The sequence below is a fragment of the Somniosus microcephalus genome, chromosome 29 (assembly GCF_052327205.1).
Source record: "Somniosus microcephalus isolate GS21.2 chromosome 29, FLI_Smic_1.0, whole genome shotgun sequence".
Classification (NCBI taxonomy): domain Eukaryota; kingdom Metazoa; phylum Chordata; class Chondrichthyes; order Squaliformes; family Somniosidae; genus Somniosus; species Somniosus microcephalus.
In genome coordinates, this window is record NC_141015.1 from 37,304,715 (window position 1) to 37,593,072 (window position 288,358).

The window sequence follows — 288,358 nt, forward strand, 5'->3', positions numbered from 1 at the left end:
GATAAATTGACCCTTAGTGTTAGGGGGATTAAATATGTGGGGTTACAGGGATAGGGTGGGATATGTGTTGGTGTAGGGGTTACGGGGATCGGGTGGGATATGTGTCGGTGCAGGCTCGATGGGCCGAAATGGCCTCTATCTGCACTGTGGGATTTCTGTGATTCTGTGAATGGTGAACCTGTGGAATTCTCTACCACAGAAGGCAGTAGAGGCCAATTCATTAAATATATTCAAGAAGGAGTTGGATATATTTCTTAAGGCTAAAGGGATCAAGGGATATGGGGAGAAAGCAGGGACAGGGTACTGAATTTGGATGATCAGCCATGATCTCATTGAATGGCAGAGCAGGCTCGAGGGGCCGAATGGCCTACTCCTGCTCTTATCTTCTATGTTTCTAGGAATTAAAGATTAATCTCCAGGGAACTGCTGTGAGCAAAACCTGGGAGAAAAATCATAGTGATAACTAAAAAAAATTGTATGTGTTTTTTTTTCCATTTTCGTTGAACAAATTTATTAGTTATAAAAATATTAGGGACAGGATAAAAAGGCGGTTTGACTGACAGTCAAGAATCATCAAATCGGGTAATTAAGAGCCTGTTTGCTTTCCAATTGGTGGGGATGGCGATGCGCCGTGAAGATGGACGTGTCGGGCGACCAATGGCGGGAGCCTGGGGCAGGCGGGGCAGTTGGAGGTCATGTGATAAGACCTTCAGGAATACGTCCAACCAGAGACGGCAGTCCTAGTCGGAGGTTCAACCTGCAGCTTCCACCCTCACACCTGGCCCACCCAGTCGCCACAGTCTGGCTCCAACCTTAGCCCCGGGAGCAACACTGCAGGAGGTGTGCCAGTTAATTACCTGCTTAATTCCACTGGTGACAGCAGTGGAGTGTGTGGTGTATGTAACCTGTTCCACCTTAAGAGAACTTAAGCCTGTTCCACCTTAAGAGATGTACTACTTTCTCTGGCTGCTGTATACGTAATACCAGTGGTGACCACCGGTATATAAGCACTGTGTAGTAATATTGTATTTTAGTATAGTCCTGACCTCCAGCCAGTAAAGATCTGTTGAACTTTAATCTTGTAGTCTGTGTTAGTAATTACAACTAGAACACACAGACTTAACAGTGGCGACGAGGATGGGATTCTTACCCTGCGGCAGTTTATATCCACGGCGGCTTCGTCCACAGAACGGACGTCGAAGAGAGGCTTCCACCCTCATCACCTTGCTGGGAGACACGTCGCGCGGCAGACACCGAGAAACCAGAGTGCAGAAGACATCCTGAACTCGAAGCCTCCATCAGCGGCTGTCAACTATCTTCTTTCTACCTCAGTGGTGGGTAAGCCGGGCAGCGACGCGACCAGAAAGTCGGCCGCGTTGGCTGTACAGACGGGGAGGGAAGACGGAGGAATAAGGGCGGTGAGATCGATCGCGACCGGAGATAAGGGCCGGGCCGCATTCGGGCCGAAAGGCGCAGCGCGGGGACATCGATCGCGGCTGGTGATAAGGGCCGGGCCGCATTTGGGCTAAAAAGGCGCAGCGTCTGGGGCAACTGAAGGCGCGAGAGCCGCGGTGAAGCGCAGACAGCGTCGGGGGACGGGTGAAGACCGCCAAGCGCGGGAAAACCGCCATTTTGTAGGCGGAGGACGAAGACAAGAGCGGCAAGCCGCCATCTTGGATAAAAATAAAAATAAATTAAATTGCAACGATGCCTAAACATGGGAACATTAATACCTTTGATAGCGACATCGAAGATTGGGCCATGTATGTAGAACGCATACAAAATTATTGTAAAGCAAATAAAATCCCAGATGAAGAGAAAGCACTAACATTATTAAACTTAATGGGTGCGAAGACATACGGGCAATTGAAACACCTTTTATCACCAGATGAACCGGCGGATAAGACGTTCGAGGAGATTGTAACTGTCCTGAAAAATCATCTAAACCCCACGCCGCTGATGCTAGCGGAACGATTTAAATTTTACAGCAGAAGGCAGCTGAAGGATGAAAGCAATGCTGAATATTTAATGGAATTGCGTAAGCTAGCAAAGTACTGTCAGTTTGGAACGAGACTGACAGAGGCGCTACGAGATAAATTTGTGTGTGGTTTATTAAAAGAAGATACACAAAAGCGACTGCTCGAGGAGAATGAGCTGACGCTTGAGAAAGCGGTCACTATGGCAGCAGCACACGAAGCCGCAGCGAGAGGCACGGCAGTAATGCAGCTACGGTCACCGGAACTCAGTACAAATAAATTGGGTTTGAGTACTGTAAAATGTTATCGTTGTGGAAAGACAACGCACGATCAGAACCAGTGTTGGTTTAAAAACCAAGAATGCAGAACGTGTGGCAGGCTTGGCCACATAGCTAAAGTATGCCGGTCAGGAAAGAAGACCAGCAACAAAAAGTCACCGCAAGGAAAATACATAAAGGTACACAAGGTGACAAAGAACAGTTCGACCGAACAGAAGTCAGATTCAGACGCTAGCAGTAATGAACTGGGTAGCTTAAGAGTACACAACGTTGGTAAGGATGCAGATCTCCAGACAATTTGGGTCACCCTTCAGATAGCAGGAGTCCAAGTAAAGATGGAATTGGACACTGGATCGGCATTGACGGTCATGAATAAGAAAGATTACAAAAGGTTATTCCAACATATTTCCCTACGGGATACGGAGATTATATTGAAAACATACACGGGGCAAAGAGTGTACCCCATCGGAAAGATAGAGGTAAAAGTGGTCCACAAGGGCGAAGAAAGCCAAGTAATGGACTTATATGTGCTACCTGAAGGAGGTCCACCACTACTGGGACGGGAGTGGATTAGGAAAATGAATATGGACTGGCACTCCTTGAAGGCACTAACGGTAGATTCCGGGGAAACAGATGTCAAACCTAAACGATTGTCCAAAATATTGGATGATGCTAAAGAGGTGTTCCAGCAGGGACTGGGAACACTGAGAGGAATTACGGCAAACATCAAGATTGATGAACATGCACACCCAAAATTTTTTAAAGCCAGACCGGTACCCTATGCAATACGACCAACTGTAGAAGCGGAACTGGAAGCGCTAGAACATTCAGGTGTACTGTCTAAGGTAGATTGGAGTGAGTGGGCTACGCCCATTGTTCCCGTTATGAAACGTCCTTCGAGCAACAAGCCAGGAGAACCAGGGAAGGTTCGCATCTGTGGAGATTTCAAAATCACCGTTAATCCGGTGCTTCACACGGTGCAGTATCCGCTTCCGCGGATTGAGGATATTTTTGCTTCGTTGTCTGGCGGGAAACACTTCACCAAGATAGACCTGGCGCAGGCGTACTTGCAGATGGAGGTTGAAGAAGAGTCACGCCAATACCTCACGATCAACACGCATCGAGGTTTGTACCGGTACAATAGGCTGGTTTTTTGGAGTGGCATCGGCTCCGGCAATTTGGCAGAGGGCCATGGAGCAGGTATTACAGGGAATTCCAGGCACACACTGTTACCTGGACGATATTCTGATTACAGGTGATGGTGATGAAGAACACCTCGCAAACTTGGAACTGGTGCTCAACAGACTGAAAGAGTATGGACTTAGAGTTAATCGGCAGAAATGTGAGTTCTTCCAGAAGCGGATCTCGTACTGTGGTCATGTCATTGACCGGGAGGGGCTTCATAAGTCTCCTGACAAGATAGAGGCAGTTGTAAAGGCGCCCGCTCCGGATAATGTCTCTCAGTTGAGGTCGTTTCTAGGATTGATTAACTATTACCATAAATTTCTACCAAATCTATCCACAGTACTGCACCCGCTAAACGCTCTTTTACAGAAGGGGGTACCATGGGAATGGAGCGAAAACTGTAAGAAGGCATTTCGCAAAAGCAAAGAATTGATCACCTCAGAGGAAGTGTTGGCTCACTTCAACCCGACACTGCCTATTCGGTTGGCTTGTGATGCTTCTCCATATGGTATTGGGGCAGTACTCGCACACAAGTTGCCAAATGGCACGGAAAGGCCAGTCGCGTTTGCATCCAGATCATTGACCTCCGCTGAGCGCAACTATGCGCAGATTGATAGGGAGGCTCTCAGCCTTGTATGGGGAGTGAAGAAGTTTAATCATTACCTGCAGGGCCAAAAATTCACACTTCTGACAGACCATCAGCCGTTAGTATCCATTTTTAACCCTAAGAAGGGTGTTTCAGTGATGACAGCACAGCGTCTCCAGAGATGGTCCCTTTTCCTAGGGGCACATCAATATCAAATAGAATTCAAAGGTACAAAGCAGCATGGCAATGCTGATGGGCTGTCGCGCCTGCCACTACCTGAAGAAGAAGAAACAACGAAAGTTGACCCTGTTGAGTTATTTCATTCGACCATCATCGAGTGTTTACCAGTCACCAATGCAAGTATTGAAAGAGAAACCAGGAACGACCCGACACTGTCCAGAGTCTACGAGGTGACAGTGAAAGGATGGCCAACACGTGGTGATCCTCTGTTACCGGCATTCTCGGCAAGGCGAGACCAGCTGTCCGTCTGCCATGGTACTTTGATGTACGGGACAAGAGTGATTATTCCTCCCAAGTTAAGGGAAAGAGTTCTAAAATGAACTGCATGAAGGTCATCTGGGGGGAGTTAAGATGAAAAGTCTTGCTAGGGCTTATGTATGGTGGCCGGGTATTGACCAACAGATAGAGGAGTTGACGAAAAGCTGCGCTGGGTGCCAAAAAAGTGCAAAATGCACCTCCGATCGCACCACTACACCCATGGGAATGGCCTTCAGCCCCATGGCAACGCGTACATATTGACTTTGCTGGTCCATTCATGGACTCCATGTTCCTAATTGCGGTGGACGCACATTCCAAATGGCCAGAAGTGATCAAGATGAATACCACTACTTCAGAAAAGACAATTGCGGTGTTAAGAACAATATTCGCAAGGAACGGATTGCCAGAACAGATCTGTTCGGACAACGGACCACAGTTCATGTCGGAAGAATTCCAAAAATTCTTAAAGAAGAATGGGGTGAAACATTATACCTCTGCCCCATATCATCCGGCGACAAACGGGTTGGCCGAGAGATTTGTCCAAACATTCAAAAAGGCAATAAAGGCCATGAACGATGATCAGATTCCGCTACAGCACAAGGTGGACAATTTCCTAATGGCATATCGAAACACCGCTCATGCAGTGACTAACCAAAGTCCTGCCATGATGTTTTATAACAGGAGGTTGCAGTCCAGGTTGGACTTGTTAAAACCAAATGTGCGGAGGGAAGTGGAAAACAAACAGTTCCGGCATATTAATAACAAGACCACTCGAAGTTTCGACGTAGGACAACCAGTGTTGGCAAGGGGCTATGGAAACGAAAAATGGCAGTCCGGAACAATTCGGGCCAGACAAGGACCTCTGATGTACACAGTAGATATTGGTAACAATGTGATAAGGCGTCATGCGGGTCAACTGGTAGAATCGAGAGCAAGGGTCGAACCCATGGTTGCGACAGAGACAACTGTGGAAGACGTTAATGAACCTGAAGCATCTACCTCGGCAGGGAATGTACCTGATGATGATAACAGCCAATGCATGGGAGACCAACTAGAGGAGTCACCTCAGCAACAGGAATCAGAGACCACTGAAAGGCATTATCCAAACCGAATCAGAAGGCCTCCTGAGAGACTGAACCTTTGAACTGTTTATACCTGAAGTTATATATGTTATTATGTTATGTTAAATGGGGATATGACTGTTAAGCTAAAAAGGGAGGATTGTGGTGTATGTAACCTGTTCCACCTTAAGAGAACTTAAGCCTGTTCCACCTTAAGAGATGTACTTCTTTCTCTGGCTGCTGTATACGTAATACCGGTGGTGACCACCGGTATATAAGCACTGTGTAGTAATATTGTATTTTAGTATAGTCCTGACCTCCAGCCAGTAAAGACCTGTTGAACTTTAATCTTGTAGTCTGTGTTAGTAATTACAACTAGAACACACAGACTTAACAGAGTGACTGCCAAAATTGAATGAAAAGTGAGTGCTGGTGTCATGGGGAGAGGAGGAATCAGATAGGCCAGAACTCTTTCTGATGAAGTCCTGATGAAAAGATGAAACGCTAACTCAGTTTCTCTCTCCACAGATGCTGCCTGACCTGCTGAGTATTTCCAGCATTTTCTGTTTTGAGGCCAGAACTCTTGCAAGATTGAAGTGAAGGCTCAGTAGAGGCAATGTATAATAATACCTTTGGTGAGACCCTACTATGAGCATCCCTAATGTTTATATTCTTATAAATTGCCTGAAATCCCAAGGCTTTGGAATTACACTGTGCAATAATAAGTGTACAAGTACTTAAATGCATCAGGATAACATTTTTCTGCCTGATATTTTAACAGAGGCAATAGCCAGTTTATTTTACACGTGTTAGGAGACACCCCTGTCAAAATTGTGGACCAATTTCTTTTGAATGTACAAACTGTACGCTGAAGGCCTCAGTGTTTTGACAAATCCTGGACCCAGTGGACAATACAATTACTTTCCCTTCCTGAGCTAACTTTTAACAAACTGCACAGTCTCTGTTGCCAGTGGTGACTGGAATATTGTATTCACAATGTAATCTGTTCAGACCTTGTCCTTAAGCACTTTTTTTTAGTCAGTATCGACGTGTTTGTACTTTGGTACTATTTAGTGTTGCAGTACAAGGATGACGGGAGAACTTGAATAAAATCTGATTGGGTGCGTGTGCGGAAGGCCCTTGAGAGCCGTCCGGCACAGAGCCGGGGGGAGGGAAAACCACAGCTCTTGAGCATATATCACCTTTAAAAAGATGCAGTTTGTTTCCCGTTCATTTGTGTCCTGGCCAATATTTATCCCTCAATCAACATCACTAAAAACAGATTATCTGGTCATTATCACATTACTGTTTGTGGGAGCTTGCTGTGTGCAAATTGGCTGCCGCGTTTCCTACATTACAACAGTGACCACACTTCAAAAGTACTTCATTGGCTGTAAAGCGCTTTGGGTGGTCGTGAAAGGCGCTGTAGAAATGCAAGACTTTCTTTGCATTTGGCATAAATGATTTCTAGTGGACTTCTGCAGATTAATTTTACAAAGCAGAATTTGAGCAATACACAGGAGCATTGGATAACTGTGAATCAACAAGGTGCATTGATTCTGATTTTGTCTCTGGAATGCTGCTCCAGTCTTCAAGGAGATCACTGGTATTCATTAGCGAGCCTTGCAACCTAGCCCACCATCGACCAACGAAACAATTTTCTATCAAAGTGTCACCCAAACCATTCTCAGGCACTACAGCCTTGTTCTGCAGAACTCTCTTGCAAGACCACTTCATCTTTCTCGCGCTCTCTCCTTCAAAAGCCTTTTAATGCTAGAAATGACGGTTGCTGCTATTTGGGAACCAAATGCTTAAAGTGCTTGTGTCAACATTCCTCGGTCCACTGTTTTAACGCAGATGTTAGCCTGTTTATTTTAAATGGCTTTAATGCTTCTGCTAAAATTGCAACCAGAAAATGTCACACCAACATAAGTGTCCATTGACTAATATCATTAACAGTAACTACAAACCTATCTCTGGCAATGGGGTAGATCTTGACCTAGTGCGACGGTGTAAAACGAGTAATAGCGAGTCAGTAGCCCGCCTTACATCACTCCCAATTTTTATTTCCATTGACTTCAAATCGGGAGAGATATAAAACGGGCTGCCAACTCACTATCACCTGATTTACACCCTCGGACAGAGTCAAGATCTATCCCAATATTTTTAGTTTCCCCCCCCCCCGGGTAAATGTTTTTTCCATCTCCTGCTTGCCATCCTCATCTCTCATAAAGTGCTCAGATGTTCTGCTACACGAGCAGCATCACATAAACAAACATAGGAACAGGAGGAGGCCATTCAGCCCCTCGAGCCTGTTCCGCCATTCAATGAGATCATGGCTGATCTGCGACCTAACTCCATCCACCCGCCTTTGCCCCATATCCCTTAATACCTTTGGTTGACGAAAATCTAACAATCTCACATTTAAAATTAACAATTGATTCAGCATCAACTGCCATTTGCGCAAGAGAGTTCCAAACTTCTACCTCCCTTTGTGTGTAGAAGTGTTTCCTAATTTCACTCCTGAAAGGTCTGGCTCTAATTTTTAGACTCTGCCCCCTAGTCCTAGACTCCCCAACCAGCGGAAATAGTTTCTCTCTATCTACCCGATCAGTTCCCCTTAATATCTTGAAAACTTCGATCAGATCACCCCTTAACCATCTAAATTCCAGGGAATACAGCTCTAATTTGTGTAACCTCTCCTCGTAACTTAACCTTTGAAGTCTGGGTATCATTCTGGTAAACCTACGCTGCACTCCCTCCAAGGCCAATATATCCTTCCTAAGGTGTGGTGCCCAGAACTGCTCACAGTACTCCAGGTGTGATCTAACAGGACTAGACAGACTAGATGCAGGAAGGATGTTCCCGATGGCGGGGGAGTCCAGAACCAGGGGTCACAGTCTAAGGATAAGGGGTAAGCCATTTAGGACAGAGATGAGGAGGAATTTCTTCACCCGGACAGTGGTGAACCTGTGGAATTCTCTACCACAGAAGGCAGTAGAGGCCAATTCATTAAATATATTCAAGAAGGAGTTAGATATATTTCTTAAGGCTAAAGGGATCAAGGGATATGGGGAGAAAGCAGGGGCAGGGTACTGAATTTGGATGATCAGCCATGATCTCATTAAATGGCGGGGCGGGCTCAAGGGGCCGAATGGCCTACTCCTGCTCCTATCTTCTATGTTTCTATGTAACCAGGGCTTTGTGTAGCTGCAGCCTAACTTCTACCCCCTTGTATTCCAGACCTCTAGATATAAAGGCCAGCATTCCATTAGCCTTTTTGATTATTTTCTGAACCTGTTCATGACGTTTTAATGATCTGTGTACCTTTTTATCTTTGTTTACACAATGACATCGGATCGTAGAGAGACTAGCACAGAAGGAGACTATTCGGCCCGTCGCACCTGTGCCAGTGCGAGCTGCCCAACCAAAGCTGTCTCCTCTGATTCCCCTTTCCCCATATCCTGTTCCTTTTCAAATACTCGCCTAATAACATTTTTAAGTTATAACAGGAAATTCCATGCTCCCAGCTGGAAGCCGGCCTCACATGTGGGTGATGCTCCCACCAGACGCATTTGGAAAACCGGCCGTTAGTATAAAGCACAGCTGCAAGGGTCCTGGGGATTTTCTGCGGTTTCCTGAGTGGATTTTTTTTAATGTTCGGGATTGCTGGGTTTACAGCGGAAAAAAAACCCAAAGCAGGGTGGTTTTGAACCCTTCCTGTGAAACCGCCGTACCCTCAAAATCAAGCTCAGTACCAGATGCAACTGGTCCTAGGAGGAACGACAGCTGCATCTGCAACATCTAAAAGGGTTGGCAGCAACAACAGAGACAGCAATGAAGGAAATATACCCCCATACCAACTGAACGTGGAAGCCACGTCATAGTTGCCGTAATAGGTTTTTTAAAAAGATTTTTCCTAAGCTGTTACCCTTAGTCAGCCCCCATCCCACCCAGCCCCACCCTCTGTCCAGTTTTAGACTTGGCACTAGGTGGCACCTCTACCCAGGGGGAATGATTTCCCATGAAGACCAATTTCTGAATCTGCCAAAAGCAGACTAGGAAAACTTTTCTCACGCAACATTAGAAGTTTGATTCTATTTTTTCCAAGAGCTCCTGCTTATTCCAGTATTTACTCAAGTTTCATACCAAACGGACCCAAACACACAGGGGACACTGATAAGCATTTGTGCCCTGTCACACAGAAGCAAGTCACGCAGAATGCTGCCTGCATTTGTACAGCACCTGTTACATAGCGAGCTTTCTCAATGGGCTTTGCAAAGGTGGATGGACTCTGAGCAGGAACTACTTTTGCGCGTTACTGCCAAGGCCGGCATTTATTGCCCATCCTTAATTGCCCTTCAGAAAGAGTTGGTGGGTGGTCTTGAACCGCTGCAGTCCATGTAGTGAAGATGCTGTTAGGGAGGGAGTTCCAGGATTTTGACCCAGCGACGATGAAGGAACGTCGCTATACGTCCAAGTCAGGATGGTGTGTGACTTGGAGGAGAACCTGGAGGTGGTGGTGATCCCATGGACCTGCTGCCCTTGTCCTAAGTGGGGGAGGTCACGGGTTTAGGAGATGCTGCTGAAGAAGCCTTGGCGAGTTGCTGCAGAGAAGCGTTAGAGGAGGTGACCTGAAGGCACAGTCAAAGAGGAAGGGTTTCAGCAGGCTTTTGGAGGAAGGGAGAGGGGTGGTAAGGGGTAGGGATTTAGGAAGGGAATTACAGAGAGCAGAGGTATGATGGCTGAAAGCTGTTCCATTGGTGGTGGAGTGAAGGGGGTTGGAGGTGCACAGTAGACATTTGATTCTATGGGAGGATTGGGTTGGGTTGCCAACTCTGGCTGGACATAATCCTGGAGGTATCATCACACGGTCTCTTGCCTCTAACCGCCCCGCCCCCACTCTCCCACCATTGGTCGCTGAACACATCCATCCTTGGAATGCCCCGATTTCCCACACGAAGTGAACAGACTCTAGGCCGGAATTTTCTTGAGGTGGGGCCGGGGGGGGTGTTGGCGGCGGCCTCCGAGGTGGCCGAGAGGCCCCCTCAGTTACCGGAGAGGGAGTGAGGGGGTCGGTCTGGGGGAGGGATCGGGGGGGGGGGTGGGGGAGGTCGAGGGTCGACTGGAGGATTGGGGATCCGGGGGGAGAGAGGATCAAGGCTGGCCATCGGACGTTTGTGGCCGGCCTCAGCATCATTGGTAGGGGGTGGTGGGGTGTAGGTCGTGGCCTCATGGTGGGGATCGCAGGCTTCATGGGGGGGGGGTCTCCAATCACGGGGGGTGGGTTAGGCAGGGACCCTGGATCCAGGAGGTGGGTATTGACATGAATCTTGTCATTCATGTGAAAATGACTTATGTAATAATACTGGGTGGCCTGCTGGTGGCGCTGTCCAGGGAGGGTATAAATACTCGGGCACGGGCCCAGCTTGCTCAGGACATTCTTTAACAGGAACTAGTGAAGGGCACAACTAGATCTCTATGTTGAAAAACAGTTGATTAAAGCCTTAATACTCAGACCAAGTGCCTAGTAGTTTTCTTACGTCAGGTATAAAGCCACTTACCTCCTGGATCCAGGGTCCCTGTCTCGGTTTAACTGCTGGGTTTCGCGAATCGTGCGAAACTCATCCACAGGCAGTTAAAAACAAAATGATGGGGGAAAAAGAGGCTTCCAGCCTCAATACAATATTTAACTTGACGAACTGCCCCCTGGCAGTGGGTTGGTTGTCTGCCCCCCGTCCTGCCTCCGGTAAAACCAGAAGTGGGCAGGATGGAGGTGGGATCAGGTCGGGAATCCCATTTTTAACAATTTAACTGCCCCCATGCTCCGTTTCTTTAGGGGAAAATTCCGGCCTTAAGTTACCCGAGTGGAAGATTCTTGACTGTCCGTCAAACAACCAATTTTCCCATTTCCAATATTTTTTGCAACTAATAAGTGAAAGTGCTCAAAAAAAATTGAAAACAACATACAATTATTTTTCACGCCCCAGTGATTTTCCCCCCCGGGTGTTGCTGGTGGCAGTGTCCTGGAGATTAATCTTCAATTCCGCGCAGACTCCGGGGCAATCCCGGAGGGCTGGCAACATTACTCAGGATGCATTGCTTAAAGGCAAGCCCACACCACCTGTAAACTGAAGTGTGACCTTTTGGGCTGGATTTTCATTGGGCCATGGAGTCGGGATTAGAGGCATGTGGGGGTTTAAAATCCCGAAATCGGGAGTCCCGAAACCATCCCACCCCCAACCCGCCTCCATGCCAGTTTCAAAGGAGGCGGGTACCCGCCCCGCACTGGGACCCGCCTCCCTGAGGCGGGAAGGGGATTAGTGCCAATTAACTGCCTGTTAACAGGTAGTTAACAGGCAGTTTTTAGCCTAATCTCTATTTTCATTGTTGAAATGTGGGATTCCCGACGGCTCCAAACCACGCCAAGTTAGCGAGATGGGCCGTCGGGATGAAGGGTTTGGCGGGGTCGAGATGTCCAGTGTTCAGGTGAGTGATGGGTGCATGAGTGCAGAGGTAAGTGTGTTTGGTCTGTGTAAAGTGTTTAAAGAAGTTCTACTAACCTTTACAGCCTTCCTTCAGGTCTCGGGAGTCCCTCATCTCACCGGCACAGAAAGCAGAATGGCCGCCAGCTGTCAAAAATTGCAGCATTCAGCTTTCTGTTCCGGGGAGATCTCTAAATCATCCTGAGAGGAAGGAATTAACCTGGAGTACAGATTGTCAGTGTTTGACAGCTTCAAACAGCTGTGAAACGCTGATATTTCATCTGTCAAAAGGTCTTGACAGATGAAATGTCAATCTGTGGCGTCACCTGTTGCCGGGTGGCCCTTAATTGGCCTGCTGAGCCCACTGGGCGGGCTCAACAAGGTCAATCAAGTCAAAATCACGTGGGTTGGCCACAACTCAATGGAGGCGGGACTACAACCCCGAAAGTTGTAGCCCCGCCTCCTACCCGCTTCCTCAATGAAAATCCAGCCCTTTGTGTGCGAAGTATCTGACAGTGAAGGCTGCCTCAGGCAAATGGACCTGTTTATTGCCTCTGGATTCGACAAGCGATTTCCAACACACACCAACGTCACTTCAGAAGACAATATCAGTCATGACCGACTCTTTCTCAACAGATTACATTACCAAGCAGGTTTATTCATTCTCAGAGAGATTTATGGCAGAAGCAAGCAGCGGCAGGTTATAATGGGTCAATTCAGCCAGCACAGCAGCTTTGAGCCACATTACAGAAAGATATTTAAATTTACAACCCTGTTCCAAAAGAATAAAATGTCTCGAAATTCTCCTCCCTGACTGCCGGGATGTTTGTCGGCAATGCTGTTCCACTAGTGATCTTGTTGTCTATGTCACTTGCCTGAACCGGTAGGCCCGAGGCGCACCTGATATTGGGCCTCAGGCCTCATTTAAATGGGCCATCCCCAGGCAGCTCGCCGGCGAAGAGGCTTCGCATTTTCGGGCCACTGTGTCGCCAGCAGCGGCCCTCAGGTCGGTGGTTAAAGGGGAAGGGGGATATGATCGGGACGGGGGCAATCAGGAAAGGGAGGTAGATCGGGAAAGGGAAGGAGATCGGGCGGGGGAGATTGGGAAAGCGAAGGCGATTGGGAAAGCGAGGATGATTGTGAAAGCGAGGGAGATTGGGAAAGGGCGATCGGGAAAGGGAGAGAGATCGGGAGAGGCACGATTGGGGGGGGGGTGGTGGTGAAGCGGGAAAGGATTGATTGGGTGACTGGGATTGGGGGGCTCTCAGGACATTGGGGCTGGGGGGTCGAACCGGCAATTGGAAGGGGGGCGAGCATTTGAATGTAGGGTTGGATGAAGCACTCCTGTACCTCCCGGCTCCACGTACAGGCACTCATTGACTTTTACTGCGTTTCCTGTGTTACTCCTTTCAACCTGTGGTGTCCTGACCTTTCACCTTCCAGTTCCTCACTAAACAGAAAGTGGGAGATAGTTGAGAGAGGAAGGGACACGAGAGGACAACACCAGTCGCATGGAGAAAGGGGCAGCATGCACTGCAGCACTGGACAGTAGAGGGGTGCTCGCCACCATAATTCTACACTGACGCTGATCCCGGTTCACATCCTTGTTTTCAAAACCCTCCATGTCCTCGCCCCCCTCTCTATCTCTGTAACCTCCTCCAACCTTACAGCCCCACGAGATCTCTGCACTCCTCCAATTCTGGCCTCTTGCATATCCCCAATTTTCACTGCTCCACCATTGGCGGCCGTGCCGAGGCCCTAAGCTCTGGAATTCCCTCCTTAAACCTCACCGCCTCGCTACCTCTCTCTCCTCCTTTAAGACGCTCCTTAAAATCTACCTCTGTGACCAAACATGTCCTAATATCTCCTTATGTGGCTCGGTGTAAAATTTTGTTTGTTAACACTCCTGTGAAGCGCCGTGGGGCGTTTTAGCTACATTAAAGGCGCTATATAAATGCAAGTTGTTGTTGTTGGATGTATGGCAGTTGTTGTAAACTTCCTGCCATCATCTACTCCAAGTTCTCCACCGTTTCTAGTGAGCAGTACCAGTGGTGGTAACGGGGGTGGCAAGTGCAGATCCAGCATGTCAGGACATCCCAAAGCGGTTGACAGCCAATGAAGACCTTTTTGAAGTGCAGTCACTGTTGTAATGTGGGGCAACACGGCAGCCAATATGCACACAGCAAGCTCCCACCAAACACCAATGAGATAAATGACCAGATAATTTGTTTTTTAGTGCTGTTGATTGAGGGATAAATATTGGCCCAGGGCACCGTGGAGAACTCCCCCCGGCTCTTCTTTGAAATAGTGCCATGGGATCTTCTACACCCACCTGAGAGCAAAGATCTTTCTTACGAGCAGTACACAGTGTCAGCCGTGGCTCAGTGGGTCGCACTCGCGCCTCAGGAGGTCGTGGGTTCAAGTCCCCACTCCAGGGACTTGAGCACAAAAATCTAGGCTGACGCTTCAGTGCCGTACTGAGGGAGCGCTGCACTGTCGGAGTGTACCGTCTTTTGGATGAGACGTTAAACCGAGGTCATGTCTGCCCTCTCAAGTAAAAGATCCCACGGCAGTATTTCGAGCATGAGCAGGGGAGTTCTCCCCAATATATTTATCCCTCAATCAGCATCACTTAAAAAAAAACAATTATCTGGTCAGTATTGCTGTTTGTGGGAGCTTGCTGTGCGCGTCTCCTACATTACAACAACGACAATACTTCAAGAGTACTTCATTGGCTGTAAAGCACTTTGGGACGTTGTGAAAGGTGCTGTATAAATGCAAGTCTTTCTTTCTTACTCTATAACATTTATCCCTTAATCCAAAGATCACCATTTTGAGGTTGATAATTTTGCACTGTGCACCTTTCACTCATTCTCTATCAATAACACTACCAATCATACTAAATGGTCTAAAAGCCTTTTTTCCCGAGGTTTAGCCGAGGCTCATTACTTCCTGTGAAATGTTCTTCCCACTTGATTCCCTGGATGCCCATTACAGTGAGCGAGCACTAAGTGAGAGCTGCAGCCAAGCTCTGAGTGTGAAGATCGCAGACACAGAGCAGCACCCGGGAGATTCAATGAAACACAGACACACTACGGAAAGAAAGAGAACAACACTTACCCGAGGAGCAGACAGGAGGGAAGGAGCAGGATTTCAAATAGAACTAGTGGGGAAAGTATTGTGAGAGTCTGTCAGTGAAGCGCTGCCAAGCACTTCCTCTGTGTCGCAATGGGACTGACCATTAAAGCTACACCGCGCCACATACCAATAAACATTGTATAAACTAAAATAGCTTGCAGAACTACACCGCCCCCGGCACAGTATTTGCACAACAGAAAAATGGGGAGCACATTGCACAATACGAGCACAGGAATAAATACTGTGCAACAGAAAGTAGGACTAAATTAATACTGTGTTGGCATAATTAACAGGACACAGAGAAAAAGACTTGCATTTGTACACTGCCTTCCCACCTCATTGAAATATCTCCAAGCACCCTCACGTGTGTATTACTTGTAGGAATTAAGGGTTATAGGGTTATAACTGGGGTTATTGCCTCTGGCCAGTCAGAAGTATCTGAGCTGCTCCAGAACCCCGTGCGGTTTCGAATCGCTCCCCTTTTCTGGTTCTGACCGCCGGACTTATTCAGTAGCGATGTAGACAGAAATTATGCTTGTGGTTGGGTGCAAAGAAGACCAGTATTTATTGAAATAAAAGGAAATAACTTAAAAATAATCAATACAACACACCTATGCTTAATACAGCACTTTTACTTAACACAGTACACTTATGCTTACCACAGCACTCTTTTGCGTAGTACAACACTCTTTTACTTGATATAGCACTTTTACCTAGTGCAGCACACTTTTACTACATACAGTACTTTTTACTTAATAGAGGAGGAGAAAACGGACACAACGAGGGAAAATTGACTAAAATTACAATTTTAACAAAATTCTCCTTAATTCCCACCCCTAATACCTATCTAAGTTGCCTTGTAATGGGCCAGAAAATCTATGCTCACCAGAGAACGCCTGCTCCGTGCACCTGCGTTCTGTAGTCTTCACCACCCTGAAATGGAGATACCCCAGTGTTTAAAAGTAACTGCTGGTATTCCACTCCTTTGGGCGGGCTGTCGAGTTGTTCTTCCTTGCAGGCAGAGCACGGAGGCGAGGCGGCAGAGAGAGAGAATGGTTTCCTGAGAAGCTATCTTTATACCCCATTTGGAGCCGAAATCTTCGCGGCCAAATCCGGATGTATCTGGGCTATACAAAAAGGGAATTGATCTGTCCCCATTCATTGTGATGGGTTTTTGAATGTATCCCCATTCATTGACTGGGTTGAATAAAGCTGTCTCAGTTTGAAAAAAAACATGTCTGTTTCTTTAAGTGCTGAGTAAACAGCCCTTGGATGTTAGTGTAAACATCCCATTGTCCTGCGGTCACGCCCAACCGCAATTGAGTGACAGTCTCAAGTACTTAATCTCTTGAGTCAACATTGTAGCTTTGTTCGTGTAAACAGAGTTCTTTGATTAACAGTTTTGAACACCTCATTACTTCAGAGGCTGGGTTTTTTTTAAAATCCTTTGTCAGCCATCTTTGATTTTCCTTTCCACATACACACAGGCTGCCCTTTTCTTCCTGCCACGAGGTCTGACGGCCATTTTGATGCCCTGGATTTTTAAAGGTATATTCTACCCAGGTTTTCTTTAATCAAAAAAAGTCTTCGGAGCTGTAGAGATTTTCGAAATTCTTGCGACACCCTACATTGTTGACTTTGGTTGCGTCGGCAAATGTGGCAGCTAGTCTACCCAGAAACAGCCCATAAACAGCAGTGAGATGAACCAGTTAATCTTTCTCGTTACAAGAGGGCGAAATGGAGACCCAGCCACTGATAGGATACATATCAGGAGAGATGCAGATCAGACATGATCTAATGGAATGGCAGAACAGGCTCGAGGGGCTGAATGGCCTCCTCCTGCTCCTGTGTCATCAGAACTCCCGCTCTTCGAATAATGAAGAGATGCCCTGAACGTCCACCTGAACAGTTTAGTATCTCATCTGAAGGACGGCACCTCTGACAGTGCAGCACTACGTGCTCAAGTCCTGGGGTGTGGTGCTTGAACCCACAACCTCCTGACCGAGGGACCAGACTGGACGACTGAGGCAAGCTGGGATTCAAGCTACCCTGTCCTGCTCAGCAAGTTTTTGTTGTTGTTTATACGGTCCCTCACTTTAGCCAGTCTGGGAGACCTTTACCAGGAATTTCGAGGGTTGTGTCCGAGCCCTGAAATCCTGTCTGGCCGGTGTGACAGATTCTTCATTCCATTACAGTCCAAGAGCATCTTTGTGAAGTAAACGGGGGAAGATGTTCGAGGTTGCCCAGTAATATAACCTAGGAGCTCAAACTCTGACCTTGGAGTATCCGTATCAATAACTTGTCTCTCTTTCATGGTGCTCTCTGCCTGTTATTTGCAACATATTCGACTGCCCTCTTGCCCTTTCTAAACACTCACTTTAATTGTCCTCGCTGACTTTTGCATGACTCTCAGTGCTCTCCGTTTTTGATTATATTTATTACAATAATTATTCTTGGCCTTTTTAAAAATCTCGTTATTCATTGGTGGAGGTCTGTCTCCTATCAACCTCAGTCAGGTAGTCTGGGTCCTGCCCTCTCAGTCCTAAGCCCTGCGGTCTGGGCCCTGCAGTCTATCTCCTGTTGTCTGGGTCCTGTGGTCTGTCTGGCCCTTGCTGTCTGGCCCTTGCACTCTGGCCCTTGCTGTCTGGCCCTGTAGTCTGGCCCTGCAGTCTAGGCTCTGCAGTCTGGCCCTTGCTGTCTGGCCCTGTAGTCTGGCCCTTGCACTTTGGCCCTTGCTGTCTGGCCCTGTAGTCTGGCCCTGCAGTCTAGGCTCTGCAGTCTGGCCCTTGCTGTCTGGCCCTTGCACTTTGGCCCTTGCTGTCTGGCCCTGTAGTCTGGCCTTGCTATCCGGCCCTTGCTGTCAGGCCCTGTAGTCTGGTCCTGCAGTCTAGGCTCTGCTGTCTGGCCCTTGCTGTCTGGCCCTTGCTGTCTGGCCCTGTAGTCTGGCCCTTGCAGTCTAGGCCCTGCAGCCTGGGATCCTGTGGTCTGCAACTAGCAGTTTTGCCCCTGATCTCTAGGTTTGCCGTTTCTTCCCTTCACAGTGCAATTCATTTCCACATTCCCTGAAGCACAGCCTAAAAATGTTAATCTTACTTTTCTCCCATTGTTTTATTTTCTAGCCGTGCCTCATCCTAAACCCTCCGCAGATCCCGCCTCCCATTGCCAAATGTTTTCACTCCGAGACTCTCCCACATCTGGAGAATTATTTTTGGCTTTGGCCTTTATTATCGTTGTTAAGTTTAAAATGGTCGTGGAAGAAGAGAAACTTCATTCAGTGAGGAAAAAGCGCAGACCCAGCGCCGAGAGCTTGTTTGGAGAGTTGCGAGAAGGGCGGTTATATTCTTGGGCCACTGCTGAAGACGTGATTAGAAGGCGGAAGCCAAGAGAGAGGCGGCAAACCTTTTAATTAGAGAGCACCAGTCTGTTAGTCGGGGGATCGGAGAGGCAGCAGATAAAGCTGGAGAAAGGTCCTAAATCTTTAAAACACACAAGCTGCAGCATTGCCAGCAGTGAGTGAAGTATTTGTCCCAGTTTAGGAAATATTAAAACCATCTGGCCAATCCTTTGCAATGCACACGTGTATCAGATATTATCCCATTATTAGGCCTGAGGGTGCAGACTCACAGCAGACTAATGGGGACCTGATTGCCAGCCACGAACTGGATAACAAAAGCCATTCACACAATTTGTCTCCATCAAGTTGCTTTGAAATCTCGGGTGACCCCCCACTGTCGGATGATGAGGAAGAATCAAAGACTGAGGTGTAATCTCTGCTTCAGTGTCAGCTGTGGCTCAGTGGGTAGCGCACTCGCCTCTGAGTCAAAAGGCTGTGGGTTCAAGTGCCCACTGCAGAGACTTGAGCACCAAAATCCAGGCTGACACTCCCAGGGCAGTACTGAGGGAGCGCTGCACTGTCGGAGGTGCTGTCTTTCGGATGAGACGTTAAACCGAGGCCCCGTCTGCTCTCTCAGTTGAATGTAAAAGATCCCACGGCACTATTTTGAATAAGAGAAGAGCAGGGGAGTTATCCCCAGTGTCCTGGGGCCAATGTTTATCCCTCAATCAACATCACTGTGGTAAACCACTTTTATCGTTCACTATCGTTACACTATAGTTATCACTGTTATATCGTTACTCTATGGTTATCACTGTGCACACTGTTGTATCACTATATGAGGTCGCCTCTTGTCACACTGTTATACCTGGGCTGACCACTGCTGACTCCGCCCATGGCTCCACCTACCTGCCCAGGTATAAAGGTGGTCGACTGGCTGGTATTCCTCCTTGTTGGATCCGATCACCCACGAGGGTGGGCTCTGTTATTTAGCCAATAAAAACCTATAGTTACTTTCTTAACTCGTCGCTTTTCATTGGATGAATTGATAGGTATATCAATCACCAAAACAGATTATCTGGTCATTATCACATTGTTGTTTGTGGGAGCTTGCTGTGTGCAGATTGACTGCCGCGTTTCCCACATTACAACAGTGACTACACTTCAAAAAGTGCTTCATTGGCTGTAAAGTGCTTTGAGATGTCCGGTGGGCATGAAAGGCGCTATATTGTGGCAGAACCACCAGGAGACTCAGGACAGTTATACATAATTCCTTTAACAGCAATGTAGTGCAGCCCATGGCTGTACCTTTAATGTATCTGTTAACTGTACTATGGCTTGTTACCTTTACTCTGCATGGTGACGTCATGCCGCCCATCACGTGATCTCCCAACGGCGGGAAGAACGTGATGATGTCGTGACGTCAGCGATCGGAATATTCTAGCAGTCCTCGAGGAGCTTCCAGCAAGACTAGACCTGTTTATAGTGTATCCAGCAGTTTACTGTTCAGCTTCGTTTGTTCATTAAATTTCTTTGTTTTTGATTCTCTGAGTCGATCTCAATTCTTCAGTTATATAATCTTATATAATCTTTCTTTCTTCTTTCACATCTTTACTTTCCTTTATAACCCCACCACCCTCCGAGATCTCTGCGCTTCTCTAATTCTGGCCTCTTGAGCATCCCTGATTTTAATCGCTCCACCATTGGCGGCCGTGCCTTCAGCTGCCTGGGCCCTAAGCTCTGGAATTCCCTCCCTAGACCTCTCCACCTCTCTCTCCTCCTTTAAGCTGCTCCTTAAAACCAACCTCTTTGACCAAGCTTTTGGTCACCTGCCCTAATATCTCCTTATGTGGCTCGGTGTAAAATTCTGTTTTATAATGCTCCTGTGTCATGTGTCCTATTCCAACCAATCAAAAAACTAATGGGTTAGGGGGAGGAGATGCACAGTTAATTATTGGGTCTTTTCGAAGTTGCCAATAATGTTAGTGAATGTGAGAAAACTTGGATTTATAAGGCACCTTATCACATTCCCCATCCCAAGGCACTTCACACACCGTGCAATTGCTATACAAAGACTTGCATTTATATAGCGCTTTTCACAACCTCAGGATATTCCCAAAACGCTTTACAGCCAATGAAGTACTTTTTTGAAGTGTAGTCACTGTTTTAATGAAGGAAACACGGCAGCCAATCTGCGCACAGCAAGCTCCCACAAACAGCAATGCGATAATAACCAGATCATCTGTTTTAGTGATGTTGGTTGAGGGATAAATATTGGCCAAGACACCGGGGAGAACTACCCTGCTCTTCTTCGAAATAGTGGCCGTGGGATCTTCTATGTCCACCTGAGAGGGCAGATGGGGCCTCGGTTTAACGTCTCATCCGAAAGATGGCATCTCTGACAGTGCCGTACTCCCTCAGCACTGCACTGGAGTGTCAGCCTCGATATCTGTGCTCAAGTCTCTGGAGTGGGACTTGAACCCACAACCACCTGACTCCGAGGTGAGGGTGCTGCCCACTGAGCCACGGCTGACAATTTAGACAATAAGCAGTTCATTTATTTTTGGTGGTGGTGAAGGGAGAAATGTTGGCCAGGACACCTGCCCGCCTTTGAGATAGGGCCTTTGCAAGCTTTAACCTGAACTTCACATCTTATCTGAAGAGACAGCATCTCGGACGATGCAGCGCTGCCTCAGTACAGGAAACTTTCGATTAACCGGCCCCTAAATAACTGGAACGCTCTATCCGCCGGCAAAATTCAGGAGTCAGTTCAGGTAACTTTTATTACTTTTATTACTTTTTTTACTCCATTTGTTGCTGTGCAAGGGTGTAGCTGAAGCTGTTGCTAAGCTACAGAGACGCTTGCAACTTGTGCCGATTGTTTTGAAGCTGACAGAGTTTGTTGCTTTATGCAGAGCTCTGAGCTCCGTATCTTTTACTATAGCGTTCGGTTATCCAGAATTATTGATGAACCGGCACCACGTCGGTCCTGTCCGTGCCGGATACCAGAAAGTTTCCTGTACTACGACAGCATCTGGTCAAGCCCTGGTTTGAACCCACGACCTTCTGACCCAGAGGTGAGAGGGCAACCACTGAGCCAAGCCAATGCTGTAAAAGGCATTTTCATTTCCCCAAATATCTATAACAGAACGAGAAAGGGACTTGTGGAATACAGAGTGAGGCAGGAATCCAGACATGATGAGGTGATCCAAAAGTGAATGATACTTTGCAGGGTCTGGCCCGCATCTCCAATATTTTTACAACTAATAAATGAAAGCATTCAAAGAAAATGAAAACATTTTGTTTAACGCCTCAATTATTTTTTTTCTCCTGGGTTTTTTGCTCCTGGAGATTAATCTTCAGTTCCTGGAGACTCCAGGGCCACCCTGGAGGGTTGGCACCCCCTACCCAGACTGGCTGTCAGCAGTAGCACGGGAGATTGATCAATATTGTTCATAAATGCAGCAGTTTAATTTTTACTCTGGGCTGTAGAAGACATTAAACGTCTCACCATGCCTTTCTGTTGCTGGCTGTGTCTCAGGCCCCAGTGGCTCCTCTTGCATTGATCTTGAGGAGGCAGCCTGTCACCCTGTGGCCATCCGGTGGTACTGCCATACATCCAACAACAACAACTTGTATTTATATAGCGCCTTTAACGTAGTAAAACATCCCAAGGCGCTTCACAGGCGTGTTATAAAACAAAATTTGACACCGAACCACATAAGGAGATACTTGGACAGGTTTGGTCAAAGAGGTAGGTTTTAAGGAGCAGAGAGGTTTAGGGAGGGAATTCCAGAGCTTAGGGCCTAGGAAACAGAAGGCACGGCCGCCAATGGTGGAGCGATTAAAATCAAGGATGCTCAAGAGGCCAGAATTGGAAGAAAGCAGAGATCTCGAGGGGTTGTTGGGCTGGAGAAGATTACAGAGATAGGGAGGGCGAGGCCATGGAGGGATTTGAAAACAAGGATGAGAATTTTGAAATCGAGGCGTTGCTTAACCAGGAGCCAAAGTAGGTCAGCGAGCACAGGGGTGATGAGTTAGGACACGGGGCAGCCGAGTTTTGGATGAGCTCAAGATACAGGCCCGAGGTTTCAGGGTTCAGGGAGGGAGTTAAGCACAAACTGGGGTATAATTTTAACTTACAGTAAAGCTGCTTGACATGAATCAGTCATTCATGAAAGAAAGACTTATGAAATAATACTGAGCGGCCTATGGGTGGCGCTGTCCAGGGAGAGTATAAATACTCGGGCACGGGCCCAGCTTGCGCAGGACATTCTCAACAGGAACTAGTGAAGGACACAACTAGACCTCCATGTTGTAAAACAGTTGATTAAAGCTTTGTTTAACGCTTAGACCAAGTGCCAAGTAGTTTTCTTACGTCACTGCTGTTGTAGATCGGCCGCTCGCTATAGAATCCGCCCAGATTTCATTCCCTGTGGAGTTTTTTTCAATCCCTTCTAATTTCTCTTTAAACTATTTTAGTTTTCCTTCTTTCTGTTCTGGCATTCACTGTCACTCCCCATTAGTTTCTCCTTCCCAGTGTTTTCCCTGTTTGTTTCGTTCTGTGGATTGACGTCCTGGGGGGGCGGGGAGGGACAGTTTGGGTCACCAACTCTGGTTGGCTGTATTCCTGAGGTTTCATCACATGACCGCTGACGAAAGAAAACTACTAGGCACTTGGTCTGAGTATTAAACAAAGCTTTAATCAACTGTTTTTCAACATGGAGATCTAGTTGTGTCCTTCACAAGTTCCTGTTAAAGAATGTCCTGAGCAAGCTGGGCCCATGTGCGAGTATTTATACTCTCCCTGGACAGCACCACCAGCAGGTCGCCCAGTATTATTTCATAAGTCATTTCCACATGAATGACAAGATTCGTGTCAACCGCCACCCTCCAATTTGCCCCCTCCCCATTGGCCGCTCGACATGTCCATCCTCGCTGGAGCCCCGCCTTCCTCGGCCAATCGGAATGTGAACAGGCTCTTCACTACTCGATTCAATGATTCGTGCCTCTCAGTCAAACAGCCTCTTCTTTCCCAGCCCAACTCCAACATCTTTACAACTAATAAACAAAAGTGTTGAAAGAAAATGATTTTTTTTGTTTACGCCCCATGATTTTTCCGGGTTTGCTGCCGGCAGTGTCCAGGAGATTAATTTTCAATTCCTGGAGACGCCAGGACAAGCCTGGAGGGTTGGCAACCCTATGGGAGGGGTTATTTTTGGTTCAGAAGGTATTGAGTTCATCTGGCAGGGAGTGAGCTGTCTTTTCTCCCTCCGCCCCCCACCCCCCAACCCTTTTTGCGGGTCTCTCTGTGACGCACTTTGTCCCTGAATAACAGGGTGGGAGGTAACCCAGTTCCCGGCCTCCGCCAACACATGCTTTGGCCTGGGATGGCTCCCCGTCTTCCTGTGACGAAGTGTTTTGGCCTGTTAGAAGAATGAGAGGGGATCTCATTGAAACTTATAAAATTCTAACAGGACTAGACAGACTAGATACAGGAAGGATGTTCCTGATGGCGGGGGAGTCCAGAACCAGGGGTCACAGTCTAAGGATAAGGGGCAAGCCATTTAGGACTGAGATGAGGAGGAATTTCTTCACCCAGAGAGTGGTGAGCCTGTGGAATTCTCTGCCACACAGGGCAGTTGAGGCCAATTCATTAAATATATTCAAGAAGGAGTTAGATATATTTCTTAAGGCTAAAGGGATCAAGGGATATGGGGAGAAAGCAGGGACAGGGTACTGAATTTGGATGATCAGCCATGATTTCATTAAATGGCGGAGCAGGCTCGAGGGGCCGAATGGCCCATTCCTGCTCCTATCTTCTATGTTGCCTGGGATCTCTTGCCAGTGGCGAGGCTGTGATTGGGAGCTGCTTATCATAGAATCATAGCAATGTATGGCACAGAAGGTGGCCATTCGGCCCATCGTGTCTATGCCGGCTGACAAAGAGCTCTCCAGCCTAATCCCACTTTCCAGCTCTTGGTCCGTAGCCCTGTAGGTTACGGCACTTCAAGTGTATATCCAAGTACTTTTTAAATGTGATGAGGGTTTCTGCCTCTACCACCCTTTCAGGCAGTGAGTTCCAGACCCCCACCACCCTCTGGGTGAAAAAAGTTCTCCTCAACTCCCCTTTAATCCTTCTACCAATTACTTTAAATCTATGCCCCCTGGTTATTGACCTCTCTGCTGAGGGAAATATGCCCTTCTTATCCACTCTATCTAGGCCCCTCATAATTTTATACACCTCAATTAAATCTCCCCTCAGCCTCCTCTGTTCCAAAGAAAACAACCCCGGCCTCTCCAATCTTTCCTCATAGCTAAAATTCTCCACTCCTGGCAACATCCTCGTAAATCTCCTCTGCACCCCCTCTAGTACAATCACATCTTTCCTGTAATGTGGTGACCAGAACTGCACACAGTACTCTAGCTGTGGCCTAACTAGTGTTTTATACAGTTCTAGCATAACCTCCCTGCTGTTATATTCTATCACTTGGCTAATAAAGGAAAGTATCCCGTATGCTTTCTTGACCACCTTATCTACCTGTCCTGCTTCTCCGTAGGTCGGGTGCAGCAACACAGAACCAAACTTTAGTGAATTCTTTTCAAAGTTTTCGCCTTGACTGCGGTGTCCTGCTATAGGACCCAGTGGATCCTCCGTCCTGTGAAAGGTGTAAGCAACCGACATGCAACGTTCTGGTAATCCGACCGAGAAAGGGGATCGAGAGGATGTGAAAAATGCTACATAAATGTAAGTTCTTTCGTTGGGCACTAGATGTCTGCCGTGGCTCAGTGGGTAGCACACTCGTCTCTGCATCAGAAGGTTGTGGGTTCAGTCCAGAGTCAAGTCAAGCCCACTCCAGAGATTTAGGGCTGGATTTTGTCAATGGGGAGCTTTTGGAGGCGGGACTCCCACTTGTCGGGTTTCAGTCCTGCCTCCATCAACTTCTGGCCAACCCGCGCTATTTTCCCTTGATTGACCTTGTTAAGCCCGCCCAGCGGGCTTAGCAGGCCAATTAAGAGGAAGCCAGTTACAGAGAACGTCAGCGTGTGACGTTTCATCTGTCAAAAGTTTTTGACAGATAAATTGTCATCGTTTGACAGCTCTGTGAAGCTGTCAAACACTGACATTCTCTGTAGTTTGATGAGTCCTTGTATTCAAGACCTCATCAAATCTCTTTCTTTAGCAGTAATTAGATGGTTACCAAAGAGACAGTAGAGGCCAAGTCATTAAATATATTCAAGAAGGAGTTAGATATATTTCTTAAGGCTAAAGGGATCAAGGGATATGGGGAGAAGGCAGGAACAGGGTACTGAATTTGGATGATTAGCCATGATCTCATTGAATGGCGGAGCAGGCTCGAGGGGCCGAATGGCCTACTCCTGCTCCTATCTTCTATGTTTCTATATTTCTATGTTTCTGTGTTACATTGGAGAATGCAGCAGCCACCTATCCTCTCTGCCGGTGAGATGCGAGACTCTCCGCATCCCCAACGATTGAAGCCTGCAGGAAGAAACAAAGGTAAGTAAACATTTTCTATCACTTTCCACTCACCTCACATACTCACCTCTCCACACTTGCACCCATCACTCACCTCCACAGCGCACTTTTGCTCCCCTCCAACCCCTGCAGACCCGCTACTCGCCTCGCTGACCCTGGCGGGGTTCGCAGCCTTCGGGAAGCCCACACTTGTGTGGGTAAAATGGGGATAATCCTCTTATCTGCCTGTTAACTCCCTGCTATTCTTGAAATAGGAACATAGGAATTGCTAGATGAGAAAAGACTAAGGTGTTCAAAATTATGAGGAGTTTTGATCGGGTAGATAGGGAGAAACCGCTTCTACTGGTGAGAGGGTTGGTAACCAGAAGACACAGATTTAAGATAATTGGCAAAAGAACCAGCGGGGAGATGAGGAGATTCTTTTTACGCAGCGAGTTGTTATGATCTGGAACAGTAACTTTCAAAAGGGATTTGGATAAATAGTTGAGAAGGAGAAATTTGCAGGGCTATGGGGAAAGAGCAAGGGAGTGGGACTAATTGGAGAGCTCCTCAAAGAGTCGGCACAAGTTCGATGGACCGAATGGCCTCCTTCTGTGCTGTATGATTCTATGAGGTCTATCTAGTCTGCCTTTTACCTTCCTACTAGTCGCGTGATACAACGATAATGGACTTGTTGACTATAATCAATCTCTATCAATGAGTCTACAACAGATCCAGACATGAGGTGAGGAAAACCCCCAGTGGAGAACAGCTTTAGACGCCATAGGTCCATATGCACCTCTTCTTCTCAAGCATGCTACACTTACCACATGTCACATCTCAAGTTACTCATAGAAATAGTCCCATGGGAGCTTCTAATGGCCAACTAAGTAGGCAGGAGGAGCCTCAGTTCAAGGTCTAAGTCGAGGAACACCTCAAACAACCCAGGGCTCCCTCAGCATTGCAGCCTAGATTATGGGGTACGTTTTATGGAAGTTTTGTTCCAAATACCTCTCTACGCATATGTCAGCCATGACTCAGTGGGCAGCACCCTCGCCTCTGACTTAGAACGTTGCGGGTTCAAGGCCCGCTCCAGAGACTTGAGCACAAAAATCCAGGCTGACAATCCAGTGCAGTGCTGAGGGAGTGCTGCACTGTCAGAGGTGCCGTCTTTTGGATGAGACATTAAACCGAGGCCCCGTCTGCTCTCTCAGGTGGACGTAAACGATCCCATGACACTATTTTGGTGTCCTGGCCAGTATTTATCCCTCAATCAACAGATTATCTGGTCATTATCACATTGCTGTTTGTGGCAAATTGGCTGCTGTGTTTCCTACATTACAACAGTGACTGCATTTCAAAAAGTACTTCATTGGCTGGAAAGCGCTTTGGGACGCCTGGTGGTTATGAAAGGCGCTAGGTAAATGCAAGTCTATTATAAACTCAAACTCCAAGTGCAGGGCTTAAGCCCCAGAGAGAGAGCTCCCCTCTTTACCTGGGTGGTGCACACACCTGACAGATCAGTTCTCTGTCCCACAAACAGAACCAACTGAAACCTCCTGTCCCAAAAGTAGTTTAAAAATAAACTGAATCAAAAGACACTTAATTGAGAGGGTAACCCTTTTATTTTTATGCAAAAAACATTTACATCCGCGATACATTATTTATTGCATAACAGATCATCAATATTGTGCGCGCTAAATCTACACAACAGATGCAGAAACAAATATCATTATGCTTGAAAAAACACTGAAATATTCAGTTTAAATAGTCAATTCCGAAATTAATAAATTAGTTCTAATTAACATAATATGATGGCATTATTCGAGATACTTTTTACATTTTAAAAAAATACTTCCTAATTCATTCTGTGTGAATTAAACAACCAGGAAATGCGACTTTATGTAGAGAGAGCAGGAAAGGCCAAGAAGATAGCTTTGCTTATTAAATGGGCTACGATCGGCGTGGCGACAGACACGTACAGGGCACAGGTAAAGGTCACAGCGATAGAGCAAAGGGCAAGGCCAGCTGGGTAAAATCCCCCAAGCAGCAACGGACCCAGTTAGTCTGCCTTCTGGTGGTATTGGTTGAGGGAGGAATTTTGGCCAGGACACCAGGGGGATCATCTGCCTGTTACACACCCCACCCGATTATCCTGTCTATTGATGGAGAGGAATATTTGGCAGGGAAAATAATGAGAGGTGATCTCATTGAAACATATAAGATTCTGAGGGGGATTGACAGGGTAGATGCTGAGAGGTTGTTTCCCCCTGGCTGGTGAGTCTAGAACTAGGGGTCACAGTCTCAGGATAAGGGGTCGGCCATTTAAGACTGAGATGAGGAGGAATTTCTTCACTCGGAGGGTGGTGAATCTATGGAATTCTCTACCAGAGGGCTGTGGATGCTGAGTAGATTTTTGGACTCTAGGGGAATCAAGGGATATGGGGAATCAGGTGGGAAGGTGGAGTTGAGGTCGAAGATCAGCCATGATCTTATTGAATGGCGGAGCAGGCTCGAGGGGCCGTATGGCTGACTCCTGCTCCTAATTCTTATGTTCTTATAACAGATCCACTACCCTGCTCAAGTTGAAAGTTGCCCCTTGGGTTCTCCCGGCTATATACACACACACGTCGCACACATGCCGTGTATCGTACATATATGGCAGGATTTTCACTGGGCCGTGGAAGCGGGATTGGAGGCGTGGGGGGTTAAAATCCCGAAATCGGGAGTCCCGAACCCATCCCGCACCCAACCCGCCTCCATGCCAGTTTCAAAGGAGGGGGGTACCCGCCCCGCACTGGGACCCTCCTCCCCGAGGCGGGAAGGGGATTAGTGCCAATTAACTGCCTGTTAACAGGTAGTTAACAGGCAGTTTTTAGCCTAATCCCTATTTTTAATGTTGAAGTGTGGGATTCCCGACGGCTCCAAACCACGCCAAGTTAGCGAGGCGGACCGTCGGGATGAAGGGCTTGGAGGGGTCAAGATGTCCGGAGTTCAGGTGAGTGATGGGTGCATGAGTGCAAAGGTAAGTGTGTTTGGTCTGTGTGAAGTGTTTAAATAAGTTTTACTTACATGTACTTACCTTTACAGCCTTCCTTCCTTCAGGTCTCGGGAGTCCCTCATCTCACCGGCACAGAAAGCAGAATGGCTGCGAGCTGTCAAAAATTGCAGCATTCAGCTTTCTGTTCCGGGGAGATCTTTAAATCATCCTGACAGGAAGGAATTAACTTAGAATACAAATTGTCAGTGTTTGACAGCTTCAAACAGCTGTGAAACGCTGATATTTCATCTGTCAAAAGGTCTTGACAGATGAAATGTCAATCTGTGACATCACCTGTTGCCGGGTGGCCCTTAATTGGCCTGCTGAGCCCGCTGGGCGGGCTCAACAAGGTCAATCAAGTGAAAATCGCGTGGGTTGGCCACAACTCGATGGAAGCGGGACTACAACCCCAAAAGTTGTAGTCCCGCCTCCTACCCGACTTCTCAATGAAAATCCAGCCCATACAATGGGCAATTGTGTGAGGCTCCTCAGCCAGGGTGGAGCCTCACACAGCAGGAGCACATGCTGCAGAATTAAGTCTCCTGCATTGCTGCCCGATCTCTGACCTTCGCCCCCAACCAGCAAGGCTCTACACTGGGAGAGGAGCCTCACACAATCACCCCTTATAATGGACAATGCCTTATGAATGAATGGAAATCCAGGAGAGATCTCAGCAGTTTTCTGATTGAGGCGGGGGGGGGGGGGGGAGGGGCGTCGGCTGGTTTGATGAATCTGGAGATCGTGCGGTGAGACATCCACAGATTAAAGTTGAGCGGATTTTGTAATAGATCTGTGCGTTACTTTAAAGGCTAGGCTGTTTACTTTAATAATTCTCACACCGAAGTTGGAAGTGCGCTAATACTGCAGTCGAGTGTAATGGGTGCCTGAGAGTGATGAGAAATAGCATCATAAACTGCAAAAACTACTTTGAAAGGAAGGAGGGAGCTGAGCTCCCCTTGTGTACAAGGAGCAACCTTGTCCCAGAGAGGAGGCGGAGAATCATTGGGATTCGGAGCAATGCGGGATAAGGGGGATATTTGGATGTATGAGAATCCCCTCTTCAATTATTTTGTTGCTGTTTTGGGAAGGACAGCTGGAGGTGTGGGTCACCAGTACTGCACAAGGAGGTACATTGATTTATGGGAAGTCCCGTTGATTTATGGGAAGTCCCATTGATTTATGGGAAGTCCCATTGATTTATGGAGAGTCCCGTTGATTTATGGGGAGTCTCATTGATTTATGGGGAGTCCCATTGATTTATGGAGAGTCCTGTTGATTTATGGGAAGTCCCATTGATTTATGGAGAGTCCCATTGATTTATGGGAAGTCCCATTGATTTATGGAGAGTCCCGTTGATTTATGGGAAGTCCCATTGATTTATGGAGAGTCCTGTTGATTTATGGGAAGTCCCATTGATTTATGGAGAGTCCCATTGATTTATGGGAAGTCCCGTTGATTTATGGGAAGTCCCATTGATTTATGGGAAGTCCTGTTGATTTATGGGGAGTCCCGTTGATTTATGGGGAGTCTCATTGATTTATGGGAAGTCCCATTGATTTATGGGAAGTTCCATTGATTTATGGGAAGTTCCATTGATTTATGGGAAGTCCCATCGATTTATGGGAAGTTCCATTGATTTATGGAGAGTCCCATTGATTTATGGGAAGTCCCATTGATTTATGGGAAGTCCTGTTGATTTATGGGGAGTCCCGTTGATTTATGGGGAGTCTCATTGATTTATGGGAAGTCCCATTGATTTATGGAGAGTCCCATTGATTTATGGGAAGTTCCATTGATTTATGGGAAGTCCCATCGATTTATGGGAAGTTCCATTGATTTATGGAGAGTCCCGTTGATTTATGGGAAGTTCCATTGATTTATGGGAAGTCCCATCGATTTATGGGAAGTTCCATTGATTTATGGGAAGTTCCATTGATTTATGGGAAGTCCCATCGATTTATGGGAAGTCCCATCGATTTATGGGAAGTTCCATTGATTTATGGAGAGTCCCGTTGATTTATGGGGAGTCCCGTTGATTTATGGGAAGTTCCATTGATTTATGGGAAGTCCCATTGATTTATGGAGAGTCCCGTTGATTTATGGGAAGTTCCATTGATTTATGGGAAGTCCCATCGATTTATGGGAAGTTCCATTGATTTATGGGAAGTCCCATTGATTTATGGGGAGTCCCATCGATTTATGGGAAGTCCCATCGATTTATGGGAAGTTCCATTGATTTATGGAGAGTCCCGTTGATTTATGGGGAGTCCCGTTGATTTATGGGAAGTTCCATTGATTTATGGGAAGTCCCATTGATTTATGGAGAGTCCCATTGATTTATGGGAAGTTCCATTGATTTATGGGAAGTCCCATCGATTTATGGGAAGTTCCATTGATTTATGGGAAGTCCCATTGATTTATGGGGAGTCCCATCGATTTATGGGAAGTCCCATCGATTTATGGGGAGTCCCGTTGATTTATGGGAAGTCCCATTGATTTATGGGAAGTCCCATTGATTTATGGGGAGTCTCATTGATTTATGGGAAGTCCCATTGATTTATGGAGAGTCCCATTGATTTATGGGGAGTCCCGTTGATTTATGGAGAGTCCCGTTGATTTATGGAGAGTCCCGTTGATTTATGGGAAGTTCCATTGATTTATGGGAAGTCCCATCGATTTATGGGAAGTTCCATTGATTTATGGGAAGTCCCATCGATTTATGGGGAGTCCCATCGATTTATGGGAAGTCCCATTGATTTATGGGAAGTCCCATTGATTTATGGGGAGTCCCGTTGATTTATGGGAAGTCCCATTGATTTATGGGAAGTCCCGTTGATTTATGGGAAGTCCCATTGATTTATGGGAAGTCCCATTGATTTATGGGAAGTTCCATCGATTTATGGGAAGTCCCATTGATTTATGGGGAGTCCTGTTGATTTATGGGGAGTCTCATTGATTTATGGGAAGTCCCATTGATTTATGGGAAGTTCCATCGATTTATGGGAAGTTCCATTGATTTATGGGAAGTTCCATTGATTTATGGAGAGTCCCGTTGATTTATGGAGAGTCCCATTGATTTATGGGAAGTCCCATTGATTTATGGGAAGTTCCATTGATTTATGGAGAGTCCCGTTGATTTATGGGAAGTTCCATTGATTTATGGGAAGTCCCATCGATTTATGGGAAGTTCCATTGATTTATGGGAAGTCCCATTGATTTATGGGGAGTCCCATCGATTTATGGGAAGTCCCATCGATTTATGGGAAGTTCCATTGATTTATGGAGAGTCCCGTTGATTTATGGGGAGTCCCGTTGATTTATGGGAAGTTCCATTGATTTATGGGAAGTCCCATTGATTTATGGAGAGTCCCGTTGATTTATGGGAAGTTCCATTGATTTATGGGAAGTCCCATCGATTTATGGGAAGTTCCATTGATTTATGGGAAGTCCCATTGATTTATGGGGAGTCCCATCGATTTATGGGAAGTCCCATCGATTTATGGGGAGTCCCGTTGATTTATGGGAAGTCCCATTGATTTATGGGAAGTCCCATTGATTTATGGGGAGTCCCATCGATTTATGGGAAGTTCCATCGATTTATGGGAAGTCCCATTGATTTATGGGAAGTCCTGTTGATTTATGGGGAGTCCCGTTGATTTATGGGGAGTCTCATTGATTTATGGGAAGTCCCATTGATTTATGGAGAGTCCCATTGATTTATGGGGAGTCCCGTTGATTTATGGAGAGTCCCATTGATTTATGGGAAGTCCCATCGATTTATGGGAAGTTCCATCGATTTATGGGAAGTTCCATTGATTTATGGGAAGTTCCATTGATTTATGGAGAGTCCCGTTGATTTATGGAGAGTCCCGTTGATTTATGGGAAGTTCCATTGATTTATGGGAAGTCCCATTGATTTATGGAGAGTCCCGTTGATTTATGGGAAGTTCCATTGATTTATGGGAAGTCCTGTTGATTTATGGGGAGTCCCGTTGATTTATGGAGAGTCCCGTTGATTTATGGGAAGTCCCATTGATTTATGGGAAGTCCCATTGATTTATGGGAAGTCCCGTTGATTTATGGAAAGTCCCGTTGATTTATGGGAAGTCCCATTGATTTATGGAGAGTCCCGTTGATTTATGGGAAGTCCCATTGATTTATGGGAAGTCCCGTTGATTTATGGGAAGTCCCGTTGATTTATGGAAAGTCCCGTTGATTTATGGGAAGTCCCATTGATTTATGGGAAGTCCCATTGATTTATGGGAAGTCCCATCGATTTATGGGAAGCTCCATTGATTTATGGAGAGTCCCGTTGATTTATGGGAAGTTCCATTGATTTATGGGAAGTCCCATCGATTTATGGGAAGTTCCATTGATTTATGGGAAGTCCCATTGATTTATGGGGAGTCCCATCGATTTATGGGAAGTCCCATCGATTTATGGGAAGTTCCATTGATTTATGGAGAGTCCCGTTGATTTATGGGGAGTCCCGTTGATTTATGGGAAGTTCCATTGATTTATGGGAAGTCCCATTGATTTATGGAGAGTCCCGTTGATTTATGGGAAGTTCCATTGATTTATGGGAAGTCCCATCGATTTATGGGAAGTTCCATTGATTTATGGGAAGTCCCATTGATTTATGGGGAGTCCCATCGATTTATGGGAAGTCCCATCGATTTATGGGGAGTCCCGTTGATTTATGGGAAGTCCCATTGATTTATGGGAAGTCCCATTGATTTATGGGGAGTCCCATCGATTTATGGGAAGTTCCATCGATTTATGGGAAGTCCCATTGATTTATGGGAAGTCCTGTTGATTTATGGGGAGTCCCGTTGATTTATGGGGAGTCTCATTGATTTATGGGAAGTCCCATTGATTTATGGAGAGTCCCATTGATTTATGGGGAGTCCCATTGATTTATGGAGAGTCCCATTGATTTATGGGAAGTCCCATCGATTTATGGGAAGTTCCATCGATTTATGGGAAGTTCCATTGATTTATGGGAAGTTCCATTGATTTATGGAGAGTCCCGTTGATTTATGGAGAGTCCCGTTGATTTATGGGAAGTTCCATTGATTTATGGGAAGTCCCATTGATTTATGGAGAGTCCCGTTGATTTATGGGAAGTTCCATTGATTTATGGGAAGTCCTGTTTTATGGGGAGTCCCGTTGATTTATGGAGAGTCCCGTTGATTTATGGGAAGTCCCATTGATTTATGGGAAGTCCCATTGATTTATGGGAAGTCCCGTTGATTTATGGAAAGTCCCGTTGATTTATGGGAAGTCCCATTGATTTATGGAGAGTCCCGTTGATTTATGGGAAGTCCCATTGATTTATGGGAAGTCCCATTGATTTATGGGAAGTCCCGTTGATTTATGGAAAGTCCCGTTGATTTATGGGAAGTCCCGTTGATTTATGGGAAGTCCCATTGATTTATGGAGAGTCCCATTGATTTATGGGAAGTCCCATTGATTTATGGGAAGTCCCATTGATTTATGGGAAGTCCCGTTGATTTATGGAGAGTCCCGTTGATTTATGGAAAGTCCCGTTGATTTATGGGGAGTCCCGTTGATTTATGGGAAGTCCCGTTGATTTATGGGAAGTCCCATTGATTTATGGGAAGTCCCATTGATTTATGGGAAGTCCCATTGATTTATGGGAAGTCCCATTGATTTATGGAGAGTCCCATTGATTTATGGGAAGTCCCGTTGATTTATGGGAAGTCCCATTGATTTATGGGAAGTCCCATTGATTTATGGAGAGTCCCATTGATTTATGGGAAGTCCCATTGATTTATGGGAAGTCCCGTTGATTTATGGGAAGTCCCGTTGATTTATGGGAAGTCCCATTGATTTATGGAGAGTCCCATTGATTTATGGGAAGTCCCATTGATTTATGGGAAGTCCCATTGATTTATGGGAAGTCCTGTTGATTTATGGGAAGTCCCGTTGATTTATGGGGGGTCCCATTGATTTATGGAGAGTCCCATTGATTTATGGGAAGTCCCATTGATTTATGGGAAGTCCCATTGATTTATGGGAAGTCCCATTGATTTATGGGAAGTCCCATTGATTTATGGAGAGTCCCATTGATTTATGGGAAGTCCCGTTGATTTATGGGAAGTCCCGTTGATTTATGGGAAGTCCCGTTGATTTATGGGGAGTCCTGTTGATTTATGGGAAGTCCCATTGATTTATGGGGGGTCCCATTGATTTATGGGAAGTCCCATTGATTTATGGGAAGTCCCATTGATTTATGGGGAGTCCCATTGATTTATGGAGAGTCCCGTTGATTTATGGGAAGTCCCATTGATTTATGGGGGGTCCCATTGATTTATGGGAAGTCCCGTTGATTTATGGGGAGTCCTGTTGATTTATGGGAAGTCCCATTGATTTATGGGGGGTCCCATTGATTTATGGGAAGTCCCATTGATTTATGGGAAGTCCCATTGATTTATGGGAAGTCCCATTGATTTATGGGGAGTCCCATTGATTTATGGGAAGTCCCGTTGATTTATGGAGAGTCCCATTGATTTATGGAGAGTCCCATTGATTTATGGGAAGTCCTGTTGATTTATGGGCAGTCCCGTTGATTTATGAAGATTGTTTGCTGATATACATTACATATGGGATAAAATAAGTCTTTTGAAATATCGCTCACTCCAGCTGTCTTATTTATAAGGATGAGAATTTTTTTCTGAATTGTCACTCCCTTTGGAGGAGCTTTGCCCCACTTTACATTTATTATCATGGCCTGAAAAATGACAGCGTGCAATTTTAGCCATGTTAGTGGGATATTAATGGATCTGGTGTTTCAACAGAGGCGGTAAACTGTTTAAAATATATGGGCTAACAGCTCCATTACTAGCCCCAGACCAGGTACCGTTGCGAATATGCACATCTTTCACACTTTGTTATAAGTTGTAATTTCTTGGCTGTTAACGCGCCAATGACAAAAGCCGTTACCGCAGATGCGGCCCCAGTTCTTGCCAGCAGGTGGCGCGAATAACAATGTGTGAAATTGTTTAACACGTGGGCCCCACATCTGGCTCCTTAAAAGGGAAATGAGAAAAAGCTATTTTTTGTCCCTCGCATCCCAGCTCTTGTAAACCTCAGAAGTCCTGGCATGGACAAAGTCAGATCACTTTGATGCTAATTTAAAGAGCTCTAAATGCGCCTGAATTGCAAAACTTATTTTTTTGGCCTTCCTACCGCCAGTCAAATTATTCGAAGCAGCTTTAGAAACAGTTCACTGCACTGCTGTTGGATTTGAAGCTTCCGCTGTTTACTGTAAACGTCAATCAGTTATTGTTATTGGTACACACATAGACTCGAGCAACAGTAAGGGCACCCTCGCCCTCATCCTTTGGGAGCTGAGGCAGAACCAATCTGATGTCTAGAACAACACAACTCATTTCTGCGCTTGTGGATTCCTTCCTAAAAACGAGGAGGGCCGGTGAAAATGGTCCCTCCCCCCCCCTCCACCCTCCCCCCCCCCCAGCCCAAACAGGAATAAAGAGACATGCACTGGGGCTGCTGCAAAAAACATTCCCTTGATGCTGATTCCTCAGCTTTTCTAGCCAAGGGGCGTCAATATGAGGTGAAGCGTGCACACAGTGAGGCCCTTTATCATAGCCTGGTCATTATGGTGTGCAGAGCCTTAAGTGCGTTTTGTGTGGCACTATGTTGTCCGCCAACTCAACACAGGCGGCAAGCTGTTTAAGCCGTGGCTCAGTGGGCAGCACCCTCGCCTCTGAGTCAGGCGGTTGTGGGTTCATAGTCCCACTCCAGAGACTTGAGCACAAAAATCTAGGCTGACACTCCAGTGCAGTGCTGAGGCGGTGCTACACTGTTGGAGGTGCCGTCTTTTGGATGAAACATTAAACCGAGGCCCCGTCTGCTCTCTCAGGTGGATGTAAAAGATCCCACGTCCACTATTTTGAAGAAGAGCAGGGGGAGTTCTCCCCGGTGTCCTGGGGCCAATATTTATCCCTCAACCAACATCACCAAAACAGATTATCTGCTCGTTATCGCTTGCTGTTTGTGGGAGCTTGCTGTGCACAAATTGTCTGCCGCGTTTCCTACATTACAACAGTGACTACACTTCAAAAGTACTTCATTGGCTGTAAAGCGCTTTGGGATAAGGTCCTGAGGTCGTGAAAGACGCTATAGAAATGCAAGTCTTTTTAAATTAAGTGGATTAACGACTCCATTAGCAAGCTATCTCATGTCGTGAATACATTCATCTTTCATCACTACCTCACCTCTCACTGTGTCATCTGAGGCTACCAACAAACCTCAAACAATCAGAATCAGCCACAACTATAAATACCACGGTACAATAATAACTGCCTCCTGTTCTACTCTCCCTTCCCCTTCGGTTTTGACACCGTCCAATTCGATTTGTTTCACTGCCCTTCACCTCCGAATTTACACAATTAATTCGCCATTTCAGGTGAGCAGAGCTAAATTTGCACCCGAAATTTGCATCTTTGCACATTTCCAACATGCATTGGACCAGCTGCAATCTACAAGCGTCAAGGAAAGCCCGAGGGGATGAAAAAGTGCGGAGTGAGTCAAGGCCAATCAGCCATCAGGCTTACTCCGCCCAGGGTCAAGATCCAATCTTTCCGTCAATTGTTCCCCACCTCCCCAGCTATGCTGCCACCTGAACCCGGACTTTTACAACAGCCAGAAGAATTTAACAGGTTTGTTTGCCTCCTACATTCCCCCTTGTGGAGATCTGATCAACACTGGCAAGGCTGTCATTTGTTGCCCATCCCTAGTTGGAAATCATGGACTCTCTTCCCCCAAAAAGCTGTCGAGACAGGTGGTCAATTGAAAATTTCAATGCTTAGATTGATAGATTTTTGTTCGGCAAGGGTATTCAGGGTTACGGAACCAAGCAGGTAGATGGTGTTATAAATCTCATCATTCATCAAGAAACTACTCGTGAAATAACGCTGGACGGCCAGCTGGTGGCGCCGTCCAAGGAGTATAAATACTCGGGCGTGGGCCCAGCTTGCCAGGGACATTTTGTAAGACAAGGAACTAGTGAAGTACAACTAGACCTCCATGTTCTGAAACAAGTTGATTAAAGCCTTGCTTTATGCTCAAACCAAGTGGGTAGTGAGTTTTATTACGTCAGATGGTGTTAAGATAAAGATCCGCCAAGATCAAATGGCGGAACAGGCTCGAGGGGCAGCATGGCCTAGTCCTGTTCCCAGGTTCCCCAAGATGGTGGTGGTGGGCCTTCTCCTTGTATCGCTGCCGTCCCTGTGCTGATGGTGCTCCCACAATGGTGTTATTCAGGGAATTCTAGGATGTAAGCCCAACGACGAGGAGGAATGGTGGGTTATGTCTAAGTCAGGACGGTGTGCGACTCGGAGGGGGATCTTGGATCTGATTCGCAGTCAGAGGCAGCTAACACTGTTCCAAGAGTTACAGAGGTAATAAGATATTTCGAAGAAGAGCAGGGGGGAGTTCTCCCCAGTGTCCTGGCCAATATTTATCCCTCAATCAACATAACAAAAACAGATTATCTGGTCATTATCACATTGCTGTTTGTGGGAGCTTGCTGTGCGCAACTTGGCTGCCGCGTTTCCTACATTACAACAGTGACTGCACTTCAAAAGTACGCCATTGGCTGTAAAGTGCTTTGGGGCGTCTGGTGGTCGTGAAAGGCGCTATATAAATGCAAGTCTTTTTCTTTTGGTCATCGTGAGGTAGCTGCAAATATGGATTTTTTTTGGTTTATTTTAAAAGCGCAAGAATGAATTATTCTAAAAATCTAATTGGTTCAGCCTCAGAAAATTAGGGTTGGCACAAAGATCACTTTAACCTTTAGCGCTGTGTATATTATTTCACTGTGCTGCTTTTCTGAAATGTTTTCCCATTCACCCTGGTTCCAACACTTGTTTACTCCGGTTGGTAGGCAACTAGGCAGCCATTAGACCTCCGAATGCCTCTCATTTCTTTCCTTCTCTCACTCCGGGTTATTATTAAAAAAAAACCCGGGGATCATTCAAGCAGGCAAGCCTGCTGAGTTTTTCCAGCATTCTCTGTTGTTTTTTTGAGCCAATCAGTTACCCGGTTTCCAGCACTCACACCAGGGGGGTTCAAGGGTAAAGGAACGACCCCCTATGAAGTAAAAGATCGCCGGGCGAGGGAGTCAGAGGTCATCCACTCTGTTCCATTCCCTCAGGCGGGTTCTCACACCATAATCCAGGTTTCACAGTCTACACTTTTTTTTAAATTCATTTATGGGATGTGGGCGTCGCTGGCAAGGCCAGCATTTATTGCCCATCCCTAGTTGCCCTTGAGAAGGTGGTGGTGAGCCGCCTTCTTGAACGGTTGCAGTCCGTGTGGTGAAGGTGCTCCCACAGTGCTGTTAGGGAGGGAGTTCCAGGATTTTGACCCAGCGGCGATGAAGGAACGGCCGATATATTTCCAAGTCAGGATGGTGTGTGTGACTTGGAGGGGATCCTGGAGGTGGTGGTGTTCCCATGCGCCTGCTGCCCTCGTCCTTCTAGGTGGCAGAGGTCGCGGGTTTGGGAGGTGCTGCCAAAGAAGCCTTGGCTTCAGCTGTCTATACCCGCTTTAAGGCTGTGCAGTGTTGTGAGGAGGGAGCATGAGAGAGTGTGTGTATGTGTGTTGGGGCGACAGGGTCGGACCGTGTGTGCGCTCTTGTAGGCTTTTCTTGGGAGTATGTTTTAACTATCACAGCGCTCCATAAATTTTGCAGCTGTCGGTGACACCATCCAGTTTGCATAAACACTATCATTTGCATATCTTGTAAAGACTGAGTTAGTTCCATCGAATCTTGCGATGGGGACTGGGCTGTCTTCTGGCCAGCAAGGGTACGAGATGCCTAAAAACGAAAACAGATAATTTTTTCTGCACAAGGGGGAACCACAGCAAAAAAAAAGAACGATTCAGGTGCTGACAATTACTCTCACCAAACACACCACATCTGATTCAGTGCACGTATAACACAAGCCCCGTTGTTAAGGGGCAGAAACTTTAAAAAAAATAATAAATAATAAATTAAAGGAAAAGAATTAACTGCTGCAGCGCCGATGTTTCTTTGCCTCTGCTTACATGGCTAGCGTGTGTTTAAAATGGGATGGGAATTTACGCTCTTTCACCTTGTGCCTCTGGGGCCTAGGCCCAAATGATGGATTTAGCCATCTCGCATTCTCCCTTTTGGGTGGGGGGTGGACATGTCGACGACAACAGACAGAAAGAAGGACAGTGAAAGGATGGAGGAAAGGGTCGTGCCGTGCTCGGTTTCACTGCAGTAGCCACTTTTCGAGAAGCTGGTTATTTCCCTGTGTAATCGATACCGGCTCCGTCCCACCAAATCCCGCCACCAACCGCGGTGAGGGAACGTTACCGTCTAAACACGGCATCTGTTGGGGGTCGGGCTCTCGTACCTGCTGTTTTAACTGAGCTGCTAATCCGTTTACTCCGGCGGAGAGGGGCTGTTATATGAACGCAATGAATGTTTGGACCCTAATATCCACACAGTCTCATTTCAATGTCTCTAGCTCTCCAACTTTACTGCAACATGCTTTGCATCACTCCACCTTCATAACATAGGGCCCTCACAAAGACAGCGACCAAGGAGCAGAATATTTTGGGTGTTAAGAGTGAGACTCAGGTTATGTTGAAATGTAACACAAAAAAATGAGTTGCTAATGTTGCTAATTAACTCAGAGCCTTATACTGAGGGCGTGGTGTGTAACAGACAGAGATCGATACATTTTTGGATACTAAGGGAACCGAGGAATATGGGGATCGGGCGGGAAAGTGCAGATGAGGTCGAAGATCAGCCCTGATCTTATTGAATGGTGGAGCAGGCTCGAATGGCCGACTCCTGCTCCTATTTCTTATGTTCTTATAACAGAGCTTTATACTGACAGCGGGGAATGTAATAGAGAGTTATAAATGAAAGTTAACATGCAGGTACAACAAGCAATTAGGAAAGCAAATGGTATGTTGGCCTTTATTACAAGAGGATTTGAGTATAAGAATAAAGATGTCTTACTGCAATTATTATATAGGGACTTGGTGAGACCACACCTGGAGTATTGTGTACAGTTTTGGAGAGGGCTGCCTGAAAGAGTGCTTGCTTTAGTGCACGCGGAAGTCAGATTGGTACCTGCCCTCAGAGTTATGTTACTTGCTCATTGCGACCATTGAGCATCAATGGGAAAGTGGCAGGAGAACTGCAACCTAACAGATTTATAGTGACGTTGATATGTCACAGAGGCAGTGTTGTAACTGAGAGTCTTATAATGGGAATGGCGTGTATGGGACACGACACAGCGATAGTGCATGAGTGAAAGAACAGTCGAGAACTCCGCTGTCCCCGAGTGAAATATTCTGTTTGTTTTATGGGCATTCTTAGGCTGAAACCCTTGTCAAATAAAACACAGAGCTGCCAATCGTACGTGTATATAATACTAGATTCACTGTCACTGCGATGGAACAGGACCATGGGGGATTGAGGAAAGACCCATAAACACAGCCAATTAACAGAGAGCAGCGACTAACTGGGAGTGATTACATGGTCGCAAATAAATCGAGGGGCTCAAATGGTTTAGGGAGAAAATAATCGATGCCAGGGAGTGAATGCAAGACAAGACGACAGACTGGATCATAACCATCATCCAAACCCCAAGATTAAATTAGTGCCTGCAAGTAATTCCTTAGGTATGTGTTGTTCTAAATACTGGTGAGGTGTGTGTTGCGTGTGTGTGTGTGTTAGTGTTTGTGTGTGTTAAGTGTGTTGTGTGTTTGTGTATTTGCATGTTGTGTGTTGGCATGTTTGTGTTGCATGTTTGTGTGTTTGCACGTTGTGTGTTGCGTGCTTCTGTGTTGCGTGTTTGTGTTGCATGTGTGTGTTGTGTGATTGTGTTGCATGTTTGTGTGTTGTGTGTTTGCATGTTGCGCGTTGTGTGTTTGTGTGTTGCGTGTTGCGTGTTTGAGTGTTGCATGTTTGTATGTTGTGTGTTTGCGTGTTTGTGTTGCGTGTTTGTGTTGCGTGTTTGGTGGTGTGGTGTGAGTGTGAGTTTGTAGAGAGAGGCAGAGATATCGAACAATGGAAATCCCAGCTACATTGTGTCCTTGACACAAAAGAATGGTGTTATTGTGGGTTTACTGAGAAGTCTGCAGTTAATTGCCAAGAAATGCTACCGACCGTACATTATATAGAGAGAGATGTGACGCGAGCTAGTTAAGGACGTTTAAAGCTGCCTGACGTTCTTCAGCAGCCAACAGAGAAAATGCACAGGTGACTAATTACACCATGTAAATATAGCCCAGGCTTTCCATGGCTGTAGGTTTCCTCAGTGAGGGAGAGGGGAGCGAGTGCCACAATGCATGCACTGTGTCTGAATTCAATGAATCCAGAGCATTTCAAGGAGTATTTGCTGGTTTGGGTCAATCCTCTGTCGCCGAATCTTGGAGGCGCTCTGTGTAAACGGGGCCATCGGCTGCAGCAGCGCTTCTGAAAATGAGCTTAGAATCTAGTAAATGCATGTGAAATTCTACCGTAGAGTTTGTTTTCAATCCATGTGGAGGGGAGGGACCGAGGGAGGGGAGCATTATTACAGTCTACCAATGGCGTCTCCTCTTCAGCCACTCCGTCATCATAGAGCAGGGAGTCGGACGGCGTGGAGGCAGCAAGGTCCAGGTAATCCTAGAGACAAAACCAGAAACTTACGCTCAACTTTTCCCATTGATTTCAAAAATTGAACAAAACACATACGAGAGGGAGGGAGGGAGCAAGGGAGAAGGAAAGATAGCGAGAGAGACAGAACGATAGAGAGAGTGTGGAGAGAGATGGAAAGATAGATAGATAGAAAGGAAGATAGATAGATAGAGAAGGAGGAGAGGGACAGAAAGAGAAAGAAGGATAGAGACAGAATGATGGAGAGACGAGAGATGGAAAGAGAGACAGAGATAGAAAGAAAGAAAGATAGATCGAGAGGGAGGAGGGGGGCATAAGAAGTAGGAGCAGGAATAGGCCATTCAGCCCCTCGAGCCTGCTCCGCCATTCAATGAGATCATGGCTGATCTTCTACCTCAACTCCACTTTCCTGCACTATCCCCATATCCCTTGATTCCCTTAATATCCAAAAATCTATCGATCTCTGTCTTGAATATACTCAACGACTGAGCCTGCACAGCCCTCTGGGGTAGAGAATTCCAAAGATTCACCACCCTCTGAGTGAAGAAATTTCTCCTCATCTCAGTCCTAAATGGCCGACCCCTTATTCTGAGACTGTGACCCCTGGTTCTAGACTCCCCAGCCAGGGGAATCATCCTCCCTGCATCTACCCTGTCATGTCCTGTAAGAATTTTATATGTTTCAATGAGATCACCTCTCATTCTTCTAAACTCTAGAGAATATAGGCCTAGTCTACTCAATCTCTCCTCATAGGACAATCCCCCCATCACAGGAATCAGTCTGGTGAACCTTCGTTGCACTCCCTCTATGGCAAGTATATCCTTCCTTAGGTAAGGAGACCAAAACTGTACACAGTACTCCAGGTGTGGTCTCACCAGGGCCCTATATAATTGCAGTAAGACGTCTTTACTCTTAAACTCAAATCCTCTTGTAATAAAGGCCAACATACCATTTGCTTTCCTAATTGCTTGCTGTACCTGCATGTTAACTTTCAGTGATTCATGTACAAGGACACCCAGGTCCCTCTGAACACCAACATTTCCCAATCTCTCACCATTTAAAAAATACTCTGCTTTTCTATTTTTCCTACCAAAGTGGATAACTTCACATTTTTCCACATTATATTCCATTTGACATGATCTTGCCCACTCACTTAGCCTGTCTATATCCCCTTGAAGCCTCCTTGCATCCTCCTCACAACTTACATTCCCACTCAGCTTTGTATCATCAGCAAACTTGGATATATTACATTTGGTCCCCTCATCCAAATCATTGATGTAGATTGTGAATAGCTGAGGCTAAAGCACTGATCCTTGCGGTACCCCACTAGTTACAACCTGACAACCCGAAAATGACCCGTTTATTCCTACTCTGTTTTCTGTCTGTTAACCAATATTCAATCCATGCTAGTATATTACCCCCAATCCCTTGAGCCCTAATTTTGTTTAATAACCTTATCAAATGCCTTCTGAAAATCCAAATACACTACATCCAATGGTTTCCCCTTATCTATTCTGCTAGTTACAACCTCAAAAAACTCTAACAGATTCATCAAACATAATTTCCTTTTCATAAATCCGTGTTCACTCTGCCCAATCCTATTATTATTTTCTAAGTGCTCTGTTACCACATCCTTAATAATAGACTTGAGCATTTTCCCTGCTACTGATGTCAGGCTAACTGGTCTGTAGTTCCCCATTTTCTCTCTCCCTCCTTTCTTAAATAGTGGGCAGAAACAGAAAGAAAGATAGAGACAGAACCATAGAGAGGAGAGAGAGGGAAAGAGAGAGACAATGATAGAAAGATAGATAGAGGAGAAAAGAAAGATAGAGAGGGAAAGAGACAGAGATAGAAAGAAAGATAGAGAGAGGGAGACAGAGAGAGAAAGAGATACAGAGAGACAGATAGAGACAAATAAATAGTGCGATAGAGAGTCAGACAGATAGAGGGGGACAGGGAGAGAGAGAGAGACTGACAGAGAAGATAGAGAGATGGAGACAGATCTAGAACCATATAGATCAAGAGAGACAGTGATAGAGAGACAAACAGAAAGAGAGAGCGGGCAATAGGTAAAGATAGAGATAGAATGAGAGAGAGGGAGGGGTAATTTTGACTTTGTGCGATAGTGTAAAATTGGTGATACATTATCCCGATTTTTATTTCCATTGAAGTCTTTCTGCCACTGGCTGTGATACGCCTTAACTGATTCACTTTTTTTGTCTCAATTGGTAACATTCTTGCCTCTGAGTCAGAAGGTTGCGGGTTCAAGTCCCACTCCAGACACTTGAGCACAAAAATCTAGGCTGACACTCCAGTGCAGTGCTGAGGGAGCGCCGCACTGTCGGAGGTGCTGTCTTTCGGATGAGACATTAAACCGAGGCCCCGTCTGCTCTCTCAGGTGGACGTAAAAAATCCCACGGAAGAAGATTAGGGGAGATCTCCCCAGTGTCCTGGGGCCATTTTTTTATCCCTCATCCAACACCTAAAACAGATGATCTGCTCATTTGCTTCATTGCTGTTTTTGGGAGCTTGCTGTGCACAAATTGGCTGCTGGGTTTCCTACATTACAACAGTGACTATACTCCAAAAAAGTACTTCATTGGCTGTAAAGCGCTTTGGGACGTCCTGAGGTCATGAAAGGCGCTATAGAAATGCAAGTCTTTTTTTCACTTTCTCCACAGTAATATATCCGCACAGCAGTGTTGCAAACCGGAATTTATTTGATTGCAAAGCAGAAATTTCAGATGATGCGAGGCCTCGATCTAGGCGCAACATTCAGGAGATCCTTGTTTGACTTCCATTTACCCACGCTAGTTTGTGTATATCGCTGCTACTATGGCCGTCAAATGTTTATTTGTGCGATTTTCACCCCGTGGCAGGAAGAGAGGACTTTACAGGCTAATATATTACATAGTCAGGTCAAGTGAGAGGAGTGGGATGTTTTATTGGAAAAAAAATAGCTCCACGGTGGAGAGCTTTTTACAAAAGAGTGACTGTGGTGTATATGTCAGTTCCAATTCGTAGTGACTTCAGCCTCAAGGATTCATGGCCACTTTAACTGTTACAATGGCCTGTACAGCCCTGCCCCAGCCTGATTATACCAAGTAATAGCGCCCCATTAATTAACTACGATATAAACATCATTATCACTCAAACTGTAATACCCAGGAAGCCATTATTTGGTAATTGCCTGTTAAAAACAATATTATACTCAGTAAGTCCATCTGGAATCCCTTTTACTGGACTATCACGTTGTGAGTCTGTAATTAACGAGAACAATATGTGATTTTTATTCCAGAACACACAGCTTATTTGAGCATTTTACGTAACGGTGCATGTGGTTGGCTCACTGAACATCAATGGCCATTGACTGATTTGGCCTAAAGTCTTGCAGCCTGTGATATGGCACCAGAGTACATATCGACGCCGAGAATAGAATGAATCTCTTCCTGTGGAAGGGATATCCTGGGAAATCACAGGCCTAGAAATTCATCTCGGGCGGTGTCACAGAACGGGCGCTATCAGATCGGCCGCCCGTTATACGCAGCACCTGATGCTCAGTTCCATTGCAGTCAATGTCTCCTTTCATATCAAACAGTTCTATTGCCCCTCAATAGCTCTAAACTCTCCATGAAGCTCAAGTCTTCCTATGTCTTGAATCCTGCACTCATATCTGGAGAGGTTCTTCTAACAGGTATCCCACCCCTTTGATAGGACGCAGGAGAGAGCTCGTCAAGCAATAGGCAATCCCTGTCTCATCTCTAACCTCCAACTTCTCTCTCAACCTTTCTTGTATCTCTATTTTGTTCACTACTATAATGGTTGGTTCTCCTCTGAAATGTCCTCCTACTCGTTCTAAGTTCCAAATATTCCATCCTACATGCTCTAAATGGTATGTTGGCCTTCATAGCGAGAGGGTTTGAGTACAGGAACAAGGATGTCTTGCTGCAGTTGTACAGGGCCTTGGTGAGACCACATCTTGAGTATTGTGTGCAGTTTTGGTCGCCTTATCTGAGGAAGGATGTTCTTGCCATGGAGGGAGTGCAGCGAAGATTCACCAGACTGATACCTGGGATGGCAGGAATGACGTATGAGGAGAGATTGGGTCGATTGGGCTTGTACTTGCTGGAGTTTAGAAGAATGAGAGGGGATCTCATTGAAACTTATAAAATTCTGGCAGGACTGGACAGACTAGATGCAGGGAGGATGTTCCCGATGGCTGGGGAGTCCAGAACCAGGGGTCACAGTCTAAGGATAAGGGGTAAGCCATTTAGGACAGAAATGAGGAGGAATTTCTTCACCCAGAGAGTGGTGAACCTGTGGAATTCTCTACCACAGGAGGCAGTAGAGGCCAATTCATTAAATATATTCAAGAAGGAGTTGGATATATTTCTTAAGGCTAAAGGGATCAAGGGATATGGGGAGAAAGCAGGGACCAGGTACTGAACTTGGATGATCAGCCATGATCGCATTGAATGGCGGAGCAGGCTCGAGGGGCCGAATGGCCTACTCCTGCTCCTATCTTCTATGTTTCTATGTTTCCTCCTCTCTCAATCCTCACTGTTGAAATCAAGATTAATCACACAATCTCCTACTCAAACTCATTCCTCTTTAGTACCTGTAAGTTGTGGAACTCCTCACCACTCCCAGTCTTCCCATCTTCCTACAACCTTAAAGCCCAAGTCTGGTGTCACCCAATTACTACTTCCAGATTTATCTCATCCTTTTTATTCTTCTCAACCTTGGTGGTGTCCTGCATTCAGTGACTTCACCCTTCCCCTTTGTTTCTCAATCAAATGAAAATGGCACTAAATTTGGAGGATGCCAGTAATTCATTGTACCTACCCGACTCTTCACCATCATTTTCTCCAGTTCTTTGCTGATTTCTGCAAATGTAGGCCGTTTGTCTGGCTCTTGTTTCCAACATCGCAGCATCAAGTTGTACCTGAGGGAGAATGACAGCACATTTACAACACTGACTGTACCTGAGGGAGGGAGAGAATTACGGTGTATTTGCAAACTGTAAATTACAACACTGACTGCACCAGTAAAAGCTGGCACTAACCTCCCCGCCCGGCATTGACCTTCCCGCCCCGTGCTGACCTCCCCATCCCCTGCTGACCTCCCGTCCTGGTGTTGACCTCCCTACCCAAACTCCCGCTATGTTGTGCGAAGATTTTGCACCAGAAACGCCAACTCAGAAATTCTACCCATTGGTGTAAGCATGCAGATGCAGCAGGCGGTTAAGAAGGCAAATGGTATGTTGGCCTTCGTAGCGAGAGGGTTCGAGTACAGGAGCAAGGATGTCTTGCTGCAGTTGTACAGGGCCTTGGTGAGACCACACCTTGAGTATTGTATGCAGTTTTGGTCGCCTTATCTGAGGAAGGATGTTCTTGCCATGGAGGGAGTGCAGCGAAGATTCACCAGACTGATACCTGGGATGGCAGGAATGACGTATGACGAGTGATTTGGTCAATTGGGCTTATACTCGCTGGAGTTTAGAAGAATGAGAGGGGATCTCATTGAAACTTATAAAATTCTAACAGGACTAGATAGACTAGATGCAGATAGGATGTTCCCGATGGCGGGGGAGTCCAGAACCAGGGGTCACAGTCTAAGGATAAGGGGTAAGCCATTTAGGACTGAGATGAGGAAGAATTTCTTCATCCAGAGAGTGGTGAACCTGTGGAATTCTCTACCACACAAGGCAGTTGAAGCCAATTCATTAAATATATTCAAAAAGGAGTTAGAAATATTTCTTAAGGTTAAAGGGATCAAGGGATTTGGGGAGAAGGCAGGGACAGGGTACTGAGTTTGGATGATCAGCCATGATTTCATTGAATGGCGGAGCAGGCTCGAGGGGCCGAATGGCCTACTCCTGCTCCTATCTTCTATGTTTCTAGCTTTTAAAGTTCATCGTACATTTCCTCACTGCAGTTTTCTGGTCTCTCCATCCGGTATCCTGTCTTTAGGAGATTGAAGAGGCGTTCAGGGGCAATTCCAGGATATGGATTTCCACCCAGTGTCACTATTTCCCAAAGGAGAATGCCAAATGACCACCTGGATAGTGCAAGGAAAGAAAGTTGTGTTAGGACTGCACATACCAACAATGGCCCTTCCAGGGCATTCTGATGAAGTTGGTCCAATGACTCAGTTGGTTAAGGCTAACAGTCTAGGAAGGTTCAGGGTTCAAATCATTAGTCTGTGCTGAATTAGCAGGAATGCTTTGGCACACTTGAAGGGGAAAAATTTGCAGGGCTATGAGGGAAAGGGCAGGGGAGTGGGACTAGTTGGAGAGCTCTTTCAAAGAGCTGGCACAGGCAGGATGGGCCGAATGGCCTCCTTCTGTGCTGTATCATTCTATGAAGTAGATATTGGGACAGTGATAAGATTCAAGGGAATTGGATAACTATTTGACAAGGAAGCACGTAAAAGAATGCAGGGAAATGGGATTAGAGTGCATGACCCTGACATTCCTCTAATTTGTCCCATCAATAATGGGACCGTGCCCAATTAGTCAGTTCCACCTGCCAATTATTGCCCTAAAATCAGGCAAAAAATGGCGTATAATCTAGGTTCACGATTCTAATTGTACACAAGTTGGTCAGCAAGCAAGACTCACACATCACTTTGCGAGGTGTAGATATGATCAAACAAAGACTCAATCGCCATCCACTTGACAGGAATCCGACCCTGGAGAAGAGAGAAAAAAAATCACTCATCAGAAGTATGGACTGAGAGAGAGCCCATCCCACCCACCCTTCCAACTGAGAGGGTACAATTTGCAGGAACGCCTCTCATTTATAATCACAGGTAAAGCTTCTATGAAGAGTAAACCTCTTCCTACCTCCCAGTTCTGATGAAGGGTCTCGACCCGGAATGTTGACCTACCCTTTATCAGGAATGAACAGGGAAGCGGGATGAAAGTAGCCAGCTCCGTCTAATGAATAGGGGGAGCATGGATGGGCCTTTGATGGTCTTTTCCTGCCCGCCTTTTCATCTGGGCTGTACTCCATCCTTTGTCCAGCCTACAATTGATGAAGCTCATCCAGCTGACCTAGATGGGCTCCAGAAACCGTGCTTGGCCTTCAACCCAATGCCCTTCTGGTTGGAAACCAAAGACCCTACCCTTTGTACCATTGGATGACAGTGGAACATTTCACATATTTTTAAGCAACTTGTACTTATATACCACCATTAACATGGAAAAGATGCCCTAAGCTACTTCACAGAGGAATAAAGGAAGAGGCACCGAGCCATTGTGGGTGAGTTAGGAGAGATGACCAAAAGCTTGGTCGCAGAGTGAGAAGGCTTTTGAAGAGAAAGAGTAAGGTACAGAGTTAGGGAGCCTTAGGAAAGACATTCCAAAGAGTAGGGCCGAGATGGCTGAAGGCTCTTCCACCAATGGGGGAGTGGAGGTGAGGGATGGGGTGGGGATGGTTGAGATATATGGAAGGCCAGAGTTAGAGTCCTAAAGGGAGGGGACAGAAGGCTGGTAGTGCAGTGGTTGTAATACTGAATAAGCAACTCATAAGAACATAATAGATAGGGGCAGGAGTAGGCCATACGGCCCCACGAGCTTGCTCCGCCATTCAATAAGATTATGGCGCTGATCTTCTACCTCAAATCCACTTTCCTGCCCGATCCCCATATCCCTTGATTCCCTTAATATCCAAAAATCCATCAATCTCTGTCTTGAATATACTCAACGACTGAGCCTCCACAGCCCTCTGGGGAAGAGAATTCCAAAGATTCACAACCCTCTAAGTGAAGAAATTCCTCCTCATCTCAGTCATAAATGGCCGACCCCTTATCCTGAGACTATGCCCCCTAGTTCTAGACTCTCCAGCCAGGGAAATATCGTCCCAGCATTTATGCTGTCCAAGGCCTGTAAGAATTTTATATGTTTCAATGAGATCGCCTCTCATTCTTCTAAATTCTAGGGAGGTTGTGAGTTCATATCCAGCGTGGCAAGTTGTGAAATTGAATTCAATACATTTGGCAATCTGTGGGCAGACACCAGAAAGCTGCTGGACTGTTGTAAAAACCCAACTGCTTCACCAGTGTCGTGCCACCCTCTATACCTGGTCTGGTCCACACGTGATTCCAGTCCCAAACCACGTGGGCGACTCTTAATGCTCTCTGAAGTGGCCGAGCAAATCGCTGAGCTGCCCAAAAACACGCTACAAAGCAGAAGGTTGGTTCCATTCTGGTTCCACGCCGTTTAATTGGACCATCTTGTTTAATATTGGTGGTGCCATCACCGCCTTCCCATTAAATGGCCTTCTCAGGGCTACAAGCAATGGGCAGTAAACACAGGGTTGGTCACATCCTGATGCTAATCATAACAAAAGGTGAAGGGGTTACACCGATAAGAAGCATTGTTTTGCAAGCAATGCACTGAGGGGCAGGGAGCCATTGCAGATCTTTTAGCTGGTGGATGACTAAAGGAGGTACACAATACCTTGCTTCTTTTTACATAAGAGTCCTCCTCATACACATCCCTGGAGAGCCCAAAATCGGAGATCTTCATCTTACGCCCCTCAGCAACCAGAACGTTCCGCGCTGCCAGGTCACGATGGACAAGCTAAGAAGAAAATACAAAGGCAAAGGTAGCTAAATAGATGAGCATCACATCAAACCAGGAGGTCGAAAAGCTCTGCTTTATTGGTCTCACTACAACCTCCCAGACAGTGAAGTCTGTAATGGAAGTTCTTTACTGGGTGGAAGTATAGAACTCAACCATTTATAACTTAGGTCACTCACTGGTTATGGACGTCAGATTGACAAGTGGCATGCAACTCACATCTGGACCCACGATATAAATAATGGTCCAATTGATTTTACTAGTGAGAGGTTTATTCTGTTCTTCCCTTGGAGAATTGTGTGATGTAGTGGAAGGATTCGCAGGCTGACTAACGATGAACGCTCCGTCCATGGCCGTAACCATCCTTATACCAACCCATAGAGGGGTTAGTCATAGAGTCATAGAGGCACAGAAGGAGGCCATTCGGCCCATCAAGTCCATGCCTGCTCTCTGTAGAGCAATCCAGTCAGTCCCATTCCCCCGCTCTATCCCTGTAGCCCTGCAAGTTTATTTCCCTCAAGTGCCTATCCAGTCTCCCCTTGAAAACATTGAGTGTCTCCGCTTCCACCACTTCCGTCGGCAGCGAGGTCCAGGTCCTCACCACTCGCTGCATAAAATTTTTTTTCCTCACGTCCCCCCGTATCTCTTGCCCAAAACCTTAAATCTGTGTCCCCTAGTCCTTGTACCATCAACTAGTGGGAACATCCTTTCCCCATCTAGCCTATCCAAACCCGTCATAATCTTGTACACCTCTATCAAATCACCCCTCAACCTCCTTTGCTCTAATGAAAACAAATCCAGCTTCTCCAACCTGTCCTTGTAGTTAAGATCCCCCATCCCTGGAACCATTCTGGTAAATCTCCTCTGCACCCTCTCAAGTGCCTTCACATCCTTCCTAAAGTGTGGTGACCAGAACTGGACACAATACTCCAGCTGTGGCCTAACCAGCGCTTTATAAAGGTTCAGCATAACTTCTCTACTTTTGTACTCAATACCTCTATTTATGACGCCCAAGATCCCATATGGCTTGTTAACCACTCTCTCAATATGTCCTGCCACCTTCAGGGACCAATGCACATTAACTCCCAGGTCCCTCTGTCCCTGCACACTCTTTAAAACTGTGCCATTACTGTCTTATACAGCAGGAGGGTTTTATGGGCTCCCACAGCCCATACGATGAGATGGGGCCACCAACCGGATGTGAATCCAGAACTGAAAGCTGGCAGCTCTGGTCTCCACTCGCCGGGACTGTCTGGAGCAGCGTTTGAATCCCTGTACCTTCTGACTCGGAGGTGTGAATTCTAACCACTAAGCCAAGGGCTCACTCGAACTAGCGGGGAGTGATTCGCAGGCAAGGCTCAGGTATAAACGCACTGTTCATCTCCTCGAAATGCCATGTGCGTTCTGGTCACCCAACATCTTCAACAACAAATATGCACACAGCAAATTAAAGATCACCTTCATTTCAGCCAGGTACTGCATTCCACGGGAGATCTGCCAGGCAAAGGATATCAAGTCTCCCATGGTCAGGGCCCGTTCATCCGGATTATCCAGGTAACTGGAATTTCGATTGCCTTCACCCAAGTAACTGGGGCCGACTTTGCGACTTTCCCTCAGGAAACTTCTCAGAGATCCATATTTTGCGTATTCCACGATAAGGTACAGCGGACCTGTCAAAGAAAGGTGCAGAGTTTTCCCAAAGGATCTCGCCTTATTTTGTGCCATACATCACAATGTAGCATTTAGCCAATAACATCATTCTGTTCTAGATCATGGAAAAGGCGATGAACCTGGGATTGGATTCGATCCCAAAAGGACCTGGCACTGCCTGGACTGAAAGCCTGAACAGGCTGGGGCTCTTTAGAAAAGAAGGCTGAGGGGGCGACCTAGTAGAGGTCTTTAAAACTATGAAGGGATTTGATAGAATAGTTGTAGAGAAAATGTTTCCACTTGTGGGGGAGTCCAAAACTAGGGTTCATAAATATAAAATAGTCTGTAATAAATCCAAAAGGGAATTCAGGAGAAACTTCTTTACCCAGAGAGTGGTGAGAATGTGGAACTCGCTACCACAGGGAGTGGTTGAGGCGAATAGTATAGATGCAGTTAAGGGGAAGCTAGATAAACACATGAAGGAGAAAGGAATAGAAGGTTATTCTGATAGGGTGAGATGAAGAAGGGTGGGAAGAGGTTCATGTGGAACGGAATAGACCAGTTGGGCCGAATGGCCTGTTTCTGTGCCGTAAATTCTATGTAATTCTATGCCGCCTGTCTCCCCAAAACACGGCACTGGATTTAATCCCACCAGGACCCAGTACTGCCTCTAATCTCCACAAAACATGGCATTGGTGTCACTCGCTGAGTATCCTGCCTCGGTCTCTATAAAACTGTTTAATCAGAAACCTGAATCCAAACTGAGCTAAATCTTGGAATTAAGTTCAGTTTAAAGCTGTCTTGTCCCTACAGAGCAATCGTGTTCATTTAATTCCCGGGCGTGGCCCAGAATAGCCCGAAAATACAGACAATTCCTCTCGTGTCACATTTGTATCGGCTGTTGTTACAGGTAATCCTGGTTCTGTCCTGGTTCAATCTCAACTGGTTGCCAACAGGCAAATGGATACACATCCAGCTCTGGAAACCTGTTAGAAATGGTGGCGAAAGAATCCAAAACAATCCTACTGTCCTTTGGAAACTGTATTGAATGAGGAATAGGAAAAGGCACCAGTTTCCAAACAAGGGGGCATTGAAATAAAGGGAGGAAATTCAATCAAAGAACTCGCTCGCTATAAGAATTCACATTTCAGCCATTACTATTGATCCCAACTCTTGTACACACAGTAAATTGCCATTAACCCACTTACTTTAACCTGCAGACACAGTGTAGTGTAATCAATATTGAAAGAAAAAGCAAGGTTTATTACACAGTTGACAGTTACGCATTTGTAGCACAGCAAAAGGCGCCGAGAGGTTAATCCATTTCTCCATTTGCCTGGGTATCACACGTTATTTTCTACGTACAGGAAACTCTCGATTTACCGGCACCTAAATAACCGGAAATCTCTGTTAACCGGCAAAATTCAGGAGTAGGTTCAGGTAAGTTTTACTTCATATTAGTGGCCGTTCCTGGATCTGTGGCCATGTAACCGGGGTTCCTGCACTTGTTGCTAAGCAACAGGGACGCTTGGTCTGTGGCCGGAGTTCCTGCAACTGTTGCTAAGCAACAGGGAAGCCTGGATTTGTTGCTGTGTACGGAGCTCTCGTACCTTTTAACTATACCTCTCTGTAATCCGGACTTTTTGATAAACCGGTACCACGCCGGTCCCGTCGGTGCCGGATTAAAAAAAGAGTTTCCTGTAATAGGGAGGGCAGACCTCTTGTTGCTGGGCCACTGCTACTGCAGCCATCAGTCAACCCTACAGGAGTGGCTAGGTGACTGCTCTTCCTCAGGACATAGCTGGCACTTAGAGAGAAGACTATTGCACAGCGTTACTCTGAATGTATTTCCTGTCATTTGCATAGCGTTAGAATAAGCCCGCCCATACTTGGGTACACTTATTATATTGCCCCATCACTTCTAGCTGAAAATCCCAGGAGTGGCAGCAGGGAGGCTTCTGAAGGGTTCCTGCCCCGGTACACCAGAGTGATGCCAGCGAGTTGGACTCTCTCTAGTGGATAATATTATGTCCGTGTGTAATTGAGACATGGACTGCAGGAGTTGGTTATAACAGGTCTTTACTGAGTGGAGACAACCTGGAACTACTATGCAAAAGTTACTACACAGGCTTATATACAGGGGTGGTCACTACTGGTACTGCAGTATACAGGGGCTGCAGAATATAGTTCCTTCTGCAAAGTACATACACTACAATTCCTCCCCTTTTAGCTAAACAGTACATAACATTCGATTAATAATTAAATAACATATTTACAATTACAGTTGCTAGATACATTAGTTGAAGTTAAGCAATTATAAGTTCAGTCTTTGAGGAGGCTTCCTGATTCTGTCTGGATAACGCCTCTTTGGGGTATCAGGTTCTTCTGGCAAAGTTGATTCGGGATCAACATCGTTGTTTGGTTCGTCTGCTTCCAATGTCACCGATTCTGAGGTAGATGCAATTGGTACTTCAGTTTCATCACCAGGTGTATCGGATCGTGGTGTGGAATTGACGTTTTCCAGTGACTCTAGAATCTGGTCAGCATGGCGTCTTACAATGCTCTCTCCAATGTCCACGGTATACATTAGAGGTCCTTGTCGTGTACAGATTGTTCCTGGCTGCCATTTCTCTGTGCGGTAGTCCCGGGCCAAAACTGGTTGACTTATCTTAAAACTCCTGGTCGGCCGTTCATTCATATTCTGAAACTGCCTGTTCTCCACATCTCTTCTGATATTTGGCTTAACCAAATCTAAGCGGCATCGTAGTCTTCGATTGAAGAACATCATGGCTGGAGTTTGGTTGGTAACCGCATGTGTCGCATTCCGGTAGGCAAACAAGAAGTTGTCCACCTTGTGTTGTAGGGGTATGTCTTCATTACACATTGCCTTGATAGCCTTCTTGAATGTTTAAACGAACCTCTCAGCCAATCCATTGGTGGCTGGATGATATGGGGCGGATGTGTAATGCTTAACACCATTGTGCTTTAAGAACCTCCGGAACTCTTCAGACACAAACTGTGGTCCATTGTCGGAGCAAATCTGTTCAGGCAGCCCATTCCTGGCGAATATGGTTCGTAAGACTGTGATAGTTTTTTCTGTGGTGGTTGAAGACATTTTTATTACCTCTGGCCACTTTGAATGTGCATCCACCGCAATTAAAAACATCGAGTCCATAAATGGACCAGCAAAATCAATGTGCACCCTTTGCCATGGAGATGAGGGCCACTCCCATGGATGTAGAGGGGCTTGTGGTGGGGCGTTTTGGACCTTCTGGCATCCTGTACAGCTCTTGGTCATCTCTTCGATTTCTCTATCGATTCCCGGCCACCACACAAACGCTCTGGCTAAGTTCTTCATTTTTACCCCTCCCAGATGACCCTCATGAAGCTCATTGAGCACTCTATCCTTCAATTTGGGTGGAATTACTACTCTGGATCCACACATCAAGGTTCCTCTGCACACTGACAGCTGTTCTCTTCTCGGCGAGAATGCTGGCAACAGTGGTTCGCCATGTGCTGGCCATCCCTTCACCGTTAAATCATAGACCCAGGAGAGTGTCGGGTCATTTCGTGTTTCCTTTTCTATGTTTGCATTCGTCACAGGGAGACATTCGACTATGGTCGAGTGGAATATCTCCACTGGATCCACTGGAGGTGCTTCTTCCACCGTCGGCAACGGTAGGCGCGACAATCCATCAGCATTCCCAAACTGTTTAGTTCCTTTGTACTCGATGTCATATTGGTGTGCCCCTAGGAAAAGGGACCACCTCTGTAGCCGTTGTGCTGTCATTATCGGTGTCGTAAACCACTGTTGTTCACTGTTGTTCACTCCACTGTTGTTCACTGTTGTTCACTTCACTGTTGTTCACTCTTGCCCATTGTTGTACCTGTCTGTGCATGCCTCAGCTGGCTCCGCCCCTGGCTCCACCCATATGCCCTGGTATAAAGGCGGCTGCTCTGCAGTTCCCCAGGCATTCAGGACCGGTCGACCACTAGAGGCATGCCTTCGTTCTTTAGCTAATAAAAGCCTGTTTGTTACTCTCTTAACTTCCAGTCTTTCTCAGTAATTGATAGCGCATCAATTTTATTAGCTAAACTTTTTTTTCGATGGAGCAAATCCTCAAACCAGCACGCCTGGAACTAGACCCTCAAGAGGCGAATTCATCTACCAAGTTCGCACACTGGCTGCGATGCTTCGAAATTTCCCTAGAAGCCACCGTCGAAACTGTTCAAAACGATGGCGACAAACTAAAAATTCTGACCTCCAAGGTGAACCACCAAGCTTATTCGCTCATCCAAGATGCGACTACCTGCAAGGGTGCTCTCGACCTCCTTAAAGAACAGTACGCACGCCCGGTAAATGAGGTTTACGCCAGACACCTCCTGGGGTCCCGCAAACAGCAACCCGGGGAATCGATGGAGGTATACCTACAGGCGCTGAAGGTGCTCGGCCAGGCCTGCAAATGTAAAGAGGTGTCGGCCGCGGTGTACACGGAGGAGCTTGTCCGGGACACCTTCGTCGCGGGCCTCAGGTCCAACTACACCCGGCAGAGACTGTTGGAGCAGGGCAAACTCGACCTGAAGAAGGCCACGGCCCTCGCACTCTCGCTAGACGTGGCCCACCGGAATATGGACGCCTACTCCCCTGACCGCGCGGCCGCATCGTGGATAGCGCGGGCGCTGCCATCCTGGGACACAGTAGGACTGCCACCCTGCGCCGCGCCACCCCCGTCACATCCCGCCAACGGCCCAACTTCTGCAGCGATGTCCTGGGGCCCGAAGTGTTACTTCTGTGGCCAAGCCAAACACCCCAGAGCGCGCTGCCCGGAGAAAAACGCTACTTGCTCTGGTTGTGGGAAGAAAGGGCACTACGCCAGCGTCTGCAAGGCTAAACCTACCCCAAACTCCAGCAGTGCCGCGTGTGGGCCGAGCGGGCCGCCATCTTGGACGCCGCCATCTTGGACGCCATCTTGTACGCCTCCAGCCGCGTGTGGCTCATGGGCGCCGCCATCTTGGACGCCATCTTGGACGCCTTTGACCATGGGTGATCCGTTCCGGCCGCCATTTTTGCAACGGGCCCCCGACTCACCCACCGCCTCACCTGATGACTGCAGCGACACGCCTGACCCTACGCTGGCCTCCGTTACACTGGACCAAGCTAGACCTCACCAACTAGCCAGGTCCATGATGGACATTAAGGTAAACGGCTGCGCCACGACCTGCCTTTTCGACTGCGGGAGCACGGAGAGCTTTATCCACCCCAACACGGTGCGGCGTTACTCTCTCCCGGTCCTGCCAGCGCGCCACCGGGTCTCTATGGCCTCCAAGTCCCATTCAGCGGACGTCGGCGGCTACTGCGTGGTGACCCTTTCGGTGAGGGGCACAGAGTACAGAAACTTTAAACTGCTTGTCCTGCCCCATCTCTGCGCTGCCGTTCTACTGGGGTTGGATTTTCAGTGCCACCTTAAGAGTGTCACGATGGCGTACGGTGGACCCCTTCGCCCACTCACAGTCTGCAACCAGCAGTTTTCAAATTGCCCGCCGCACACCTTTTGCAGCCTCTCCACGCTTAAAGTCACCCCCCCCCCGTTGTTCGCTAACCTCGCCCATGACTGTAAGCCCATCGCCACCAAAAGCAGGCGATACAGCGCTGGTGACAGAGTTTTTATTAAATCTGAGGTGGAGCGGCTCCTGAAGGAGGGGATTATTGAAGCTAGCACCAGCCCCTGGCGAGCCCAGGTTGTGGTCGTCAAGACCGGCGAGAAGCAGCGCCTGGTCATTGACTACAGCCAAACAATTAATCGATATACCCAACTGGATGCATACCCCCTCCCCCGCATATCTGATATGGTCAATCAGATCGCACAATACCGCATATTCTCCACCATTGACCTTAAGTCAGCATATCACTAACTCCCTATCCGCTATGAGGACCGCCAGTATACTGCCTTCGAGGCAAACGGCCGCCTCTACCACTTCCTTCGGGTTCCCTTCGGCGTCACCAACGGGGTCTCCGTTTTCCAAAGGGAGATGGTCGACCAGAATGTGTTGCAGGCCACTTTTCCCTACCTGGACAATGTGACCATCTGCGGCCATGACCTGCAGGACCATGACGCCAACCTCGACAAATTCCTCCGCACTGCCCAACTCCTAAACCTTACGTATAACAAGGAGAAGTGCATATTCCGCACAACCCGCCTCGCTATCCTTGGCTGTGTTGTGGAACACGGAGTCATCGGCCCCGACCCCGACTGGATGCGTCCCCTTATGGACCTTCCCCTGCCCCACTGCCTCAAGGCCCTGAAGAGATGCCTGGGGTTTTTCTCCTACTACGCCCAGTGGGTCCCTAATTATGCGGACAAAGCCCGTCCACTTATCAAGTCCACCTCTTTTCCCCTGGCGGCAGAGGCCCGCTTAGCCTTCCACCGTATCAAAGAGGACATTGCTAAAGCCACCATGCACGCGGTGGACGAGTCCATCCCTTTCCAGGTGGAGAGCGATGCGTCCGACTTTGCCCTGGCCGCTACCCTTAACCAGGCGGGATGGCCCGTGGCCTTCTTTTCACGAACCCTCCAAGGCTCCGAAATCAGACACTCCTCTGTCGAAAAGGAGGCCCAGGCCATTGTGGAAGCTGTGCGACATTGGAGGCATTACCTGGCCGGAAAACGATTCACCCTACTCACTGACCAGCGTTCAGTTGCTTTTATATTTAATAACAAGCAGAGGGGCAAAATCAAAAACGACAAGATTTTGAGGTGGAGAATTGAACTTTCCACCTACAATTACGATATCTTGTACCGGCCCGGGAAACTCAATGAGCCCCCGGATGCTCTATCGTGAGGTACATGTGCCAACGCACAGATTGATAGACTGCGGGCCCTCCACAATGACCTCTGCCACCCGGGGGTCACCAGGTTCTTCCATTTCATCAAGGCCCGCAACCTGCCTTACTCCATCGAGGAGGTCAGGACCATGACCAGGAACTGCCAAGTCTGTGCCGAGTGCAAACCGCACTTTTATAGGCCAGACAGAGCACACCTGATAAAAGCCACTCGCCCCTTTGAGTGCCTGAGCGTCGATTTTAAAGGGCCCCTCCCCTCCTCTGACCGCAACGCGTACTTCCTCACTATCATCGACGAGTACTCCCGTTTTCCATTTGCCATTCCCTGCCCAGACATGACCAGTGCTACGGTCATTAAATGCCTGAACGACCTCTTCGCCTTGCTCGGTTTCCCCAGCTATATCCATAGCGACCGGGGCTCATCGTTTCTGAGCGACGAACTCCGCCAGTACCTGCTCGTGAGAGGTATTGCCACGAGCAGGACCACCAGCTACAACCCCCGGGGGAACGGACAGGTAGAAAGAGAGAACGCGACAGTTTGGAAGGCCGCCCTGCTAGCCTTAAAATCTAAGGGCCTTCCAACCTCCCGCTGGCAGGATGTCCTCCCCGATGCGCTCCACTCCATTCAGTCACTGCTCTGTACTGCCACTAACGCCACCCCTCACGAAAAAATGTTCGTCTTCCCTAGGAAGTCCACATCGGGGACCTCACTACCACCATGGCTGATGTCTCCAGGGCCCGTCCTACTTCGGAAGCATGTGAGGACCCATAAAACAGCCCCCCTGGTTGAGAGGGTCAACCTCCTCCACGCCAACCCTCAGTATGCCTACGTTGCGTACCCGGACGGGCGGGAGGACACAGTCTCCATACGAGACCTCGCACCCTCGGGGGCCCCTGAAACCAACATCACCCACTACCCACTACCATTGCCCTTCACCGCTACCCACAATGCACCGGCGGCAACGGACCCATACCTAACCCCTGTAGACGGCACGCCGTGGCCCCGTGACCCGTCATTGATCACCAACCAACTCAACACCCATGAGGACGACACGCCAGTGCTCCGGCCCACGCGGGACTCGGCGTCGGAAGCTGCACCACCTCAGCCGTCGCCACGACGATCACGACGGCATACAAGACCCCCAGAAAGACTTAATTATACGAACTTTTAATACACTTCACCCCGTCGGACTCATTTTTTAAGCAAGGGGTGAATGTGGTAAACCACTGTTGTTCACTGTTGTTCACTCCACTGTTGTTCACTTCACTGTTGTTCACTCTTGCCCATTGTTGTACCTGTCTGTGCATGCCTCAACTGGCTCCGCCCCTGGCTCCACCCATATGCCCTGGTATAAAGGCGGCTGCTCTGCAGTTCCCCAGGCATTCAGGACCGGTCGACCACTAGAGGCATGCCTTCATTCTTTAGCTAATAAAAGCCTGTTTGTTACTCTCTTAACTTCCAGTCTTTCTCAGTAATTGATAGCGCATCAATCGGTACGCCCTTCTGAGGGTTGAAAATGGAGACAAGAGGTTGATGATCAGTTAGTAGAGTAAATTTCTGACCGTGCAGGTAGTGATTGAACTTCTTCACCCCCCACACCAGGCTGAGGGCCTCTCTGTCAATCTGGGCGTAGTTACGCTCGGCTGAAGTTAACGAGCGTGACGCAAAAGCTATTGGCCTCACTGAACCATCAAGGAATTTATGTGACAGTACCGCTCCAATGCCATAGGGAGATGCATCACACGCCAGTCTTATCGCTAGTGATGGGTTGTAGAGAGCCAATACTTCTCTTGAAGTGATGAGGTCCTTACTCTTCTGAAAGGCCCACTTACATTCATCGCTCCATTTCCATGCTACTCCAGTTTGTAGTAGGGCATTCAGTGGGTGCAAAATTGTGGACAAATTCGGCAAAAACTTACGGTAGTAATTCACCAATCCGAGGAATGACCTCAGTTGCGACACATTTTCAGGCGCTGGAGCCTTAACTACCGCTTCAATTTTGTCAGGGGACTTATGTAACCCCTCTTCATCAATCACGTGGCCACAATACGATATCTGTTTCTTAAAAAACTCGCACTTAGGGCGATTGGCTCGTAGCCCATGTTCTCTTAGTCTAGTGAGCACCTGCTCTAGGTTGGCAAGGTGTTCACTGTCATCTTCACCTGTCACTAGGATGTCGTCCAAGTAACACTGAGTCCCCGGAATCCCTTGCAGGACTTGTTCCATCGCTCTTTGCCATATCGCCGGAGCTGATGCTACTCTGAATACCAGTCGATTATACTGGTAAAGACCTTTGTGAGTGTTTATCGTCAGATACTTCCTAGAGGATTCTTCAACCTCCATCTGCAAATATGCTTGTGCTAGGTCAATTTTTGTAAAATGCTTCCCTCCAGATAGTGAGGCGAAAATATCTTCTATCCTCGGAAGAGGATATTGTACTGTGTGAAGGACTGGGTTCACCGTCACCTTGAAGTCCCCACAGATGCGAACCTTCCTTGGCTCCTCAGACTTATTGTTTAACGTTTTCTTCATGACAGGAATGATGGGTGTCGCCCACTCGCTCCAGTCTACCTTAGATAACACGCCTGCATTCTCCAGATTCTCCAGCTCTGCCTCGACGGCTGGGTGAATTGCATATGGTACCGGTCTTGCTTTGAAAAACTTGGGAATTGCATTCTCTTCTATTTTTATCGAGGCGGTTACGCCTTTAAGAGTTCCCAGTTCTTGTTGAAATACCTCTTTGGCGTTAGCTAAGATTGTTGACAATCGTCCAGGAGTGACATCGTCATCCTTTTTACCAGCCACCGTCAGTGCCTGAATGGAGTGCCAGTCTAAACTTATCTTTCTGATCCATTCACGTCCCAATAACGGTGGTCCACCATCTTGCAGTATGTACAGATACAATTTCTGTATTTCCTTGCCGATGTATTCGACAGGCACCCTTATTTTTCCTCTGGGGTATACTTTTTGCCCCGTATACGTCTTCAAGACAATTGATGTCTCTTTCAAGGGTATGTGTGAGAATAGCCGCTCGTAGTCTCGTCGATTCATGACGGTCAGAGCTGATCCTGTATCCAATTCCATTTTGACTTGGGACCCTACTATCGTGAGGGTGACCCAAATGGTTCGGTGATCCTCTTTTGCGATTACATTGTGAAGTTTGAGACAGCTTAGTCTCTTGTTCCCGGATTCACTATCGCTCATCTGGTCTTCGGAACTACTGTCCGTCATCTTTTGTACTTTCCTGTACTGTTCCTTAGTAGCCTTTTTGTTGTCGTTAGTCTTCTTCCCAGACCTGCAAACTCGTGCAATGTGTCCCATCTTTCCGCATTGCCTGCATATTTTGTCCTTGGACCAACAGTCCTTCTGGTCATGGATTGTTCTGCCGCAGCGATAACATTTTTCAAATCCCCGTGTCATTTCGTGGGTGCCGTATTCCTGTGGCTTTTGCTGCTGCTTCGTACGATACTGCCACGCTGAAAGCCTTATCTAGCGTCAGCTCTTTCTCTGAGAGTAACCTCTTCTGGGTTCCTTCACTCAGGAGTCCACAGACAAATTTGTCCCGTAGGGTATCTGCCAGTCCTGCTCCGAACTGGCAGTGCTTTGATAGCTTGCGTAGTTCCGTAAGGTAATCAACATTGCTCTCATCTTTATGCTGATTTCTCCTGTGGAATTTAAATCTTTCTGCTATCAGCAGCGGTGTAGGATTTAGGTGTTCCTGTAGGATATCAACAATTTCGTTAAAACTCTTCGCCTTCGGTTTGGCTGGAGTAATCAGGTTCCGCAATAGGCCGTACGTTCTTGCGCCCATTAAGTTTAGTAGTACCGATGCCTTTTTCTCATCGGCTACTTCGTTTGCCTTGCAATATACCTCGACTCTTTCCACATACGGGTCCAGTCTTCTATTGCATTATCGAAGGCAGTGATATTGCCAGTCTTCGGCATCTTGGAAATCTAAGGTGGCGCCTCCCGCGCTTTGCCTTCTTCCCCGATTTAACAAAATGGCGCCTCCCGCGCTTTGCCTTCTCCGCTGTTGCTAGCGCTGTTGCTGGTGTTTTATGCCTTGATGGCGGCGCCCTATGGTCTTCGCGCACTTCCCCCCGCGCTGCTGCTAACGCTGCTCTCCGCGGTTCCCGTAGCAAACTGCAGCTCCTCGCGGCTTTCTGCGCTTCTAATTTTTATTATTTCCCCGTCGTCGGAGCAACCCTGCGGGACACTTGCCTCCCTCTTCTCGGGTCTGTACGCTGCCCGGCTTCGTAGCACTGGCCGTGCCCTGTGTGCTCCACCCTCTCTCTCTCTCCTCTTCCCGACAACGCTGCTCGGCCCCGTTGAAAAGCCACCCGATCGAGCTCTAGACCGCCGCAGCCCAGGAAGGATCAGTGTACTACCTGCCACCAGCCCGATTAGCTGAAACACCATCGACAGGATAACCAAGCCCCGCTCTCGACAGCCTCTCCTGTAAATCTTCAACTCCGATGAATCAGAGGCGGATGCCCACGGTCGACGCCCGTTTCTTCTGTCCGTTTGATTTTTTTTTCTTTCTTCCTTCTGGCCTCGACCTCTGACAACTTCGCTTCAGGGATGGATCCCCATGAGGTGGTGCAGACTGTAGGTAAGTTCGGATCTGCTCGTCGCCAGTATTATGTCCGTGTGTAATTGAGACACGGACTGCAGGAGTTGGTTATAACAGGTCTTTACTGAGTGGAGACAACCTGGAACTAACTATGCAAAAGTTACTACACAGGCTTATATACAGGGGTGGTCACTACTGGTACTGCAGTATACAGGGGCTGCAGAATATAGCTCCTTCTGCAAAGTACATACACTACAGATAATCAAAGTATTACAAAGTATTTACAGCACAGAAACAGGCTATTCGGCCCAACAGGTCCGTGCCGGTGTTTATGCTCCACACGAGCCTCCTCCCGCCTTACTTCATCTCACCCTATCAGCATATCCTTCTATTTCTTTTTCCCTCATATGTTTATCTAGCTTCCCCTTAAATGAATCTCTGCTATTCGCCTCAACCACTCCCTGTGGTAGCGAGTTCCACATTCTCACCACTCTCTGGGTAAAGAAATTTCTCCTGAATTCTTTATTGGATTTATTAGTGACTGTCTTACATTTATTGCCCCTAATTCTGGTCTCCCGCAAGCGGAAACATCTTCTCTACGTCTAATCCTGCCCCGGCCTTTAAAGTAAATGGGTTAACGCCTTCATTAATTATTAAATATGATGGCGTAAATGTATTCGTCACTAATAGCACCCTGTGCCCAATGTTCTCTTACCATCCTGACTGCAGGCTCCATACAGTTTGATAATATGGGGGTGGCTCACTTGTTTCAGCAGGTTGAACTCAGACAAGAGATCTCGTAGTTCACTCTGAGACGCATTCTCTGCCAGACACAGAAACAGAGAGTAGCGTTAATTCAGAGACAGCCGCTATTGCACTTAACCTCTACATGTTTCTTACTGCCACACAAACATGAAATAGCACCAGCAACTCGCATTTATATGGAAAACATCCCGAAGTGCTTCACAGAGGCATAATCAAAACCAAAAAGTAGAGTGAGGATTCTTTTTTAAAATCGAGCTTTCTTCAAATCTTCCCCCCACTTTCTTTCCCTCTTCCTCCAGCCTAGAAGGAATGATGGTCTGGGCCCTCTGATTCCCCAGTGACTGCTGTGATCAGCTGGTATAGAATGTGACCCAGGCAAGGTCAGGTTTCTCTCTCCCACTGGAATATAACCAGAGGCAAGATGAGGAGATTTTTTTTTTACGCAGCGAGTTGTTGTGATCTGAAAGGGGGCTCGTTTGGAGCAGATTCAATAATAAATTTCAAAAGGGAATTGGATAAATGCTTGAAGGGAAGAACATTTGCAGGGCTATGCGGATAGAGCAGGGGAGTGGGACTAATTGGAGAGCTCTTTCAAAGAGCCAGCACAGGCACGATGGGCCGAATGGCCTCCTTCTGTGCTGTATCATTCGATGGTTCTATGCCTCAAGACATGTGATCTGCTGGCCTTTCCAATGAATTGCACTTCAGGTGTGTAAACACACACTGAGATTAAAGGCTTCTGACTGCTCAGGATTTATTCATTCATGGGCATCGCCATCAAGGCCAGCATTTATTGCCCATCCCTAATTGCCCTTGAGAAGGTGGTGGTGAGCCGCCATCTTGAATACACCTGAGTGACTTGCTAGGCCATTTCAGAGGGCAGTTGAGAATCAACCTCATTGCGCTGGGTCTGGAGTCACATAACGGCCAGACCGAGCAAGGACAGCAGATTTCCTTCCCTAAAGGACATTAGTAAACCAGATGGGTTTTTATGACAAAAAGAAAATACTGCGGATGCTGGAAATCTGAAATAAAAACAGAAAATGCTGGAGATACTCAGCAGGTCAGGCAGCATCTGTGAAGAGAGAAACAGAGTTAACGTTTCAGGTCGATGACCTTTCGTCAGAACTGGAAAAAAGCAGGAAATGGAACAGATTTTTAAGCAAGTGTAGGGGCTGGGAAAGGGGGGAGGGGATGAAAGAACAAAAGGGAAGGTCGGTGATAGGATAGAAGGCAGGAGAGATTAAGAGACATTAAGAGATATTCAAGGCGAGAGGAGATGGTAATGGGACAGGTTAAGAAACAAAGGATGGCTCTAGATGAAGTGTAAATTGCGCTGGCAGAATGAAAGACAGCTGCCACGTGGGAGAGAAGAACAGAAGGCACAAGCAAAAAGTGTGGATAAAAAATATATATATGATAGAGGCCGAGGTTATGATCTGAAATTATTGAACTCTATGTTGAGTCCAGAAGGCTGTAAAGTGCCTAATCGAAAGATGAGGTGCTGTTCCTCGAGCTTACGCTGAGCTTCAGTGGAACAATGCAAGAGGCTGCGGACGGTGAGGTCTGAGTGGGAGTGGAGCAGAGAAATAAAGTGACAGGCGACGGGATTTATGACAATCTGGTAGTTTCATGGTCACCATTACTGACACAGGAAACTTTCGATTTACTGGCACCTAAATAACTGGAAATCTCGGTTAACTGGCAAAATTCAGGAGTAGGTTCAGGTAACTTTTATTACTTTTTTTACTCCATTTGTTGCTGTGCAAGGGTGTGGCTGCAGTTGTTGCTAAGCTACAGAGACGCTTGCAACTTGTGCCCATTGTTCTGAAGCTGTAAGCAACAGGGTTTGTTGCTTTATACGGAGCTCTGAGCTCCGTATCTTTTACTATAGCGTTCGGTTATCCGGAATTTTTGATGAACCGGCACCACGTCGGTCCCATCCGTGCCGGATAAAAAAAAGTTTCCTGTACTAGCTTTTCATTCCAGATTTATTTAATTGAATTTAAATTCTCCAGCTGCCGCAGTGGTATTTGGACTCATGTCTCCGGATCATTAGTCCAGGACCTCTGGATTACTAGCCCAGTAACATAACCACTATGCTACCGTACCCGTATGTTGAATGAGGAGTCTCCAGTTCTGCTGGTGAGATTCTAGGTAAGGATGAAGTTATGGTACGGATGCTTGCAGTCAGGATACTTTCAGTTCTGCCGATAAGGTTCCCTCGCTGTAGGACCCTCTCTTAAATCTGGGAGTGAAAGCTGTCGAGCTGTAAGGGTGTTACGATATTTGCATGCCACAGTTACACTTTGAAGACATTCAGTCCTACCTTTTAGCATCTTGACTGCCACGGTGGTGTAGCCTGCTTTGCCCTTGAGCCTGAACGCCGTAGCTTTGACTACTTTCCCGAATTCTCCTTCACCAAGGGTTTTACCCAGGACCAGGTTCTTCCTTGGGAACTCCCACTTGGGATCCTCCTGTCAGGAGGAAAGACACGGAGCCACTTAAAGCAGCTGAAACTGAGGAGTTCAATGGGGCCCTTTTAGTCCAGTAGCTCAAACACACAATATTCCTACATTACAACAGTGACTGCACTTCAAAAAGTACTTCATTGGGTGTAAAGCGCTTTTGGGACATCCAGTGGTTGTGAAAGGTGCTATAGAAATGCAAGTCTTTCTTTTCAGTATTTATGTGCATTAGTTTTAAGAAATTCAGAAATGCAAAACATCACTTCACCGATAATTGAGGTGAACAATTTATTCTCAAGTTAAATCCCTTGCCAAACGCTGTATAATGAAATGATGTCCTAAATGGAAATAACATAGCATTGATGTTCACATAAATGATGCCCTATATGGAAATTACGGGTTTATATGGAAATAAGTGGATTTACACAGATCATGCTCTGGTTTTGGATTTAGAGGTCAGAAATCAATCGCAATAACACAGGGTAGAGTGTGACTCTCACAAGGCACTTTTACATTGCTAGGCCAGTTTGAGACGAGCGGTGCTGTCCTGGTGTCATTGCGCTGCTGTCCCCCATTTCCTTTCCCACCTGCACTGTTCTCTAGACATCCGCCAGAAGTAGAGCTGGCGCGTTTGTAGCAGTTCACCAGAACGATGAGAAAAAAAATGGATCTCCGCTGAGGTGGGAACAGTCTAAAGTCAGGTATTTCCGAGTGTAGCAAAAGGCGAGAGAATTGCATGTGCCTACACAAAACAGATGCAGGCTGAACAATGGCACAAGAAAGCGGAAACAGACTAAACAGCCCAAGCTTTGTGTCTTCGTGGGCCACTAAGAGTTATCGTTGCAGAAGACCTTTTTTTAAATTAGTGTACAGCAACAGAAATAACAGCCCAGATTTTAACCAAACTCGTCCAGTGAGAATAGGGTGGCTTTACCTCCCGCCCAATTTTACGCTGCACTGACTTGAATGGAGCTAAGTATCGGACGGGGTGTATAACGGGTATCTGACCAGAGCCCGTCCCGTTGGGCGATTTGGGTCAAAACTTAGGCTCGGATGTATTAGTAAGGCAACAAACACGGACATATACAGACATCAGATGACCTTGCGGACACTCTAAGTACCACAGATCCTAACTTGGAAACTTATGGGGGGTGATTTTCCCAGCCCTGGGGAGGCGAGTATGGAGGCAGGACTGCTGGGAAAATGGCAGAATCTGGGAGCAGGTACCCATCCTGCCCCCAACCCACCTCCATGCCATCTTCCCAGGAGGCGGGTACCCGACCCACGCCGGGTCCCGTCTCCTTGAGGCGGGAAGGGGATTAGTGCCAATTAGCTGCCTGTTAACAGGTAGTTAACAGGCAGTTTTTTGGCTAATCCCTATTTTGAGCCCTAAAGTGTGGGCTTCCGGATGGCTCCGAACCTCGCCAGGGTCAGCGAGGCGAGCCGTGGGTCTGCGGGGGTTGGAGGGGCCGAGATGTCCGGTGTGCAGGTGAGTGATGAGTGCAAGTGTGGAGAGATAAGTGTGTGAGGTGAGTCTAAAGTGTTCTAATAAGATTACTTTCCGTTGCTTCTTCCTCCAGGCTTCATCCCTTTAGGTTGTGGAGCTGCCTCATCTCACCGGCAGAGAAAGCAGAATGGCCGCTGCATTCTTAAATGCTGCAACCTTCTGCTTTCTGCTCAGGAAGGCTTTCTAAGTGAGTCTTGAGTACAAGGACTCACCAAAGAACAGAGATTGTCAGTGATTGACAGCTTCTCAAAGCTGTCAAACGATGACAATTTATCTGTCAAAATTTTTTGACAGATGCAACGTCATATGCTGACGTTCTCAGTCACTGGCCATCCCTTAATTGGCCGGCTAAGCCTGCTGGGCGGGCTTAACAAGGTCAATTAAGGGAAAATAGCGTGGATTGGCCAGACGTTGATGGAAGCGGGACTAAAGCCCGACAAGCAGCTTTCCCGCCTCCATCACGTCCCCATTGATAAAATCACCCCTCATGATGTAGGGGAGCAAAAATCAAAATGAATACGTTAAGTGGTATTTGTAATGTTTATACAATCCTTACAAGGCCGCACTAAAAAATATAATAAAATGGCACTCACTGGTATCTTGAAGGAATCCACTGCCACTTGATTCTCCATGGAATCCATAGAAGGCCTCCGGATATTATTGGAGGAGTAGCTGATTGGATAAGCCTGAGCTGGCCTCCTGAAAGTCATTTCTGCCGAGGCGATGGGGGGTTTGGGAGTGTTTTTATGGTACCGGTGAATGAAATAGGAAGAGAGCAGCACAGACAGGATGAACGACAGCAGCACTGCAGCTGCAATAATGGTCTTACACAGATCATCGCAGACCATCTCTGTCAATGAAACAGAACAGAAAACGCCATGATAGTTCCGCTGAGCAGACGCCCATGTGAATCACGTTAATATACATTACTGGTGGCTTGATATCGAGGCAGGCAGCATCTTGGAGATAGATTTCTCTTTCCTCCCCATCTTGCCGCTTATTCAACCCTTGAGAGGACATGTTGACAACCCATCTCCCTAGGCCTCTACCAAAGTCACTAGGATTGACGTAAAATGGCCTAAGGCGAGTTGAGCACCAGGCTGACACTTCAGTGCGCTACTGAGGGAGCGCTGCATTGTTAGAGGTGCCGTTCTTCAGCCCAGATGTTAAATGTTAAATGGTAGAGTTTATCACTTCACTTTTGCCTCCTCCTTCAATGATCAATGTCATGAATCTTATCAGTCATGGAGAAATGACTCATGAAATAACACTGGGCGGCCAGCTGGTGGCGCCGTCCAAGGAGTATAAATACTCGGGCGTGGGTCCAGCTTGCCCAGGACGTTTTTGTAACCAGGAACTAGTGATGTAACTAGAATATCATGGTTGTGAAACAGTTGATTAAAGCCTTGTTTTATACGCAACCAAGTGCTTAGTGAGTTTTCTTACGTCAATCAATATTAGTGATTAGAGAGGGTGGTGTACAATGTCGCACCATGTGGTGGGATAGAATTAGCCTTTAGGGGGGCTAAATTCGGTTGATTGGCGCTAACGGGGCGCAAATCAACTAGCGCCTAGGCACAGCGCTGCTAACGCCTCTCGTGAAATTCAGTGGGAGGTTAGCGGCCGGCATTCCCGATCCCTGGTCGCCCAGCTAGGCACCAGGACGCGCTGTGCCAGGCCCCTCCCCTTTAATAAGGGGAGGAAGGCCTGCAGTACCGTGGCGCGATGTGCCGCAGCGCATGGTGCTGCGGCATGTAGCGCCGCGATATAAAGCGGGCACTACCCAATTTTTACCCCTAAGTCTTTTATCACCCTTCTTTTAACACGTACCGTGTCTGCAGTGTGTACCATCTACAAGATGCACTGCAGCAACTCGCCAAGGCTTCTTCGGCAGCACCTCCCAAACCAGTGACCTCTACCACCTAGAAGGACAAGGGCAGCAGGCGCATGGGAACACCACCACCTGCAAGTTCCCCTCCAAGTCACACACCATCCTGACTTGGAAATATATCGGCCAATCCTTCATCGTCGCTGGGTCAAAATTCTGGAACTCCCTCCCTAACAGCACTGTGGGAGCACCTTCACCACACGGACTGCAGCAGTTCAAGAGGGCGGCTCACCACCACCTTCTCAAGGGGCAACTAGGGATGGGCAATAAATGCTGGCCTTACCAGCGACGCCCACATCCCATAAAAACAAATAAAAAATAAATAAATAAACCAAGGCCCCAGCTGCTGATGGTTCATATGAACATCAAAGTGTCTATGGCACTAATCAAAGAAGAGCAGGGAATTCGACAGGGCTTCGCCCAGAGCTGGCGCTTCTCGGAAAACTTGAGGGCGGCATGTCCAAAACTGCCCAACTCCCCGGCTGCTTCGCGACACATGGAATCTTGGAAAATTGCCCTTTAAATTTGCATCTGTTAAATGCCAAGAAAATGATTCTAGCAATAAACATACCAACAATGTCATCCTTTTGGCAGACGCATTTTTTATCAGAGTAGCAGACACAGGTTCCAAAACCTCCTTTAATGCCTCCCAGCTCTCCAGGTTCAAATCCACCAACGACCTTGTCCCATTCTAAATCAAATAGGTTAAACAGAACATGTGAGATAGGTTTACTAGGAACATTTCGCTGCTCTTACCTAGAATTGCTCTTTTCCTCGATCATTAATCAACCTAGCTTTGCCTGTCGCTGTGACTCAGGGGGTAGCACCCTTGCCTCTGAGTCAGAAGGTTGTGGGTTCACAGTCCCCACTCCAGAGACTTGAGCACAAAAACCTAGGCTGACACTCCTAGTACAGTACTGAGGGAGTGCTGCACTGTTGGAGGTGCTGTCTTTTGCATGAGACGTAACACTGAGGCCCCGTCTTCCCTCTCAGGTGGACGTAAAAGATCCCGTGGCACTGTTTTGAAGAAGAGCAGGGGATTTCTCCATGGTGTCCTGGCCAATATTTATCCCTCAATCATTATCTGGTCATTATCACATCGCTGCTTGCTGTGCTCAAATTGGCTGCCGCGTTTCCTACATTACAACAGTGACTACACTTCTAAAAGTACTTCATTGGCTGTAAAGTGCTTCGGGACGTCCGGTGGTCATGAAAGGTGCTATATAAATGCAAGTCTTTCTTTTTTTCTAGCTTTACTTGCCAGTCCGATGGGACTCGGGCTTAATCTCCCATACTGTTGAGTTCCCTATCTCAGCCATGCTGCTGAAATGCTGAGTGGAAGCTAGGCAGGAAGGAAATTTCTCTGATCTGAATTTGTACACATCTTAGAGGATGGCTCAAGGAAGCACTGGTAGGGGACATGAAGCTGGTTACGATCTCTTTCTCTCTGTACATAGTTGGTTCACGGTCAAGAGAGACAACGGGTTAAAACTGGAGGTAGTTGCCTCCCAAATTATAAACAAAAAAAGCTGTAGTCTGACAGTCAATTATGACAGCAGCTAGTTATTTATGAAAAAATAATTTTGAGAAAAAGCAACAATTCTGAAGACACATCCTCAATTTTACTGATGTCCAAGGTTAAAGATTTCAAGAACTTCCCCCCAACTCACCCTGTCAGGGTGGAGCAGCTTTAAAAGTAACACAAAATCAGAGCATGGGAAGATTTGCAGAATGTAGCTCGGATCCCTCACATTGTGGGCAGGATTAAGACCAGCGCTATAGGGGGGTGATCTTTACATCCAGTCTGCACAATAAAATTCTACCCGACTACTATTGTTTTCAGTGATTCGGTTCTGAAATATGGACATCAGTCAACGACCTGCACTCCCACTGCACCTCGCATGCAGCAGAACATCCCAGGGAGGCCACGGGAGAAGAGCAGGAAACCAGGGATGGGAGGGGACCAAAAGGCACAAGCAAAGACGTAGGTTTTCAGGAGGGGCTTGAAGGTGAGGGGAGATGTAGGAAAGCTGTGCGGTTTCAAGGCGGAGCTCCAGAGTGCAGGGATACAGTTCTGCAGCTGGTGGTGGAATTATTGGAGGGGGGGAGGGAATCGCACAGTAGGCCAGACGAATGGAGGGTGTGAGAGGGGATGTAGGGCTGGAGGAGCTTGCAGATATAATAGGGTGCAGCGAGGCCTTGAAGGATTTTGTGAACAGCTATATGAGGTGCCTGGCAGTGTGGAAAATGCTCCAGCTATCTGTGTACCTTTCTTTGCTAGGAAGGGGGGAGGGGGGGAGTGTTAGAATTAGATCCAAAGTCTGAATATATCTGAAGATCGGCCAAATTCATTAATCTTAGGGTGTAATTTTAACCTAAGCCGCCTGGCGGGTTGATGGGATCAGATCAGCGGCCTATTTTACACCTGGCCCAGTGAAGTGATTGGAATGTAACATTGGGCAGTGTGCAAAATGGACACAAATCCAATCCCACCAGTCTCTTGCCAGGCAGGTTATATAAATGACCCCTTTAGTCTTAATCGCAGGATAATGCATGAGACACCTTTGTAAATAACCCTGTTGTGTGTAACCTATAAGATTACCCAGTCAGTATTAGAAATGAACTAACGCACTAAGCTGGAGAACACTCTGTTCTATTCTGCTGCTTAGGTGCAGCTGTGTGTAACCTGGTGTGTCCCTTTAGGCCACAGTATTTAATTCCTCTGCCTTTCTAAGGCTATTACTTCTTCGGGCAGATCCAGAGGTCAGAAAAAACCAGTAGGAAATGACTGGCTTTCTTCCTCTTTTTGATCATTTTTTTGGTAACGTATGACACAGAAATTTGCTTGTGTGACAAAATGTTATAACTGGCATATGACAGACACGCCTCAAAGCCAATACACACACACATATATTGATACAATTGTTCCTTCTGGTGCCCATGCAGACATGCACATGGCGACTAGAGATTTAGCATGCTAAGTGTGGACTGTGGTTACACACCAATACAGTCTTGGGGACATGTACTCTTCTTCTGCTCCACGACATCGCAATATCCATCAGGGCAGCTGGAGAGATCTGATGAGCAGGTGGAGTAGTTTTTTGATATGCCTGCAGAAAGAAAGAAGAGTCTTGAAGTAACAAATGCACAATCAGCCAAGCCACACGTCTACACTGATTGCATATTAGTGTACAGCTAAATTCTGAACATCATACATAGTTTACATAGTGGGATTGATTTATATAGTATTTACAGCGCAGAAACAGGCCATTCGGCCCAACAGGTCCATGCCGGTGTTTATGCTCCACACGAGCCTCCTCCCACCCCTCTCCATCTCACCGTATCAACATATCCTTCTATTCCTTTCTCCCTCATGTGTTTATCTAGCTTCCCCTTAAATGCACCTATACTATTCGCCTCAACTACTCCCTGTGGTAATGAGCTCCACATTCTCACCACTCTCTGGGTAAAGAAGTTTCTCCTGAATTCCCTGTTGGATTTATTAGTGACTATCTTATATTGATGGCCCCTAGTTCTTGTCTCCCCCACAAAGGAAACATTTTCTCTACGTCTACCCTATCAACCCTTTCATAATATTAAAGACCTCTATCAGATCTCCCCTCAGCCTTCTCTTTTCTTAGGCCAATATATCCTGTTCCATCTTTCCGGATAGGTAAAACCTTGCAGTTCTTGTATCATTCTAGTAAATCTTTTTTGCACCTTCTCCAGTGCTTTCATATCCCTTTTATAATATGGAGACCAAAACTGTCCACAGTACTCCAAGGGTGGTCGAGCCAAGGTTCTATACAAGTTTAACATCACTTCTCTGCTTTTCAATTCTATCTCTCCAGAAATGAACCGTATTCTATCTACCCTGTCTGTTCCCCTTAATATCCTGAAAACTTCGATCAGATCACCCCTTAACCTTCTACATTCTAGGGAATACAACCCTAATTTGTGTAATCCCTCCTCGTAATTTAACCCCTGGAGTCCGGGTATCATTCTGGTAAACCTACGCTGCACTCCCTCCAAGGCCAATATATCCTTCCTAGGGTGTGATGCCCAGAACTGCTGCCAGTACTCCAGGTGTGGTCTAACCAGGGCAAGGCCGGCATTTATTGTCCATCCCCAGTTGCCCAAATATTGATACAACTGAGTGGCTTGCTAGACCACACCATGGCAGTTAGGAGTCAACCGCGTTGGTGTGGTACTGAGTCACATTTAGGCCAGACCGTGTAAACACTGCAGGTTTCCTTCCCGAAGGGACATTAGTGAAGCAATCCGACAGCGTCATGGTCACTTTTATTGATGCCAGTTTTTTTATTTCCAGATTTTTTAAACCGAATTCAAATTCTCAAAACTGGATTTGAACTAGTTCGGTAACATAATCACTACACTACACTACCTAATCAAAGAAAAACAAAAGCTCGCATTTATAAGGCTTATCACGTCTCTTAGAAATATCTCAAAGCATTACGCACACAGTGAATCACTGTATACAGGGAAACACGCAGCCATTTTGTGCATAGCAAGATCCCACAACAAGAGTTGAAAGGCCAGTTAAGAGGCTAATTTTGGTGGTGTTGATGGAGGAATGTTGGCTCGAACACCAGGAAATCTGCTTGTGTGCGAATTGTGTCATGGAATCTTTCCTGTTCATCAGAACAGGCAGGTGGAGTCTCGGCTTAACATCTCAATTGCAGCACAATGCATCTGAAAGTGCATCACTCCCTCACTATTGCAGTGAAGCGTCGGCCTGGATCATGTGCTCAAGTCCTGGGGTGGAGCTTGAACTCACAACCTTCTAACTCAGAGGCAGGAGTGCTACCAAACTGAAGCAAATTCTCACTTAAAAATAGCCAGTCAGCAACACTTAGTGGATACAGTTTGGATCAAAGTTTGTTCAGTCCTGGGGACAGTCTGACAGTTGAGAAACCTAATACTCTTTAGGGACTAATGGATGAACTAAGATGGGCCAAATGGCCTCCCTCATCTGCAATTATCTTGTGATCAGATCAATCAGAAGGTTTAAGGAAAATGTAACAGAAGTTTGGGAGACGTGCCCTTTTGGAGCTTGAGGTCTACAGCGGTAATGTGAGAAAGCAGAGCCATATAAAGTTAACTGATAGCTATCCTGCTGTGCATCTACCTCTTTCGATACTTCAATTGGATGGTAAGACCCCACAACATTATTTGAAAAAGATCAGGGAGCACTTGCAGTGTCCTCCCTCCACCAACAATGATTTAAACGGTTACTAGGTCCTGTATGCTTGGCCTACATAACAACAATCACTACACTTCCGTTCATTAATTCAAGCATCTCGAGGCGTTTCTGAGATCTGGAGGCATTATATAAATACAAGTCGTTTGGAAGTATTTGTTTGAAGTCTACCCAGTTAGTGGTTAGCATTAAATACTTATATATAATGGACATGTAAAAAGGAAGAACTAATACGCTGAATTATTACAGAAGATTCCTACCCTTTTCAAAGCCTTGTCGCCACTGACATTTCCCAGTTAATGTTCCAAGACCGCCACATTCCTCACACTCGGAGCGCTGCTTGTTTGCCGCACAGATTTTGGGGCAATTGTTATTTTTGCCCGTGTCTAGAGAGAAGAAACATCCATTAATTCCGTGTACTTTCAACCGTGGTTTAAATCTTCCTTTGTGGGCTATATAAAGCATCGCACATATTGTCACTTTCAATTACCAAATGGGGCCATCCTTACCCGGTCTGGCCTATATGTGGCTCCAGAGTCCAGTCACACCCTTTAAACCAGCCACTGATGTAGGAATGACACCTTGGCAGTCCAGATCATGAGAACATAAGAAACAGGAGCAGGAGTAGGTCTTACGGCCCCGTGAGCCTGCTTCGCCATTCAATAAGATCATGGCTGATCATCGACCTCAACACCCGCCCGATCCCCATATCCCTTGATTCCCTTCTCTCTCATCTGAAGAAGGAAGCGTGGTGATAGAAGGTAACGGCGAAGAGCCATAAAAAAGGGGGAAAGAGAAGGAAATCGGGAAACACTAAATAAGAAGCACTGGTACGTACGTGTGCCCTTGAGTGTGACAATGATGTTGGCCCTTGCCTCCTCCTTGCTCAGTGATTCGTTAGCTATGACGGTATAGTGAAGTTTGTAACACGTGCTGTTTCTCAACACTCTCACATCATTGATGTACAGGAACCCAAATATATCCTCGGCCCGCTTCAGAACCGCCACAATAGAAGAACAGTTTCTGTCCTGTTGCGTGACGTTCTCCTCGGTGTGGATCAGGGGCACAAGTGTGTAGCTTATATTTAACGCTTGAAAGTTGTGACAGTTTGCTATGCAAATTCTTCCGATCTGTAACACACAATGGAAAGACAAATAATCTGCAGTTAGCATCCCAACTGTGGAGTGAACCTTGACTTAGTGACTAGCACTCCCGCCTCCGAGTCGGAAGGTGGAGGGTTCGAACCCCACTCCAGACAGTCCCGACGAGCGGAGACCGGAGCTCCGGCTCGGAATTCCGGGATGGTCTCTAGCGGGATACTCGCATCTGGTGGGTGTGGGTGGCCCCCCTCTCATCATGGGTTATGGGAGCCCTTTAAACCCTCCCGCCATATAAGACTAACTCCCCCTATCAGTTGGTACAGGTAGACTACCTTTTATCCGAACTTCCGAAAACCAAAACCCTCTAAAAACCGAAGGTTTTTTCGTTCAGCGTAAGTCGTGCGCACGACATGACCAGAGTGGCGCATGACTTACGCTGAGCAGAGGGTCAGCGTAAGTCGTGCGCACGACCCCGACCCCCGCCGATGACCCCCCGCGGACCCCCGCCGACCCCCCCGCCGACCCCCCGCGGACCCCCGCCGACCCCGACTCCCGCCGACCCCCCCGCAGACTCCCGCCGACCCCGACTCCCGCCGACCCCCCCGCCGACCCCCCCCCGCCAACCCCGACTCCCGCCAACCCCCCGCGGACCCCCGCCAACCCCCCTGCCGACCCCGACTCCCGCCGACCCCCCGCCGACCCCCCCGCCGACCCCCCCCGCCGACCCCCCCGCCGACCCCCCCGCGGACCCCCCCGCGGACCCTGACCCTCGCCGACCCACCCCCGACAAATTTCCCAGTCTTATAAAATATCTTCCGAAATCTGAAATTTTCCGAAAACCGAAACACGGCTGGTCCCGAGGTTTTCGGATAAAGGATAGTCTACCTGTATAAAGATGGTTACAGCCACAGAAGGAGTGTTCACGTCTTGGCCTGTCAGATGGTTAATCAGCCTACGAATCGTTCCACTACTTCACGCGATTTTCCAAGGGAGGAGTGTGCAGATACGGAATACAATAACATCCCGTCTAACATTAAGGGGAGAAAAACTTTGAGCTGAATCTGAGCTCAGAGATAAAGTGGCAATTTATATTTTTTTGAGTGAATTTTTGGCTCATCGAGATGAAGGGCAGGATTTTAACTCAGGAGTCGGGTAGGAGGCGGGACTACAGCTTTCGGGGTTGTAGTCCCGCCTCCATCGAGATGCGGCCAATCCACGCGATTTTAACTTGATTGACCTTGTTGAGCCCGCCCAGCGGGCTCAGCAGGCCAATTAAGGGCCACCCGGCAACAGGTGACGTCACAGACTGAAATTTCATCTGTCAAGAGGTTTTGACAGATGAAATATCAGCATTTGAAAGCTCTTTGAAGCTGTCAAACACTGACAGTCTTACTTCTAACCTGAGTCCTTCTCCACAGACTCAGTTAGAAATCTCTCCTGCACAGAAAGCTGAAGGCTGTCACTTTTGACAGTTCGCAGCCATTCTGCTTTCTGTGCTGGTGAGATGAGGGACTCCCGAGACCTAAAGGAAGGAAAGCTGAAAAGGTAAGAAAAGGTAATTTAAACTTCTTTAATCACTTTAGACACACCAAACACACTTACCTTTGCACTCATGCACACATCACTCACCTGAACACCGACATCTCGACACCTCCAAGTCCTTCAACCCGACGGCCCACCTCCTCTAACTTGGCGTGGTTTGGAGCCGTCAGGAATCCCACACTACAACCTTAAAAATAGAGATTAGGCTAAAAACTGCCTGTTAACTACCTGTTAACAGGCAGTTAATTGGCACTAATCCCCTTCCCGCCTCGGGGAGGCGGGTCCCAGTGCAGGGCGGGTACCCGCCTCCTTTGAAACTGGCATGGAGGCGGGTTTGGGTGCGGGATGGGGTCGGGACTCCTGATTTTGGGATTTTAACCACCCCCCCCCCACGTCTCCAATCCCGACTCCACGGCCCAATGAAAATCCTGCCCGAAGTTTCTTGGCACTGCTGAGGGGACTACTTTTTTTCCCCAGCCCAGTATAGGTACAACAATAACCATTTATAAGGAGCCAGCACTGCAGTAAAATGTGTTGCATAGAGACAAGATCAGATGCTGAGCATTGATGTAAGAAGAGTTAGGGGAGGTGGCTGAAGATGTGGTCAGAGGGGAGGTTTTGAGGGGGCTTCTGAAGAAGGGGAGAGAAGTAACGAACCAGAGGGGTTCAGGGACAGAGTTCCAGAGTGCGAGGCGAAGATAGATGAAGGAACTACCACCCAAGGTGAAACAGAGAAGGAGGATGCAAAGAAGGCAGACAAGCAGAGGATGCTTTATGGCACACAGGACTGCAGGAGGTTGCAGAGGTTGGGAGGGGAGACACTGTGATCTGATTTGTAATTGAAGACAATGATTTTGAATTTAATGCATTGAGGGATGGGTATAGCAGAGTTAACTGCAGAGCAAAGCTCAGGTTAATCTGCCCCAACACAGCCCAAGCCTCAGGTTTAGCCTGACTGTGGTGAAGCTTTCCATTTCACACAACAGCCATCATGGCGAGAGAGAGAGAAAGAGAGAGAAAGAAAGCGGGAGAGAGAGATCTTTCATCTGAGTCTGGGCTGGATTTAAGCTGAGGTCACTGAGGTAAGAGCAGTTTGCTAACTCAATCCACTCACAGCTGGCTGAAATCAAGTAGCAATATCTGCGGGATGTTGAGGCAATAGAGAGGATACAATGCAGGATTTACCAAAATGCTGCCTGGTATGAGGAAATACAAAAACGAAGAAAGACTTGAAAAACTGGGGGCTGTTTTGTCTGAACAGAGATTTGATAGAGGTGTTTGAAATTATTAAGGGATGAGACAGAGTAGATAGGAAAAGATGCTTTCTAGTGATAGAGGGAACTAGAACAAGGGGACATATATACAAGTATATCGTCGTTCCTTCATCGTCACTGGGTCAAAATCCTGGAACTCCCTCCCTAACAGCACTGTGGGAGCACCTTCACCACACGGACTGCAGCGGTTCAAGAAGGCGGCTCACCACCACCTTCTCGAGGGCAATTAGGGATGGGCAATAAATGCTGGCCTAACCAGCGATGGCCAAATCCCTTGAACAAATAATAAAAAAATATAAGATTAAGAGATTTGCACAGACTGTGAAATGCACTAGCAGAGTTAGTGATTGAAGTTGAGACCATGGCAATATTTAATAGGTAGTTGATGGAAAGGGGAACAGAGCAGTCACCTGGGATTAGGATCCCACTCCTGTGTCAGCCGTGGCTCAGTGGATAGCACCCTCGCTCTGAGTCAGAAGATTGTGGGTTCAAAGTCCCACTCCAGAGACTCGAGCACAAAATCCAGGCTGATGCTCCAGTGTAGTATTGAGGGAGTGCTGCACTGTCGGAGGTGCCGTCTTTCGGATGAGGCGTCAAACCGAGGCCCGGTCTATCCTCTCAGGTGGGCGTAAAAGATCCCATGGCACTATTTCGAAGCAGAGCAGGGTAGTTCTCACCAGTATCCTGGCCAATATTTATCCCTCAATTAATTACCTGGTCATTATCACATTGCTGTGTGTGGGAGCTTGCTGTGCGCAAATTGGCTGCCGCGTTTCCTACATTACAACAGTGACTACACTTCAAAAGAACTTCATTGGCTGTAAAGCACTTTGGGATGTCCTGAGGTTGTGAAAGGCGCTGTAGAAATGCAAGTCTTTCTTTTTTTAATAAATACCAACACAGGCTGGTTGGTCCGAATGGCCGGTTGTAATTTCTATGTAAAAAAAAAAGTCCAGATTCTACAAACTGCTCCCTCAGTAGCAGAGACATAACTCAGGACCAAGATTAATACCACAACACTACACACAGTCAATATTAGATTACATCTGTTTACTAATTGCTCTTAAATGTCCTTATTTGTTCAGATTTTGGCTTTCCTTCCTGCAGAACCCCCAACCATAAAAAAAACACATACATCACCTTTGCAGAACGTCCTGCATTCCGGTTCAGTGAGAAATGGAACGTTTTCTCAGTGAACTCAATGATGATTGGTTGGACAGTGACATTGAAATGAAGCATCACGGAACTGTTTGGGCCACTGCACTCGGTGTCTTGGACCAGGACATCCAAACTGAACGAGCGGTTCTCGGAGATTGACAGGTTTTTCTTCAGTATCAACTCTGAATAAAACATCGTAAAATAAATAGAATTACATCGAGTCTACAGCACAGAAACAGGCCATTCGACCCAAATAAATATAAGATAGTCACTAATAAATCCAATAAGGATTTCAAGAGAAACTTCTTTACCCAGACAGTGATTAGAATGTAGAACTCGGTACCACAAGGAGTGGTCGAGGCAAATAGTACAGAAGCATTTAAGGGGAAGCCAGGTAAACACATGAGGGAGAAAGGATTGGAGGATATGCTGATAGGGTGAGATGAAGTAGGGTAGGAGGCGGCTCGTGTGGAGCATAAATGCCAGCATAGACCTGCTGGGCCGAATGGCCTGTTTCTGTGCTGTAAAATTCTATGTAATTGTTCCATGCGGCGTTTATGCTCCACACGAGCCTCCTCCCACCCCTCTTTAAATCTACCTATCTGTGCATTCACTCATCTACCTTCATTATCTTTAATACTGATCTATCTACTTAATTATTCATCAATTGATCGATCAATACATCTATTATAAGACTTTCAATCCTTCCACTTACGGATGGAAAGGTGTGGATAGGGTGGTTGAGATTTCTTGATATACGCAGACTCCCCCAGTAGCATTTATTGGTAAGATCGGCCCTGGTATGTAGCCTGTTGGAAATAGCAGGGCTTGATGTGCCAAGGGACCTAGGGGGAGAAATTCACTATCGCCCCGTTCGGGGTGCTAATTTTTGAAAGTTTGAAAAGTTAGCACCAGGCGCTAACAATTTCAAACTTTTGAAAAATTCGCCGTTTACGCTCCAAGCAGGAAGTGGAACGCTAAATCAAGCCCTCCACTTCCTTCTTGGAGCGCAATCGGCAGCAGGCGGGGCGGAGACTTCAGCAGCGCTGTACGCTGGGCCGTGCAGTGCCGCCGCGTTCAAAGGCTTCTGCCCCCCCCCTTAAAGGGAAGGGCCGTCACTGCAGGCTTTGCAATTTAAAAAGTACCTATCTGGACCATCAAGGCAGCCGATTTCCCACGCGATCAGCCCGGCACTCAAGCAGAGTGCTGGGCTGATGGATCGCGGGCAGGAACCAGCGAAAAAAACTAGAACAGGAAAGGTAAGTTTTTTTTACTTACCTCGGCCACCTCGCCTTTAATCATCGCCCCCGAAGCGGCCGGCCGCCCGACGCGCGCCTCCTGCAGCCGTCGGTGTTTTTGACCGGCGCTGCTGCAGGGGACGGAAGTCAATTTCGGGTCCGGGCGCTACCGGGGCGATGCGTGCGAACGATGAAGTCACGATCTCCGGGTGAAGGAGATCGGGGCACAACGCCATAGTGCCACCACAAAAGTCCCGCCGAATATGGTGGGAGTCGATGTCAGCACCGCGCTGCGCCCAGTCGCAAAGCTCCCCGTTAGCGCCCCAGGAGGCGCAAAGGCACCCAATTTCGCCCCCTTTTCTTGCTCCACCATTTTGTGTGGTCAATCAATTTCAATCAGTCAAACCCATTGAATTTTGATCCAGCTATTGTTCTAAGGATTGGCCATCGAATAATTTAACCATCAGTGCTTCTATTTATCATCTGTCTCTGCATCATCCATCTATCTCAAGTTTTCAGAGGGCCCGAGACTGTCCACAAGGGGATCCCAAGATGGCTGTGAAGTTCCCCAGGTATCTCTCATCAGACGTCAGGCTGTGAGCACAGTTTCTCGAGAACTTAGTATTCTCTATCTTCTCTATTTGTTGGCTTAGGTTATTCCGGTTGCTGATCTCAGTATGGTTTCTGCAATGATAGCACTGTTGTGGGTAGCTGACACTGTCTTTCAGAAGTTAGGACAAGGGATCTCTGAAAGTGTATATAGTTGAGGTACAGATCAGTCATGATCTAATAGAATGGCAGAACAGGCTCGAGGGGCTGAATGTTCCAGTGTTCATTTGTATTAATATTTGCAGTTGCTCGCTCACACAGAAACGTTAGAAAACCACAGACGTATACGTTCACCCACTACTGATCTGTGTATCTGCCTGCCCATTTTCTATAATGCCCATTTTCTATAAAGCCATGCCTACCTTCTTTCCATGGTTAATCCCTCCATCCCACCATCTCTCCCTGCATTTTTCTTTCCAACTATCTATCAAAAAAATTAGTCTAACTGCCCATCAATCTACCTTAATTCCATCTGTCTCCCCTTCAGTCTTACATAGATTGTTCCATTTTTCTACCCAATTATCCATCTTCTATAATCTGGCTACCCACTACAGAAATATGCACCTTTGTTGATCTGTTGTTATGTTTTGTTCATCCATCCACCCATCGACTGACCCATGCAGCACCCTGTATAATAACACCTTTATCTTTGTGTCAGCCGTGGCTCAGTGGGCAGCACTCTCGCTTCTGAGTCAGAAGGTTGTGGGTTGAAGTCCCACTCGAGAGACTCGGGCACATAATCTAGGCTGACGCTCCCAGTGCAGTGCTGAGGGGGGGCAGCACTGTCGGAGGTGCCATCTTTCAGATGAAACGTTAAACCGAGGCCTCGTCTGCCCTCTCAGGTGGACGTAAAAGATCCCATGGCACTATTCGAAGAAGAACAGGGGAGTTCTCCCCTCTGTGTGCAAATTTGCTGTTGTGTTTCGTACATTATGACAGTGACTACACTTCAAAAAGTACTTAATCGGCTGTAAAGCGCTTTGGGACATCCTGAGTTCGTGAAAGGTGCTGTATAAACACAAGTCTTCCTTTTATTTTAATCAGTCAGCACTTTCAGTGAAGGTACAAGAGGGATAAATTTTCAAGTGTGCGCTGGAACGTGGCCTATCAGTTCAGGAAAGTGGGAGAGAGCTGCCTGTAATGGGCAATCTGCACTGCCAGGATAATTACCCCCAACATACCAGTCAGATTTAAACTGGCCGCTGTTTGTACTTTATTTTTTTCTTACTCTGTTTTCGCAAAATGTGGGGGTACATTATCAACCCGCCGCCTGGTCATAAAACCGGTGTTGCCGATCGACGCAGTTTGAAAATCGGGCATCAAGTTGATAATCTAGCCCTTGGTGTATTGTTAGCCATTGTTTAGTCTTCATGAGGGTCTTTCAGACAAAGCCTAATAGAGTTCAAAACAGTAACTGTTACGGTTCCCAGTGTAGAGCTTGGCATGATCGTCAATCAGGACACAATGGTTAGCGTGCCAGAATTGTGACCCCCATGATTTTCTATCCATTCCTTTTAATGGCTGGAATATCGAGCGTGCTGTCATCCACACACAGATCACTAATGCGCGATTTCCATTCCACAAAGCTCTACGCCAGGAGCACTTAATCGCAAAAGGTTCCCCTACACTGAGCACCTCTAAGTGATTCAGCTTGAAGGACTCTTAAGTAAGTCGCCAGTGCTCTGCCTGCCAGCAAGAAATCAGAGTGGGGAAGATTTCCTGTACGTCCAACAAAATCGTAAAGCTGTTTATAAACACAGCAGGCTGAGATCATCCCTTACCCTCCGCCCCAGAGTTCCTGACCTTTATATTACCATTGGATGTCTCTGTGAGTCCTGGGGCCAGGGAAGTTGCAGAAGTTTTATAAAAGACCCAGCACCACAGCCTATTAATGAGCTGGCTTCTCTTTCAGTTTTCAGATCTGATGAAGGGTCCATGAACCCGCCTTGGGAACATAGGAACAGGAGGAGGCCATTTAGACCCTCAAGCCTGTTCCGCCATTCAATGAGATCATAGCTGATTTGCGATCTAACTCCATATACCTGCCTTTGCCCCATATCCCTTAATACCTTTGGTTAACAAAAATCTATCAATCTCAGGTTTAAAATTAACAATTGATCTAGCATCAATTGCCGTTTGCGGAAGTGAGTTCCAAACTTCTACCACCCTTTGTGTGTAGTGTTTCCTAACTTCACTCCTGAAAGGTCTGGCTCTAACTTTTAGGCAAAGTCCCCTAGCCCTAGACTCCCCAAACAGTGGAAATAGTTTCTCTCTATCTACCCTATCAGTTCCCCTCAATATCTTGAAAACTTGTCCCGTTTCAGATGTTGATGGACCTACTGTGCATCTCCAGCCTTTTCTGCAGCTGTTTCTGACTCAGAGTTTGCAGTCTCTTTTCTTTTTATGTGCCCAAGCCGCGCGTTGCCAAAGGACAGGTTTTTTGGCGAGGGTTTACCGTATCTGTTTACCGTCCCTCGAGCAGGGCTTTCTGCACTGGCGGGGATCTCCAAAGAGGTGGGCTTCACGCTGAAGTTTTCTGTAATCCAAGTGTCATTCCTCGTCACTGTTGTCATGTACTCGGTGGTGCTGTCGGTATCATAGACAAAGAGAGCCGCCACCACCGTGTGCTGCAAAATAAAAACAAGCCTAGAAGCGAGTGTTGCCGATGGCAGTGGATGAAAACTCAATCAGGTAGATCTTAGAATCATAGAACTCAACGGTACAGAAGGAGACTGACATGAATCTTGTCATTCGTATGGAAATGACATGAAATAATACTGGGCGGCCTGCGGGTGGCGCTGTCCAGGGAGAGTATAAATACTTGGGCATGGGCCCAGCTTGTGCAGGACATTCTTTAACAGGAACTAGTGAAGGACACAACTAGATCTCCATGTTGTACAACAGTTGATTAAAGCTTTGTTTAACGCTTAGACCAAGTGCCGAGTAGTTTTCTTACATCAGAGACCATTCGGCCCATCGTGTCTGTGCCGGTCGAAAAAGAGCTATCCAGCCTAATCCCACTTTCCAGCTCTTGGTCCGTAGCCCTGTAGGTTACGGCACTTCACGTACATATCCAAGTACTTTTTAAATGTGATGAGGGTTTCTGCCTCTCCCACCCTTTAAGGCAGTGAGTTCCAGACCCCCACCACTCTCTGGGTGAAAAAAGTTCTCAACTCTCCTCTAATTCTTCTACCAATTACTTTAAATCTATGCCCCCTGGTTATTGACCCTCCCTCTAGGGGAAATAGGTCCTTCTTATCCACTCTATCTAGGCCCCTTATATTATACACCTCAATTAAATCTCCCCTCAGCCTTCTCTGTTCCAAAGAAAACAACCCCAGCCTATCCAATCTTTCCTCATAGCTAAAATTCTCCAGTCCTGGCAACATCCTGGTAAATCTCTCTGTACCCTCTCCAGTGCGACAGTGCAAGATGGGCAATAGAGAGTCGGCAGCTTGTGTTTCATCTCTCCTGATTGAGGTCAATGGAAATAAAAATCGGGAGACTTGTAAAGTGGGCTGCTGACTTGCTATCGCCCATTTTACACTGCCGCACAAACTCAAGATCTACCACCAATGTGTTCGAATGAGGCGCAGGATGGAGTTTGGTACAAGTACATTAAGCATTTGTATGAGAACAGCATCAATCAGAATTTCTCCCCCACTGACGCTAAACTGTGCGCAAGCAGTACTGTACAGGAGCGCGAGGAACAAGCACAGCAGAGGGAGCTGGAAACAGAGTGAGGAGCTCTTGAATGGGACTTTGGTGAGTGTGGGAATTAGGTGCAGAGCGGGAAAGAGGTGCTGAGCAAATTAACCGAGGGACAAAAGCAAAAGAGAAAAAAAGGGAAGGGGGGATTTCAAGGAATTTATTTGAAGGGGATTTGTGTTTGCCTTTCACTTTCTCCTTATGGTAATTAAAAAAAAATTAGTTTATGGGATGTGGGCGTCGCTGGCAAGGCCAGCATTTATTGCCCATCCCTAATTGCCCTTGAGAAGGTGGTGGTGAGCCACCTTCTTGAACCGCTGCAGTCCCGTGCAGTGAAGGTGCTCCCACAATGCTGTTCGGTAGGGAGTTCCAGGATTTTGACCCAGCGACGATGAAGGAACGGCCGATATATTTCCAAGTCAGGATGGTGTGTGACTTGGAGGGGAACTTGGAGGTGGTGGTGTTCCCATGCGCTTGCTGCCCTTGTCCTTCTAGGTGGAAGAGGTCGCGGTTTTGGGAGGTGCTGCAGTGAATCTTATAGCTGGTACACACTGCAGCCACGGTGCGCCAGTGGTGGAGGGAGTGAGTGTTTAAGGTGGTGGATGGGGTGCCAATCAAGCGGGCTGCTTTGTCCTGGATGGTGTCGAGCTTCTTGAGTGTTGTTGGAGCTGCACTCATCCAGGCAAGTGGAGAGTATTCCATCACACTCCTTACTTGTGCCTTGTAGATGGTGGAAAGGCTTTGGGGAGTCAGGAGGTGAGACACTCGCCGCAGAATACCTAGCCTCTGACCTGCTCTTGTTGCCACAATATTTATGTGGCTGCTCCAGTTAAGTTTCTGGTCAATGGTGGCCCCCAGGATGTTGATGGTTAACTCAAACAACCAACCCACTATAAAGTTGCACAAGAATGGAATACTTTATAGAAGTTGTGAGATGTTTGCCTCCCAGACCCAACTTCTGGAAGGTTTCATCTGCAACAACTGCAAGATGGTCGATGCAGTCAAGGCTGGAGTGGGCAACCTTAGTGAGCGACTGGCCAGGCACCAAAATATTAGGAGGGTGAAGTTTTTATAGATGAGGTATTAGAGAAGACGCTGGGGGTCGAAGTAGGAGAGGCGATCCCTGTATGTAAAGCAGGAGGGTGGGTCTTTGCCAGAAAGGGGACCAGAGATGAGTTCGGGTAGTGGGGCAGGAGCAGTCATCCCTGCTGCTCTCCAGCACTTTCTCTCCTCTGGAACGAGGCGATGTGGAGACTCGAGAGATGGCCGTGATAGACGGGGATGCGCCATGCAGTGGGACAATCCTGCAGCCTGTCAGGGAAGGAGGGAGAAGGAGATAGAGTAGCAGACAGGTTGAGGTATTAGGGGATTCGATTGTTCAGTTTACAGAAAGAATTCTGTGCAAACAAATAGTGTGTTGCTTCCCGGGTGCACGAGTCAAGGATCTGAAGTCCCGGGTTGGCAGAATGCTGGAGGTAGTCGGTGAGGAACCAATTGTTTACATCCACGTGGGAACGAATAACATAGGTAGATATAGACTAAATTCAGGGCATTTGAGAGGAAGCTTAAGGGAAGGACCTCAAGTGTAGTAGTATTTGCTGAAATAATACCCGTGGCATGTGCTAGTGAAGAGAGAGAGGGCAATTAGGCACCAACGCATGGCTAAGGCTTTGCTGTAAGGAATCAGGGTTTCGGTTTCTCAAATAATAGGACACCTTTTGGAATAAGGGAGCCTCTGTAGACCAGATGGGCGCCACCTAACTAAAAGTGGGAGTAGAGGTGTTGGCAGGTAAAACAGATAGAATGTTGGGGCAGTGTTTAAACTAGTTATGGGGTGGTTACAGAAGGTGCAAAAGAACACACTGGAGCAAAACCTGCAGGTGTACCAGTGAAAACACAAATCAAAGTTTAATAAGTCTAATTCCAATGGTGGGAGATAAACAAAGTAAAAATGTTAATAAAGCAAATGAGAAAGGTCAAAAGCATTGGACCAATATTCCCCCTAAGGAGCGAGGCCGCGCACCGATCGCGAGGTCCCGCGCAGGCCCCTCAACAGCTGGAAGAGATACCACGCAGCAGGAAGGGCCCGCACAGGGAAAAAAATTAGAGGGAACATTGATTGGAGCTGTGCGTTAATGCAAGATATCTAACAAACAAGATGTATGGCCTGGAAGGCCATGTAGGGGTTAGATTGGCCATCATTAGCATCACAGAGACACGGTGGAATTTAAAAAAAAAATTCGTTTATGGGATGTGGGGGTCGCTGGCAAGGCCAGCATTTATTACCCATCCCTAGTTACCCCTTGAGAAGGTGGTGGTGAGCCGCCTTTTTGAGTCCGTGTGGTGAAGATGCTCCCACAGTGCTGTTCGGGAGGGAGTTCCAGGATTTTGACCCAGCGACGATGAAGGATCGGCGATATATCTCCAATATGACTTGGAGGGAAACTTGGAGGTAGTGGTGTTCCCATGCGCCTGCTGCCCTTGTCCTTCTAGGTGGAAGAGGTCACGGGTTTGGGAGGTGCTGCCAAAGAAGCCTTGGCGAGTTGCTGCAGTGCATCTTGTAGATGGTACACACTGCAGCCACGGTGCGCCGGTGGTGGAGGGAGTGAATGTTTAAGGTGGTGGAAGAGGTGCCAATCAAATGGGCTTGATTGATTCCAATTAATGGGATACATACCTGGAAGGATATAACTTGTTCATCAGAGACAGTATCAATGTTGTGGTGGTGAATGTCAATGTTGACAGTGGTGTAGTGGTATATATAAACTCCAGTATTCAGGCATAAGTGAGAGAGAATATAAAAAAGGAAAGGGCAATCACTGAATCAGATGGGTGGAATTAATAGATGGTAACTGAGGTAAATTATTACTGGAGAGGTGCCTGGGGACCGGAGAAAGGCAGATGTTACTCCTATTTTTGGAAAAGGTAGCAAAAGTGAATCAGGAAACTACAGACCAGAGTGTTTGACGTTCATTGTGGGTAAAGTTACGGAAATCCTTACTAAGTATAAGACCATGGAGCATCTGGATGGAAATAAAATCATAAAAGATTGGAAATATGGGTTGATGAAGGGGAGTTCTTGCCAACCTAACTTACTGGTTATCTTTGAGGGTGTGACAAAGAAGCTTGATAGGGGTAAAGCAGTGGATGTGGTGTACTTGGATTCCAGTAAGACCTTTGGAGAGCTGCGCAAATTGGCTGCCGCGTTTCCCACATTACAACAGTAACTACACTCCAAGAGTACGTCATTGGCTGTAAAGCGCTTTGAGACGTCTGGTGGTCGTGAAAGGCGTTTTATAAATGTAGCCAAGTGGGGAAAATGCAGTGAATATTTAAGTCCACTAGATGGCACGGTTCATTTTCCCCTTTAGTAATTTGAACAAGGAGAAAAGGGTTATGGGTAGGACCATGTGATGCCAAAGGAACCTCCCCTTTCTTCACAGCTTCCATTTTCTACATCCAGCGTGAGAGATTGCTCTGAGAGAGCTGGGGTGAATATGACTTTTGAAATGAACTTATTCTGTGTAAAGTACAACTAAAACAGTATTAAGTGCAACCCAGACATAGTTTTAAAGTGATATTGTTTCCCAAATCACTCGATACCACGGGGATGCTTGCAGATTGTCCCACCATGTGCTGGTGTTAACACTTGCTAAAATTGTTGTTGAGTCCTTGGGGGCTACGTTGCGAATGAGTTTAATATCCTGTGTTTTCTTGTAAGATGTAACAAGTGATAACGGGACATAAGAATGTATTGTACTATTGGTTTTGTTTTGTATAATGAGTGTTAGCTAACTAACTAACTGCACCTGTGGTTTGCCTTGTGTTCTGTTCTACAGCAAGCCACTGCCGTATTTTATCGACTGTGTTTTCTTGTATTTGCCGTATTTCCGTCTTTTCCATATTTTATACAATTAAATGTGGTTTTATGTATTTACAACTACATCCTAAGCCTAGAACCCAAGTTATCAATTCAGAATAAAAAACCCCAGAAAAAAAGAAAGTTCTGTGTCCTGTGCTGCTCCATTTCGCCAGGCTACACATTTTGATACCAGGAGTGGGGTCTGTTAGCTTGGAGTTTCTCAGGCTCGGTAAAGAAAATATACATAAAATACGGCAGTGGGGGAAGAGCGGTGTGGTGCCAAGTGGACCTGGAGACGGACGGAGAGTGCTGCCTGGGGTTGCTAAGGAGGACCAGACCAGACAGACGGGATCCAGAGGGCGCCAGGACCAATCTGGGAGAGGACCCATCAAGGCACCGAGGAGGGACACCATTGGAGAAGAATCGTCGCAGCTGCCATCCCATTCAGTGGCTTTCAGGGACTTGTGAACTGAGTCAAAATGTTAGAGTCTCCTGATGAGGAGGTTGGAGCTCACACTTCGGATGTTGAGGACAATACCTCTAGTGTGGGTGAGGGCAAAAGGATAGATGAACTCAAGTCACAGATTTCAGAGTTGAAAAAAAACCATGACCAAGCAATGGCAATTATTGCCACTCTAGGTAATGGGGCAGCCCTACAGGAAATTAGGTTACGGTTGGGTGGAGAGTCTAAGCAGCCCAGTGACCTGTTCAGTTACCTAAGGGGGGCTTTCACCGAAAAACGCAGTGAGTCTCAGCTGTTAGAAACTTTCTATGGACGCAAGCAAGAAGAGGGTGAAGATTTCCAAGAATACTCACATGCACTCTCTCAGATTATTAGAGCTGTAGTAAAGCAATCACCTGATGCTGTGCCGAACACAAAACGGGTTGTCAGAAACAGATTTGTTGATGGTGTTAGAGATCCCTCACTCCGGAGAGAGTTGCGCAAGTTTGTACGAGGCAACCCCCAGTCTACCCTGTTTGATGTACGTGAGGAAGCTGTCTTATGGTCCTTAGAAGACCAGCCCTGTAGCACTAAAGTTGCAAAGAGCAAGAATGTAGTGTGTGACAGTACGGGGAGGGATCTTCAGTGTTCTGCCATTGGGGTACCAGGCAGCCAGGCTGTCACTTTACAGGATGTTCTTAAAGTGGTGGCGGAGCAGGGTAAAGCTATCGGGGAACTAACAGAGGCAGTACGGGGTCTTGCTCTACAGAAGGAAAACACTGGTAATGACAAGGTTGGGAAACCTAGAGCCAAGCCAAAGTTCACTGATGAAGGTCAGCCTATTTGCTTTAAGTGTAACGGGGCGGGACACATTGCCAAACAGTGTCCTCAGAAGCACAAGGTAGCAAACACATCCACCGATACCGGCTGGGGTGCAGGAAAACTAACTCCCTCGATTGCCATGAGCCGGGCAATGCGAGGAAAACCTGCAGGCTCTCAGAACAGTACTTGTATTCGTGACAGATTTCTTGACCGTGCAATAGGTAAATGTCCAGTAGTAGATCTCAAGATTGGGGGGGTTACTGCTAACTGTTTACTGGATACCGGGAGCCAAGTCAGCACTATTACTGAAGGTTTTTTCAGAGAGCACCTACTTGGGAGGGATGAGGATATGCTGTCTACAACCGGGTGGCTTAAGATCACTGCCGCCAACGGGTTGGACATTCCCTACTTGGGCTACCTTGAGTTAGACGTTGAAACTATGGGCATAACCTTACCCGAGTGTGGTTTCCTGGTAGTCAAAGAGCATCAGCAGTCACAGCCTGCAGCATCAGGTCTTATTGGTATGAACATCATCAGCTGATGCAGACAACTAGTTCATGCTGAGCTTGACACTACTCTAGGGGGAAAGTTAGATTCAGATTGGAGGGAAGCATTTCAGCAAGTACAACAGTGTAACATCACTCCAAGGTCATCTTCTGTCCGTGTAGCTGGTCGGGGTTCTGTACATGTGCCTGCGTCTTCCATAGCTACAGTCTATGTAAAGGGACTTAAAACTCAGTCAGGTGACAGCACTAAAATGCTGTTGGAGCCAGGTAACACACCATTGCCAGGTGGCCTGGTAGTTGTCCCCACTCTAGTTGAATCAAAGGGACATTTATTTCCAGTGCAGGTGGTAAATTTCTCTGAGGAGGATGTGTGGTTAAGCCCCAGGACCAGGCTTGGTATTCCGACTCAGGCAGAGTGTGTAGACAAGGACTCCTGTGAGGTGCGATTTCAACGCATCTCCGCTGACACAGAGGAAGTAACTGTTGGCAGAAAAGAAGGACAGATGACAGACCAAGACATTCAGTTGCTTTTGGACAAACTACACATAGGTGGCACACAGGGCCAACAAGCAGAGTTAGGTGCACTTTTAGCCAGGTATTCGGAAGTATTTGCTTTTAAGGATGAGGACCTAGGCTACACTGATAAAGTTGAGCATGAGATTAACTTGGTAGATGACGCACCAGTTACAGAGCCATACCGTCGTGTCCCACCTACACTGTACAAAGAGGTGAGGGACCACATCACTAAGCTTCTAAGAAAGCGTGTCATCCAGGAGAGCAATAGTTCATACGCTTCACCCATAGTGGTAGTTCGTAAGACTGATGGAGACATACGACTATGTGTTGACTTTAGGAAACTAAACTCAAAAACCAGACGTGATGCATTTCCTTTGCCCCGCATTGACGAGAGTTTTGATGCCCTTCATGGTGCAAAGTTCTTCTCAACCATTGATCTTGCAAGTGGGTACCACCAGGTTGCTGTTCGTGAAAGTGACAGGCCTAAGACTGCTTTTACAACTCCTTTTGGCCTTTTTGAGTACCTCAGAATGCCTTTTGGTGTCTGTAACGGACCTGCGACTTTTCAACGACTTATGCAAGCGACTATGAGCGACTTAGTGTTCCACATCCTATTGGTGTATTTAGATGACATCCTTGTGTTCTCTCAGACCTTCCCGGACCATTTAGAGAGGCTTGAGACAGCTCTAAGACGACTGAAAGAGACAGGCTTGAAAGTAAAGCTTGAAAAGTGTCACTTCCTGCAGCAGGAAGTCAGGTTCCTTGGGCATCAAATTTCAGGGGAGGGTATAGGGACAGATCCAGAGAAAATTGCCGCCGTAAAGAAGTGGCAGGTCCCCAGTACAGTCAAAGATCTGAGGTCATTTCTTGGCTTCTGTAGTTATTACAGGAGGTTCATTGAGGATTTTTCTAAACGAGCTGGCCCTCTCCATGACGTAGTCAATGCATGCCTTAGGGAAGACAGCCCAGCAAAACGGTTGTTTGAAGGTTCATGGACAGCTGAGTGCCAAGCTGCTTTCGAACAGTTGAAAGAAAAGCTGATCAGTGCTCCAGTGTTAGGTTACGCAGATTTCACTCAGCCTTTCATTGTAGAGACGGATGCCAGTAACCTAGGATTAGGTGCCATCCTCCACCAGCAGCAGGGAGATAGGAAGAGAGTGATAGCATATGCCAGTAGGAGGCTCTGTAATGCTGAAAGAAATGACAGAAACTACAGCAGTATGAAACTAGAGCTCCTCGCCCTCAAATGGGCTGTTTCAGAGAAATTTCGAGGTTACCTTCTAGGTTCCAAGTTCACTGTCATAACAGATAACAAAACCCTGTGTCACCTTTCTACAGCTAAGTTAGGTGCTGTTGAGCAAAGATGGGTGGCTCAGTTAGCTGTTTTTGACTTTGACGTCAAGTACCGCCCAGGCCGCTGTAATGCAGCAGCAGATGCCCTCTCTCGGCAGCCGTTAGCAGGGGAGCCCGAGTCAGACAGTGGGGATGCAGACTATGATGATTGTGTGGCCATATGTAATGTCATTCACAAGGGAACAGCTCTAGGACCAGACTTAGTGACAGCAGGAGTCAAGTGCTGTAAAGTCAGACAGATCCGTGTTTCGGACGCAGAAGAAAGTACTGAGCGTAGTGAGTCGCAGGGTAACACACCAACACTTCCCGGTTACTCTAAAGAGGAACTACGTAAGTTTCAGGACACAGACCCCACCCTCAGCATGTTTAGGAAGTTTTGGGGTGAGCAGCGAAAGCCAACTTACAAGGAGAGGTCGCAGTTATCCAAGCTAGTATTATCCACGTTAAAGCAGTGGCACCGTATTTGTGAGCAAGATGGCTTATTGTACCGTGTAATCGAGGATGTCCATGTTGGTGAATGTTACCAGCTACTACTGCCCTCTTGTTTGAAAGAAGTCGTGCTTGAAGGTGTGCATGATCGTATGCGCCATCAGGGAATAGAGCGCACACAGAACCTTTTGAGACAGAGATGTTTTTGGGTTGGGATGTATGAGGATGTGGAACAGTGGGTCAAGAAATGCGAGAGGTGTGTTTTGACAAAAATGCCCCACCCCAAGATACATGCCCCTATGAAATCATTTCTAGCCTCCCGGCCCCTTGAAGTAGTTGCTGTAGATTTCACCATGCTGGAACCGGCCTCTGATGGTCGTGAGAATGTGTTAGTGGTGACAGATGTTTTCACTAAATTCACACAAGCCTTCCCTACTTGGGACCAAAAGGCTGATACCACGGCAAAAGTCCTTCTCAAAGAGTGGTTCATGAAGTATGGGGTCCCAGAAAGATTGCATTCAGACAGAGGTCGAAATTTTGAGAGTGAAATCATTGCCGAGCTGTGTAAGCTTTATGGTGTAAAGAAAACCCGCACTACCCCACACCACCCGGAAGGAAATGCTCAATGTGAGAGATTCAACAGATCTTTACATGATCTTTTGCGTACACTGCCTCCAGAAAAGAAACGCCGCTGGCCTGAGCACTTATCTGAGTTGGTGTATGCCTACAATGTAACACCCCATGCTACGACTGGCTACTCACCGTACTATCTGCTTTTCAGGGTTCATCCCCACCTTCCTGTAGATGCTTTATTAGGTCAGGAGCAAGTGTTAGACAAGAAACATGAGTGGTTGGTTGTCCACCAAGAGCGTTTGAATGAGGCACATGCAAGGGCAAGAGAGTACACGGAAAAGAAATCAGCTCAAAGAATTGAACTTAACAAAGACAAAGTGTACTGTCCAACCATTGAGGTGGGTCAGCTGGTATACTTACGACACAGGCCTTTGGGTAGGAACAAAATTCAGGATGCTTGGGGTCCTACTGTGTACAGAGTGGTGGAGGTACAGGGCACTACACATGCAGTTGAGCCTTTAGAGGGCGGTCCTTTAAAAAGGGTCCATAGAGTTAATCTTAGGCCATGTGTTACCCCTGTCCCTGAGCCTCGGCGGATGAGAACCAAGTCCCCTGTCACCGTACCCCCTGTCACTCTTTTGACAGAATCGTTGCCAGAGCCCTCTGATACTGAGTTTGTTGTGGTAGAGGAAGTCACCTATCCAGAGTTAACTCAGGAGGAAAAAGTAAACAATGATCCTGTTGGTAACGCCCAAGATATACAGGAATCAGAGGCTGTTTCTGAGCCAGAGCATTCAGATCCTTCTGAGTGTGGGACTGAGATTGAGGTACCCATTCCGGCTCCTCGCAGAACTAAAAGAGCCAATGCTGGGGTAAACCCTAACCCGTACCATTTGCCTCAGTCAGCCTGTAATGCAGTCTCACTCAGTCCTGAGGTGTTCTCTCATGTTTTATCTAGTCTGGGTGCTGCATTTTTTCGAGAAGCTGTAAAAGAAGTTAAAAACTGGTGCTAAGTCACCGAGGACGTTGACTTTAAAGCAGGGGAGAATGTAGCCAAGTGGGGAAAATGCAGTGAATATTTAAGTCCACTAGATGGCATGGTTCATTTTCCCCTTTAGTAATTTGAACAAGGAGAAAAGGGTTATGGGTAGGACCATGTGATGCCAAAGGAACCTCCCCTTTCTTCACAGCTTCCATTTTCTACATCCAGCGTGAGAGATTGCTCTGAGAGAGCTGGGGTGAATATGACTTTTGAAATGAACTTATTCTGTGTAAAGTACAACTAAAACAGTATTAAGTGCAACCCAGACATAGTTTTAAAGTGATATTGTTTCCCAAATCACTCGATACCACGGGGATGCTTGCAGATTGTCCCACCATGTGCTGGTGTTAACACTTGCTAAAATTGTTGTTGAGTCCTTGGGGGCTACGTTGCGAATGAGTTTAATATCCTGTGTTTTCTTGTAAGATGTAACAAGTGATAACTGGACATAAGAATGTATTGTACTATTGGTTTTGTTTTGTATAATGATTGTTAGCTAACTAACTAACTGCACCTGTGGTTTGCCTTGTGTTCTGTTCTACAGCAAGCCACTGCCATATTTTATCGACTGTGTTTTCTTGTATTTGCCGTATTTCTGTCTTTTCCGTATTTTATACAATTAAATGTGGTTTTATGTATTTACAACTACATCCTAAGCCTAGAATCCAAGTTATCAATTCAGAATAAAAAACCCCAGAAAAAAAAGAAAGTTCTGTGTCCTGTGCTGCTCCATTTCGCCAGGCTACATAAATGTAAGTCTTTCTTTCTCTGGAGAGGCTGATTCTGAAAATAAAGAAAGCTGGAAATATTTTACAATGAATACATAATTGGTTGGCCAACAGAACCCAGAGGGTAGTGGTACAGGGATTGCCATCAAGCTGAGAGGTGGGAGAACGTTACCAGTGGGGTCCCACGGGGCTCTGTTTTGGGACCTCTTTAATATCCTCATAAATGAACGGGACCTAGGAGTCACAAGCACAATGGCTAAATTTGCAGATGATACAAATAAAGCTAATGAAGCTGGTCGTCTCCAAAGCTGAACAGGATAACCAACAGGAGGATTTGAATATACTTGGGGATTGGGCAGACGGGTGGCAGATGAAATTCAATGCAGAGAAATGCAAAGTGCTTCATTTTGGGGACAAAAAAATCCAGGAAGGGACTGTTACTCAAAAGGAAAGAAAATAATGTGGACGGAAAATGAAAGAGATCTTTCAGGATGTCCTGAGGACTTGATAAGGGGCTATAAAAACACACGCATTCTTTTTTTTAATGAATATTGCTTTGTATGTACACGGGCTGAAGCTTACAGCAGGGAAATTACACACGCGGTTTAGATTTAACTGCACAGAGGGTGGGTGAATGCTTGGAATAGGCTGCCCAGGGAGGCCGATAATGTGGAATCATTAAAGGGAGAATCGGATCGATATTTGAAGGAGCACTGGATTGTGGGGTCATAGTTTTTGGGACTGCCCAGAAATACTGCGGTCCTTTCTGGTTCTGTGCCCTCCATTGTTTCCAATGTAGAAACCACAAACATGGACGCATCTTGCTGAAAGTCCTACCTCTTTCCTGTTGAACTCAATGAAAGCCTCGGCTGTGTCATTGCCATCGGAGAGGTACGGCACGTTGTCACCTTCGTCGAGGACAGTCACGTGCAAGGACCGCCCGACCTGAATGACCTGGGCAAGGGTCCGCACCGTGCATTTGACGATCATCTCGTACGTCTCCATCTGCTCCCGGTCGAGCGGCTGTTGCACGCTGACCTCTGACGTCTCCTCGTCGATCCTGAACGGAATTGAACCATCTGGAAGACGAACGGATTGGAATAATATTTGTTACAGGTGCATTGGCCCATGGCGTCCTGATATGTGCGAGTTTCCTCAGCAGTAACGCCGAGATAGATTTTTGTTAGGCAAGTGTTACGGAACCAAGGCGGGTAGATGGAGTTAAGATACAGATCAGCCAGGATCTAACTGAATGGCGGAACAGGCTCGAGGGGCTGAATGGCCTCCTCCTGTTTCTATCTTCCTTCCTATGTTCCAAAGTGCCTTCAGGAAACTGGCCCGACTTACCAAATCGATCATGGCCAGTTCCTAATAAATCTGAAGGATTAACCTCGTCAACCTTGTTTTGGGCACCAACCCAAGGTCTCGTTTGGCTGTTTCAGTAAAGATCCCATTGTACTAACAGCCACAAGTTCAATATTTTCACAAGAAAATATTGCCAATGGCACGCATTCCTCTCGGGCTCGAATGTGAAGCCGTCATTCAATCTCCTGAATCTGCCCTGTTACTGTCTCCCAATAACTCAATAATGCAATCTGCTTTCTCAGGTTTGTAAATTGGCCAGAGCACAGTGACATTGCCAGAGCACAGTGACAGTGCCAGTGCACAGTGGCATTGCTAGTGCAGAGCGACATTGCTAGTGCAGAGCGACATTGCCAGAGCACAGTGACAGTGCCAGTGCACAGTGGCATTGCTAGTGCAGAGCGACATTGCTAGTGCAGAGCGACATTGCCAGTGCACAGTGACATTGCTGGTGCAGTGACAGTGCCAGAGCACAGTGACATTGCCAGTGCAGAGCGACATTGCCAGTGCAGAGCGACAGTGCCAGTGCAGAGCGACATTGCCAGTGCACAGTGACATTGCTAGTGCACAGTGACATTGCCAGTGCAGAGCGACATTGCCAGTGCAGAGCGACATTGCCAGTGCACAGTGACATTGCCAGAGCACAGTGGCATTGCCAGTGCAGAGCGACATTGCTAGTGCAGAGCGACATTGCTAGTGCAGTGACAGTGCCAGTGCACAGTGACAGTGCCAGTGCACAGTGACATTGCTAGTGCAGAGCGACATTGCTAGTGCAGAGCGACATTGCTAGTGCAGAGCGACATTGCCAGTGCAGAGCGACATTGCCAGTGCAGAGCGACATTGCCAGTGCACAGTGACATTGCCAGTGCACAGTGGCATTGCCAGTGCACAGTGGCATTGCCAGTGCAGAGCGACATTGCTAGTGCAGAGCGACATTGCTAGTGCAGTGACATTGCCAGTGCACAGTGACATTGCCAGTGCACAGTGACATTGCTAGTGCACAGCGACATTGCTAGTGCAGAGCGACATTGCTAGTGCAGAGCGACATTGCTAGTGCAGAGCGACATTGCCAGTGCACAGTGACATTGCTAGTGCAGTGACAGTGCCAGTGCACAGTGGCATTGCTAGTGCACAGTGACATTGCTAGTGCAGAGCGACATTGCTAGTGCAGAGCGACATTGCTAGTGCACAGTGACATTGCCAGTGCACAGTGACATTGCCAGTGCACAGTGACATTGCCAGTGCACAGTGACTTTGCCAGTGCACAGTGACATTGCTAGTGCAGAGCGACATTGCTAGTGCAGAGCGACATTGCTAGTGCAGAGCGACATTGCTAGTGCAGAGCGACATTGCTAGTGCAGAGTGACATTGCTAGTGCAGAGTGACATTGCTAGTGCAGAGCGACATTGCTAGTGCAGTGACAGTGCCAGAGCACAGTGACATTGCTAGTGCAGAGTGACATTGCTAGTGCACAGCGACATTGCTAGTGCAGAGCGACATTGCTAGTGCAGAGCGACATTGCTAGTGCAGAGCGACATTGCCAGTGCACAGTGACATTGCTAGTGCAGTGACAGTGCCAGTGCACAGTGGCATTGCTAGTGCACAGTGACATTGCTAGTGCAGAGCGACATTGCTAGTGCAGAGCGACATTGCTAGTGCACAGTGACATTGCCAGTGCACAGTGACATTGCCAGTGCACAGTGACATTGCCAGTGCACAGTGACTTTGCCAGTGCACAGTGACATTGCTAGTGCAGAGCGACATTGCTAGTGCAGAGCGACATTGCTAGTGCAGAGCGACATTGCTAGTGCAGAGTGACATTGCTAGTGCAGAGCGACATTGCTAGTGCAGTGACAGTGCCAGAGCACAGTGACATTGCTAGTGCAGAGTGACATTGCTAGTGCAGAGTGACATTGCTAGTGCAGAGCGACATTGCTAGTGCAGAGTGACATTGCCAGTGCACAGTGGCATTGCTAGTGCAGAGCGACATTGCCAGTGCAGTGACAGTGCCAGCGCACAGTGACATTGCTAGTGCAGAGCGACATTGCTAGTGCAGAGTGACATTGCTAGTGCAGAGCGACATTGCCAGTGCACAGTGACATTGCTAGTGCAGAGCGACATTGCTAGTGCAGAGCGACATTGCTAGTGCAGAGTGACATTGCTAGTGCAGAGCGACATTGCTAGTGCAGAGCGACATTGCAAGTGCAGAGCGACATTGCAAGTGCAGAGCGACATTGCTAGTGCAGAGCGACATTGCTAGTGCAGAGCGACATTGCTAGTGCAGAGCGACATTGCTAGTGCACAGTGGCATTGCTAGTGCAGAGCGACATTGCTAGTGCAGAGCGACATTGCTAGTGCAGAGCGACATTGCTAGTGCAGAGTGACATTGCTAGTGCAGAGCGACATTGCAAGTGCAGAGTGACATTGCTAGTGCAGAGCGACATTGCTAGTGCAGAGCGACATTGCTAGTGCAGAGCGACATTGCTAGTGCAGAGCGACATTGCCAGTGCACAGTGACATTGCTAGTGCAGAGCGACATTGCTAGTGCAGAGCGACATTGCTAGTGCAGTGACAGTGCCAGTGCACAGTGACATTGCTAGTGCAGAGCGACATTGCTAGTGCAGTGACAGTGCCAGTGCACAGTGACATTGCTAGTGCAGAGCGACATTGCTAGTGCAGTGACAGTGCCAGTGCACAGTGACATTGCTAGTGCAGAGCGACATTGCAAATGCAGTGACAGTGCCAGTGCACAGTGACATTGCTAGTGCAGAGCGACATTGCTAGTGCAGTGACAGTGCCAGTGCACAGTGACATTGCTAGTGCAGAGCGACAATGCTAGTGCAGAGCGACATTGCAAATGCAGTGACAGTGCCAGTGTACAGTGACATTGCCAGTGCACAGTGACATTGCCAGTGCACAGTGGCATTGCTAGTGCAGAGCGACATTGCAAATGCAGTGACAATGCCAGAGCACAGTGACATTGCTAGTGCAGAGCGACATTGCTAGTGCAGAGCAACATTGCTAGTGCAGAGCGACATTGCAAATGCAGTGACAGTGCCAGTGCACAGTGACATTGCCAGTGCACAGTGACATTGCCAGTGCACAGTGGCATTGCCAGTGCATAGTGGCATTGCCAGTGCATAGTGGCATTGCCAGTGCACAGTGGCATTGCCAATATACACTGACATTGCCAGTATACAGTGGCATTGCCAGTGCACAGTGACATTGCCAGTGCACAGTGGCATTGCCAGTGCATAGTGGCATTGCCAGTGCACAGTGGCATTGCCAATATACGCTGACATTGCCAGTATACAGTGGCATTGCCAGGGCACATTGACATTGCCAGTACACAATGACATTGCCAGTAGACAGTGACATTGCCAGTGCACAGTGGCATTGCCAGTGCACAGTTACATTGCCAGTATACAGCAAGATTGCCAGTGCACAGTGGCATTCCTAATATACAGTGGCATTGCCAGCGCACAGTGGCATTGCCAGTATACAGTTCTGTTGCTCGATCAACAGGTCCAAAAACGGATTATCTGGTCATTCACTCGCTGTATGTGGGATCTTGCTGTGTGTAAATTAATTGCTTCGTTCGCCTACAAAACAACAATGTCTGTACTTCATAAGTAATCTATCGATTCTAAAGCACCTCAGGACCACACAAATGTAAATGACCATGCTTACTTCAGAAACTATAGGCTGAGCTGTGAGTTGCTCACCTCTAGATGGTGCTGTTGTTGAACAATACTGTACCTCAATCTGCAACCTGTGTAGAGGGTGCCTCTCGCTTTAAAGGGCAGATTCTCTGTTCCTTGGCCTGGGCAACTGAATATAGGAAAATCGGGTGGACTCCAGTAGGGGCACGTTACTCCTGCCTACTTTTCCTCTGCCCGTGATTTCCAGCAGCCGCAGGAAGAGGTGAATTAACTACCCCTGGGAGAACCTTAAAATTGTCACGCATTCTTGCTGGGTCCTGAGAAACGTGAGTCAATCACAAGGGACTTCACCACGATCCACTTACTTTGCTGTCACTCACGGACATCTACCACATCCTCAGATTCACCGTGAGCAATGCCATGGAAGGTCCACTCGTAACATACCTCGCCATCCCATATCATATAACAGGCTCACAGGCCCAGGGCTCTCCCAGTGCTGCTATAGCCAGCCCATAGAGGGACCAGGAACATACCTACTTTTCCTTCCATGCCTCTGTGGGCAAGTGTCTCACCTACCTCTGGTATGTCACATCGCATTGGTAGCCCATCTGAGATTGATAAGGACATAGGAACAGGAGGAGGCCATTCAGCCCCTCGTGCCTGTTCCGCCATTCAATGAGATCATGGCTGATCTGTATCCTAACTCCATCCACCCGCCTTGGCTCCATATCCCTTTATACCCTTGTCTAGCAAAATTCTACTGATCTCAGATTTAAAATTATTAATTGAGCTAACATCTACTTGCTTCCTGTGGGAGAGAGTTCCACTCTTCTACCACCCGTGAAGAAGCATTTCCTAACTTCTCTCCTGAATGGCCTGGCTCTGATTGTGGGTTGTGCCCCCTGATCCTAGACTCCCCACCCACCCTCCGACCAGCAGAAAAAGTTTCTCTTTATCTACCCTATCAATTCCTTTCAAAATCCTAAAAACCTCAGCACACTGCGAGGGAACGAAAGGCACCTTGAGCCACCCCACCGCCTCACAAAGCCCAATCCTAGAGCTCCCTGTGCCCCACTTGCACCCCCACCCCAAGAATGCCAGCCACCCCACCTCTCCCCTGTGCACTGTTTACCTGTTCCTAGATGATAGGAGATGTTGGCATATTGGCACTGGTACTGGTTTGGCAAGGAGCTCATGTGAAAGAACGCACCAGGATGTTTGTTCTCGATAATTTGAACCTTCGAATCCACTTCTCCAAAGCAGAGGTCTTCTACTGTGATATTGGCACAGGGGGGAAGGTTTTTATTGACCACGATAATTATCACCTGCGCCTTGCACTCCTTCTCCCGAAGCGGTTCAGGGACAGCAAAGATATGCAATATGATCTTATATAGTTCAGGTCCGCCCATATTACCTGCAACAGAAGGAAAGAAAAAGGAGACATGATTCTACGATTGAGTCAGAAGCTTTTGTTTCTACTCCAAACCTATGAGGGACGATTTTAACCCTATCCGCCTGGCAGGCAGTTATAATTGGGTGACTTTCGTGCCTGGATCCAACTGTCTTCAATTTGAACCTGCTCTTCCGAGCAGGCAACAAAGGCGCCCGCCTAAGCCAGCGGGGTCCTTCTTTAAATAGGCAGATTGGGGTCTGATGACATCATCGGGCCTTGACTGCAATTTTAACAGTGGCCGGAGTTGGGAAGACAACAGGAAGAAGATCCCGGACCAGAAGAGACCAGGAAGAGGAGGAGGAGGAGGAGGAGGAGGAAAGTTTAGGCTTCCCCTACCGCGGGCTCCGTACCCACTTCCTGCGAGCGCCTCCAGAAACCCCGCTAGCCCCCTCCGCTCACCTCCTTGTCGGCGAGCCTTCCTTTGGTGTTGGCCGGGCAGCCTCCTGCCTCCCGAAGGTCTGCTCCTGCCCTGGGCCAGCTGTTGCTGCTGCTGCTTCCCGCCTGCTTCAGACAGGCAACTGGCCAGCGGAATGCTGACAAGGCCTGGGTGTTAAAATCGCTGGACATCACTCTGCCAAAGCTGGGGGTTTGGGGGGATGGTTTGGTACTCAGCCCAGCCCCCTGTTTCACCACCCCCACCCCACCCCCCGCCAAAACCTGCTCCAAGTTGAAATCGAGGAATGTTTGATATTTCACTGAGGTGGTGGGTGGAGCTGAACCTTTTTTGCCTAATTTCGAACTGAGGCAAAGCTTTTTCTTCCCAGGATTCAAACATAAGAACATAAGAAATAGGAGCAGGAGTCGACCATTTGGCCCCTCGAGCCTGCTCCACCATTCAATAAGATCATGGCTGATCATCTACCTCATCTCCACTTTCCCGCCCTATCCCCATATCCCCTGATTCCCTTAATATTAAAAAATCTATCGATCTCTGTCTTGAATACACTCAACGACTGAGCCTCTACAGCCCTCTGGGGTAGAGAATTCCAAAGATTCACCACCCTCTGAGTGAAGAAATTTCTCCTCATCTTGGTCCTAAATGGCCAACCCCTTATTCTGAGACTGTGACCCCTGGTTCTAGACTCCCCAGCCAGGGGGAAACATCCTCCCTGCATCTACCCTGTCAAGTCCTGTAAGAAGTTTGTATGTTTCAATGAGATCACCTCTCATTCTAAAGAAATCTGAATGCCTCAATTTCAAAATTCTTATCCTTGTGTTCAAATCCCTCCATGGCCTCGCCCCTCCCTATCTCTGTAATCTCCTCCAGCCCTGCAATCAAGGCTCCCTCTAATTTTTTTTGCACTGAGCGGGCCACGAACTCCTTTGAGCGCGACCTTTTAGTCCGTGGGTAAATTTTACAACAACAACAACAACTTTAACAGCACTAGCAACCACTTAAAAACTTATATACAGTAATGCCATATTGCCACCCCACCGTCTCAAATCATGAGACAATCAGACAAGGTTCGATACAGGGTTAATATAAATTTCTCTGCTTTTGAATTCTATTCCACTAGAAATGAGCCCCAGTGCTTTATTTGCACTTTTATGGCCTTTTTAACCTGCGTTGCTACTTTTAATGATTTGTGAATCTATACCCCTGGATCCCTTTGCACCTCTACTCCATTTAGACTCTTATTTTCCAAGGAGTGGGTCGCCTCCTTATTCCTCCTACCAAAATGCACCACCTCACACTTATCTATATTGAAATTCATTTGTCATTTACATGCCCATTCTGCAAGTTTGTTTACGGTAGAATTAATTAAAAGCTTTTAGTTCGTCATGTACAAACTCTATTTTTTTTTAAAGTTACTTGTCAGAAATGACTGGGATATAAAAGACCTGCATAATAATGCGTTAACACTTCAGAAACGTCACTCAGTTACAGGGTTACGCATCGACAAACAATCCAAAAGCCCAAGGTGAGCTGAAAGAGGCATATCTATTCGTGCAATTTGTATTAATTGTAAAGTTTTCAATGTGTTAGCCCATCCCTCATGTCACTATAGCAGTGGCTGCACAAGCAGCAGGAGCAGCGGCTTTCCTCTGGTGCTGACGGGCTGGACGTCCACATAAGTAATTAGAATATTAATCACAATGCAACCAGACACCCAACAAATATAAAGTGCTGTCGTTCTTTAGTTCACAGTATTAAAAAGAATTGAACAATTGAACAAGAACGGGTATGCGTATTTTCAACTTCAATCACTTCCATTAATAAACGCTGCCTTCTTGAGCCAGCACATCCCCCATGTAACATGTCAGAAATGCAGCACTTATTCACAAGTACAGAAAAACACAAACATAATTTGTGTCACCGAATTAAAAACAAAAAGCAAGAAAAGCTATGATTTAACAGAAATAATCATTCATCTTTCTTCCTGGACAGGAGAACCAATCAGACAGACTTGGAAATGTTTACTAATATTGTGACGTAAAGATGTTAATTGATGAATTTCGCTTCTAATGTTTTTCTCTCAAACATTCTCCACAATATTAATCCCTGCTCTTATCACGAAAAGTGTTGAATTATTTTATGTACTTCGCAATTAAATAGTGGGAAACAAACTTCAGTGTACTCTCAATTTTTAATCTCCTATTTCAAACATTTATACCAAATCGAAATTGTACATTATCAGTGTCTTTCTCAATAAACAAATAGTGGTTTCTTCTAAAGTAGCTTCCTGCAATTTTTATACATAATTACATAACTCGTGTTTCTATTAACACTCCACTAAACGTTTAAGAGGAAATCTATATTTACATTATTCCTGGGACTTGTTAGGGCTATAGAATGACAGACAAAATAAAATGGTTGTGCTTTTCCCCTTTTTTGGTTCTCTTCCTAAATGTCTTAATGATATATATTTTTTAAGTCAATAAAAGTAATATGTAACTCCTACAAATCCTCCCCGCCCTCCCCCTCCTCAGCAGCATGGTTGCATGTTTGTGTAAAGCTACTCACTTCAGTCGATCGTTCAAAATCAAATATTGAGAAATTTCAATTTTAAAGTGTTTTAACCAATTCAGACCCTCTTTAAAAACATTTGGACTTCAAGACCTGGTTGAAACTTGTTTAGATGAGGGGGAAATTGATTTTTACTTGTTTCTTCCAAAATCGAAACTTTGGAAGGTGGGGGGGGCGGGGGGGGGGGGGAAGTGTTTTTAACACTCATTTTTGTAAAAAGTTCATTAAAAATCTTTAAATTCTTTCAAGTCTCATTGCAGCTTTGACAGAAGATGTTGCTCCAAGTTTCACTTTCCCTCGTCAATGCTGTCATTTAACTTACAACAAAAAAATAATAAAATAAACTCTAATTCCAAACGGAGCTCAAATGATAAAGTGAATAAAGTGGTTAAACTTCCTAAGAAGGCGGTGAGGTTATGTCTCCCCAGACTTGGCAATGAGTTGGGATCGGTTTTGGAGCAGTTGTTTCCTCTTTTTCTGCTCCTGTTCCCCCTCTCTCTCTCTCTCTCTCCCAACCAGTCCCTCTCTCTCCCAACCAGTCCCTCTCTCTCCCCAGTCTCTCTCTTTCCCTAGTCTCTCTCTCTCTCCCCCAGTTGTAGTGTATGTACCTTTAAGGGGAGAACTACTTTTTACAGCTCCTGTATACTGTAGTACCGGCAGTGACCACACCTGTATATAACCCTGAGTAGGGATCTGTACTGCTTAGTTTTAGAGCAACCCTCATCCAGTAAACACCTGTTGATTGTTACCTGCAGCCTCTGTTGATTATTTGAAGGACACACTACCTAAAGATATCCAGATTTAACATTGGCGACGAGTCGTTTCGAACCTACCTGCAACTCTGAAGAAGAAGGCCGATTCCACCAGTGTGGGCGTCGACCATCCAGGGAGAACTTGAGCATCGCAGAGGAGGCTGTAGAGAGCTGGGCTTGGTTCTCCAGCCGCGACGATCCAGCACAGCGGGCTGGCAGCAGGTACGGCGCAGACCCTTCCCGGACAGCGGCGGCGGGAGCCGACCAACGGCACAGAAAAAGGCCGAGCAGCGTCGACGGGTAAGAGAGAGGGTAAAGCGCACAGGGCGCAGCTGGGGTTGAAGACCGAGCGGCGCTGAAGAGAGGGGAAAATGTGCAGAGCGCGGCCGGTGTTCAAGGGCTGAGCAGCGTCCGCGGGGGAAGAAAAGAAGGGAGAGCGCGGGAAGACGCCATTTTGAGCCAGTGGAGAAGAAGGGAGAGCGCGGGAAGAAAGGAAAGCACGGGAGACGCCATTTTGAGCCAACGGAGAAGGAGGGAGAGCGCAGGAGATGCCATTTTTAGCCAGTCTAACCACACCCAGGGATGCCGAAGAGTGGCAGTGTCACAGCGTTCGACAATGAAGTCGAAGATTGGGCGACATATATAGAGCGCATAGAGGTGTACTGCAAGGCGAATGAGGTGCCAGATGCCAGGAAAGCACTGGTATTGTTGAATTCCATGGGTGCAAAAACGTACGGCTTACTGCGAAACCTAGTAACCCCAGAGAAGCCAGTGGAAAAGGATTTTGAAAGCATAGTGGCAATCCTACAGGACCACTTAATCCCCACACCGCTGCTGATAACAGAAAGATTTAAGTTCCACAAAAGGAACCAGCATAAAGACGCAAGTAATGCTGAGTATTTAACGGAACTGCACAAGCTATCGAAACACTGCCAGTTTGGAACGGGACTAGCAGATACTTTAAGGGACAAGTTTGTGTGTGGGCTTCAAAGTGAAGGAACCCAGAAACGGCTTTTATCAGAAAAGGATCTTACGCTGGACAAGGCTTTCAGCATGGCAGTATCACACGAAGCAGCCACACGGGGCGCTGCAGAGATACAATGGAGACCGCAAGAATATGGCACAAATGAAATGTCATATGGAACAGGGAAGTGTTATCGCTGTGGCAGAACAACACACGACCATAAGGATTGTTGGTTTAAGGACCAAGTGTGCAGACAGTGTGGAGAAGTAGAACACATAGCAAGAGTCTGCAGGTTGGGAAAGAAAACCAGCAGCAAGAAATCTCCACAGGAGAAGTACAAAAAGGTACATAAGGTGATGGAGAGTAGTTCAGATGAACAGAAAAGTGATACAGACTCCGGAAGCAAGGAGCTGGGTTGTCTGAAACTACATAATGTAATCAAAATGGAGGATCACCAAACTATCTGGGTCACGCTCAAGATAGACGGAGTCCAAGTGAAAATGGAATTGGACACAGGATCAGCCCTAACAGTCATAAACCGAAGGGACTACAAGCGGCTATTCTCACATATACCCTTGAGAGATACAGAGATTGTCTTGAAGACGTACACGGGGCAAAAAGTCTACCCCAAAGGAAAAATAAGGGTGAACGTGATATACAACGGCAAGGAAACAACAAAAATGGACCTATATGTATTGCCAGATGGAGGACCACCACTACTAGGACGTGAATGGATCCGGAAGATACAGTTAGATTGGCATCCCATACAAGCACTGACTGTAGATGCCAAAAAGGATGACGACGTCACACCTGGACGACTGTCAAAAATGCTAACTGACGCACAAGAAGTGTTCCGGGAGGGACTTGGAACACTAAAAGGCATAACAGCGATGATCAAAATAGAGGAAAATGCAAGCCCAAAGTTTTTTAAAGGCCAGACCGGTGCCTTATGCAATCCGCCCAGCCGTCGAAGCAGAGCTGGAAGGTTTGGAACGTTCTGGAGTACTGTCCAAAGTGGACTGGAGCGAGTGGGCTACACCCATCGTTCCTGTAATGAAGAGGTCGTTGAGTAATACGCCTGGGGAACCAAAGAAGATTCGCATCTGTGGGGGCTTTAGGTGACAGTGAACCCAGTCCTTCACATGGTACAATATCCGCTTCCGCGGATTGAAGATATTTTCGCCTCGCTATCTGGAGGAAAACGCTTCATTCACTAAGATTGATCTGGCCCAGGCGTACCTGCAAATGGAGGTAGAAGAAGCCTCGAAACAGTACCTCATGATCAACACTCATAAAGGTCTCTACCAATACAAACGGCTGGTGTTCGGGGTAGCATCAGCTCCGGCTATTTGGCAAAGGGCAATGGATCAAGTCCTGCAAGGGATTCCAGGGACCCACTGTTATTTGGACGACATCCTGGGCACGGGCGAAAATGACAGTGATCACCTCGCCAACCTGGAGCAGGTGCTCACTAGATTGAAGGAATTTGGGCTCCGAGCTAATCGCCACAAATGCGAGTTTTTCCAGAAGCAGATCTCGTATTGTGGCCACGTTATTGATGAAGAGGGGTTACATAAGTCCCCTGAAAAGATTGAGGCAGTAGTCAAGGCTCCAGCACCGGAAAATGTGTCACAACTGAGGTCGTTCCTCGGGCTGGTGAACTACTACCATAAGTTCTTGCCGAATTTGTCTACAGTACTACACCCACTGAACACCCTACTGCAAACGGGGGTACCATGGAAGTGGAATGACGAATGTAAACGAGCTTTCCAGAAGTGCAAAGAATTGATCACATCAAAAGAGGTGTTGGCTCATTTCAACCCAGCACTACCAATTCGGTTGGCGTGTGATGCATCACCCTATGGTATTGGAGCGGTGCTGTCGCACAAATTCCCGGACGGCTCGGAAAGGCCAGTAGCCTTTGCGCCTCGGTCACTAACCTCAGCCGAGCGTAACTATGCCCAGATTGACAGGGAGGCCCTCAGCCTAGTGTGGGGAGTGAAAAAGTTCAACCACTATCTGCACGGGCAGAAGTTCACCTTGCTGACTGACCACCAACCACTGGTCTCCATCTTTAATCCAAAGAAGGGCGTTCCGGTGATGACTGCGCAACGGCTACAAAGATGGTCCCTTTTTCTAGGGGCGAACCAATATGAAATAGAGTATAAGGGCACGAAACAGCATGGAAACGCTGATGGGCTATCACGCCTGCCACTGCCTACTGCGGAGGAAGCACCAGCAGTGGACCCTGTCGAAATATTTTATTCGTCTATAATTGAACGCTTGCCAGTAACTAACGCGGATATAGAGAAGGAGACCCGAAATGACCCGACACTGTCTCGGGTATATGATTTGACGGTGAAGGGATGGCCAACACATGGCGACTCACTGTTGCCAGCATTCTCATCCAGAAGAGAACAGCTGTCAGTATGCCAGGGGACCTTGATGTGTGGATCCCGAGTGGTAATTCCACCCAAGTTAAGGGAGAGAGTGCTCAATGAGCTTCACGAAGGCCATCTGGGAGGGGTGAAAATGAAAAGCCTTGCTAGGGCTTATGTGTGGTGGCCGGGGATCGATCAGCAAATCGAGGACCTGACAAAGAGCTGCTCAGGATGCCAGAAGGTCCAAAATGCACCACCACATGCCCCTCTACACCCATGGGAGTGGCCCTCCTCTCCATGGCAACGGATGCATATTGATTTTGCTGGTCCATTCATGGACTCAATATTTTTAATAGCCGTGGATGCGCACTCGAAATGGCCTGAGGTGATCAAAATGTCCTCCACCACCACGGAGAAAACGATTGCAGTCCTACGTGTAATGATCAATAACATGTCATTCTATAGTGGACACTAGGTGGAGCCGTAGAGCTGTGTAGAGCTGTATATAAGACTACACTACCCAGCTGTATGTATATTAAGACTACATTACCCATGAGGCACTAGGCTACCCACAAGGCGGCGGTCAAGATGGAAGCCTCTACAGATACTGTACTAGTCCACATGTGCTCAATAAAAGTGTCTAGCAAAAGCTAGCTGTGTTCATAATAAGAATGTCTATTTATTAATGAACATAAGATGGTACCAGGATGGTGAAGATCTGCTGAAAATTGTGAAAAGCGACATGGAGAATTTGAAGCCACCAGAGCGTTTGAAACTCACAGGAAACATCGACTACAATTGGCAGACACTTAAACAACAATTCGAACTCTACATTGCAGCCATTGGATTCGGTACGAAGCCAGACACAAGAAAAATAGCATTGCTGCTTACGGTTGCAGGCCCAAAGGCGATAGAGGTATTTAATACATTTGTATTTAATCCAGAGGAGAACAGAGAAAAATTAGGAGATGTGCTAAAAAAATTTGATGCACATTGCTCTCCCAAAAAGAATGAGACGTATGAAAGATACATCTTCCGTTCTCGGACACAGCAACAAAATGAGACTTTTGATAGCTTTATAACTGATCTGAAACTGAAAGCACAGACATGTAATTTCTCTGAGCTGAAATCATCCATGATTCGTGACCAGATTGTGTTTGGTATTCATGATAAAAAAGTCAGGGAACGTCTGTTGAGAGAAACCGAACTAAATTTGGAAAATGCAGTGAAAATATGCCAAGCCAGCGAGCTAGCTCGAAAGCACGCGAAGACTTTCAGTGAAATCAATAATGATGCGATTGTAATGAGTGATAATGCTGCTGTCGGTGCTGTGTCCTATAAGGGGAAGAAACATGGGCAGAACAGAAATGAAAAGCAATCGGAGGATGAAATTTTTAATTGTAAACGCTGTGGTTACAAACACCAGTTAAGACAATGCCCAGCATTTGGAAAAATGTGCACAAAGTGTAATGGAAAGAATCACTTTGCCAAACAATGCTTTTCAAAAGTAAAAACAACGAAAGGGCAACAAGTTAATGTGATTGAGGACACTGATTTAAGTGAGACATTTTTTGTAGGAATGGTGTCATGTGACGATATCAAAAAAGATACAGAAAATGTGCAGCCCTCAGAAATGGACAATGCTGAACATAAAGTCAATGCAGTAAAAGTGGACAAATGGATGATCCCACTGCAGATAAATGGAGCATTAGTTACATTGAAACTGGACACTGGGGCAAAAGCAAACTTAATCAGTATGAGTGACATAAAAAATATGAAAGAAAAGCCCAAAATACAGAAAAAGTCAGTACTACTGAAGAGCTATAATGGACAGAAAATAGATAGCTTAGGTGTATGCAGACTTAAAGTGACAGTCAAAGACAAAGTGCATCATCTCATGTTTTCTGTTGTGGCTGAAAGACTTGATTCGATACTAGGTGACAAAGCTTGTGAAGACTTTGTGGTAAACCACTGTTATTGTTGTTCACCGTTGTTGTTGTTGTTGCACACTGTTGTATCTATGCATGCCTCAGCATGCCTCTGCTGGCTCCACCCCTGGCTCCACCCACAGGCCCAGGTATAAAGGTGACTGCTCTGCAGCCCCCTGCCTTCTTGGAAACCAGTCAACCACGAGAGGCATGCTCTGTTCTTTGTTAATAAAAGCCTTTTAGTTACTCTCCTAACTCTCCGTCTCTTATGAGTAATTGATAGCGCATCAGACTTAGAACTTGTCAAGAGAGTCTACCGTATAAACTGTGCCATAAGCAGACCAGATGACTCACGTGATGAAGCAGAGAGCCCATCAAGGATGAAAAGGCCAAAGGGTATCCATGTCTTCAAAAAGCCTAGTTTCTCCAAGAAGAAAGAAAAAGACTTTAAGGTCAAAGAAAAGCCAAAGGAAGAAAAGCACAAAGAGGAAAAACACAAGGAGAAAAAGTCCAAAGATATAACCGCAGCAGATGTTGTTAAGCAGTGGAAAGAGAAAAAGAAAAAGAAGAAGCCTGCACCAGAGCAGGAAGCAGTTCCGGTGGATACTCCTTCTTCCTTCAGGCCAATCTTTGGTGTTCCATTAGCCGAGGCTGCTGAGAGGACTATGCTGTATGATGGGATCCAGCTGCCAGCAGTTTTTCGAGAGTGCATTGACTACATTGAGAGTTATGGCATGAAGAGTGAAGGAAACACTGAAACCTTCTCCAAGCAAAGATCGCAAGGAGACCTCGATCTATACAAGAGCAGATCGATGACAATGCCGCAACTGCATCTTGTCATTCACCACCAGAACAATCTCATGAAGACACATCAGACTTACCCGTGTTGAGAAGATCCACACGTGAAGTAAAAAAGCCTGATAGACTTAATCTTTGAGTACAATGTAAAGCTTTGAAAATGTGTTGACTGTTTTGAAAATGTTTATGTTTATAGAGCACTAACAAAAGTGTTACTGATATTATCTTTATTGGTTTCTTGAAAGTTGATTGATATTGATTTTGTTAAACCTCAAAGAAAGGGGGATGTAATGATCAATAACATGTCATTCTATAGTGGACACTAGGTGGAGCTGTAGAGCTGTGTAGAGCTGTATATAAGACTACACTACCCAGCTGTATGTATATTAAGACTACATTACCCATGAGGCACTAGGCTACCCACAAGGCGGCAGTCAAGATGGAAGCCTCTACAGATACTGTACCTAGTCCACATGTGCTCGATAAAAGTGTCTAGCAAAAGCTAGCTGTGTTCATAATAAGAATGTCTATTTATTAATGAACATAAGACTACGGACCATATTTGCCAGGAACGGCTTGCCAGAGCAGATTTGCTCTGATAACGGTCCACAGTTTGTGTCCAAAGAGTTTCGGAAATTTATGAAAAGGAATGGGGTAAGGCATTACACACCCGCCCCGTATCATCCAGCCACAAATGGATTGGCTGAGAGGTTCGTACAAACCTTTAAAAAGGCAGTAAGGGCCACGTGCGATGACGACATTCCACTGCAGCATAAGGTGGACAATTTCCTGTTAGCCTACAGAAATGCGACACATGCAGTTACCAACCAGACCCCGGCCATGATGTTCTTTAACCGAAGGTTGAGATCTTGTCTGGATTTGCTCAGACCAAAGGTACGAAGAAATGTTGAGAATAAGCAATTCCAGCACATCAATGAGAAGCCGACAAGGAGCTTCAATGTAGGGCAACCAGTCTTGGCCCGCGACTACCGAACAGAGAAATGGCAACCAGGAACGATATGCACACGGCAGGGGCCACTAATGTACACAGTGGATGTTGGGGAGAACATTGTGAGACGCCATGTCGACCAGATCCTAGTGTCACAGGAACGAGTCAACCCCACGTCTCGCGTACCTGGTAATGAACCCGACATACAGGTAGCATCTACCCCAGAAACAGTAGTATCGGAAGTTGATGAACCAACCGACGACAGGGGGCCAGAATCGCCTCCGCACCAAGAGCAAGACACTCAGGAAAGGCGCTATCCAGAAAGGATCAGGAAGCTGCCCCAAAGACTGAATTTATAAATGGACTATTTTCAGTTAATGTTGCATGTTAAAAGTGTTAATTGTTAAATGAATGTTATGGTACTGTTAATCTAAAAGGGGAGGAATTGTAGTGTATGTACCTTTAAGGGGAGAACTACTTTTCATAGCTCCTGTATACTGTAGTACCGGCAGTGACCACACCTGTATATAACCCTGAGTAGGGATCTGTACTGCTTAGTTTTAGAGCAACCCTCATCCAGTAGACACCTGTTGATTGTTCTCTGCAGTCTCTGTCGATTATTTGAAGGACACACTACCTAAAGATATCCAGATTTAACACCAGTCTCTCTCTCTCTCTCCCCCAGTCTCTCCCTCTCTCTCCCCCAGTCTCTCTCTCCCCCAGTCTCTCTCTCTCCCCAGTCTCTCTCTCTCTCCCAACCAATCCCTCTCTCTCTCCCCAGTCTCTCTCTCCCCAGTCTCCCTCTCTCTCTCTCCCCATTCTCTCTCTCTCTCCCCCTGTGTCTCTCTCCCCCTGTCTCTCTCTCTTCCCCCAGTCTCTCTCTCCCCCAGTCTCTCTCTCTCCCCAGTCTCTCTCTCTCTCCCAACCAATCCCTCTCTCTCTCTCCCCAGTCTCTCTCTCCCCAGTCTCCCTCTCTCTCTCTCCCCATTCTCTCTCTCTCTCCCCCTGTGTCTCTCTCCTCCAGTCTCTCTCTCTCCCCCAGTCTCTCTCTCTCTCTCTCCCCCCCAGCCACCAGCGAATCCACTTCTCCCACGGAGCTGAAGAAAATGTGGCCACGCTGCAAGGCCGCAACTGTTGGGTAACGCATGCGTGATTCTGGGATACCGCGCACATGCGCACTAGGCCGCAGGAATGGTGGTTTGAATAATCAGCGTTCACAGGCAGTACCTCAGGGTCAGGCCTGGAGCGGGCTCCAGCATGCAGGCGCCCAATTGGGTCCAGCGCACAGGCACCGAATCCCGCTCCTGCAGGCCTAAAGAACGAGCCTGTGGGACGTGATTAAAAAGAGCGCCTGCGCGCGCCAACAGGACTGCACGGCCCGCAACACCTGGTGCGCGGCAGCCTCGAGGGAACTCCGGGTGCACAGCCACGCAGCTTAGGGGGAACATTGCCTGCAACCCTCCGAGATCTCTGCGCCCCTCCAATTCTGGCCTCTTGAGCATCCCTGATTTTCATCGCTCCACCATCGGTGGCCGTGCCTTCTGTTGCCTGGGCCCTAAGCTCTGGAATTCCCTCCCTAAACCTCTCCGCCTCTCTCTCCTCCTTTAAGATGCTCCTTAAAACCTACCTCTTTGATCAAGCTTTTGGTGTTAAAATTTGTTTGATAATCGCTCCTGTGAAGCACTATGTTACTATGTTTAAGGTGCTATATAAATACAAGTTGTTGTTGTTGAAATATGCACTTATTCTAGTGGAAATATGTTCCCTTTTGGAAGGTCATCCGGCTGGTACTCAACACAGTTCTCACTAATATTCCAATTGTTTGCCGCTTAATGTAGGTTTTAACCTTTGCCTTCATGTGCCAGCTTGGCTCAGTTGGTAGCACTTTCGCCTTGAGTCAGAAGGTTGTGGCTTTGTATCCACAAATGGGGAGGGGGGCGCGCTGCGCTGTTGGAGGTGCCGTCTTTCAGGAGAGACAATGAACTGAGGCCCCGGGCATCTACCTGTTGTGTTGATTTATGGATATCAAAGGTCCCATGTTGCTATTTGAAGAAGAAGTGTTCTCCCGGCCAACATTCCTCCCTCAGTCAAAACTTCCAAAAAAGAGATGAACTAGTCCTTCATCTCATTTGCTGATTGTGGGATCATGCTGTGTGCAAAGTGACTGTCGAGGCTGCTGTGTTTGCATACAGTGCAATAGTTACTGAGCGCCAAAGTAATCCATTATATGTGGCATGCTTTGAGACACGAGATATGATAAGGGACTCCAAGCCACACGCCATCCTGACTTGGACATATATCAGTCGTTCCTTCATCGTCGCTGGGTCAAAATCCTGGAACTCCCTCCCTAACAGCACTGTGGGAGCACCTTCACCGCACGGACTGCAGCGGTTCAAGAAGGTGGTTCACCACCACCTTCTCAAGGGCAACTAGGGATGGGCAATAAATACTGGCCTTGCTAGCGACGCCCACATCCCATGAATGAATAAATAAAAATATATATATGCATAAATGCCATCTTTTTTTCTGAGCATTTTCTTGTACTACACCATTCTTCTCAAAGCATAACTGGTTTAATTTATTAATATTATTATGTGATGATGTCATCCACAAAATATGAATATTAAGTACATCACATCCCGTATGATAGGAAAGATTTGCTTACCCAGCAGATTGAGGTCACTCAGCTCCAGTGTCTTGTTAAGGTAAAAGATCCCGGATCGCTCATCAATTCTGAACCAGTGCTGTCGAAATCCACTTAACAGACTGCTGCAGAGCCCAAAGTAGGCCGTGTGATCCCCCTCATCGGGTAACGCGTAGATCTGGAGGAGCGGCGTGCCTGCTGGCTGCCCAACGTATACTGTCGTCTGGTAGGTCTTCCTGGGGAAGTATAATCCAAGGGCAACTGGACAGAAGAAGAAATGCGTGAGAGACAGAGAGAAAAGGAGGCCGAAGGGAGACAGAGAAGAGAAAGGGAAAAAAGAGAAAGAAAATAGACAGATAAGAGACAGATGAAAAAGAGAGGAGAAAGGAGAGAGGGACAGAAAAATAGAAGAGAGCCAAAGAGGGAGACAAAGAGAGAAAGAAGAGACAGAAAAAGAAAACAAATATTAGTTTTATACTTCTAGTAAACAATGTAATAGTTGGCAGTGAAAGTCTACACAGTAGGAAATTTCAAAACACTAAACCGTTGAAATTTCTCTAAATTTATTAAGCAGTCCTAAATTTGCCTTTACACAGTTTGAACCTGGGCTTCCTTGTCTGATCACTGACGTAAGAAAACTACTGGGCACTTGGTCTAAGCGTTAAACAAAGCTTTAATCAACTGTTTTACAACATGGAGGTCTAGTTGTGTCCTTCACTAGTTCCGGCTGGGCCCGTGCCCGAGTATTTATACTCTCCCTGGATAGCGCCACCCGTAGGCCACTCAGTATTATTTCATAAGTCTTTCTTTCATGAATGACTGATTCATGTCAATCACCGTGCTTTAATATGAAGCTGTGTTTCAGATATTCTCATGTTGAATGAATATCAGTGTCTGAATGCTCAATACATTTGTATGAATGGAGATAAACAGGCTTTAACGGAGTTCACGCCTCCATTCTAATAGCGGACCAAGAAATTTTCTGTTTTGGATAAATATTCACGCAATGACATTTGACGGGCTAAGAATATCCAGAACGTTACCTCTTATTAAACTGTGACAGTGGAACACAAGGAACAACAACAACAACTTGTATATAAAACACCTTTAACGTAATAAAATGTCCCAAAGCGCTTCACAGGAGCGTTATCAAAAAAAGAACAAAATTTGACACCGAGCCATGTAAGGTGATGTTAGGGCAGGCGACCAAAAGCGTGGTCAAAGAGGTCGGTTTTAAGGAGCGTCTTAAAGGAGGAAAGAGAGGCGGAGAGGCAGAGAGGTTTAGGGAGGGAATTCCAAAGCTTAGGGCCCGGGCAGCTGAAGGCACGGCCACCAATGGTAGAGCGATTAAAATAGGGGATGTTCAAAAGTCCAGAATAGGTGGAGCGCAGAGGTCTAAAGGGATTATAGGGCTGGAGGAGATTACAGAGATAAGGAGGGACGAGGCCATGGAGAGATTTGAAAACAAAGATGAGAATTTTTAAAATCGAGGCGTTGCTTAACTGGGAGCCAATGTAGGTCAGCGAGCACAGGGGAGATGGGTGAGCAGGACTTGGTGCGAGTTAGGACACGGGCAGCCGAGTTTTGGATGACCTCAAGTTTATGGAGGGTAGAACTAGGGAGGCCAGCCAGGAGTGCATTGGAATAGTCAAGTCTGGAGGTGGTAAAGGCATGGATGAGGGTTTCAGCAGTAGATAGGTTTAGGTAAGGGCAGAGACTGGCAATATTACAAAGGTGGAAATGGGCAGTCTTAGTGATAGAATGAATATGAAAAAGACATAAAACAAACATGGTGAAAGGGCAAAAGATAAATTTAGTACTTTATGTCAGAAGCTCTCCTTCGTAGAGTGATCAGCACATGGAATGGTAGAGCAGTGGTGGTGAAAACTTAGGACGTCATTTAAGAAACAGTTGGATTCTGTGGTGAGGGGACTGTGGGCTCTTTGTCAGCCATGTCTCAGAGGGTAGCAACCCTGCCTTAGAGTCAGAAGGTTGTGGGTTCAAGTCCCACTCCAGAGACTTGAGTCCAAAAGTCTAGGCTGACACTCCAGTGCAGTGCTGAGGGAGTGCTGCACTGTCGGAGGTGCCGTCTATCGGATGAGACGTTAAACCGAGGCCCCGTCTGCTCTCTCAGGTGGATGTAAAAAGTCATATGGCACTATTTCGAAGAAGAGCGGGTGAGTTATCCCTGGTGTCCTGGCCGATATTTATCCCTCAATCAACATCACTAAAACAAATAATCTGTACATTATCGCATTGCTGTTTGTGGGAGCTTGCTGTGTGCAAATTGGCTGCTGCGTTTCCTACATTACAACAGTGACTACACTTCAAAAAGTACTTCATTGGCTGTAAAGCTCTTTGGGACATCCGGTGGTCGTGAAAGTCGCTATAGAAATGCAAGTCTTTCTTTTCTTCTTTCTGGATCGATGAGCTGGAATGGGCTGATTGGTGTACTTTGTCTGCCCTGTGATCTGTTTGACTTTGTGCGACAGTGTAAAGCAGGTGATAGCGAATCGGCAGCCCTGGCTAGAATGTGGAACTCGATAGCACAAGGAGTAGTTGAGGTGAATAGCATAGATGCTGGAAGGGGAAGCTGGATTAACACGTGGGAGAAGGGATTAGAAGGTTATTGGCTCCCGGTTAAGCAACGCCTCGATTTCAAAATTCTCATCCTTGTTTTCAAATCCCTCGATGGCCTCGCCCCTCCCTATCTCTGTAATCTCCTTCAGCCCCACAACCCCCCGAGATCTCTGCGCTCCTCTAATTCTGCCCTTTTGAGCATCCCTGATTATAATCGCTCAACCTTTGGTGGCCGTGCCTTCTGTTGCCTAGGCCCTAAGCTCTGGAATATCGGCCTAAACCTGTCCGCCTCGCTACCTCTCTTTTCTCCTTTAAGACGCTCCTTAAAACCTACCTCTTTGACCAAGCTTTTGGTCACCTGCCTTAATTTATCCTTATTTGGCTCGGTGGCAAATTTTTAAATCTTAAAATACTCCTGTGCAGCGCCTTGGGGCGTTTTACTACGTTAAAGGCGCTATATAAATACAAGTTGTTGTTGTTGAAGTTGTTGTGATGGTGCAGCTGTTGAGTCTCTGCTACAGGACAGAAGATTAGGACAACTTGTCTCTGACTCAAGGCAATCGGGGTGGGGTGGGCAGGGCGGCGGGGGGAGGGGGGGAGGGAGGACAGCAAAGCCTCAGAAAAACACTTTAAAAGTCAGGCAGAGAGATGGTAATCTTTTAGAGTGATCACTGCTGCATAATGGGGTTTTATCTGTGAATGCATTGCAGCAGGCTTTAAAACCCGACTCTTCTCTAATCGTGCTTAAAGGCGCTTTTTGGATCTTGTTTACTTCAAAGGCAGACAGCTGTACTGATATATGTGGCACATGTAAGAATCCGTCAGTCTCCTTCTGTCTCCCCTTCTCTTATTAAATGGACACTCTTGCCATATTGGGCAACGCTTTGTTTTTCTGGACAAGGCTACAAGCTTGTGCCTTCAGGTGATGTTAAACTCTTGGCCTTGTCTATCTTTTCCAAAGGATCATGCTAAAGGTCCCATGGTGCTATTCAAAGAAGACCGGGCAGGAAAGGGAGGGTGGGGGTGGGGGGAGTTCTCTCAGTGTCCTGGGCGGCATTTCTCCCTCAACCAACACCATCAAAAAGTGGATGAACTCGTGATTCAGCTCAGTGATGTGTATGGGATCTGCTATAGACAAAAATAATTACTGCCTAACAGAAACAATGACATAATCAAAGCCCTGGTTAGACCACACCTGGAGCACTGTGAGCAGTTCTGGGCATCACACCTTAGGAAGGATATATTGGCCTTGGAGGGAGTGCAGCGTAGGTTTACCAGAATGATACCCAGACTCCAGGGGTTAAGTTACGAGGAGAGATTACACAAACTAGGGTTGTATTCCCTCGAATTTAGAAGATTAAGGGGTGATTTGATCAAAGTTTTCAAGGTATTAAGGGGAACTGATCGGGTAAGATAGAGAGAAACTATTTCCGCTGGTTGGGGAGTCTAGGGCTAGGGGGGCAGAGTCTAAAAATTAGAGCCAGACCCTTCAGAAGTGAAGTTAGGAAACAGTTCTACACACAAAGGGTGGTAGAAGTTTGGAACCCTCTTCCGCAAATGGCAGTTGATGCTAGATCAATTGTTAATTTAAAATCTGAGATTGATAGCTTTTTGTTATTAAAGGATATGGGGCAAAGGTGGATAAATGGAATTAGGTCACAGATCAGCCATTCATTTATGCTCCACACCAGCCTCCTCCCACCCCTCTTCATCTCACCCTATCAACATATCATAGAAACATAGAAACATAGAAGATAGGAGCAGGAGTAGGCCATTCGGCCCCTCGAGCCTGCTCCACCATTCAATGAGATCATGGCTGATCATCCAAATTCAGTACCCTGTCCCTGCTTTCTCCCCATATCCCTTGATCCCTTTAGCCTTAAGAAATATATCCAACTCCTTCTTGAATATACTTAATGAATTGGCCTCCACTGCTTCTGTGGTAGAGAATTCCACAGGTTCACCACTCTCTGGGTGAAGAAATTCCTCCTCATCTCAGTCCTAAATGGCTTACCCCTTATCCTTAGACTGTGACCCCTGGTTCTTGACTCCCCAGCCATCGGGAACATCCTTCCTGCATCTAGTCTGTCCAGTCCTGTTAGAATTTTATAAGTTTCAATGAGATCCCCTCTCATTCTTCTAAACTCCAGCGAGTACAAGCCCAATCGACCCAATCTCTCCTCATACGTCATTCCTGCCATCCCAGGTATCAGCCTGGTGAATCTTCACTGCACACCCTCCATATCCCTCTATTCCTTCCTCCCTCATGTGCTTATCTAGCTTCCCGTTAAATGCATCTATGCTAGTCGCCTCAACCACTCCCTGTGGTAGCGAGTTCCACATTCTCACCACTCTCTGTTTGATAAACACCCCTGTGAAGCGACTTGGGACATTTTACTATGTTAAAGGCGCTATAGAAATGCAAGTTGTTGTTGTTTGGGTAAAGACGTTTCCCCTGAATTCCCGATTGAATTTATTAGTGACTATCTTATACTTATGGCCTGTACTTCAGGACTCCCCCACAAGTGTTTACGTTGCCCTGTCCATTTAAGGTCACAAAGCGTGGTAAGAATGTGGAACTCGCTACCACAGGGAGTGGTTGAGACGAATAACATAGAGGCATTTAAGAGGAAGCTAGATAAGAGATGAGAGCATGGTTAATCTGTGACCTAACTCCATATACCCGCCTTTTCCCCATATCCCTTAACACCTTTGGTTAACAAAAATCTTTCAATCTCAGATTTAAAATTAACAGTTGATCTAGCCTCAGTTGTCGTTTGTGGAAGAGAGTTCCAAACTTCTACCACCCTTTGGGGGAAAAATTCAGTTGTTTGCGCCTCCCGTTAGCGCCTTAAGAGGGCGCTAATGGGGCGCAAAGCAACTAGCGCCCGGGCGCGGCGATGTTTGCGCCGCTTGCGAAATTAACCAGACATTTTGCGGTGGCACTAAGCACTACCGCCACGACCTCCTGCGCCGGCAGATTGTGACGTCAGTCGAGTGCGCAATGCCCCGTTAACGCCCCGGACCGGATATTGAGTGGCGCCCCCTGCCTTACCGCCTGCCGCGAGCAACGACAGGTTGAGGGGAGCGTTTTGCTGTCAGAAAGGGACTGGGGGAGCGCTATTTAAAGGTGACCGCTTCCTGCCTTTTTTTGTCGGTGACATTTTTGCACCACGCATTCTGAGAGAGAGAGAGAGAGAGAGAGAGACTTCTGGAGAGATTCAACGCTGTGTGAAGGAGTTTTGAGTACCGAGCAGCACTTTGCAGGTTCATTTTGATTTGCCTTTCCTTGCTTCGCCAGCGCTCTGAGGTAGCGCCTCGCTCCTCAGCCTTTGCGCCTTAAGACAGGTGTGAAGTGCCTGATTTAGCGCTCCAATCACCTCCAGGGGCGATAAAAGCCAAGTTTGCCGTCGGAGGCGATAATTAGCGCCAGGCGCTAAACTTTGCGCACGGCCGATAATGGCGCCCCAAACGGGGCGATACTGAATTTTTCCCCTTTGTGTGTAGAAGTGTTTCCTAATTTCAATCCTGAAAGGTCTGGCTCTAATTTTTAGACTCTGCCCCCTAGTCCTAGACTCCCCAACCAGCGGAAATAGTTTCTCTCTATCTACCCTATCTGTTCTTCTTAATATCTTGAAAACTTCGATCAAATCACCCCTTAACCATCTAAATTCCAGGGAATTTCACCCTGGTTTGTGTAATCTCTCCTCGTAATTTAACCCTTGGAGTCCGGGTATCATTCTGGTCATTTTCTTTCCATTTTTCTTCTACAAATAAGCCTTCGTTCAGAATCCACAAGAACCATCTTAATTTACAGAAACATTAGAAAGTGAAAATATACCATCTATGAGACATTACTTCTAGTACAATTATTACAATATATAATGTATTTACTGAATCTACATTAGTAACACAAACCAAAAGCAAGATAATGCGGATGCTGAAAATCTGAAATATTATCAGAAAATGCTGGAGATACTCAGCAGGTCAGGCAGCATCAGTGGAGAGAGAAACAGAGTCAATGTTTCAGGTCGATGACCCGTCGTCAGAACTGGAAGAAGTTGGAGATGGAACAGGTTTTTAAGCAAGTGCAGGGGCGGGGAAAGGGGGGAGGGGAGGAAAGAACAAAAGGGAAGGTCTGTGATAGGGTGGAAGGCCAGAGAGATTAAAAGACAAAAGGGATGATGGTGCGAGGCAAGAGGAGATGTTAATGGGACAAGTAAAGAAACAAAAGATGGGTCTAGAAGAGGTGTAAATGGAAATGGCAGAATCATCACCAACAGCTGCCATCTGAAAAAATGGGAGCAGAGGTTATGATCTGAAATTGTTGAACTCGATGTTGAGTCTACATTAATAACGCATAGTCTGTATATGTCAACAGAGACCCCGTGAAAGTATTGAGCAAGACCCTAGCCAATATCGAGACATTCCCGAGAATCCCCTTCTGAAAGAGACTTTCAGCTATATAAAAGGAATCAGCACTATTATTCCACAATCTGTTTTTATTAGTGGACAGCAACAGAAATAACCACAAGTAAATCAGCAAACACAATGGCCCAGAAATTCGGGTCTCCACGGGTGAGTACGCACGGGGTACTCACCTGTAAGCCCAATGGAAGTGCCGGTTTTGTGCATTCACCGCGCATGCGCGGGAAATCGGTATTTCCATTCCCCTGAAAGAAGGTGGAACGCGTGCGCCAGAGAGGCAGCGCGTGCGCATCGAACGTACGTTTATTTTCCAGGTTTCTCCGGGAGGGTAAGTCTCCAGGAGTTACACATGTAAAAAGCAGTCGCAAGGCCTGCTTTTAACAAGGTAAGTGGTGAATTAATTAAAATTAAAACATTTTTTCCACAGGTTTATTATTTTTAAATACTTTAAAGAAAGGTAAGTTTATTTTTAGCCCCATTAGAAAATGTAATTAATTTTTTCAAAAATTTAAATTATTGTTCAAAATAGTTATTTCATGTAATTTATAGTTTATTTTAAAAATGTGATTTTTAAAAAAGTTTATTTGAAGATTTAGTGATGTTTTGGGGCTTATAGTATTTATAGGTTTGACAGCTCTTCCTGTCAAACTTATGAATGAAGCATTCCCTGCTACCATTGGCTCCCCATGGCTCACGTGATCCCAGGGGACGCATCAAACTAACTGCGCCCCTGGGATACGCAAGCACTGTGCGCCGGCAGTTGGAGCAGGCCCAGGATCGCAATTCCACGGGGGCCCACAGCACAACGGCTGGCGCGCAAGGTAAGTGCAGGTCGGGGGCTTGCACCCGCGGGAAGCCTCCGACCCGAATTTCTGGGCCAATAAGTATCAAATACTCAAGATGTTGCTCTGTGCAGTGCGCCAGGCTTCAGACTGATCGGAATCTGATGGTGTGGCAGATTCCTGCGATCCTCTCAGTGCACAGAAACATACATGGTGTGGAGATGCCGGAGTTGGACTGGGGTGGACAAATGTAAGAAGTCACACAACACCAGGTTATAGTCCAACAGCTTTATTTGAAATCACAAGCTTTCGGAGCGCTGCTCCTTCGTCAGGTGAAACCCTGCTTGTGATTTCAAATAAAGCTGTTGGACTATAACCTGGTGTTGTGTGACTTCTTACAGAAACATACATACAGCTACTCTGAGGAAGGGTCCACACACACACACAGACACACAGACATAACAACAACTTGCATTTATATAGCGCCTTTAACATCGCAAAACATCCCAAGCTGCTTCACAGGAACGTTATCGGACAAAATTTGAAACACATAAGGAGATATTTGGACAGGTGACCAAAAGCTTGGTCAATGAAGTAGGTTTTAAGGAGCGTCTTAAAGAAGGAGAGAGAGGTAGAAAGGTTTAGGGAGGGAATTCCAGAGCTTAGGGCCTCGGCAGCTGAAAGCACGGCCGCCAATAGTGGAGTGAAGAAAATCGGGGATGCGGAACATGCATACATACATAGACTGGTAGAAACACAGATAGCCACACACATTCACACTGATACAGATCTGAAGAGACAGAAAGGCAGACGGGGCTGTGACCAGTGAGTGACCTCCTATCAAAACAGTACAGACCGACAGATGGGTATTATAGAGCAGGGATTAGAGAACGGGCTCCCACCGACACAAGGCCAAATCTGTGCCAGCTACAGCTGCTGCTCCATCCACCAACTCAAAGGCAAAATGAAAAGCTGTCTCGGCCCAGGTTGTTTCTGTTTCCCAGGCCAAAGCTCATTTATGGCTCAGTTTCAAACCCAAAGGCAAGTTTTGGGCGTGGATTTCCACTCATTCCACACAACCCAGGGCCGGTTCTCTCCGGTGTCCCAGCCAATATTTATCCAACTAAATCGAATAAAAAACGATTATCTGGTCATTATCACATTGCTGTTTGTGGGAGCTTGCTGTGTGCAAATTGGCTGCTGCGTTTCCTACATTACAACAGTGACTACACTCAAAAGTACTTCATTGGCTGTTAAGCACTTTGGGATGTCCTGAGGTCATGGAAGGCGCTATATAAATGCAAGTCTTTCTTTCCTACAAAGTCTTGGCCACCTCTTATTTCCATCTGACAGTTCTGCGGCAAAATGGCCTTGCAACATATTTTCAGAATAGAGAGAGCTAGGCAAGGCTTCTTGTAGGAGGTCAACAGGTGCCCGCACTTTCCTGAACACTATCTGACGGTTTCTGTAGACACAGGCACCATCATTAGCACCTTGTCAGTGGTGAACCACTGTCGATCGAAAGATTTGAAAGTTCACCGTGGGTAATGATGTTCTGAGGAAGATGATACTCTTTTAATTGGTGAAAGTGTAACCTAGACTATCGATAAAAGATTATTAATAGAATAAGTCAATATTGCCTTTGTAATGGCATTAGCAGACCCTGTTAACCAATGCGCTGGTTTTTTTTGCAGTGTGTGGATATAATTACATTAATACCAACAGTTGCACTTCCGGTAAGAGGCACCCTTCTAATATATCATTGTTTCTGCATGAGAGGTCAGCCCAGCCAGGAGCTGTAATATCATCTGCACCTTTACAGCGTAAACACTCAATATATCTGAGATCAAGGCCAGTTAAGGACATTATGTTTGCTGTTCGCAAACATGGTTTCCATGTTGTACATACTATTTATACTGCAACCAGATCGAACATCAGCTTGGAAGACGGGTGCCCAAACTGTAGTGGCACAGGCCGCATACAGTCACTGATCCCGACAATCCAGCCCAGGAAATTCACTCCCACTTCTTGTTGGTCCTGCTTGGAATGTTGTGGGCCTGGAGGTCGGGACAGGGCTCTTGTTAGCGCAGTTGCCTCATCGGTGTCTTAAATCCTAAGTCGGAACACCAAGATCTGTCAACATCAACGACTTGAGATATGTGGGAATTAGTAAAGACTTGCATTTATATAACGCCTTTCGCGACCTGAGGACGTCCCAAAGAGCCTTGCAGCCAATGAAGTACTTTTGAAGTGTAGGCACTGTTGTAATGTAGGAAAACTTTAAAGGAGCTAAACTTTACGGGGGAAAAATTTGGTTGCTTCGCGCCTCCCGTTTGCATAGAAACATAGAAACATAGAAGATAGGAGCAGGAGTAGGCCTTTCGGCCCCTCGAGCCTGCTCCACCATTCAATGCGATCATGGCTGATCATCCAAATTCAGTACCCTGTCCCTGCTTTCTCCCCATATCCCTTGATCCCTTTAGCCTTAAGAAATATATCTAACTCGTTCTTGAATATATTTAATGAATTGGCCTCAACTGCCTTCTGTGGTAGAGAATTCCACAGGTTCACCACTCTCTGGGTGAAGAAATTACTCCTCATCTCTGTCCTAAATGGCTTACCCCTTATCCTTAGACTGTGACCCCCTGGTTCTGGACTCCCCGCCATCGGGAACAGCCTTCCTGCATCTAGTCTGTCTAGTCCTAAGAGGGCGCTAATGGGGCGCAAAGCAACTAGCGCCCGGGCGCGACGATGTTTGCGCCCTCACAAAATTGACCAGACATTTTGCGGCGGCACTAAACACTACCGCCACGATCTCCTGCGCCTGCAATGCCCCGGTAGCGCCCCGGACCGGATATTGAGTGGCACCCCCTGCCTTAGCGCCTGCCACTAGCAATGACAGGTTGAGGGGAACGTTTTGCAGTCGGGAAGGGACTGGGGGAGTGCTATTTAAAGGCGGCCGCTTCCTGCCTTTTTTTGTCGGCGACATTTTTGCACCACGCATTCTGAGAGAAAGACAGAGACTTCTGGAGAGATTCAACGCTGTGTGAAGGAGTTTTGGGTACTGAGCAGCTCTTTGCAGGTTCATCTTGATTTGCCCTTCCTTGTATCTATTTAGAAGAGACTGTGGGGGCTGCACTGTGAGCTCTTTCCCTGGGTCTCTCCATTGTTCTTTCCAGCAGATTTGATGTACAGGTCTCTCCAGGCTGAGATTCAAGGCTGCAATGAACAGGATGTGGATGGAGAGCAAGATCAACCCTCCCCTTGAAGAACTGGCCAGCACCAGTGTGTCTGTGTTCCATTGCTGACTGACATCACATTAGCTTCGCCGGCGCTCTGAGGTAGCGCCTCGCTCCTCGGCGTTAGCACCTTAAGAGGGGTGTGTAGCGCCTGATTTAGCGCTCCAATCACCTCCAGGGGCGATAGAAGCCAAGTTTGCTGTCGGAGGCGATAATTAGTGCCAGGCGCTAAACGTTGCGCCCGGCCGATAATTACGCCCCAAATGGGGCGATACCAAATTTCTCCCCCTACATCTGCCCCTAGAAAGCTCCAATCCATGCACCTATTTGACCCACAATGACACAAAGCTTGGACAGCCCCAGTTTAGAACACCTCCCTTCCTCAGAACCTTGTTGAAATGTTTGTCATCATAGGTCATGGTGAACCAGGACTTGCAGACTTATAAAAAAGAAGGACTTGTATTTCTATAGCGTCTTTAACGAACACCGGATGTCCCAAAGCAGTTTACAGCCAATGAAGTACTTTTTTTTAAAGTGTAGTCACTGTTATGTTCATTAATAACTAGTCGTTTTTATTAAGAACAGCTAGCTTTTGCTAGACACTTTATTGAGCACATGTGGACTAGGTACAGTATCTGTAGAGGCATCCATCTTGACTGCTGCCTTGTGGGTAGCCTAGTGCATCGTGGGTAGCCCACTCTTATATACATACAGCACCACCTAGTGTACCATTCCAGAATGACAGGTTACTGATCATTACATCCCCCTTTCTTTGAGGTTAAACAAAATCAGTATCAATCAATAACAACATAAACATCTTCAACAGTCAATACATTTTCGATGTAGTTTTCTTTGTACTCAAAGATTAAGTCTATCAGGCTTCTTTACTTCACGTGTGGATCTTCTCAGCACAGGTAAGTCTGATGTGTTTTCATGAGAGCCTGTATGTGTATTTGTGTTAGATTGTTCTGGTGGTGAGTGACAAGATTCAGTTGCAGCATTGTCATCGATTTGCTCTTCGATAGTCTCTTGTGTTTTTAGGAGGGAACGGCGGTTCCTCCTGAGAATCTGTCCTTCCTCAGTTTTAACAGTGTATGACCTTGGTCCTACTTCCTCAAGAACTGTAGCTTTCCTGTTCCATGCATCTGGATCCTCAATCCTGACAACATCATCCCTTGTCAATGGTTTCAGAGTTTTGGATGACTTGTCACAGTATGATTTCTGTTTCAGCTTTAACAGTTGAAGTCTCTATCTCAGTTCCTTACTCTGCTTTTCTTTTGCACAGCAGGGTAGCGTGGTACGCAACTTGCGACCCATTAGGAGTTCAGCAGGTGAAGAACCAGAGTCTAAAGGTGAGGCTCGGTAGCTCAGCAGGGCGAGATAAGGATCAGACTTGCTTTCTGTCGCTTTCTTCAGTAGCTGCTTGGGAACTTGAACACCTTTCTCTGCCTTACCATTCGACTGAGCATACAAAGGACTGGATGTGATGTGTTGAAAGTCATAATGTGCTGCAAACTGTTGCCACTCCTTACAGTTGAAGCACGGACCATTGTCGCTAACGGCAATCCTGGGAATTCCATGTCTGGCGAAGATGGATTTCACATGCATTATGACACTGCTTGCTGTGGTGCTTGAGAGCAGCGCCATCTCAGGATAGTTAGAATAGTAGTCAATCACTATTAGATAGTCTTTACCATTTAAATGAAAAAGGTCCATACCAACCTTTTGCCATGGTGCTGTTGGTATGTCAGCTACTATCATTGGTTCCTTTGCTTGTTTGTTTTGGTGTTTCTGACATGTCTCACATTTGCCTATCATGTTCTCAATGTCCTTATTTATGCCAGGCCAATAAACAGTGGCCTAGAAATTCAGTATAGCCACTTTTGGGGCGGTAAAGTCGGGCGGGCGCTAAAGTTAGCGCCCGCCGGAAAGTGGAGGCCACTTTGCCGATATTCAATAGCTTTGGCCAAGGAGTTTGGGCGAGCGCTGAAACTGGCGTTGCACCCCTATCTTTAGGCGCTAAGCCGGCGATGCAGAGTGATAACGCCGAGGCCGGGCGCAGCGCAGATGCGGTCATGTTTTGATTGACAGCAGACACCCTGACGCCGGCCAGCTCTTAAAGGGGGAAGGGTCGACTTGGTCTGCTGCCACGCCCTGGATAGTGGAGCCCTCCAGCTAGGCCTGAACACTGCTGCTGGACCCAAATAGCGCCTGAAGCCATGCAGAAGGCCCGTGAACGAGCGCAGCGCTTCTCAGAGCATGCTTTGAGGGTGCTGCTTAGGGGTTTGGAGAAGAAAAGAGATATCTTGTGCCCGGACAGTGGCAAGAAGGCTCCCAAGAGGCTGTACAGGAGAGCCTGGAGGGAAATCGCCCAGAGGGTCACAGCCAACAGCGATGTCCCCAGGACCAATGCCGCAAGAAGTTCAACGACCTCACTCGGTTGGTCAGGGTGAGTACCCTTTCCAGTGTCCTCCTCATCCTTGCATGTGCACCTCACATTATGGGCAAAGGGACCTCAAAGGCCTAATGGCCAGCCCTCCTCCAGCAGCTATGGCACTGGCATGATCATCAGTAGCACTTTCTGCACTTGACACACTGGCCAAGCTATTCCACCATGGGAGGCAGTGCACACAACAACAGGGCACCACACTGTACTTAGAAGCCGTCCTTTCTCTTGCAGGCCAAGCTGGCGCAGAATCTGAAGAGCCGGACTGTCACCGGGGGAGGCCGTGTCCAGTTCCAGGAGCTCAGTGACCTGGAGGAGCGCGTGGCTCGACTCATGCGTGCCCGGGTGATTGGCCCCGTTGCTATTGGAGATGCCGACCCTGTGCTGGGCCCCAATGGTAAGGACATGACCGTTTGGACCTCTCTCGTTCCCCTTGCCCTTCAGATCTACATCCTTTGCCACTGTCCCACCAATGCGCATAATGCCACCACTCATGCCTCCCTCACTGACGCCCTGTCCTCACTCCAAAGCTACTCTTGCGCCTTCCTGCTTTCAGCTGGTGAGGAGGAGGTCCCTGAAGCTGCGAGTGTCAGTCCCTCGGAAGAGGAGGACGACGAGGACCAAGAGGAAGGCGGCACATCGGGGGAACCCTCATCCGCGCCAGGGGATGGCAATGGAGGGGACACGTCTTGCCTGGAGGAGAGCCAGGGGGAAGTGTTGCAGGGGGGTGTAGCTCCTGTGCCCAGTGGCGTCCAGCCACGCGGGAAGGGTCGGGCAGCACGGCTGCCTTCTCCCCAGAGGGGGGAAGTGTTGCAGGGGAGGGCAGTTGCTGGGCCCAGTGGCGTCCAGCCACGCGGGAAGGGTCGGGCAGCACGGCTGCCTTCTCCCCAGAGGGGGGAAGTGTTGCAGGGGAGGGCAGTTGCTGGGCCCAGTGGCGTCCAGCCACGCGGGAAGGGTCGGCCAGCTCGGCGGCCTTCTCCCCAGAGGGAGAGTCCGGCCTCCAGTCCGGAGACGGTCCTCGCCCAGGAGGTGCGCCTCCTTGATCAAATGTCCGCGGATTCGGAGCGGCGCCACACCGAGTTCATGGGGGTTGTGGGACAGTTGCCTCAGGCCATTGAGTCCCTGGCTCATAGCGTGGCCGATTTCTGGGACTCACAGGCCAGGGGTGTCGAACAACTCGCGGCAGCACAGGACGCGAGTCGAGAGTTCATGAGTGGTGCCGTGCAGACACTGGCTGGTCTGATGCGGGCACAGACCAGGGCAGTACGGGCACTCACTTCTGCCACACTCGCTGTGTCACGGACGCATCGCCAGGGCACCCGCCGAGCTGCTGCAGCACAGCGGTCTGGCCTTCACCAGATTGCTGCGCTTGCTGCAGTGCCAGCCCGGCCGAGTGCCAGTGTCTCTGGCGACCAGCGAGCGCCTGGCATCAGCCAGCTTGCCCCCATTGCTGCAGCCACCACTGCCACTCCCCCAGCAAAGCTGCGACGAGCTGCTGGAGAGACTGATGCTGCCCAGCCACAGCTGCAGCAGTCAGCAGCCGGCCCCTCCAGGGCCGGACCTCGTCTAGGCCGACCCCCAAGGGCATCTGCCGTCACGCTTTGTGCCCCTCAGGAGCCTTCCCCCAGCCTTGCAACACCCACAGGGCCCAGGTTGAGGCGGAGCAGCAGGTCGGGCAGGGGCCGGAGAAGCCTGCACAAGGACTCGCCCTCTCGGCACACCAAGTAGAGTGTGTTGCCAAATGTTTTTTTATATGGGGGTGTTTGTGTTCTGTATGGGGGGGGTTTATTTTGGTAAGGCCGAAGATGATGGCAAATGTTTTTTTAGATGGGGGTGTTTGTGTTCTGTATGGGGGGGTTTGTCTTGGTAAGGCCGAGGATGAAGGCCAATTGGATGGACAAGTTTTGTTATTCCTCCCCAGGCTGTGGGAGTGAGAAATGTTTTTGACTGTTTTTTGGGGGTCTTGTCTGTTTTTGTGTTTCATGTGGGAAGGGCCCTGAGTTTGTTAAATAAAGCTTTTTATTTATTCAGCTTGTCCATGTGTCATGTTTCAAGTGGTTGTTGCGTTAACCGGCTGAGGGCTTGCGGAGCGGCTGCATTCAGGTGCGTTCATTGCCACAAGCCATTCCCTGACAGGGGGCCTAGAAGTGTCGTTCAATAAGCCGCCGGCGGACGGCCCTTGGACCTTGTGGCTTCCTCCTGGGCTGGTACTCCTCCTCCTCCTCCTCCTCCTCATGCTCCTCCTGCTCCTCCTCCTGAGGTGGTGGTCCAACGTGAGGTGGCAGTGCCTGAGTCCTGCGGATAGCCAGGTTGTGCAGCATGCAGCAAACGACGATGAACTGGGAGACTCTATCCGGCGAATACTGTAGAGATCCGCCGGAACGATCCAGGCAGCGGAACCGTTGCTTGAGGACGCCAATCGTTTGCTCTATGATGTTCCTTGTGGCTTGATGGCTTTCGTTGTATGCCTCCTCAGCAGGGGTCCTGGGCGCGCGGAGCAGGGTCATGAGCCATGTACACAAAGGGTAGCCCTTGTCCCCGATAAGCCATCCCCTTGGGGGAGGCTGTGCCTGGAACATGTCAGCCACAGTAGTCTGGCGCAGGATAAATGCATCGTGGCTGCTTCCTGGAAAGCGGGCATTGACAGCTAGGATGCGCTGCCTGTGGTCACACACCAGCTGTACATTGAGGGAATGGTAGCCCTTCCGGTTGCGGTAATCCTCGGCATTGTCGATAGGTGCCCGCATAGCCACATGCATGCAGTCAATGGTGCCCTGCCCCATGGGGAAGTCGGCGATCCTGGCAAATCCGACTGCACGCTGCTCCTGCCTCTCTAGGGTCATGGGGAAGGAGATGAATTGGTGTCTCCTTGTGAAAAGGGCATCGGTGACCTGCCGGATGCAGCGATGCACGGCGAACTGGGAGATGTTCGCTATGTCCCCAGCAGCGGCTTGGAAGGAGCCGCTTGCATAAAAGTTCAGAGCCACCGTGACCTTCACTTCCACCGACAGAGACGTCCTGCACATCAGCTGTGGACGCAGATCTCTGTGAAGCAGCTGGCAGATCTCTGCAACCACCTCCCTTCTGAAGCGCAGCCTCTTCACACAATGCGCGGCAGTCATGGTGAGATAGGACACCTGCTGCCGGTATTCCCTGAGTGGGTAAGGCCTACGTTGCCAACGCCTGATGGCCCCTCTGCGTCTAGGCATGGCTGCCCCTCTCACACAGCGTCTGCGAGCCCTTCGCACATAATGCTGGAACTGAGGGTTGGAACCCCATGCAGCCCCCATAATATACTTGCAAACAGTCAAATCACAATGAGTCAAATTTCCAAGCTCTGGCCAGAAGCCAAAAATACCTCTCCTATGTTGGCCCAAATCAGTAAGGTCTGTTCCTTGGTCTCTGTCCAGAAATCCAAAGCACTAAAGTCATTGCAGCAAAATGGCTGGCCTTTATACCTCAGTCTAAGTGCCCTTTAATTAGCGCTCCCCGAGGCCCGCAGGGCCTCTGCTGCGTTCCACTTCACAGTTCTTAACAGCGCCACGCCCACATTGGGCGGGCGCCACTGAAGTTCCGGTTTGGGGCGCACAAACGGCGTTGCACGACGAAATGACGTCATAAGTTGCGCGCGCAGCTGAGCGCGCGCAAACACTTTGCGCCGGCGCAAAATGTCAACTGAAGTTGGGCGTAGGCGCAGATCGCTCTGCGCCCGGGCGCAAAGTGCCTAGCGCTCGAGATCTACTCCTCTTATGGCGCTAACGGCTGGCGAACGCAACTGAATTTCTAGGCCAGTGTCTCTTGCTCTGCTTTTGCATTTTTCAGTTCCGAGGTGTCCCTCATGAATCCTTTTGAGCATGTCTTGACGTAGCGCCTGTGGAATGACTATTCTGTTCTGTTTTAGTAATAGTCCACTTGCGACACTCAATTCTGACCTTATGTGAAAATATTTTGGACAGGAACCTTTTGGCCAACCATGATGAATGTTCTCTATTACTGTTTGTAATACTGTATCTTTTACTGTTTCTTCTGCTATTTGCTTTGATTTTGTGTCTGACACGGGCAGCGCAGCAGTGACCATACTCACATGAACATCCACGTCTTCTTCAGTAGAGCTCACATGACTCATTGTGGGTGCTCAGGATAGTGCATCTGCTAACACTATGTATTTGCCTGGTGTGTAGATCAGTTCAAAGTCATATCTTTGCAGCTTCATCATGAGTCGTTGAATCCTTGGAGGCATCTCATTCAGGTTCTTTTTTATGATGGCAACCAGTGGGCTCTGGTCTGTCTCAACTGTGAAGGTGGGAAGTCCATATATGTAGCCATGAAACTTTTCTAGTCCAACTACCAAGCCTAGACATTCCTTTTCAATCTGGGCATATCGACACTCAGTATCAGTCATAGACCTGGAGGCATAGGCAACAGGCTTCCAATCTTCACCCTCTGCTTGTAGCAAGACCGCACCTCGGCCATCTTTTGATGCATCCGTTGACACTTTGATTCTTTTTGTTGGGTCAAAGAAGGTGAGTACAGGTGTGGTTGTCAGCACTGTTTTGAGGTTTATCCACTCTTGTTCATGTCTTTCTGTCCATGCGAACTCATTTGTTTTACGTAGCAGGTCTCGCAGACAGGCTGTCTTGGCTGACAAGTTAGGAATGAACTTTCCAATGAAGTTTATCATCCCCATGATGCGTAGCACTCCTTTTTTGTCAGTGGGTCGGGGCATTTTGAGTATGGCGTTTACTTTTTCCATATCTGGCTCTATTCCTTTACCAGATAGATTATCTCCTAGGAAAGTGACTTCCTGGACGCCAAACTGACACTTGGTTTTGTTGAGCTTCAGTCCATTCCGGCGTATGCTCTGTAGCACTTTAGTCAGTCTCTCATTGTGTTCTTTCAGTGTGGAGCCCCAGATGATGATGTCATCAACATAGACCCGAACTCCTTCCAGACCTTCAATTATGTGTTCCATCGCTCTATGAAAGATTTCAGATGCAGATATTATCCCGAAAGGCATTCTGAGGAAACAATACCTGCCAAATGGTGTGTTGAAGGTACAGTATTTGGTGCTCTCTTCATCCAGTTTTAGTTGCCAAAATCCTTGTGAGGCATCGAGCTTTGTAAAGTATCTGGCACCTGACATTTCACTGGTGATTTCTTCTCGCTTGGGAATCTGGTAGTGTTCACGTTTTATGTTTGCATTTAAGTCCTTTGGATCCATGCATATTCTTAGATCATTGTTCTTTTTCTTTACACATACCATGGAGTTAACCCAGTCTGTTGGCTCTTCGACTTTCCTGATGACTCCTAGGCCTAGAAATTCAGTTGCGTTCGCCAGCCGTTAGCGCCTTAGGAGGGGTAGATCTCGAGCGCTAGGCACTTAGCGCCCGGGCGCAGGACGATCTGCGCCTACGCCCAACTTCAGTAGACATTTAGCGCCGGCGCAAAGTGTTTGCGCGCGCTCAGCTGCGCGCGCAACTTATGACGTCATTTCGTCGTGCAACGCCCTTTGTGCGCCCCAAACCGGAACTTCAGTCACGCCCGCCCAATGTGGGCGTGGCGGTGTTAAGAACTGTGAAGTGGAATGCAGCAGAGGCCCTGCGGGCCTCGGGGAGCGCTAATTAAAGGGCACTTACACTGAACTATAAAGGCCAGCCATTTTGCTGCAATGACTTTTCTGCAACGGATTTCTGGCCAGAGACCAAGGAAGAGACCTTACTGATTTGGCCCAACATAGGAGAGGTATTTTTGGCTTCTGGCCAGAGCTTGGAAATTTGCCTCATTGTGATTTCATTGTTTGCAAGTATATTATGGGGGCTGCATGGGGTTCCAACCCTCAGTTCCAGCATTATGTGCGAAGGGCTCGCAGACGCTGTGTGAGAGGGGCAGCCATGCCTAGACGCAGAGGGGGCATCAGGCGTCGGCAACGTAGGCCTTACCCACTCAGGGAATACCGCTAGCAGGTGTCCTATCTCACCATGACTGCCGCGCAGTGTGTTAAGAGGCTGCGCTTCAGAAGGGAGGTGGTTGCAGAGATCTGCCAGCTGCTTCACAGAGATCTGCGTCCACAGCTGATGTGCAGGACGTCTCTGTCGGTGGAAGTGAAGGTCACGGTGGCTCTGAACTTTTATGCAAGCGGCTCCTTCCAAGCCGCTGCTGGGGACATAGCTAACATCCCCCAGTTCGCCGTGCATCGCTGCATCCGGCAGGTCACCGATGCCCTTTTCACAAGGAGACACCAATTCATCTCCTTCCCCATGACCCTAGAGAGGCAGGAGCAGCGTGCAGTCGGATTTGCGAGGATCGCCGACTTCCCCATGGTGCAGGGTGCCATTGACTGCACGCATGTGGCTTTGTGGGCACCTATCGACAATGCCGAGGATTACCGCAACCGGAAGGGCTACCATTCCCTCAATGTACAGCTGGTGTGTGACCACAGGCAGCGCATCCTATCTGTCAATGCCCGCTTTCCAGGCAGCAGCCACGATGCATTTATCCTGCGCCAGACTACTGTGGCTGACATGTTCCAGGCACAGCCTCCCCCAAGAGGATGGCTTATCGGGGACAAAGGCTATCCTTTGTGTACATGGCTCATGACCCCGCTCCGCGCGCCCAGCACCCCTGCTGAGGAGGCATACAACGAAAGCCATCAAGCCACAAGGAACATCATAGAGCAAATGATTGGCGTCCTCAAGCAACGGTTCCGCTGCCTGGATCACTCCGGCGGATCTCTGCAGTATTCGCCAGATAGAGTCTCCCAGTTCGTCGTCGTTTGCTGCATGCTGCACAACCTGGCTATCCGCAGGACTCAGGCACTGCCACCTCACGTTGGACCACCACCTCAGGAGGACGAGCAGGAGGACCATGAGGAGGAGGAGGAGGAGGAGGGGGAGTACCAGCCCAGGAGGGAGCCACAAGGTCCAAGGGCCGTCCGTCGGCGGCTTATTGAACAACACTTCTAGGCCCCCTGTCAGGGAATGGCTTGTGGCAATGAAGGCACATGAATGCAGCCGCTCCGTAAGCCCTCAGCCGGTTAACACAACAACCACTTGAAACATCACACATGGACAAGCTGAATAAAGAAAAAGCTTTATTGAACAAACTCAGGGCCCTTCCCACATGAAACCCAAAAACAGACAACACCCCCAAAAAACAGTCAAAAACATATCTCACTCCCACAACCTGGGGAGGAATAACAAAACTTGTCCATCCAAATGGCCTTCATCCTCGGCCTTACCAAAAGGACCCCCCCCATAGACAACACAACCACCCCCATATAAAAAAACATTTGCCAACACACTCTACTTTGTGTGCTGAGAGGGCGAGTCCTTGTCCAGGCTTTTCCGGCCCCTGGCCGACCTGCTGCTCCGCCTCAACCTGGGCCCTGTGGGTGCTGCAAGGCTGGGGGAAGGCTCCTGAGGGGCACATTGCGTGACGGCAGATGCCCTTGGGGGTCGGCCTAGACGAGCTCTGGCCCTCGAGGGGCCGGCTGCTGACTGCTGCAGCTGTGGCTGGGCAGCATCAGTCCCTCCAGCAGCTCGTCGCAGCTTTGCTGGGGGAGTGGCAGTGGCGGCTGCAGCAATGGGGGCAAGCTGGCTGATGCCAGGCGCTCGCTGCTCGCCTGAGACACTGGCACTCGGCCGGGCTGGCACTGCAGCAAGCGCAGCAATCTGGTGAAGGCCAGACCGCTGTGCTGCTGCAGCGCGGCGGGTGCCCTGGCGATGCCTGCCTGACACAGCGAGTGTGGCAGCAGTGAGTGCCCGTACTGCCCTGGTCTGTGCCCGCATCAGACCAGCCAGTGACTGCACGGCACCACTGATCAACTGTCCACTCGCTGCCTGTGCTGCCCTGAATTCGTCCCGACTCGCGTCCTGTGCTGCCCTGAATTCGGCCCGACTCGCGTCCTGTGCTGCCCTCAATTCGGCCCGACTTGCGTCCTGTGATGCCCCGAATTCGGCCCGACTCGCGTCCTGTGATGCCCCGAATTGTTCGAGACCCCTGGCCTGTGCTGCCGCGAGTTGTTCGAAATCCCTGGCCTGTGAGGCCCCGAAATCGGACACACTATGAGCCAGGGACTCAATGGCCTCAGGCAACCGTGCCACAACCCCCATGAACTCGGTGTGCCGACGATCCGAGTCCGCGGACATTTGATCAAGGAGGCGCACCTCCTGGGCGAGGACCGTCTCCGGACTGGAGGCCGGACTCTCCCTCTGGGGAGAAGGCCGCCGAGCTGCCCGACTCTTCCCACGTGGCTGCACGCCACTGGGCCCAGCAACTACACTCCCTTGCAACACTTCCCCCCTCTGGGGAGAAGGCAGCCGAGCTGCCCGACCCTTCCCGCGTGGCTGGACGCCACTGGGCACTGGAGCTACACTCCCCTGCAACACTTCCCCCCTCTGGGGAGAAGGCAGCCGTGCTGCCCGACCCTTCCCGCGTGGCTGGACACCACTGGGCACAGGAGCTACACCCCCCTGCAACACTTCCCCCTGGCTCTCCTCCAGGGAAGACGTGTCCCCTCCATTGCCATCCCCTGGCGCAGATGAGGGTTCCCCCGATGGGCCGCCTTCCTCTTGCTCCTCCTCGTCCTCCTCTTCCGAGGGACTGACACTCGCAGCTTCAGGGACCTCCTCCTCACCAGCTGAAAGCAGGAAGGCACAAGAGTAGCTTTAGAGTGAGGACAGGGCGTCAGCAAGGGAGGCATGGGTGGTGGCATTCTGCGCATTGGTCGGACAGTGGCAAAGGATGTAGATCTGAAGCGCAAGGGGAACGAGAGAGGTCCAAAAGGTCATGTCCTTACCATTGGGGCCCAGCACAGGGTTGGCATCTCCAATTGCAACGGGGCCAATCACCCGGGCACCCATGAGTCGACCCACGCGCTCCTCCAGGTCACTGAGCTGCTGGAACTGGGGACGGCCTCCCCCGGTGATAGTCCGGCTCTTCAGATTCTGGGCCAGCTTGGCCTGCAAGAGAAAGGACGGCCTCTAAGTACAGTGTGGTGCCCTGTTGTTGTGTGCACTGCCTCCCATGGTTGAATAGCTTGGCCAGTGTGGTGCCCTGTTGTTGTGTGCACTGCATCCCATGGTCGAATAGCTTGGCCAGTGTGTAAAGTGCAGAAAGTGCAATTGATGTTCATGCCAGTGCCATAGCTGCTGGATGAGGGCTGGCCATTAGGCCTTTGAGGTCCCTTTGCCCATAATGTGAGGTGCACATGCAAGGATGAGGAGGACACTGGAAAGGGTACTCACCCTGACAATCCGAGTGAGGTCGTTAAACTTTTTCCGGCATTGGACAACAGTCCGGGGGACATCGCAGGTGGCTGTGACCCTCTGGGCGATATCCCTCCAGGCTCTCCTGTACACCCTGTTGGGAGGCTTCTTGCCACTGTCCGGGAACAAGATATGGCTTCTCTTCTCCAAAGCCCTAACCAGCACCTTTAAATCATGGCCAGAGAAGCGCTGTGCTCGCTCACGGGCCCTCTGCATCCTTCCTGGCGCTATTTCTCTCCAGCAGCAGTGTTTAGGCCTAGCTGGAGGGCTGCAGTATCCAGGGCGTGGCAGCAGACCAAGTCGACCCTTCCCCCTTTAAGAGCTGGCCGGCGCCAGGGTGTCTGCTGTCAATCAAAACATGACCGCACCTGCGCTGCGCCCGGCCTCGGCGGTATCAGTCTGCACTGCCGGCTTAGCACCTAAGGATAGCCGTGCATCGCCAGTTTTAGCGCTCGAGCAAACTCCTTGGCCAAAGCTACTGAATTTCGGCGAACTGCCCTCCACTTTCCGGCGGGCGCAAACTTTAGCGGCCGCCCGACTTTACCGCCCCAAAAGTGGCTATACTGAATTTCTAGGCCCTAGTGTGGTCATTCTGTCCAGTTCATTCTTGAGCCGGTCACGCAGGGGTGCTGGAACTCTTCGTGGAGCATGTACCACTGGCTGAGCATCCTCCTTTAGCTGGATCTTGTAAGTGAATGGTAGAGCTCCAAATCCTTTGAACACATCCTGGAAATTATTCACTACAGAATCCACTGAGTCATCTGGTCTGCTTATGGCACAGTTTATACGGTAGACTCTCTTGACCAGTTCTAAGTTCTCACAAGCTTTGTCACCCAGTAGTGAATCAAGTCCTTCAGCCACAACAGAAAACATGAGATGATGTACTTTGTCTTTGACTGTCACTTTAAGTCTGCATACACCTAAGCTATCTATTTTCTGTCCATTATAGTCCTTCAGTAGTACTGACTTTTTCTGTATTTTGGGCTTTTCTTTCATATTGTTAATGTCACTCATACTGATTAAGTTTGCTTTTGCCCCAGTGTCTAGTTTCAATGTAACTAATGCTCCATTTCCCTGCAGTGGGATCATCCATTTGTCCTCTTTTACTGCATTAATTTTATGTTCAGCATTGTCCATATCTGAGGGCTGCACATTTTCTGTATCATTTTTGACATTGTCACATGACACCATTCCTACAAAAAATGTCTCACTTAAATCAGTGTCCTCAATCACATTAACTCGTTGCCCTTTCTTTGTTTTTACTTTTGAAAAGCATTGTTTGGCAAAGTGATTCTTTCCATTACACTTTGTGCACATTTTTCCAAACGCTGGGCATTGTCTTAACTGGTGTTTGTAACCACAGCGTTTACAATTAAAAATTTCATCCTCCGATTGCTTTTCATTTCTGTTCTGCCCACGTTTCTTCCCCTTGTAGGACACAGCACCGACAGCAGAATTATCACTCATTACAATTGCATCATTATTGATTTCACTGAAAGTCTTCGCGTGCTTTCGAGCTAGCTCACTGGCTTGGCATATTTTCACAGCAATTTCCAATGTTAGTTCGGTTTCTCTCAACAGACGTTCCCTGACTTTTTTATCATGAATACCAAACACAATCTGGTCACGAATCATGGATGCTTTCAGCTCAGAGAAATTACATGTCTGTGCTTTCAGTTTCAGATCAGTTATAAAGCTATCAAAAGTCTCATTTTGCTGCTGTGTCCGAGAACAGAAGATGTATCTCTCATATAGGTTTCATTCTTTTTGGGAGAACAATGTGTATCAAACTTCTTTAGCACATCGTCTAATTTTCCTCTGTTCTCCTCTGGATTAAATACAAATGTATTAAATACCTCTATCGTCTGTGGGCCTGCAACCGTGAGCAGCAACGCTATTTTCCTTGCGTCTGGCTTCTTACCGTACCTGATGGCAGCAATGTAGAGTTCGAATTGTTGTTTAAAAGTCTGCCAATTGAAGTCGATATTTCCTGTGAGGTTCAAATACTCTGGTGGCTTCAAATTTTCCATGTTGCATTGCACAATATTCAGCAGATCTTACCAATCCTGGTACCATGTTATGTTCATTAATAACTAGTCATTTTTATTAAGAACAGCTAGCTTTTGCTAGACACTTTATTGAGCACATGTGGACTAGGTACAGTATCTGTAGAGGCATCCATCTTGACTGCTGCCTTGTGGGTAGCCTAGTGCATCGTGGGTAGCCCACTCTTATATACATACAGCACCACCTAGTGTACCATTCCAGAATGACAGGTTACTGATCATTACAGTCACTGTTGTAATGTAGCGCAGTTTAATGGCATGAACTTTTTTCCATGGTTGCACCAGGCAGTTTTACCATCCCGTCCAATCATTTTCATCATGGTAAATCATCAGACGTGGCAATACCATCAACTCCAATGGACTCATTTCAGAAGACAGCATGTATTGCACCTGTATTGCTCACCGGCATGTATAAATACAATCCTTCTCTGGCTCAACGGTTGCCAGTTGAAAATTTAAAGCAGTGATTGGAAAACAACAACAATTGACTTTAAGAGCCATGAACAAGCCCTTAATTGACATTATTAAGTAGGGGGTTTAGATTAACAACAGAACTATGGGTGCTAAGAAATTCTTTTTTGAAAAAGCAGAAAACACGGAGTAGCGCTAAAACCCTCAGTAGCCGCTAAACATCAGACTCCAGCAACGCCAAGGGATATCTGCTGCTATATTACAATGATGAAGATATATATGGAGTGTATTGGGAGTCTGCAACATATTGCAGTGTGCAGAGAGCATGGGAAAGCTGCAAAAGCTTTGCTCTCGTTGCTTATAGCATCTTCTGAACCCTTCAATGTGTTACTGCTTTGCATCATTCTCCAGTCTGTGCGTTCACAGGTTTACAACATATTCCAGCCTAGTTACTATCCTCCATGTTAAACTGGGGTCTTCAAACTCTACAGAACCCGTGAGAGGCTCTGAGAGAGCTTGCAAGGTCATCACATTTCTATTAGTCTTGAGCGGGGAGGGGGGTGCGGAGAACGCACCACAGACGGTGAGAATTCTGTGTTGTATATGTTGACTCACTAACATTATTTGCAGGGCGCCTCCCAGGAGTGTGTCCAAATTTGGAGGGGAGTCCCTGGAGTGTGGCAGCATTAGTAGAGAGCTACCAGGAGTGTATAGCTGTGTGTCAGTACAGGTATTTGCATGGGTCACCCAGATAGAAAGGGTTGAATGTAACTTATACTACATTACATATACTATATATAATTACAATCTTATTAATTTAGCTGCTTAAATGTTTGGAATCTAAAACTAAATACACCAGCAAAAATCACTGGCCGATTCCACTGCACAATCAGTATCTCCAGAGAAATAAACTGACTGAAATAAACAGAACTCTCTTACAACACGCCAGAGCTTTTATATGACTCCCAAACACCATATTAAAGCAGCAAGTTTAACCTAGGCTAATTAAGTAGAGTGTTTAAAAAAAAACATTTATATTCTTCTTTTCCCCTTTCTATTCTCTCTCCGCACCATCTACCAGGCACAGCCTGGTTATTTTAACAAAGACCTTCAGCAGTTTTAACTGTTTCAAAACAATTGCGGATAACTTTTGAATCCATTTAAAACTAGTTTACTTGTGAAAGAAACAGGAATTCCCGCCCGAAACCTCTCCGCTTCGCCACCTCGCTCTTGTGGCAAAGCCACCAAAGAGACTCTCACAGTAACTTGTACAATTGTCTTTAATCATTATGGTTACCTTTTAATGTTTGCCCTGTTTAAACAGCGCGGGATCGATAAAATCACGATCTGACGCGATGACGTCATCACGTGGGTCACGTGACGTTCCCAATGGCGGGAAACGTGATGACGTCATGACGTCAGGGTTGGAGGGTGTTTCCAGTTAGTCCTCGTGGAGTGAGCTAGTGTACAGACCTGTTTGGAGTTTCTCCTGCATTTCTTGTTTTGTAATACTTTCAGTGCATTAAACTAAGTTTGTTAACTATCAGTTTAGTTCACAGTGTTTTTGTTAGGAGTGCATAGACTCCTACACTCTCCTCCTTTAAGACGGAAGCTCCTTAAAACCTCCCTCCTTGACGTCACCTGTCCTATTATCTCCTTACAAAAGCAAAATACTGCAGGTGCTGGAAATCTGAAATAAATTTCAGGTCACCGACCTGAAACATTGGGCACGATCTTGCCAGCCCTGGGGAGGTGGGACTGCCGGGAAAATGACAGAATCGGGGGCGGGTGCCCATCCCGTCCCCAACCCGCATCTGTGCCATCTTCCCGGGAGGCGGGTAGCCGACCCGCGCCAGGTCCCGTCTCCTGGAGGCGGGAAGGGGATTACAGCCACTTAAATGCCTGTTAACAGGTAGTTAAGAGGATTATCCCCATTTTATCAGCAGAGGCACGGGCTTCCCGACGTTGGGAAACCCCACCAGGGTCAGCGAGGTGAGCAGTGGGTCTGCGGGAGTCGGAGGGGTGCAAAAGTGCGCTGTGGAGGTGAGTGATGGCTGCAAGTTGGAGAGGTGAGTATGTGAGGTAAGTGGAAAGTGATAGAAAATGTTTACTTACCTTTGTTTCTTCCTGCAGGCTTCAACCGTTGGGAAACCGGAGATCCCCAAATTTCACCGGCAGAGATGACAGAATGGCTGCTACATTCTCCGATGCAACAGCCATCTGATTTCTGCTCAGCGGATAGGTTTGATGAATCTTGAATACAAGGACTCATCAAACAACAGAGAATGTCAGTGCTTGACAGCTTCACAGAGCTGTCAAATGATGACAATTCATCTGTCAAAGATTTTTGACAGATGAAATGTCATACACTGATGTTCTCTGTAACCAGCTTCCCCTTAATTGGCCTGCTAAGCCCGCTGGGCTGGCTTAACAAGATCAATCAAGGGAAAATAGCGTGGGTTGGCCACAAGTCAATGGAGGCGGGACTAAAACCCGACAAGCAGCAGTCCCGCCTCCATCACGTCCCCATTGGCAAAATCACCCCCGTTAACTCTGTTTCTCTCTCCACAGACACTGCCTGACCTGCTGAGTATTTCCAGCATTTTCTGTTTTTATTTCTAATACCTTCTTATGTGGCTCGTTGTCAAATTTTGTTTGATAATCGCTCCTGTGAAAGGTCTTGGGACGTTTTACTATGTTAAAGGTGCCGTATAAATGCACATTGTTGTTGTTCTCAACAGGGAGCAGTGAGACCCACTGTTGTGACAGAGTCTGAACAATTTATTTCCTCAATGGTAATTTTCAAGCGAGCTTTTGATTTTAGATTTATTTGTTGATTAAAGTTATGAATCTTTTCGCTGTTGCAAAGAGTAGAGTTTTCCTGAGACACGAAGGGCTCTTTTATATTGCAAGAGAGCCATAACGAGCCACCAGGTTCCCCAAGAGCGGGTTTTGTACCGTCGACTGCAAGCCAAATATAAAACCGCCAGGACCCACCAAGACCGGCTGCTCCTCACGGGTCCTGTCAATGTCACATTAGGTTTGTAGCCCGCTGTGCTACACCCGTGCGTGTGGAAGTTGCTGGTACTAGTGCCAATACAAAAGCATCTCAAGAAATGGTTTATTCCACGGTGACTACACTTCAATAGTAATTGATTGGCTGTGAAGCACACTGGGACGAGATGCTATATAAAAAACAACAACTTGTATTTATATAGCGCCTTTAACGTAGTAAAACATCCCAAGGCGCCTCACAGGAGCGTAATCAGACAACAATTGACACCGAGCCACATAAAGAGATATTAAGACAAACTTGGTCAAAGAGGTAGGTTTTAACTGGACTCTTAAAGGAGGAGCGAGCGGTAGAGAGGCGGAGAAGTTTAGGGAGGGAATTCCAGAGCTTAGGGCCTCGGCAGCTGAAGGCACGGCCCGCAATGGTGGAGCGATTAAAATCGGGGAGGCTCAAGAGGCCAGAATTGGAGGAGCGCAGTGATCTTGGAAGGTTGTAGGACTGGAGGAGGTTACAGAGACAGGGAGGGGCGAGCCAATGGAGGGATTGGAACACAATAAATGCACACTTTTCTTTCTTACTACTGTTTGTAAAGTTATTGGTGCCGCTAGTCTGGAAACATCCCACTTTGTGTGGCAATACCTGCCGCTTCAAATGGAATCTGATAGCGTGCTGCAAAAGACTAAATCCAGTCAGCAGATACCGACTAGTCCCGATCTTGGGACTCACCTCTGCAAGGGCAGAGTAGAGAAAAGGTTGATTCAAAATGATTGCGCCCAAACTCCCAGTTACTGGGAACTGTAGCTAGGCCATTGAGCGAGAAAGAAAGTACCCTGAAACTCTCAATGACAGCTCATGAAAGACCCTCAGAGATCTGGGGGCATAGTTTCAAGGTAAGGGGCAGGAGGTTTAGTGGGGAGTTGAGGAAAAACTTTTTCACCCAGAGGGTGGTTGGAATCTGGAACTCACTGCCTGAAAGGGCGGTCGAGGCAGGAACCCTCACAACATTCAAGAAGCATTTAGATGAGCACTTGAAACACCATAGCATACAAGGCTACAGACCAAGTGCTGGAAAATGGGATTAGAACAGACAGGGCTTGATGGCCGGCGCGGACACGATTGGCCGAAGGACCTCTTTCTGTGCTGTATATCTCTATGGGGGAAAAATTCAGTTGTTTGCGCAACCCGTTAGCGCCTTAAGAGGGCGCTAATGGGGCGCAAAGCAACTAGCGCCCGGGCGCGGCGATGTTTGCGCCGCTCGCGAAATTAACTAGGCATTTTGCGGCGGCGCTAAACACTACCGCCACGATCTCCTGCGGCAGATTGTGACATCAGTCAAGTGCGCAACGCCCCGTTAGCGCCCCGGACCGGATATTGAGTGGCGCCCCCTGCCTTACCGCCTGCCGCTAGCAACGACAGGTTGAGTTTCAGGGAGCGTTTTGCTGTCAGAAAGGGACTGGGGGAGCGCTATTTAAAGGCGACCGCTTCCTGCCTTTTATTGTCGGTGACATTTTTGCACCACGCATTCTGAGAGAGAGAGAGACTTCTGGAGAGATTCAACGCTGTGTGAAGGAGTTTTGAGTACTGAGCAGCACTTTGCAGGTTCATTTTGATTTGCCCTTCCTTGCTTCGCCAGCGCTCTGAGGTAGCGCCTCGCTCCTCGGCCTTTGCGCCTTAAGACAGGTGTGAAGCGCCTGATTTAGCGCTCCAATCACCTCCAGGGGCAATAAAAGCCAAGTTTGCTGTCGGAGGCGATAATTAGTGCCAGGCGCTAAACTTTGCGCACGGCCGATAATGGCGCCCCAAACGGGGCGATACTGAATTTTTCCCCCAATGACTCTATAACTATCTGAGTGTTGGGATGTGAATCCTCCAAATACTGTGTCTCAACACTAGAGGGCGTTCCAGTCAGGGTAGGTAACAGCATCTGGAGTTGTGTGCCTGCTGGGACTAATTCATATCGATTGCAAATTGAAAGCCGATTGAAACTGAAGATTGGAGAGCAGACCCCACTCTGAAATTGGAGAAGACATAGCTGCTTGATCTAGAGGTCACTTTGTTAAAGCAAACCTCTGTCCCACCATGCATGCCCTCTTCAATTCCAGCATCAAACTTCAAAATGCTACATCTGAACTTTTTAAGCAGAAATTATGATCGTCTCCTCTTTATATATTAAACTTTTTCACTGGAATATGTTACAAGTTTAAGAAAAAGCAAGAGGAACACGATGGTGGTTTCGGCCATTTAAAGTTTCCCTCCAAGTCTCACAGCATCCCGACTTAGAAATATATCGGCCGTTCCTTCACTGTCGCTGGGTCAGAATCCTGGAACTCCCTCCCTGACAGCACTGTGGGAGCACCTGCACCACACGGACTGCAGCGGTTCAAGAAGGCGGCTCGCCACCACCTTCTCAAGGGCAATTAGGGACGGGCAATAAATGCTGGCCTTGCCAGCGACGCCCACATCCAGAGAATGAAGATAAAAAAATAATAATTGAAGTGAAGGTACATATTGAATGTTTTAAACCAATAGAAAGACTTATCAATTGGGAGATTCCCTCTATTGACTGCAATCAGTAAATGATCCAAAGGCTGAGACACAGCAGCATCACAGACCCGCAGAATTTGTTGTCAGGATAATACTGCCTGTTTACTGGATGTTCATGAGGGAGCTCGTCCCATGCATGTTCACTCAGTGTCTGTGTATCACACAGCAGAGTCCAGCACGGTTACACAGTCTGGCTCCCATACCATGGCTGGAAAAGTGGTGTGCGGAGGTCACTATTCCCCGGGCAGAAACGGAGAAGGGTTTTTAAAAAATGAATATACAACGACCTGAATAACGTGTTCGTAAGTCAATAAATACAGAAAAAATACTCCAGAAGCTGCGGTCACAGCACACGGTACATCCAGCCACAGATAGACACAAGTCTAATGATCTCATCGTCCCCCTCCCACTCCATGAATCCCCCAGGATCTGTGAATACCAGTTTGCAAAACCTATGCTCCTGGGGTCCAAACAGGTAGGTGTATTTATAACATCACAGGAAACCATAAGACACGAGTACCTTTCACAGACACATTAGATCACTGATTCCATTAAAGGCACTGGGGAATCGATCCTAACTGGCTGTGCTGTATAATTTCTAACCCTGCTTCGGCCCAAACTGATTTAGGCCACCTTTTTATCATAATATTTTCATGCAGACAACATTTCGGTAAAGCAATTAGGAGGGTGTCCAAGGCTGGGAGATTTATAGCATCGCATTGGGCTTTTATGTTCGAGGATAAACAGGTGGCAGATGGTGCCCAGGTATCCCTCCGCCAGTCACATATGGCATTGTGTGAACTGCCCTGGGCTAACGGAGCCAAGCAACAACAACAACTTGCATTTATATAGCGCCATTGCCAGCCCGACAACGACTCGATTTAAAAATTCTCATCCGTGTGTTCAAATCGCTCACCCTCCCTATCTCCGTAACCACGTTCAGCCCTGCAACCCTCCGAGATCTCTACGTTCCTCCAATTCTGGCCTCCTTGCACCCCTAGATTTGTATATCTGCACCCCATAGATCTGCAGACCTGCATTCTTAGATTTGTGTACCTATACCCCTAGATCTATATATCCACACTTAGGGCAACTTTCTATTCTGTGTTCTTTTATACTTCCCATTTATCTGTGTTGAACTCCATTTACCACGTCCTCTCATGACTCCTTACTCTTTCTCCATATTTTACCATGCTCCATAATTTGGTGTCACCAGCAGATTTTGACCAATTCTACATATAAGGAAAGAAAGACTTGCATTTCTATAGCGCCTTTCACGACCTTAGGACATCCCAAAGTGCTTTACAGCCAATGAAGTACTTTTGAAGGGGAGTTACTGTTGTGATGTAGGCAACACAGCAGCCAATTTGCACACAGCAAGCTGCCACAAACAGCGATGTGATAATGGCCAGATAATCTCTATTAGTGATGTTGATTGAGGGATAAATATTGGCCATGACACCTGGGAGAACTCCCCTGCTCTTCTTCGAAATAATGCCACGGGATCTTTTGCATCCACCTGAGAGAGCAGATGGGGCCTCGGTTTAACGTTTCATCTGAAAGACGGCCCCTCCAACAGTGCAGCACTCCCTCAGCACTGCACTGGGAGTGTCAGCCTAGATTTTTGTGCTCCAGTCTCTGGAGTGAGACTTGAACCCATGGCTGTCTGACTCAGAGGCGAGAGTGCTGCCCACTGAGCCACAGCTGACACTTTGGAGAATGAGAACGTTCACAACACAGACGCCCGGAGCACACATCCAGCTCCATCTCGCCAATAGGAGAGTTATCCATTTACTCCTACTCTCTGCTTATATACAGAATAATGGAGAGTTTAGCAATAATTACACAGCATTATGTAATTGAGACTAATGGGTAATCTGGGAGTTGCTTACAAGGCAATAGTCTTATGACCTCTTCACTACATTGTTGTTGCCAATGCCAACCACCTTCAGCAGAAGCACTGCCACAGAAATGAGAAGCCATCAGGACAAGGTGGGACAGGTCATTTATGTTAAGAGATGAATGAGGCGACGGGAGAACCATATTCGCTGGGGGCCATAGTTTAGTGATGTTTCAGTGTCCTCAGAGAATAATGGATCCCTGGGAGGCTGTAATCTCATCAACAGCCTTAAATTATATCATAAACTATGAGGGTGACCTCTTCGCTGAACCCAGAGATGGGATTACATTCTTGAGACGATCTCACAGTTAGTGTAAGGAGGCCACACGGGTTGTTTAGTGCGGTACAGCTGACATACTGTGTGCAAGTGTCTACCACAACTCCAATTTCGACAGTGAAGGATTCCCTTATCGAATTATAGTCAACAATTCATTACTGTGATAACATAATCACTACCTGGATAGTACAGTATGTGAATGAGAACACAGTCAGTGTACAGTACCAGTAAAACACCCATAAAGATCCCATGGCACTATTCGAAGAAGAGCAGGGAGTCCTGGAGGGTATCATGCAGATTCACTGGGATGCTGCCTAGTATGAGGAAATGCAAACACAAAGAAAGACTTGAAAAGTTGAAGTTAGTACAACGCTGGTTACAGGGCGATGTGATAGAAGTGTTTTAAAATTATGAAAGGATGGGGCAGGGCAGATAGGAGTAGACTGGTTCCAGTAATTGAGGGATCTAGAATGAGGGACCACAGATACAAATTAAATACAAGAGTTTTAGAACAGAGGACAAGACCAACTTCTTTAAATCCGGCCTCGGGTGACTGTCTGTGTGGAGTTTGCACATTCTCCCCGTGTTTGCGTGGGTTTTCTCCGGGTGCTCCGGTTTCCTCCCACAGTCCAAAGATGTGCGGGTTAGGTTGATTGGCTATGATAAATTGACCCTTAGTGTTAGGGGGATTAAATACGTGGGGTTACGGGGATAAGGTGGGATATGTGTTGGTGTAGGGGTTACGGGGATCGGGTGGGATATGTGTCGGTGCAGGCTCGATGGGCCGAAATGGCCTCTATCTGCACTGTGGGGTTTCTGTGATTCTGTGAACACAGAGAGTTATCAGGTTGTGGAATTCACTTCCAGGGTTCGTGGTTGAGGCAGAAATGATGTTAACATTTAAGATTAGATTGGAGAGGTGGATGAAGGAAAAGGGAATGAAGAGATATGGGAACAGGGCGGGAAAATGTGATTTGGACTATTTGCTTGTGTAGAGTCAACCTCGACATGGACTGGTTGAGCTGAATGGCCTGTTTTCGTGTTGTAACTTCTATATACAGGTTAAGTGTCCCAAATCCGGAGTTCCGGAATCCGGACTCCGGGACGATTGGTGGCAGGGGTCCGGAATCTGTAAAATGTTCCGGAATCCGGACACCCTGAGGGAGGCTTACCAAAAACCGGAAATAGCACAACCTGGGCCCAGGCATTTCCGGACTCGGCGCGTGTTTCTGATGTCCAAAGTCCGGAAATATCGCAAACTGGCCTCGGCGTTTCCGGACTTCGGACATCAGAAACACGTTCCGAAGTCCGGAAAAACCCGAAAACCGGCTTGGCCTCGGTCCTGAGGTTGCCAGATTCGGGACGCTCAACCTGTATATTTCTATAAACATACTAACTAGTTGGTCATCTCATTGTACAAAATGGCTGCTGTGTTTGCCTACATAAAAACAGTCACTGCACTTAATTAATTGTGTGTGAAACACTTTGAGACATTTCTGAGACCCAACAATGCACTAGTTAAATGTAAGTCTGCCTTTCTATCATTGCTGTGAACACTCAAACTGACCTTCCCTTTATGCAGTCTGCTGATTGCTGTCACTGAAGGCACCTTTACCTTTCAAATGAACAGCCAACGTCACACACGCTGTTCTCCTGCAGGCGGCAGCACTGGGAAACATGGAACCTATCTTGTCTGGCACAGCGGAGACCCACTTTATCATGGGACTTATGATGCTGGATTTATCGGCTTTGCTTGCGCCTGCCGACTGCTGCGGAACGATGCTGGATGGGAATGTAATGGGGGGCGATCGGAGCCATGACGCCAGTACAGTGCCATTTTCTTGAAACCAGAACTGTACGGTGAAAGCGCACTTTGCGGCTGGGTGAGGTTCAGGATTCCACTGCGGACCCAGAGCCACTGCAACAACAACTTGCATTTATCTAGTGCCTTTAACGTGGTAAAACGTCCCGTTATCAAACAAAATTTGACATAAGGAGATATTAGGTTAGGTTTAGTCAAAGAAGTAGGTTTTAAGGAGCGTCTTAAAGGAGGAAAGCGAGGTAGAGAGACGGAGAAGTTTAGGGAGGGAATTCCAGAGCTTAGGGCCCAGGCAGCTGAAGGCACAGCCATGCATAAACATACTGTATATGCAGAGTCATTATAATAGTACAACATTTTAAAAAAGCCACAGCATTGCAGTGACATGATGGTGTAAAGGCAGGAAAGGCTATCTCACATCTAACAACTTGCTCATCTTAGTCTTACTATATTTATAACTGTTTGCTAATCCAGTAACCATATCCTTGGTCAAAACTGGTGTGTGTTTGTATAGAGAGAATTAATTTATAATGAATTCATGTTTGCCTGGGGTAGGGGGAGAATAGAGAATACAGGACGGCACGGTGAAATCTTTCTCAGTTGACTGCCTTACCCAATTACTACCTCTAACCCCCTCAGGATGAACAATTAATCCCACAGACCTGTTTGCCTCAAGGAGAACTCAGACGAGCACTCAATCAATCAGTGTTGAAACTGGTCACTCAAGGACATACACACGTGCTTCAGTCATCTCCGCCACTCGCAAACACATTCCCCATTCTGCTTCAATTTATTTTTGTGTGTTTTTTTTCCCCCCAAAATAACTTTGGGATAATGCAATAGAGTCCACACAGTGTGCAGTTGGCCACACCTTGCAAGGGGAACAAGAGGGCAGAAATAGTGCTTCAAATAGTGCCGTGGGATCTTTATTATTCACCTGAACCCCTGGAACAGGCTGATAGGGCCTGAATTTAACATCCCATATGAAGGTCAGCACTTCTGACAATAAAAGAAAGCCAAAAGCAAAATACTGCGGATGCTGGAAATCTGAAATAAAAACAGAAAATGCTGGGAATACTCAACCGGTCAGGCAGCATCTGTGGAGAGAGAAACAGAGTTAACGGCCCAGAAATTCGGGTCGGGGGCTTCCCGTGGGTGCAAGCCCCCGATCTGCACTTACCTAACGCGCCGGCCGTTGTGCTGTGGGCCCCCGTGGAATTCAGATCCAGGGCCTCCTCCAACTGCCGACGCGCAGTGCTTGCGTATCCCAGGGGCGCAGTTAGTTCGATGCGTCCCCTGGGATCACGTGGGCCATGGGGAGCCAATCGGAGCAGGGAAATGCTCCATTCATAAGATTGACAGGAAGAGCTGTCAAGACTTATAAATACTACGGCCCCAAAGCAGCACTAAATCTTCAAATAATTTTTTTTTATCACATTTTTTAAATAAACTATAAATTACATGAAATAACTATTTTAAACAATAATTTAAATTTTTGAAAAAAATAATTTTATTTTCTAACAGGGCTAAAAATAAACTTACCTTGCTTTAAAGTATTTAAAAATAATAAACCTGTGGAAAAAATGTTTTAATTTTAATTAATTCACCACTTACCTTGTAAAAAGCAGGCCTTGCGACTGCTTTTTACATGTCTAACTTCTGGAGACTTACCCTCCCGGGAAAACCTGTAATAAAAACCGAAGTTCGATGCGCACGCGCAGCCTCTCCTGCGCACGCGTTCGACCTCTGAACCCCTTCGTTCAGGGGATCGGAAGTGCCGGTTTCCCGCGCATGCACAGTGCATGCAGGAAACCGGCACTTCCATTGGGCTTACGGGTGAGTACCCCATACGTACTCACCCGTGGAGACCCGAATTTCTGGGCCATTGTTTCAGGTCGATCAACCGATCGACCTGAAAAGTTAACTCTGTTTCTCTCGCCACAGATGCTGCCTGACCTGCTGAATAAAAGAAAGGCTTGCATTTCGATAGCGCCTTTCACGACCTCAGGACGTCCCAAAGTGCTTTACAGCTAATGAAGTACTTTTGAAGTGTAGCCACTGTTGTAATGTAGGATGCTACACTGTCGCAATGTTACAATGCAGTGCTCGCTAATGTATTAGACCACATTATGTGCTCAAGCCCTGGTATGGCACTACCAACTCAGCTAGACTGACACTTAGCGAGTAATATATAAGTCTCGAGGCACATCAGGGGGTCGATTTTCATTGATCCATGGAGTCGGGATTGGAGGCGTGCGGGGGGTTAAAGGTCCCGAATTCGGGGGTCCCAACACCATCCCACCCCCAACCCGCCTCCATGTAAGTTTCAAAGGAGGTGGGTACCCGCCCCGCACTGGGACCCGCCGACCCGAGGTGGGAAGGGATTAGTGCCAATTAACTGCCCATTAACAGGTAGTTAACAGGCAGTTTTTAGCCTAATCCCTATTTTAAAGCTTGAAGTGTGGGATTCCCGACGGCTCCAAGTTAGAGGAGTCGGGCTGTCGGGTTGAAGGACTTGGAGGGGTCGAGATGTTCAGGTGAGTGATGGGTGCATGAGTGCAAAGGTAAGTGTGTTTGGTGTGTCTAAAGTGTGTAAAGAAGTTTAAATTACCTGTACTTACCTTTACAGCCTTCCTTCCTCTAGGTTTCGGGAGCCCATCATCTAACCAGCACAGAAAGCAGAATGGCTGCGATCTGTCAAAAGTGACAGCCTGCAGCTTTCTGTGCTGGTGAGATTTCTAACTGAGTCTGCGTAGAAGGACTCAGGTTAGAAGTAAGACTGTCAGTGTTTGACAGCTTCAAACAGCTGTGAAACACTGATATTTCATCTGTCAAAACGTCTTGACAGATGAAATTTCAGTCTGTGACGTCACCTGTTGCCGGGTGGCCCTTAATTGGCCTGCTGAGCCCGCTGGGCGGGCTCAACAAGGTCAATCATGTTAAAATCACGTGGATTGGCCGCATCTCGATGGAGGCGGGACTACAACCCTGAAAGTTGTAGTCCCGCCTCCTTCCCGACTTCTGAATGAAAATCACCCCCCAGGTGTCACATATGCAAAGTTTTGTGTTAGATTTTTAAAAATTCTTTGATGGGATCTGGGCGGCGCTGGCAAGGCCGGCATTTATTGCCCATCCCTTATTACCCTTGAGAAGGTGGTGGTGAGCCGCCGCCTTGAACCGCTGCAGCGGTTTGGTACAACCGAGTGGCTTGCAAGCCCATTCAGAGGGCAGTTAAGAGTCAAGCGCATTGCTGTGGGTCCGGAGTCACATATAGGCCAGACCGGGTGAGGGCGGCAGATTTCCTTCCCCTAAAGGGCGTTATTTAAAAAGTATATTTTTTAAAAAAAAGCAAGTCAGTTATTTTTCAACATAGGGAGAAGTTTTCCCATGAACAGCAAATAGCTTCTAATTGGCTTCAGTGATCGTATTTTAAAAAAAGTATTAAAACAAAGTCAGTCTGACCGCTAATTGACCCAAGGATATGCCCAAGAACAATTACTCTCTAACTGACCCAGGGAGGCACAGCAATAACACCTTTAGCAGAATAATGCATTGTGCGTTGCACGGTATAATGTTCCTGTCCTTATAAAACAGTTAATCATCATACTTACCCCAAGCACACCGCAAGAGATCTGCCAGTACCTTATATGTTTATCGTAAATCAGTCTTAAAAGAGTTCGATTACACAGGCGCAGAGATTTGGTTCAGCAAATTAAGAGAAGACAAGTGATAATTTAGCGTAAGTGAAACCCTATCATAGTGAGGCTGAAGTTAGAGTGTAATTGAAAGAATGGCAGATTTAAAAGCTGTAAAGGTCGAAGGATGCATTTACATTACAGGCCAGTTTTAAAGAAAGAATGAACTTGCATTTATATAGCGCCTTTCACGACCACGGAACGTCCTAAAGTGCTTCACAGCCAATGAAGTACTTTCTTGAAGTGTAGTCACTGTTGTAATGTAGGAAACACAGCAGCCAATTTGCGCACAGCAAGCTCCCACAAACAGCAATGTGATAATGACCAGATCATCTGTTTTAGTGATGTTGGTTGAAGGATAAATATTGGCCAGGACACCGGGGATAACTCCCCTGCTCTTCTTCGAAATAGTGCCATGGGATCTTTTATGTCCACCTGAGAGGGCAGACGGGGCCTCGGTTTAACGTCTCATCCAAAAGACGGCACCTCCGACAGTGCAGCACTCCCTCAGCATGGCACTGGGAGTGTCAGTCTAGATTTTTATGCTCAAGTCTCTGGAGTGGGGCTTGAATCCACAACCTTCTGACTCAAAGGCGAGAGTGCTGCCCAGTGAGCCACTGGCTGAATGGGCAGTGCTGGCGGGGTGTCTTGGTCACTGGCGGCACATACTGGGGAATCGCCCACGGTTTTCCAGTCGTTAAATGGGCCCTCGAGTTTAGCAGATTCCTGTAGGATGTCAAGTCAAGCCCTTGCTCAGTATCATGGCTGCACTCCCATTCTTGGACAGCACACTGGCGGTAGGGAGCCTGGACCAGGGGACCACACACTTCGGAAAATCACGGCATACGCAGCCTTCGATTTTTCTGTCTGTTAAAATCAAAAATGGGAGATTAGGGACCTGTGGTTTCCAGAAATGAGGGTCTGTTGGATGATGCTCCCAGCAGCAGAGCACTCTGTACATGCAGGTACAGCAAGTAATTGGAAGGCAAATGGTGTGTTGGCCTTTATTGCAAAGGGAATGGAGTATAAAAGTAGGGAAGTCCTGTTACAACTGCACAGGGCACTGGTGACACCACACCTGGAGTACTGCGTACAGTTTTGATCTCCTTATTTAAGCAAGGATATACTTGCTTAAGGAAGGATATTGGAGGCAGTTCAGAGAAGGTTCACGAGGTTGATTCCAGAGATGAAGGGGTTATTTTATGAAGAAAGGTTGAGCAGGTTGGGCCTATACTCATTGGAGTTTAGAAGAATGAGGGGATCTTATTGAAACATATAAGATTATGAAGGGGCTTGACAGAGTAGATGCAGAGACAATGGGGGGAGTTTTGCTAGCCCTGGGGAGGCGGGTTTGGAGGCGGGACTGCCGGAAAAATGGAAGAATCTGAGGGCGGGTACCCATCCCGCCCTCAACCCATGTCCATGCCATCTTCCCAGGAGGCGGGTAGCCGACCTGCACTGGGATCCGCCTCCCCGAGGTGGGAAGGGGATTAGTGCCAATTAACTGCCTATTAACAGATAATTAACAGGCAGTTCTTTGGCTAATCCCTATTTTCAGCCCTGAAATGTGGGCTTCCCAACGGCTTCCGAACCTCGCCAGAGTCAGCGAGACAAGCCGTGGGTCTGCGGGGGTCGGAGGGGCCGAGGTGTCCGGTGTGCAGGTGAGTGATGGGGGCATGTGTGCAGAGGTAAGTGTGTGAGGTGTGTTTAACATGTTTTAATAAGTTTTACTTACCTTTACTTCTTCCTGCAGGCTTCCTCCCTTCAGGTCTCGGGAGTCCCTCAGCTCACCGGCACAGAAAGCAGAATGGCCACTGAACTGTCAAAAGCTGCAGCCTCTGCTTTCTGCTCAGGAGAGCTCTCTAACTCAGCTTGAGTGACAGGCTGCAGAGATAGTGGATGCATTGGTTGCAATATACCAAAATTCCCTAGACTCTGGAGAGGTCCCAGCAGATTGGAAAACCGCAAATGTTAACAGCCCTATTTAAGAAAGGAGGGAGACAGAAAGCAGGAAACTATAGACCAGTTAGCCTAACATCTGTCGTTGGGAAAATGCTGGAGTCCTTCATTAAGGAAGCAGTAGCAGGGCATTTGGAAAATCATAATGCAGTCAAGCAGAGTCAGCATGGTTTTAGGAAAGGGAAATCATGTTTAATAAATTTGCTGGAGTTCTTTGAGGATGTAACGAGCAGGGTGGACAAAGGTGAACCAGTGGATGTGGTGTATTTGGATTTCCAGAAGGCATTCGATAAGGTGCCACATAAAAGGTTACTGCATAAGATAAAAGCTCACGGAATTGGGGGTAATATATTAGCATGGATAGAGAATTGGCTAACAAACAGAAAGCAGAGAGCCGGGCTCGAGGGGCCAAGTGGCCTAGTCCTGCTCCTATTTCTTATGTTCTTATGAACTTAGAGGACAGATTGGTTCGACCCGAAACGTCAACTCAAATTTCTCTCCACGGATGTTGCCTGACCTGCTGAGTTTTTCCAGCATTTTCTGTTGTTATTTCAGATTGTCAGTGTTTGACAGCTTCACAGAGCTGTCAAATGATGACATTTCATCTGTCAAAAGCTCTTGACAGATGAAACATCACTCGCTGACGTCACCTGTACCCGGCTTTCTCTTAATTGGCCTGCTAAACCCGCTGGGCCGGCTTAACAAGGTCAATCAAGGGAAAATAGCGTGGGTTGGCCACAAGTCGATGGAGGCGGGACTAAAACCCAACAAGTGGGAGTCCCGCCTCCAAAAGCCCCCCATTGACAAAAATCCAGCCATATGTTTCCCCTCGTGGGGGAATCTAGAACTAGGGGGCATAATTTCAGAATAAGGGGGAACCCATTTAAATCGGAAATGAGGATGAATTTCTTCTCTCAGAGGGTCGTGAATCTTTGGCATTCTCTTCCTCAGAGAGCTGTGGAGGCTGAGTCATTGAATATATTTAAGGCGGAGATAGACAGATTTTTGAACGATAAGGGAGTCGAGGGTTATGGGGAGCGGGCAGGGAAGTGGAGTTGCGGCCAAGATCAGATCAGCCATGATCTTATTGAACGGCGGAGCCGATTGGCCTACTCCTGCTCCTACGTCTTGTGTCTTATGTATCCACCCTGAAACCTAGTGTTGACGTGAAGCAAAGCATGTCACGTGGCTGGTGCAGTTACAATGTAAGTGAAACCATGTCACAGTGACACTGCTGTTCTGATGTAAGAGAAACCGTGTCACACCAATGCTGCAGTTATGTAATTGAACCCAAAGATAACAAGATCTGGTTTCATGTTTTTGCTGTTCATTTATATTTTTGCAGTAAATTGTACTTTTTTTTTTGCTCAGTCATGTGTCCGAGACATGCAGAAACCCATCGCCATGTTTAACAGGCTCTGCATAGGCAGCGATTCTGTTTGCCTGATATGGAGTGCACACCCTCTCCCCACAGGGACACGTTCCACTGACTAAGTCCACTGACTTTAGGAGCAGGCTGGCAAGATCCTAAGTGTTAGAGACCCCCCTCCAAGTCTGCGCAGGAGGTGCTGCTGAAATTCAACCAGCAAAAACACTCCAGCACAGACCACGGGCAAGCTTCCTGCCTTGTGCCCAGCTACGACCATCCTACACATTAAGGTATAAAATAAAAACAGAAAATGCTGGAAATGCTCAGCATCTGTGGAGAGAGAAACAGAGTTAACGTTTCAGGTCGATGACCTTTCGTCCCTTTTGTCTTTGAATCTCCCCTGCCTTACATCCTATCACAGGCCGTCCCTTTTGTTCTTTCCTCCCCTTTCCCTGCCCCCTACACTTGCTTAAAACCTGTTCCATCTCTAACTTTCTCCAGTTCTGACGAAAGGTCATCGACCTGAAGCGTTAACTCTGTTTCTCTCTCCACAGATGCTGCCTGACCTGCTGAGCATTTCCAGCTTTTTCTGTTTTTATTTCAGATTTCCAGCACCCGCAGAGTTTTGGTTTGCTACACTATAAGGCGCTGGTTTGTAGGACTATCGCACTCGATAGGAAAAATCTCGGTGACGCACTCCAAGTCCCTTAATACATTTACTTTTATTGTAACCGAGAACAGACAAAGTCAACTTCATTTGTAAATTATCTAACCCTGGATCATGCGCGTGACATGCAGACAGAACGACCGAGGCAGCCCAAGATGTATTAATAATAAAACCTGACTGTTTAAAAATAAATTGCAAGGGAAAGAGGCAATTCACCTGGCATTAATTAACTGGACGTCACAGGCGAGCTGATGCTAATCTTTTTTCAGTAAACCCTTGTGTCTCGAGTAAACAGTATGTTTGCACAGTGCTGGGTACACCTGGCGCTGCACCTGGCCACCGTCTCTATCAGCAGACACCATAAAGAGCAGTTATTGTGTGTGCACAATCAGAGCAGCTCTCCATCACGAGGCAGCCTAACGGCCAGAAACGGAGCCACTGTAAAACAAACAGCTTGGCTCGGTGGAGTTTCAGCACCTTGGGCACCGCTCCGACAGGAAGCCTCCGGCAGGTTTATTAACTGAGCTTTTAAGCACATTAGGTTCGTCAGACCCTCAGGTTCTTGTCTTTCTAAAGCCATTTTTATGTTTAAGCACTGGCCTCTAGAATTGGGAGAATGGTATAGGAACAGGAGGAGGCCATTCAGCCCCTCCAGCCTGTTCCGCCGCTCAGCCCCTCCAACCTGTTCCGTCATTCAGTTAGATCATGGCTGATCTGTATCTTAACTTCATCTTGGTGCCACATCTCTTAATAACCTTGCCTAACAAAAATCTATCAATCTCAGTTTTGAAATTTTCAATTGACTTAGCAATTATATAGCACCTTATCATACCGCAAAGCGCTTTACAACCAATTGACTGCTTTTTTTTTGGAAATGCAGTCACTGTTGGCATGCAGACAAACACAGAAGCCAGTTTTCGCACAGCAAGATCCCACAAACAGCAACAGAATGAGTAGGTGATGTGTTTGATGGTGGTGGTTGAGGGAGGGACCAGAGTATTGCTCTTTCCCTTTTAGGTTCTTCTTTGGAAGCTGGCCAAAGGTACACTGGGCTCGGAGACCCGAGGCAAAGATTTCCCCTGTGCGCTGGGTATAGCAACATCATAAACCCATTCTTTGTAAATGTTACACTTAGATTACAGAGGCGATCTTTCCCCCAGAGATGGAACTGGGCTCCCTGTGTTTACTCTAAGAGCCTGTCTCATAGAATCACACAGCACAGAAGGAGACCATTCGGCCCATCGTGCCTGAGCCGGATCTTTGAAAGAGCTCTCCAATTAGTCTCACTCCCCCGCTCTTTCTCCATCACCATGCAATAGTTTTTCCTTTTCAAGTATATATCTAATTCCCTTTTGAAAGTTATTATTGAATCTGCTTCCACCACCCTTGTGCATTCCAGATCACAACAACGTAAAAATTATTTCTCCTCATCGCCCCCCTGGCTTGTTTTACCAATTATCTTGAATCCGTATCCTCTGGTTACTGACCCTCCTGCCAGTGGAAACAGTTTCTCCCTATCTACTCTATCAAAACCCTTCATAATTTTGAACACATCTATTAAATCTCCCCTAACCTTCTTTGCTATAAGGAGAACAATCCCAGCTTCTCTGGTCTCTCGGTATAACAGAATTCCCTCATTCCTGGTACCATTCTGGTAGTTATCCCCGGTGTCCTGGGGCCAATATTTATCCCTCAACCAACATCACTAAAACAGGTTATCTGGTCATTATCAGGTTGCTGTTTGTGGGAGCTTGCTGTGCGCAAATTGGCTGCCGCGTTTCCTACATTACAACAGTGACTACACTTCAAAAAAAAAGTACTTCATTGGCTGTAAAGTGCTTTGGGATGTCTGGGTGTCGTGAAAGGTCCTGTATAAATGCAAGTCTTTCTTTTTTCCCACTTCCTTCCTCGCTGCTTTCAATTCTTTCCTCTCTCCTTTTTCTGTTCAACTCAGTGTCCACCTTTCTGTAAAATAATCGGACACAGTTCTCGGTCTGAGGAGTGCTACAGAAATGTAAGCGGTTGTCTGATGGCCAGACACTGACATCTGTAGCCTGTATCTATAGAAAGATTGAGCCCGTCGGCTAGATGTTATTTTTTTTTAAACTGGTTCCTCCTGAGTTTGACTGCATTAAGAGGCAGGTTAGGTTAGGAAAAAGGGAATAAATCTTGATTTGCTTTTATGAAGAGAAGTCAATGATGGCTGGGGTGCACACTTCATGGGGATATTTGCCTCCCCCCCCAACTCTGCATCATTGGAGCCTTTGTATGCTGTGCAAACCAAATGGACAGTCTGTCTGCCACTGCAAGTTTAAAAGCAGCCCCAGTTAGAGTTGCCAATGCTCCAGGATTATGAAATATTAATCTACAGGATGCTGCTGTGAGCAATCCGGATAAAACAATCATCAGGGCATTAAAAAGGATTGTGTGTTTCTTTTTCTCATCTACTTTGAATAACTTTGTTTATTAGTTAGATAAATATTGGAGCTAGGGCTAAAGGTCGTTTGATTGACAGCCAAGACGCATCCAATCAGCTGATGATGAATCTGTCTGCTGTCCAATCGGTGTGGGAAGGCGGTGTCTCGGGCGACCAATGGCGGGAGTGTGGGGGCGGGGCAGTTGGCGGCGGGAGGTCATGTGATGAAACCTCCAGGGATACGTCCAATCAGAGTTGGCAACCCTAGTCCAATTGCTGCTAAGTGATGTGACGGAGATGTGTCCTTGACATTTAATACATCCACATAAGTCACTAAAATCCTTGCTGATCTGCCACTTGTTGCTTTGCAGAGGCTCAGATACCGGAATTTCAATCCATGTTACTGATCGGCAATTCCTGCACCACACTCCCTCTCCACTCACTTCAGTTCCTCTAATGCTACTCTGCTTTCATTAATGGAAAGGGGAGGAAGTTATGCTTCAAGTTATAACGAGCCTTGGTCAGACCCCATCTGGCGTATTAGGTCCAGTTTTGGGCACCGCACCTCAGGAACGATATATTGGCCTTATCGGGGGCGGTGGGGCGGTACAGCACAGATTCACCAAATTGATACCAGGGCTTAAATGGTTAAATTATGAGGAAACTTGGATTGTACTCCCTTGAGTTGAGAAGGTTGAGGGGTGATCTAATCGAGGTATTTTAAATGAGTAATGGATTTGATAGGGTACATAGAGAGAAACTATTGCCTCTGGTGGGGGAATCCAGAGTAAGGGGCCATAACCTTAAAATTAGAGCCAGGCCGTTCAGAAGTGAAATCAGGAAGAACTTCTTCACATAAAAGATAGTGGGAATCTGGAACTCTCCCCCCAAAAGACTGTGGATTGTATTTTTCAAGACTGAGATCGGTAAAGGTTGGTTAGGTAAGGGTATCAAGGGATATGGGTCAATGGGGTGTAAATGGGGTTGAGGTTCAGATCAGCCATGATCTGACTGAATGACAGAACAGGCTCGAGAGGCTGAATGGCCTCCTCCTGTTCCTATTTCCTAAAACTGTTTGCACTATCGCATACCATCACTTCACACATTCGTAAAACATTCTTCTGCCCAATGTTTTAAGAGAAACACTAAGCCAATGGATTAATCCCTCTGTTAAAATAGCAAAGGAAGGACCTACATTTTCTTCAACTCAAGCTTTCTGTCACAATTGCTAATCTCTATTCACTGAGCCCCGCTGGAGAGTCATGTGTGCACATTGGCCGAGGACAGGAATGGACTGGACTGGAATGCTCCTCCAACAGACAAGCAGCCTGCCAGGTCTCCTAGTCTAGGCTCGTACATGAAGAATGGCCAATTAAGTGAAGTGCAGGAGTTGCTGCCATCTCCCATGGAACAGTATCTCAACCAGAGTCGGGAAAGGAATGGGGGGGTGGGGGGTGGCGAAGTGAAGAATACTTAGAAAATGCAAGCACAGACTGTTTGAGCTGCCTATTGCTGGAGGTCTGCAAGTAATACACAGTCACATTCTTTACTGACATGGACCCCCTACAGCTCTGTCGGCGTATAAATCCTTTCAGCTTCACCCACTAATCATGTCAAGAGGCAATGGGAGGCTGGTGGCAGAGAGTCAACTTGTAATAGTGGAGCAGTCCATTGCGAGGAGGAGAAATAAAAAGCTACATTTTAGAACATTTATCAAGTGGATCACAATATCAGTGTACAATAGAACAATAGAAACGGGCTCCCAGATATAAAACAAGACTTTCAGTCAGCTATAAATTAAGAAAGGAGTTGAGAATAGTCACTGGAGAGGCAGCACTGTGTGGTGCATTTTCCAAGAAAAAACCCGAGCAAACATTTCCTGAAGATTGAGCGTGAAGTAACTGTCAACTTCTGCAAGGCTGTGCAGGAGAAACCAGAGAATTTTATAGCACAGAAGAAGGCCATTCAGCCCATCATGGCTGAGCCATTTTTTTGATAGAACTATCCAAAACTAATCTCACTGCCCTGCTCACTCCCCATGGCTTTGCATCTTTCTCTGCTTCAAATCTGTGTCCAAATTTGCCTTACAAGATGCAGTGGCCTCTGCCTCAATCACTCCATCACTGGCAGACTGATACCTGGGATGGCAGGAATGACGTATGAGGAGAGATTGAGTCAATTAGGCTTACATTCGCTGGAGTTTAGAAAAATGAGAGGGGATCTCATTGAAACTTATAAAATTCTAACAGGACTAGACAGACTAGATGCAGGAAGGATGTTCCCGATGGCGGGGGAGTCCAGAACCAGGGGTCACAGTCTAAGGATAAGGGGTAAGCCATTTAGGACAGAGATGAGGAGGAATTTCTTCACAGAGAGAGTGGTGAACCTGTGGAATTCTCTACCACAGAAGGCAATTGAGGCCAATTCATTAAATATATTCAAGAAGGAGTTAGATATATTCCTTAAGGCTAAAGGGATCAAGGGATATGGGGAGAAAGCAGGGACAGGGTACTGAATTTGGATGATCAGCCATGATCTCATTAAATGGCGGAGCAGGCTCGAGGGGCCAAATGGCCTAGTCCTGCTCCTATCTTCTATGTATCTATGTTTCTATCTAAAGCATTACATGCTCCAACAACCATTCCTCCGGGCTGCTTCCGACCAGGAAAGGTTAAAGAAAGGTTATCTGGTGATTAGCGCCATTCCTTGCACTAGATCGTGTACGATCCCCTTTGCTCTGGACAACACCCAACTCACTGAATCTTATCTGAGGGAGGTCAGTAATCACAAGTAAAACTTCTAGGAGGGAAACTCTCCCTGACTGTTGCACTTGACTGCAGAGAAGTACTCGCCTTATCTGACCATAGAAAGGCTTCTATCACACCTTATAACATCCTTGGGACCTCCCAAAGCCTTCACATCCAATGAATTACTGTGCGGTTAAGTAGGCAGACAAAACAGCCAATTGCACAAAGCAAGATCCCACAAAGAGAAAGTGAGATGAGTAAGCCATTAATCTGTTTTGTGTGGTGTTGGCTGAGGGAGGAGTGTTAGCCAGGACACCAGGAGAACTCCCTGCTCTTCTTTGAATAGTGCTGTGGGATTTTAAGCCACTGGAACAGATTAGCAATGTTTCGGTATAATGTCTCACCCAAAGGCCAGCACTTAGTTTATGTGCTCATGTCATAGACTGGGGCTTGAGTTTACAACCTCTTGACTTTGGAATGGCCCCCCAGATTCTCACCAACTTCTACCGGTGCACCATCGAGAGTATCCTGTCCGGCTGCATCACTACCTGGTATGGCAACTGCACCACCATAGACCGCAAGGCTCTACAGATGGTGGTGAAAGCTGCACAACATACTATAGGAATTAAACTACCTGCTGTCCAGGATATCTACCCCGAGAGGTGCCGGGGGAAGGCCCTGAGAATCATCAAAGACGTGAGCCACCCCAGCCACAACCTCTTCGCCCTGCTCCCGTCCGGTAAGAGATATCGAAGCATACGGTCTCGTACCAGCAGGTTTCGAGACAGCTTCTACCCCCAGGCCATAAGACTCATGAACGAATAATTTATTATTATTACTGTTGTTTTATTTATTATTACTGTATTTCTATTAGTATTTTTATCATTGCCATGCCATATTTATTCCAATGTTGGGAGGACTTGTAAAAATCAACATTTCATTGTGCAGTACACACGTTTGCTGCATATATGACAAATAAAATTGAATTGAATTGAATTGAATTGAGGTGAGAATGGTCCCAACCTAGCAAGCGGACACATTGGCAGCAATTGGACAATGATGGGAAAGAAACGTCATATCGCTAGACACCATGGCCTAGAAATTCACTGGCCTTAGCGCCGCTTTTGAGGCGCTAGAGGGCCTAGCGCCGAAGTTATGGCCAGTTTAGAAATTGACAGGGGCCCTAAATCGGCGTTAGGCCGGTAGCGCTGCGCCGGCACCGATGACGTCATCGGTGTGCGCAGCGTCCCGGTTGCCATGGTAACCCGCCCGAACTCGGAAATTGAGTTGCGGCCGCCTCGCCCGTGGCAGCCGCAAGCAACGTTCTGGCAGAGGTGCCTTACAGAACTTTGCGCCAGCGCATTAAAGGCCCCGTGGCGGCCGGCCGCTTTCCCGCCGGCCGCCTGGCCGCAGCTCCCTCCCCGGACTTCCCCCCCCCCCCCCCCGGAACAGAAGCAAGCCCGGCACTTGTCCGAGGTGCCGGGCTCATTTTTACAAAGATTATCGCGGGCCGCGGCCGGGTGCAGGCAGCTCCTCCTTAACGGAAGGAGGAGGCCTGCACTTCCCGAGCCTGCCGCACCGCAGCGGGCGCCGCAGCGCCGGAATAGCGCCGCAATGCGGCGCGTGGCGCCAGTTTTGAGGCGCTGAGACCCCTCAGTAGCGCCGGCAGCCGTTTGGGCGCGGCGCTACTGAATTTTTGGCGCGCGCAGGGGGACTTAGCGCCGGCACTAACTTCCGGCGCTAAAGCCCTCGCTGCGCCAAAACCGAATTTCTAGGCCCATCCCCTTTAAAGGACTGCCTGATGTCCTGCAGGCTGGATCTGACAGCCTGGGCTCGGGGCTAAATACCTAGGAACATAATGAAAGGTGCAGTATACGTGCAAGTTATTGTTGTTACTGTGTAGAATCCCAGAGACGACTCGCAACCAAAACTACCACAAAATTCAAATTAACTGGTCATTTATATCACTGCACTTTGCTGTGAGTAAATTGGCTGCCACTAGTATCAGGGGTGGCTCAGTGGGTAGCACTCTCACCTTCTGAGTCACTAGGTTGTGGGTTCAAGTCCCACTGCAGGGACTCAAGCACAAAATCTAGACGGCAGAGTCGTCTTTCGGATGAGGCGTTAAACCGAGGCCCCGTCTGCTCTCTCAGGTGGACGTAAAAGATCCCACGGCACTATTTCGAAGAAGAGCAGGGGAGTTCTCCCCGGTGTCCTGGGCCAATATTTATCCCTCAACCAACATCACTAAAAACAGATTATCTGGTCATTATCACATTGCTGTTTGTGGGAGCTTGCTGTGCCGCATTTCCTATATTACAACAGTGATTGCACTTCAAAAGTACTTCATTGGTTGTAAAGCACTTTTGGACACCCTGTGGATGTGAAAGGGGCTATAGAAATGCAATTACTTTCCTTCTTTACAAAACAAAAACTGACGAATAATTGGCTGAAATGTGCTTTGGGACATCCTGAGGATGTGAACGCTGCTGTATAAATACAAGTTCTTTCTTCCTAATATTGTATGGGTTCCCAGTGATATAAAGGATTAACGGTGCTGGGGCTCAGCAATGCATTCTGTTGTTCAGCAGTCAATACAACATCTATCTCATTGGACCATGATAAAGAGCACGAAAATCTAATAGGCACTAGAACTTAATAACTAGGAAAAGAATTTTATGTTTGGAGAAAGTTGCAAAAATGAGCTGCAATAATTAAAGAGACCCCAAATAGTAGGCCTCACCACAGCAAGAAAGATATTCAACCTTGAGAAGGGTTCAGGAGAAAAAAATGAGTTTAAAATAGAGTCTAAAATCTAAGAATTAAAAATAAACTGGCACAACACGATTTAAAAATAAGTCTAAACTCATAATTCTACATACTCAGAATAACTCATACCACACAATCTAAAAAGAAACCTTCATCTTTAAATAAAACTCTGTCAAACACTGCTTATAAATAACTTCAAATTGCACAGGCGTCGGAAATAACCGATAGGTTAAAAGATCAAATGACAAGGTCAAAATTTAATTTGGCTTAGTGAATAGTTATTGCAATACAGTTAAAATGGTCAGAGAAAAGACCCTTAAAGAAAGAGCCGCCTACAACAGTCCCAGTAAGAATCGAATCAAATATGAAACTGATTTAGGAGACCACCTGTCTACAATGACTACCTTATACGTGTCAGCTTTGGCTCTCACCTCTGACTCAGAAGGTCATGGGTTCAAGTCCCACTCTAGAGGCATGAGCACATAATCTAGGATGACACACCAGTGCAGTGCTGAGGGAGTGCTGCGCTGTCAGAGGTGCCATCTTTCCGATGCATCATTTACCCAAGATCCTGTCTACCCTCTCAGGTGGAGGTAAAATATCCCATGGCACTATTTAAACATTGGCATTCCCCTGGTGTCCGCGTCAACATTTATCTCTCGACCAACGTCTGGTCATTAATCCCATTTGCTGTTTGGTTGTTTCCAACATTACAACAGTGACTACACGTCAAAAATACTTCATTGGCTGTGAAGCGATCTGGGACGGCCTGAGGTTGTGAAAGACGCTGTAGAAATGCAAGTCTTTCTTTACATGAGTCTAAACGATGCATGAATCGGATTTGTATCTGCAGTAGGCCACACTTGTCTATAAAGAGCTGTAGTCTTGACAAAGATCACCTCACAATGCAGGTACAAGTCCCAACAATATATACATAGATACATAGAAGATAGGAGCAGGAGTAGGCCATTCGGCCCCTCGAGCCTGCTCCGCCATTCAACGAGATCATGGCTGATCATCCAAACTCAGTACCCTGTCCCTGCTTTCTCCCCATATCCCTTGATCCCTTTAGCCTTAAGAAATATATCCAACTCCTTCTTGAATATACTTAATGAATTGGCTTCCACTGCCTTCTGTGGTAGAGAATTCCACAGGTTCACCACTCTCTGGGTGAAGAAATCCCTCCTCATCTCTGTCCTAAATGGCTTACCCCTTATCCTTAGACTGTGACCCCTGGTTCTGGACTCCCTGACCATCGGGAACATCCTTCCTGCATCTAGCCTGTCTAGTCCTGTTAGAATTTTATAAGTTTCAATGAATCGGACTTGTATCTGCAGTAGGCCACACTTGTTTATAAAGAGCTGTAGTCTTGACAAAGATCACCTCACAATGCAGGTACAAGTCCCAACAATATATGAATCGGACTTGCACCTGCAGTTGGAGACCGCCTAGAATAAATCTACTAGATAGTCAGTATAAACACAGACTGTACTACTCTGCAAATTAACAGGTATCTTGCAAAATTAAAAGCCTAAATTAGAGGTAATCAATACAGCAGCAATAACGGATTAAGTCATTGAATATATTCAAGGTGGAGATAGACAGATTTTTGTCTAATAAAGGAGTCAAGGGTTATGGGGAGCGGGCAGGGAAGTGGAGTTGAGGCCAAGATCAGATCAGCCATGACCTCACTGAATGGCGGAGCAGGCTCGAGGGGCCAAATGACCGACTCCTGCTCCTACGTCTTATGTTCTTATTATATAATTAGGGACTGAACAGTTTCAAACATTACAAAAGTTCCAACAGACTCTACTTCTGGCACATTGGAATACCATAAATTGGTCCAATGGGCTTATTGCCACCACACTGGTAACTCTGAATTGCCCTTGTGGAGTTATAGCAACTATGTCGAATCATCCTGAATTGGGCCTTTACTGCCACCACCTTGGGTAACCCTGAATTGTCCTCATTGGGTTACAGCAGCCATGTTGGCTAACAGAGATAAGCAGTGTTCCTGTCTTCTCAAACTTTATTGACAAGATGATAAAGTCTCTTTCCCAGATACTGGGCATAGACTTCCCCAGTATTCCTCATTAATTTACAGTAATGGTTTTACAGTCCTTTACCCCTCACCACACATCAGCCAGTAGGCACCACCCTGCAGTCACTGTGAGGCAGCCTAAACTAAATGAAAATATCCATTAAAATTAGCATAATCCAGTTTGTTTTGAAGGCAATAATCTAATATTGGGACTCTAATGACAGTTATAAACATTGATAATTTCACTGCTGTTTAACCGAACCCCTCAATTAGATTACTGCCTTGAAATCAATCCCAAGTATTCTCTATATAAACCCCTTCTGAACCCCTCGAGTAGATTACTGTCATGTAATCACTCCCAGGAATCCATTGCTCTGTTTAGATAATGCCTTTATTGCATTTGGTACCTTAGCGTGCCGACACTTGTGGGATTCCATGTTTTCACAGGACTGTTTTCAACCTTCGTGAGGTATGAACCTCATATCCTGGAATCGGCTACTTCTGTCACGACCCATCATTCAAATATGCCAATTCAAACTTTTGCATTAAAAACAGTAAAAAGGAAAAAAAGACTTGCATTTCTATAGCGCCTTTCACGACCTCAGGACGTCCCAAAGCACTTTACAGCCAATGAAGTACTTTTGAAGTGTGGTCACTGTTGTAATATAGGAAACGCGGCAGCCAATTTGCGCACAGCAAGCTCCCACAAACAGCAATGTGATAATGACCAGATAATCTGTTTTAGTGATGTTGATTGAGGGATAAATACTGGCCCTAGGACACCGGGGAGAACTCCCCTGCTCTTCTTCGAAATCATGTCATGTGATCTTTCATGCCCACCTAAGGGGGCAGACAGGGCCTTGGTTTAACGTCTTATCCAAAAGACGGCACCTTTGACAGTGCGGCACTCCCTCAGCACTGCACTGGAGTGTCAGCCTAGATTTTTGTGCTCAAGTCTCTGGAGTGGGACTTGAACCCACGACCTTCTGACTCAGAGGTGAGATGCCATCTCTGTGTATCACATCACTCTTAAAATATTGTGTGAAGACCCCAAAAATAATGGAAATGAACTCAAGAATGATCCACTATGATTGGCATTCGAGCCACCCAATCCACGTCTTGCCGTGCTACAAATTTGATAAACGCTCCCCTGACTACTCTCACATCAACCACAGTAGCAGGATCCCAAGCTTCATCCTCCTCCGACATAATCTTCTTCAATGCACTCACGGCAACTGCCATCATAGCAACCAGATTTCTGCAAACAGCAGCTGTGTTGCTGTACAACGATTCGCATCAATATTCTTCCATTTCTTTAAACAATGTTAAGTAATGGTTATATAAATAGATTAGTGCACAGGTCTCATCATTGCAAGTGCGATTGGTTGGGCCCACGGGTTGGTTAAGTGAGACTGGTGTGGCTTTCTCTATTTCTCTGCTGGGTTGATATCTTAGTTTGAATAACACAGTTTGCAAATTGCACTAATATTGATTCTGTGCTGTTGGCTCCAAAGTCTGAGGTTGGAGAGAATTAGCAATGGAGATTACTGAGCACATTCTCTAAAAACAAAACAAGACTTGCACTTTCTATTAAAATAAAGCACCTCATCAATGTCTCAAAACACTTTACATACAATCAGTTTCTTTGACGTGCAGTGACTGTAGGCAAACAAGGCAACATTTTTTTTTACAAAGCAAGATCCCACAAACAGCAACGAGGTGAACCGCCAGTCAATCTGTTTTTGGTGGTATTTGGTTTGAGGGAAGAATGTTGGCCAGGTCACCGGGAGAACCCGCCGCTCTCCGAGTAGCACCACGGAATCTTTTACTGTCAACCCGAATTATCGAGCAGAACCACGACTTAATGTCTCATCCGAAGAACAGCACCTGCGGCGATGGAGCATTCCCTCAGTGGTGCAATGCAGTGTCGGCCTAGGCTATGTGCACAGGTCTTGGAGTGAGATTTGAACTCATAATCATCTAACCCAGAGAGGTAAAGTGCTGCCAACTGATCCAAGCTGACACTCTATTTGAAAGCTGTGATTTAGGACAGAAAAATTAATATGTTTTCAATAGCAAACTCCCCATGACGGTTGCAATGCTTGCTAAAAGCTTTACTAAATTTGCTTACACAACATTAATTACATTTCACAAATAATGAATTCGCTGTGAAGTGCTTTGAGACGTTCTGAAGATTTGATAGGGTGCTGTATAATGCAAGCTCTTTCTTTCTGTCCTTTTTTTCCCTTAATTTTTGCTTTTAAAATCACACTGAGCATGCTTCTCTAATTGATGCATGCAATATCTGAAGAATATAATCAAAAATCTAATGACTTGGGCCTCCACTACAGCACTCAAGACTCATTTCCTTGATGAATTGATGTATTTTGCATATAATTTAATTCATTTCTTTTTGTGCTATTCCAGGGAAGGAATGTTAGCACTGCTGAACGGAACGCACCCTGCAAACCGTCAGCATCAAGCACACTGGACAAGGCACAGCCCAGATTTAAATACAAGGTCAAGCTCCCTCCTTTCTCCCGCAGCAATTGCCTTGAAATTAGGTTCTTCAAACAATAGCGTATCAGCTTGGGCTTGTGCGGGAGGGCAAAATGGGCCATAGCGAACCGGCAGCCTGTTGTACATCTGCCCGATTCTCTTTTCAATAGAAGTCATGCGGAATGACTTCCTCCGCTGTTTTAATGGAGCTCCAAATCATTTTAAATAGCGTTCGTAGGCTAACACTTGAAAAGCCTAATCTCACCGTAAAGATCCCCTTAAAAATAACCCTGAGGAGCCTGTCCTATCACCCCGTGATCATTTTCCACATCAGACCTCCATCCCTGTGACCGCCCTATCACTGAGACTCTCAACTTGTTCCATATGATGGAACAAATCCCTCCATGGCCTCGCCCCCTCCCTATCTCTGTAATCTCCTCCAGCCCCACAAACCCCCCCCCCCGAGATATCTGCGCTCCTCTAATTCTGCCCTCTTGAGCATCCCTGATTATAATCACTCCACCATTGGTGGCCGTGCCTTCTGTTGCCTGGGCCCTAAGCTCTGGAATTCCCTGCCTAAACCTCTCCACCTCGCTACCTCTCTTTCCTCCTTTAAGACGCTCCTTAAAACCTACCTCTTGAACCAAGCTTTTGGTCACCTGCCCTAATTTATCATGTGGCTCGGTGTCAACTTTTTTGTCTTATAATATTCCTGTGAAGCGCCTTGGGACGTTTTACTAAGTTAAAGGCGATATTTAAATACAAGTTGTTGTTGTTGTATGATACAGACTTCGCAAATTAGGAACTGGGTTGAGACGGGTCAAACTCCTTTCACCTTCAAACCAGGAGTGGGTGGACAGCTCATCCATGGTTGGATTCAAACTCAGTTCCTGGAGTTGAAAGGACAATGTTCTAACCCATGGCGCCATTCAAACCCCAAAGTCACATATTCAAACTGTAATGCTAGGCTTGGAAATTTAATCCAAATGTCTCAAAAAGACAGCCAACGTGACCAGAACGGCCTACCCTTGGGAGTTTTAGTAAGTTCCGCAGCTCATTCATAGGAATGTAAATGCTGTGTATCACCTCCCTATAGCATGCTTCCCACAGTCTTAATTTTATTCCACTGACCGGTGCACTCAGGTGTCAAAGTTTGAAGTCTAGAGCATTTAGAATATCTGTCACACACCTTCTAGTGAATGGTTAAACAGAGGCATCGCACAGGTCTAGGAGAACATCATATATCCATCCCCTCGTCTGACAACTGATTTAGCTCGGGGTGGGGGGAGCACTATAATTGACAGGAGGAATTATTTTTTTTACAAAGGTAATAATCTGCACACGGGCATGAGTTATGTGCGGTAGCACGCTCGCCTCTGAATCAGAAGGTTGTACGTTGGAGTTCCACTCCAGGACTTGAGAACATAATTTAGGCTGTCGCTCCAGTGCTGATGCTCCAGTGCTGTACCGAGGGAGCGTTGCATTGTCGGAGATGCCATCCGTGGAATGGGAGGTCCTGTCTGCTGCTTCTGGTGGGCATTAGATCCCTTGGAACCATTCAAAGAAGAGCAGGAAGTTCTCTCGCTGTCCTGGCCAACATTCCTCCTTCCGCCCACAGCACCTAGTCATGCACTTCATTCCTGTTTGTGGGATCTTGCTGTGTGTAAAACAGTTGCCATATTTGCCCAGTTAACAACAGTCGCTGCATTTCAAAGTGATTCATTGAATGTTGTGATGTGCTTTGAGATGTTTGAGAGATTTGACAAGGCGATGTGTACGTACAAGTCTTTTTCTTCCCTCTCATATCTTTGTGACTCATCAGTTAGCTGGTCACCCTGTCTGGTGCAGATACTTATCATGTCGTACCATTGGCCACTGGACCAATCCTGTGCAATATCGGATATAGCTATCAAGAGTGTAGGATGCCTCTTACGTCCAATTCCATTGTTTCTGTCTCAGATAGGAAAACCACAGCTAAACTCAACAAAATATCACAGTCCAACACTCTGCAATTATGTCATTTAAAGCTCTGAGCCCCGCCCAACACAAGCCAATAAAGAGCAGAAACTATAAATTTGACAAGAACACCTGCCTCCTAATATATTCAATGAGTGTGGGGGAGGGGTGGAACCCACTTTATACTCCGCACATGAGGTAAGCCTACATAACTCATCTCAGACTCTGGTTGCTCATGAATTATGAGGCCTGGCTCTTGTGTGTAATAAAGGTCGTTACCTGCTGGATTTTATTGCACTAACTATTTACTGTTAATTTTGTTCATCTTGGTCTTGCTGACGGGAGCTTTTTTTGTAAACCAGCTGGTTTCTATCTCCAGAGCAACAGCTATTCTCATTTAGGAGCTGCACCTGGACACTTATGACACCTGCTCCACCCTGCTGTGCCACTGAAGCTGTCCCCACAAATAGAATTAGGACTGGCACCTGGGTTTTGTAACCACAAGGACCCATTAGCACTGTGAATGATTTACACACTTAGCTGTCAAATTACCGTGACACTGCACTACTGAGTGGAAGGATGCTGGGTTTTTTTTGCTCGCAAAAAGTGCTCACCCCCCTGACTCCCTCAGAGCCTCTCCACCACCTTCAAGGCTCAAGTCAGGAGTGTGACGGAATACTCACCATTCACCTGGATGGCTGCAGTGACATCAACACTCAAGCAGCTCTAAAGCATCCAGGACAGAATAGCTCACTTAAGCGGTGCCCCCTGCCACGAGACTCAAAATCCACCCCCTCCAAAACCAGCGCTCTAAGACGACAGTAGCTATAATCTGCAGGATGCACTGCAGCAATTTATAAGGTTAGTCACTGAGTACATTCAAGGCTGAGATCGGGATATTTTTGGACACTAAAGGAATCAAGGGATATGGGGATCAGGTGGGAAAGTGGAGTTCAGGTCAAAGATCAGCCATGATCTTATTGAATGGCGGATCATGTATAATCTACAGATTATAGATACTATAGCCTTACAGCGCCAGTTGTAGAGGGGGTGGATTTTGAGTCCAGTGACAGCGGACACCGATTAAGTGACCGATTCTGTCCTGGATGGTTTTGAGCTATTTGCGTGTTGTTGCCGCTGCACCCATCCAGGTGAATATTCCATCACACTCCTGACTCGAGCCGTGAAGGTGGTGGAGAGGTTTTGGCGGGGGGGGGGGGGGGGGTGGGGGTGGGGGGAGCGGGCGGGGGACGTCAGGGGGTAAACCATTCATTGCACTGCACACAGCCTCTGCCCAGCTGTTGTAGCCATGGTGTGTGAACAAAAAACGGTATCCTACCACGCAGTAGTATAATGTCACGGTACTCGGGGGAGGGGCCGTATGGCCTACTCCTGCTCCTATTTCTTATGTTACTTCAACAACATCTCCATCCCCTGCAACCTCTACCACCAAGAAGGACAAGAGCAGCAATGTTGTCGGAACACCATCACCTCCAAATTCACTTCCAAGTCACACAACATCCTGACTTAGACATGTGTCACCATTCCTTCATCGTTGCTGGGTCAATATCCTGAAGCTCTCTACCTAACACCATTGTGGGAGCAACGTCACCGAAAGGACCGCTGTGCTTCAAGAAGAAGGCCCACCATCATCTCAGGGCAACTAGCGATGGGCAATAAATGAGGTCCACATTCCAAGAACAATATTGGCTGTTAATAAATATTCAGAAACTCCAGCAAAAATAAATATAAGCACAGAAACAGAAAAAGAGTCAAAATAAATACCTCACATCAGGGGCAATTGCTCTAAATATAAAGAAACTAAAGACAAAATCTGGAGACTAAGATATAATACAAGTACTAAACAACAATAAGGAACCAGAGGCATTGCGTCTAAATCTGCAGTAACTGAACAAACAACTGGTAAACAGCCAGAGGTCCAGGAAGTGCTGCAGTGAGATAGAGAGGGAGTGAGAGGCAGAGCATGAGAGGGAGAGAATGAGTGACAGAACATGAGAAAGGGAGGAGAGTGAGAAACAGACCATGAGAGAGGGAGAGAGACCGAGCGAGAGATAAATAGTGAGAGAGCAAGTGAGCTTGTAAATAAATGTACCCCTATACTAGATTAATGGAAGATTGTTGAAATAATTTGGCTTAACAAAATTTTCAAGAAATTCTTTCCCTAAGTAACGCCCATGATGCTAAACTTACCCCCAATCCCACCCTCTGTGCCTGGTAAAAGTTGGTAATGTTCTATCAGCTGCTTGTGTGTATGAGTGTGACCAGGCTGTCTGTCACTCTGACTATCATAGAATCATAGAATAGTACAGCACAGAAGGAGGCCATTCGGCCTATCGAGTCTGTGCCAGCCCTTTCGAAGAACAATTCAGTTAGTCCCACTCCCCCACTCTTGTCCCATTTCCCTGCAATTTTTTTCTTCTTCAAGTATTTATCCAATTCCCTTTTGAAGGCTACTATTGAATCTGTATCCATCACCCTATCAGGCAGAGCGTTCCAAATCCAAACCATGTCGCCTCTGGTTCTTTTGCCAATCATCTTCAATCTGTGCCCTCTGGTTATCGACCCTTCAGCCATTGGAAACAGTTTCTCTTTATTTACTCTATCTAAACCCTTCATGATTTTAAACACCTCTATCAAATCTCCTCTTAGCCTTCTCTGCTCCAAGGAGAACAACCCCAGCTTCTCCAGTCTATCCACGTAACTGTATTCCCTCATCCCTGGAACCATTCTAGTAAATCTCCTCCGCACCCTCTCCGAAGCCTTCACGTCCTTCCTAAAGTGCGGTGCCCAGAATTGGACACAATACTCGAGCTGCGACCCAACTAGTGTTTTATATATTCAGTCACTCCCAATGGAAAACTGCTTGGCCTCCACTCAGCTCTTGCAGCTGTGATAGCAAACTCACCACAGGGGATAGCTGGGGAGATGGGGTATCACAGGCAGCAACCTACGTGGTACTGTGTACTGGTGGCCTAACTAGCAGCGTCACCCCCATCATCAGTACCCACTTTACACTGGAGTTTGGCGCTGGAGTTAAACTGACACCTTGCAGATGTTCAACGCATTGAAGAGTGCAATTCCTCTCAATCGGTGGATAATGACCCATCAAGGATAGTCCTCACAGTGTAGGAGCTCAAAAACAGCACAGGATAAACCCAATTTGGAGTGTTGGTCTGTAAGTAGTCCATCAGACAATCAATTTGCCACATTGGCGTGACTGGTCAGCCGTGGCTCAGTGGGTAGCACTCTCGCCACTGAGTCAGAAGGTTGTGGGTTCGAGTCCCACTCCAGAGACTGGAGCACAAAGATCTAGACTGACACTCCCAGTGCAGTACTGAGGGAGTGCTGCACTGTCGGAGGTGCCGTCTTTCAGATGAGACGTTAAACCGAGGCCCCGTCTGCTCTCTCAGGTGGATGTAAAAGATCCCATGGCACTATTTTGAAGAAGAGCAGGAGAGTTATCCTCGGTGTCCTGGCCAATATTTATCCCTCAATCAACATCACTAAAACAGATTATCTGATCATTATCACATTGATGTTTGTGGGAGTTTGCTGTGCGCAAATTGTCTGCTGCATTTCCTACAATACAACAGTGACTACACTTCAAAAAAAAAACTTAATTGGCTGTAAAGCGCTTGGGACATCCGGTGGCAGTGAAAGGCGCTATATAAATGTAAGTCTTTTTTTTTTATCTATTGTTTTCCAACAGCATCATAGAACTCCACTTAAATAAATCACTGTAAACACTGTAAAAGGTAGCAAACCAAATTAAATTAAAAGCAAATACACACTCCAATAAATGTTATAAAGGATAATGAGATGCACTACTATATATTAGAAACAATATATGGGGTGGGGAAAGACTACACAAGGCTGCAAAGGATTAGATGCAAAAGGAAGGCAGATGAGGAAGCAATGATCGTTACTGGCTGGAGAGGTAGAAACAGGGATTGAGAAAGGATAAAGGGAAGACAAGAGGTGCTTTTTCTTTGCCGAGATGGTTTCAGGACAGGGCTGCTATACCGACCTCCCGTTTCCCGACCTCCCGACCCTCCTCACATTCTGCGTGAGGCACCAGCAAGGCTGGTGAACCCGGCAGGAGTTGACAGAGCCCACATGAAAGTGGGCCGCCACTGCCTCCAGGACAAAGTACCTCAGTGCTTTTTGGTTTCCGAGTGCAGCTGGCAGCAGGAGCGTCATGCCTGTGCACTTTTATAACATCTCTCGGTGAAGGTGGAGGGGAGCCCTGGAAGAACACAGGGAAACATGTGCCCGCCCTGCACAGAAACAATGCATCGAGAGCGCGGATCCCAGTTCAGGTTTCAGATGACATTCACCGATGACTCAACTTTTACTCTCCTGATTTATGATGTCATCTGAAGACTGAGATTAAATTATTACTCTGTAATTCACTTAGGCAGAGCCATTATCTTCTATTTAGCGTATATTGTTTATATTAGGCCTGACAATAAAGTAAGGACGAGTCCTGCTTCTCTCTGCCTCACTTCCTCTGCAGGAACTTGGACAAGTACAGCACCATCTGTAACAACCGAGCAATTCTCTTCACGCAGAACCTGGGGCGTTGAACCGACGATGAGGCACAAATTGGCAGCGCCGTGCCATTGGTGGCCAAACACGCACAGTGTCAGGTGTGCTGAAGGGTGGCAACCCTGTGTGGCAGTACCCGCAGGGGCACAGCAGCAGGAGCCAGGACTGCCATGTCTAAGGTGGCAGGTTGAATTCCTCCCAGCCATGTTACTTTTAGGAGCACTGGAACAGGAGCAGACCATTCAGCCCCTCGAGCCTGTTCCGCCAGTCAAGTAGATCATGGCTGATCTACATGACTAAACAGATCCAACAAGAGTAACATTCATCCCCCCGCGCGCCCCCTCCCCCCCAGAACAAAAACTTAAGACGGCTTCTAACAAAGGACAATGACCTAAGGAATTTATCGCTCTCTTGTAATTAAAAAGTGCACTGCATGAACGATGGGTCGCTACAATTAATTATGCAATAACAGCCCCCGTGGACTGACTATGCTTGCAATAAATGTTAAGTGCAGTGAAAATGTTTTTATATCTCTGACTCAATGCTGACCAACTCACTCACCATTGCTTACTACCCACATTACTCATAACTTTAAAACATTGGGCAGCAGTCATCAATATTGACCAATGTTGGGAAATAATACAACATTTTTGGCTAATGACAATTTTTTTAAAGAACTTTATAATGTAAAATGGCTACTTATGTATTTGTTGGGCTGTCTAGGAGGTCGGGGGATGAGGGATATGTTGACAACAAGCCAACCAATGCTAGTCTTCATCATCAGCATCTCATGGTCAGGACATCTGCCTGTGTTAGTCAGAGTGTGATTCATACAATAGGGAGACATGGGGGGTGAGGGGGGGAGAGACAGAGATGGAGAAAGAGATAGGAGAGGTGGGGGAAAGGGAGATTTAAGTGAAATGCAAAAGGAGGGGAGGGGAGCTAAGGGGGAAAAGATCCATGGGAAGGAGAAGGAAAAACAGAGCTGGCGTGAGAGGGTCAGGGTGGTGAGATGGAGGAGATGTGTAAAAAAACAGGGTGAAAGTTGCATAAATAAGGAAAAAGAGCCACTATTTCCCACCAAGAGAAGAACCTTAAAGGGCCACTTTGCTTATATTTGGCTGTCTGGGAGAAAGTAATGAACAGCTGTGAATTAATTTTGTCACATTGATAACCTACACAAACAACTTTTTCATAATTCAAGGTCTTCAGCTTGCAGTGCTTAACCAAGGAAAACGATATAGTATTTCAGAAAGACAACGTCCCTTTAATATAATTCAAACCACTTAACCCATTCAATACTGAGTCATTAACCATTCAAAAATATCCAATTTTTCAATATTTGGCAAGGTCGATTTGCATTTACTTTGTGCCATATTACGTCTCCTACAGACAATTAATTTACTATTATAACTGTCGTTAGGTAAGCAAATATAGCAGACATTTTTCACATGGGCAAGAGTTATACAAATCGAGCCAAGCTGACACACAATGAATGCCATTGAACTTTTATTAAAGACATATGTACAAACGCAGCCTTACCAAGGCCATTAGAAATTGCAGTCTTACCCTTATAATACTTGACTTTTGTTTAAATTGTGATGTTGTTTGCTATAACAATGCATTATGGAATGGCCCAGCTCCTTCACAAAATGGCAGCCCTGGAAATATTTAGTAGCAGGTAAATCAAAATAATTTTAAACATTTCTCTGAAGACTGAACCGCAGAGTGAAATTGTGAAGTACATTTGTGGGTACTTGTTGTTAATTATAGAGAGACTTGTGTTTCTAGGGCACCTGATCATGTCTGAGCACGTCACATACAATGAATTACTTTGAAGCGCAGTGACTGGTATTATGTAGGAAAATGCTTCGGCCATTTTGGGCCCAGCAAGATCCTACGAATAGTAATTGAAGTGATCGGCCAGTTAATATGTTGGTGGTTAACCTCTGGGCAGGGCAAAATAATGAAACCGCCTCCAATGTTTCTTCTGAATGTAACAGTGAGGATTTCTTTAGCACTGAAGTGCAAATAAAGTCCTGGTGAAACACATTTGATGAGTTCTCAAAGAAGCATCTGTGATACCACATTCATATACATAGAATGATACAGCACAGGAGGAGACCATTCAGCCCATCCTGCCATTGCTGGCTCTTTGAAAGAGTTCTCCAGTTAATCCCACTCCTCCTGCCCTTTCCTCATATCCCTGCAAATTTTTCCCCTTTAAGTATTTATCCAATTCCCTTTTGAAAGTTACTATTGAATCTGCTTCCACCGCCATTTCAGGCAGCGCATTCCAGATCACAACAACTCGCTGCGTAAAAAAAATTCTCCTCATTTCACCTCCGGCTGTAAAGTGCTTTGAAGATGTCCTGACACCATGAAAGGCGCAATATCAATGCAAGTACTTTCTTTTTAATCCACAATGTATTATTCTGCTGCTAAGGTGAAGTTGTGTGTTTTAAGGACTCAGGCCTAGAAATTGAGTTTTGGCGCAGCCAGGGCTTTAGCGCCGGAAGTTAGTGCCGGCGCTAAGTCCCCCTGCGCGCGCCAAAAATTCAGTAGCGCCGCGCCCAAACGGCTGCCGGCGCTACTGGAGGGTTTCAGCGCCTCCCAATGGGCGCTAACTGCCCCATTGCGGCGCTGTTCCGGCGCTGCGGCACCCGATGCGGTGCGGCAGGCTGGGGACGTGCAGGCCTCCTCCTCCCATTAAGGAGGAGCTGCCTGCACCCGGCCGCGGCCCGCGCAAATCAGCTTAAAAATGAGCCCGGCACCTCGGACAAGTGCCGGGCTTGCATCTGTTCCGGGGGGGGGGGGGGGGAGAAGTCCGGGGAGGGAGCTGCGGGCAGGCGGCCGGCGGGAAAGTGGCCGGCCGCCGCGGGGCCTTTAATGCGCCGGCGCAAACTGGAGTAAGGCACCTCTGACAGAACGTTGCTTGCGGCTGCCACGGGCGAGGCGGCCGCAACTCAATTTCGGAGTTCGGGCGGGTTACCACGGCAACCGGGACACTGCGCACACCGATGACGTCATCGGTGCCGGCGCAGCGCTACCGGTGCAACGCCGATTTAGGGCCCCAGGGAATTTTTAAACTGGCCATAACTCTGGCGCTAGTCCCTCTAGCGCCTCAAAAGCGGCGCTAAGGCAACTGAATTTCTAGGCCTCAAAGTCCAATTACTTTTAAATAAACACGGGGTGCGGTCAATCAGAGTTTAATTGCAAATTGCAAGTCCTTGTTAATTTCAGACTCCAGGACAATGACTTGCTTTCTTTTGCTCTTTTTTAAGATTGTTACGGTGTGGTGTCAGGCGTGTGATGGACGTGTGTTCGACACAAGACTTTTATGAGTGGATAGATAGGCGTGGTGCTGCACTCACAGCAATGTTGCATGTACACATTTAAAGATGCAATGTCTTCAATGTTAACTAGCATTCAGGTCTCTTTGCCTTGATTGTGAATGCAATATGACCACACTGCCCATCACACTCACCATTACGTGAATGTTCCGTTTGAATCAGAACATCAAGCCCCATGCCAGTAACTTGAGTACAGTACTGAGGGAGTGCTGCACTGTTGGAGGTGCCGTCTTTTGGATGAGATGTTGCACCGAGGCCCTCTCAGGCGATGTAAAAGATCCCACTACTCAGAAAATAGCAGGGGAGTTCTCTCAGTGTCCTGGTCAATATTTATCCCTCAACCAATATCTCCAAAAAAAAAACCAGATTACCTGGTCATTTATCTCACTGCTGTTTGTGGGAGCTTGCTGTGCGCAAATTGTCTGCCGTGTTTCCTACATTACAACAGCGACTACACTTCAAAAGTACTTCATTGACTGTGAAGGGTTTTGGGATGTCCTGAGGTCATGAAAGATGCTGTATAAAATGCAAGCTCTTTCCTTCTTTCTGCTACAGATGTCCCCTGTGAGATGAGACGGTCCCTCACATGCAAGATTGCTTATGATAAACACTTACTAACACAATACTTTGAAATCTCTGTTATAGATAAATATCTTCACTATAATATTTCCTCAATTTCTTTAGTGTGGGAACTCACACTCCAAGACCCCCCCTGTAAATATTGACAAACTGCCACAACTAATTGCCCTCATTTCTGCGGCAGTGCCGGCCACCCAAAGGAAAACAGAAATCATATTTTTATCAGTATACAACAGCAGAGATATCACGCTAGGATGCGGTATGTTCAGCGGATTGGTGGGAATCTCTGACACCAACAATTGGAAGCGTGTGCTCCAATACATCACGTTTGAGACAACGGTCCCCCTACAATCCACATCAAGCATGCTGACACAAAACGGAGTGTTCACAGCCCAGTCGCAAACATGCAATCCACACCTCACCTCCCCTCACTATAAATGATACAGCACAGATTCCACCTTGGGAAACATACACTCGCCTAGAAATTCTGCTGGGGCGGTGGCGCAAAAACCGGCGGTATCGGATCGGCCGCCCGTTATAGGGAGCGCCTGATATTCAATTTCACGGGTGGCCGATCCGATATCGCCCATTTTGCCCCACTACCCGAGGCGAATTTCACTCTCCCCTAACAGTGATAATATAGGAATGCAAGAATCCTTCCACTGTAACACTGACATACCCAGATATTTCTGAAATCACTCCTGCCTGATAATAAATCCTTATATTGTATGTAATGAACTCATCCCTGTAACATGTTCTGACATAATATGAGTCCTCAAATAACCTGATCTGTACAATGCCGAGAATTCATATGAAACAATTTTTAAAAACACAGAAAATGCTGAAAATACACCACAGGTCCCTTAAAGAGAAAAGACAACTTAGCATCTGGGGTGTCCAATCTTCATCAAAACTGTTCGGACAGAAGGGTCTCCACACCAAACATTAACCGCCTCTTCTTGCCACTAGTGGACCTGTTGTGTTTGAGGCAGCATTTTCTGTTTTTATTTCAGATTTTAAATATTTGCAGTTTCTACTCGAGTCTGACACACTTCCCTTGTGTTGACACCTAAGCTTCGGCCGATACAATTCACCACCACTAACCAACTCGCCATTGACAAGAATCACAAATGAATCAATTTACCTTTTGTGTTGTAAGATTTCAAAGCAAAAATTGTTAGTATGGGGAGGTGACCTGGGAAATGTGATTTCACAGATTGTGCAACCCGCATTAAACACTTTTGATTTGGGACTTTTTCGCCGTTCTGGGGCTGTTTGTATTTTCTTCTGTCCCTTCCGGCAAAAAAAACCCCCCAAAATCTTTATTGTCTGCATCAGCGGCAAACGACAGGTGCCTTTTGCGCTCCCCAGCCCCGCTAACACTTGCAAGTTTCGCCTATCGCGGCGATTTCAGTTCCAGGGACACTCTCTCATCCCCCATGTGTGAGAGAGACAGGGGAAACAAACCTCAGCACAGCCAGGACAGGAGCAGAGCCCATCAGGGGGCTGGCTGAGCGTCGCTCCCATCATCTCAAAACACACGAGTTGAATTTTTCGGAAGCTTTTTTTTTGTAATGATGATTTGCGGCACTCACCGCGGGCCATTCTGTCACATAGGCATATCTCAGTGGGGACCAGCCAAACTTTTATTTTTTCTAACAGCCTAACAAATGATGACAATTTTCTTTTAAAATCCACTCAATTTTTTTTGTCAAAATTCGTTGTAAAATAAACCAGTTGAATGTACAGTTGAAATGTTTTCAATCACCTCTCTTCATAGTTTCAAAGTTTCCATCCCATAATGAAATCCTTCCACCTAATATGTCAGTTTCCCAGGATGTAATTACACCGTGCAATCTCTTCAAACTTTCCACCCCTATATATCTCACACTCTTTATATAAAAATCCTCTTACCTTCGTTCAGCAATAACACGAATATTGTGCAAGGTCCTTTCAGTGAAAACATCCTTCACCTAGTCCAGCAGTTCCTGCTTACTGTTATTTTCCTCCCAGTTACCAAGATCCCCTTGTGTCCAGGCTGGTTTTTGTTAGGCTGAACGGTTCACAGTGTGGTGTGTTCCCCCCCCCCACCCCCGCTTTCTCTCTCTCTCTCACACACACACACTGCCCCCATTCTGATCCTGGTAGGAGATGGTTATTTCCCGCTGCTGATCAGCGGCGGAAAGTTAATTAGAGATTAGAGGCGGCTGCCTGGGAAATTCTCAAACAGGACTCCTGGTGACGCTGTGGGTCAGAGCAAGATGAGGAAGGAACTGTCCACATTTGCCATGGGGAGGGGGGGGGGGGAGTCAGTGGGTGATGGAGAGAGAGAATGGTCAAACAGAAGAAGGAGGAGTGTGGGGCGGGGGCGACACCAGAGGAAGGCTGAGAGAATGAAACAAGAAGCGGTTTGATCAGTGAGGGCTGAAAGGGAATCGGGCCAATACTCAACATATAAAAACAATGCCCCAGAGACAGTGTGAGTTACAGCACTCGGGAAATAGGAGAGAAGGAGAATACTTAGGAAGAGACGGAGCGATCTATCGGAACTGAATGCAGAAGGGTGCAGGGCAAAATGTAGATGTAAAAGGGTACTTGGGAAATAAGTATTGATGCAGAAGTGGCAGAGGGTGTGGGCATAAGACTCAGAGAGAGAAAATAGCTACACCCAGGAAATAAATAGAGGGAATTGGATGGGTGGCAGTGGATGGGAAGCCAGTAATCCCACTCCAAGGGATTGTAGAATCATAGAATGGTTACAGCACAGAAGGAGGCCATTCGGCCCATCACACCCATGCCAGCTCTCTGCAAGAGCACCTCAGCTAGTCCCACTCCCCCGCCCTTTCCCCGTAGCCCTGCAAATTTCTTTCCTTCAGGTACTTATCCAATTCCCCTTTGAAAGCTGTGATTGAATCTGCCTCCACCACCCTTTCAGACAGTGCATTCCATACCTTAACCACTCGCTGCGTTAAAAAGTTTTTTCTTACGTCGCCTTTGGTTCTTTTGCCTTAAATCTGTGTCCTCTGGTTCTCGACCCTTCTGCCAATGGGAACAGTTTCTCTCTCTCTACTCTGTCCAGACCCCTCATGATTTTGAACACCTCTATCAAATCTCCTCTCAACCTTCTCTGCTCCAAGGAGAACAACCCCAGCTTCTCCAGTCTATCAACGTGACTGAAGTCCCTCATTCCTGGAATCATTCTCGTAAATCTTTTCTGCACCCTCTCTAAGGCCTTCATATCCTTCCTAAAGTGTGGTGCCCAGAATTGGACACAATACTCCAGTTGGGGCCGAACCAGTGTTTTATATAGGTTCATCATCATTTCCACACTTTTGTACTCTATACCTCTATTTATGAAGCCCAGGATCCCGTAAGCCTTTTTAACTGCTTTCTCAACCTGCCCTGCCACCTTCAACGATTTATGCACACAGACCCCCACATCTCTCAGTTCGTGCACCCCCTTCAGGATTGTACCATTTAGTTTATATTGCCTCTCCTCATTCTTTCTACCAAAATGTATCACTTCACACTTTTCTGTGTTAAATTTCATCTGCCACGTGTCCACCCATTTTACCAGCCTGTCTGTCTTCCTGAAGTCTATCACTCTCCTCCTCACTGTTCACTATACTGTTCTTCCAAGTTTTGTGTCATCTGTAAATTTTGAAATTGTGCCCTGTACACCCAAGTCCAAGTCATTAATATATATCAAGAAAAGCAGTGGTCCTAGAACCAACCCCTGGGGAACAGCACTGTATACCTTCCTCCAGTCCGAAAAACAATCATTCACCACTACTCTGTTTCCGATCACTTAGCCAATTCCATATCCATGCTGCCACTGTCCCTTTTATTCCATGGGCTTCAATGTTGCTGGCAAACCTATTATGTGGCACTTTGTCGAACACCTTTTGGAAATCCATATACACCACGTCAACTGCATTACCCTCATCAACCCTCTCTGTTACCTCATCAAAAAACTTGATCAAGTTAGTTAAACATGATTTGCCTTTAACAAATCTGTGCTGGCTTTCCTTAATTAATTCACACTTGTCCAAGTGACTGTTAATTTTGTCCCTGATTACTGTTTCTAAAAGCTTCCCCACTACCGAGGTTAAGCTGACTGGCCTGTAGTTGCTGGGTTTATCTTTACACCCTTTTTTGAACAATGGTGTAACATTTGCAATTCTCCAGTCCTCTGGCACCACCCCTGTATCTAAGGAGGATTGGAATATTATGGCCAGTACCTCCGCGATTTCCACCCTCAATTCCCTTAGCATCCTAGGATGTATCCCATCCACTCTTGGTGATTTATCTACTTTAAGTACAGCCAGCCTTTCTAATGCCTCCTCTTTATCAATTTTTATCCTATCTAGTGTCTCCGCTGCCTCCTCCTTCACTATGTCTATGGCAGCATCCTCTTCCTTGGTGAAGACAGATGCAAAGTACTTGTTTAGTCCCTCAGCCATACCCTCTGCCTCCATGCATAGGTCTCCTTTTTGGTCCCTAATTGGCCCCACCCCTCCTCTTACTATCCTTTTACTATTTATATGCCTGTAGAAGACTTTTGGATTACCTTTTATGCTGGCTGCCATTCTATTCTCATACCCTCTCTTTGCCCCTCTTATTTTCTTTTTCACTTCTCCTCTGACCTTTCTATATATAGCTTGATTCTCAGATGTATTTGCAACCTAACATCTGTCATACACACTCTTTTTCTGCTTCATCATATTCTCTATCTCTTTTGTCATCCAGGGAGACCCACTAGAGAAAACCACCAGTCATTTACTAGACTTTGAATCAGTGCTGGTAAAGTCTCTACCACTCGGCTGGTGGGGTTACGACTGGTTTTGGATCCTCTGCCAACAATGCCGCTCTTTGCTGCTACAGACTTTGGGTGCTGATGGCAAATTAATTAGGGCTCATGGGTCAGCGGTGCAAATAATGTCGGACTCGGGATTATTGGGGACTTTTTTAAGATAGTGAGTTATAAAGGGGCTTGCCATTCCCGTGCAATATATCACAGGGGCAAGAGACGGGAAGATAAAACAAAGAAGGTGAGTGGTAACATTAGTTTTAAATAAAAGAAATGGATATTGGGTATAAGCAAGCAATAGTGATTCAGAAAGAGCAAAGGGTGAGTGGAAAATGAACAGGCACTCAAAAATAATGCCAGTGAGAGAAATTACAGTAGCGAGGAGTTAAAGGGGCGTAAATTGATATAAATTAATGCAAGAGAGATTAAAAGAAAAAACAGTGGGAATAAGAAAGAGAAAGTATACAAAGGTATACAAAGGCAAGAGCAAGATTAAACCACACTCAAAAATACATAAATATCAATTAAGAAATGACAGTAAAATTGCAAGTCATGGAGATTAGTAATATGCTTCATCTTAAATGATTAATCTCAATAGAGGGAGCCTATATAAAGGGAGACAGAATGTGCTCATATGCAGATCCCACTGTGCAGTCCACAGGATCTGCTTTAAAGGCTGCATGCCTATTGGCAAAGTGGTCCACAGTGTCTCTTAACTTTATTGACCACGTTTTACACAGAGGAGTGTGCAATGATACAGCAAAGTAGCACAATGATCACTTTCCTAAGAAAAATGCGAAACCGCACTGTGAACAGGTGAGGTTCGCCCCCCACCCCCACCAGCATAGTAAAACCAGCCCTCTCTGCCGTCTTTGCACTGCACCTTGGCTACCTCAAGATTTTTACCATGAGTGAGCCTGTATTGAACAAGGGGAGACTCCTTCCAAGGTTCTTTCATTCAATTCAGTATAACCCTTGTTGGTGTAAAGTTTGCTTACATTAACTTTTATTTTTAAATTTAAAAAGAAAAACTTTAATTAACAGCCGGCTTTTCAATTTTTACCAGTTGGAAAGTTGTCGCAACAGTTTTTTGTTCAGCATACTGGAGTCAGTAACTCTCTGAAGTGTGATGAAGGCTTTATACTCAACCCATGACCCAAGTTTTATTTTCAGATGCTGATGGTATTGATGTGCATTTCCAGTTTTTTTTCTTCTTTTTAACTCCACGTGCATTGGAGTACAGAAGTCTGTAAATGTTCCAAAATCAGAGCAACGTGAACAAGCAGTGTAACTACAACTCGCTGGTCCCATTGCTTCACACGTGCTGTCGATATTTGCAGCATAAGTCACTGTTCAGTCAATCGGCAGGAATGGATTTTTTCCCGAATCAGTAAATCTCCGCACACATCCATTGTGTCCCTAGTACGTTTGAGGTTTAATTGCAAGAAGGAAAGATCTTGCATTTATATAGCGCCTTTCACGTCCTCATGACGTCCCAAATAGCATTACAGCCAATGAAGTACTTTCAAAGTGTAATCGCATTGTTTTGTTGGCAAACGGGGCAGCCAGTTTGTGCACAGCGAGATCCCACAAACAGCAATGAGAAAAATTGCCAGATAAATCTGTTTTAGTGGTGTTGATGGTGTGGAGATGCCGGTGTTGGACTGGGGTGGACAAATGTAAGAAGTCACACAACACCAGGTTATAGTCCAACAGTTTTATTTGAAATCACAAGCTTTCGGAGCGCTGCTCCTTCGTCAGGTGAAGTGGAGAGATGCATAAAGACACAGCTTATATAGTCAGAGAATAATGCCAGATGATTACAGGTAATCTTTCTAACTGCCATTTATCACACCTCGGCAGAGAGATAATCACAGCAATCAAAGGTGTGAATGGTGTCCAAACAGGTTAGTCAGGAAAACATTACATCAAAGAACAATGAGGTGGGGTCACAAGGGGTCAAATGTTGCAGATGCTGGGGTCTGTATGAAAAACAAAAAACAGACAAAAAAACATTTTTTTTGCTGGAATGCATCTGCAACATTTGACCCCTTGTGACCCCACCTCATTGTTCTTTGATGTAATGTTTTCCTGACTAACCTGTTTGGACACCATTCACACCTTTGATTGCTGTGATTATCTCTCTGCCGAGGTGTGATAAATGGCAGTTAGAAAGATTACCTGTAATCATCTGGCATTATTCTCTGACTATATAAGCTGTGTCTTTATGCATCTCTCCACTTCACCTGACGAAGGAGCAATGCTCCGAAAGCTTGTGATTTCAAATAAAACTGTTGGACTATAACCTGGTGTTGTGTGACTTCTTACATTAGTGGTGTTGGTTTGGGGATAATGTTGGCCAGCTCACTTGGAGAATTCCACAGCTCTTATTTGAATACTGCCAGTCCACCTGAGAGGGGCCTCGGATTAATCTCTCATCTGAAAGAGCACACCCCATGTACTGCACTGGAGTGTCAGCCTAGATTAGGCGCTCAAGTCTCCGGAGAGGGGCTGGAACCCACAATCCTCTGGCTCAGAAATGAGAGTGCGACCCTCTGAGCGCTACAGATGCTAAAGAGGCACTGTCTATGTGTAAAAGTATTTGACAAACATTAGTTCTGTTGGGCTAAAGAAGAAGATAACCAAACATCCCATGGCATTTCACAGCAGCTCAAAGGACACCAGTCAGGAACTGGGGAAAAGGTTGTGAGAAGTGACCTAAGGTGTGGGTAACAAGATAGGTTTTGGGGAGGTTTTTGAAAGTGAGGAGCAAGGTAGCAAAAAAGAAAAACTTGCATTTCTATAGCGCCTTTCACAACCACCGGATGCCCCAAAGCGCTTTACAGCCAATGAAGTACTTTTTGAAATAACAACAGAAAATGCTGGAAATACTCAGCAGGCCAGGCAGCATCCGTGGAGAGAGAAACAGAGTCAACGTTTCAGGTCTGGGACTGATGAAGGGTCCCAGTCCTGAAACGTTAGCTCTGTTTCTCTCTCCTCGATGCTGCCTGGCCTGCTGAATTTTTCCAGCATTTTCTGTTGTTATTTCAGATTTCCAGCATCCGCAGTATTTTGCTATTTTGTAGAAGTACTGTTTGGAGTGTAGTCACTGTTGTAATGTAGGAAGTGCGGCAGCCAATTTGCGCACAGCAAACTCCCACAAACAGCAATGAGATAATGACCAGATAATCTGTTCTAGTGATTTAATTGAGGGATAAATATTGGCCCCAGGACATCGGGGAGAACTCCCCCTGCTCTTCTTCGATATAGTGCCGTGGGATCTTTTACATCAATGTTGGAAATGTGGCAGCTAATTTGCGCGTGGATAAACAGACCAGATAATCTGTTTTAGTGATGTTGGTTGAGGGATAAATATTGACAAGGACACTGGGGAGAACTCCCCTGCTTTCCTTTGATTAGTGCCATGGGATCTTTTACACCCAACTGAGAGGGCAGACGGGGCCTCGGTCTTTTGGCCAAAGTACTTCCATCAACATCTCACCCGATAAACAGCACCTCTGACACTGCGGCACTCCCTCAGTACTGCACTGGAGGGTCAGCCTAGATTCTTTCTTTCTATGCCCCCAGTGTTGACCTTTACCTGTTTCCTATGTCATGTACAGACAATTGGCAATAACAAGTGACCGGAGTGCTGGAAGGAGGTTGGTAAATCATCTGATTCCAATCCATTTGTTTAAAGCTGGTTTTATCAGTAGCGAGGAGGAGAGAATATTTAGCTTGATCTAACATCTGAGTAGTTATATTTTACATTTACATCAATGAGATTTAATTCAAAACATAAATCTGGACTAAATCTGGATGACACGTGCTCTAAGTGGATGAGAATGAGTCTGAGAAAGAATGTGAGAAAGATTTATTACAGAGTTCATGCATTAAAACTTGCAATCTGTAACCGAAATCCATCACAATTAATTATTAATTTAAAAACACGAGCGTGTCCAATGGAGGAAGGAGGGTGTAGACCTGTTAGACAAACAATCAGCACTGTGCCAGTCACACTGTAATGCTCAGAGCCACTCTTAAATCAAATGGAGTGAAAATTGTTTTCAACACTATTAAAGGCTAGACGTAGCCCTGCTCACTAACATAGGTCAGCTTGGAGTATCCAAGATGGCAGCAGAAATGTATCACAGCCTCAATTTTTAGGCATAGGCTTTTAAAATAAATCTATATAGTATGCGTACTGATGACACTATACAGGAAACTCTCGATTTACCGGCACCTAAATAACCAGAAATCTCTGTTAAACAGCAAAATTCAGGAGTAGGTTCAGGTAAGTTTTACTTCATATTAGTGGCCGTTCCTGGATCTGTGGCCGTGTAACCGGGGTTCCTGCACCTGTTGCTAAGCAACGGGGACGCCTGGATCTTGTGGCCGGGGTTCCTGCACCTGTTGCTAAGCAACAGGGAAGCCAGGATCTGTTGCTGTGTACAGGGCTCTCGTACCTTTTACTATACCTCTCTGTAATCCGGACTTTTTGATAAACCGGCACCACGCCGGTCCCGTCGGTGCCGGATAAAAAAAAGTTTCCTGTAGTTAAAGTCTAAGTGGGAATTAATCAGATGTTTTAAATACAAACAGTAAACAGGAGTTTGGGCTGTAAATGTGCAAGGGGGAGTTGTCCAACAATTGGGAGAGTCTATTCTGCATTGTTGGGGTATTTTGGCTGATCGGAAATGTACCTACATAAAAAAAAATTGCATTTATAGAGCGCCTGATCACAAGTCTTAGACATTTATTTTAAGCATTTCACATACTTTGAGGTGCAGCGACTGTTGTGTAGGCAAACTCACGGGGCACACAGCAAGATCCCACAAACAACGAGATGAATGACAAATTAATTTGTTACCGGTGGTGTTGGTTGATGGAGGTGTATTGACGAAGTCCAACACTGCCTTCAGTGTGCCAGTACAGCCTTCGGTCGCCTGAGGAAGAGAGTGTTTGACGAGCAGACCTCAAACCCGGTGACGTAAGAAAACTACTAGGCACTTGGTCTGAGTATTAAACAAAGCTTTAATCAACTGTTTTTCAACATGGAGATCTAGTTGTGTCCTTCACTAGTTCCTGTTAAAGAATGTCCTGAGCAAGCTGGGCCCATGCCTGAGTATTTATACTCTCCCTGGACAGCGCCACCAGCAGGCCACCCAGTATTACTTCATAAGTCATTTCCACATGAATGACAAGATTCATGTCACCCGGCACTAAGCTCATCGTCTACAGGGCAGCAGTGATACCCGCCCTGCTGTATGCCTCAGAGACATGGACCATGTACAGCAGGCACCTCAAAGCACTGGAGAGGTACCACCAATGCTGCCTGCACAAGATCCTGCAAATCCATTGGCAGGATAGGCGTACCAACGTCAGTGTTCTCGCTCAGGCCAACATCCCCAGCATCGAAGTTTGACCACACTCGATCAGCTCCGATGGGCGGGTCACATCGTCCGCATGCCTGATACGAGACTCCCAAAACAAGCGCTCTACTCGGAGCTCCGACACGGCAAGAGAGCCCCAGGTGGGCAGAGGAAACGCTTCAAGGACACCCTCAAAGCCTCCTTGAAATAGTGCAACATCCCCACTGACACCTGGGGATCCCTGGCCCAAGACCGCACAAAGTGGAGGAGAAGCATCCGGGAAGGCGCCGAACACCTCGAGTCTCTTCGCTGGGAGCAAGCGGAAGCCAAGTGCAAGGAGTGCACGTCAAACCAAGCACCCCACCCACCCGCCCCTTCAACCACTGTCTGCCCCACCTGTGACAGAGACTGTAGGTCCCAGCATTGGGCTCATCAGTCACCTGCGAACTCATTTTTAATGTGGAAGCAAGTCATCCTCGGTTCCGAGGGACTGCCTAAGAAGAAGAAGATTGGCCAGGAGGCCAAGAGAACTCTTTCTCAAATCTTTAACATCCACCTGAACCGCCGAGCCTGTTTAATCTGAAGGATGGCATCCACAGCAATGCAGCACTCCCTCAGAACTGCACTGGTGTGTCTCAAGTGCTCAAGTTCTGGGGTGGGGTTGAATCCACAACCTTCTGACCTACTGGTGTAAGCGCTACCAACTGAGCCAAGCTGACATTTTTACAAGCCAACTCAAAGTTAGTGAAAAAGATAGCTCTCTGTTATTTGAGGTGACTGGTTGCAATGTGAGGGCTGTATGAAGCTAACCAGAGTCCCAGTCCGCATTTTGTATTCTACTTTAAATTAAGATGAATTAATGCCTTGGTGCTTGCCCAAATCTATTCTACTCATCCAAACTTCCATCACCCACATCCTGTCCCACACCAAGTCCTGCTCACCCATCACCCCTGTCCTCACTGACCTCCACTGGCTCCCTGAACAAAAGCAAGGAATTCAAAATTCTTCTCCTAGTTTAGAAGTGCCTTTCTGGCCTCATCCTACCCTACCTTTACAAACTCCTCCAGGCTTGCATCCCAACCTATCCTCTATGGACCTGGCCTCCTGGCCTTATGCATTGTCCCCCTCCCTCCCACTGCTCCTCTGAGGATGGTACAGCCTTCAGCCACCTTGGCCCTACCTTCAGGAACTCTCTCACTAAAGTTCTTCACCTCGCTACTCCTCCTTGATTTTAAAGGACTTCTCAAAATCCATCTTTGCAATTGTGCCTTCAGCCATCTCTCCGCACTCTTATATTATTGGCCGGCATCCATGGTCTCTTAGGTGAACCATCTTACGACATTTTATTACACTAAAGATGTTATAAAATGCAACGTTGTTGTTGAATCTTTAACATGGAATGTGTTACAATATGAAATGCAAAACAACTGCAGATTCACATCAATCCAGTATATTTTGGTTTTGCTTAGACAACACAATGATTGAGCAATAATGTAAGTTCAGGAAACTTTCGATTTACCGGCACCTAAATAACCGGAAATCTCAGTTAACTGGCAAAATTCAGGAGTAGGTTCAGGTAAGTTTCATTACTTGCCTTCCTCGATCTGTTGCTGTGCAAGGGTATGGCTGCAGCTGTTGCTAAGCTACAGAGACGCTTGGAACTTGTGGCCATTGTTCTGAACCTGTTGCTAAGCAACAGGGTTTGTTGCTTTATACGGAGCTCTCAGCTCCGTATCTTTTACTATAGCTTTCGGTTATCCGGAATTTTTGATGAACCGGCACCACGTCGGTCCCGTCGGTGCCGGATAAAAAAAAGTTTCCTGTTATTACCCACCTCACAGAATGCCAAAGTATGTAAGAGAAGGGTGAATGATATAAACAAATCCTGTATTAACTGTAATCACAAGGAACCCTAAAACCTGGATATGATTAAAGCTGGCCACTCCATGGCAGAACCCTTTAAACCAAATCTCACACGGACTGACTTGAAATACTCTATATTACTGATATTACATCACCGGAATCAAAATAGCAATGCACATAGATACGTCCTTGAAGTCTGGAGGTACCCACTGTGATCTGTGGAGTGTTCATGCAGCAAAACCTGTGGACCTTAACTGGGATTTGTGGAGTGTCTATTCCTGGAAGCCCTGATAAGAGTGGGTTGGGTGGTGTTTATATGAAGGAGTCTGGAATGTGACCAGAGCACATCAACATCTGATGAAAACTCCTAGCAAATCTGAGAGGATTAATCAGCCTGTGCAAGAGGTAAAATCTGAAGCTTTTAATGTGGCTCTGTGGAGAATTGACACAGGGAAACCTGGACTCGTCATTTGGGAGGTTTCAGGCAATGGGATGTGTGTCTGAGTGCAGTGAGGAGCTGCTGTCTGTCAGATTGGAATGTCAGGGGGTGGTGGTGGGGGGTGGGGGGGGGGGAAATAGCTGAGAGATTATGAAATGAGCCTGAAATGTAAGTACAGTAAAGTCGACAGAGAAAGACAAAGGAACGCAAACAGAAACAAGATCATAAAAGCAGAAGAGTAAAGACAATTGCAATGAAAATACCTAATGTTCCAAAACTACATAACAGCAGTCACTGCACTCCAGACAGGAATTCCTTGTGTGAAGTGATTGGGGATGTTTCAATGTGATAAGGTGCTATATGAATCTTCGTTTACCCCTCAATCATGAGCTGTAAATGTTGCAAATGCAAAGTTCAAACTTTGCAATAAACCACAGCAAATTTAATCTCTCAGCAGAAACACTGTTCTTTTCATGTTGAACTTTGTTAATACAGTCACTGTTGGCTCCTTCTAAATGTGGAATTAACAGTGAGCAAAGCAGGGATTCATGCTAGCCCAGTACACCTATTTTTTTAAAGTGCGTTTTTATAATGATTAAGTTACTAACTGACCTGCTGTGTGTTTCCAACATTTTATATTCTTATCCAAGTTTTCCTTTGCACTTTCAGACTCGTGTCTCTGGACATTGCCTTCAAACTGAAGGGTGGGATGGCCCAGTCCCAAGTGATATTATTTACAATCCTTAAATCCAATATGCTATGTTTACAACTGCTCACGAACCAATATTCTTTTCAATTAGATTTCTTTTCATTGGTACAAGTTCATTCCTAACTCACACAACTCACAAAATGGTCAAAGCACATCCTTGTCAAATAGCCTTAGTTTCTAAGCTCTGGAATTCCCTCCCTAAACCTCTCCGATTCTCTACCGCTCTTTCCTCTTTTAAGACGCTCCTTAAAACCGACCTCTTTGAACAAGCTCCTGCCCCAATATCTCCTCATGCGGCTCGGTGTCAAATTTTGTTTTATAAGCACCTTAGGATGTTTTAACAAGTTAACATAAGAACATAAGAAATAGGAGCAGGAGTAGGCCAATCGGCCCCTCGAGCCTGCTCCGCCATTCAATAAGATCATGGCTGATCTGATCCTAACTGCCAATCTACTATCACAGAACCATCTCCTGAATCTAACAGAATTAGACACACGAAATAGGAGCAGGATCAGGCTACACGGCCCCTGGGCCCGCTCCGCTACCCACAGGGCCATGACCGATCCGAACCTAGACTCATGTCCAAATTCCTGCTCGCTCCCCGTAACCCTTAATTCCCTTTACTTCTAGGAAACTGTCTATTTCTGTTTTAAATTTATGTAATGATGTAGCTTCTACAGCTTTTTGGGGCAGCATATTCCATGGACCTACCACCCTCTGAGTGAAGTAGTTCCTCCTCATCTCAGTTTTGAAAGAGCAGCCCCTTATTCTAAGACTATGCCCCCTAGTTCTAGTTTCACCCATCATCGGGAACATCTTCCCCGCATCCACCCGATCCAACCCCTTCACAATCTTATATGTTTCAATAAGATCGCCTCTCATTCTTCTGAACTCCAATGAGTAGAGTCCCAATCTACTCAACCTCTCCTCATATGTCCATCACCTCATCCCCGGGATTAACCGAGTGAACCTTCTTTGTACTGACTCGAGAGCAAGTATGTCCTTTCTTAAGTATGGACACCAAAACTGTACGCAGTATTCCAGGTGCGGTCTCACCAATACCTTGTACAACTGAAGCAATACCTCCCTATTTTTACACTCTATCCCCCTAGCAATGAAAGCCAACATTCCATTGGCCTTCTTAATCACTTGCTGCACCTGCATACTAACCTTTTGAGTTTCGTGCATTATAAATACTGTATGCTGTATAAATACAAGTTCTTGTTATTATATTCCCCCGTCGCCCGTTTCTCACCCCAGCCATCCTTGTAGCCTCTCTGAATGAGACTGTTAAGGGCTTAATTATGGCTGAAACATGATGTGCATTTGTTATCACTGAGGAGACAGGTAACAGCAATTGAAACTCATTTCACTGGTCCCCTTACAGAGAGAAAGGAGGCTTGCAGCCCACAAAATAAAAAGACAAAACTGCAGATGCCAGAAATCTGAAGTAAAAAGAGAAAATGCTGGCACTACACAATGGATCAGTCACTGTCTGTACAGAGAAAAGCCAGGTTATTCCTTCCTGGAATGGATTAGAAGCTAAGGTCCCACTGGTGATGGGACTGCGTGCTAATTTACTATGGCACGAGAGCACCCCCACCCCTGCACAAACCATGATTCTCTAATAAATACACATTATCTATGGCTCCCTCTCTTTGTAACAGAGCCTTCTCTGTAAGACGGTTACATACTCCGTGACCTTTGACACTGGATCCACTGCCTGTGGTTCCCCCTCCAATAGAGACGCTGCAAAAAAAACACAATCCACTTATAATACACCTCACTGTGATCTTTTTGCATGGTTCCCAAAGGCAGCTGTATGGAGAGGTTTTACCTGTGTGCAATGATAATTACAGAAGATACTCGTATCCATTTGACATCCCAGATGAGACTATAGGCATCATTCTCACTACGAGAGTTCTGTAGGAGGACTCAGGAAAGCTTTGCCAGGCATGTGTCCCAATTCTAATCTATTGGAATGACAGTGAAAATGTAGAGAGAGACAGATCAGATATCCGCCTGCTGGGCTCCTTTAGGGATCAGATGGCTCTATGTCAGATAAGGATTAGGAGCCATATGTTGCCCAGAGCTGATCAATACTCCTCCAACAATACAGCCCTGTCCTAACCTGTCATTCAAAGGGACAGACAGAAATGCACAAAGCTCCAAACATGTTTGCAATGGGTCGGAAGTTTGTATTTGTAAACAGATTTCAAATAGGGAATTCAGAAGAAACTTCTTTACCCAGAGAGTGGTAGAGTTAGATGAGGAAAGGCAGGAGGAGGCTCGAGTGGAGCATAAACGCCAGCATGGACTGGTTGGGCCGAATGGCCTGTTTCTGCGCTGTATGTCCTATGTAGATGTTGCTAATTGAAGAGGATAATGGCAATATTTTCTGGTGTTATTTAGGATAATGGCAATGCTGGTCCACCACAGCAGCTGGAACTTTTCAAACCATGACTGCAGCATCCACCTATCTGTTTGGTAAAAGGTGGAGAACTCCTATGCAGAGGGTATGGCCGCCAGCTTTTGGGAAGAAAAACCTACTTTAGAAACTCTCCGAAAGCATATTTATTGTAATGATTTTGGATAAATTCACATTTCTAGTGGAATCTTTGACCCCATCTAACCTCATCGTTATCGGACCAGCTCAGATTCTAATAAATGAGGAAAACAAAGCAGGTAATTTCTGAAAGCATTAAAAAAAAAGAGGTACTTAAAAGATTAGTATTGATTTTCTGTTCTTTTGAAAAAAACAACATTTGGGTGAATTCAATCATTCTATCTCAGTTTACAGTTGTACAATGATAGGGACAATTATAAAATATCTGGGCTGGAAACTGAAAGCCAGTGTTTGATGCATGGCTTTAAGCCCTGTGTGTTGAGCTAACAGGGTCGCAAAAAGGATGCTGGGTCCCTCTTGGTGTGGGTAATCCAATCAAAAGGGTTAGATTACAGCATAAGCCACAAATGTCAAGCAGTTTATGTTCATCATGTGACCCTCAGCCCTCCCCATTAGATTTTCCCTGTAATTCACTAAGATACAGCTGGTATTATTTATATTGTACAGCGGAGGGTAGATTTCTCGAGTAACGTTTCCCAATTATTGCCTTCTGATGGCCTCAAAACCTCTTTGATGTATCTGTAATTTTACTACCCACTCAATATTAATAGGAAAGGAGGATATTTAACCGAATGTATTCATGAAACCGAAGCCCAAAGGCCAGAGTGGAATTTGTTTATTTGCCCTCGGGTTATGGGCAACAATGGCAAGGCCACATTTATTGGCCAAGCCTAGTTGCTCTGAAAAGGTGGTAATGGACCTTGTTGCAGTCTTGGTGATGATGGGTGCTCTCACAATGGAGTTAGGTGGGAAATCCCAGGATATTGGCCCAGCCACGATGAAGGAATATATAACCAAGTCAGGATGGTGTTTGACTTGCAGAGGAACTTGGAGGTGACGGTGTTCCCACAATATTGCTGCTCTTGTCCCTCTCGGTGGTAAAAAGAAGAAAGAAAGAAAGACTTGCATTTCTATAGCGCCTTTCATGACCTCGGGACGTCTCAAAGCGCTTTACAGCCAATGAAGTACTTTTGGAGTGTAGTCACTGTTGTAATGTAGGAAACGCGGCAGCCAATTTGTGCAGAGCAAGCTCCCACAAACAGCAATGTGATAATGACCAGATAATCTGATTTTGTTATGTTGATTGAGGGATAAATATTGGCCAGGATACTGGGGAGAACTCCCCTGCTCTTCTTCGAAATAGTGCCGTGGAATCTTTTACGTCCACTTGAGAGCAGACGAGACCTCGGTTTAACATCTCGTCTGAAAGACGGCACCTCCGACAGTGCGGCACTCCCTCAGCACTGCATTGGAGTGTCAGCCTAGATTTTTGTGCTCAAGTCTCTGGACTGCAACTTGAACCCACAACCTTCTGACTCCGAGGCAAGGGTGCTACCCACTTTTTAAAAATATATTATTTATTGAACATTAAAAACATTTACAACATCGTGATCATTCCATTGTATCCTACAAATCCATTTCGCCGCTCTACACAGACATTCCTCCACCACATATTAACATCAAAACCTGAAGTTTAATTTGTCTCCCATAACATATACTAATCTATTGTACTTGAAAAATTGATCAGTAATCATGGCTCCGATTAAGGGAAGTGTGCCTGATAATCCCCTCATCATTTAATCTCCGGCCCTTCCCTCCTCTCGTGCTCCTTCTCAACTTTTCGGGCAGCTGTTGCTTTCTCCTGCAGCCTCCGGCTCTTTTTCACCTCCTGTTTGAACCTTCTCTGCAGTTTCAGCCTCTTCCTTACATTATGTTTGGGCCAAGGAGCTGCCCCTTCTCCCTCCTTCTGCCCCTCACTTACCTTTCCCTTTCCACTGTGGCATTGAGTGCTGCTAGAGTTTGGTAAGTGGGAGAAAAGTCATTTAAGTGTATTTTGTGAATTTTAGTGTGTTAAAAAGTTAATTATTTGAAGTGAGTTTAATTTTTTAAGTGTATATTAAACTGCTGGGGAGTTTAAACCGGAAGTAGAATCCGGGTATAAAAGGGGCAGGACTAGTGCTGTTGCACAGAGTGCTGTGGCATTGAGTGCTACTAGAGTTTGGTAAGTGGGAGAGTTCGGGCAAGTGGGAGGTGAGGGTGTGTTTTTTGCTCTGTTTTGTTCCCCACTCCCAGGCTTAGACAGCACTGGGGAAGCGGAGCAGCGAGACGAGTCAACCAAACAGGCCCCACAGACAGTATTCAAGGAGGAGGTTGGTGATCAGCTGATTGGTTGGTTTTTTTCCTTCTCTTGGTTGGTTTTTTTCCTTCTCTTTTATACCTTTAAGTTGGTAAGTCCTATTGAATAGTGGTGTAATATTATCATCTATATCGGGGCAGAGGGTCTTCATAACTAATAATAAGAAATGTAATTAATTACATAGATATGGGTGAACAGGTGATGTGTCACTGTTGCAAAATGTGGGAGCTGGTGGACCCCATTGAGGCTCATGGTGATTACATTTGCGATAAGTGTTTGCTGCTGGAGGAACTCAAGCTCCATGTTAAAGAGCTTGAGACCGAGCTTCAGACACTGCGACACATCAGGGAGGGGGAGAAGTTCCTGGACTCTATGTTTCAGGAGGTGGTCACACCTATGAAATTAATTAATGCAGATGTAGTCCATGGTCAGGGACAGGGTGGTGTGACTACGAATGAGGCAGGTACAGGGATCCAGGAGGTAGTGTTGAAGGAGCCGCAGCCCTTGCTCTTGTCAAGCAGTATCGAGGCTCTTACTCCCTGTGAGGGCGGGAGCGGGGACTGCAGGGAGGATGAGCAACCTGGCCACAGCACCGTGGTACAGGGGGCCATTCAAGTGGAGGGAGTAAAAAGAAATGTTGTAGTGGTAGGGGATAGTATCATTAGGGGGATAGGTAGGGTTCTCTGCAGTCAAGAGCGGGAGTCCCGAAGGCTGTGTTGCCTGCCCGGTGCCAGGGTTAAGGACATCTCTTCTGGGCTAGAAAGAAACTTGGAGTGGGAGGGGGAGGATCCAGTTGTCGTGGTCCATGTTGGTACAAACGACGTAGATAGGACAAGGAAGACGGTTCTGTTAAAGGAGTATGAGCAGCTAGGGGTCAAATTAAAAAAAAGAACCTCAAGGGTAATAATCTCTGGGTTATTACCTGAGCCACAAGCGAATTTGGCTAGGATAAATAAAATTAAAGAGTTAAATGCGTGGCTCAAAGACTGGTGTGGGAGAAATGGGTTTTGCTTCTTGGGACACTGGCACCAATACTGGGACAGGAGGGAGCTGTTCCGTTGGGACGGACTCCACTTGGCCAGTGCTGGGGCTAGAGTCCTGGCGAATCATATAACTAGGGCTGTAGAGAGGGCTTTAAACTAATTAGTGGGGGGGAGGTTTCTAGAGAGCAAATAATAGAAATGACAACGGAGAAGGTCATAGACTTAGGTAGCAGTGGGGGAATTAAAAAACAGAATGTGTCAGGAAGGGACAGAAGGTATGGAGTAAAAGGTAAAGTACTAAAAGGGGAAAAAACAGGAACTAAGTGTCACAAAACATATTTGAAAGTTCTTTACCTAAATGCACATAGCATTCGTAACAAAATGAATGAGTTAACGGCACAAATAACTACATATGGGTATGATCTTGTGGCCATTACAGAAACATGGCTGCAGGGTGACCATGACTGGGAATTAAACATACCAGGTTATTGAACAATCAGGAAGGGAGGGGAGGTGGGGTGGCTATGTTAATAAAGGAAGGAATCACTATAATACAGAGAAATGATATTGGGTCAAAGGAGCAGGATAGTGAAACAGTTTGGGTGGAGATAAGGAATAATAAGGGGAAAAAAACACCAGTGGGCGTAGTCTATAGGCCTCCGAACAGTTGCAACTCTGTTGGACGGAGTATTCATCAGGAAATAGTTGAGGCTTGTAATAAGGGAACAGCTATAATTATGGGGGATTTTAACTATCATATTAACTGGACAAATCAAATTGGGCAGAGCAGCCTTGAGGATGAGTTCATTGAGTGTATTAGGGATGGGTTTCTTGAGCAGTATGTAACTGAACCGACCAGGGGGCAAGCAACCTTAGATTTGGTCCTGTGTAATGAGACAGGATTAATTTAAAATGTCCTAGTAAAGGATCCCCTTGGAATGAGTGACCATAACATGGTTGAATTCCATATTCAATTAGAGGGTGAGAAGGTTGGATCTCAAACAAGCGTGCTGAGCTTGAATAAAGGAGACTATGAAGGTATGAGAGCGGAATTGATTAGAGTGGACTGGGAAAATAGATTAAAGGGTAAGACGGTACATGATCAGTGGTGTACATTTAAGGAGTTATTTTACAACTTCCAAAAAAAATATATTCCACTGAGGAAAAAAGGGTGTAAAAGAAAAGATAGCCATCCGTGGCTAAGTAAAGTAATTAAGGATAGTATCCGACTAAAAACAAGGGCATATAAGGTAGCCAAATCTAGTGGGAGGATAGAAGATTGGGAAGTCTTTAAAAGACAGCAAAAAATAACTAAAAGATTGATTAAGAAAGGGAAGATAGATTATGAAAGTAAATTAGCAAAAAATATAAAAACAGATAGCAAAAGTTTCTATAGTTATATAAAAAGAAAAAGGGTGGCTAAAGTAAATGTTGGTCCCTTAGAGGATGAGACCGGGAAATTAATGGTGGGAAACATGGAGATGGGAAAAACGCTGAACAAATATTTTGTATCAGTCTTTACAGTAGAGGACACTAAGAATATCCCAACACTGGACAAACAGGGGGCTCTAGGGGGGGGGAGGAGCTAAATACGATTAAAATCACTAAGGAAGTGGTACTTGGTAAATTAATGGGGCTCAAGGCGGATAAATCCCCTGGACCTGATGGCTTACATCCAAGGGTCTTGAGGGAAGTGGCGTTAGGGATTGTGGATGCATTGGTAATAATTTTCCAAAACTCCCTGGACTCAGCAAAGGTCCCGGCAGATTGGAAAACTGCTAATGTAACACCTTTATTTAAAAAGGGTAGTAGGCAGAAGGCTGGAAACTATAGACCTGTTAGCCTAACATCTGTGGTTGGTAAAATGTTAGAGTCCATTATTAAGGAGACAGTAATGGGACATTTGGATAACATAATTTAATAGGACAAACTCAGCATGGTTTCATGAAGGGGAAGTCATGTTTGACAAATTTGCTTGAGTTCTTTGAGGAAGTAACATACAGGGTGGATAAAGGGGAACCAGTGGACGTAGTGTATTTAGACTTCCAAAAGGCATTTGACAAGGTGCCACACAAAAGATTATTGCTCAAGATAAAAAATCACGGGATTGGGGGTAATATTCTGGCGTGGGTGGAGGATTGGCTCTCTAACAGAAAGCAGAGAGTTGGGATAAATGGTTAGTCCTCAGACTGGCAATCAGTAACTAGTGGTGTTCCGCAGGGGTCAGTGCTGGGTCCCCAACTCTTTACAATCTATATTAACGATTTGGAGGAGGGGACCGAGTGTAACATATCAAAGTTTGCAGATGATACAAAGATGGGAGGGAAAGTAGTGAGTGAGGAGAACATAAAAAACCTGCAAATGGGACATAGACAGGCTAAGTAAGTGGGCAGAGATTTGGCAGATGGAATACAATACTGGAAAGTGTGAGGTTATGTACTTTGGCAGGAAAAATCATAGAGCAAGTTATTATCTTAATGGCAAGAAACTGGAAAGTACTGTAGTACAAAGGGATCCTGGTGCATGAAACTCAAATAGTTAGTATGCAGGTGCAGCAAGTGATCAAGAAGGCCAATGGAATGTTGACTTTTATTGCTAGGGGGATAGAATATAAAAACAGGGAGGTATTGCTGCAGTTGTACAAGGTATTGGTGAGACCACACCTGAAATACTGCATACAGTTTTGGTGTCCATACTTAAGAAAAGACATACTTGCTCTCGAGTCAGTACAAAGAAGGTTCACTCGGTTAATCCCGGGGATGAGGGGGTGGTCATATGAGGAGAGGTTGAGTAGATTGGGAATCTACTCACTGGAGTTCAGAAGAATGAGAGGCTATCTTATTGAAACATATAAGATTGTGAAGGGGCTTGATCGGGTGGATGCGATGAGGATGTTCCCAATGATGGGTGAAACTAGAACTAGGGGGCATAATCTTAGAATAAGGGGCTGCTCTTTCAAAACTGAGATGAGGAGAAACTTCTTCACTCAGAGGGTGGTAGATTTGTGGAATTTGCTGCCCCAGAAAGCTGTGGAAGCTACATCATTAAATAAATTTAAAACAGAAATAGATAGTTTCCTAGAAGTAAAGGGAATTAAGGGTTACGGGGAGCGGGCAGGAAATTGGACATGAGTCTAGTTTCGGAATGGTCATGGCCCTGTGGGTAGTGGAGTGGGCCCAGGGGCCGTGTACCCTGGTTCTGCTCCTACTTCTTGTGTTCTAATTCTGTGTTAGATTTCAGGAGATGGTTTTATTCCTGTTCCTGGCTGGGGTGGAGATCGCCTTTACAGAAGGTAAGTACTGTAGAAAATAAAGGGACAGAGTAACCTCCTGGACGAGTTTCGATCGCCTAGATGGGTCGGAGAGGAATTTCCCAGATTTTTTCTCCCAAATTGGCCATTGGGTTTTTTATCTGGTTTTTCGCCTCTCCCGGGAGATCACATGGGTTCGGTGGATGGAGAGTGATAGAAGATTTGAGGTTAGGATCAGATCAGCCATGATCTTGTTGAGTGGTGGAGCAGGCTCGAGGGGCCGGTTGGCCTACTCCTGCTCCTATTTCTTATGTTCTTATGTTCACTCGATACCACCCCACCCCCCACTTCCATGTCTCTGTCCCCCTCTGACTCCTCACTCTCGAGCTCTTCTGTAACCTCCCGTCCCTGCTCCCCATCAGATACATGGGCTGGATTTTGTCAGCCCCGAGGAGGCGGGTATGGAGGCGGAACTGCCGGTTGCAGGATTTGGGGGCGGCTGGCAAACCTGCCCCATCCCGCCTCCGTGCCCTCTTGCCAGGAGGCGGGAAGCCGTCCTGCCCCGGGTCCCGTCTCCTCGAGGTGGGAAAGGGATTAAAGCCTATTGACTGCCTGTTAACAGGCAGAGAATGGGATTATCCCTATTTTAATTCTGAAGTGCTGGCTTCCCGACCTTGGAGAACCCCGCCAGGGTGTAGGAGACGAGTAAGTGGTCTGCGGGGGTCAGAGAGGTCTGAAAGTGAGATGTAGAGGTGAGTGATGGGTGCAAGTGTGGATTGGTAAGTATGTAAGGTGAGTGTTAAGTGTTATAAAATGTTCACTTACCTTTGTTTCTACCTACAGCCTTCAGCCACTGTGGAGCCGGAGTCCTGACATCTCCATTGTAGATTTCACAGACTGGCTGTTGGATCCTCCGAACCAACAGCCAGGTGATTTCTGCAAAGTTGAAAGGTTTGATGAGTCCTGAACACAAGGGCTCATCAAACTACACAGAATGTCAGTGTTTGACAGCTTCACAGAGCTGTCAAATGCTGACATTTGTTCTTTCAAGAAATCTTGACAGATAGCACGTCAGATGCTCTGTCACTGACTTCCCCCTAATTGGCCTGCTGAGCCCGCTGGACGGGCTTAACAAGCTCAATCAGGGGAAAATCCCGCTGGTTGGCCAGAAACTGATGGAGGCGGGATTGAAAGCCGGCAGTCCCGCCTCCAAAAGCTTTCCATTGACAAAATCCAGCCCAAAATCTCCCTTAGAGAGTCTTACTGCTATCACGGTTTCTCCAGTAGTGCCACTCCCTTCGGCCTCATCTCCATCGCTGACCCATGGCGTCTTTGCCTCCCCGCTCCCGTCCTGCTGTCCCTTTAAGGCTTCTGCCTCTTGCACCCTCTCCTTGTCTTGCCCCCTCCTACTCCCCGAGATGACCAACACCCCATCTTTCTTTGGAGTACTTACACTTACCCCACACCCCGCTCCCACCTCCTCTCCCCCCCACGGACACTTTTTAAATTGCAGAGCCTGCAGCGATGTCCCTCCCTTTAAGGGAGGGAAGGAGCCTTGGAACGCAGCAGTGCTGCACGACCCAGTTCTCCGATGTTAGCGCCATAAGAAGGAAGTGGAACGCTTGATTTAGCGTTCCACTTCCCTCTTGGGGTGCTAAAACTCAATTCTGCGGTCGCCAGCACTAATTAGCGCCGGGCGTTAAAATTAGCGTCCAGGCAATTTGGCGCCCCAAAATGGTCAATACTAAATTTATCCCCCATAGAATAGTCCAGCACAGAAGGAGGCCATTCGGCTCATCCAGTCTGTGCCGGCTCTTTCGAAGAGCAATCCAGTTAGTCCCACTCCCCCGCTCTTCCCCAGATCCCTGCATTTTCTCTCCTTCAAGTATTTATCCAATTCCCTTTTGAAGGCTACTATTGAATCTGTTTCCACCGCCCTATCAGGCAGCGCATTCCAAATCCTAACCACTCGTTGTGTGAAAAAAGTTTTTCCTCCTGTCGCCTCTGGTTCTTTTGCCAATCACCTTAAACCTGTGCCCTCTGGTTATCGACCCTTCAGTCACCGGAAACAGTTTCTCTTTATTTATTCTAGCTAAACCTTTCATGATTTTAAACACCTCCTTCAAATCTGCTCAAAGGAGAACAACCCCAGCTTTTTAACAAATGTCTCTGAGCAATATGAAAGGAAATTGGTATTAAATGAAAGAGTTACAAGGAGTGGTAACATTGCAATATGTTGTAATGGAGTTACCAATGATTGCACTTTTTATTGGTGCAATCTCCATTCTAGCAACACGTTTCTTCAGACTCTTGATTCTTTATTCTGTGTTCTGTTGCTTCCATCGTTTTATTGGCCATGATAGCCTCGGCCTCTTGATGGCATTTTTGATTTTGTGCCAAAAACAATTGTAATTTTTAATCTATTCCTTGACTAGAATATATAGCTCTGTCCCAATAAAGTGCAGAACTTGATCTTAGTAATCTTTTTCACCTTTCACCTCAGAGCATTAAGAACATAAGAAAGCACAGAATAAGAAAAGACCATTTGACCCATCAAGCCCAGCCCTTCCACGTTGACTAGTTCAGTCACTCCCACTCAAGGTATCTGTATTATTCCCAACCCCCATGCAAATTAAACAGCTCAATTAACGGGCCAGAATTTGCGGTGGGTACGACGGTGTGCTCTCGGAGTACGCCGTCATACCGCCTTTGAAATGGACTGCAAGTTTTGAATTTCCGCATGTGCTAAATCCTGAACTTGCGATTTGTCAAGTTGTGCCTTGACAATCCCAATAGCTGGCGCAGAGTTGGGCTAATTGCCCACCAACTGCCCAGCAATTACGTACTAAAATTTTACAGTTGATGCAAACAGGTGCAGGGCCTGTTTGCATCAGCGTAAGGGGATTAGATAGAGACAGTTACTCATTCCATTAGCTCCGGAATGAATCCGAAACACCTCCAATGATTAAGGTACTGATTTTTCTGATCTTTGTTTGGGCTCTGTTGTATTTATGTTTGTATCGCCTGTCCATGTTATTTTATATGAAATTTTACAGAACTTGAATGATTTATCAGAACTCTAATTCCTAGATTAGATTTAAGAATTATTTCCCAAATAATTTTTTTAGGTGGGTCTGTGTGAGAGAGAGCGGGTCACTCTGGGTCTATTTATTCTCCTAGCCCTTATAATTATTCTGAAAATACGTCGGGTGAAATGCAATATAAAGAAAGTTACCAGTGTTGGAGGTAGACACTTTCCCTTCGGTGTACTGATTGGAGCACCAGGCCCACGTGATCCCAGGTACGTTTCCGCAGACGTACTCCGCAGGCACGCCGCCGAATGCAAAATCTGGCCCAATATCTCTATAACCCTCAATCCCCTTTCTCAACAGCTATTGATCCAGTTCTTTTTTAAAGGTACCTGTTGACCCAGAATTAGCTATATTTTCTGATAGTCTGTTCTAAATATCCACCACATTTAGAATAGACTACCAGAAAACACCCAGTGTGCCTTTACAGTTGCTGAATAAAACAAGGTGCTACATAGAAAGAACGACATGCATTTATTTAACACCATACCACATCTCGCAGAAATATCTCAAAGCACTTCAAATACAATTAATTGTTTTGATGAGCAGTAACTCTTGTGACATAAATCGTGCCATTCATGTAGAAAGGGCTTATGAAATATACTGGGCGGCCTGCTGGTGGCGCTGTCCAGGGAGAGTATAAATACTCGGGCACGGGCCCAGCTTGCTCAGGGACATTTTGTTAACAGGAACTAGTGAAGGATAACTAGACTTCCATCTTGTGAAACAGTCGATTAATGCCTTGTTTAATACTCTGACCAAGTGCCTAGTAGTTTTCTTAAGTCATCTTGTTAAGTGGATAAACAAAGCACAACAAGATCCCACAAACAACAATAAGATGAATGACCAGGTAACCTGTTTTTGGTGGTGTTGGTTGAGGGAGGGGTGTTTTGCTAGAATAATAGGAGAATGTGTTGCTTTTCTTCAAATAGTACCCTGGGATCTTCGGCTTCCACCTGAACCATCAAACAGGCAGATTGATGGGGCCTTGATTTAACATCCCATGGAAAAAAAAACCACCAGCTGACAGCGCAAAATTCCCATCACTATCACACTGGAGTGTCAGCCTCAATCATGAGTTCCAATCCCGGCGTGGGGCTCAAAACCACAACCTTCTGACCCAGAGCTGAGAGTGCTACCAACTGAGTCAAGCCAACACGCTATGAGGTTTCAGCAGGTTACTTTGGATAATGATTCACAAATATGTTGCATTATTAACAAGTCTATAAGCATATCATTTGGGCATAAGTGGCAAGGGAGACAGGATGGCTGCAATTAGTATGATGGCTGTTCCGGGACTGAACTGTGAAGAGCTTTGTATTTGAACAACCTCCTCAAATGACGTGGTAAAAGATCGTGGACCATCCAGAAGATATTCTTCCCAACTCAACTGGGTTTGAGAATATGATTGTTGGGCAAGAAAACCCAGTTGTTGTCTTTCATCAATCTGAAGAGGTATGAATGGCATATTAGCTATGCCTCGTGAAATAGTGCATGCATATCCCATTGACAATTCATCTTTTAGAAAGGACCATGAGAGACACAACAGGTTAAAGGATGACGAAGATGTCTAGCAATTGTGCTTCCCTGTAATGTGTGCACATTATTTGTCTGTAGCCGTTTTGAAGCCTCATGCTGTGTTGGAAATCTGAACGTTTTGCGTGCTAGACTTTTTTTGTTTGTGAAGCTGTCGGATTGTCGTAAAAACCCAACTGGTTCACTACTGTCCTTTAGGGAAGGAAACATGCCGCCCTTACTTGATCTGGCCTATATGTGACCCGCGTCCAAACCCCAATGTGGTTGACTCTTAACTGCCCTCTGAAGTGTCCTTGCAAGCCATTCATAGAGTCATAGAGTTATACAGCACAGAAAGAGGCCCTTCGGCCCATCGTGTCCGCGCCGGCCATCAAGCCCTGTCTATTCTAATCCCATTTTCCAGAACTTGGTCTGTAGCCTTGTATGCTATGGCGTTTCAAGTGCTCATCTAAATGCTTCTTGAATGTTGTGAGGGTTCCTGCCTCTACCACCCTTTCAGGCAGTGAGTTCCAGATTCCAACCACCCTCTGGGTGAAATTTTTTTTCCTCAAATCCCCTCTAAACCTCCTGCCCCTTACCGTGACACTATGCCCCCTGGTATTCAGTTGTAACTAAGGATGGGCAGTAAATGCCGGCCTTGCCAGCGAAGCCCGCATCCCGAGAATGAATTTTTAAGAAGTCAGGAGCTTCCTGCAATGCTACAGTTGAAACCAGAAACTTGACGTGTGGGGAATTATGGGTCTAAACGCATGTCCAACCAGTTTATGAACCAGTGGACTGCAGCTCTGACATGCTACACCACTGGTTTACAGTTGTTCTTTGCTCGCATGTCTGCAAGAGGAACTATGTGCCAGGCCTAAAGGCATCAATGGTGATTAAACCTTTCATTAAGTACAGAATATCGTACGGTTGAGTAAAAGCTGGCTTCAAGATTTGTTTGTCTTGCTCAATCTGTTGCTCCTGATTACACTATGAGTTACATCTAGCTAGCTTCGCTTTATCTCGCAGCTATCGAGGCTGCTAGGAACATGATGCTCACAATCAAGCAGTAAGAGCTGACCAGTCGATGGGGTATGTGTTGCAATTGTCTGGCACAGCTTCTCCTAATGCCACATGAAGAGGATGATTGAATGGAGCTTAAAATCCTAATTACACAAAGATTATAGAGTTCACTTCCCACATGTAGGCTTGCACAGACAGATGGGTTGTTGTAGTGAAGTAAATGAGACCATAATTAAAACTAAACATTAAAAACAACTTTGCATTTTCTCCAAACTCCGAAGAGAATGGGATGGTTTTTGACATCATGACTGGCATCAACACAATGCCTCGATTGGTGCAGAAGATGCACAATTCAACTCTGCCAAGCTGAAAGGTGGTAGATTCTTCACATCACCCTGTCCAGCACCTCCACACCAAGGCAGCAACATTTTCCTTCAACACTTCCTTTCAGTTGCTCTGGTCAGTAACCATGGAATCGATGACTCAACCAATGGTTGAGGGGGAGGGAGAAAGGTCAAAATATTGCACTACTCATAGATCCTATAACTACAAACAGCAGCTTAGTTAGGAGAACAAGTCAGAGCCCTTTACAGCAGGAGAGATAGATACCGAGCATGAAGTGAAGGAGTTGGAGACGAGGGGTCAGAAAGACTGATGGCATAATTGAAGAAACGTTTTAAGGAATCTTTTAAAGGCAAGTAGAGAGGTGGGAAGTTAAAGTGGTTTCAGCAGAGAATTACAAAGGTGTTGTGGTTAAAAGAACGTTGAATGGTGAAGCAGAGTTTTTTTTTATTTATTCGTTCGCGGGATGTGGGCGTCGCTGGCAAGACCAGCATTTATTGCCCATCCCTAATTGCCCTCGAGAAGCTGGTGGTGAGCTGTCTTCTTGAACCGCTGCAGTCCGTGTGGTGAAGGTGCTCCCACAGTGTTGACTTTGTCATAGCGGTTTGGTACAACTGAGTGCCTTGCTCATCCATTTCAGAGGGCAGTTAAGAATCTACCACATTGCTGTGGGTCTGGAGTCACATATAGGCCAGACCGGGTAAGAGCGGCAGATTTCCTTCCCTAAAGGACATTAGTGAACCAGAGTGAGCAAACAATAAGCAGTAATCCAGAGTCAGAGGGACAGGGAATTAGGAGTAAGTCAGAGTCAGAGCAAGAACAAGGAGGAATCTAAAATGAAAGGAACATGGTGAACAAAAAATAAGGAGTAATCCAGAGTCAGAGGAACTGGGCAACAAGTAGACATCCTGGGTCAAAGGAACATAAGGAATGGGGAAGAAGGAGTAATCCATAATCAAAGGAATAGATAGATAGATTTGCATACATGTAGGGGCTGACCCAGTGTTTATGGATGAAGTAACCAAGGGGTAGCACTTGGATGATGAACAGAAAGGAACCGAGGATGGAGTCCTGGCAAAGACACCAGGAAATCGCCCTGCTTTTCTTCAAACACTGCCACAGAATCTATTTGCAGATGTACAGGGCCTTAGTTTAACACCTCAATGGAAAGATCACAACTTGGACAAGGCAGCAATCCCTCAGTACTGAACTGAGTGCCAGTCTTGATTGTGTGTTCAAGTCCTGGATTGGGTCTTCAACAACCTTCTGGGTCAGCGGCAAGACTGCCATCGCCTGAGCCAAACTGACACTTGGAAGGAGATTTTTGGCAGGAAGGTACTGAGAGACGGTGGAAGATAATCCCAATCTTGAAAAGTAGAGAGAGTGAGGTGTTTAAATGAGGAAAGTGCGCCAGAGGAGTGTGGCAATAGGCCAAGATAAGACTGGAGACGAGTTCCACACTGTGTTCACAGCAGTTTGTGTTGGATAGTAATCGGAGAGGAAAGGGGATAATAGGGTTGAAGGAGAAGAGCGCGGAAGTATGAATGGCAAAGTGGGGAGAAGAGGAGGAGGCAGGGAGTAGATTTCAACCTTGTGTATAAGTAGTTAACAGCCGTCAATATTTTGACAAGAATTCTTAAACACACACGATTGTTTCCATTTGTTCTATAGCCCTGACATTTCATAAGATTTGTAATAAAATCTGTTTGAACAGTTGCAGTGACATGTTTGAAAAGTGCTTGCGTTTACTGATCCTTGGGGCCGTTAACCACTCCCACCATTTTAGCAGTATTGGTTGTATTTCAGCTAAATATCATATAACTGGTAACCTTTTCACCAGCCTCTTGCTCACTGTAGTTGATGCAAAGGAAGAATGTCAACACCTTTTAAAAGGGTCCAGGACACAGAGGAGTGGATAAAGTAAAGGTTGTTTTTTATTTAATTTGGGCTCAATGAGTTGAGGCATAATAACAGTGAGGAATTTTCCTCATTATCCTCAGTGCCTGAATTGCAAATCAGTTGCAGTATTGCATACCAACTACACATCCCAATGATTAGTGCCCAACTTCAACCTCCAAATGCTCCGCTATTGCATGAGGAGGTCATTTCAATTTCCAACATAAATGATTTGGACTCTGGAATAGGAAGTACATGTTCAAAATTTACGGATGACACCAAATTGGAAGGTATAGTTAATACTGAGGAAGACTGCGACAAAATACAAGAAGACATTAATAAACTTGCAGAATTGGTGTGTAAATGGCAAATTCATTTTAATTTAGATAAGTTTGAGGTGGTGCATTTTGGTAGGAAGACCACATTCACTCCCTCCACCACCGGCGTACCGTGGCTGCAGTGTGTACCATCTACAAGGTGCACTGTAACAACTTGTCAAGGTTTCTTTGGCAGCACCTCCCAAACCTGCGACCTCAACCACCTAGAAGGACAAGGGCAGCAGGCGCATGGGAACACCATCATCTGCAAGTTCCCCTCCAAGTCACACACCATCCTGACTTGGAATTATATCGGCTGTTCCTTCATCGTCGCTGGGTCAAAATCCTGGAACTCCCTCCCTAACAGCACTGTGGGAGCACCTTCACCACACGGACTGCAGCGGTTTTAGAAGGCGGCTCACCGCCACCTTCTCGAGGGCAATTAGGGATGGGCAATAATTGCTGGCCTTGCCCGTAAACGCCCATACCCCAGGAACATATATATTTAAAAAAATACTCCTTGGAAAATAAAAGTTTAAATAGGGTAGAGTCAAAGGGTTGTGAATCTTTGGCATTCTCTACCCCAGAGGGCTGTGGATGCTCAGTCATTGAGTATATTCAAGACAGAGAGCGATAGATTTTTTGATATTAAGGAAATCAAGGGATATGGAGATTGGGCGGGAATGTGGAGATGAGGTAGAAGATCAGCCATGATCTTATTGAATGGCGGAGCAGGCTCGAGGGGCCGTATGGCCGACTCCTGCTCCTATTTCTTATTTTATGTTCTTATGAAGAGCTAAGGGATCTAGGGGTACAGATACACAAGTCACTAAAAGTAGCGACGCAGGTTAATAAGGCCTTAATAAAAGCAAACAAAGCACTGGGGTACATTTCTAGAGGGACAGAATTGAAAAGCAGAGAAGTTATGTTGAACTTGTATCGAACCTTGGCTAGACCACACTCGGTATCGGTAATTAACAGACTGTGGCTGATGCCCCAAACTGTACAAGGACATTTGAGGAAACCAGCAGCAGGGGCCATTGTGCAAGACAATTTTTTTTTAATTTATTCGTTCCTGGGATGTGGGCGTCTCCGGCAAAGCCAGCATTTATTGCCCATCCCTAATTGCCCTTGAGAAGAACTGCTGTTCTTTTTGTAGCGGTTTGATACAACTGAGTGGCTCGCTAGGCCATTTCAGAGGGCAGTTAAGAGTCAACCACATTGCTGGGGGTCTGGAGTCACTTATAGGCCAGACCGGGTAAGGGTGGCAGATTTCCTTCCCTAAAGGACATTAGTGAACCAGATGGGTTTTTACGACAATTTCATGGTCACCATTACTGATACTAGCATTTTTTTATTCCCGATTGATTTAATTAACTGAATTTAAATTCCCCAGCTGCCGTGGTAGGATTTGAATGCATATCTCCGGATCATTAGTCCAGGCCTCTGGATTACTAGTCCAGTAACATAACCACTATGCTACCGTACCCGTAAAGTTGATTCAATGATAGGGTGAGTGCAAATATCTGTTGGGTGGACCATGTGGTATAGTTTGACTGCATTCTGGGAATAGTTAGGTGCCTAAATGCTGGTCTCCATGGATTTAACACCAGTATCTCTCATCTTAACGAGAACAAAATTCACAAAAAACAATGGAATAAAGTAAAGTATGGAATGATAGTAGGCCACTGACCAGCATTTTCAATTGTTCTTTTAAATATTTGAAAACTTCGCGGCGGATTGACTTTGCTGCCCATTGTCCAGGAGTGGAGCAGTGGGCAGTGCCAGACTATGGATTGGGCATCCCAACACACAAACAGTCCCAAGTCAGATGTGCTGTGCTGCTAGAGGGTGTCACTGGTACTATCAGGGTTTGAGTGCACTCTTGTCATTTTACTTCAGTTACAGTTGGCATCAAACTGATCAGTCAGTAGCAAAAACACAAGTACCTTCATGTTGTTAAGTGCTAAATATGCATCTCCCTTCCTTCAAAATCCTCTTAAAACTCACTTCTTTGACGTTAGGAACATAGGAACGATAGGCCATTCAGTCTCTCGAGCCCGTTCAGCCATTCAATGGCTGATCTGTATCTTAACTCCATCTACCCGCCTTAGTTCCGTAACCCTTAATACCCTTGCCTAACAAAAATTTCGCAATCTCAGTTTTGACATTTTCAATTGACCCTCAGCCTCAACAGCCCTTTGGGGGAGAGTTCCAGATTTCCACTACCCTTTGTGCAAAGAAGTGCTTCCCGACATCACCCCTGAACGGCCTGGCTCTAATTTTAAAGTTATGCCCCCTGGTTCTGGACTCTCCCCACCAGAGGAAATAGCTTCTCTCTATCAACCCTATCAACTCCTTTAATCATCTTAAACGCCTTAATTATATTACATAGGATTACATCGGATATTCAGCACAGAAACAGGCCATTCGGCCCAATCAGTCCATGCCGGCGTTTATGCTCCACTCGAGCCTCCTCCCGTCTTTCCTCATCTAACTCTATCAGCGTAACCCTCTATTCCCTTCTCCCTCATATGCCTGTCCAGCCTCCCCTTAAATGCATCTATACTATTCGCTTCAACCACTCCCTGTGGTAGCGAGTTCCACATTCTCACCACTCTCGGGGTAAAGAAGTTTCTTCTGAATTCCCTATTGGATTTCTTGGTGACTATCTTTTATTGATGGCCTCTAGTTATGCTCTTCCCCACAAGTGGAAACATTCTCTCTGTATCCACTCTATCAAAACCTTTCATAATTTTAAAGACCTCTATTAGGTCACCCCTCAGCCTTCTTTTTTCAAGAGGAAAGAGACCCAGCCTGTTCATCCTTTCCTGATATGTATACCCTCGCATTTCTGGTATCATCCTTGTAAATCTTCACTGCACCATCTCCAGTGCTTCTATATCCTTTGTATAATATGGCGACCAGAACTGTATGCAGTACTCCAAGTGTGGTCTAACCAAGGTTCGATACAGGTTTAGCATAACTTCCCTACTTTTCAATTTTATCCCTCTAGAAATAAACCCTAGTGCTTGGTTTGCTTTTTTTATGGCCTTGCTAACCTGTGTCGCAACTTTTAGTGATTTGTGTATTTGTACTCCGAGATCCTATTGTTCCTCTACCCCACCGCACGCGCCAAGTGATAAGTGACCTCCCTATTCTTCTTACCAAAATGTAATCACACATTTATCTGTGTTGAACTTCATTTGCCAATTATTTGCCCATTCTGCAAGTTTATTAATGTCTTCCTGTAATTTGTTGCAGTCCTTCTCAGTATTGACTATCCCTCCCAATTTGGTATCATCTGTAAATTTAGAAATTGTGTTTTTGATTCCAAAGTCTAAATCGTTAATGTAAATTGTGAACAGCAGTGGTCCCAGCACTGATCCTTGTGGAACACCACTACCCACCTTCTGCCACTGTGAATAGCTACCCTTTACTCCCACTCTCTGCTTTTTGTCCTGAAGCCCACTAGCAATCCATTCTGCTACTTGTCCCCTGACTCTGCATTCTCTGACCTTATTCATTAGTCTATTATGGGGTACCTTATCGAAGGCCTTTTGAAAATCTAGATAAATGACATATACTGCATTACCATTGCCTACTCTCTCTGTTACCTCTTCAACGTTACATTTGCAATCGCCCCCTCCACCCCCCGCCACTGAACCCAACCGCCAACCTTACTCTTTCCCAGCTCCCGCTCAATACCCTCCCCTGGGATATTCTACTCGAGAATTGCTACAGAACGCAAGTTGTTGTTATAATGTTCCATTGGACGGCTTAATTTACTGTCAGTGGCAGTTAACTTGCAATTATAGATGCAGAGTTTTGTAGTCTAATGGTTGGGTGGGAACTGAAGGTAATTACCTCACAATTACGGTCAAAATAACCCTTAATGGCTGCAGACAGGATCATCGATTTTTAGAAGGCATGCTGGTGCCGGGGCTCTGTCTTTACATACTGTGTGTAAATATTTGGTATTAGCACATACACGGAGTTTAAATATCACAGCAGCTCTTCGACATGTCTGTTTACTGCACAAAGTTTGCACAGGAGTCAGAGACAGAAAGGTTACCGAACCCACCTAATGGATTATTGGCAATTATTGCACTGATAGGAAGGGTTTGCATCATTGAATATTGACTATCTATAAACACGACTGTACTTTGGGTTGTACTTCGCACCTATGTACAGCAACTGGGGCGTCATAAATAAAAGGCACATGTCCCTGTGGTATTCGGTGAAATTCAACGCCACTGCAGTTTTGCTCCTGCGGTACATAGTGATATGGTCACATGACCTCACAGTATGTCACTTGTGCAGTTCGCTCAACTTTGTGACCAGTTTTCATTACACAAGTTAAATTTCTATATATAAAGAAAGTGGTTTCCTCATGAACCATCTGGTGCGGTACTGATCCATACAGAGTTGATTAGAGTCATTGAATAGGTTGGAAAGGTCACACAGAAAGCCAACATCAAGGCTGTATACTACGCCACTTTCAGAGAGGATGAGAACGGTTTTGATCTCAGCCTTTATAATGAAGCCCTGCGCATCTTGCATGAATTTCCAACCTTGTTTGCAAAGGAAATCTTTCCACTATGTTTAAAATGTCACTAACACACAGTGACAAGAGGACATCATTATCTCTGGGGAGGACAGGATTATGCTCACCTGTGGTGCCTTCTATGTTAAAATACTTGGGGGGAGAAATTCAGTATCGCCCCATTAGGGGCGCCATTATCGGCCGTGCGCAAAGTTTAGCGCCTGGCGCTAATTATCGCCTCCGACAGCAAACTTGGCTTTTATTGCCCCTGGAGGTGATTGGAGCGCTAAATCAAGCGCTTCACACCTGTCTTAAGGCGCAAAGGCCGAGGAGCGAGGCGCTACCTCAGAGCGCTGGCGAAGCAAGGAAGGGCAAATCAAAATAAACCTGCAAAGTGCTGCTCAGTACTCAAAACTCCTTCACACAGCGTTGAATCTCTCCAGAAGTCTCTCTCTCTCTCTCTCAGAATGTGTGGTGCAAAAATGTCACTGACAAAAAAAGGCAGGAAGTGGTCGCCTTTAAATAGCGCTCCCCCAGTCCCTTTCTGACAGCATAACGCTCCCCTCAACCTGTCGTTGCTAGCGGCAGACGGTAAGGCAGGGGGCGCCACTCAATATCTGGTCCGGGGCGCTAACGGGGCGTTGCGCACTCGACTGACATCACAATCTGCCGGCGCAGGAGATCATGGAAGTAGTGTTTAGCGCCGCTGCAAAATGTCTAGTTAATTTCGCGAGCGGCGCAAACATCGCTGCGCCCGGGCGCTAGTTGCTTTGCGCCCCATTAGCGCCCTCTTAAGGCGCTAACGGGAGGTGCAAACAACTGAATTTTTCCCCCTTGCTGTTTACCTTCACACGTGGAGAATGGTCATTTGGGTGAGATATCAGAGGGCAGCCAATAATTATCGCTCAATCAACATCACTAAAACAGATTATCTGGTCATTATCACATTGCTGTTTGTGGGAGCTTGCTGTGTGCAAATTGGCTGCCGTGTTTCCCACATTACAACAGTGACTACACTTCAAAAGTAATTAATTGTCTGTAAAGTGCTTTGGGACGTCCGGTGCTCGCGTGAAAGGTGCTATATAAATGTAAATCTTTTTCTTTCTCCTTCTCTTTATAATTTTAACACCTTGAAGCGCGATGGACATGCGCTCAAAGCAAGATTTAGTATATACACACCTAAAAAGTTCTGAGCTTTGCCCACCACACTTCATTTCACACGAAATGTTCTCCAGCTCATTCACCAGTGAAATCCATACTTCTGCTGGGCATTTTCTGTTGTATAGGCCACACAGATTGTTAAAGGTGCCAAGGTGGTCAAGATATCTTGGTTCCTCAAGCATTTGATGTTTAGCAATAATTTTGACCAACAATTGAGAGGGCTGAATCCGCAAGAAAAAGTTCCTGATCTTGTCAAGAAGAGCCAAGTTGACCGAGCAGGCAGAGAAGAGGAAACAGCTGAAGAATTACCACTCACAGAGGATCATTTCCAGAAGTCTGGAGGCAAGTTGCCAGCCCAACTTTTCGCCCCGAAAACAGCCCCAGTTCTCGAGGTCTTTACAGGGGGAGGGTTAGGGTCGCCAACTCTGGTTGGATGTATTCCTAGAGGTTTTATCATGTGACCTCCTGCCTCCAACCGCCCCGCCCCCACGCTCCCGCCATTGGTCGCCCAACATGTCCATCCTCACAGCACCCCGCCTTCCCACGCCAATTGGAAAGCGAAAAGCATCTTCGTTACCTAATTGGATGATTCTTGACTGTCAATCAAACAGCCTTTTTCCCCCCCTCTCCAATCATTTTGTAGCCAATAAGTACGTGTTCAAAGAATACGTGAAAAAAACCCACAAAATCTTGTTTAACGTCCCTGTGAATTTTCTCCCAGCAGTGTCCTGGAGATTAATCTTCAATTCCTGGAGGCTCCAGGGCCGCCCTGGAGGGCTGGCAACCCGAGGGAGGTTGGGGATTAACTAAAAACTGTGTTGCCGGGATCAATTTTTGAAAAATAATCAAAATGGCCAACTTATGGTCCGGTCGATGAGCAAACGGCAAACTCCTCTGCAAGTAGACTTTGCTGAATCTTCGGGCACCTGTGAGTGATTGTAATGCAGCAATCTTGGCAGGGGAGGGGGTGGAAGAGGTTCAGCTATTTTATATGAAAGAGGTCAATGGATACACCAAAATAACTAGAAAGCACTGATATAATTGAGGGGTTCAGATGGACTCACATGGTATTGATGGATTTATAACGAACATAATTACTGCAATTTTATCAAGAAAAAAATTGCAATTTCTAGGAAATGCTACGGCTAATATATCTACACTATGAATCACATCAGTCATTAATGATCAGGAATCACTTAGCAAGCTTAAAAAAAAACGGATTTCCAGCGAGGACAACAGCACTGACCATCTCCCTTCACATAAAACATCTTTAAGCTCTACCCCAATTGGGCTGCCCCATTTTTACTCTGGACAGGGTTTCCCCTGCGGAGGCGGGATGGCGGCGGGAGAGCTGGTTGGCGGGTTCCGGTCCCACCCCCATCTGCAGCCACTCTCTGAAAAGCCCACCCTGCGGGGTTCCTGGCCAATTAACAGGAAGCAGGTCTGATGATGTCATTTGATGACGCGTCATCAGCCGGTTTCTTTAAAGGGACCACGGCCACATTGATTTTGACAGTTGTGCTGTCAGTGATCTGCAGCATTGAGGTGCTGCAAACACTGCCAAGCGCTGCACCCAGGCTCTCCCATTACTTCCCATGGGCGGAAGAGACCACCCCAGGACACCAACGCAGCCTGGTTGCGCATTGCACAGGAAGGCAAAAGCAGGGATGTCGTCAGTGTAAGATTCGCAATTTTCAGCAAAAATCACGCAAGAAAAACTGGATAAAATAAGACTGTTTATTGACCAAAGTAAGCTTGCACAGAAAAACCTTTGATAAAAGGGCATACAAAATGGCCGCCAGGCCCCGTGATCAGTTTCTGAACCATTTTATTTCTGTTACTGCAAGCCAGACAGGCTTGTGGATTGAAGACAGTGAGCCCGCGAAAGCCAGTATCTGGGAACCGAAACTCAGAGGAACAGCATACATATTCAATGGATTACAAGTACAGGATGGGGCCCATCAAGATATGGGCGGACAATGCAAAATCACTCATACCCATTTATTGTACAAAGGAAAAACCGTTTAGCAGCCATCAAGGAAAATCTCCGGACCGATCAATATGCGAACCGAGCCGCGGTGACAATGCAAAAGACATTAAAAGACATTATCGGCCAGGAAGGCCAGTTTAAGTCATCACCGGCTCCGTTACAAGACAAAGCGCCCCTGCAGAGATTTCTGCCCGCCAAAAATTAATACAAAGACAGGACTATGATTTGGCGGGAGATAAGACTGTCCCAAAAGAGTATAACTATGGATTGAAAGTCCATCTAAGTGACTTCGGACTTTGGGTTACTTGAACAACTTCACTTGACTGGACGGCGGCTTCTTTTTTTCTTCTTGGACTTCTTCAACTTCTTCGGACGGGGCCAGGATCGGCGCCCCTTCCACTTCGGCAGATGCAGAATCGATGAAAACGTTTTCGTCTTTTTAAAGACGGACGGTTTCGGTAAAAGGACAACGTGGTCGGTGTCCAGCCAAACAAGGCTCGGCCACGACGAGAAGACGACGAGGGTGGCCCGGGTACTGGGGTCGGGAGATCATCGACGACCCAGGCCGACGGAGAAGAAACCCTCTGGAGGACTGGCGATCTAGGCCACAAGATTCTCCCATGTGCATAGCCTGCATCTGGGTCTGCTCCATGAACCCAAACAGGCTTAGTGGATCTCAACCTTGACGAGCGCTCATCGAGGCTGTGTCTACCCCATCGCCTCGAGAGAGAGAGAGAGAGAGAGAGAGAGAGAATATCGACTGCGCCAGAAGTTTCCAAATCCACGTGACGACGGAAAGCGGTGCCAAAAAGGCTGCGAACCCCCCCTTTCTCGCGATTTCGAGAGTGGTGAGCATGATCCCAGGTTCCCCAGGTCGAAACTTAGTTTAGGTATAGGGGAGGGAGTTAAGGGAAATCGTAATGTGTTTCCCCTTTTACGACGTGCCGTGTGTTCCCCATTTCCATAGAGTCAAGTTCATAAATTTGTGCATGATTGTAGTTGCTTTAATCTGTGCCTATGACATGTATTTTGTAATGCTCCAAACTGTTTAAAAATAAAAGCATCCATTTCATGCTATTCAGCCTGGTCTATTGAGTCCTTTTCTCTGCACTACTGTTCTCTGCATCTAAGTCCAAGGTCTAGAACCGTAGGGGGAGTGGGTCGAACCACTCAAGGGTAATTCTTGCACGAAGCCTGGCAGGAGGCCAGAACGGGCAAGAGAGCAGGAAAAAAACCCCTACATCAGGAGTCCCTGACTGCAGTGGCGCAAACCTTTCAATGATCTCAGTGGATCACGAAACGTTACTGCAAAGCCACACTCAACCTCATCCTGCTGTGCCACTCATCATATCCCCATCACTCAGCCTTCCCTACCCTCCTTCTGCACATCCTCACTCACACCAACTTACCTTGCACCTCCACCCATCCCTCTCTATCTACATTATCACTTCCCCATCTCACTAGCCACCCCTCACACTCACCCTCATCCTAGTCCAATCATACCAACTAACAACACACAAGGGTAGCCACTTGGTGTTTTATCCAATGTTCATGTGAAGTTTCTGTTAATGTGTTGTCAAACATTGAATTCTTTATTTTCAACACTTTGCATTCTTGGACAGATTTATGTGCACCTTTGGAAGAGGCTTAGTGAGTTGTAGTGAATGGTGAGACATAACGGTACCCCCCGCAATGACGATGAGTGTGACAGCAAGAATCCAGTGGAACACCAGAAGAAATGTTGATCCACTTGCTCTAATTGCATTTCTCTGTCATTTTATTACAAAGTATTTACAGCACAGAAACAGGCCATTCGGCCCAACAGGTCCATGCCGTGTTTATGCTCCACACGAGCCTCCTCCCACCCTACCTCATCTCACCATATCAACATATCCCGTCAACATAACTCCCTATTCCTCTTTCCCTCATGTGTTTATCTAGCTTCTCCTTAAATGCATCGATGCTATTCATCTCAACCACTCCCTGTGGTAGCGAGTTCCACATTCTAACCATTCTCTGGGTAAAGAAGTTTCTCCTGAATTCACTATTGGATTTATTAATGACTATTTTATATTTATGGCCCCTAGCTCTGGTCTCTCAGTCAAAGACTTATCGAATTTCTTTTTAAACGATGTTATTGTCTCTGCCTCATTTGTATTCCATGTTCTAATAACTTTCCGTGTAAAAATATTTCTTCTCACTTCCCCCTTTGTAGAGGAACCCTGGGTCTGAGAGTAAGCTTATAAAACGCAAGATATCGTGAAAGGCCTTCAATTTCTCATGTTACCTTATGCAAGAGGTTTGCTAGGCCATAGGCTGGGAAATTCCTTGAAGCTCCAATTGCCGTAACCTCGTCGTAAGTGATGTTTCCGCTGCAAATCCGGAGAAGTTATGGCGGTGGAGCGGGAGCAGCTCCAAGGAATTTTGCCGCCTAGAATCATAGGAAGTTTGGCACAGAAGGAGGCCATTTGGCGCAGTGTCCCTGGGCGAGATCCTACACCAAAGATATCTAATCTAATCCCACTTCTCTGCTCTTTCCCAGTACCCTTTAATATCTTTGCCCTTCAAGTCTATATCGGATTCCCCTGTAAACATCGCGATTGAATCAGCTTTAATAGCCACTTGTTCCAATAACCCTAAGTGTGGGAAAAATCCTTCCAACTACCCTCAGTATAAATCTGGTACCAATCCTGAGTTTTTGCCCCCTTGTTATTGATTTACCGACCAGCGGAGATCAATGTTCCCACTAATTTTTTTTTTCGTGCGCAGTCCATTAAAATTCAAATTTTGCACATGGGCAGTTTTTGCCGTGAGCGTCCTGCGCGGGACCTCACAGACACTGCGCATCCGCGCAACTGCGACGGAACATTGGTGGAAATAATGCTTCACTATTCATTCACTTTTTGTTAAAGTTAATTAACTCCTAAAAAAAATGTTTTTAAAGAATTTCACACGAGAACAGTGCCTCATTGCCCAACTGAACACGGACACTAAATGCAGAGCTTAAACCTGCCTGGGCAATCGGTACATTTACATCAATAAATAACTCTTGATGACATCACTGCTTTAGTAGTCACATGGGCTTCACTACAAAGAGGCACTGGGCCAAGCTCACTTCAAATGATGCATTTCCTAACTGCATCGGACAGACAGAAAATAGCTGCTGCAGGACCATTCTCTTCCCTCATCAAACCTTCCACATTCCATCTGTTCTCATTTACACCGAGTATAACTGGTTCTCTATCAGACCCTGGAGTGTGGGGTATTTTTTTTAGACTTATGTGAGAAATATTGCTGAGCAGCGAAGCTGCAACTTTCAGCAACAATACATGCTTTTATTTGCATTGTTTTACTGATTTCTGTCCCTACTATTTCTTGTTCTGTGCGTCTCGGTTTCGTGCGGCCTCACAGCAAGTTTCCGATCTTCACTGTGGCATCACGGCAGACAACAAGCGGAAGATGGGTGCATGGAGAGGGAGTGAGCGAAATTGGAGGAAGAGTCACCGCACTGGTTCACTCTTGTGTGTCTCTGATAGCTGGTTGCACAGCAATATTAACAGAAGCCTGGGACCAAATCACGAGCCTTCCTTCTAAGAGCAAGAGCTAGAGCCTTCAGCTATCAAAGCCCTACTTTCTGCAACTCACTTGCTAAAGTACTCTTCCTTGCTTCATCGCTTCCTACTTTCAAAAGTCTCCTCAAACCTATGTCTTTGACCTTGCCTTCAGCTCCCTCCATAGCTTCCAAACCGGAGATGGTGTTTGAAATCTGTCTCCCTATCACTATCCAAGACCACCCAGTATCCAATAAGGTTCTACGTCACATCTCCAAATATTGAGGTCCTGCGACATGGTTCAGTATCTGGGAGTTCCTATCTTGTATAAGAATCCAATCCAAGATAATACAGTATCCAGTGAGCCTCTCATCTCATTCAGCAATGACCCACAATATCAAATCCTGCTGCCCTCGTCAAAATGATAAAATCCGCATTATATTAAAAAAAACACGACTGTTGAAATGTTCTTAATGAGTGTTCCCAATACATAGCCTCACCCATTGGGAGGGCATTTCAGGAAATCACAGGCATGCACCCAGGATGGCGAACCACATGTAGAGCAGCGCGCCCACGGTTTCTCGATATGTGCATCTGGTGGGGAGACTCCGCACTGAGAGCGGCACTCAGAAAATCTGCCCTTAATAGTCCAACAAGGGATTACAGGCTGCAATCTAGTCACAGGACTCAGATGACAGACAAATCAATCAACCTTTGCTCCCTAGGTTTATGCCACCTGAACCCCTCAATTGGATTACTGGCCTGTAATTCACTACTAGCCATTCAACATCCTATATATATTCTATAAGCAGAAATAGTCTCAACACACATTAATGTCACTAGGCTAGAAATTACTATTGGCAATAATAGCAATTCATTCTCAATGCATTCATATAATATTTCTTTATCTGCTATTTCAATAGAGGCATTAATTAACCTGCCTTTGTCACTGTTATCACTACCAGCAATTTCTAACCTACTGATATTAATGGAATTCAGTGGCCTAACTGACCAACAACAACTTGCATTTATATAGTGCCTTTAACATAGTAAAATGTCCCAATGCACTTCACAGGAGGGCTTATCAAACAACATTTAACACTGAGCCACATGAGGAGATAGTAGGGCAAAGTATATCGCCGTTCCTTCATTGTCGCTGGGTCAAAATCCTGGAATTCCCTCCCTGACAGCATTATGGGAGTACCTTCACCACACGGACTGCAGCGGTTCAAGAAGGCAGCTCACCACCACCTTCTCGAGGGCAACTAGGGATGGGCAATAAATGCTGGCCTTGCCAGCGACACCCACATCCTATGAACGAATTTAAAAAAAATGACCAAAAGCTTGGTCAAAGAGGTAGGGTTTAAGGAGCGTCTTCAAAGAGGAAACAGAGGTAAAGAGGCGGAGAGATTGAGGGAGGGAATTCAAGAGCTTAGGGCCTTGGAAACTGAAGGCACGGCCGCCAATGGTGGAGCAATTAAAATCGGGTTGCTCAAGAGGCCAAAATTGGAGCAGCGCAGATATCTCAGCGGTTACAGAGAAGGGCGAGGCCATGGAGGGATTTGAAAACATGGTTAGAATTTTGAAATCGAGGCGTTGCTTAAACGGGAGCCAATGTAGCTCAGTGAGCAGAGGGGAGTTGGGTGAACGGGACTTGGTGTGAGTTAGGACACAGACCAAGACAGAAGACAGCATGCAACCGAAGTATGTATTTGCAGAATGAGACACGCAGGTCACAAACAGCCCTGTAGGTGTGTGACGGGCACAGTTACCCTGTGCTTCCTATCAGTGGTTGCGGTGAATGTTTCAGGGCATTTAACTGTGTAATATGGACCTTCAGCCGTAACACAACCTCCCCTTTCACCATTCTAGCACGGAGCCCCAAAACATTCATCAAAGACACAGAAATAACGCAACATCGCTTATGAAATTTGACAGTTTACCTATGGAAATATCTCGAGTTCTGACGAAAGATCATCGACCTGAAAAGTTAACTCTGTTTCTCTCTCCACTGATGCTGCCTGACCTGCTGAGTGTTTCCAGCATTTTCTGTTTTTATTTCAGATTTCCAGCATCCGCAGTATTTTTGCTTTCAAACTATCCCAAGCCCTTTGCCTTCAATGTGATGAAAACGGATAAAATATCTGACGGTAACTTCACTTTGTTCCAAATGATTCAACTGTGAGTGATGTTCGGGGTTCTTGCTGCTTGGGTACTGAGGATTAGGATGTAGTGTACAGCACGCCTGGTGCTAAGTTTCCCAGCTTTCAACAGTTAGCGCCCCAAATGGGGCGATACTGAAATTCTCCCCCCACACCCCCCATTCTTCTTTGAATAGTGCCATGGGGTCTTTTATACCTGGATTCGACTTGGGACCTTAGTTTAACATCTCATCCCAAAGACAGCATCGTTATGTTTTTGGCTTTCACCCAAACATTTCTCTCATGTTAAGCATCAAGGACCACTGCTGCTAAGGGTTAAGGACAATTGCCGTAACTGAGCCTCGCTCCCTACGGACCAAATCGTGACCTTATACACACAAACTGTAGTAACATATCATTGCCCAAGGGCTGAACAGAAACCTATATTACTATATTTAATTATTACATAAAATTTACAGCACAGAATCAGGCCATTCAGCCTAATGTCGGTGTTTATGCTCCACACGAGCCTTCTCCCATCCTATTTCATCTTACCTTTGACATGAATCAACTGAGCGGCCTGCGGTTGGCGCTGTCCAGGGAGAGTATAAATACTCGGGCACGGGCCCAGCTTGCGCAGGACATTCTTAACAGGAACTAGTGAAGGACACAACTAGACCTCCATGTTGTAAAACAGTTGATTAAAGCTTTGTTTAACGCTTAGACCAAGTGCCTAGTAGTTTTCCCTTAAATGCATCTATGCTATTCACCTCAATTACTCCTTGTTCCACATTCTCACCACTCTTTGAATAACGAAGTTTCTCCTGAATTCCCTACTGGATTTACTAGTGACTGTTTTATATTTATGACCCCTAGTTTTGGACACCCTTACAAGTGGAAACATCCTCTCTACGTCTACTCTATCGAATCCCGTCATAATTTTAAAGACCTCTATTACTAGCCCATAAGTAAATACGTCACAAGCCCTGTCATGAGCTCCTAGACATAGTGGAATCAACATTGTGCTTCATACTATTAATTATGGAACAGGTTCGTAAAAAGTCAGAGATAAGCAGTAGCAAGGGCCAATACAACAAATGGTCTTATTTTGACTAATGCTCCTTTCCCCGATACAAAACAGAAATTTGACACTTTGACAATTCTACTGATGATACTAGATCTGGGCCGACATCCACACTGTAACCTGGGGTTCTATAATGGCCTACAGAACTCCCCGAGACCACCTGCACGGAACAGTGAGACAGAAAAGAACTGGTAAGCATGTACTTATCTAGCTTCCCCTTTGGGATTATAACCCTGGCTGCCCCATAACATCTCAGGGGAGAAGAGAATGATCGGCAGATAACTGACATGCAGCTATCCAGAAAGAGAGGCTAAAAGTAGCCAAGGCTTTGATCTTTGCAACTAAAACACCAGCATATTAAGGCCATCTAGCCGCCTTCAGACTCAATTGATCGTTCACAGAACAAAGCAAGCAAAGAAGATTGTTATTGGCACATTAACATATGAACCACTGTCTTATTACACTGCTTGCTGAGTTTCTAGGCAATGTTTGTATATTGAGCTAGACTAGCAGTTGCAGTAAGATGAATTTAAAGTGACCAGCCACCTCTCAAATATTAGATATTAAAAACATGGAGGCTTTCTCATGATTTATAAAGTGATGAAACTCTCTGATCCTCTGAAGCAACTCTACCAATGCAGAACTGCCTCAGTACTGCATTGGAGAGTGAGCTCAGGTCTTTGTGGTGGCCTTGAACCTATGTCATCAAACCCAAGAGGGAGGGCGAGCCTTTAAAGTCCTTAATTCATATATAAAGGTCAGTAGTTCTTAACAGAATAGTCACTGTGATAAAAAATATTTCTGTGAATGAGGGTCAGGAGAATAGGGAAGCTCCCTTTCGACTCACTGGTAATGCGAGATCAGCTCCGCATATCGAAGCTTTCCTGCGCATTTAAGTACATTAACTGTCACTGTCTATTTCTCCAATCATAAACTGACCACTAATGAAAGCTGACATTGAAAGGAAATACATTGTTGCCTCTTGCTGCATCTCCCGTTTGTTGGGAGGCAGGTAATCAATAAACAATACAACATTTTGTGGTTGCCAACAGATGACAATGTATGCAAAATAATTTGAATCAAGGAGGAAAACTGAATAAACAACAAAGATCATGAATGATTTTTTTTAAATGAGCTCAAGTATCCAGGTCCATTGCAGAAAGCCACCCAAATTTCTAAACCACAAAAAGTCCTGATCAATTGGTCAGTGTTTTCTCAATTCAGTCCTTCAAAGGGAAGCCCAGTAATGTTGGTGCTGATAGAATTCTATTTTGATACTCTTTGTATTCTTTGATAATCCTCTCCCCCCTGCTCTGTGCACACTGTCAATCCTCTCCCCCTGCTCTGTGCGCACTGTCGATCCTCTCCCCCTGCTCTGTGCACACTGTCAATCCTCTCCCCCTGCTCTGTGCGCACTGTCAATCCTCTCCCCCTGCTCTGTGCGCACTGTCCATCCTCTCCCCCTGCTCTGTGCGCACTGTCGATCCTCTCCCCCTGCTCTGTGCGCACTGTCTATCCTCTCCCCCTGCTCTGTGCGCACTGTCGATCCTCTCCCCCTGCTCTGTGCGCACTGTCGATCCTCTCCCCCTGCTCTGTGCGCACTGTCGATCCTCTCCCCCTGCTCTGTGCGCACTGTCTATCCTCTCCCCCTGCTCTGTGCGCACTGTCGATCCTCTCCCCCTGCTCTGTGCGCACTGTCGATCCTCTCCCCCTGCTCTGTGCGCACTGTCGATCCTCTCCCCCTGCTCTCTGTGCGCACTGTCGATCCTCTCCCCCTGCTCTGTGCGCACTGTCGATCCTCTCCCCCTGCTCTGTGCTCACTCTCGATCCTCTCCCCCTGCTCTGTGCGCACTGTCGATCCTCTCCCCCTGCTCTGTGCGCACTGTCGATCCTCTCCCCCTGCTCTGTGCGCACTGTCGATCCTCTCCCCCTGCTCTGTGCGCACTGTCGATCCTCTCCCCCTGCTCTGTGCGCACTGTCGATCCTCTCCCCCTGCTCTGTGCGCACTGTCTATCCTCTCCCCCTGCTCTGTGCGCACTGTCGATCCTCTCCCCCTGCTCTGTGCGCACTGTCGATCCTCTCCCCCTGCTCTGTGCGCACTGTCGATCCTCTCCCCCTGCTCTGTGCGCACTGTCGATCCTCTCCCCCTGCTCTGTGCGCACTGTCAAACCTCTCCTATTGCTCTGTGCACCGTGAATCCTCCCAGCGAAAACGGCTGGCTCCATCAGTTAAGTGCCTTTACTGCACTGCTCATGGGCCAGGAGGGGCAGCAGCAGTTTCCCCCGGCCTAGCAAGCTAATCTGTTTCCCACTCCCTGCGATCTATCCACGGTCCCCCCCTCCCCAACATTTCTTCCTCCCCTGACTGATCTCTCCACGCCGAGCAATCTATATATGGTCCTCCCCAATGTCCCACCTGACCCACGATCTCTCACTTCTCTCTGCTCTCTGGCTGCGGCCTAGTGCCACAGGCCTTCCCCGCCCGACAGCCTCTCAATCCAGCTGACTCAATCAGGTCCTGTCGTTAAATTTGGCAGGACCCGTACTTCTGTGCTTCTCGGCCACTACACCTTCCCACCCTCCTCCCCTACCCGTAAATATCAGTCGTAACTGTATTTCCAACCCACACTCCCTTTAAGGACAGATCCCCGCTGGGGGCATGGGCAATGGCATACAGATGGTCCACCCTGCCAAACTCCTGGCAATGCAGATGCTGCTGCCTGAATCACTGCCCTCAGGCCCACTAGATGTGAGTTGCAGAACAACCACAGGGATAGACCTGGGAGAAGGTATGGGGGAACTGCTGCTGGGTGCATCCAGATTAAAATAGGAAGGAAGAAAAAACAGTGGCCCCGAATTTGCAGTCAGCGGCAAAGCAAAAGTGTTCCCCGCTGGCCCCGCAGTAAACTTCGCACAATGAATTGGCGATCTCTCTGTATCGAGAAGTTCTGGTTTTCTGACGCGTAATTGAAATCAACGTAATATAATGGGGATCCCCTAGCGCGAGCTGCTGTGACGTCAACAAGCTGCCTACGCAGCCAATCACAATGCAGAATTCTCACAGACAGCGAACAAGGAAGTGGGCGAGCTGCTAAAATTCTAAGGCCTAGAAATTCAGGCCTAAAAATTCAGTATAGCCACTTTTGGGGCGGTAAAGTCGGGCGGCCGCTAAAGTTTGCGCCCGCCGGAAAGTGGAGGGCAGTTCGCCGAAATTCAGTAGCTTTGGCCAAGGAGTTTGCTCGAGCGCTAAAACTGGCGATGCACGGCTATCTTTAGGCGCTAAGCCAGCGGTGCAGACTGATACCGCCGAGGCCGGGCGCAGCGCAGGTGTGGTCATGTTTTGATTGACAGCAGACACCCTGGCGCCGGCCAGCTCTTAAAGGGGGAAGGGTCGACTTGGTCTGCTGCCACGCCCTGGATACTGCAGCCCTCCAGCTAGGCCTAAACACTGCTGCTGGAGAGAAATAGCACCAGGAAGGATGCAGAGGGCCCGTGAGCAAGCGCAGCGCTTCTCTGGCCATGATTTAAAGGTGCTGGTTAGGGCTTTGGAGAAGAGAAGCCATATCTTGTTCCCGGACAGTGGCAAGAAGCCTCCCAACAGGGTGTACAGGAGAGCCTGGAGGGATATCGCCCAGAGGGTCACAGCCACCTGCGATGTCCCCCGGACTGTTGTCCAATGCCGGAAAAAGTTTAACGACCTCACTCGGATTGTCAGGGTGAGTACCCTTTCCAGTGTCCTCCTCATCCTTGCATGTGCACCTCACATTATGGGCAAAGGGACCTCAAAGGCCTAATGGCCAGCCCTCATCCAGCAGCTATGGCACTGGCATGAACATCAATTGCACTTTCTGCACTTTACACACTGGCCAAGCTATTCGACCATGGGAGGCAGTGCACACAACAACAGGGCACCACACTGGCCAAGCTATTCAACCATGGGAGGCAGTGCACACAACAACAGGGCACCACACTGTACTTAGAGGCCGTCCTTTCTCTTGCAGGCCAAGCTGGCCCAGAATCTGAAGAGCCGAACTGTCACCGGGGGAGGCCGTCCCCAGTTCCAGCAGCTCAGTGACCTTGAGGAGCGCGTGGGTCGACTCATGGGTGCCCGGGTGATTGGCCCCGTTGCATGTGGAGATGCCGACCCTGTGCTGGGCCCCAATGGTAAGGACATGACCTTTTGGACCTCTCTCGTTCCCCTTGCGCTTCAGATCTACATCCTTTGCCACTGTCCGACCAATGCGCAGAATGCCACCACTCATGCCTCCCTCGCTGACGCCCTGTCCTCACTCTAAAGCTACTCTTGTGCCTTCCTGCTTTCAGCTGGCGAGGAGGAGGTCCCTGAAGCTGCGAGTGTCAGTCCCTCGGAAGAGGAGGACGAGGAGGAGCAAGAGGAAGGCGGCCCATCGGGGGAACCCTCATCCGCGCCAGGGGATGGCAATGGAGGGGACACGTCTTCCCTGGAGGAGAGCCAGGGGGAAGTGTTGCAGGGGGGTGTAGCTCCTGTGCCCAGTGGCGTCCAGCCACGCGGGAAGGGTCGGGCAGCACGGCTGCCTTCTCCCCAGAGGGGGCAAGTGTTGCAGGGGAGTGTAGCTCCTGTGCCCAGTGGCGTCCAGCCACGCGGGAAGGGTCGGGCAGCTCGGCTGCCTTCTCCCCAGAGGGGGGAAGTGTTGCAGGGGAGTGTAGTTGCTGGGCCCAGTGGCGTGCAGCCACGCGGGAAGGGTCGGGCAGCTCGGCTGCCTTCTCCCCAGAGGGGGGAAGTGTTGCAGGGGAGTGTAGTTGCTGGGCCCAGTGGCGTGCAGCCACGCGGGAAGGGTCGGGCAGCTCGGCGGCCTTCTCCCCAGAGGGAGAGTCCGGCCTCCAGTCCGGAGACGGTCCTCGCCCAGGAGGTGCGCCTCCTTGATCAAATGTCCGCGGACTCGGATCGTCGGCACACCGAGTTCATGGGGGTTGTGGCACGGTTGCCTGAGGCCATTGAGTCCCTGGCTCATAGTGTGTCCGATTTCGGGGCCTCACAGGCCAGGGGTTTCGAACAACTCGCGGCAGCACAGGCCAGGGGTCTCGAACAATTCGGGGCATCACAGGACGCGAGTCGGGCCGAATTCGGGGCATCACAGGACGCGAGTCGGGCCGAATTCAGGGCAGCACAGGACGCGAGTCGGGCCGAATTCAGGGCAGCACAGGACGCGAGTCGGGACGAATTCAGGGCAGCACAGGCAGCGAGTGGACAGTTGATCAGTGGTGCCGTGCAGTCACTGGCTGGTCTGATGCGGGCACAGACCAGGGCAGTACGGGCACTCACTGCTGCCACACTCGCTGTGTCAGGCAGGCATCGCCAGGGCACCCGCCGCGCTGCAGCAGCACAGCGGTCTGGCCTTCACCAGATTGCTGCGCTTGCTGCAGTGCCAGCCCGGCTGAGTGCCAGTGTCTCAGGCGAGCAGCGAGCGCCTGGCATCAGCCAGCTTGTCCCCATTGCTGCAGCCGCCACTGCCACTCCCCCAGCGAAGCTGCGACGAGCTGCTGGAGGGACTGATGCTGCCCAGCCACAGCTGCAGCAGTCAGCAGCCGGCCCCTCGAGGGCCAGAGCTCGTTTAGGCCGACCCCCAAGGGCATCTGCCGTCACGCAATGTGCCCCTCAGGAGCCTTCCCCCAGCCTTGCAGCACCCACAGGGCCCAGGTTGAGGCGGAGCAGCAGGTCGGCCAGGGGCCGGAAAAGCCTGGACAAGGACTCGCCCTCTCGGCACACAAAGTAGAGTGTGTTGGCAAATGTTTTTTTATATGGGGGTGGTTGTGTTGTCTATGGCGGGGGGTTCTTTTGGTAAGGCCGAGGATGAAGGCCATTTGGATGGACAAGTTTTGTTATTCCTCCCCAGGTTGTGGGAGTGAGATATGTTTTTGACTGTTTTTTGGGGGTGTTGTCTGTTTTTGGGTTTCATGTGGGAAGGGCCCTGAGTTTGTTCAATAAAGCTTTTTCTTTATTCAGCTTGTCCATGTGTGATGTTTCAAGTGGTTGTTGCGTTAACCGGCTGAGGGCTTGCGGAGCGGCTGCATTCATGTGCCTTCATTGCCACAAGCCATTCCCTGACAGGGGGCCTAGAATTGTCGTTCAATAAGCCGCCGATGGGCGGCCCTTGGACCTTGTGGCTCCCTCCTGGGCTGGTACTCCTCCTCCTCCTCCTCCTCCTCCTCATGGTCCTCCTGCTCGTCCTCCTGAGGTGGTGGTCCAACGTGAGGTGGCAGTGCCTGAGTCCTGCGGATAGCCAGGTTGTGCAGCATGCAGCAAACGACGACGAACTGGGAGGCTCTATCCGGCGAATACAGCAGAGATCCGCCGGAGCGATCCAGGCAGCGGAACCGTTGCTTGAGGACGCCAATCGTTTGCTCTATAATGTTCCTTGTGGCTTGATGGCTTTCGTTGTGTGCCTCCTCAGCAGGGGTCCTGGGCGCGTGGAGCGGGGTCATGAGCCATGTACACAAAGGATAGCCTTTGTCCCCGATAAGCCATCCTCTTGGGGGAGGCTGTGCCTGGAACATGTCAGCCACAGTAGTCTGGCGCAGGATAAATGCATCGTGGCTGCTGCCTGGAAAGCGGGCATTGACAGCTAGGATGCGCTGCCTGTGGTCACACACCAGCTGTACATTGAGGGAATGGTAGCCCTTCCGGTTGCGGTAATCCTCGGCATTGTCGATAGGTGCCCGCAAAGCCACATGCGTGCAGCCAATGGCGCCCTGCACCATGGGGAAGTCGGCGATCCTCGCAAATCCGACTGCACGCTGCTCCTGCCTCTCTAGGGTCATGGGGAAGGAGATGAATTGGTGTCTCCTTGTGAAAAGGGCATCGGTGACCTGCCGGATGCAGCGATGCACGGCGAACTGGGAGATGTTAGCTATGTCCCCAGCAGCGGCTTGGAAGGAGCCGCTTGCATAAAAGTTCAGAGCCACCGTGACCTTCACTTCCACCGACAGAGACGTCCTGCACATCAGCTGTGGACGTAGATCTCTGTGAAGCAGCTGGCAGATCTCTGCAACCACCTTCCTTCTGAAGCGCAACCTCTTAACACACTGCGCGGCAGTCATGGTGAGATAGGACACCTGCTGGCGGTATTCCCTGAGTGGGTAAGGCCTACGTTGCCGACGCCTGATGCCCCCTCTGCGTCTAGGCATGGCTGCCCCTCTCACACAGCGTCTGCGAGCCCTTCGCACATAATGCTGGAACTGAGGGTTGGAACCCCATGCAGCCCCCATAATATACTTGCAAACAATGAAATCACAATGAGGCAAATTTCCAAGCTCTGGCCAGAAGCCAAAAATACCTCTCCTATGTTGGGCCAAATCAGTAAGGTCTCTTCCTTGGTCTCTGTCCAGAAATCCGTTGCAGAAAAGTCATTGCAGCAAAATGGCTGGCCTTTATAGTTCAGTGTAAGTGCCCTTTAATTAGCGCTCCCCGAGGCCCGCAGGGCCTCTGCTGCGTTCCACTTCACAGTTCTTAACACCGCCACGCCCACATTGGGCGGGCGCGACTGAAGTTCCGGTTTGGGGCGCACAAAGGGCGTTGCACGACGAAATGACGTCATAAGTTGCGCGCGCAGCTGAGCGCGCGCAAACACTTTGCGCCGGCGCTAAATGTCTACTGAAGTTGGGCGTAGGCGCAGATCGTCCTGCGCCCGGGCGCTAAGTGCCTAGCGCTCGAGATCTACCCCTCCTAAGGCGCTAACGGCTGGCGAACGCAACTGAATTTCTAGGCCTCAGTGGCCTGCGCCACCAGTTTGCGCCCAAAGAGGGCTTTTGCGCCACTGGCCACACCTACCGCGATATTTAGCGGGGCGCTAATGGCGGCGTTAGCCTGTAGCGCTGCGCCACCACCGATGACGTCATCGGTGTGCGCAGCGCCCCGCTATCGCCCCGCTGGCCATATTTGGTCGCTGCCGCCTCCTCCGCGCCGGCCGCAAACAGCGACCGGTACACAGGGGCCTACCTGTGGCGGTAGTGGGGCGAGTTAAGGTGGAGGTGCGGCCGGCCGCTTTTTCGGCAGCCGCCTGCCCGCACCTCCGCCCCCGGCCTCCTATACCACCTCCCCCCCCCCGCGGCATTGCCGGCTGTTTCCTGAGAGCCCGGCACTTCTCCTTGGTGCCGGGCTCATTTGCCGGCACTCGCGAGCGGGGATCGCGCTGTTGCAGGCACCTCCCCCTTAACAGTGAGAGGAAGGCCTGCAGTACCGCAGCCTGCCGTGCCGCAGCGGGTGGCGCTGCGGCACTTTGCGCGCCGATATTCAGTTTCAGCGCCCCAAGCAGGGCGCCGAAACCCTTGTTTAGCGGCCGGCTTCCACTTGGGGCGCTGAAACTGAATATCCCGCCGGCGCAAGTGGCTCCGCGCGCAGCGGTAATTCCGGCGCCCAGGCGAGCTGGGCGCCCCAAACTGAATTTCTAGGCCTAACTTTTTAAAACGTTAGGGAGAGCAAAACAAAGATTGGGGTTCTCACACGGGGAAAAGGCAAACCTGAAATAAAGACGGACAAGCTTTTTTTTTAATTAATTTTTTTTTAACTTTAAAAAAAAAATGTTTTTATTAAAATGGATAAATTTGACCCTCCACAAAATTAAAATTAGTTTTTCAGGGCCCATAACCTTATTTTAGCAGTCAATACGCTGTTAAGTCCCCGGTTACACCTGATCCCTTTGGGTCTAAATTTTAGTGGGGAATTTAACAGCGTAATTGCTGTGGAAGAGTTGAAGTTTTTGTCAGTTTCCCTGATTTGCGAGATGTCACTGACTGCCGGCTCTGGGGGTATGTGTGTGGGGGGGGGGGGGTGGGGGGCAGGGACACAGAGCAGCCTATGTCGGAGCAGCGAATGACAGGCCGCAACTTCAAGAATTGCACGTTAGGCTGCGTGTGCGTTAAATCCCGAAGTTGCGGTCAGTTTCAAAGGCGGAATGATGACGAACGCTACCAGTTCGCCGTCATCGGGACCGCAAATTCCAGGTCAAGGTGTTTTAAAAAAATTGCTTTAAAAAAAGTCAAACAAAATTTCACACTACCTGCTATTTTTATTGTTCAGTTTCCACATCTCTGAGATGCTTAGTCACAGGTATCAGCTCAGCCAGTTGCTAGCTCTCTCAGTGCTGGGTCAGAGGTTGTGGGTTTGAGCCCCACAGCAGCATATAGTCTATGCTGACAATCCAGTACAGTTCTAAGAGAGACCTGCATTGTCAGAGATGCCATCCTTCAGGTACGGCACTAAAGCAAGGCCCCCGCCTTCCTGGGAGGAAGCGTTTTCCCGACGACCCGGCCAACAATTCTCCCTCAACCACCACCAGACTACAGATTAACTGGTTATTCACCTCATTGCTGTTTATGGGATCACGCTGTGTGTAAAAATGGCTGCCGCATTTGTCCAAGTAACAGCAATCGCTGCACTGTAGATTGTGCGAAGCACTTTGAGATATTTCTGAGAGATGTGATGGGAAGTAATACAAATGCAAGTCTTTCTTGCCTTAACAGCTTGAAAAACCATATAAATCACTCTGTGACAGCCTCCGATTAAAGAATTCCCATTTGTGCTCTTCCAATGGAATGGCTTTTTCCGGTATGGTTGAAGCAATGCTTACCACAGGTTTTTATTGACGGGGATGAATCCTTCCTCCCTTCTACATTTTGTTAGGACAGCAGAAATAATTCCCTGTGGTAAGAGGTAACAGAGAGTTGGTCAATACAGGGCTCAAGGAAGGAAATCTGTGAGCACGTGGAATGAGAAACAAGTGAACAGATGTTTAGAGCAATCTTTAAGTGTTCTCATTGATTAAGCGACCGAATAATACATCGGATTAGCCACGCAGATCGCTGCTGAAAGAAAACAACCGTGGGGCGATCTGCTTGAGGTATAAAGGGAAATCCAGAAGATAAATTCAAACTGAATCTCGTCAGAAGGGCAAGGGGAAACGCAAGCTAAATGGGTAAAATCACGTTTTAGGACCGATGTACTTCTTCATACAAAGAATTATCAACACGGAATGGACTTGCGGAATGGACTCCGTGTTGGATAGCGCAGGAATAGGACCTGGAATCCTTTAAAAAAAAGATTTGCATTTATACAGCACCTTTCACGATCACTGGATGTCCCAAAGCGCTTTACAGCCAATGAAGTACTTTCTGAAGTGCAGTCACTGTTGTAATCTAGGAAACACGGCAGCCAATTTGCGCACAGCAAGCTCCCACAAACCGCAATATGATAACGACCAGATAATGTGTTTTTTAGTGATGCTGTTTGAGGGATAAATATTGGCCCCAGGACACCGGGGAGAACCCCCCTGCTCTTCTTCGAAATAGTGGCCGTGGGATCTTTTATGTCCCAGATACGGTGATGGGGAAAAGTCAGAGTCTTTCTGGATGGATGAACCAAGAAGGGCGGAAACACCTTCCCCACCTGCGCCTATCTTGTGACCATTGCTATATTTTAAGGATTTGCACTACGACTGCAGTGTTGGTGCAGTTATGTTTCTCACGGATGCTGCAGTTGTAGTGTAAATGCTGCTTGAATCTGGAGTCGGGACCCGACCTGACAGCGGTGCAAAGTGGAGTGAGAATCCCCGGAGGCAGGAGTCTCGCTCTGCTTCACCATGGGCTGATTAATGCCACGTGGCACCAAAAGTCCGTGGAGCCTGCCTCCGCCGCAAGTGCCCACCCGCGGCTGCTGCTCACCCCTTCAAAGTTCACGGGTTCAGAGGGTAGGGTCAGAGGAAGTGGGCCGTTCATACCTATGGTGAGGAGGGGCACAGTTGTGGTCCCCAGCAGAATAGGCAGCATACAGCAGCATAAGCGTTCTGCTGGGGGAAGTCGGGGGCAGTGTTGCCCCTTCTCCCCGAGTCCTCTGAGGACCCCATTGCAAGGGGGCTGCTGGTAAATATTTTATCCCCCCCTTCAGGGGTCCAGGCCTCGACCCTGCCCCCGACCCAGAGATGGGCCACACTTCCACCAGGGGTCAATGAGATGCACATGGTGAGGTTGGACACCACAAGCTCCCCTCACATGTACAGTAGGCCAGCTCTCCCCTCCTGATCGGGTGGGGCTGGTGTCCAAGCTCCGCGCCAGCACTTGAGCAGGTAGCCACGGGCGGCACTCCAGTGCGACGCTGCTGCATTGTCGGAGGTGCCGCCTTTCGGACGGGACCTGGAGCCAGGATCCCGTCTGCCTGTTACATAGAAACATAGAAGATAGGAGCAGGAGTAGGCTATTCGGCCCCTCGAGCCTGCTCCGCCATTCAATGAGATCATGGCTGATCATCCAAACTCAGTACCCTGTCCCTGCCTTCTCCCCATATCCCTTGATCCCTTTAGCCTTAAGAAATATATCTAACTCCTTTTTGAATATATTTAATGAATTGGCCTCAACTGCCTTCTGTGGTAGAGAATTCCACAGGTTCACCACTCTCTGGGTGAAGAAATTCCTCCTCATCACTGTCCTAAATGGCTTACCCCTTATCTTTAGACTGTGACCCCTGGTTCTGGACTCCCCCGCCCTCGGGAACATCCTTCCTGCATCTAGTCTGTCTAGTCCTGTTAGAATTTTATAAGTTTCAATGAGATCCCCTCTCATTCTTCTAAACTCCAGCGAGTATAAGCCCAATCGACCCAATCTCTCCTCATACGTCATTCCTGCCATCCCAGGTATCAGTCTGGTGAAGCTTCGCTGCCATCCCTCCATGGCAAGAACATCCTTCCTCAGATAAGGCGACCAAAACTGCACACAATACTCAAGGTGTGGTCTCACCAAGGCCCTGTACAACTGCAGCAAGACATCCTTGTTCCTGTACTCAAACCCTCTCACTACGAAGGCCAACGTACCATTTGCCTTCTTAACGGCCTGCTGCACCTGCATGCTTACCTTCAGCGACTGGTGCACAAGGATACCCAGGTCTCGTTGCACTTCCCCTTCTCCCAATCTATTGTTCTGTTCGGTGCATGTTAAAGATCCCGTGACACTGTTCGGGAAAGGTGCAGAGAGGTGAGCCGGCCAACGTTCCTGCTTCAACCAAAATCAACAAGAACTTATTATAAGTCTTTATGGCCCGTTTTTTCCGATGCCTACAGGTGTGTACGAGCTGTGTACCCACCCGTAGGGACATCAGAAATGCCGGTTTCAGGCACGCGAAGCGCATGCACTAAAAACCAGCATTTCCGATCTGTCAAGAATCCATCCTCCGCCGGCCATGGAGAAGGGCCTCTGCGGGGTGGGGGGGGAGAGTTCCGCTTTCTGCAGAACCTCCGCCCGCTGAAAACCCTTAGAAATCTTACGCCTGGTGTAAGGCCTGCTTTTACCAGCATAAGAGTTGAAAAAAGTAAAAAAAAACATTTTCACTCATTTTTAATTTAAAAATACTTTTAAAAAAGGTAAGTTTATTTTTAGCCCCGTAAAAAACTTTAATTATTTTATTCAAAAAATTAAATTTTTGTTTAAAATATTTAATTTCATGCAATTTTAACTCATTTAAAAAATGTGCTTTTTAAAAAAAAAATTTAAAAATGTTTTAGTTTGTCTTTGGGGTGATCGCCATTCATATATTTGACAGGTCTATCTGTCAAAAGTATGAAGGGGGATTCCCTTCTCCTATTGGCTGGCCTGGCCCACATGATCCCAGGGACGATTGCGAACCGCCTGCGCCCCCTGGGATACGTGGGCCCTGCGCATTCCGACTGTGGAGAGGCCCAGGATGGGAAGTGTCCGGCCCTCAGGGGCCCTCAGTTAAGTTCGTAGATTTTTTTTCCGATAGGAGGCCTCCGCACGCAGGAAGCCCCCTCTCGGAAATTACAAGCCTATGCCTTTTTGGTTGGATCTTGCTGTGTGTAAAGTGGCTGCTGCCTTTACCTACGCAGCAGTCGTTGCACTTCAGGACAATTCACTGTATGTAAAAAGCGCTTTGGTGACATTTCTGAGAGAGGTGACCAAGTGACTGTTACCAACCGAGCCAAGCTGATACCGAAATAATGCAAGCGACAGTAAAATTACATCTGAACTGGTTTTTTTTAAATGAACGCTGGTTAATCAGGAAGTCACCCCCCCCCCGCCCCAACCTAACAATTAACATAGGAGTGATGTCAATGACCTTGCCTAATTGATTATGCCTAATCAATCATAGATTTCTCATCTTTTTCAAAGAAAGATCACATCAGCTGGTTAAAGTGCCATCTGTCAAGTTTTCATTTGTGTAGCCTGCTCCTGTCACTCGAGCAATGTCAGATAACAGGATTCGGTTTGATCCTTTCCTTGTGCTGACAGCTTATATTAGTGACAAAGCATCGCAGCTGGTGACACGAGGCAATAACGAAACGCCAGGCCATATTTCACTGGGCTGAGGATTTACAAGCGGGGTGTTGGTGGATTAGCATAAACCATTCTGTAATGAAAACCTTCAGTCGAACCAATTATTTGTTTGAATCATTTGTTGATAGACCCGCAGTTTTAATTCATGTGAATTAGAAAGCAAGACTCACTTTATGTAGCATTTCATCAAATCTCTTGGAAACATTTTGAAGCATTTCACATGCAATAGTGGAGTGTCTCATGACCAGGCAATTGTGACTGCCATTTCGCAAATAGCAAGATCCCACAAACAGCAACAAGACAAATGCCCAGTTTTTGTGGTAATGACCGAGGGAGGAATGTTGATGAGGCCGTCACAAGACCTCGTCTTCAAATAGTGCCACGGGATCTTTAACAGCCACAAGAATCACTGGAACGGGGACTCGGTTTAATCTTTCGTCCAAAGGATGGCATCTCCGCCAGTGCAGCGTTCCCTCGGTACTGCACTGGAATGCCAGTCTGGATTATACGTTCAAATTCTGGAGTAGGAGTTGAACCTACAACCTCCGACCAAAGGCGAGAGTGCTAAAAACAGAGCCCAGCTGACACACATTAATGGAAATCGCAGCAACCTTTCTGACATAAGAAAACTACTAGGCACTTGGTCTAAGCGTTAAACAAAGTTTTAATCAACTGTTTTACAACATGGAGGTCTAGTTGTGTCCTTCACTAGTTCCTGTTAAGAATGTCCTGCGCAAGCTGGGCCCGTGCCCGAGTATTTATACTCTCCCTGGACAGCGCCACCCGCAGGCCGCTCAGTATTATTTCATAAGTCTTTCTTTCATGAATGACTGATTCATGCCATTTTCTGTAGAAGTCCATACAGACAGTCAAAAATTGATGTTATTTTTACTAGCTGGTGAAAGGAGCTGCTAATCAAGAGGCGCGTAATCCTGAAGAGAAACCAGAACAGTGCAGAGCCGCATCATGGACTACAAAAAGCTCTTCAGTCAAGACATGCTTTAGGTTTGCTGAGTCTTAGTGAACATTTAGACAGCGTGTGGGGAAGGTAGGAAAAGAAAGAAAAGAAAGACTTGCATTTGTATAGCCCCTTTCACGACCACCGGACATCCCAAAGCGCTTTACAGCCAATCAAGTACTTTTTTGGAGTGTAGTCACTGTTGTGATGTAGGAAACGCGGCAGCCAATTTGAGCACAGCAAGCTCCCACAAAGAGCAATGTGAGAATGACCAGATAATCTGTTTTTTCTTAGTGATATTGATTGAGGGATAAATATTGGCCCCAGGACACAGGGGAGAAACCCCCGCTGCTCTTCTTCAAAATAGTGTCATGGGATCTGTAGTGTCCGTGTGTAGATAAAGACACTGAAGACAGGAGTTGGTTCATAGGTATTTACTAAGCAAGTCTGGGGGGGGTTCTAAAGGATATACACAATACACAGGCTTATATAGCCCAAGTGGCAATTACCGGCATTACGCACACCTGGGGCTCTTAAAGGCACATACACCACAATTCCTCCCCTTCTAGCTAACTAGTACATCATATTTTAAGTAATTATTAATTACATGTTATATGCAAAATAATATACATTGCTGTATTAATTAATTATGTTAGTCTCTCAGGAGGCTTCCTGACTCGGTCCGGATAACGCCTCGGGGGTGTAGTAGTTTCTGGTGGTGTAGTAGGTTCTTCTGGCAAGGCTGATTCGGCTTGAAGGCCAGTGTCGGGTTCATCGGGTTCCAGTATCACCGGATCGGAGGTAGATATGGGTATCTCTACTTCATCGTTATATGTATAGAGTGGTGGTGTAGGTTGTCCCTTTTCGGATGACTTGATGATTTGGTCAGCATGGTGCCTTATTACGCTTTCTCCGATGTCCACGGTATACATCAGTGGTCCTAGTCGTGTGCAGATAGTTCCAGGCTGCCATTTCTCGGTACGGTAGTCCCGGGCCAAAACCGGTTGGCCTATCTGGAAGGCCCTAGTTGGCCTTTCATTCATGCCCTGAAACTGCCGGTTCTCCACGTCCCTTCGGACGTTGGGCTTGACCAAATCCAGCCGGCATCTTAGGTTTCTATTGTAGAACATCATGGCGGGAGTTTGGTTTGTAACCATATGTGTTGCATTCCTATATGCAAATAAGAAGTTATCCACCTTGTGCTGAAGTTTTATGTCTTCATTACCCATGGCCTTTATGGCCTTCTTAAAGGTCTGGACAAACCTTTCAGCCAATCCATTGGTGGCGGGATGGTATGGGGCGGACGTGTAGTGCTTTACCCCATTGTTCTTTAAGAACTTTCTGAATTCTTCGGACACAAATTGCGGTCCATTATCAGAACATATCTGTTCCGGCAGCCCATTCCTGGCAAATATGGTCCTTAATACTGTGATGGTTTTTTCCGTGGTGATGGAGGACATCTTTATTACCTCCGGCCACTTGGAGTGTGCATCAACTGCGATTAAGAACATTGAATCCATAAATGGACCAGCAAAGTCGATGTGCACCCTTTGCCAGGGAGATGAGGGCCACTTCCATGGATGTAGAGGGGCCTGTGGTGGAGCATTTTGGACCTTCTGGCATCCTAGGCAGCTCTTGGTCATGTCTTCGATGTCTCCATCGATACCTGGCCACCATACAAACGCCCTAGCTAGGTTCTTCATTTTCACTCCACCCAGATGCCCCTCGTGAAGCTCCTTTAGCACTTTATCCTGGAGTTTGGGTGGAATCACCACTCTGGATCCACACATCAAGGTTCCTCGGCATACCGACAGCTGTTCTCTTCTTTGTGAGAATGCTGGCAACAGTGGTTCGCCATGTGCTGGCCATCCCTTCATTGTTAAATCGTAGACCCGTGAGAGAGTAGGGTCATTTCTGGTCTCCCTTTCAATGGCAGAATTTGTCACCGGTAGACATTCCACTATGGTAGAGTGGAATATCTCTACTGGGTCTACTGTAGGTGCCTCTTCTATCGTTGGCAACGGCAGGCGCGATAAACCGTCAGCATTCCCATGCTGTTTTGACCCTTTGTATTCAATGTTGTATTGGTGTGCCCCTAGAAAAAGGGACCACCTCTGTAGTCTTTGTGCCGTCATAATGGGGACACCTTTCTTAGGGTTGAATATGGAGATGAGGGGTTGATGGTCAGTCAGCAAGGTAAATTTTTGTCCGTGTAGGTAATGGTTGAATTTCTTCACTCCCCATACCAGGCTGAGTGCTTCCCTGTCTATCTGGGAATAGTTACGCTCAGCTGAGTTCAATGAGCGTGACGCAAAAGCTATCGGCCGTTCCGAGCCATCAGGGAATCTATGGGACAATACCGCTCCTATGCCGTAAGGGAATGCATCGCACGCCAGTCTGATTGGTAGTGATGGGTTGTAATGAGCCAAAACTTTCTCGGATGTGATTAAGTCTTTACATTTATGGAAGGCATGTTTACAGTCTTCGTTCCATTTCCAAATCACTCCTGTGTGTAGAAGATCATTAAGAGGGTGTAGAATAGTTGATAAGTTCGGTAAAAATTTATGATAGTAATTTATTAATCCCAGGAATTACCTCAATTGTGAAACATTTTCAGGTGCTGGGGCTTTTATAACTGCTTCAATTTTTTCAGGTGACTTATGCAACCCTTCCTTATTAATTATGTGGCCACAATATGATATCTGATTTTGGAAAAATTCGCACTTGGGGCGATTTGCTCGTAGGCCCCGTTCTTTCAGCCTAGTGAGCACCTGCTCCAAATTGGCAAGGTGCTCGTTGTCGTTTTCTCCTGTTATAAGGATGTCGTCTAGGTAACACTGAGTCCCCGGAATCCCTTGCAGGACTTGCTCCATAGCTCTTTGCCAGATAGCTGGAGCTGATGCTACTCCAAAAACCAGTCGATTGTACTGGTACAGGCCTTTGTGTGTGTTTATTGTGAGATACTTTTTAGAGGTCTCCTCAACCTCCATTTGTAGATATGCCTGTGCCAAGTCAATTTTTGTGAAACGTTTTCCTCCGGATAGTGAGGCGAAAATATCTTCTATCCTCGGAAGAGGATACTGTACCATGTGAAGGACCGGGTTTACAGTCACCTTAAAGTCCCCACAGATGCGAATTTTTCTCTGTTCCTCAGAGTTATTTTTCAATGCTTTTTTCATGACTGGAACGATGGGTGTTGCCCATTCGCTCCAATCTATTTTGGATAATACGCCTGCCTTTTCCAAATTCTCCAGCTCTGCCTCGACTGCCGGACGTATTGCGTATGGCACCGGTCTTGCCTTAAAAAATTTTGGAATTGCTGCATCTTCCACTTTTATTGAGGCGGTGATGCCTTTCAAGGTTCCTAGTTTCTCTTGAAACACTTCTTTGGCGTTGGCCAAGATGTCTTTTAATCGTTCAGGTATGATGTCATCATTGTTTTTTTCCTTACTGGTCACCGTCAGTGCCTGAATGGAGTGCCAGTCTAAACGTATCTTCCTTATCCATTCACGTCCCAACAACGGTGGACCACCATCTTGTAGAATGTATAAATACAACTTTTGTATTTCTTTGCCGTTGTATACCACAGGCACCTTTATTTTTCCTTTGGGGTATACTTTCTGCCCCGTATATGTTTTTAAGATAATGGATGTGTCTTTTAGAGGTATATGCGAAAATAGCCTCTCGTAATCTCGTCGATTTATTACGGTTAGAGCTGATCCTGTATCTAGCTCCATTTTAACTGGGGACCCTGCTATTATGAGGGTAACCCAAATGGTCTGGTAATCTTCATTGGCAATTACATTATGTAATTTGAGAGAGCTTAGTCTCTTGTTTCCGGAGTCGCTATCGCTCTTCTGGTCTTTGGAGCTACTGTCCGTCATCATTTGTACCTTTCTGTGCTTTTCCTTATTGATTCTTTTCCCGTTAGTGGATTTTTTATTTTCAGATCGGCATACACGTGGAATGTGTCCCATCTTTCCGCATCGCCTGCATGCTTTTTCTTTGAACCAACAATCCCTCTGGTCATGGTTGGATCTGCCGCAGCGATAACATCTCTCGAAACCCCGTGTCATTTCATGGGTGCCGAAGTCCTGTGGCCTTTGCTGTATCTTTGCCGCTCCTATTGCACTGAAAGCCTTGTCCAGTGTTAAATCTTTTCCAGAAGATACCTTTTTTTGTGTTTCTACACTTAGGGGATCGCAGATGAATTTGTCTTGCAGAGAATTTGCCAGTCCTGCCTCGAATTGGCAGTGTAGGGTATCAACAATCTCTTCAAAATTCTTGTCCATCGGTTCGGCTGGAGTGATTAAGTTGCGTAACAGCTTGTATGTTTCTGCGCCCATTAGATCCAGAAGCACTGAAGCTTTTTTTTCATCTTCTATTCCATTTGCGGTGCAAAACACCTCCACTCTTTCTACATATGTGGTCCAATCCTCTATCTTGTTATCAAAAACATCAATATTGCCAAAGTTAGGCTCTGTTTCGTTATCAAAAGCATCAATATTGCCAGACTTAGGCATTTCAAAAAAGATATAGCGCTTCCCGCGCTTTTTTTTCTCTCTCTGTAGCAACGATATGGCGCTTCCTGCGCTTTCCCGCCGCTGCTACCGATAACAACGCTGTTTTACTGTGGTTTCCGTTTATTCACTGTTGGAGACTCGTTCCCGACGGAGGTCTAAACGCTGACCTGCTTGCCGCGCCGGCCGTCTCCCGAGTGCACCCTCCCAGTCCGTTATTGTTTGCCTCCAATTTCGCTGCCTGTCTCAGCTGTAGAGCCCGCCGCTGGAGCCCCAGCCTGACGCCCAGGAAGGATTAGCGCAGTACCTGCCACCAGCTTGGCCAGCTGGTGAAACCACAGTTTCTATTACTTCCTTGAGTCTTCTGGACGCTGGAGGAATCGATGTCCTTGAGGTGCTGCCGAATTGCAGGTAAGTCCGTTTCCACTTCGTCGCCACTGTAGTGTTCGTGTGTAGATAAAGACACTGAAGACAGGAGTTGGTTCATAGGTATTTACTAAGCAAGTCTGGGGGGGGGTTCTAAAGGATATACACAATACACAGGCTTATATAGCCCAAGTGGCAATTACTGGCATTACGCACACCTGGGGCTCTTAAAGGCACATACACCACAATTGCACTTAAAGGCACATACACCACAGGATCTTTTACGTCCACCTGAGAGAGCAGATGAGACCTCAGTTTAACGCCTCATCTGAAAGATGGCCCCTCCGACGGAGCAGCACTCCCTCAGCACTGCACTGGGAGTGTCAGCCTAGATTTTTGTGCTTAATCCTCTGGAGTGGGACTTGAACCCACAATCTTCTGACTGCAGAGGTGAGAGTGCTACCCACTGAGCCACGGCTGACATGGAGTTTAACATTGCTTGAAGTGAGCAAGCTAACTTGGACAATAAGCACAGGACATGAGAAAAAAAGTTCAAAATTCACACAAGCCTCGTGCAAGGTTAGAGACTGGGAAAAGCCAAGAGACTGGACATGTGGAGCAAGTGGTTGATTCAGGATCATTTGACAGAGTTAAAAGGGAGCTGGGTCGATACCTATTGAGAAGGGGATTTAAGGGATGTTAACAGAGCTATGAATAGCACTGCCTGACTTTTCCCCATGTGGGGCAGGAATCACAGGCTGCCAGTGCACAGTTTCCAGGTATCCCAGTGACATCATTCCATACGAGCGCCAAAGTGGAAAACTTACCCCTTAAGGTTTCTTAAAACAAGGGATCAACGGGAGGGGGAGGATGGAGGTGGAGATGATTTCCCCAATATGTGCTGTGGTGGTTGAGGCTCTATGCCACCAGTGTGCACTTACGAAATTTAGGCCTTTGTATTCTTACTCGCCTTAGCTGTGACTGTTTGATGCACCCAGTGGATGCAGTATTCACTCTGGCTCCTATATGACAACTGCACAACCACCAGAGCTCAAAACAGAAGTGGCAAAATGTATTAAAATGCTGTGTGCTCTCTCACATGGCTCACCACACACGGTACAAATGTGTCCTGACACAATGGCACCTGGGGCTCCTCCAGCACTTCGCATATCAGCCTAACAAAAACTGATAGCATCAGCAACTGCTCTGTGTGAAATGGGTTGGAGTAGATCAGTAATTTCTCTGGACAAGCTGCACTTAGGAAGGGCTTAATGTTCCAGGAAAATGGACTTAGTCAATTGGAAATGTGGAGTGTACTGCAGCAGAATTTTGTTTTGCGGCTAACTTGTGAGAACGCACCTCTCACTTAGGCGAGGGAGATTTCATTTGGCAGCTGATTTGTGCGATACTTCAATCTAAGAGTGCTTGACATTGACATTAGGTGCCTGAAATGGTAAAACGTTCCATTCCCCAGGGCTAAGATCCTTTACTTTGTTGAGCAGATAAAAAAAATCACCATAAAATTTGAGAGAAAAGGGGACAATATCTTTCAGAACGTAGACATTTTTTGTTAGTTTCTGTCAAGTTTGTCAAACTTACCCAAACTGATCAGAAGCTAATGAGAAGGTGATAGAGCTTTTGCCTAACATGATATGATGAATAGACAATATCTGCATTGAGAGAGTACCATTGAAGTCCTCTGCCATTAATGGTGCATCAAACATAAACAAAACAACCTCGACTCTGTGGGGGAAAAATTCGGTTACTTTGCGCCTCCGGTTAGCGCCCTAAGACGGCGCTAATGAGGCACAAAGCAACTAGCGCCCGGGCGCGGAGCTGCCAACGTCTCCCGCGAAATTCAGCGGGAGGTTAGCGGCGGTAACTGTTAGCGCCCCGCGCGCTGCGCCACTGGCGATGATGTCATCGCCGTGCACAGTGCCCCGCGCCACTGGTGATGACGTCATCGCCGTGCGCAGCACCCCGCTCGCGTCCCGGCCGCGATCTTCGGTAGCGCCCCCTGACTTACCGCCGGACGCTATGTCCGACGGGGTCAGGGGGGCCTACCTGTGGCCGGGGCAGCGCTAATTAAAGGCGAGGTGCCGGGCGGCCATTTTTGTTGCTGGCCGCCTGCCAACACCTGCCTCCGCTGCCGTCCCCGGCCTCCATGAGTGTGGCAATTCTCTTGCGTGCCGGGCTCTTTTGCCGGCACTCCGATCCCCGGTGGCCCAGCTGGGCCCCGGGTTGCGCTGCGCAAAGCCCCTCCTCTTTAAGGGGAGGAAGGTCTGCAATACCGTGGTGCAACATTACGCCGTGATATTCCCTCGCAGCGCCCCAAGAGGGCGGGGGACCGCTTCCAGTAGCACCCCGCTTCGCTCTTGGGGTGCTACTACTCAATTTCGGCTGCGGGGGTGCTAATTTTTCCGGGGCACTAAAAGTAGCGCCCCGGCGAAGTTAGCACCCCAAAGGGGGCGCGACTCAATTTTTCCCCCTGTGAACCTAACAACATCTTCGACAGTAGCTCCCAAATGCATGACCTCTACCACCTAGAAGGACAAGGGCAACACGCGCATGGGAACACCACCACCTCCAAGTTCCCCTCCGAGTCACACATCATCCTGACTTGGACAGTTATGGGCCGATCCTTCATCGTCGCTGGATCAAAATCCTGGAACTCCCTCCCTAACAGCACTGTTGGAACACCTTCACCACACGGACTGCAGCGGTTCAAGAAGGCGGCTCACCACCACCTTCTCGAGGGCAATTAGAGACGGGCAATAAATGCTGGCCTTGCCAGCGACGCCCACATCCCAGGAACAAATTTTAAAAAATCATGGACCCATCTTTTCTCAGATCCTCCAAACTGCTGTTGGGAGTCCAGGTTCCATCTAACCACCTTCTAAACATGTGCATCTGAGGGTAACAAATTGCAACATGACACAATGATTCATAAGCAAGCCATGATCTTGGCCTCGGATGCAGTTACATGTGTGGGTAAGCTGTCCACCCATGTGGAGCTCCAGATTTGCTGATTTGTGCAGTTTACACCACGGACTCTAACAGATCTGGAGGTAAATCGGGGAGAGCAAAGCATGGAGTTTGGAGGTCTCCATCTCAGCACCAATTTCCATCTGTAATATAAAATTCCGGAAACTAACCAACATTCTAAAGAATACAAAAAGTGAGGAATCTGCGCACAATCAGGTGACACACGTATGGCGCACAAGAGCTTCACTGAGTTTTTAAATATCAGAACCTCTCATTAGATAAATATCACATGCAACATGGCTACATTTCTTATTTATCCATGCTTTTAAAATTCTCATCCTTGTTTTCAAATCCCTCCAAGGCCTCGCCCCTCCCTATCTCTGTAATCTCCTCCAGCCCTACAACCCTCTGCGCTCCTCCAATTCTGGCCTCTTGTGTGTCCCCGATTTTCTTCGCTCCGCCTCCACCGTAGCCTTCAGCTGCCTAGGCCCTAAGCTCAGGAATTCCCCTAAACTCAGGAATTCCCTCCCTAAACCATACATAATGGCCTAGTAATTCCTGTCACAACGCGTGAGTACGGACGGGTTACTCACGCGTGTGACCGGAGGAATTGCCGGTTTTCAGCATGCACAGCGCATGCGCTGAAAACCGACATTTCCTGTCCTCTGACCCAAGGGGTTAAGAGGCAGAACGCGCGCGACTGCACAGGCAGCGCGTGCGCAGTGAAATTCCTGTTTTTTTTCCCCAGAGTTGCCCGAGTGTAAAGGCCTCCGGTTTTTACGCGTGGAAAAACCAGACGTAAGTATTTAGTTTTACAGGTAAGTGGGCTTTTAGTACAATTTAGAAAAAACATTTCCACAGGTTTATTATTTTTAAAGAATTTACAGTAAGGTAAGTTTAGTTTTAGACCCTATTTTTTAAAAATTTATTTTTTTCAAAAAATTGATTAATTGTTTAAAACATTTTTTTAAAACTTATTTATAGTTAATATAATCAGTGGGATGTTTTTTAAAATTTTATTTAAAGTTTAAGTAGTGTTTTGGCAGCCCATACTTTTCATGAGTTTGACAGCTCTTACTCTCAAACTCATGAATGAGTTTCCCCTCCCCTGATTGGCTGCACAGTGCTCACCTGATCCCAGCCGGCACATCGCACTAACTACGCTGCTGGATCAGGTAAGCACATCGCGCCGACATCTGAACCGGGCCAGTGACAGGAAATGCAAGCAGGCCCAGGCTTCAGATGTCGGCGCGCAGGGTGAGTGCACATCGGGGGCTTGCACCCGCGGCAAGCTCCCGATCCTAATTTCAGGGCCATTGTAAGATGCTTTAGGTCAATGCTGAAGTACGGTCTTTTCTGTTTAAATTCAACCAATATTGTAAGAGAACTAGGTGGCGCAGTGCGCTAGGATGAAATCTACCTCCAGACTGAGGGATGAAGGCCTCCTCACTTCAATAGTTAACTGTTGATAGAAAACTGTCCATTCACCTCCGGAACCTGGGTTTGAAAATGATCAGCATGAGAGTCGGCGTCTCAGTGAATTTATTGTACCCTTGTGGATTTAGTAATCTATTGGTCAAAAAGTAATGAATTCTTTCCTAGTGTGCCATCGGATGTACACTTCTTTGTAAGTACCACTGAGACAGCACAATTTTCAATGAATCTCAGATGGCTTCAATGCACAAGTTAAAACGTCCTGTGTAAGATAGGAAATGCTCCAGAGGCAGGTTATAAATCTTTACATCATTGCTTTCTGAAAATTGGCATCATCAATTTAAGGCAGCGGATCTCAACCAGCCACCCCATTACCTTTCGGAACATGGAAGCTGTTGAAAATTTTGCCCTGGCTTATGAATCGGAAGGAGATAAATAGAGAAACGTTATATTTTTTTTAATACATCGTTGTCCATGATTGTCCCAAAGGTGTGGTGATGTGAACCTCATACGGTTTGAAGGGTCGCACGTACAATGGACGGTGGATTCAGCGCCTCTGAAACAGAGCGACAGAAGACTCCAGATTGTCAGAGAACATGACAGGGATTTTCATTTAGCAGCCGACAAAAAATCAGAAGCTTTAATACCACTAGCGTGGGCCGCAAATCTACTACTGTACATAATCTAAGCTGACACTCCAGAGTGGTGTTGAAAGAGCGCCGTCCTTCGGATGAAATGTCAAACCGGGGCCCCCAATCCCTGTTTTTGGTGGTTCTGGTGGATAATAAAGAGCCCTCGTTACTTTTCCAAGAAGAGCAGGGATTCCTCCCCATGTTCTGGCCAGCATTACTGTCTAACTGGTCATTCATCTCACTGTCGTTTGTGTGATCTTGCTGTACACAAAATGACCGCCATCTTTGCCTAACAACGGTCGCTGCATTTCAAAGTAATTAATTGTTTGAGCTGTTTCTCACAGACGTGATTAGTGCTGTATAAATGCAAATCTTTCTTACTAATTTAAACATAATAATGTCCAGCCTTTTAACAGCCTTTTGGGCAAAACCAGCCTTTTGGCACCTTTTCCACAAATAAATGTCTTGGGTTGGTTTTATTTTTGTCTCCACAGTTCCTTTACGTTACAATTTCTTCCCTTGTACTTTCCCTGTCTACTCGTAAATATAAAAACACACCAGGGAAAAATACTGACGAAGAAACTAAAACAAAAGACTTACCTTTGTATAGTCCCTTATTGCAGCTCTCAGGAAGTCTCAAAAGTATTGCGCACATACGGTGAACTACTTTGAAGTGCAGTGACTTGTTGTTATTCAGGCAAACATAGCAACCTTTCTGCGCACAGCAGGATCCCACAAAGAACAATGAGCTGAATGAAGAGTTAATTTGTTTTTGATGGTGCTGGATGAGGGGAGGAATGTTGACCAGGAGAACTCCCTGTTCCTTTTCCATTAGTGCCATGGGATCTTTAACTACTGGAGTGCCAACCTAGATTACTGATACTTTTCCCAACTAGTAAAGGAAATAATCTAAATGTGTCCCACGTACTTTCTAATACAACAATTTGCATTTGTATAGCACCTTTAACATAGAAAACATTCCAACGCACTTCACAGGAGCGTTGTTCTACTGCACTAATGGTGCTATATAAATGCAAACTGTTGTTGTAAGGCAGAAAATGGACCCCAGACCAAAGAAAGAAATAGGAGGGGTAACCAAAAGGTTGCTCAAATAAGTGTTTTTTAAGGATCATCTTAAAGGAGAAGAAGGAGGTGCCGGGATTAAGGGAGGCAATTCCAGAAAGTGGAAAATAAAAGCGGCAGCCATTTTATGCACAGCAAGCTCCCACAAACAGCAATGAAATAAATGAGCAGATCATCTGTTTTATGTGTTGGTTAAGTGATAAGTATTGGCCTGGACACTGGGGAGAACGCTCCTGCACATCTTCGAAATATTGGCCATGGGAACTTTTATGTCCACCTGAGAGCGCAGACGAGGCCTCGGCTTAATGTCTCATCTGAAAGACGGCACCTCCGACAGTGCAGCACCCCCTCAGCACTGCACTGGAGTGTCAGCCGAGATTATGTGCTCAAGTAGCTCTGCAGCTGAAGGCACAGCTGTCAATAGTTGGGCAAAACAAGGGGTGAATGTCCGAGAGGCCAAACTCAGAGAAACGGAGAGTTTAAAGGGGAGGAGGTTAGCGATACAGGGAGGGGCAAAGCCATGGCAGATTTAATCACAAGGGTAAGAATTTTAAATTTTGAGACGCTGGGACATTGGGAGCCTATCCATTTTTCTTTCAACTTTCTTTTCATGTCTTTTATTTTTTTGCATGTTCTTTTTCTTTCTTTCTCTCCGTTCCTCTCCTTCCTCGAGTATTTTACCTTTTGCGCTTCCCGCTGCATCTGTTGTTGTTTTCCATTAATAAGCAGCTGAGCATTTCAATGCTCAGAGAACCAGGTTGAGCAATTAATGCTTACAGATCACTCTCTCTCCCTCCAAATAGCCAGCAAGCAAAACAAATATTTTAGATACCTTGGAGAGGCATTAGAGACCCCTGTGTTGATTCTGCCTCCACTTCCCTTTCCTCTTAAATTCAGTTAGTTGCCAAAAAAGTATTGTGATTGACGTAATAAAACTCACTACACACTTGGTTTGAGCATAAAGCAAGGCTTTAATCAACTTGTTTCAGAACATGGAGGTCTAGTTGTACTTCACTAGTTCCTTGTCTTACAAAATGTCCCTGGGAAGCTGGGCCCACGCCCGAGTATTTATACTCCTTGGACGGCGCCACCAGCTGGCCGTCCAGCATTATTTCATGAGTAGTTTCTTGATGATGATGAGATTTATAACAGTGATCTTAGTTGCTGAACTCGCGCTGTACGATATGAGTAATGCTATAGTTAACACGCTCACGTTAAATTCTTTTGTCTGACATTTTAACTCATTTATTTCAAATGGGTTGAAGTTTGTAAAAATCGCAGCAGTCTCTGGTCTCTTCAGCAGTCCCAACAATTCGATGTCAACGGGCCCCGTGGTCTCCCTTTGAAAATCCTTTCCGACACCAAACTCAACTCAATGGCACGAGCTCGTTGTTGTGGGTGCGGCTACTTTGACTCACCAACAAAACTGCCCAGACGAGAAGCCGCTTTAGGATGCTGAAGTTGCTAGGACGATATATATGAATGATCACTCCAGCCGATGAAGAGATTAGAAAAAAAAACAATCGATGATTACGTTGAGCAGAAGAACTGGGGAGTGGTTGGCGGGTGGGGCGGGTCGTGAATATTATAACACTTGTCATTTCAGCTCTGAAATTAGACTTCAATACAATCTGAACAGAGGGGGAATGAAACTTCCCTTTCTCAGAGAAACACTGGGCGCTTCAGTGTGTTTGAACTGTGATTATCATCTTCAGCGCCAGCATCCAGTTCAGTTCGAGGAAATGACAGCTTCTGCTCTGATGGGTGACTAGGAGGTGCAGTGTGTTCAACAATTCTCCTTTCACTGCTCAGACTTTGGTCCAAATCCATCCCAGATGGACGGGATGGAGCTCCTTCTGTCCGATGGCTATTAAGTGTCCCGAGTGAAATCAGTTTGGCTGTTTGAAACTCCCAGTACACAGGCAGTGGGTACAAGTCCTTGCAGTCACACATAATTCAGCAGTAGTTTATCAAACTCATGCTCAGGGGGAGGGAGTGTTGTCTGTGCCACAGAGTGATAGAAAACAGAGAAACATAGGAGCAGGAGTCGGCCATTCAGCCCTTCGAGCCTGCTCCGCCATTCAATATGATCATGGCTGATCCGCTCTCAATACCATATTCCCGCTCTCTCCCCATACCCCTTGATGCCTTCGTGATAATTACCCAATCTCACGAGAAGGTTTCCTCTCTATATATAGGAAACTCTCGTTTAAACGGCACCTAAATATCTGGAATTCTCTATTAACCGGCAAAATTCTCACTCCGAAAACAACACCTCAATAACCAGCAATGTTGCCGAGTCCGGGTCTCCCGCAGTGGCCGAGTTAGTCAGTGGGGGTAGTTCTCCAAACTGCCACTACTCGGCTTCTTGGCGCTGTCAGAAGTCGGAACACCTCAATACCCCTGTAACAGGAGTCTGACTCTCCCGCGCTGCCGGTAGTCTCTTCTGATCCGCCATTTTACAGGGGTACTGTGTGTCTCCCACGCTGCTGGTAGTCATTGCATTGCATTACCCTCAACTGGCAGTACTGTACTTAATCAAGCATCTTCCACCATCCATTTAACACAACATTCTGTAGGTGAGTACCCAATTACTGTATACTGCACATTTCTTGATTTTTTTATTTTTCTTTGTTAAAAATAGCCTCGGTAGATAACCCTCTCCGTCATTTGAAATTTTTAATCAACCGGCACCATCCCGGTCCCGTCAGTGTCAGATACCAAAGAGTTTCCTGTATACATATTTAAGTTTACAGTCAGACCCAATGTGTAAATCATTCCCGTGTTACAATTGCCGTTTCGATGAACAGACCCTATAAGGGACACTATTATGAGTCATCCGCAAGGCTACCAGTTTTCGATTTTCATGGAATAATGGAATGCATCCCCAGAACACCAGCAAAAATCCCGCAATCCCATGCAGCAAAACCCGAGAATTTGACTTAGTCAGTCCCTGTAAACCACTGGCTCTGATGATACACTTACACTGAGAGTTAATAAAAATATGGATGATGCTGTATGCCTGGGTCAGCAATAGAACATTTGCACATGTACAAGCAGCAGATTTTAAATATCATTGTTACAGAAACAATAAGGGAGGAAACGTACGGGGTGAATAAAGACCATCAAGGAGAGAATGGTAAAATATAAAGGCCTAAAAATTCAGTTGCTTTGCACCTCCCGTTAGTGCCCTCAACGGGGCGCAAAGCAACTAGCGCCCAGGCGCGGTGCTGCCAACGCCTCCCGCGAAATTCAGCGGGAGGTTAGCGGCGGCGGTGACCGATAGCGCCCTGCAGCACTGCGCCGCCAGCGATGACGTCATCGCCGTGCGCAGCACCCCGCTCATGCCCCAGCCGTGATCTTCGGTAGCGCCCCCTGACTTACCGCCGGACGCTATGTCCGACAGGGTCAGGGGGGCCTACCTGGGGCCGGGACGGCTCAAATTAAAGGGGAGGTGCCGGGCAGCCATTTTTGTTGCTGGCCGCCTGCCAACGCCTGGCCCCGTTGCTGGCTATGCTCCGTGAGCCTGGCACTTCTCTTGAGTGCCGGGCTCTTTTGCTGGCACTCCGATCCCTGGCGGCCCAGCTGTGCCCCCGGGTCATGCTGTGCTTGGCCCCTCCCCTTTAATAAGGGGAGGAAGGCCTGCAGTACTGCAGTGAGACATTCACTCGCAGTGCCCCAAGAGGGAGGCGGGGTGCTTCCAGTAGCGCCTCGCCTTCCTCTTGGGGCGCTACCGGTGAATTTCGGCCACAGGGTTGCTAATTTTTTCGGGGCGCTGCGAAGTTAGCGTCCCAAAGTAGGCACGACCCAACTTTTTCCCCCTTTAAAGAATCTTTATCTGTAGCATCTTGGCCTTCAATCACTTAATTGTATAAACCATATAGACACAGGGAATAGGTTCTAATGATTTACGTATGGGACACCGGGTACCAGAGATTAATTTCCAGCATACACTCCAACCCCAAAAGTAACAAAGGCTGACTAACAGCTTCAAAGAAGCGGATCACACAAAAATAGACATGAATATAAGCCTGTGACATGTGTGATATACCTATCAATTCCTCCAATAAAAGGCGAAGAGTTACGAAGGTGACTAAAGGTTTTTATTGACTAAATAACAGAGCCCACTCTCGTGGGTGATCCGATCCAAGCAGGAGGAATACCAGCCAGTCGCTCACCTTTATACCTGGCCTGGTGGGTGGAGCCAAGGCGGAGTCGGCAGTGGTCATCCCAGGTATAGCAGTGTGGCAAGAGGCGACCTCGTACCGTGATACAATAGTGGTCAGTGATACAGTTATAACGAACAGTGGTGAACAGTGCTAACTACTAACAGTGATACGATAGTGAACGTGGTTTACCACATTCACCCCTTGTTTAGAATTAAGTCCGGCGGGGTGAAGTGTACTACCAATTCTGGTAGGTCAGTCTGTCCGGAGGCTTCGTAAGCCTCTCCGATCGCCGCAGCGGTGGTGTTGCCTTATCCGGTGCTGGTGCCTTATCCGGTGTTGATGCTGGTGTTTGCGTGGTCGGCGAGGGCTCGTGGGGTTCCGGCATGCCGTCTACCTGGACTGAGGTTGGGGGGGGTGGTGGCGGTGTTTCCGGATCGGCTGAGGGTGCGAGGTCTCGTAGGGAGACAGTGTCCTCCCGCCCGTCTGGGTACGCCACGTAGGCGTACTGGGGGTTGGCGTGCAGGAGGTTCACCCTCTCGACCAGGGGGTCCGTTTTATGGGTCCTCACGTGTTTCCGCAGCCAGACCGGCCCCGGGGCGGTCAGCCAGGTTGGTAGAGTGGTTCCCGTAGTCGACTTCCTGGGGAAAACGAACATTCGTTCATGGGGGGTGGTGTTAGTGGCCGTGCAAAGTAATGACCGGATGGAGTGCAGCGCTGTCGGGAGGACTTCTTGCCAGCGGGAGGTTGGGAGGCCCTTAGACTTTAAGGCTAAGAGGACGGCCTTCCATACCGTCGCGTTCTCTCTTTCCACCTGACCGTTACCTCTGGGGTTGTAGCTGGTGGTCCTGCTTGCTGCAATACCTCTCTCTAGGAGGAATTGCCGGAGTTCCTCGCTCATGAAGGAGGAGCCCCGGTCGCTGTGTATATAGTTCGGGAACCCGAACAAGGCGAAGAGGGCATTCAGGCACTTAATGACCGTGCTACTGGTCATGTCGGGGCAGGGGAAGGCAAAGGGGAAACGGGAGTACTCATCAACGATGTTGAGGAAGTACACATTACGGTCAGAGGACGGGAGGGGCCCCTTAAAGTCGATGCTCAGGCGCTCGAAGGGGCGGGTGGCCTTGATCAGGCTTGCTCGGTCCGGCCTATAGAAGTGCGGTTTGCACTCCGCACAGGTCTGGCAGTTCCTGGTCATGGTCCTGACCTCCTCGATGGAGTAGGTCAGGTTGCGGGCCTTAATGAAATGGTAGAGTCTGGTGACTCCGGGGTGGCAGAGCTGGTCGTGGAGGGTCTGAAGCCTATCGATATGCGCGCTGGCGCATGTCATTCGTGAAAGGGCATCAGGGGATTCGTTCAGCTTGCCTGGCCGGTACAAGATCTCATAATCGTAGGTGGAGAGCTCGATTCTCCATCTCAAAATCTTGTCATTCTTGATTTTGCCCTTCAGCTTGTTATTAAACATGAAAGCCACCGAACGCTGGTCGGTGAGGAGGGTAAATCGTTTGCCTGCCAGGTAGTGCCTCCAGCGCCGTACTGCCTCCACGATCGCCTGGGCCTCTTTCTCGACCGACGAATGTCGGATCTCGGGGCCCTGTAGGGTCCTTGAGAAGAAGGCCACTGGCCTCCCCTCCTGGTTTAGGGTGGCGGCTAAGGCGAAGTCGGATGCGTCGCTCTCCACCTGAAAGGGGATGGACTCGTCCACTGCGTGCATCGTGGCCTTGGCTATGTCTCCCTTAATGAGGGAGAAGGCCGCGCACGCCTCCTCCGTGAGGGGGAAGGAAGTGGCTTTCAGGAGGGGTCTGGCTTTGTCCGCGTAATTGGGTACCCATTGGGCATAGTAGGCGAAAAGCCCCAGGGTTCTCCTAAGTGCTTTAGGGCAGTGGGGGAGGGGTAGCTCCATGAGGGGGCGCATTCTTTCTGGGTCGGGGCCGATGATTCCGTTCTCCACTACGCAGCCGAGGATGGCAAGGCGCGTGGTGTTAAACACGCATTTCTCCTTATTGTAGGTGAGGTTCAGCCGTTGGGCCGTACGGAGGAATTTCTCCAGATTCGCGTCATGTTCCTGCCGGTCGCGGCCGCAGATAGTGACGTTATCTAGGTAGGGGAATGTAGCCTGCAGTTCGTTCTGGTCAACCATCTGGTCCATCTCCCTTTGGAAGACCGAGACCCCATTAGTGACACCGAAGGGGACCCTAAGGAAGTGGTATAGGCGCCCATTCGCCTCGAAGGCGGTATACTGGCGGTCCTCAGGGTGGATAGGGAGTTGGTGGTAGGCCGACTTCAGGTCGATGGTCGAGAATACTTTATACTGTGCAATCTGATTGACCATGTCAGATATGCGGGGGAGGGGGTATGCGTCCAGCTGGGTATATCTGTTTATGGTCTGGCTGTAGTCGATGACCAGGCGGTTTTTATCGCCGGTCTTTACGACTACGACCTGGGCACGCCAGGGGCTGCTGCTCCCCTCGATAATGCCCTCTTTCAGGAGGCGCCGCACCTCAGAGCTAATGAAGGCTCTGTCCCCGGCGCTATACCGCCTGCTTTTGGTAGCGACGGGTTTGCAGTCAGGGGTAAGGTTAGCAAACAGAGAGGGTGGCGGGACCTTGAGGGTGGAGAGGCTGCAGGTGTTACGCGGTGGGCGGTTTAACGTTTGCTGGTTGTTGACTGTGAGTGGGGGGAGGGGTCCACCGTATGCTAGGGTTACGCTTTGGAGGTGGGATTGGAAGTCCAGCCCTAGTAGGACGGCAGCGCAGAGATGGGGGAGGACGAGGAGTTTAAAGTTTTTATACTCCGTGCCCTTAACCGACAGGGTCACGACACAGTAGCCGCTGATGTCCGTGGCGTGGGACCTCGATGCCATCGAGATTCGGCTGCGCGTTGGTAGGACAGAGAGGGAGTAGTGGCTCACCGTGTCTGGGTGGATGAAGCTCTCCGTGCTTCCGCTGTCGAACAGGCAGGTCGTGGCGTGGCCGTTCACTTTGATGTCCATCATTGACTTGGACAGATGGTGCGGGCGGGCTTGGTCCAGGGTGACGGAAGCTAGTGTGTAGCTGAGCGAGTCGTTGTCATCTGCGGGCGAGGCGGTCGGGCGTGGTGAGTAAAATGGCGTCTCCCACGAGGTAGGGCCCCATGAGGCACTATTGGGGTCGGTTGCCTTAATCAAAGATGGCCGCCCCCATGACTCATGTGTGGGGATGCTGGCCTCAGTTGCCCTAAACAAAGATGGCCGCCCCCATGACTCATGTGTGGGGATGCTGGCCTCAGTTGCCCTAAACGAAGATGGCCGCCCCCATAGTTCGCATGCGGCACTGCTGGCCTCTGAGGATCCGCTCCTGCAGGCCTTGGAGAAGTGGCCTTTCTTCAGGCAGGTTTTACATATGGAGTTCTTGGCTGGGCAGCGCGACCTCGGGTGCTTCTCCTGGCCACAAAAAAAACAGCCGGCGGCCCGATCGCGGATGCCCGATGTCGGGGCCGGTGCCGGGGGTGGCGGGGCCGGTCGGGTCCGGGACGCCGACGCAGAGGTAGGTCCCGGGGGCGGCGCTGGGAAGGGTGCTGTGGTAGGGGTCGGGCCCGAGTCCCAGGGTCGCGAGCAGTACCTGGTGAATGCTTCCTGATCTTGGTGGGCCACTTCCAGGGAGATAGCGAGGGCTTCAGCTTTTTCCATGCTGAGGTCTTTAGCTTCCAGCAGTCTTTGCCGTGAGTACTCGGACCGTAGGCCTTTCAGGAATGCGTCGCGGATATTATCTTCAGTATTTTCGGCTGCCGACACCGATTTAAACTCACAGTTCCTGGCGAGTGCATATAGCGCCTGTGAGAATTCGGCTACTGATTCTCCTGGCTGTTGCGGCCGTGATCTTAGGAGGTGCCTAGCGTACATGTAGTTTACCGGGGTCCGGTACTTCTGTTTCAGCAGGTTGATGGCGGTCTCGTAGGTAGTCATGTCCTCGATGAGAGTGTATACTCTCGGGCTCAGTTGTGCCTGCAGGACACTTAGTTTGGATGCCTGAGGGACGCTGGATTCTCTCAGGTATGATTCGAAGCAGACCAGCCAGTGTTTAAAGTCTGCGGCTGAGTTTGCTGCTCGTGGGTTCAGGTCCAGGTACGGCGGTCTGAGGGCTCGCAGCCAAGCTGGCTGGTGTGGCTGTGCTCCTGGGAGCTGCGCTGGTGGCCCCTCCGCCGGTTGTGACTCGTTGTCGGACATCATTAAATTTAGTCAATAAAATTGATATACCTATCAATTCCTCCAATAAAAGGCGAAGAGTTACGAAGGTGACTAAAGGTTTTTATTGACTAAATAACAGAGCCCACTCTCGTGGGTGATCCGATCCAAGCAGGAGGAATACCAGCCAGTCGCTCACCTTTATACCTGGCCTGGTGGGTGGAGCCAAGGCGGAGTCGGCAGTGGTCATCCCAGGTATAGCAGTGTGGCAAGAGGCGACCTCGTACCGTGATACAATAGTGGTCAGTGATACAGTTATAACGAACAGTGGTGAACAGTGCTAACTACTAACAGTGATACGATAGTGAACGTGGTTTACCACAATGTGGAAATAAGTAGTTGCACTGAGTGTGCAGTGGGTCATAAGCTTGTCATGACTGACTATACTGCCAATATAGCCAATATTCCATCACTGATGCAAGTGCTTAGATTTATGGAAGGTGTAGGTGCCTCATCATCCACTGCATCTGTTTCTTTTCGATATCTAATTATTTCATATAAATCTGGCAAATGCCCGCCATATAACATGAGTTATGCTTTAGCACTGACTCTTTATAATTTGGTTTAATGCAGCACGTCATGGCAACACCATCACCTCCAAGTCACACGCCACCCTGACATGGACATACTGTCATTCCTTCATCGTCACTGGGTCACAAGATTCACCAGGCTGATACCTGGGATGGCAGGAATGACGTATGAAGAGAGATTGGGTCGCTTGGGCTTATACTCGCTGGAGTTTAGAAGAATGAGAGGCGATCTCATTGAAACTTACAAAATTCTGACAGGTCTGGACAGACTAGATGCTGGAAGGATGTTCCCGATGGCGGGGGAGTCCAGAACCAGGGGCCACAGTCTAAGGATAAGGGGTAAGCCATTTAGGACAGAAATGAGGAGGAATTTCTTCACCCAGAGAGTGGTGAACCTGTGGAATTCTCTACCACAGAAGGCAGTTGAGGCCAATTCATTAAATATATTCAAGAAGGAGTTGGATATATTTCTTAAGGCTAAAGGGATCAAGGAGTATAGGGAGAAAGCAGGGACAGGGTACTGAATTTGGATGATCGGCCATGATCGCATTGAATGGCGGAGCAGGCTCGAGGGGCCGAATGGCCTACTCCTGCTCCTATCTTCTATGTTTCTATGTTTCAATATCATGGCATTCCCCACCTAACACCACAGTGGCAGCACCATCATCACAAGGACAGCGGCGGTTTAAGAAGGTCCACCCCCACTTTCTCAGTAAAACTAGGGATGGGCAATAACTGTGACTTGCTCACATCCAGAGACGTACGTGGGCCCCTAATGGAATTTTAACCTGCTCGTGAGCAGGACACCCATCATGGCTGTCCCACCAGTTGAAGTTGTTGAGAAGCCAGCGAGACCCAATTAGGTAAGTCAAAAAAGCTTCTCTTTAGTGGGGCCTGGAGGAGCAGGTGTGTTCCTCCGGCATCCTCAAGGAAGGTCTAAGCTTCTGCTGCCCCAGGCTCCCCCTCCCCAGCTCCCCGGAATGAACTCCCCATCCCCCATCCCCCTCCCGGATTTACCTTGCTGCCAGCAGCCTTCTTCTTCCAGGCCGCCCGATCTTAGTCCTTCCCTGCCGGCCAGCGGCCACTTTCCACCGTAAACGGCCAAGCAGCTGACCGGCGGGAATCAAACAAGGCTCGGCAGTTAAAATCTGCATGGTTTCTGATTCACACTCCTGTGGGGGGATTGCCGGCTTCCCACCGGGAGTTAAAACCACCCGTAGAGTGGTGAGCCGCCTCTGCTGAAGGGATGTTGGCAACTTCACCGATCTAACATCAAATGCAGACAAGTGAACACTGGCTCCCAAATGTTGACTATCCACACAACACCCTAGTCTGGAGTGACTACCAAGTTGCAGTTTAAGATAAAGGGTTTTGTTGGTTCTTGTAGAATATTGTGCTGAGTAAATGGCAGTGATTGCAAGGCAGCAATCTACTCCGAGGATTAGAAGATGGCATAAACCAGAAGGGCTGACACACACCTGGTTTACAATCTTCATATGAATCCAAGATTCAATTACTGCATCTAAAATCACGTTGCTCCTTTAAAGCGATGCTCTGTTATCATTTTATACAGTAGTTCTTTGTCTAGTTCTGGGCTGAGTGCCAATGTACTCCATGTCATTGGCGTGTGCAGACAGGATTAATGATCGTGACGTCAATACTACAAGCTGATTGAGAAATAATTAGCAGCTGATGAACAAGAGAATCCATGACCAGAAGATAATGCATTCTGTTAATTGCTTCTCCAACTTTAGTTTACCACTCCAGTAGATGTTTGACTTACACACGGTGTACTAATGCTCACTTACTTTCTCTTTTAGTGACTTTCTGATCATCAAAGTAAAAGATTTTAGAAAAGGGAACATTCTTCCATTTTTTGTGTCCAGTTTCAGTATTATGCACACCCAGATTAGGCCTGATGCAGAGCAAAGAAAGAAAGCTGGTATTTATATTGCACCTCACTACTTCCTTATGGTGTCCCAATGGATTGCTTTTCAAGTACAGTCACTGTTTTGTAGGCAAACACAGTTTGCATACTGCAAGGCCCCACAAACAGCAGATGAATGAATGAGTGGATAATCTATTTTTGGTGATGTTGGTTGAGGTAGGAATGTTGGCCAAGATACCAGGAGAACTCCCTGCTCTTCTTCCAATAGTGCCATGGGATCTTTAGCATCCGCTTGAATCAGCCTTGGTTTCACACCTGACAATGCAACACTCCTATAGTATCAGCCCTGTTTAAGGGCTCAAGTTCATAGTAGGGCTGGAACCCACAACCTTCTGACATAGAGACGAGAGTAAATAAAAATGTTGCTATACTAAACCAATAATCGGAGAAGAATTAGCGATATTTAGCAATACTGTAAACATCTTTATGAAGATTTTTACTCGTCAGTAATTCGACTGAAATTCTGAACAAGTTCAAAAAGAATCTGTTTACGACTTTACTGGAAATGCTGAGCTTAGACAATCTTCAGAAATGCAATTTATCGAGAAAGTGGAGTGGACCTTCTTAAACCACAACCACCAGCGTAACTCTTGCCCACGAGCTTAGAAAAGGACCCATTACTGTATCAACGTGATGCATTGATTTCCCGCCTGCCTTCTGCAAGTGTCAAATTGCGAAAACACGCACAGCCAGAATCCACAAATAAAATTATTTTATATCCACGCCTATGTATTAAGGGCTCCAGTATAAGACACCATCACCATTTCGGAGACGAAGGTGACAATAACCAAGATGATGCTGCAAAAGGGATCCTATTGAAGACTGAAGACTTCACATCTTTAAGAACATAAGAACATAAGAAATAGGAGCAGGAGTAGGCCAATCGGCCCCTCGAGCCTGCTCCGCCATTCAATAAGATCATGGCTGATCTGATCCGAACCGCCAATCTACTATCACAGAACCATCTCCTGAATCTAACAGAATTAGACACACGAAATAGGAGCAGGATCAGGCTACACGGCCCCTGGGCCCGCTCCGCTACCCACAGGGCCATGACCGATCCGAACCTAGACTCATGTCCAAATTCCTGCCCGCTCCCCGTAACCCTTAATTCCCTTTACTTCTAGGAAACTGTCTAATTCTGTTTTAAATTTATGTAATGATGTAGCTTCTACAGCTTTTTGGGGCAGCATATTCCATGGACCTACCACCCTCTGAGTGAAGTAGTTCCTCCTCATCTCAGTTTTGAAAGAGCAGCCACTTATTCTAAGACTATGCCCCCTAGTTCTAGTTTCACCCATCATCGGGAACATCCTCCCCGCATCCACCCGATCCAACCCCTTCACAATCTTATATGTTTCAATAAGATCACCTCTCATTCTTCTGAACTCCAATGAGTAGAGTCCCAATCTACTTAACCTCTCCTCATATGTCCATCCCCTCATCCCCGGGATTAACTGAGTGAACCTTCTTTGTACTGACTCGAGAGCAAGTATGTCTTTTCTTAAGTATGGACACCAAAACTGTATGCAGTATTCCAGGTGCGGTCTCACCAATACCTTGTACAACTGAAGCAATACCTCCCTATTTTTATATTCTATCCCCCTAGCAATGAAAGCCAACATTCCATTGGCCTTCTTAATCACTTGCTGCACCTGCATACTAACCTTTTGAGTTTCGTGCACCAGGACCCCCAGATCCCTTTGTACTACAGTACTTTCCAGTTTCTTGCCATTAAGATAATAACTTGCTCTACGATTTTTCCTGCCAAAGTGCATAACCTCACACTTTCCAGTATTGTATTCCATCTGCCAAATCTCTGCCCACTTACTTAGCCTGTCTATGTCCCCTTGCAGGTTTTTTATGTCCTCCTCACTCACTACTTTCCCTCCCATCTTAGTATCATCTGCAAACTTTGATATGTTACACTCGGTCCCCTCCTCCAAATCGTTAATGTAGATTGTAAAGAGTTGGGGACCCAGCACTGACCCCTGCGGAACACCACTAGTTACTGATTGCCAGTCTGAGAATGAACCATTTATCCCAACTCTCTGCCTTCTGTTAGATAGCCAATCCTCTATCCATGCCAGAATATTACCCCCAATCCCGTGATTTTTTATCTTAAGTAATAATCTTTTGTGTGGCACCTTGTCAAATGCCTTTTGGAAGTCTAAATACACTACGTCCACTGGTTCCCCTTTATCCACCCTATATGTTACTTCCTCAAAGAACTCCAACAAATTTGTCAAACATGACTTCCCCTTCATAAAACCATGCTGACTTTATCCTATTAAATTATGTTTATCCAAATGTCCTGTTACTGTCTCCTTAATAATGGACTCCAAAATTTTACCTACCACAGATGTTAGGCTAACCGGTCTATAGTTTCCAGCCTTCTGTCTACTGCCCTTTTTAAATAAGGGTGTTACATTAGCAGTTTTCCAGTCTGCCGGGACATTTGCTGAGTCCAGGGAGTTTTGGAAAATTATTACCAATGCATCCACAATCCCTACCGTCAGTTCCCTCAAGACCCTAGGATATAAGCCATCAGGTCCAGGTGATTTATCCGCCTTGAGTCCCATTATTTTACCGAGTACCACTTCCTTAGTGATTTTGATCGTGTTTAGCTCCTCCCCCCCTTTAGCCCCCTGTTTGTCCAGTGTTGGGATATTCTTAGTGTCCTCTACTGTAAAGACTGATACAAAATATTCATTCAGTGTTTTTGCCATCTCCATATTTCCCACCATTAATTTCCCGGTCTCATCCTCTAAGGGACCAACATTTACTTTAGCCACCCTTTTTCTTTTTATATAACTTTAAAAACTCTTACTATCTGTTTTTATATTTTTTGCTAATTTACTTTCATAATCTATCTTCCCTTTCTTAATCAATCTTTTTCTTATTTTTTGCTGTCTTTTAAAGTTTTCCCAATCCTCTATCATCCCACTAGATTTGGCTACCTTATATGCCCTTGTTTTTAGTCGAATACTATCCTTCATTTCTCTACTTAGCCACGGATGGCTGTCTTTTCTTTTACACCCTTTTCTTCTCAGTGGAATATATTTTTTTTGGAAGTTGTAAAATAACTCCTTAAATGTACACCACTGATCATGTATCGTCTTACCCTTTAATCTATTTTCCCAATCCACTCTACTCAATTCCGCTCTCATACCTTCATAGTCTCCTTTATTCAAGCTCAGCACGCTTGTTTGAGATCCAACCTTCTCACCCTCTAATTGAATATGGAATTCAACCATGTTATGGTCACTCATTCCAAGGGGATCCTTTACTAGGACATTTTAAATTAATCCTGTCTCATTACACAGGACCAGATCTAAGGTTGCTTGCCCCCTGGTCGGTTCAGTTACATACTGCTCAAGAAATCCATCCCTAATACACTCAATGAACTCATCCTGAAGGCAGCTCTGCCCAATTTGATTTGTCCAATTAATATGATAGTTAAAATCCCCCATAATTATAGATGTTCCCTTATTACAAGCCTCAACTATTTCCTGATTGATACCCCGTCCAACAGAGTTGCAACTGTTCGGAGGCCTATAGACTATGCCCACTAGTGTTTTTTTCCCCTTATTATTCCTTACCTCCACCCAAACTGTTTCATTATCCTGATCTTTTGACCCAATATCATTTCTCTGTATTACAGTGATTCCTTCCTTTATTAACATAGCCACCCCACCTCCCCTTCCTTCCTGCCTGTCCTTCCTGATCGTTAAATAACCTGGTATGTTTAATTCCCAGGCATTGTCACCCTGCAGCCATGTTTCTGTAATGGCCACAAGATCATACCCATATGTAGTTATTTGTGCCATTAACTCGTCTATTTTGTTACGAATGCTACGTGCATTCAGATAGAGAACTTTCAAAGATGTTTTGTGACACTTAGTTCCTGCTTTTGCCCTTTTTATTACTTTACCTTTTACTCCATACCTTCTGCCCCTTCCTGAGACGCTCTGGTTTTTAATTTCCCCACTGCTACCTAAGTCTATGACCTTCTCTGTTGTCATTTTTATTATTTGCTCTCTAGGAACCTCCCCCCCACTAGTTAGTTTAAAGCCCTCTCTACAGCCCTAGTTATATGATCCGCCAGGACTCTAGTCCCAGCACTGGCCAAGTGAAGCCCGTCCTGACGGAACAGCTCCCTCCTGCCCCAGTACTGGTGCCAGTGTCCCAGGAAGCAAAACCCATTTCTCCCACACCAGTCTTTGAGCCACGCATTTAACTCTCTAATTTTATTTGTCCTAGCCAAATTCGCTCGTGGCTCAGGTAATAATCCAGAGATTATTACCCTTGAGGTTCTGTTTTTTAATTTGACCCCTAGCTGCTCATACTCCTTTAACAGAACCGGCTTCCTAGTCCTACCTACATTGTTTGTACCAACATGGACCACGACAACTGGATTCACCCCCTCCCACTGCAAGTTTCTTTCCAGCCCAGAGGAGATGTCCTTAACCCTGGCACTGGGTAGGCAACACAGCCTTCGGGACTCTTGCTCTCGGCTGCAGAGAACTCTATCTATCCCCCTAATAATACTATCCCCTACCACTACAACATTTCTATTTACTCCCCCCTCTTGAATGGCCCCCCATTCCATGGTGCTGTGGCCAGGTTGCTCATCCTCCCTGCAGTCCCTGCTCCCATCCCCACAGGGAGTAAGAACCTCGAACCTGTTGGACAAGAGCAAGGGCTGCGGCTCCTCCAACACTACCTCCTGGATCCCCATACCTGCCTCACTCGTAGTCACACCGTCCTGTCCCTGACCATGGGCTACATCTGAATTAATTAACTTCATAGGTGTGACCACCTCCTGAAACACAGAGTCCAGGTACTTCTCCCCCTCCCTGATGTGTCACAGTGTCTGAAGCTCAGACTCCAGCTCATCAACACGGAGCTGGAGTTCCTGTAGCAGAAGACACTTGTCACAGATGTAATCACCGTGAGCCTCAATGGGGTCCACCGGCTCCCACAACTCACAACAGTAACACATCACCTGCTCCATTCTATGTAATTAATTAAATTTTTTATTGTTAGTTATGGACACCCTCTGCCCGATTATAGATGCTAGTATCCCCTTTAATTAATTGGATTTAAATTAAATCAATCCCTCTAATTACACCAGTTAAGTGGTTTACCAACAGTCACTCTGCACCAGAAAGGCCTTATTAACTACAACCCACAGAGTTAAAGTTTGAAAAGAGCACCTAACACCCCACTTACCCTAACTCACACTTACCCAAACTCACAGCACTCTCTGCTGACTTGCACTCAGTGCTTGCTCGCACTAGCACTGGTCTTTTTATACTGTTTGTTTGTTTACAGCCAAATGAGTCACCCCTGCTGATTGATTAGAGAACTGGTTTCCACTGCCTGCTGTGCCAATTTACTCCTACTGCAGTGTTACCTTGTTTTACTCTTCTTAAACCAACAGAATCCCAAATATTTAACTTTTCCCCTTTACTTAAACTGCTTAAGTAATCTTATCAAGAATGATTTAAAGAGAAATAACAATTAAAGAACTCTCACACTTACCCAAACTCACAGCACTCTCTGCTGACTCGCACTCAGTGCTTGCTCGCACTAGCACTGGTCTTTTTATACGGTTTGTTTGTTTACAGCCAAATGAGTCACCCCTGCTGATTGGTTAGAGAACTGGTTTCCACTGCCTGCTGTGCCAATTTACTCCTACTGCAGTGTTACCTTGTTTTACTCTTCTTAAACCAACAGAATCCCAAATATTTAACTTTTCCCCTTTACTTAAACTGCTTAAGTAATCTTATCAAGAATGATTTAAAGAGAAATAACAATTAAAGAACTCTCACACTTACCCCAACTCACAGCACTCTCTGCTGACTCGCACTCAGAATAACACTCTTTCAAGGCCAAGTCTGGATTGCACTATACAAGCCAGAGAATCTAGTGAAATAGATGTAGCAGCACATCACCCACAGTAAATCAGTGCTGATGCACCATCACTCCACCACACATCACACATGAGCTTGCAGCTGGAAGAAACTGGCTCAGTACATCAGGTTGTTCCAATGTCAATGAAACTGTGGAGTCTGAGCTCACTTAGACCCCAGCTATCCACAATATATATTAATGATCTAGACGAGGGAACTAGATGTAATATCTCCATGTTTGCAGACGACACAAAGCTGGGTGGGCGTGTGTGCTGTGAGGAGGATGCCGAGAAGCTCCAGTATGATTTGGACAGGTTGGGTGATTGGGCAGATGCATGGCAGATGCAGATGCAGTATAATGTGGATAAATGCGAGGTTATCCACTTTGATGGCAAAAACAGGAAGGCAGATTATTATCTGAACGGCAATAGATTGGGAGAAGGGGAAGTGCAACGAGACCTGGGTGTTCTTGTGCACCAGTCGCTGAAGGTAAGCATGCAGGTGCAGCAGGCGGTTAAGAAGGCAAATGGTTTGTTGGCCATTGTAGCAAGAGGATTCGAGTACAGGAGTAAGGATGTCTTGCTGCAGTTGTACAGGGCCTTGGTGAGACCACATCTTGAGTACTGTGTGTAGTTTTGGTCGCCTTATCTGAGGAAGGATGTTCTTGCCATGGAGGGAGTGCAGCGAAGATTCACCAGACTGACACCTGGGATGGAAGGAATGACATATGAGGAGAGATTGGGTCGATTGGGCTTATATTTGCTGGAGTTTAGAAGAATGAGAGGGGATCTCATTGAAACTTATAAAATTCTAACAGGACTAGACAGACTAGATGCAAGAAGGATGTTCCTGATGGCGGGGGAGTCCAGAACCAAGGGTCACAGTCTAAAGATAAGGGGTGAGCCATTTAGGACAGAGATGAGGAGGAATTTCTTCACCCAGAGAGTGGTGAACCTGTGGAATTCTCTACCACACAAGGCAGTTGAGGCCAATTCATTAAATATATTCAAGAAGGAGTTAGATATATTTCTTAAGGCTGAAGAGATCAAGGGACCTGGGGAGAAGCAGGGACAGGGTTCTGAATTTGGATGATCAGCCATGATCTCATTAAATGGCAGAGCAGGCTCGAGGGGCCAAATGGCCTACTCCTGCTCTTATTTCTTATGTTCTTATGTATTATTTTGAATATTAATGACTAATGAATAATGTCAGAGAATGCGGAATGAGGGGACAAGTAGCAGAATGAATTGCTAGCTGGCTTCAAGATGGAAAGCAGAGAGTGGGAGTAAAGGGTAACTATTCACAGTGGCAGAAGGTGGGTAGTGGTGTTCCACAAGGATCAGTGCTGGGACCACTGCTGTTCACAATTTACTTTAACGATTTAGACTTTGAAATCAAAAGCAGAATTTCTAAATTTGCGGATGATACCAAATTGGGGGGGGGATAGTCAATACTGAGGAGGACTGCAACAAGTTACAGGAGGACATTAATAAACTTGCAGAATGGGCATATAATTGGAAATGAAGTTCAACACAGATAAATGTGAGGTGTTACATTTTGGTAGGAAGAATAGGGAGGTCACTTATCACTTGGAGGGTGCGAGTCTAGGTGGGGTAGAGGAACAAAGGGATCGCGGAGTACAAATACACAAATCACTAAAAGTTGCGACACAGGTTAGCAAGGCCATTAAAAATGCAAACCAGGCACTAGGGTTTATTTCTAGAGGGATAGAATTGAAAAGTAGGGAAGTTATGCTAAAAATGTATCACACCTTGGTTAGACCACACTTAGAGTACTGCATGCAGTTCTGGTCGCCATATAATAAAAAGGATAGAGAGGTACTGGAGAGGGTGCAGAGAAGATTTACAAGGATGATACCAGAAATGTGAGGGTATATATATCAGGAAAGGATGAACAGGCTGGGCCTCTTTTCTCTTGAAAAGAGAAGGCTGAGGGGTGACCTAATAGAGGTCTATAAAATTATGAAAGGTTTTGATAGAGTGGATACAAAGAGAATGTTTCCACTTGTGGGGAAGAGCATAACTAGAGGCCATCAATATAAGATAGTCACCAAGAAATCCAATAGGGAATTCAGAAGAAACTTCTTTACCCAGAGAGTGGTGAGAATGTGGAATTCGCGACCACAGGGAGTGGTTGAAGCGAATAGTATCGATGCATTTAAGGGGAGGCTGGACAAACATATGAGGGAGAAGGGAATAGAGGGTTATGCTGATAGATTTAGATGAGGAAAGATGAGAGGAGGCTTGTGTGGAGCATAAACACCGGCATGGACTGGTTGGGCCGAATGGCCTGTTTCTGTGCCGTATATCCGATGTAATCCTATGTAATTGTTACAGTTAAAAAATGTTGTAGTAACAGGAAGTACGCCTTAAAAAACAGTAGGTAAAGTTTGTTAGTCCTAGGGCCTTTTCTGAAACCATACTTGATGATCCCCTGTGGCGTTGAACATTGGAGTCACGATCAATTGTAGCCTTCAGGTGAAATGAGAGCAGAGGTCAGGGCATAATTGAGCCAGGACAGACACATAATTATGTTTTCACTTTAAAGTTGTACATTCTGACCTTTTTTGACATGATACTTTGATTTTCTATTATTATATAGCAAAACTTAGGAAAATTTGGGAAGCAGAGAAGTAGAGCTGGTTAGAGTCAAGGGGGTGATTTTCACTCAGAAGTCGGGAAGGAGGCGGGACTGCAACTTTCGGGGTTGTAGCCCCGCCTCCATCGAGATGCGGCCAATCCACACAATTTTAACTTGATTGACTTTGTTGAGCCCGCCCAGCGGGCTCAACAGGCCAATTAAGGGCCACCCGGCAACAGGTGACGTCACAGACTGAAATTTCATCTGTCAAGAGGTTTTGACAGATGAAATATCAGTGTTTCACAGCTGTTTGAAGCTGTCAAACACTGACAGTCTTACTTCTAACATGAGTCCTTCTACACAGACTCAGTTAGAAATCTCTTCAGCACAGAAAGCTGCAGGCTGTCACTTTTGACAGTTCGCAGCCGTTCTGCTTTCTGTGCCAGTTAGATGATGGACTCCCGAAACCTAGAGGAAGGAAGGCTAAAAAGGTAAGTACAGGTAATTTAAACTTCTTTACACACTTTAGACACACCAAACACACTTACCTTTGCACTCATGCACCTATTACTCACCTGAACACTGACATCTCGACCCCTCCAAGTCCTTCAACCCGACGGCCCGACTCCTCTAACTTGGCGTGGTTTGGAGCCGTCGGGAATCCCACAGTTCAAGCTTTAAAATAGGGATTAGCCTAAAAACTGCCTGTTAACTACCTGTTAACAGGCAGTTAATTGTCATTAATTCCTTCCCGCCTCGGGTAGGCGGGTCCCAGTGCGGGGCGGGTACCCACCTCCTTTGAAACTTACATGGAGGCGGGTTGGGGGCGGGATGGTGTCGAGACCCCCGAATTCGGGACTTTAACCCCCCGCACGCCTCCAATCCCGACTCCACTGGTCAGTTAAAATCGAGGCCTAGGTGTTTCTCCGCTGTATAAACTGAGAAGCTGGGAGATGCAAAACTGAAGTGCTACAGTGCCACCATTGGAAGGAAGGTGCAATTACAACATGACAAGTTTACATAGGCTGTTTCCTTTTTAAATATGGAGACATAAAAAATCATAATAGGGAAAAGTTGACACAAAAATGTGACAACAGGAAGTAGAGTTTTGTAGACAGGAAGTGCGTAGATAGACGGAGCCATGGTGCAACGATTTAAGATTAAGATTTTTAATATACTACTTTATGTCTAATCTCTAACTTATTGACCTTGGAAACAAAACCTTGACTCTGACAGCTGTTCAATAAAGAATAGAATAAAACTGAATAGTCTCGATGACTTTTTTTGCCAAGAGGAATCTGCCAAATTCTCCTGATAAAACTGTCCAAACTCATTTCACTTAGGACTTTTACACCCATTAGAATAAATAGATCTTCATTTTATCATACATCTTAGCTTTAATCAATGATAAAATTTCCAGAGTTCACCATGTTCTCTCAACCACAGACAAGAAAAACCCATAAGGCCCCCACGTGTTGAGTAATTAAAGCGCTAAATTAATTTAAGAAGGTCGATCATGTTCAAGCATGGAGTTCATAGGCTCATGCTTTACTGTTATTAAACCTCATTGGGCAACAACGTTTAAAATCTTCCAAACAGATGGTGAGCACAGGTGGGCAGCGTCAGCTTTTAATTATACCTGGAGAAATTTCCCACTAAGATATTGTAGGAGCGAGACATAAATAGCCTATGGAGGATCAGAACAAAGATGCAAAACAAGGCAAGCTGGATGGACTGATTCGCTCACTTTCTCATTTCTATCTTCGTATGGGCATACCCACTGATAGTGTATCGGCTTGGCTCAGTCGGTAGGACCCCTGCTTCTGGATACAAGGTTGTAGGTTGAAGCCCCACTCCAGAACCCGAGTGTATAATGTGGGCTGGCACTCCAATACAGTACTGTGGGAGCACTATATTTCCAGAGGTGCCATGCTTGATGCGAGACATTGCACCATGGCTGTCTATCTAGTCTGGTGGCTATAGGGAACATCAAAAACCTGAAGTAGAGAAGGGTATTCTCTTGGTGTCCAACACTGCTCCCTCAACCAATACCACCTAAAAAACAAAATAATTGGTTATTCATCTCAGTACTGTTTGTGGCATGATGCTGATGCAGAATCATAGAATGATACAGCACAGAAGGAGACCATTTGGCCCACCGTGCCTTTTAGTGATGTTGATTGAAGGAAAAGTATTGGTCAGAGCACCAGGGAGAAATCCCCTGCTCTTCTTCGAAATAACACCATGGGATATTTTACATCCGCCTGAGAGAGCAGACGGTGCTTCATTTAATGTTTCATTAGCCAGACGCACCCCCAACAGTGTAGCACTCCCTCAGTACTGCACTGGAGTGTCAGACTAGATTTTTGTGCTCAAGTCTCTGGAGTGGGACTTGAACCCACGACCTTCTGACTCAGAGGTGAGGGTGCTACCCACTGAGCCACAGTTGACTCAAGGAATGTGCAGAAGTCCCAAAAGATGCTGCATTTCCGGAGTACTTCCTCATTATTCCACACCCAGGTTGGGCCAGAGTGCCTCTGATTCACGTTAGTTGCGATATCCATTGCTGACTGAAAAACAGAAGTGTTGCCTTTGACCTAGGCGAAGTGCAATAGAAAATGCTCCACACAGGCATTCCTCACACATGTTCTGGCTTCAAGTATTTTAGAATGGGAGTGATGGGTGGAATGACAGCTCGTGCGCTGTGCCCCCCCCCCCCGCAACCCCAAGGTGAGATTTCGGAGGTTGGGGATGCCTGTGTGTTCCAGTTAGTGTTGGTGAAGGTGCAAACAGCACATGGCCACCAGCTGCTGGCGAGGCCAGGCCCGATCATCAATCACAGAACATTTCACCACCAACTCTCACAATTTCCCAACCAAGTCACAACAGTATGAAAAGCATTCATTTCACCAAGCTCCTTTATAACAGGGTGCTGATTGACAAATTTCAGCTTTCTGCAAGTATTTCCCTGCTAATGGCTGCGGGAGGCAGCTGCCGTTTCCTCCCTATTTAAGCATGTCTGAAATTCAACCATTGTTGGGGGACTACTCTTCAGCATCTTTTCAAAACTCTGGAGTGCTTATGATATATCAAAAAATATAATCTGAGAGTATGAAGTTTCAAAATATTGCATTTTTCATTTGCTTGGTTTTTTGGGGGAGGGGAGAGAGGATAAACAGTTGTCAAGTTAGTCTTACTGACAGCATAGATGGTTCAGGCAAGGTCTACATTGTGAACAGGCCTTCGTTCGTTTGTAAGTGTGAGTTAACTAGGTTATTAACTGGGAGTCTGTGACAGAGACTCTTTCATGGCGCACTTGTAGTGCAATTCACTTCAATTGGTTCTGCCCGATAGTCCAGGATTCCTGCTGTTGTGGTGACCATCCCATTCATGTTGCAGTTTGGATCCTACAACGCTACGTACATTCCCGTTTGCACGTATCCAGTCGTGGGTTTGCCATACGTTTGGACGAGATGTTCTGGTGCTTCAGGTGGATATTGAGGATCCCACGACACTATCTCAAGAGGAGCAGGGAGTTCTCCTGGTGTCCTAGCCAACATTGCTTCTCAAGCAACATCAGCTTCACTTCACTGCTGTGCAGTAGTTGCAGACGTAACAATGGTCGCTGCGTTTCCAAGTAATTCATTATATGTTAAAATGCTTGCAATATTTTTGAGGCACGTGATAAGGCTCCTATATAAATGCAAGTCTTATTTTTCTTTAGCTGTGGCCAGTGACAAAGTGTTCAACTGTCACCTCAACAGCAGAGGTCTTTTCTCATAATCGCTCTCACCCATTCATTATTATCTCTACTGCTACAAGTTTGAGTATAATCAAACATGGTTCAATCAGGGTATGTATTCATGCGTTATTTACTAATGTTGCATAGTGTTCTTTCACCCCTGGAAGGTTTTTGTCTGATTGGCCAGAAAGTTTAGTAAATACACTGACGGATGAAAATTAATTTCTTTTTAAACAAAAATGAGAGCATATGTTTTTCTCCGTAATTAACGACCTGCTAACAATCCGAAAGAATGTGTTGTTTGAGATATGTGGTTGTTGAGAATACAATTTAGTTAACAGGTAATTAATTACAGAGAAAGCTGGCCATTCATTATAAGAGGAACTTAATCTCGGACTGAAGGAATAAGTCTTAAAAAAAGTCAACAAACGAGAGACAGAACAAAGAGAGAGTAAGAAACTGTAATGATTCCAAGTGTCCCATTTGTGTTTAAATCACTCTCCTATATTTATTGTTCCTGATTTGAAAAACAATACAGTGTGTAAGTTGGTCGTATCTATTTAGATTCTCCCATCTATTGAAAGGACATATGAGACAAGTATCAAGGTCGCAGCTTCTACATTGGATTTTATAATAGGAAGAATTTCATTTGTATAGCGCCCAATCACATCTCTCCAAAAGTCCTTAACATACAAGGAATTACTTTGAAGTGCAGTTACCGGTCTGTAGCCATATGTGGCCACTATTAGCCCACAGCGAGGTCCCTCCAACAGCAATGAGGTGAATGACCACTTGATCTGTTCAGGTGGTATTGGTTGTTGGAGAAATGTTGGCCATGGCACAGGGAGAACTCCCTGCTCTCTTTGAATGACGCTCTGGGCCCTTCAATGTCCTCTTCTACTGCGAGTGGGGAGGGGCCTTGGTTTTGAAAGATGACTCTCCAACAGTGCAGCGCTCCCTCAGTGCTGCCACTTTGTGGGGTTCTGACCTTCTGATGCAGGTGCAAGCACTGCCGAGCTAAGCTGAACGGTGATAATCCAAGGGTGAATTCCAAGTTCATGTCAAAGGAAAAGATCAACATGGGGGCAAGCGGGAACTAAAAAGTCTGAGCCCTTTACTGTGGTAATACAATCTTTTTAAAAAGCTGATGTACTTGGAACTAAAAGCTGCCAACTTTGTACTTTCAATATTCTGTGGTTAATGGATGCAACACGAAGTACATTGCAACGGATAATCTCTGTGCAGCTGAGATCTGTGCACAGGGAATTGGCATGCAACACACGTCACAAATTTCTAAATTTATTAACTGCCTCCTTAAGCTTTCAGACCCTTGGAAAAACTCGTGAATAATCCTCTTTCCCACCTGTTTTGTGTCTTAAATGTGACCAAGAGCTTCTAAATTAGCAGCTACCAAGAAAGCCCACAACCGTTGTAACTGGAGCTCCTCGGTATTGTTTTGGGCTCTCTTGTCCCTTACGAACTTCAGAAATGATGCAGTTGCTCAAGCTTTTCCACAAACTGATCAGCCACTCATATGTATTCTATGAAATCTCCGATTTTCTCCACTTTTTTGCTGCGTCTAAATTCACTGGAGCCCCTCAAGGGCAACACTTTTAAGATGTTCCTGAGCAATTGGGAATCAACAAGAAGTTTTAATTCATTTATCATCAGGGCGGGAGGAGGCGCATGTGGAGCATAAAGCTGTTGGGCCGAGTGGCCTGTTTCTGTGCTGTAAATATTATGTAATCATCCACCTTGATAATAGCTTCAGGCTAACCGTGCAGGGTGTTGGCCTGGTTTCCTGACTAACATTCCTAACTCTACCAACACCACTACAAACAGATGAATTGGTCGTTGGTGAGACCACACCTGGAGTACTGCGTACAGTTTTGGTCTCCTTATTTAAGGAAGGATATAATTGCATTGGAGGCAGTTCAGAGAAGGTGCACAAAGTTGATTCCGAGGATGAAGGGGTTGTCTTATGAAGAATGGTTCACAGAAATCACAGAAACCCCACAGTGCAGATAGAGGCCATTTCGGCCCATCGAGCCTGCACCGACACATATCCCACCCAATCCCCGTAACCCCTACACCAACACATATCCCACCCTATCCTTGTAACCCCACGTATTTAATCCCCCTAACACTAAGGGTCAATTTATCATAGCCAATCAACCTAACCCGCACATCTTTGGACTGTGGGAGGAAACCGGAGCACCCGGAGAAAACCCACGCAAACACGGGGAGAATGTGCAAACTCCACACAGACAGTCGCCCGAGGCCGGATTCGAACCCGGGTCTCTGGCGCTGCGAGGCAACAGTGCTAACCACTATGCCACCGAGCAGGTTGGGCCTATACTCATTGGAGTTTAGAAGAATGAGAGGTGATCTTATTGAAACATATAAGATTCTGATGGGGCTCGACAGGGTAGATGCAGAGAGGATGTTTCCCCTTGTGGGGGAATCTAGAACAAGGGGGCATAGTTTCAGAATAAGGGGGCACCATTTTAAATCGGAAATGAGGAGGAATTTCTTCTCTCAGAGGGTCGTGAATCTTTGGAATTCTCTACCCCAGAGAGCTGTGGAGGCTGGGTCATTGAATATATTTAAGGTGGAGATAGACAGATTTTTGAATGATAAGGGAGTCAAGGGTTATGGGGAGCGGGCAGGGAAGTGGAGTTGAGGCCAAGATCAGATCAGCCATGATCTTATTGAATGGCGGAGCAGGCTCGAGGGGCCGAATGACCGACTCCTGCTCCTACGTCTTATGTTCTTATATGTTCTTATGTTCACCTCATTTGTGGGATCTTGCTGTGTGCAAAACTGGCTGCAGTGCTTGTCTATGAAACAACAGTGACTACTTTGGGGCATCCTGAGGCCATGGTAAGGTGCTACGTGAATGCAAGTTGTTTCTTTTTTTTACTTAGTTCTGCCCGTAGGGGTTCACAGAGTGCAGACTATGGGCAGCACTCTGAGCTCTGTGGTAAGGCTCTCTACAGCAGACTGCTGTGTTGGGCTCTATGATTTTCATGGGCTGCATTTTGCTCCACTTACTTGTTAAAAGTCAGAGAAACCCAGACCTTATGTGACTTCAGGAGCTCTATGTAACACACAATGTTAGTTCTGATGAAAGGTCACCTGAAACGTTAGCTCTGTTTCTCTCTCTCCACAGATGCTGCCTGACCTGCTGAGCATTTCCAGCATTTTCTGTTTTTATTTCAGATTTCCAGCACCCGCAGCATTTTGCATTTGTATTAGTTATGGGCAAGTGCCTCCTTGTTCTACCAGGAGGAGTTCATTGGCTGCCGACTATGGACATGCATGTCACTTTGGTTTAGTGGATTGCATTCTCGCCTCTAAGTTGGATGGTTATGGTCTTGAGTCCCACACCGGGACTCGAGCACATAATCTGGACTGACACTTCACTCGGAGGTGCTGCGCTTCTGGTGAACACCAAGGTTCTACCTGTCTTTTCAGATGAATATTAAAGATCCCACGGCCCCATTCAAAGACGAGCAGCATGTTCCCCTGGTATCTTGGCCAACATTCCTCCCTCAATCAATACCACAACAAACACGGGTTAACTGGTCATTCATTGTTGTTTGTGGAACACAGAATGGCTACATAATAAGGCAATTCATTGTGAAGGATTTTGAGACATTTTGAAGTGATAAGATGGTATATAAATGCAAGTATTATCATCTCAGTGCTGTTGGCAGGAGTTCACTAGTAGGAGGCTTTTAAAAGTGCTTGGAGACAGAAGGCTCTTTGATTTCGAAAGTAAGGTTCAAAGCCTAAAGGCTGCTAAAGGTGGACGGAGGATGCAGCCTTAAATCTGCTTGTAAGCCTCACCGGCTGTGGCGGTTATGATGCCTTGAACACAAGTCTCTCAATTCAAGGCACTGTTAACTGTTTCTAAACTACTCAGCTCCCACGGGTAAATACATTCTTTTTTCTTCTTGTGACAGTTGAATGAAAGCCTTTTAGCAAAGACTGAGGAGCTGTCTCTTTAAGGAATTCTCCCTTGTACGTTTCTCTCCACACTCTGGCTGGTGTACAGGGAATTCTCAATCAGACCCAGTGACATCAGAAGGCAGCTGGACCCAATTGGGAGTCTTGTGTAGACAACATAGCTGTTAATGTGAGTAGAGTGGAAATATGAGACATTCCCAGGAACATTTTCCTTGGCCTTGTTCACACAGCTGTGTAGACTTCAAGGTGACTATAACTAAGCAGCGTCAATTTAATTAAATGAACTGTTTATGGTCAGCAGCCAATTATTTCTCAAAAAGCAAAATATTTCTAATTTACCCATTTAATGACTGAACTTCCCTTCCAACTTCTAAAGTGCGTACAGCTCTTGCATACAGGGAAAGAAAATATTTCTGTGGCAGGAATTATTTTTGACACTGGGCAAAACAAAAACAATTGTACAAGGCCCGTCAGAAAACCCACGAGAAAACTTAAGACATAAATGGCGTTGTGGCGCCTTAAAACAGGCAAACTGGCTGACAGAACAAGCCACTAAATTCCAATAGCAGAATTCATTCTGCCATTGTGGCGGGGGGGGGTGGTGGTTGTGTATAATTTCCATCCTGAAATGGTTTCCATTATAGATTGATATCTTTCAAACGCTTGCAGGCTTCGAAACTACGCTATGTGACATCAGTAGAAATGTGTGAATGCGTTGGTAGGAAGTTCTTATCCCTGCTACCTTAATGAAGGCGCCAACCATTTAAAATGGACAGACTTGATGATTTTTTTTTTACTGTTTATGGGGCATTACTGGGACATAAATACTGTGGCAACAAGAGCAGGTCAGAGGCTAGGTATTCTGTGGCGAGTGTCTCGCCTCCTGACTCCCCAAAGCCTTTCCACCATCTACAAGGCACAAGTAAGGAGTGTGATGGAATACTCTCCACTTGCCTGGACGAGTGCAACTCCAACAACACTCAAGAAGCTCGACACCATCCAGGACAAAGCAGCCCGTTTGATTGGCACCCCATCCACCACCTTAAACATTCACTCCCTCCACCACCGGCATACTGTGGCTGCAGTGTGTACCATCTACAAGATGCACTGCAGCAACTCGCCAAGGCTTCTTCGGCAGCACCTCCCAAACCCGCGACCTCTTCCACCTAGAAGGACAAGGGCAGCAGGCGCATGGGAACACCATCACCTCCAAGTTCCCCTCCAAGTCACGCAGCATCCTGACTTGGAAGTATATCACCGATCCTTCATCATTGCTGGGTCAAAATCCTGGAACTCCCTCCCTCACAGCACTGTGGGAGCACCTTCACCACATGGACTGCGGTGGTTCAAGGCGGCGGCTCATCACCACCTTCTCAAAGGCAATTAGGGATGGGCAATAAATGCTGGCCTTGCCAGCGAGGCCCACATCCCATAAGTGAATTTAAAAAAAATGCTTGTCTGCATAACAGTAGTCGCTGTACCTCACAACATAACTGTGTGTGTGGAGCACTTTGACGTGATAAAGCACTATATAAATGCAAGTGCATGTCTGTTACTAATGGCACGCAGCCCAAGTTCAACGTTTTTGCATTGTAGGGTTCTTTTTCTTTGGACAGTTTTGGTGTTTTATTTTTAAATCTGTCCTATGATCGCAGCACAGAAACGGATGGGGCTGTAGTAAAAGTAGTTTAGTGATCAGAGTGTCATGACCTATGGATCAATAATTTTTCACTAATAGCACAAACCACTTCAGTGTTTTAAAATACAATTTAAACAAGTATTTTGTACGTGTCTACAGAGGAAACATCAAAAATTTCTCAAACTTCTCAAACTACTTCCCGTATAGTGAATTACTTTGAAGTACAGTGAATGCTGTTATGTTAAAAAAAGACTTGCATTTCTATAGCGCCTTTCACGACCACCAGAAGTTCCAAAGCGCTTTACAGCCAATGAAGTACTTTTGAAGTGTAGTCACTGTTGTAATGTAGGAAATGTGGCAGCCAATTTGCGCACAGCAAGCTCCCACAAACAGCAATGTGATAATGACCAGATAATCTGTTTTTGTTATGTGGATTGGGGGATAAATATTGGCCCAGGACACCGGGGAGAACTCCCCTGCTCTTCTTCGAAATAGTGACCGTGGGATCTTTTACATCTACCTGAGAGAGCAGACGGGGCCTCGGTTTAACGTCTCATCTGAAAGACGGCACCTCCGACAGTGCGGCGCTCCCTCAGCACTGCAGTGGGAGTGTCAGCCTAGATTTCTGTGCTCAAGTCTCTGGAGTGGGACTTGAACCCACAACCTTCTGACTCAGAGGCGAGGGTGCTACCCACTGAGCCACTGGCTGACACATTGGCAAATGCGGCAGCCATTCTGCACACAGCAAAATCCCACAAAAAGCATTGAAATGAGTGACCAATTATGATGTTTTAGCCGGTGTTATTTGAGGAAGAACCTTGTTTGGGACACCTGAAGAACCCTCTGCTCTTCTCCAAATAGTGCCTTGGGATCTTTAACATCTACTTGAACCAGCAGAACAGACAAATCGAGCTTCAGTTTAACATCTCATCCAAAAGATGGCACCCCTGACAATGCAGCACTCCCTATTTATTGCACTGAAATATCATCCTAGATTATGTGGTCAAGTTTTGGAGTGGGGATAGAACCCACAACTTCCTGACCCAAAGGCAACGAACTGAGCCAAGCTTATGAGAAACATTAAAAAAATATAAGACCACAGATTCAAGCAGTGTTTTTATCCTCAAATGTTGCAACAATACCTGACTTGGGGTGTTCTACGGACATCAGCAAGAGGAGGAATTTCAATCATTTTGCCTGAGCTAGATTCAAAAGTGAAAGGGCAATCCTCTGTCACAAACTGTTCCACACGATTCATCATCAGAGTGAAGAGATATTCCTGCCAGTTATTTGGGCCAGACTTAAGCCTGTCCATGAACTCTACTCATCTCATCTATCAAGTCAACAGGGTTTAGAATTGAAGGGCATTGCTCTAAGCAGATACTGGAGTTAAACCCATGCTGTCCAAGGGCAAAGTCAATGCAGGGGACTTACAGGGCTTCTTCTGTTCTTTGTATGTGATATTAAACATTGGCTCTAAACGTCTTCAACCCAGTGATAGTTACTAATTTATTACTTCCTTGCTAACAGTGATATTAATTTAATCACTTCTAGTGCTCAGATTAAAAAAGCTGAGGCACTTGTATTATCCCGACTGTGTCACAGACAGGCCACGACATATCTTCCATAACCTATAACCTCTAGTTAATGATATCATAAATTCTTCACAGAATATCAGCGGCAATGACACTATTTGTCTGGAATCTCTTGGTGCCAAGTCCTGAATCGAAGAGCTGAGCTATTCATTCTCAGAAAAGGAGGGTACGAGGAGCTTCCTGGGCAGGATCAGTGAAGGGCCCAGGCCACATCTTGGACATTGTTGAAAAGGACAAGAAAGAACTTGCATTTGCATAGCGCCTTTTATAACCTCAGGAAATCATAAAGCGCTTCGCAGGCAATGAAGTACTTTTTTTGACGTGTAGTCACTGCTGCAATGTAGAGAAAGGCGGCAGACAATTTTCACACGGCAGGGCTCTGAAAATGGCAATGAGATAAATGACCAGATTTCAGGCCGGAATTTGTGGTCCGGATGACGGCAAACCGGCAGCGTTTGCCATCATTCCGCCTTTGAAACTGACCGCAATGGCAGGATTTGGCACACGCGCCTGAATGCTGAAGTTGCAGTCTGTCGTTCACAGCTCCAACACAGGCCGCACTGTGCCCCCCCCCCCCCCCGCCTCCCCAAATAAGTATATATCTTTGTATCTGTGGCCTTCTGGGTCAGTGTGTTTCACATTCTCAACCCTTTCTGTAAAGAAGTTTTTCCTGATTTTCTTTTAACCAGTTTAGCTTCAATTCTAAAATTATGTCCCCTTGTTCTGGATTCACTTTAATTTTTATTTTTTTAATTCATTTTTTTATGGGATGTGGGCGTCGCTGGCAAGACCAGCATTTGTTGCCCATCCCTAGTTGCCCTTGAGAAGGTGGTGGTGAGCCGCCTTCTTGAACCGCTGCAGTCCGTGTGGTGAAGGTGCTCCCACAGTGCTGTTAGGGAGGGAGTTCCAGGGTTTTGACCCAGCGACGATGAAGGATCGGCAATCTACTTCTAAGTCAGGATGGTGTGTGACTTGGAGGGGAATTTGGAGGTGGTGGTGTTCCCATGCGCCTGCTGCCCTTGTCCTTCTGGGCGGAAGAGGTCGCGGGTTTGGGAGGTGCTGCTGAAGAAGCCTTGGCGAGTTGCTGCAGTGCATCTTGTAGATGGTACACACTGCAGCCACGGTGCGCCGGTGGTGGAGGGAGTGAATGTTTAAGGTGGTAGATTCCATTCATTACTTTAAACACTTCAATCAGATCACCTATTAGTCTCCTCAACTCCAGGGAATATCATCCAAATTTTCCCAGTCGCTGACCAGAGCTCAGTCCCTCCATCCCAGGTATCATCCTAATGAATCGTCACGGGGCTTTCACCATGCCCTGTATATCCTTCCTATGCAGGGTGCCCAAAATTCAGAATAATATGTGAGATTTTCCACGTTGGCACTCCCAGTGCATGTCAAAAACATGTATCGGAACATTGTGCACCCTAAGTGCACCCTAAGTCTGTGGAATTTCATTTTAATGGATGGGAATTCATGCCAATTTTCCGATATCCGCCCTGAGAACGTCAAAGCGGAAAATCTCTCTGACTACTCTAAGTGAAATCTGGCCAGCACCCTGTATAATTGTAGTAGCACTTCCTTGCTTTTGTCTTCTTGTGTAGAAGCCCAGCATCCCAGTAGTCTTTTTAATCACTTTTTCTAACTGCACGTCGGCTTTTAATGACTGTTCCCAGATCTCTAAATCCCTTTGTTCATCCATCACTCACTCAATTCTTCCTCACATACTTCACTGGCCATAAACTCAGGATTATCACCAGAACAATGTAGAGGGTAATTAGATGTATTATTTTATCTACACAGAGGGGTATTAGAACATGGAATGCTTTACCACAAGTGACTTTTGAGGCAGAGATTATAAGATCATTTGAAAAGGAATTGGTTACTTTTTTGAAAGAAATATAGAAGAAAGATTTGCATTTGTATAGCACCTTTCACGGCCACCAGACGTCCCAAAGTGCTTCACAGCCAGTGAAGTACTTTTTGAAGTGTAGTCACTGTTGTAATGTAGGAAACGCGGCAGCCAATTTGCGCACAGCAAGCTCCCACAAACAGCAATGTGATATTGACCAGATAATCTGTTTTTGTTACGTTGAATGAGGGATAAATATTGGCCCCAGGACACCGGGGAGAACTCCCCTGCTCTTCTTCGAAATAGTGCCGTGGGATCTTTTACATCCACCGGGTTTAACGTCTCATCCGAAAGACGGCACCTCTGACAGTGCAGCACTCCCTCAGTACTGCACTGGAGTGTCAGCCGAGATTTTTGTGCTCAAGTCTCTGGAGTGGGACTTGAACCCACGACCTTCTGACTCAGAGGCAAGGGTGCTACCCACTGAGCCACAACTGACACTCTGTGAAAAGAATGAACAAAGAAGATTATTGGGAAAGGTTAGGAAAATGGGATTAGAGGAGATAGCTCCAGGTAAACAGTCAGCATTGGACCGGGCGCAATGGCCGAATGACCGCCTCCTCCTTCTGTGCCGTAGCATCTTTGATTCTGTGGCTGAATTCAGTCTGTCTCGTCGAACCATGCCCATTCATCTCAATTTGGCCAGTAAATTCCAGCCAATCCCACCATGGTGACCTCTGCAAATTCACTACTGCCATCCTACCCACAATTTCTCCAATCCATTTCGGCTGTGGGAATATCCTCGCTTTGGCGGCAAAATGCAATTTCCCCCCATTTCTCGGAGACCCCACCCTCTTCCGTTGTTGAATTCAAGAGACATGTTTTAGCCACATGCACTCGTTTGAGTAGAAAATGCCACAAGACACTTACACAACACAGGTACATGTACTTCACACGTGTAAATTTACTTAACAAATATTTACCACCATTCAGTAACCAAGGAAGTAAAGCACTCACAATGATCAAACAACACTCGCACACTCTGCTTTTTGCCGTAGCATTTTAGCAACAAATGCACAAAAGGGTAAAGTATACACATGCCCAGGAATGTGTCTATTACTCATTTTTTATTTAAGAATCAGAAATGCAATTAGCCACATCTGGTTTCCCAAACATTTGTGGTAGAGGTTTGGAACTCTCTTCCGCAAACAGCAGTTGATGCTAGGTCAATTGTTAATTTTACATCTGAGATTGATAAATCTTTGTTAACCAAAAGTATTAAGGGATATGGGGCAAAGACATGTATGTCTTCTTAGGTCACAAATCAGCCATGATCTCATTGAATGGCGGAACAGGCTCGAGGAGATAGAAAAAAATAGGAGCAGGAGTCGGCCATTTGGCCCTTCGAGCCTGCTCCGCCATTCAATATGATCATGGCTGATCCTCTATCTCAATACCATATTCCCGCTCTCTCCCCATACCCCTTGATGCCTTTGGTGTCTAGAAATCTATCTATCGCCTTCTTAAATATATTCAGTGACTTGGCCTCCACAGCCTTCTGTGGTTGAGAATTCCACAGATTCACCACCCTCTGAGTGAAGAAATTTCTCCTCATCTCAGTCCTAAATGTCCTACCCCGGATCCTGAGACTGTGACCCCTCGTTCTAGACCCCCAGCCAGGGGAAACATCCTCCCTGCATTCAGTCTGTCTAGCCCTGTCAGAATTTTATATGTTTCAATGAGATCCCCTCTCATTCTTCTAAACTCTAGTGAATACAGGCCTAGTCAACCCAATCTCTCCTCATACGACAGTCCTGCCATCTCAGGAATCAGTCTGGTGAACCTTCGCTGCACTCCCTCTGTGGCAAGTATATCCTTTCTTAGGTAAGGGGACCAAAACTGCACACAGTACTCCAGGTGTGGTCTCACCAAGGCCCTGTATAGCTGTAGTAAGGCATCCTTGCTCCTGTACTCAAATCCTCTTGCAATGAAGGCCAACATACCATTTGCCTTCCAAACAGTGAAATGGCCTCCTCCTGTTCCTATGTGGCTAGTGGCTAATGTATTGGACAACACTGCTGTAGGTGTTTGTGCCATTTAGATCTGTAATTAGCCTATTCACTATAAGAGCAGTGTGACTCTGCGTTTGATTTCTCAATTGGACAGTTGCATATCAGCACATAGTCTAATCTTGAAAGGTGTGACACACAGGGTGTCACTAACCCACTACATGAAATGTTCTGGTTATGCATCTGTATATAAGGATTCAGAAAGCCAACATTTCCACACACCGGCAGAGGTTAAGGAAATCTGTCAGCATCTATCTAAAGTCAGGGCTGTATGGGCAATGATTTAGTGACATATCTCAAACACATCTGGCCATCACAGCTGTTAATGCATCGGTGTTCAACGTGGACATCTAGTTAATATCCATACAGCAGATTTGCCTTTTTGGACACATTAGCTGCATGAGACCATTATGGATTACAGTAAAGATGGAGGTATTATCACCATCTTAGTCATCAGGTTGGTGCTGGCTTATATGGAGTTCCATTCTTTGTTTGAAGGCTCTGTGTATTTCTTTGGTTGAACATCTTTGGATCTGCAAATATTTGTAAAATGGCTTTTGCTCCAGAGACTGTGACCGAATACACCCTTGGCACACGGCTTCAGACTGTCACAGTTTAGCACATGGCGTTAGACTGTCACAGTTTTAGCACGTGGAGTTAGACTGTCATAGTTTAGCACATGGAGTTAGACTGTCACAGTTTTAGCACGTGGAGTTAGACTGTCACAGTTTTAGCACGCGGTTTTAGACTCACAGTTTTAGCACATGGAGTTAGACTGTCACAGTTTTAGCACGCGGTTTTAGACTGTCACAGTTTTAGCACGTGGAGTTAGACTGTCACAGTTTCAGCACGCGGTTTTAGACTCACAGTTTTAGCACATGGAGTTAGACTGTCACAGTTTTAGCACGCGGTTTTAGACTGTCACAGTTTAGCACGTGGAGTTAGACTGTCACAGTTTCAGCACGCGGTTTTAGACTGTCACAGTTTTAGCACGTGGAGTTAGACTGTCACAGTTTTAGCACGCGGTTTTAGACTGTCACAGTTTTAGCACATGGAGTTAGACTATCACAGTTTTAGCACATGGCGTTAGACTGACAGTTTTAGCACGTGGTTTTAGACTGTCACAGTTTTAGCACATGGCGTTAGACTGTCACAGTTTTAGCACGTGGAGTTAGACTGTCACAGTTTCAGCACGTGGAGTTAGACTGTCACAGTTTCAGCACGTGGTTTTAGACATAGCACTGACAGTGAAATTCCTCACTGGGCTTGAGGTAGGGCAGCCTCAGCTGTGCAGTGAGCGTTCCTGTTTTCTATTAGCTGTGCGCGTGTTTCTGTCACCTTGCTTGCTGTTGTGCCAAATAACTGCCTGAATCCAAGAGGTTAAAGCTTAAAACTAAAGGCTTTTATTAAGTAAGAACATGGCATCAAGTTAACACAGTGCAGCCATCATTCATCACCGACCCAGCCCTTATAAGTAAGACTCACACCAATCCAGAGGATCCAGAGGGGCGGGGCTAGGGAGGAGCATTAGTGGTTACATCTGTAGAACATTCCAGACATT

At 46.9% G+C, this 288,358-nt stretch overlaps 1 protein-coding gene across 2 annotated transcripts; it reads right to left on the bottom strand.

The window, feature by feature from the left end:
* Positions 1-36,577: 36,577 nt before the first annotated feature.
* ret (ret proto-oncogene receptor tyrosine kinase) lies at positions 36,578-184,470 on the bottom strand. Of its 2 annotated transcripts, XM_085970620.1 has the most exons (20): positions 184,323-184,470; positions 117,040-117,279; positions 103,314-103,595; positions 97,995-98,236; positions 85,632-85,803; positions 81,312-81,511; positions 77,094-77,385; positions 76,516-76,641; positions 74,037-74,144; positions 71,606-71,725; positions 69,740-69,996; positions 67,501-67,648; positions 65,122-65,229; positions 52,800-53,011; positions 51,219-51,341; positions 49,377-49,447; positions 48,677-48,814; positions 47,600-47,699; positions 42,616-42,763; positions 36,578-39,928 (listed from the first exon to the last, which is right to left on the bottom strand). In XM_085970620.1, the coding sequence occupies exons 1-20, from the start codon at positions 184,372-184,374 to the stop codon at positions 39,771-39,773; spliced, it is 3,297 nt and encodes a 1,098-aa protein (XP_085826746.1). In that variant the 5' UTR covers positions 184,375-184,470; the 3' UTR covers positions 36,578-39,770. The 2 variants fall into 2 exon arrangements, with proteins under 2 accessions (XP_085826746.1, XP_085826745.1); XM_085970619.1 differs by having other exon boundaries at positions 39,899-42,763.
* Between the last annotated feature and the right edge of the window lie 103,888 nt (positions 184,471-288,358).

What these genes read in the sequence shown, in the direction of transcription:
- ret (XM_085970620.1), bottom strand. Translation starts at nt 184,374, where the DNA reads ATGTTTTCACTGAAAGGACCTTGCACAATATTCGTGTTATTGCTGAAC. An exon ending in CGTGTTATTGCTGAACGAAG is followed by an intron (nt 117,280 to 184,322) that starts GTAAGAGGATTT and finishes TCTTCTGTCCAG; the next exon opens with TTGCCCTTGGATTATACTTC. An exon ending in AGGGACGGTAAACAGATACG is followed by an intron (nt 81,512 to 85,631) that starts GTAAACCCTCGC and finishes TGTTTTATTCAG; the next exon opens with AGTTGATACTGAAGAAAAAC.